The sequence below is a fragment of the Bacillus rossius genome, chromosome 7 (genome assembly GCF_032445375.1).
Source record: "Bacillus rossius redtenbacheri isolate Brsri chromosome 7, Brsri_v3, whole genome shotgun sequence".
In the NCBI taxonomy this organism is placed as follows: domain Eukaryota; kingdom Metazoa; phylum Arthropoda; class Insecta; order Phasmatodea; family Bacillidae; genus Bacillus; species Bacillus rossius.
In genome coordinates this window covers 1-237,408 of record NC_086335.1, presented here as the reverse complement: position 1 = coordinate 237,408, position 237,408 = coordinate 1, and the positions used below count along the sequence as shown (strand labels likewise).

The following is a 237,408-nucleotide window of genomic DNA, read 5'->3' as shown; positions in this document are numbered from 1 at the left end:
TTAACACATATAATTACACAGTCAAATTAATATTATGCCATGAGACATCTGTGGAGCACCAACATGCAAGACGAACTTCCTTTTCCTTGGAGTCTAGCGAAGCCATCCTTCTTTTGCGATCGTTAGTGAGCATCCCGCATCCCGCATAAAAGAACTAAATATTATTTACCTGCAAGCAACATGTGGCGACATCTGTTGTTGAAAAGCAGAACTACATGCATAAAGTACTTTTGCATGAGATATATTAATTCTCGCTGATGAAATATGAAAAAATTTCTATTTAAGTATTGGATCTAATTTAAAACACTCAATTGGTATCTGGCATTAGTCTCAGTAACTAATATGAATTCTGATTTGGGATCTGACGCTGTATCGAAAGAACATAGGTGTAAGTTTTGCAGTAAAGAGTTTATCTTGAGAAAGAATAAAAGACAACACGAGAAGAATGACTGTGTTAAAAATCCACTGCGCAATATGATAAGTTGTGTTCGATGTAGCAAGTCGTTTACGCGGAGAGAGAGCCTAAAAAGACATGGCAGAACTTGTAGCGCCAAGCCTGCGTACAAGCTAGAGGACAACGATGAATCTACTAGCCTAAGGAAGAGTGATCTGCATTACGACAATAATTTTCTTGGCTCTTCCGATCTTGACAAAGAACTTAAATTGAAGGAGGTTGATGATTTACGGAAGAATGAAGACAATGGAAGAATCCTTAACGTGAAAAGTGAGAATATATTCCAGCCGAATTCAAGTAGATCTTTCCTACTTTGTAAAAATGATGGACTCCTAAAAAGGAAGCATGAAGACGATGAAGACACTTCAACATCATCAACATCGAATTATTACGGTAAATTGGGTGAAGACGATTCCTTCTACGGTGATTGTTACAGTGACTCTGAGGCTGTTGACAAAGACATAGACTATGATGAAGCACCTAAAGCTGCCAAGATCGAAGAATGTGGCGGTGTCCTGAGACCGAAACGGTGGAAACGACGTGATATATTAAATAAATCTGATCAAGCTTGTGATGATCACCGTCTCAAACATGAAAGTTACCCTGAGGTTGGTGGTAAAACGGAAGACACCAGAGATCATAATATTTATAAAGGTGCAAGGAAGATGGTGGTAGAAGAGATTGATTACACATCGTGGAAAGATCCAAACATATTGGTTGACCGGCTAAGACTTCTACATGGTTCGCTTTGTGCAGGAAACTATTCGTGCATCAAAGAAATATCCTTCATACTCAAGGAACTGAGGAATGCTGGCTACATACAATAATGGCTTGTTTTACTTGCATTTGTATAATGTAAAGCAATAAAAAAAAAATTAAAATTATACGAATTTAATGTTTTTATTTCTTGTATTCTTATTTCTAACTAAGACTTAGATCTCGTAACTTGTGCTTCCTTTTTGCCTTTTTTTTGTTGATGGAGCTTCCAAATGTGCTGCCTTTTCGATGATGGTGCTTCCAAATGTGCTGCCTTTTCGTTGTCGGTGCTTCCGAATGTGCTGCCTTTTCGTAGTCGGTGCTTCCAAATGTGCTGCCTTTTCGTTGTCGGTGCTTCCAAATGTGCTGCCTTTTCGTTGTCGGTGCTGCCAAATGTGCTGCCTTTTCGTTGTCGGTGCTGCCAAATGTGCTGCCTTTTCGTAGTCGGTGCTTCCAAATGTGCTGTCTTTTCGTTGTCGGTGCTTCCAAATGTGCTGCCTTTTCGTAGTCGGTGCTTCCAAATGTGCTGCCTTTTCGTTGTCGGTGCTGCCAAATGTGCTGCCTTTTCGTTGTCGGTGCTGCCAAATGTGCTGCCTTTTCGTTGTCGGTGCTTCCAAATGTGCTGCCTTTTCGTAGTCGGTGCTTCCAAATGTGCTGCCTTTTCGTTGTCGGTGCTGCCAAATGTGCTGCCTTTTCGTTGTCGGTGCTGCCAAATGTGCTGCCTTTTCGTTGTCGGTGCTTCCAAATGTGCTGCCTTTTCGTAGTCGGTGCTTCCAAATGTGCTGCCTTTTCGTTGTCGGTGCTGCCAAATGTGCTGCCTTTTCGTAGTCGGTGCTTCCAAATGTGCTGCCTTTTCGTTATCGGTGCTTCCAAATGTGCTGCCTTTTCGTTGTCGGTGCTTCCAAATGTGCTGCCTTTTCGTAGTCGGTGCTTCCTATTGTTTTTCCTTTTTTGAAGGTGCTTCCAAATGTGCTTCCTTTTTTTTTTGATGGTGCTTCTATTTTTTCAATGTTGTTTTGACTCTAGTATTTTAGTAAATTGTTCTTGATTTGACTAGCGTATTATTCAAACCGGTTAATGTATATAAACGAGTCCTAGACAGCAGGACGCTCAGTTTGTTACTGCCGTCGACGGTGTACGGATCACCTAGTTTGTTTCTTCTGGTGCATAAGTCGCGTAATTGCCTGTTCTTGAGACTTCGATGGCATCTTTACCGACTTTAACGTCGTACTCGATGGAGGATGTACCATCGACTACGGGAATCATGACCTCGGCGCCGACGATGTTGGAGCAGATCCCGTTGGCAACGCCTCTGACAACACTGGAGGAGACTTCGATATGTGCTGTTCCACCATCAGCTGAAGTTTCATCAGCATTGAATACTTCAATTAATGAAGAGCGTACTTCGCATCAGTGCAAATACTGTGGTGCATCATTTACTATCACCTCAAATGCTCGCAGACATGAAAGAAGCGGTTGTTCTAATAATGTTCAAAGAATACAATTACAGTGCAATAAGTGCAATGAACTAATTTCGCGTCTCGATAGTTTACATCGTCATTATAAAAAATGCTCCGAGACGTATAATGAACATGGTTATTGATTTGACTCATGTGTTGTACCGGCTAATAAGACTATATATAAGTGCTATGAACTTCAGTCCGTCTCTGACTGTGGTGATGAACGGATCGGATAGACATTTAAAGTCATGTAAAATGCTTAGTCCGTACAATAAGAAGACTGTTTGAATCGAGGAATCCAAAAGGCTTTGGTAATTTGTCTGTGTATTTTTTTGTACTTGTAGTAGTGTATTGAATTTATGTAATAAAATTTTTTTAAAAGAACTTGTGGTGTTTTTAATTTCTCAAACCTAACACTTTTTTAGTATTTTTTTAAAATTAAAGTTGTTTTGTATCGGCCAGGGATCGAACCAAGGACCTTAGTCGATCCAATCAATCATTATATGGATTACTACAGGGTGGCCAGCAAGTCAGTATAAAAAAATTCCCTGACTTTTCCAGGTCTTAAAGAAAATTCCCTGACCACTATAAAATACAAACAATTTACACGATATAGTGTAGGCCTATCAATGCAGCTACTTAAAATGCATTAATTTCTCAGCAAAGATACAAAAATAACAATGTGGCAACTATGCTAACACAGAATTACTGAAAATTTTAAATTATATGTGAATAATAAGCAACATGTAATAAATTTATCCAATGGAAAAATTGACAAAAATATGATTATTCACCCTAACGGCTTCAAACTCTTCACAGCAGTTCACATAAAATAAATTGCACTTTAATAGTGTGTTTATTAAGTAGTTTAAACATTTGATCACACATTTGAAGATAGCATGCCTGTTGATGTGATGTTCAACAAAATGACAAGCACAATGTTCTAAATCTGAATAAAGTTGGTATTGTTAATAAATAAATAAAAATGCTGAAGACACAGGTATAATTACTGAAAACTATCCAAGATCTCACTTCTCAAGTTTGTTAGCCAAAAGTTTCCCACACAGCCATCCTAAATTGTAAAGAAATTACTATATGAAAAAACTTGAAACATAGATGTATACACACTTGTTTTCTTTTGTAGCTGCGAACAACAACATATCACTAATTCAAAGACAAAATTTCTTTCTCAATTAATTCAACTTCCCTCTGTGCATTTAACATAAGTGCAGCTTTTTTTTGCCTCGAGCTCCTTTACCAGAGCGGCAGCTTTCCTCTTCTTCAACATTTCCTTTGATAACGCATATTCTGCTTCATGTTTCTTTTCATTCGCTTCTTTGTACCGAGCATGGGCATTTTTTACAGAATGAATCAGAGGACTGGTGATAGTTAACTTGTTCAAACCTCCAACGTTGGTGACAGCATCATACACGACTCTCCTTGCAATCAATTACCACGTTTCTATGTCGGGTTCAAAACGTTTTAAGAACACTTACCGATTCGAAAACGTCCATGGAAACGGGTTCCAAAACGTTATGAGTTTCAAGGTCGATACACCAAAATTGTAGGATGGAATGGGATTGAGCAGAGGGAAAAATGGCATGGAAACGGTTAACGTATTGGAAACGGATAGAAAGCAAATACGCACAGCATTTATTACCAATGGCAGTTGTTTATAACACTTTAAAGTGTGTTGTTGTTTAAAAATGACGAGTGTTAGTAGGAATGTGTGGACAACAGAAGTGTTAGTTTTGCTTATCCATTCTATTTTCGTACGGAAAGTATTTCGGACGTAGTAGAATGACAAATCACCTGTTTGTGTTTATTTACTTACGTCTTTATTTATTTCATGTGAGCCAACATAAATTTCAATGTCGCCACCCTTATAACAAGCAAATATATCAAGCGAATCGAAGTCGTTTTTAACTGGATCTAATTATTGCATGGAAACGGGTATCGTACACAAACTAAATTGGATACCCGAAACGTTTTAAACCCGACATGGAAACGTGGTAAATGATTCTTCTCTCATATTCACTATCAAACTTTCAGCATTTACCGAAAAACCTTACTGAGTTAGACAGCAGTTAACATGAAGTGTCAGAGAAATGATAATACCAAGCGCCTAGTGTTTGATTTAAAAATACCGAACACAAAAACGAAACTAGCAAACCGCCATTTTGGGGTACAGCCTAACCACAAAATCTGTGTATAAACACATTCAAATGTGGAGAATACTTACGTGATAAAAAAACACTGCGGCGACTTTCCACTTCAATCGGCATTCGCAATTTCGCATATCAATCACATTAACAACGTATTACATAACCAAGAAGTCAATAACGAATAAGTACATAGCGACGGTCACGTTTCTCGCAGTTGCGCATTTTCCATTTGATTACGATATTTTCGACTGCATTGGGTACCAATCTCAATATGTATCTCGCAGTCACGCATTACAATCGATTACGAAAAGTTCGATTGCTCTCAAAGACATAGTCTGACGTGTTACTAGTTGAACATCACGATACATTTAATAAATACACACGTGCTTTTCAAATCTGGAATGAAGATTTATGTTTAGAAAAGATTTTGAATCGCTAAACACATGACATTTTTCATAAAAGTACATAAACACAGACTGAATCACCTACAAAAATTTTCCCTGGCAGCTAAAAAAATTCCCTGACTTTTCCATTACTTTTCCAGGTTTCCTGGAATTCCCTGACTTTTCCCGGTTTTCCCGGTCGCTGGCCACCCTGTACTAATTTATTTAATGAATTTTGGATTTTTTCCCGCTTTTCTAGCTACATTATTACATGATTTCAAGATGGCGTCCGAATTTCAAGATGGCGGGGGGCACCTCCATAATAAATGATTACTGCACTGTAGCGGGTTAGAATAAAATCATCCAGATGGAAATGTACTCTATAATACAAGTACACACACAAGATGGCATACTCCAGCAGGTGGTAGCTCCTGGTAGCATGTACTGAACATAAAATGTCGGATCCATGATGGTCGACAAGGACAAAGTCAAATTTCAAGGTCAAGGTAAAATTTCAAGGTCAAGGTCAAATTTCAAGGTCAAATTTCAAGGTCAAGGTCAAATTTCAAGGTCAGGGTCAAATTTCAAGGTCAAGGTCAAATTTCAAGGTCAAGGTCAAAGTTCAAGGTCAAGGTCAACAGTTGAGGACAAAAGTATGGTGACCAGATAATTATACTACATGGTATCGGCACACTCTAGCAGACGAATACACGATGGTGGTCTCCAGCAGATGAAGACAAGATGTCGGACATGATGTCATACCAGTTGACGATATATACCTTGGTATTGTTGGTGGTAGATCAGTCTAGGTAGCTTTCATGGAGGAAGGATCGATCGTTTACTCTCGCCGGGAATCGAACCAAGGACGTACATCGATATAATAAAACAGAATTCAAATAAGTTAATTTTTTGATGAATTTTGGAATTTTTTTCATTAAAATCGAATAATAAATAAAGATTTTCAAGATGGTGTCCAAAATTTCAAGATGGCGGACATGACGTCATACTAGGTGACGATATATATGCATTGGTACCAGTGGTGGGGGTCAGTCTGCCTGCGTCCATCGCGGGGGAAGGATCGGTCGCCATTTTTAATTTTTTTTGCACTAGTCGGGTTCGAACCGAGGACTCCGAACTCCGTGTCGTAGAAGTACAATTTTTTTAAATATTTTTTATTAAAATTTTATTATTTGAATTTTTTTATAATTTTCAAAAAAAATTCATTAAAATCGGATAGTAAATAAAAAAGTTAAAGATGGCGGCCGTAACGGAAATTGCAACGGTGACGTCATCATCCAATATGGCGGAAAACACATCACCGGAATTTTCGAGAACACAATGACGTCATCCAAAATGGCGGATCCAAGATGGCGGATCCAAAATGGCCGCCGAGGTCAAGGTCAAACTTGTCCCGTTACGCTATGTCCCGTTACACTCATCCAAGATGGCCGCCGTGACGACACAATCCAATATGGCGGTCGGCACCTCGGCACCTCAGCCTGAAGCCTGTGCCAGTATGCCCATTCCTATACTACTTGCATTAATTTCCAAGAGTATGTGGATTTTTATTAAAAAGATTAAAGTGGTGTTTTTGAGTATCGTGATTTCTCGAATAATCGTCGCACATTTTATTCTAAAATCAAGTTTGAAAAGTAGGTGTACGATGAATATGCGGGAAAAAATTTTTTGTTAGATAAAGTTATTCATAAAAACAAATCTCATTCATGGAAAGTACATTTATTTAAAAAGGGAAGTATAAAAGAGCACGCCAAACAATTTAAATTAATAAGTCATACAACAAAAACCTTTCTTCAACCTTGAATATAAAAACTTCTGTGATCCAAATGCAAGCGAAACGAACGCGTAACTACCGTTGTACACAACACGAAATAATGCGGGCTATCAAATGTAGTTAACTCAGCACCTGATACAGAGCGCGGGTTGTATGCAATCGGCGAGATATCAGTATTCGACTATGTGCGTGTGCTCTATACGGGAAGCAACATAACCAAACATTAATGATTGCAACGAGCGCTGGCTAGAGTTTTGTACGCGATACACCGCGGCGACGCTGACGAACAGATGAAGGTTATAACGTTTAAAAAGTCTTTAAAAGATAATTTACACGTCAGACAACTTCGTATTTCCATTAATTAAATAAGTAAGTGGTAATGTCCAAATAAATATTGGATTTCTATTTTAAAAAACATTATTTTATACAGAAAAAATACCCACACAAAGCGCTCGGAATCTAATAGCGGGACCAAAAACATTATGCGACATTTACGCGAGAGGTTTTTTTTATCCAAATTTTGACGCCCTAAAATATGGATGCGATTATTGCGCGAGTGCGACCATTATGCGATAAAAGAGGGTACCTACTTATTGCCTTGAATACATAAACAGAAAAGTTTTTGAAACCTACAGTTCAAATGGTCAATGACCAGTAATCTGCTTGAAATAATATCACAATGACATTTGATACTATCATCATTGAAAACAATCTAAATAATGCAATTTTCATTTGTTTATTTAAAATGTGTTTGGTGGCACGCAGCTTGACTTGACTGTAACAGATAAATGTGATTTGGATGAAAGTTTTTTCGAACCAGATGAGTCGGAAGCAGAATCTGAGAGTGAGAACGGTGACACAGACGAAGGGGAAATGTACAAGCCATTCTGTTTTCGAGCAGAAAAAAAGCCACAAAAATATTACATTGTTGCGTGGACGTGTTTACTGGTATTTTTTAAAATGTTTAGTGACTGTAGGAATGAAATACGAAACATATCTTATTACTGCAAGGGCGCTATGGTTTGTATAAAAACTGTGTGTGCTTGTGGAAAGATATTTTCATGGCATTCTCAACCTTGTAAAAGACCAGAGGAGAATGTGGAAATTGCTTCATCACTTTATTTGTCAGGAATTTTATTCAGATCTTTTAAATATTTTTGTAGTTTTATGGGTATTGCCATGTTTTCAAGAACAACATATGATAATAATATCAACGAAATAATTAATCCGATTTTAAACTCCGTGTGGAAAAACGAGAGAGACACAAACATCCAAGAACTAAAAAAAAATATGATAATGTTTGGCTAGCAGGCGACAAACAGTATGACTCTCCAGTGTTTTGCGCAAAATATGTAGTATACTCTCTAATGAATTTGCATAAAGGGGTTATCGTAGATTTTCAGCTTTTGAAAAAAGTTATGATGAAGGGGGATCGAGAAAAAAATGCTTGTGAAAAATTAATGTCAAAAATAAATAATAGTTTAAAAAATTAAAAAAAACACACTTTATATAGAAAACCAAACTAAAAAATAGAAAATAAATTTTAATAAATTTGAATTAGGAATAGTGTACAATTTTTTAATAAATGTAAATTAATAATAGTTTATATAAGAAAAAATTTATTTTATTTTAAAAAAAGTGTGGGGTGCTTTTTAAGATATTATCGAAATGATAATCCTTCTACACATATATGTCAAAAAAATATTTATAACTATTGGCACCATGTACACCACGCTTTTTTTTTTTAAATAAAATACATTTTTTTCTTATGTACAGTATTATTAATATGTATTTATTAAAAAAATTTACACTATTCTTAATTAAAATTAATTTTCTATTTTTTAGTTTGGTTTTTTATATAAAACTTATTTTTTTTTTAAATTTTTTAAACTATTATTTATTTTCTACTTTTTAGTTTGGTTTATTTATAATTTAAAGTGATACTTCTTTATCGATTTATGAAAGAAATTTTATAATAATGTAAAAAAACTTGATAGTTATTACATCAATTTACTATTAAAGTATATTTTGAATAGCTAATTGGCTGCAGTTAAAATAAAATCGATTAATATTGTTTTATCTCAGAAGTGTCTCTAGATCTGGCTCAATTTTTTACTTATTTCATGACTTTACTATTAAAGTGAATTTGAGTAGATATTGGCTGCTTCTAAAATATATATCCAATATAGCGTGTTGAAGAACTACAGTTCTCAATAATTTCATTATCCTGCTATGAAAATCAATATATTCGGGATTGATGTTTATTCTAAGTCAGCATATCTGATGGGTGACCATCCTTTGTTTGCAAATGTCTCACAAGCATTTTCTCCCATTTGTTCCAGTCCGATTTCACTGTAAGTTTCTAAGAAATGTTTTAAAATTTCTATTTTCTTTTTGTGTTCTTTTATTAGGAAACGTTCACATTCTTTGTTGAAAACTTTAATCCACGGGTAAGCTTTTGAGTTTCTGCCCGTGAATTTCTCAATCATGAAATCTTTTGCAATTTCCCTAAATTTTGAGTTTCAGATATAGCTTTTTTTTCCTTTAATAAATTTTTCCAACAGTTTTTCCAAATTTTTATTTTATCCACTAGGTATGGATTCATCACTTTTTGTTTTTTCCTCAACTTCAACTGTAAGTTTTGCTATCAATCCAAATATGTTTTTGATATATCATCTGTCAAACTTATCCATATTTTCTGTGTTTGATGTCTTTTATTTAATTATTTACTGACCTTGGCATAGTTTGGAGTATTTGTAACTGCTTTGTGTAGATTTGCAGATTGGTGTTCGAGTGGAATTTCAAAAATCTGCCCATCAGGTGTAGCTATTGAGGTTATGCATATGGTGTTTGATTTCCCATCTACTGTTGGTTTCACAGCAAAATCAAACCTCAATTTTTCCATGTTTCGTGAAATATTTGCAGAAAATGTTTTATAATGAGGGCGTACCGGTGTTGCGTTTTGGACTAGTTACGTTAATAGTGGGCGCCACCACGTGAGTGGGCACGTGGACCCAGCTAGAGGCTCTTATTCAGGGCGTTACGTGGCCCGTGAGAGGCGAGATATTAGCCCTCCTGATATCAAATTCAGCACCTGTCCCTAACCGAGCCCGCTCTCAGCGTCGGGCACGCTTCTACCTAACCGCAGTGGGCTCTTAGGGCGTTCCACACGCCACTGACTGGGTTAAGGACCCACGTGGCCCCCCGAACACAAAGACACGTGACTTAATTAAGCTGTATTTTTATTGATACGTTACACGTCCTCATACAATCCCTCCTTTACACTGTTAAAAACGCCCGGGGCACGAATCGGTTAAAGGTGAGGAGGCTGACCACACACGTGGCCGCCTCAAACTTTTACGTAAAGCGCAGGTGGCGAAAAACTCCTGAGTATAAAAATTAATAATTACACAGCCCCGAGAGAGGCCCCGAGGATAGAAAAGAAAACGATTTGAATTATTTATATTAACAGAACTACTTATCGATGAGACAACGGTGATGTCCTCGGGGTGTCTGCAGAGACGTCCGCTCTCGGCCGGCTGTAGAAGGAGACTGGGGGGAGACGAGGCTTGCAGCAGGAATAATGGTGCCCTTCGCAGGGGTGCTGTCATAACTTAGAAACACACAACTTAGAAACACACAACTTAGAAACACATAACTTAGAATTTTCTAAGTTATGACGGTTCTAAGTTATGACTTTCTACGTTATGACGTTTCTAAGTTGTGTGGTTCTGCGTTGCGTGTTTCTAAGTTATGTGTTTCTAAGTTATGACCGTTCTAAGTTGTGTTTTTCTAACTTGTGATAGTTCTAAGTTGTGACTTTCTACGTTACGACGTTTGTAAGTTGTGTGGTTCTGCGTTGCGTGTTTCTAAGTTACGTGTTTCTAAGTTATGACAGTTCTAAGTTGTGTGTTTCTAAGTTGTGATAGTTCTAAGTTGTGACTTTCTACGTTATGACGTTTCTAAGTTGTGTGGATCTTGAATTGTTAACTTTCGGTTGCTAGTTTGTGGCGAAGGTTTTCATACGGTCTTTCATGCAGTCCCTACATAGTTCTCTCTTTGCCCGCTAGATGGAGATGAATACCTAACCATCTTTACCAGGAGTGCTTTCTATTGGTTACTTTAAATACTACATTTTTATGAACTTTTTTTATTAACTATGGCAATTTCACACAGTACGTACATTTAACAAAGAACATCTGTGAGAAATAAATTTTATGTATTATTAATTGTAGAATAGTAAAAAATTGAGCTATCTCCAATTGAAACACAAAGTTGAATTATGGTATAAAAAATAACCTAAATTATTTGAAGCGCAATCTAACAAAAAATTACTTCAACTGAATTAAAAAATAAAGTTAACATATAATTACCAATATGATGGAAATAACGGCCATTTAAATTAGCTAGCAATGCCTAAAACTTGATGCGTAGTTTTGATTGCATGGTTTTAAAACTGGGAACAGTAAGATTGGTTTATTCTTTGTAATAGTGAACACCAAATAACTCTTCGTGTTTTTAAACTGCGTAAATAAAACAAATATTTAAAATTTATATGTTATTTCGTTTTATTGATAAAGCTCCGCTTTATTGGTCATTTGTGAAACGGAAAAATTAATTCACATTCCAATGTTCAATAATAATGTTTGATCGCTAAATTATTACGTGTAATAAAATGCATTAATGATTACGGCTAGTCGACGTCTTATAGAAAATGCATAATAAAATGTATAATCATCCCATACAACACAGAAAGTTAGCCAATAAATTTACAGTGAAACATTTTTATATATTTTGACAAAAGTTTGAAATCAACATATTTCATATGCTATTTTTGTATATGTAAATTTTATTATTTACTGCAGGGCTTTATAATCATGCAAATTTACTTGATAGTTCAATGGTTTCATTACACGTTACAAGATATTACTTCAACCATTTGTTATTTGTAAGTAAATCATCAAGAGTTTGTGTTGTAGGCCAATGGAAATGAGAAAAAAATCTTAGCACTTGAAACGGATTGCCGAATAGAGTTTGATCGTGTATTGGATTATCAAGAAAACAATGCCAAATCACGTACAAAGTTTATGAGTTGTGTTTCGAAATTATATTTGATACTGCTGTAGCGACCAGCCATCCTATCTTATTTTAACTCAATAACGTTAATTGTTTAAGAGAGTATTTTAAGAACTAATGTTATAACCTTACATTAATTCCTACTGTTCCTGAGCTTACTTTTACTATACATAATTTATTTGTGTTAACGCTATAGGCCCCTACTTCAGAATTCTATTTTAAAACGATTTCTCTAGACTCATTAAAAATTAAAAACTTTGTTTAAAATTTTATATAAAAAATTAGCCTGAAAACAAATTTAAGTATTTATTTTTTCGTAACCATACAAAATATTGCCTGAAGATGTTTCCCAGTGGACTGATTCATACTGCTGTATTTATTAATTGTACTTGGATTTGGTTGCCAAAATAATTAGAGTAACTTCTGCAGTCACAAAAATTTTGTCGTAATTTTTACCAGTTACAAAATTCATTTAAATGAAATAAATAGGGAAAGTAGCATTTAAACAGATATTTTCATGTTGGTTAACTTGAATATTTTAACATTAAAAGAGAATAAAATTACATAACATTATAATGGACTAACAAATTTCTGAATTCTTGCTAGTAGTAAGGTCTGGCGAGTCGAAAACATAATTTAGAGTTGTTATTGTTGTTAAAGTTGGGTTCTACCCGACTTTGACGTATTACTTTGACAGAAAAATAACAGATATAATAAAGGTAGAATTTGATACTTCGAGTGAAATTTGAATCCGAGATTCCAATTTTACCTAGAAACTGAAAGATTCAAATAAAATTTATTTTAATAAATTACAAAAATTATGAATTCTTTTTTCATTCTCTTTTCTTCAGACAACTATTTATAAATATAACTTAAATTAAGACGTATTTGAAACCAGTCACATGAAAAAAAAAATATTAGTGTCAATTAATTCAATTACGGTATTTGAACCTCGGGAAGACAACAAAAAATCCACCGGTGTCTTTACACTTCCAAGCCCATTAGGTGACTGATCTCCTCCGCAGTAAGCAGGAAGTCTTTATGTTCAAATACTCTTTCTATTCTTTAACTTTTCAATCCCACTGAACATGTCATAAAAATATAAAGAATGCTGGTAAATTTTCATACAATTAAAAAAATTTAATGACAATTATTCTCATATGATAAAATTCTTTCATAACTTTTAATGCAAATAATTATTTTTAGAAATGTTTGGCAACGTATGGTATATACATAAAGAGTCATTTAAAATATTTTAAGGTAGCAAAAAATTTTTAACGCCATTGTCTTATTGTACTTTATTTAAGTGAATACAGAAATACCCATTTAACAAAAAAAATCAGATTTAAATGTTGCTTAAAGAAGGCAACGCAAGTGTCATGTAATGTAACATTATTAAAAAAAAATTGCAAAAGTTCTAACCAAGAAGACGCATATTTTTGTTTATACAAATCAATAATTTATAAACGCCTTATTTGTACATATAATTGGATTAACTTACAACATACAAAAGTGCATGCATTTTATGGCAAATTTGACTGAATTTTGCGCGATTTGTCAAAAAATTCACGATGTGGATCCACAAGCAGTGCGGGATCCCCCAGGCCGATACCGCGGGATTGCGGGATTCCACTTAGCTGTATTGCAATCCCTAGTCTCAGTGCCTTGCTCCTGTCAAGCTTATACGCCTATAGCGTTACAGTCTTTCATTGACATGCACCTTATTAAGTAATGCGATTGTAGTCTCGTCTTCATTTGCTGTCAGCCACGCACACGGAGCTCAGAAGGGAGACGCTAGCCATCAGTGTGTACCTAACTACGTTTTGCTAACTAATCAAACCATCTTTCTTTACAATAAATATATTTTAAAGTTTCTATACTTTTAAGATCAATGCATATATTTTAAACCCTTTTTTGCTATGCATTTTTATCAATTCTGTCAATTACAATAATAAATTAGTTTTTCTGTCTGTCTTTCGCGTTGCTCGGAGACGTTAATTTGTTACATAGATTCTTCTGGAAGAGAGGAAAGGGAAGGGGGTAATTTAATAAAGTTTCCTTTATTTCATGTTAAACGATCTTTACGCCATTATATACACCTCGGCAACGCGACAAATCCCGTGTTACATAAATTATAAAACTATTATTTTAAACATACTCGCCTCACATGCCTCTTCTGCATATATTAAGTTTACTTTATATTATATTAGTATTTTTTTCTTCATATGAACTTTTTTTTCTATTCGGAAATTCCTCACAAAACACTTAAAAGGTTTTGTTTTTATCAACAGCATACTTATTTTGTAGCATGACTTTTAATTTGACATATTTTTAGTATAGTCTCTATTCCGTGTTATTCCTACTGACCGCAGCAATTGCATTGTCGATGCTTTCTTCACTGCAGTCGTGAAAGGCACTTGGTGTATTACACTAATTTCTCTTTAGAAACAGCCAATAAGTTTTAATTATTCAAATTCCTACTCGGTTCAACCATTGGCGTTTTAATTAAATTGGCTTTACAACAAATATTTAAGTAGATTTACATTTTTAATATGTTTGTTGTTGTAAAATTATGTGTGGTGTTAACATTTCAGTTTCGATTTAAGTTCGGAATAAAATAATTTGTATTTCAATACTTTCTTGGTGATATTTTTGTGTAGAATCAATTATGACTATTTAATGTGTTAAAAAAATAATTCATTGATTCACTTACTATTTTATTACTGCATGGTTGCACCGGAACGTGGCGCACACGTGCTTTTGAAATATGATATATTATAATTCTCACAAGTTAACATCACTTTTGAATGTTAACCCAGTCCATCTGTTATTATTACCACATTTCTACAGCAATAATTAAATAAAGTTGAATTTAAAAGCTAAATATAATAAATTGTTCGATGTTTACATTCATTTTGATATCAGTTATTTGTACTGCTTCTTTAAAGAAAACATGCTAAATCTGATCAACTATACAACTTACTCAGTCTCACACCTTTATCATTAGAAAAATCTGGTCTAAAAATTAAAAAAATAAAGAATTATACAACTAATTTATTAAATAAATGTTTTACAAGTATGTTTATAATTCACTTAAGATAAAGTAAATTTCTTAGTTACTCGTGTCAAAAGTAATATATATTCAGTGTAAGTTTTAGCCGCAGTGTCAGAAAAGCATAGTGTAATATTAGCCTAACAACTGCAAGCGTGCAAGGAAATTATATATATGTATATATATATATGCATACATACATATACACACACCTAATATGTGTGAGTGTTTGTGTTTGTATGTACATGTGTGTATATATAAAACATTTTCAGCAGTTAGTAGAACAAGAAATGAATAACTGATACATAATACATTCATTTCCTTAAATATAATAAAAATAATATCCATCACATTTACTACTTCCTAGCTTTATCCCACGGTTAGCTCGCGTTTAAGTAGATTCAGGTTGTCGGTCGACACAGGAAGCAAAACTATTAAATTCAATTAATTAATAATATAATTAACTCATTTAATTCAGGTTGTTGTTCAATACGGGTAGAGGTTAAATATTTACAAAAGAAAAATAACTACACAATATAAATCAGGGTTAAGTGTTGGAGAAGAAAAGAAATAGCGGAGTTTGTGTTAGTAGAGTAATAGGTTCTGCCTTGTCGCGAATTTAAGATTTCACTCCATATTAAATTTTACCTAACTCTGCTTGTAATATAATCTTACATAGTATAAAACAAAGTCGCTTCCCGCTGTCTGACTATCATTATGAATGCTTAGATCTTTAAAACTACGCAACGGATTTTGATGCGATTTTTTTTAATAGAGAGATTGATTCAAGAATAAGGTTTAAATGTATAAAACATGCATAATATAGTAGAGAAGCACTGATAATTTTAGAGGTTTAGAGGTGTATGTTGTGATGAATTGGTAGAAAATCACCATGGCAACGACTATGTCATTGTTAGTGCAGTCCTCATCACCGTTGATATTTTGCGGGGAATTTAAATATAAAAAATTGTTCTTTTTTTTCCAAGTATATAGGAATCCTACAGACTTGAAACTTGACAGTAATGTTCCTTATGTTACTCAGGATGACGTTTTCCGAAAATCAGCTCCCAAGGGTGGTTAAGCCCGTGCAATAGTGGTTACTTCGTCTCCATGGCAACGGGCATCGCTTTGTTTTCTTTTTCCATTCGAGGCGCTGCAGTGGCGTACCCACAAGGAGGGGCATGTAAAATGAGCGGCGTAAGAGTGTTCTGCCTGCAGACTGCCGAAGCGAAGTACGAGTACACCAGTGTTAAGTTGCGTGCTTGAGAGTCGGGAAACCATCGGTGCTATTCGTTTTCTCTCCGATACATTAAAAAACACTGTAATAAATTAATTGCCATGGTATTTCATTTATTATTACTGTAAATGGGAGATTTGGTCTTCTTTTCCCTGTAGTATAGCCGTGCTAAGCCGGGTCGGGCAGCTAGTATATATATATAAATGATGAAATTTCTTCTGCTTTGAGGTGCAATCACGTAAACACGACTAAACGTACCGGTATGGGACCGCATCACCATTCGAAGCGGGATCGCATGTTTGTGGTTCTAGGTTATTCATGTTTTGAATTCCGTAGACCCTTTCACCAATTTTTGTTAGATTTTTAAATTTGATAAGATTTTTCGCCAGTAAAAAAATATACATATAATTTATGTTATGGAAACTTTTCTCCGTGCTAACGGATTGCTCATAGCAACGAAAAATAACTACACCCAGCGATATATTAGTTAGATTTGCTGTTAAAGTTTTATTTTAGTTTATTAAACTATAATTTATTCTTTGATGAAATATATCCTATGTCCTTTTCTGTACCCCTGACAATGTGTATCCAAAATTTAATGATGGTCGGTTGAGTAGTTAAGGCGTGAAAGCGTAACAAACAAACAATCAAAATCAAATTTTCATTTATAATATTAGTAGGATGAATGAATAAAACTGCTAATTGAACGGAACAGGCCTGTGTTTATTTTTCATAGTCGTTTACCTATATTTGTTTAAGTCATTGACATTTCTTTCAATGAAATTAGATATGTGCCTCCCGAAATCAGATACTAAAATAAAAAAAGTTAATTTAGTTTTGTTTATGAATAGGTTGAACGAATATTTATGCTTGTGTATACGAGCACAGCTACTGCTTGTTGTCGACGGAAATGTTTGCAGGTTGTACTGTATGGCTAGTCATTGTGATGCCTCAGCGGGGCGCCTGAGATCCCGGACTCAAGGTCGTAGGGTCTTGGAGAAGAATACCTGAAATGTGCTGGGATGGGGTGTGGCAGGAAACCCGTGCGTCACTGGGGAAGGGGAGAGAAGTTGCCAAGTGGTGGGGGAACAATTTACGGGCAAACAGATTCTCAAGACAAAGGACAAAATGAAACTTACGCAGATTTTCGTGCTGGTTTGTATGAAATATAATTCGAGTATTCACAAACACAACATATTTAAAAAAACGCAATACAGTCTCCTTGAGTTCTATGGGGAAATTAATTTTTGTTTAGTTTAAGTGTTCCAAGTTACTTACAAAATTAAACCTCCACATTAAATAATGTTATAAAAAAATCTGAATTTTTTCACTTTTTACAATCGTATTCTAACACAAAAATTTATCACCCTTTCAGATAATACAGCGAGCTTTGAGAGATGCACGTGTACACTTACAAGGGGCCATCCATAAATTATGTCACACGAATCATGATTTTTTGCCCCCCACCCCCACCCGGGACTTGTCACAGATGGTGTGACGTCACAAATTTTCCAACTTTATATATTGAACTAATTTAATTAAAACAGCAGTTTTAAAATTATTTTTACTTTCATTAAAACTGTGTTTTAAACAAAATAACATTAAATCAAACATTTCTTAAAATTGACAAAACAAGAAACTACTTAAAGAATGATAAACTAATAATTGTATCAATGAATGCAATTCTGTCCTCCATATTTAATGTAACGTGTTCCGAAAACACTGAAGTTATATGTATGGAAGCTAACGACTTTATTTTTATTACACGTTTCACGTTTTCACTTATGAAACTATCAAACAGTGAAAGCACATGCAATTTTTTAATGAAATTATAAAGAATTGCTTACTTTGACATAAAAATTAACATTAGGTACTTATAGAAATAAGCCAAATCTAAATTGTTTCGACATTTGTATTGTTTCAAGTTGCAGGGTCGGCGATGTCTAGCGTCTGGCGTATTTTACCTATAAATTGCCGCAGTTTTATTGCACTTTTGCATGTAGCGTCCTGTGCGTTTGCTTTTCTTGCGAAGTTTATAACATTCCAACTAGTGAACACCTTAAGGTGTAGCCAAATTATACTTGTTGATTTTATTTAATTTCAGGCGCCCGTGGTCACTTCTTAAACATAATTCACTACAGTTACATCCAATTGTTAAATTGTCATGAATTTCACACTTCTTCCACGTGAAAAGTGCCACGTATCTACCGCTCAAGCCCGCTCCACAATGTGTAAATGGGACTTCAAGAAATTTAGGTTTCAATATGCGTTCGCTGCTTCCACAGTGTGTGAAAACTTAACAAATGGTAATGAAGTGATTGAATTTTTCCGGTTACGAAAAAAATTAATTAATTAAAAATTTGTTGAGTTACGATAAAATAACCACGGTCATGATTTACACACATACACATGTATATAAACATAATTATATAATTAAATATAATTAAAAAAACAAAGTAATGATTCTGGAGGCAAATTGAAAATAATGTCTTATAATAGCGAACTACATATTAAAAGTTCTCAAATAAACTCGTTGAAAACAACCGCATACTCTGTTTATTAATTACTGAAATCCAGCGCTATTGGACGTCTACACTTTCAACTACCATGATTCACAACTGCGTTTGCTTTACGAGAACTTGCAAAAAAAATCAGTGTAAAAACAACAACCCACAGGTTACATACAGGATTAGCATATATGAATGACCGGATGTAAAAAAAAAATCATATTTTCAAAGATATTATTCTATCAGTGATACTGAAAATAAAAGAAAGAATTTCCAATTTCTTATAAAAAATCGTTCACTTCATGGCAGCTTTACCTTAGAACTCGATGATAATAGGAAAAAATGATAAGTGTTTATAAACCAAGTATACATGAATAATTAATAATCAGGCCAGGCATTGATATATTTACATATCATGACCTAACTTCGTATTACGCTTCATATTCTAGTAATTTCTCACTGTAGATCCACAAAATGTACTAGTACTAGGCTCCAATTTATATATAGGTCAACCGAGCATTCGCCCAGATTTCCAGTTTTTGAGCTGCGAAAGAATACGTGGTACGAAAAAAATTGTACAAAAAGGTTTTAGGGACGAGAAATAATGCCTAAAAATATAAATTACTAAATAAAATAATTTAGAAAAAGATTTAAAATTCGTTTAATAGTATACTGTAACTCCTATTTTATTACGGTACCTATAACAGCCGTATAAAAATACTACAAGCATTTATTAAATAAAAAAAATACCCACAGCCTTTGTCTTTCAAAAACCTTAGTATTTAGTTGCATAATATGCTGTTTTAAAGCTTGACTTTGAAAAGTTTTATTATTTTTGCGGTGAACTGGAAAGAAAGGGGGGCGGCTAAAAAATTTTTCCCAGAGCGCTGGCTCCTGAAATCAGGGCCTAGCTAGTACATAATACAAGAGCAACCAAATTACTAAAATAGTTTAAGATGAAATGTACTTATTTTCCACTTTCCCTACAACCAATTCTATAGATTTTTGTGGAAAGTCAAAGTCATCCTCACAACGAATCAAGTGAAAGTGAAAATATCTTAAAAGAAATGTTTTGTACAAATAAAACAGAGAGGCTGTTTGAAAAACAATCTGTTATTCACAAAAGCAAGGCTACGCACAGTTAAAACATACTTGTTTTTCCAACACTCAACCCACTTAGTATTAAAGAACATATACTGAGAACTAAAATTAACCTAGCCAAACTCAAGAACTAATTATTCTTAGATGACGCTGTGGGCACTATTCATTTGGTTATAATTCGTATATAAGGAGTATAAAATCTATATTGTGAAACAAAAAATTATGATAGGTTCCTATTATGGTAATTTTATAAAATAGCAGCATCTTGTAAATAAGGCTAATACAAAACCGTCAAGTGGAAGATTCGTTGCGTAAATTCAGAAGTAGTAATATTTATTTGGTACGTAAGTAAAACTTTAAACGTAATTAATAAAGGCAACCTAACTAACCTTTAACTTTAGTTACTATTCAAATTGTTTTCCAGGTACCGCTACTCTGTAATTTTCCCCTAAAACATTCCGATGTGGCATACGAGTAATATATAAATGTATGCCCGGCATCTGGTGCCAGTACATTGTGTGTGGTTGAGGTCCATCATCTTGGATTGTGACTTCACGGCGGCCATCTTGCATGACCTTGACTTTGACCTCGGCCACTTTTTATTCCTGACAACATTTTGTTGGTGTTCTCCCTGTGCTCCTGGTTATTCCTGTCAAAACTTTTTGAATTTCTTAGCGTGCTTCTGGTTGATCATTTAAAAGTAGGTAATAATTTCAAACATTTTTTCGATATGAGACATGCAATCGTATTCAGTTTTACGTTTAGTTAGTGAATTCCTGTTACCAAATTACAACTACAAATTAAATCAGGTGAAACTTACACATAAATTAGATTTATCACTGAGTCGATTTCTATGTATTAAAACAGCTGAGAACCACAGCATGCAAGACTATTCTCCTTCTGCTTGAGGTCTAACAAAGCTCTCCTATTCCGATCGTGAGTAAGCATCCCGCATCTCGCTTAAAACATAACAAATAACGAATGTTTTATACTTGCATTATTATACAAGGTAAATTGTACTAGCTGGATTCAGATATATTGTTTAAATTACGAACAACGTGAGCAATTACATGAGGAGACATCTGTAGGTGAAAAGCAGATCTACTTGGAGATGAATTTTTCAACAAATGTAAATTTAACTCTATCTGATGGTTTAATGAAATTCCTACTTGAATTTCTGTTTTAGTTTGGAAGACTCAGTATGCTTCTGACCACATTCACAGAAGCTAGTATGGATTCCGTAGCGATGTCTGTAGCCGTTATCGAACGGACACAAGTGTAGTTATTGCAGCAAAAAATTTACCTTGCAATAAATGTTAACCGTCATGAGAGAAGCGAGTGTATTTTGGGACATTACAAAAATTATTTAGTTGTACTCAGCATCATTTAGTTGACGAAATATATATATATATATATATATATATATATATATATATATATATATAACTCAAAGGTGACTGACTGACTGACATAGTGATCCATCAACGCACAGCTCAAACCACTGAACGGATCGAGATGAAATTTGGCATGCAGGTAGATGTTATGACGTAGGCATCCGCTAAGAAAGGATTTTGATTAATTCTACCCCCAAGGGGATAAAATACAACTCACTGACTCACTCATCACGAGATCTATAAAACTATACACCCGATTGGCTTTAAATTTAGCATAGTTACTCATTTTGTGATGTAGACGCTCACTAAGAACGGATTCTGCGGAATTCCGATACCAAGGGGAGTTTCGGGGGCGTAATATATCAAAATTTCCCGTTTTTGGTAGGAAATCACCATGGCAACGGCTGTTGCTTTGTTGATGCTTCATTCGTCTCTATGGCAACGACTATTTCATTGTTAGTGCAGTCCTCATCACCGTTGAAATTTTGGCGGGTACTTTAAATATCAAAAATTACCCTTTTTTCAAGTATATATATTTTACAGACTTGAAACTTCACAGTAATGTACCTTATGTTACGCAGGATGACATTTTCCGAAAATTAGATCCCATGGGTGGTTAAAACCAGGCAACAGTGGGTACTTTGTCTGCATGAGAACAGGATTTTGCATTATTCATGCCTTCTGCGTCTCCATGGCAACGGGCATCGCTTGGCAGTGGCGTACCCACAAGGAGGGGCATGTATAATGAGCGGCGCAAGAGTGATCTGCCTGTAGACTGCCGTAGCGAAGTACGGGTACATCAGTTGTACGTTGCGTGCACGAGTCGGGAAACCATCGGTGCTATTAATTTTCTCTCCGGTACATTATACAGCATTGTAATAAATTTTCACTGAATTTTTTTTTATTTGCCATTACTGTAAATGGGAGATGTGGCTTGATTTTTTTTCCATTAGTATAGCCGTGCGAAGCCGGGTCGGGCAGCTAGTCTTGAATAAACATCACAAGATCTGTACAACCAAGCTAACTGATGATAACAAGAACGGTGCTTCATCATCCAGAAAGTGAAATAAAGACAACACTATCCCAGATTTCGTTAATGATTTGAAATTAAATGCTAACGAAGAAAGTAGCATCTTTAATGGAAATGAAAAAAAAAAAATATCAATAGCAAATTTAAGTCATCTTTGCAGAACTGAAAACAATATAAAAGCATCTGAAGCTGACAAGTTCGAATAACGTGATGACGCACTTGAACCTTTCAAGATCAAAGACCAAGCTGAAGCACCTGAATCTTACAAGATTGACAATTGTGATGAAACACTGAGACCTAAACGATGGAAGCGACATGTTAAAATTATCAATTCTGATCATTTCCGTGATGATCAATGGGACTATTATGATTATAATAACTATGAGGCTGGTTTTAAAACAGAAGACTATCGAGTTTCTCAGAAAATTGGCAGTAAAAGCGCAAAGAAGATGGATGCAGCAGCAGAAGAGATTGATTACACAACATGAGAAGATCCTAAAATATTGGTCGATAGGTTAAGACTTCTACTTGCTTCCCAAAATGTTAAAAATAAATCCATCACTAAAGAAAAATGTACTATAATTCATGAACTAAGATGTACGGGATAGTACAATAATCCCTTGTTTTACCTGGAAGTGTGTTTTATTGAGAGAAAAATTATATTTGGTATTTTGAAGAAAAAAAATGTTTTAATTATTGTATTTTAATTTATCGCCTAAGATTGTTTTCTCACACTACAATTTCTAACTAAAATATGCAATAATCGTCACCAAAAAAAATAATAAGTAACAAAAAAGTCTTCTCAGTAATCGAGACACTTTCGGGCTAAATATAATTGAAACCAATTGGAGCCAAATTCAGTTGTAGCTGTTGTAGAGAGTTAGAGCCATTGTAGCCGTTGTAGCCAGTAGGAGCTGCTGTAGCCATTGTAACCGTCGTAGCCAGTTGGAGCTGTGGAAGCCAGAGCAATTTGGAAATGTTGATTTTAATCTTTACTCGGACTGGACAGTAGCAGTCGCAAGAACGGCGAAGACCTTGATGACGTATGTACCATCACCAATTGGAGGTTCTTCAGTTCAGTCTGACCTATCACCTACAACAACAGTAATGCTGACTATCGTCAGTATAGATCATTGTGGAGGTCTACCATCGTTGTTTACATACTAGAGGAGACTTTAACGGGTGCAGTGTCTTTATCAGCAGTAAAACATAACAAGCATCGTAAACGAATACATCGTGGTTCGGATACGCTTGGCCTACAAGGCTGACATTGTAAATGATCTGTTCGAACAGTATGTTGAGAACCGATGAATTAGATCTTTTGGTTCGGGATACTTTGTCTATACCTGAAATGGTACATGAGTAAGCTGAAGGGGTTTCCAAACCTTTTGGTGTGGAGACGCTTGTCATACGGCCTGTCTAGAGAGACGTTTCGTTGTAAGGCTAACTATCCAATTGTCAGAAGGTAAAGAGAGAAATAAAAAATATATTTTTTTAGTCTAAAATCCCTTTTTTTTTTCATCGACCAAGGTTCGAACCTAGGACTGAAATCGATTTATTCAATCGATATATTATTTGGCTAATTTTCTAATATTTTGTCGATTTTTTCTCGATTATTTATTTAATAAGTACAGAATTTCAATATGGCTACCAAACCTACATCTGCGGCTCACTGGAAGCTGACAGATCAGGACAGTAAATATATATTTTTTTGTATTTTTAAATGAATTTTATTAAATTAAACTTTAAACATAAAACTTTATTTTTATTGGTCAAGGATTGAACCAAAGACATCATTACATTAATGGGCGATTTTTTTTATAATTTTTGGAATAATTTCCGAATATATAGGTTAATAATTACATAATTACAATATGACGGCTATGATGTCCGAAAAGATGGCGGAAGTGACAACATTTTTGCTATAAATGGTCCTGCACTCTTGCCAACATAGCGGTAGCGCTCTATAGTAAACGGCTGGACACTAACGTGCCTGGTAGCAAGAACTGAAAACAAAGATGGTGGCAGCGCCCTCTAGCATATGGTTGGTGTACTACGTGACACTCGCGCTCCTATTATTGTGAATTGAAAACATGTATGGCGGCAGTTCCCACTAACAAATTCTGCTATTTTTATTTCATCATATTGAAAAAAATTACAAGTCCGAATATGCGACATTTTTTATATATAAGTACCTTATATAATTCTCAGTCTGTTAAATGTCTCGATGGTCATGTGGTAAAAGGCGTATGTTTCTAATCCAGAGTTCCGAACTGCCATGGTTCGAGTCACCTAACTGCCAATGTATACAGTATAAAAAATTAAATTTAATATGTCGATAAGGGTCATAACCTCATTAGTAGGTAATGGAACATCGAACTTATGTACATGAGACAGAGAGTAGCTGACACACACTAGGAAAAAATAGCAGAAACAAAAATGGTAGACATTACATAATCCAAGATGGCGACCTCCAGTAGAAGAAAGAAAAGAAAGATGACAACTTCCGGCAGATAAAAACAAGATGATGGAAAAACCAGATTGCGGCCGTAACGAATTGGGGCATTCGATTTTAAGATGGTGGAAAGTTTCAGAAACAAAATAGTAGATTCCAATATGGCGGCGAGATCATAGTCAAGGTCATTCAAGATGGCCGCCGTGATGTCACAATCCAAGATGGTGGACTCCAAACACACCACGCACCGACTTCAGTTTCCTGACATACATTTATACATTTCTAATACGGAATGTTATAAAAAAAGTTTATTTTGAATGCATACTGGCGTGAACTTCTTATTCATTATAAATACCTTTTTTTGTTAAGAATTCTTTAAAAATATATCAAAAGGAGTTTTGTGTGTTTCAAGGGAAAGGACCTACTGTTAATTTCAGCTGCAAAAAAAAAAAAGAGTCAAAATATGACAAAACAACGCAAGTGAATAATGTTCAAATTACTAGTTAATGGAGTGTAGCACTATAAGGCAAAAAGCCACAGACTGATATAATGTAGGTCTACACATAACATAACCAACCACAGACATTCAATTAAGTAAATGTGTCACAGCATTTTTCTCAAGAAAACAATTAGTTAACTCATTTGTGAATAATGCCTCTCCACTCACCTACTCGCACTTGGCAATGAATTAGTGAAAGTGTTAATTCAAAGTCGAGTAAATAGTTATCTGGTTGCAAGCAATAGAGCTTAAAATATTCGTCCAAATCACCTTACACAGTTCTTACTTTTTGAGTAAAGTAAATAAGAAAACGGAATTTTTTTTCATAGAACCATTAAAATACATAATATTAAATTTTTACGTTTATTGTGCGAAATATGAAATAAAAAATAATGTAATCATTAATTGATGAAAAACCGTATATTGTTAACTCTTTACTATAAAAGGGGGGGGGGGGACTGCCGTAGTACGTACATTTCAACTTATTTACTAAGACATTGGAAACTTAGAAGTCTGTAGACATAATACGCTGCAATCTTACGTGATGGAAGAGAAAGTCCGCGAGAGATAGTAAAATTTCTGATTTAGACGTAGGGCATAACGCAGGTCACACCAAGCAGATCGACCCGCATTTTCAGCCACATGAGTCACGCTGAAATATGAACTCGATTGAAACTTCTACGAGCCGAAGAAAAGAAACAGCAATTTTTCCTAAACTGTTACTAATTCAAAGTAATGAGTAATATATAAACGGAAAATACCTTTGCAAAATTTTTATAATATTAGTCAAAAATCGTTATAAATAACTACGGGTAACTCATTCAAAGATATGAATAGGTATATTAACCCTTTGTTTTGTAGTGGCATTTCTATGATACCACTTTGAAAAAATATTACTATTCGCAATGTTTCAGTGGTATTGCCGAAATACCTCGCGTGAGTAAGCCTTGTGCTGCTATCTGGCGATCCTAACGAGAACAAGCAACATTGGCTGCTTTAATTTTCCTTCCGCCACGTCTGCTAAAAGTTACATAATAGATTCTAATTTATTTTTAAAGTATATTTTCTGTGTGCCTCAAAGGGTTAAACGAAAATAGTTATCGAATTTAATTTTAAACCTATGAAAATATGTTACGCAAACAATAAATTAATCAAAGTAACAAAGAAAAAATTTGTAATAAAATATATATCTACTTTTAAATTTAAAACCTTTTATTCCCGTAAAAATACATTATCTCACATCAAGTAATGAGAGTTACTCGGAAATGCACTACGTATAATACAACGACGTAGCGCAAACGCGAAAGCTCAGGTTCGAAATCATTTCATGAATCTTGATTTTTTACCACCTCTCCAATAACCTAGCCGTCATGTTGGAACCAGCTGTCTGGCCAAACGTTTTCTGCATCCCCAGTAAACATTGCTTGTGCAGTATTGCCCCGGAAATCAACAGGAAAATAGTACCTTGATATAAATTTTATGAAATGGAAAAATTAAATTTTTATGTTCCTCATATATAAAATTTGCAACGCTTTTTATCTAAAAATGTTTTTAAAATATTTAATAACTAACCTGCGTCTGAACATTAATGTTTCTGCTTTCTCTACATTACGTGATTTCTCACTTATTAAAATTTTAACGATTATTTTACATACATTCTGTATTTATATATTCAACATTATGTTTAACGCTACATTTAAAAAATTTTAAAATTTTATATTAAATAAATGGCACTAATGTAACCTTCGAGAGAAGAATACCTAATGACGCTACAACGAAAGTACATAAGATAATACAAGTTCAATTTATATATATATATATATATATATTTATTTCGTTTTAAATTTCCGTCAACAGTGACGTCATAGAAACCGGGAAAATTAATTCAATTTTTTTTCTTCTTGGTTTTACTTGTAGTTATTTAAACACGTGAATTAAGCCCAACGCTCATTATGTAATCAACTTAATTATTATAGCTATACAAAAAAAATAACTGTTTTACTAACACAAATTAAATCATAATCATTGAAAACAGGAATAAAATAAACGTGTCGTTCAGATGTGGCGAGCAAACCATTAGCTGAAGTCAATTTAGCTCTGTGTGGAACTAACAGCGCCATCTGTACAGAGAGAACCAAACTGAACGCGAAAGTAACTATTTAGCCACAAGAGTGCAGCTTTGAATGCAGGCAGTGCAAACAAAAATATTTCTCACTACAGTCCTTTCAAAATATTTACGCCTTCTCATTCAAATTCTAAGTAACGTGATTCGGCGTTATGTGTTTCTAAGTTACGTGTTTCTAAGTTATGATAGTTCTAAGTTGTGTGTTTCTAACTTGTGATAGTTCTAAGTTATGACTTTCTACGTTACGACGTTTCTAAGTTGTGTGGTTCTGCGTTGCGTGTTTTTAATTTACGTGTTTCTAAGTTATGACAGTTCTAAGTTGTGTGTTTCTAACTTGTGATAGTTCTAAGTTGTGACTTTATACGTTATGACGTTTCTAAGTTGTGTGGTTCTGCGTTGCGTGTTTCTAAGTTACGTGTTTCTAAGTTATGACAGTTCTAAGTTGTGTGTTTCTAAGTTGTGATAGTTCTAAGTTGTGACTTTCTACGTTACGAACGTTTCTAAGTTGTGTGGTTCTGCATTGCGTGTTTCTAAGTTACGTGTTTCTAAGTTATGACAGTTCTAAGTTGAGTGTTTCTAACTTGTTATGGTTCTAAGTTGTGACTTTCTACGTTATGAGGTTTCTAAGTTGTGTGGTTCTGCGTTGCGTGTTTCTAAGTTATGACAGTTCTAAGCTGTGTGTTTCTAACTTGTGATAGTTCTAAGTTGTTACTTTCTACGTTACGACGTTTCTAAGTTGTGTGGTTCTGCGTTGCGTGTTTCTAAGTTACGTGTTTCTAAGTTATGACAGTTCTAAGTTGTGTGTTTCTAAGTTGTGATAGTTCTAAGTTGTGACTTTCTACGTTATGACGTTTCTAAGTTGTGTGGTTCTGCGTTGTGTGTTTCTAAGTTGTGTGTTTCTAAGTTATGATCTTTCTAAGTTGTGTGTTTCTAAGTTACGTGGATTTTTCCAAGTTTTCTAAGTTATGACAGTTCTAAGTTGTGACTTTCTAAGTTATGTGTGGTTCCCCCCTTCGCACCCAACACACAATTGCGTGCCCCGGGTTATTATAGAAAATAACATGAACTCTTTATAAAATTACCAGACACACATCCACGACCAGACCGTTTGTACTAATTACTTATTTGGTAAATTAGTTTGAATAAAGTTTTATGTTAGTTCCTTCGTCGCCAGCTAGGGAGCGTCCTTGGCCGTGCTTGCATGTACTTTATTACAAAAAATTGTATAATAATAAAACAAAAAAACACTCACTTACTGACTCATCGTGACACTATTTTAGGGGCGAAAAGAAAAGGTTACAATATTATTAAATACATACAGGGGTGCGGGGCACTGCACTAAGCGCCCTCATAATGTAGTTCGTGGCGCGCAGTTTGAATCTCACACGGCTACGTACGTCACGACACAAATGCCGGGTAGGAAAGGTGTGGGAAAGGGAACGGAGGATGATCAGGCTCATGGGGCGAAGCCCCGGCTGACGTCAATAATAATGTTTCACTCTTGGTTAATTTGTAAAATGAAACAAAGACGTAATTGTGTTTCTCTATTTAACGAAAGATACAACATTTAAAGATCTTATTTCAGGTTTTTTTCATATTTTTACAAATACAGATAATATTCTCTTCAAGAAAGTATATTGTTCACAATAATCATAACCCACTCTCACTTTTCATTTAATTAAGTGTCACAATATTTAGTAGGCTTTGTTTATATCGCGCCAAAGACAAACTGAAAGAAAAGAGTTTGCACATGAGCGAAATGGTTTTCTTTACAATGTGCGAACTCTTTTCTTTCAGTTTGTTACATTGTAAAGAAAACCATTTCGCTCATGTGCAAACTCTTTTCTTTCAGTTTGTCTTTGGCGGGATATAAACAAAGCCTACTAAATATTGTGAAATTATATAAATTGACAAAAATATTATTTTGCAAATTGAATAATGGAATAATCTTATCAAATTAGTGTATTGTCATCGGTTCTCGATAAATCTACAAAGTTTGAATGAAATCTGGCCGTTTAAAGTGGGTCAAAATCGCACCCAAAGGAGTCGCTTACAAACATACAAACAAACAAACAAACAAACAACATACAGGTGAAGCTAATATAAAGCGTGTAATAATTGAGGAGGAAAAATGCAAAATAAAACTGTTTTTCAGTGACAAGCATGTTGGAGTTCGCCATTACATGAGAACACAACATCCGACCATCGAGCATGAATTTGATGTATGGCACTTGTCAAAAACATTAATGAAAATAATAAAAATAATTGAACAACACAACAGTACCTCGAAATTCATGCTTGGAAAGCAAGTATAAACAATCATCTCTGGTGGGCGGCTCAGTCATGTGGCGGAGACAGCGAACGCTTGATTGAAAAATTTGTCTCTCTTCTATACCACATAAAAAATCAGCATGAATGGTACGAAGGAGGTGTAAAAAAATGTTGTGAACATGAAATTATCAGTGAGAATGGAAACTCAAAGAAACTGTGGCTTAGTGGTTCATCTGAATGTTATTATGCTCTAAAGAAAATTGTATTAGATAAATTATTCTTGAAGGACCTAAAGCATGTAAAACATTATGTACACACTGGTAATTAGGAAAGTTACCATAACGTTCGTTTGAAATATGCATCAAAATGAGTTCACTTCTCTTTCTGCAGTTTATATCGGCGTGCAATTTTAGCTATATTGGACTACAACTGGAACACAAATAAACAGAAAGTGGGATGTAGAAGCCAGTATTCAAAGGCATCTGGTGACTGGGTTCTAAAAAATAAGTGTGCAGTCCACTGACGGGTGGAAAGAAGAAATAATGAAGCAAATATTAGGACGTTTGAGAGATTTCAACTTACCAGATGAGGAGCCTGGAGATGCAGTAGACCTATCGGTGCTGGAAAACATCGCTCCAGTACCTCGTCCTTCTATTGACGCCTTGAAGAATAAACGCTTCTCCCGCTTTCATCATGCTTCTCAGTAAACAGGTACGTTTTATTGGAATTGCTAATATACTAATTTAATTTACCTACACCTTATGTATTTGTATAAAATAATCAAACTATGTAACATTCAACAGAATATAACAGGCCTATTACATAAAATAAATTTTGATTTGCTATATATAAAGAATGGCGAATGCTGAAAAATTATTTTATGGCTGATAAAAGGTAGCCGTAATTAGGCCATCTATCACTGTTATGTTTAAAACCTGTGTATATTCCATTACGTTCAGGAAAAGTTAATCTGATTCTGTTAACAACACACGAAGGAATTACGCAACTATTTGTTTTTATGCTTAAATTATGGCGAGTCATGGTTAACACTTTCCTATCTAGTACTAAATTATTAAATGAAGGGTTTTCTGTTACACAGTGATACACTGTGTTTTTAACATTTCTCACGTTTTCTATTTCACAACACACACTCTCTTCATGTGTGTTCATTACAACACATTTACCACACGAGCACCATGAATGATTGTGTGCCCTGCCCACGGTATTTACTTCATTGGTGTTGCTTTCATCTTGACACTCGAGATCAGGACAGTCTTCTCGCTGCGGCTCAAACTGAAATGGTTCATATTAAGTAAAAACGACACACACTAAAAACTTTACACGAGGTGTAAATGCATACATGTAACACACTAATATAGTTTCGCGTACCGTAACAAAAGAACAGGAAGGTGAACGCGCGCGCGACTGCGAGCCACTGTCCTATAGTCCCCGAGCTCGGGCAGCCGGCTATGAGCGAGATGACGTCACAGGGCGCTTCATATTTATCTTCCTCGCGGCATAGCTCTGGTTTGTCGCAACGTATTCATGCCAGGTTTGTTGCATTCGTTTTGTAACTTTTTCCGCTCTCTTTTACAACAAAAACCTGAAAATGGAGATTTGTGTTGTGTGCCCCTTTAAGTATTTTAATTATTAGTATATAGTATATTGTATATTAATTATTAATTATTAGTATATAGTATTAATGTAAAAAATAAAATGCACTATTTGATACCAGAACACAATTTGCCGTAAATCACATTTTTTTATCACTAGCCAGAGTAAACCACCTTGTGACCACCCAACTTATCAGAACATTTATTATACAAACTCCAATTTAGCTTAAACTACATATTTGAAGAAAATTCAATAATTATAGTTATAATTACTGTCTTCTTTTAAACTTGTCATATGTAAAAGGCCACAATTACATTGTACACATCACATATCAGAATAATGTTACTAAAACATAATAATTTCTTATGTTGTATGATTTATCCCGGTTAAAAAAACATTTGGTATTTCAAGCACATAAACAAAAATAACTCCTAACAGAAAAATAGACTTTAATACTGCCTTTGGTAATTCTGAAGGAATACTTTTTTCTGAAGTAAAGAAAAATGAATTTGTACTGTTGTTGGGTGTTTGTTATCTGCGTTTAAATACAGTGAAAGTATGTTGTAGCGAATACGGTCTATAACGTAAAGTCCGCTATAACGATAATTGCCATCGGCACCGTCAGTTTTGCATATGCTGCGTAGGATAAAAATTTCGGAAATAACGAATGCAGCGTGGGCTCGATTTTCCGGCAAACGAAACAACGCGTATGATGTGGCCGTCTTGGCAACACCGCACAAGGTTGGGCCCCACAGCGAGCATAGCTTGCCTCGCGGCGACGAAAGCAAGACATTACAGCATTACAGGAGCATCCCGTTATAGCGAGCACCAGGGGGGGGGGACACTTCATAGGGCAAGGCAATCGCATTTTTCTAGTTGCTATACTGTTTTATCCAACATCTGATCACGAAAATTATAATCAAAATACCACGTTGATTAAATAAATATTACTTTTGTTTTAACATTTTATCAAATTTATGGCATAAATTGGTATTGTTGAAATGAAAATAATATATTTACTTAAAAGAAAATAAACAAATTTTCGTTGGCATGTTGAACCACTTGTTTATCCAACAACACCATAATTTATTAATGGCGTCGGCGTTGAATTAAGCAATATTAGGTTTAATAAAAAAACTTTCTAAGGAAATTTTGTTTCAATCATGTTGAAATAGTAATCTCGTAAAATAATATCAATGATTTCATGAACTACTTTATAAATCACTGTTGACTGTTATGAAACATGCCTGATTCGGCTACGTGTTGTGTTAACTACTGGTACAAGAGAAGAGATAATAATAATTAACTTTACTTTAAGTTTCCGCTTGACGAAACTAGGTATGTGTAAATTATTAAAACGAAACAAAATAAAAGTTTTGTGTAATTAAAATAGTGATGAGCATTTTGTTTTCATGCCCTACAGAATTTCCTCTTTTTAGGCTGTGTGTAGTCGCACGTTGAGGACAAGCACACAATACATTAATACCTAGGTACTGTTCTAAATGTCAATTAGTCTCAAATTCTGCTCAAACTTGCTACTTATGTACTTTAATTAGTCTAAATGTTTTGTATGAATTTTATTTTTAGGTCGAGAGAGAGGTGTGAGTAAAAATTTTGTATTGTGTAGCCAAGTCTATCCCTTGATTTTTATTTATTTATTTATTACTAATGGCATTATCCTGTGGTACCTAATGATTCTTGCTGTTTTAACATTAATTAAAACAGCAAGCATCATGTGCCACCGGATAAATCATACATGATCATGCCAACAGGATCAAGGGATAAACTTGGATACGTGATACGGAACAATTACCGAGGTGAGGGTTGCGATAAAATGAAGTGTCTTTTAAATTTTTATGTTGAAATTATAGTTTTTTTTCCTTAACAAATTGCTATACACCTGTCTTCAAGAAGTGAAGATACGAGAATTTGTACTTTCACCTAATTCATAAAGAATTGATGCCATTGGTAACAGCTTCATTTCAGTTTTTGTGGGAAAATTGTACAACTTAGGCAGTTAAATTTGCCAGAAATACACATTGCCTGTGTTAATGATTAAATACTTCTGCACTTTTTTTATGCATTAGTTTTGTTTGCGATTTGTAATGCAATTCGGTAGGTACCTACGAAAATCCTAACCTTAACTTCAATCAACGTGATTCTACTAGAACAGAAATTGTTTCTTGGACATAAAAAAATGCAGCAATTTAATATAATCCAAAAATATGTTACATGTTATGCATTTTAACAAATGTTATGATATGTAAACAAAACATTTTTAACCGAAATGAGGTTAAGGCAAACACTGTCCCGAAGGTAAGAAATTTACTTATTGTTTTAAAAATATTGCTCTCCTAAATTATTTTATGTTACGTTTACCGATATTTAGTTAAATGATTTGCTTATAAGGAGAAAAAAATAAAATCAATATTTTTATAAATATTAATGCATGCACGAAAAAAGTCACAAGCTCGCCAACATTCAGTTGAAGCTGCAAATTTCCCTACTATTCAAATTTGTGTTTTAAGCATATTAACTGCAAATTGTACTTTCTACGATCAATTTTGTATTTAAATTAAAATTTACTTATAATTTGAAACGTAAGTCTTACTCCAGAAGGTACTTTATCTCGGTTTTAAGCCATTGCAACTTCGTTTTAATGTTTGTCAAGTTTGCATTTTTGTATAGCAACTAGAGCATTTCTAGAACTGCAATAGCATTGAGTGTCCACTCTGTACTAGTACTTTATTTACTCTATGGCGAGCACGGTAATAGCGAGAACACGGCTATAACGAGGTCTTTTTGAGGAATTTACGGTGTGATCGCGTGAAGCGCGCCTTGGTTATTTGTCTGCTATATCTTCACCCCTCTCGCTCGCCACTAGACATCTTGCCGTTGACACCTGTCACATTCTTCAGCCTTGCAGTCGCCACCTAAGGGTTGGTTGCACCAATAACTGTTCGGATCCGAGATCGTAAGATCTTTGTTTTAGTGTGATCTCAAGTCGAATCTGAGATCCAGTGTTTATGTGTTGCACCAAAGTGAACTTACGAGTTCAGACATTCGATCTCACGATCTAAGTTTAGGTTGGTAAATATTGTTTTATTTCTTGTTCACACCTTTATTCACTATTCCACACGATACATCTCCTCCATCTTTCTCCTTACCTTCTTCCTCCTGCCTCATGGCCTCGGCCATGATGGCCACTACAATATATATTACATCCTTCCACCTTTACAATTACTTATTTAGCTCTACATAACTCAACATTACATGATACATATAACAATACTCCACTGCATTTACCGATGACACACAACCTCTCCTACATAACACACCATTACATGATACATATAACAATACTCCACTGCATTTACCGATGAGACACACCCTCTCTTACTCTTATAGTACATGACATGTTACATCTAACAAACATATAAATACTTTATTAACTGACATGTTACATAACCTCACCATCTCTTACTGCAACATAAGATACTACTAATATTACTCATTACATAACAATACTCCTCTCCTCTCACTCCAGACCTGTGTTTACTCATATTCTGCTAGCCACCTAGGTTTATGTACACATCTCCCCGATCTCGTCCACCTCTCCTTAGGTTGCTCCTTGCTTGGGGTGGTTCCCTGTTCACCCTCTTCAATATTTGGCTCATTTAATTCCCCATTGTTATCCACACCTACACTGGTCTGTTTATCGGACTCATTCATGTCCCCATCGATATCTACATCGACACTGGTCTGTTTCCTTCCCGATTCCTTTAAATCTATCCTATTTCTTCTGAATTCTCGTCCCCACCTATCACTCACAACATAGGACCGCGGATATATACTTTCCTTTACTATTCGACCTGGCTGCCATGTACCTGTCACCTGCTCTCTCATCACGACCTCTTGCTCCGGCTTTAGAACTGGCAACCTTTTACTCCCCTTATCATAATACGTTTTACTACGATCTGATTGCTCCATTTTTTGCTTGATCACCTCTGCTGGTTTGAGTGTGCATGGCTGTACAATCTCTGAGTGGACTGGCATCTTTGTTTTGCAAACTCTTCCCATCAGTAACTGAGCTGGCGAGTGTCCCATATGTTTGAGTGGCGTATTCCTGTGCTCCAATAACATGCTCCAGATATCCCCAGAGTGCAGGCCCAGTTTGCGACACATTTGTTTACAGATTCCCACCCCTTTTTCCGCTAGCCCGTTACTCTGCGGGTAATTTGGACTTCTGAGTTTTACCTCAAACTTCCACTGCTCTGCAAACTGCCTGAATGTGTGACTGCCAAATGGTACATTGTCTGCACTTACCACATCTGGAACACCATGTGTTGCAAATATCGACTTGCACTCCCCTATTACGCTAGATGCTGATTTGTCTCTAATTGCCCGCAACTCCACCCAGTTAGAGTAAGCATCTATAACTACCAAGTATGACTGTGTCCCGTATGTAAAAATGTCAGCTCCTACCCTCTCCCACGGTCGTTCTGCTATTGGCCACGGGTGTAGTGGCTCTTTGCAATTCTGCCTACTGACCCTTTCACATGTTGCACAATTTTTCACCCATGTCTCCACATCTGTACTGATTCCTGGCCAGTAATATAATTGCCGCGCCCTTGATTTAGTCTTTTCAATACCCATGTGACCCTCATGAATTTGCCTTAATACCTCTGCTCTACACTCTTGTGGTACAACTATCTTGTTTCCCAACAACACTATTCCTTCCCACTCAGATAGAGCCTCCCTGTTTTTCCAATATATCTCCACCTTCTGCTCTACCCTTTTTTTTTATTCTGGCCATCCTTCTCTAATGTAATGGAGCACCTTATTTAACTGCTCATCCGCTAGTGTGTTGTGTTGTAATTCTTGTTTTTGACTGTCTGCTACAAGAATGTTGTCTACCACTACTTGTACTGCATGTGTCACCTCCATATCTTGATTCTGCTCCAGTTGTCCCATGCATGCCCTGGATAATGTGTCTGCTATGTATTGCAACTTCCCAGGGAGATAACAAACATTTACATCATATTCGAGAATTTTTAACCTCAGTCGTTGAAGCCTGGCTGACAGTTTGTTCAGATCCTGCTTGCAGATTGATACAAGCGGCTTATGATCTGTGAATACTGTAACCTTGTGATGGCCATATACAAAGTTGTGAAACTTAGACATTGCAAACTGCACAGCCAACAGCTCTTTTTCAACTTGTGCATAGCGCTCTTCGTGTTCATTAAGACTGCGTGAAGAAAAGGCCACAGGGTGATCTTTCTGCATTAGGCAGGCCCCCAGCCCATCTTTGCTAGCATCCGCAAACACCTGTATAGCCTCTTTCGGATCATAAAATGCAAGCACCGGTTTCCTACACAGCAACACTTTTAGTTTCTCAAAGCTCTCCTTGTGCTCCAACTCCCACCTCCACTCTGCCTCTTGCTTCGTTAACATCCTTAAGGGGGCCGACACATGAGACAAGTTGGGGATAAATTTCCCTACATACTTCACCATCCCCAGAAACCTTAATACATCACCCCTACACTGAGGTTCCTTCATCTTCAATACTGCCTGCACATACCCCTCATCTGGTCTAACACCTTCTGCACAAAATGTCTGCCCCATAAACTTTACACTACTACTTTTCATCTGCACTTTCTTTCTGTTAAACTTAACATTGTATCTCCTAGCGCGTTCTAGCACTGTAACCAGTCTGCTGTCATGTTCCTGTTCAGTTTTTCCCGCTACTATGATATCGTCAAAATATATTTGGACCCCCGGTAAGTCACCAAACAATTCTACATTTTTCCTTTGAAATACTTCCGGGGCCGACTTGATTCCAAATGGCATACGCAAAAATTGGTATCTGCCAAATGGTGTCCCAAACACACATAAATCAGCACTACTCGGATCTAGCGGTACCTGATAATAGCCATCCTTCATGTCCAACACTGTAAAGAAACTGTTGCCTGCCATTTGAGCTGCAATGTCATCCCCTGTTGGTATGACAAAATGTTCCCGTTGCATTGCTGCATTGAGGTGCACTGGATCCAAACATAATCGCAATTCTTTATTGGGTTTTTCTACAATTACCAATGCATTAACCCATTCAGTTGGTTTGTCCAATTTTTTAACTACACCTAACACTTCCAATTCCTCTAACTTGCTTTTCAGCCTCTCAACTAGTCCATACGGTACTCTCCTGGTAGCCTCTATGTGTGGACGTGCACCGTCAGCTAGTACAATTTTATATGTGGACGGAAAACATCCTAGACCTGAGAAGACATCTTCATATTCATGAAGTAACTTAGGCATGATTGGCATACTTGTGCTACCATTATTAATTAAATGGACACGTTTAAGTAAATTCAATTTAACACAGTCCCCTAAACCCAGCAATGCTGGCTGACCAGCTACATCTATAACTAGAAACGACACACCTACATTACTCTCCATACCTTTTGATTTACACTGCAAGACCCCAATTCCTAACACATTTGTCTTAAATTCTGGATTTCCATATGACAGAATGACAGTGTTGGTCTGTTTCAAATCATCAACACTGAATCCTAACTGTGTGTACATTTCCAATGGTAATACAGATACATCAGTACCCGAGTCTAACTTTACTAGTACCCTCTGCTTATCATTAACTAAAATGTGTTCATACCACGCCCTTGATGTTGTACTGCCATCAACTGAGCTTATGCACACGCGCTGCCGATCATCATCAGTATCCTGCACCTCACGCACGGAGTTGACTGTCTTACCTTCGTTCGTCCTTAGTCCCTCCTTCACATCACGTTGTCTACATACCTTGGCAAAGTGATTTTTCCTGTGACACTTCGCACAAATTTTATTATATGCCGGACATCTTCCCTTCTGATGATTATACCCACAATTACCGCACCATGATTGCATCATGGGCCGCGGCTGTTGTGGATGAAGTGATCTTGTTGAATTAACAGCTGATGTTATCTCCGTACTCTCCTGCAAGATCCTCGTCTGTTGTTTGCTTGTCTCCGCTGCTTTACACAACGCCACAGCTTTCTTCAAATCCAGTGCCGGTTCCCGTAACAGTCGTTCTTGCACCATTTTGTCTCCAATACCTATTACCACACGATCACGAACCATTGCCTCCCCATCTGTATATTCACATGTCTTGACTGCTGTTTTTAACGCCGTTAAGAAACTGTCAAATGACTGTCCTTCCACTTGTATTATCTTTCTGAACTTGAACCGTTCCACTATCACATTTTTCTGTGGCGCACAATACTCTTCAAAGGCATCTACCACTTGCTTATAACTATTGCCAGATGCCTCATCAATGTTAAAAGTATTAAAAAATTTCCAACCCGTCATCTCCGATGCAGTTCAACAGCAATGCCACTTTCAACCCATCATCTCCTTTGTCCTTGCCAGATGCTCGTAGAAATATTTCAAAACGCTGTCGGAATCTTTTCCAATTATCAGCTACATTTGATGACAAGTCCAGCACCTCCGGTAACCTATAAGACCCGTCCGCACTTTGAGTCGCCATGTCTCTCTGCAAATCTACGTTAGGCACAAGCACAATTCACATCTGACACCATGTTTTATTTCTTGTTCACACCTTTATTCACTATTCCACACGATACATCTCCTCCATCTTTCTCCTTACCTTCTTCCTCCTGCCTCATGGCCTCTGCAACTCCATGTGGCCATGATGGCCACTACAATATATATTACAAATATCGATTGTAAAATGAAAGCACGTTTCTATTGGCTACTGAATTCCGTCTAGTCACATAGCGTCGGTCTAATTAGCAAACCTCATAACTCCACTTTTTGTCAAAAATTGGTTTTTGGTACTACTATATACTCAGTTATGTGTTCTATTACCATTCCAAAAATCATAACAATAAACAATCCCTATGGGCTACAATCCTATTTTCAGAAAACCTCTTATCTCCAGCTGTCGATTTCCTGCATATTAGCATACCTCGTAACTCCATTTTGTTAGTAAAAAAACACAGTGTTATTGTTGCACTGTCTATTAATTGTTTTTAAAATATTATTTTAGTTGTTTCGATATTGTTTGTACATATGGAGCAGGTACATTTTATTATTATCTCACACTTTAACTATTGTCCATCGGTTATTTATGCATACAAAACACTTATTACAATAAATTATACTATTCAAACTTTTGTAATACAGGCCATAATATAAAATGTTTTTGGAGCTAATGTCTAAACTATTTTATACGATTTAGCTATCCATTCTTCATTTCAGAATGTCAAGAGCCAAGAATGATTTCGGCATGGATCTCATGAGTACCCCTTGTAGAACATAATACATTCTTTAAGATATTGGCACTTCCATTGTTTTCTTTTACTGTTTTCAATTTGAAAGCCAAAGATGGCTTCTGTTATCTGTGGAACGAGACTGAGAGGGGCCTTGGTTCAAATGAGTTTGCTACAATAATTTGCAACTTCATCTTGTCGCAACTACATTTGAGGAACGATGCCGACAAATTGATACTGTATAGTGATGGTTGCTGCTATCAGAACAGAAATATGACTCTCGCCAATGCACTCTTACAGATATCGGTGACAAAGTGTGTAACGATAGAGCAAAAGTTTCTGGAGGTCGGACACAAACAAATGGAGGCAGACTCCATGCACTCGAAGATAGAAAATAAGCTGAAAAACAAGAAGATTAATGTTCCAGCTGACTATATCGCAACTTGCAGGGAAGCACACAGAAATCCAAGTCCATATGAAGTTCATTATTTGACTCACAGTTTTTTTTATTAAGATTTGATCATGCTCAAGTGTATAGCTCTATCAGACCAAGCAGAATAGTTGGGGATCCATGTGTTACCGACATCAGAGCCTTGAAGTACACTCCAGATGGGGTTATTTCCTACAAGTTGGGTTTCACAGAAGAGTGGAAGAACTTGCCTATTCGCAAAAAACATTACTGTTAAGCCATTTGATAGTTTGCCAGCACTGTCCACTAAGAGGCTGAAGATAAATAAATCTAAATACGACCATTTGCAGTCCCTGAAAACAACTATGGAATCAGACTATCACTTATTTTATGATAGCCTTCCTTTTCAAAACTGAAGCAGTGATTTTCTGAGGGGTAATTTTTTTTTTCTTTTCCCAATTTGTTGGAGCAATATTTATTGCCTCATTTATCAGTATTTAAAAGCTAGTTTTATCTTGATGTTCTTTCAAACGAATTCATAGTCAATGTTGATTTTATGTACTATACAATATTGCTGTTGTGTATTGTATACTGTCCTTACTGTTCAATATCGGAAATAACCCTTGTATTGTTAGAGATACTTTTTTATAATACACGAATAAATTTGGTGCTATAATTATTCATCTCAAAATTGTTCTAATATCAATATTAAGTTTATGCCAATAAGAAGATTTATATCTTATCAAACCTCGTATCTCCATATTTAGTTTGAATTTATGATTGTAACTCCATTAAAAAAAGGTTTGATAATTAAAAACTGACACAGAGTTTATTGACAAACGTCAGGGGGTGTTTTAACTATTATGTGATGAATTAAACACATATTTAGTACAAACAAAAAAGTTATTCAGTTTTTTGCTTCTCTTGTAAAATTTGTCTTCAGGGAGTTACGAGGTTTTCTAATTAGACCGACGATAGAATATTCTTTAGCATGTTTGAAGTTCTTGCTGTAAATGTTGGTATCGTGATATTTACATACAAGCCTATTTGTTTATTTATTACAAACTTGTGGTCGGTTGTGAGTTGACTGGGGTACACGCGGGTACACATGACGATGGAAAAGAAAATTTCAGTACCTAAAAAAGTTTTTTCTCTGAAAAAGAAAAAAAATCATCCTTGTCGATTTGGTGCAAGAAAGACTGGATATTTTAGAGTGTAAGAGAACTGATGGCATGTTTTGTAAGCAGAAGGAAGAAGCTTGACAAGAATTGGCATCATATATTAAATAACATTATGATGACAATTACCGTACTTCGGGCATACCTAAAAATATATCGGCCTCAATTTCCTGTAAACTATTGTAGCCCATTAAAATATCAATTGTAAACAAACCAGTATCTATGCGAACACGACCACAAAACACAACAAACCAAAGAAAAATACACAAGATCTCGGATCCAACTGCTCTGAACCATCAATTTCGGTGGTTCAAACAGAGGTTCACCTCAATCCTCTGTCAGAAGGTGAACTCGAATGGTGCAATCGGTTTGTGTGACGATCCTGGTTCATTACCTCGTATGATCTCGGATCGACCAGCGATCTTCAATGGTGCAACCGGCCCTAAGTGCGTGGCTTTAAAAATAGAATCCCGTCCTTTTTTTCTTTTAACAAACTTCCGCTTGGCTTCAAGGCCAAGGTATGCTCGACTCGAATAAACCAAGCCTTTGAATAAACATATATTTGTACGCATTTCTTATTATTTAGAAAATAGACAAAATCTATTTTTCCCATCATTAAACATAACAAAGCGCAATTTTTTTAAAAATATAAATGCTCTTAATTAATTTGTTGGGACATTTTCATTAACGAATAATAACATTGTTTATAACTATATTAGGGCAAAAAAGTTAGAGCCGTCTTTATACTTGTTGCTAATTGATCGCGTTAATAATACACAAATATTTATAAACTTGTTTGGAATTATTTGTAGTGACACGTTTACAAACACGTCACGTTATTTATTTTACTATCTGACAAATAGTAGGCACTACCGTATTTATTTCCGAATCGCTAGGACAGTTTTCTTGGTTTGTTTCGGTCAGTTGTTGGGGTATCTGTCCGGGAAGGGGGTGGTGATGGTTTGAGTTTAATCCCAAATTTATTTTCAAAAAAAGTTTACAGATTTCTTTGTTTACAGATTTCTTTAAATGAAAAAAGTATAGTTTTCCAGCGACTATTTCGTTTGAGGCTTACGTGCGTTGCCGCACTCCTGCTTTTTTTGTAAGGAATTTAATCGTCGCGCTACACTAGCGCCACCTGTTAGGAACATCCCGAACCAACATGGCCGCCAGCAGACAGCCCGCGTCGACAATAGATAGCAGGACAATGCTGCGACGGCCGTAGGCCAAGTCGAGTAATCGATTGTGGGATGAGAATCTATACTTACATGGCGTGGTAGGGTATTCTGGTTATTTTGACGCAATCGGTTATCGCATCCGTACTTGTGGGGTATCGTTTTAAAGAGAATTCATATATCTGCTCACAGAAATTAATATTTTGTTATAAAAACCTGTTATTTTCCAATTATACTGGTTCAAACACAATGTTTATGCTATTTTCGGTTAATTTTTTTTTTTGGGGGCCAAAATCTGTCTAATTCGGTTATAGCGAGGACATGGTTATAGCGAGGATCAAACCCGGAACCGTGACACCTCGCTATAACGGGACTCCAGTCCTTGTGTACTTATTTAGAATCATGCCGATTGTAGCCCGTAAATGAGCATAACTCGTCTCACACTTGCATCGTAAGCGTGCGGGGAGTTGACGAACACGGAACTTGTTGAGCTCGTCTCTTCTAACTTTGAATATATATACTGTATAGAAGTCGCCAGCCCAGGTTAAAATTTCTAATACGCCGCAATCGCCACCATCTCTAGGGCATCGACTTGTGGTGGTCCCTAGCGGACAAGTGTCGAACTCTTCAAACACCCCTTCCCCCTCCTGTTGAACAAACTTGAGCTGCAGTGAATGATGGGTGGGGGGTGCGGGTAATGACAGCGGGCGACAGTGCTGCGCTGTAACGTGTAAATAACAACTAAGACGATGCAGGGCGTTACGGCAGCGCACTGCAGCGGTGAAGTTCCCAAGCTGCTCACCATACGCTTCTGAAAAACGTAGAGTAAATCCTATCCACTTGCGACTTCTATACAGTATATATATTCAAAGCTTATAATCAAGCGAAGCGGCATCTGAAGATGATGACAATAATGACGACGAACCAAGTTCCGCCGAAAACGTCAATGATGAAGGAACTTGACACAATCAGTCGTTTTTATCAGCATACAAATGCTTTGACGAAAGATTTGATGAACTTCCAAGAGGTCCAGTCGTTTATTTTGTCCGAAAGTCTAGTGAAATCAAGGCAAACGAAAATTGATTCATTTTTTAAAAAGTTAATTTTTAATTTTGTGTAATTTTCCAAGGGTCTGAACGAGTGATTATTTTTGTGTTACTGACTAATTGTCGGAAAAATTATTTTATATAATTTGTATGGTTGTCCAACATAATTAGAGATTTTTTAAAAAAAAATTTGTATTCAAAACTCCGCAAATATGCACCCGATATCATCAGCTTAGCGCACATGTCTCCAGCAAACCAGCTGCGGTCAAAGCGACAGGAAGCGGCCGGCATGACCTTGCGTGACCCCGCCCGCTCGTCTCCATGTAAACAAACAGCTGTGCGCGTAGCCACGATGTGCGTGACGGCCTTATCACGGCCACGCGGTCTCATATTTCGCAGTCGGCAAGTGCTCATATAGCTTAAAAATGTTATTTTAGTATGTTTTATGTATATTTCCTTTACTTTTGTTGTGAATATCCATAGTAAAAACAAGCGAGATAATAATATATTTTAAAAATGCTACAAAAATAAGATTTTTTTTTTTAAATTTTGCCTATAACGAAAATTCGCTATAAAACATACACTTTTGGCGCCGTTATAAATTTACGTTATAACGGACTTTTACTGTACTTAAAAAATAGGAATTTTGAATGAGTATAATTAGCTAAGTTAAAAATACCATAAAATAATGTGGGTTATCGCTTAGGTTAGGTATGCTATATTAAACAAATGTAAAATCATTTGAATGATTGCATAGAAATTACCAAATTAAAATGTTGCAACCTTAACCTAGCCAACCATCCTTACTACATTATTGTGTTCTTAGTGTAGCTAACCTAACAAAATCAATCATTCACACAGTTACAAAGTATTTTTAATATGCTAATCTAACCTAACCAATAGTTCACACAATATTGTAGCGGGAGGACATACTCGGCGACTCCACTCAATGTGTAACGATATGTCCTACCCGGCAACGCCATCAAATTGTACGTGGGACATACTCAGTGTCTAAACCAAATAATAAGGGGTGGGGGGGGGGTGGGGGTTCTCATAAAATGTGCACTCGCTTAACAGAAGGTACTTTTCAATCAAAACTGTTCACAACCCGGGATCTTAAAATAATAGGTTCCGCCTCCTGTACAGGAGGTCTGGAGAGAGAAGGAATTACTTTAAATGAGTTATAACTTAGTTCTAAAGAAAGTACGTTTATTACACAAGACGCATACAAAATGTTGCTGGTCGATGAGAGACAATCATGAAGTATTAACTTTACATTTAAACTAAATCTAGGGCAATCTGAAAATCAGTCTTATTAGTTGCTTTACAATTAAGTACTTTAACTTGAATGAACTAAAATGGGATCTTTATTTACAAACGCTTTGATCAACAAGAAGCTAGAGGGTATCAAAATCTTCCACGACGTTAAAACTCATTCTAAGTCCTTAAAGTTAACTTAAAAATTATTTTAAATTATCTAAAGTCAAAATGTAAAACTATACGTCCAGCATGAGGTCAGCAATATCCGCTCAGGTCCGGCCTCTTCAAAAATGACTCAAACATTACTTCCGCGACTCCAACTAACTTTACATGAACGTATTGCTTGTTCCGGGGCATAGCCTCCGCCTCAAAGAGCCTAACATCCCTAACCGACTCGTTGCCACAGGAGAGAAGCATAGCCTCCCCCAGAGTGAGCCCCGAGCAACCTCCAGCGGCCGCTTATAAACCCTCTCGGCCCGCCGACCCTTCCAGAGAGCCTCGGCCGCCGCCCCCAAACCTCGCAATCAGGGCCCGATGACCCGCGCGACTCATGAGGAATGTGCAGCGAGAGCACACGACACGCCGCCGCCGGCCGCTGACGGAACCAGGCCGCTTCTCGCACGGGCGCAGCGGCCCGCCCACAGCTCGCGCCGTGAAAGACAGAAATCTGAACCCGGCCACACAGAGAAATTTCCGGAACGCGACATTACCCTCCGCTAACGAAGCTCGAGCCCCATCGAGCTAGCACAAAAACAAAATAAAAGAATCTTACGTATTAATGACTAACGGTGATAAAATTTTAAAATAGAATAAACTCAAAGAAAAATAAAATAAAAAGATTAATAGGAGTATAAACTTGAAGGAAATGCTCTATGGGACTAGAGACATCGAAGCGTCCTACCTTAAAGGTTGTGATACCCTCTGTACAATAATTATTTACATTAAGGATTTAATAACATTACTGTCTTAGACTGTGAATTTTACAAGTTCATTCCGATATTTTGCCACAAATTACAATGAGTGGGTCCTAATAAAACCATTATTCTCTAACTTGGGATCTCTTAGAACAAAATAATCTTTTACATTATTTCTTCCCTGATTCCTATCTTTAATTAAAACCTGCTGTAACAATAATTTATTTTCTGTTTAAAATAACTTAAGCATTATGTCCCTTGTTACAAATACAAAAATTTCTTAGCTGATTTATGTCTGACGCGAGTTCTTGAACAAAGGTTGTCGAGAAGAGAAGGCACAGCCACATCAACACAACAGGAATTCAGGGCAGCCCACTTCTCCGCCAACCTTTGCTTCGAATGTCGCGTCGTCTTCACAACCAATGGAAATGACTTCTGTAACAACATTTACAAGGCATTAACACAGTGACATCACAACAAAGAACACTCCTGAGCCTTTACTTTAGGCTCCTATTCCAATACAAGTACAACAAGGAAAACAATTCTCAAATTTTTCTTTTATTACAAAATAATTAAGAGATTTTATTTACATTTTATTCCAGTTGTTTAAATTTATTTTTAATGCTCTAGCAAAACTTAATTGACAGAGATGAGTACTGGGTGCCAACCAAATAAATAAATAATTGTAATACTCGCACCCTCAAAACAACCTAAACATGGAACACAGTAGGGATGATAGCCACAGGATCGACTTCAAGGAAAGGAAATTGATCTCTAATGGCTGTTCCCTATCTTCAACATCGCTTAAAGTTCTCAGTACCATCTCACAGCAACTGCAGAACGAAGTCACTAGGGTGCAGGTCTCTTCACACGACCTACCCACTCTTCTTATATCAGGTGGCAGTCACACTGCCCACCCAAGACAGTGGTGCCCAACCGGCTACCCCACTAGAGACAAACACCAATAACACATACGTCCAGGAGAAAATCCCTCTTCTGGCTTCTTGATCAGAGCCAACTTTTGCAACATCAGCTCCTGGAATAACAACTGTAGCTCTTCCATACTACATCACAACTATCTTCCTTCAAGAGAAATCTTCAATCACTATAACTGTGCCCTACACTGTCCAACATGGCACACTGTCGCCGGAAAAAAAGTAACGATGGCTGAGTCCAACCCTTGACTGCAACTTTTCTTCTTCTTGAAATGCTTTAATAATTTCGATACCATGGTAGGAAGGATAAGGAAAGACTGGCTAGGTCCCACCCCTATCGCAAACCTATTCCATGCTGACCCCAAAATAAAATAAAATTTGTCACTTGAATACAAAAGAAACTATCTACGTAATTATTGTTTTAAAAACCTTCAAATCAAAACTGTCTACTAAACTTTTTAAAATTAGAAAATAATAAATGAGACAATATTATTAATTGTATTATTAATATGGCTGACAACCTAATCTACCATGTGCATGATTTCAGAGTATTTTTAAATGTACCTAACCTAACCTAACCTAACCACTTTTTAAAATGGTGAACTATTTAAGGTATCACAATGCCCTCTTAGAGAATAATAATTGGAAAGCACATTAGGATGTAAAATTTTTGTATTTTATTCAGAAAAAAAGGCTTCATACTTACTGTGCCATTATGCAGAAAAAATTCACTAGATGTAATTTAAAGAAGTGCAATTTGCATGAGCAAAGTATTAATGGTGAATAGCTACTATCTTTACTGGTGACTTATCAAAACATATACATCTGGAGAAATGCGCTGGTTTTTACAATCACCTATGAAAGGTTTTTACAATCACCAATTAAACAGGTCTTAAGATGTACAGTACTCAATGTGTTTATTCATTTTTTTTACATGGTGATTTTCCCCTGTCATTTTATAACATGTATTAAAGTTTCTCTCTTAATCCTGATATCATAATCCTGTGTAAATTGATCCTATTTCAAAATAAAAGGAAAATTACTGTATATGCATTTCGAAAGCTACATTCCCAGGGAACTTCATATACCAGTTGGTCTAAATGGTAGCGGTTCTGTGTTTTGTCATTGTGCACCTGATTGCCTCCTCCGACTTTATGGGTTCCCTTAGGAGATGTGGTATGCTATCTAGCTTGTGCACTTTTAGGGGCTAATGTCTGCCAATATTCACATGACCTGAGCCCAGTTCTTTCACCATGTCATGCTCTACAAACTATGGCTGTCCAAGTAACGTGTTCCCCTTGAGTTCCTCTACAACCACTATTTAAGTTTGGATAACCAGCTCCCTCACACTTATTTCCATAATGGCATCTTTGAAGATCGTCCCGACTTCGATGCTCATTACCAAATGCAGCACAGTATCTTTGCATGATGTCTGCTGGTGGCACCAAGTTTTGGGTTCCAAACACATGGTGCACCCTAGTGTCTACAAGAACGGCTGTTTGTCTCCCATTCTAGTGAAAGAGTTAGTCAACTTGTTCTATGGGCTTGTAAATTTTTATGTTTAAATACGCAAGTACCGGCCAAAATTTTTCATTAAAAAAGTTTGAAATTCCAAAATAAATTATGTGTTTAAACTTTTTAATCGATTTATCAATTTGGGTCTTGGACAAATACTTCGTTTGAGCAAAAACAAATGTGGTGCTTAAATTTTTTTTAAATTTCTTTATTCAGTTACTATTTGGACAAGCTAAGTGATTAATTATCCTTCAGTGGCAGGCAGCATCAGAATAACTTATTAGGTGTTAGAATTGGTTTGAAACCTTAGCACTCTTAAGCTATTAGTTTCCACCTAGTTTAATGTTCGAAATAAATGTTATACCTTCAAGCTTATTATGAAAATACATTTTACGATACGAGACATGATAAGCATCGAAGGTCGTGGCGATTACCGCCGGAAGATTATGAGCACAACATTCTTCGTTAAACTGTGACTAGTGATGATGATGATGATGTGACGGTATGTACAGTAATCTTTGAGTATGAGTACACATTTTGGGGTAGCCTATGATTTACAAGAGTGGTGGACAATACCCAAACACACCCTAAGAATTCACTTCGGCCAACGTCGGGATTTTGTTTGCGTTTTGTAAATGTTGCGCGGGAATTTGAGTAAGTCTGTAAGCATGGCACAATTAACAGTGATTTAGAAAACTTGTTCGAAAAATGCATTAGGAAAATGGATTAAATCATGGGGTTTGTTGAAACAGAAGATGGATAGATTACCAAAATTATTTCATAACAAGCAATAAAATAAAAACCTGGCCGTATTTTTTCCGAGGATTTGCATTCTTATATTTGCTATTGGTGTCATTCCAACCACCCATAAGGACTCTCTATGATGAACCCATATAATGGGAAAACTCTGATGGTGTCATTAATTAAAATACTTATTTAATATGCACCTAAATGACAATAAAATTTGATGGTGATATTAATGAAACACTAATTTCATATTTTACATTTCACTCAAAATGCTTACCTGTCATCTGTATGGTTTCCTAAAGATAAAAAATGTCAGCAGCTATTAATAGAATGACTTTATAAATTCCGTTCTAAATGTGAAGTATAGAAATATTTTATCATTAGGTATTTTATGTCACTTATCCAAAGCCTTTGATATTAGTAATTAAATTAATACAGAAATATTATTCATAACAGAAATAGTTGCCAAACTGTATTAATGTAAATATTTTGTTACTCCAGAACTAATGATGTTCCATATTAAGTCGAGGAAGTTCATCCAATTACCTGCCTAACATGGAAAAATAATTGAATGTTACATACGGTAGTCATTACTATAACACTCAACAGCTTTTAGAAAACTTTTATATAGTTTTATTGTTGCATGGTTTCTAGACCCAAAAAATAATCCCTTGCTGGGAATCTTTTCAAAAACTATGGTAAATCTTGCAAATGCTTACAGTTGTTAACCCCCTAAGAATAATACAAAAAAACATTGAAATATATATATATATATTTAAGGATTAAGCTAAAAACGTGTTAACATCTGTTCTTGTAAATGGTGTTTGTGTTAATTTAAATGATGGTGACAATACATTATCTTGCTTGTGATGTTTGTAATTATTTGTCTGTATGTGTATAAAAAAACTCATAAAATATTAAATAATATGTTACAATTAATAAAAAACTTATATCTCCACACATATAATCCACAAAATTCCAGTAAATTTATTACTTCATATTATATTACAGGTTAAGCATTTGTCATATTATATGTGTTCAAGGCAAGGGCCTAGAAATATTTTTTTCAACAACTTACAAGAAATTTCATCAATCAAACATAGTGTTAAACACTATAATAATGTAACTTTTTTTTATACCTTAATACATATAACAAGCAAAATTCATTTTAATTTGACACAAGCTTGAATCTATGCTAGAATTGTCTTAAATTTTGATTAAACCTACAGTGAATGAGAATTTTAATGGTGTAAGTTAGGGAAGTCAGTATATCCAGGCTTTCAAGAGCCTCTATTTAGAAGCAGTATAATATATAACACATTTAATACATCACTCTTAAATGATTTTAAAATATTTCTGTAAAATATGTTGTAAGTTACACCAGATGTTCCATTAATGTTCAACATTAAGATTGGTAGTTATTATCACACAGAAAAAAAAAAATTTAAGCTCCTCAAATTCAAAATATTCAATCATGTGGCTTATGAAAATATTGTTTTACATATTTTCATATTTCATTGTATTACATACAAAAAGATAAATTATTTGAAGCCATTTTGAACAAGTTACATGTCAAGGAATTTTTAAATGTTGACATATTGTGTTGCCATTATTATTTTCTCTGAAACAACCATTAAGTTATTTAAACAGTATGTAACAGCCCTTCCCAAAAATATTTTCGAAAGCTATCCATGTTCTTTTTCTAACTGTTTTTCCAGTTTAGATTATCTGTAATAAAGTGGTTGAATGTATCTTAAGGTGGGACATCCGGGCACACGTTAGCAAGCTGTCGCAGGGTCTGAGGACCCTGGTGTGAGGGGAAGTGGAAAACCCGAACTTTTAGCTACCCCCACTACTAGCCGCCGGGGGTGGTGGACGGAGTCGCTGTTTGCCACCCCAAACCGGTTATTCAGTAGGAGTTATGATGGGGGGAAGGGGGGTTGCGAAGGAGGCCGTGTGGTATTTGGCGTGGACTCGCTCTTCCTCTGTCCCTTGAACAGGCGGAGACGCGGAGTCATCCCTTGTTCATAGGCCAGTGACCTTGAAAGCGCTGCTTCAATAATATGACCGTGGAGCGTTTACTTGCAAACTACTGGTAAACTGTCAGTGAGCATTTATCGTACACAAAATGTGTACCAGTTTTGAAATAAATTTTTAATTATCATCGATAAAATTTGTTATTTATTTAATTATCTTGAAAACATGCTTTGCAGCTCATATTCGTGCGGACAAAAGTTATTTGTTTAGGGTGATAAGTAAAGAGTATGATTTTCAATGCAACGCGCAAAATATTAGTTTAGTTAATAACCGAATCTCTGCCTTTATCGACTGTCGAGACCTCACTATTGAGGAGTCGTAAAACTCTCTCATCCTAACCAACTATTTAGTTGCTCCGATATCATCGCTAGGTATTTAATATATATAAAATGAAATTGATAAAATGAAAGTGTAAACTGAAGGTAATTTTTAATTTTTAGGAAATAATCGTGTGAATACCTGGCATTATTGTACCGTATCGTAAGAGTACTTGTCGGCCGCGTCTGTTGTACTATAAGCGGTAGGTTTGAAGGCAGGCTTTGATCTGTACTCGCCCTGAAACTGAATACCGATTTAAAGACGTGATTAACCTAACCATTAGATCCAATTAAATGTAATTAACCAAACTACCTATTTTCATATTTATTTTCCCAATAAACTCACACAGATATCCTATCAATTTGGTTGGAAATGTGTAGGCTATTGTGTATACCTTGACATGAATCTACTTCTCAAAAGTTAGTTAAGTTCTGGTGCGGTAAGAATATTTTGGTGTTCGTCATTGTATTTCATGACAAAACAGATCAAATAAGTCGTTTCAGTAGGTAGCAAAACATTTGACGTAAACATGGAATCTGAAGAATCACGAACTGCAAACCATTCGATAAATAAGTTAGTAATAATGTTCACTCATATTGTAAACATGATTGCAAATGCAGTGTATCTCAAGCATAGGATCGTAGATATGAGGCTTGGCAAGTTCTTCAGAGGTTTAGCAAGCTGTTTGAGCTAGGTAAAATACTGTTTCATTCATAATACGAAACAGTACTTTACATAACAATAACAGTGTAATTTTACACTGTTAATTGTTATGATTAGTGCTCGTTTCAGCTAATTATAATATTTAATCATGGGAATTGTTTGCAGTCTAGCAAAACTTTACAACTCTATAAAACATTTTTCAGACAAACAAATAAAATTAACAAAAAAACTATCTGAATGTAGCAACTAAATATTTTATTTGGTATTGTACATATTAAAACTCACCTGCCTGCAATTTTGTTGACAAAAATTAAATTGTTGTTAACATTAATTCTCACAGCATATCTCAGTTCCTACTATGTATTTTAAGATTCGTTGTTGTCGTGTTAAAACCGAAAATAATTTAACTTATACTTTTAATGACAACGAACCTAAAAAAATTCGACAGAAACGCTTCATTGTATTCAGTTCTCAAAGAAAGTAAAGGTACACTGTAATAAACTCAATACAAATACATTCAAGGCGAAGATATTACGCTTGTAAACTTTAAACTTTAAAACGCAAACAGTAGCCTATATTGTAAATTTCATTTTACTGTGTTCTTTCAAATCGGATTTTCCATAGTAGCAAATTTTTAAATGTCTATAACTGTAACTATGTATGTCAATGTAGGGTTAGGCCTAAATGATATAGGCTAATTTGTAAATTGAAAATTTTGAATTCGGCATACATTTTTCATTCAATAATCAGTTGAAATCACGGTTTAATCTCATGAAAGAATAGGAGAATTTAGTAAAACTAATTGGGAACAACATGACCAACAATAAATTTTCAATACCGTCTGCTATGAAATACCCCCCAAAAAATGTGATATTTGAAGATTATTGCCTTAAAAAAATATTGCAACTCGTAGTTACAAAATTCTGTTATATTAGATAATTAATGATTTTTCGTTTATACTATTATTTTTTCTAAATATTACACGTACTTTCCGAAACATTAGAAAAATAATCTACATAAACCGTAATTGGTTGGATCATAAATTCAATTTGTATATTTAGTCATCGTTTCAATACATATTTACAGCAAATAATACATACACTGGCAAACACTGAAGTACTGTATAAAGTAATTCAGTTTGCACATTGCATTCATTTGAACACACATTTATAACATATAATTCAATTATTACAAACATGATTTAAGTATAACGCACTTCATCATGTGCATTCGATTTCATAATATTCCACAAATATTAAGAACCATATAAATATAATGCGAGTAAGCACTAGAGAAAGTTTATAAAGGGTTTTCATTCGTAAATTTAATTTAATGATTATGAAAAAAGTAACAAAGTAGTTGATTGGTAAGTATGTGTACCTATATTTTATTTATTTTTATTTATAGTTACGTTCCGTCGACCATGAATGAGCAAATGCTCAATGGTGTAGAACATGTCAGTATATACAATACAATACAAAATAAAAAAATAAATCCATAACATAGTAAGATAAAAGTTATAAACAATATCATGATTATATACACATATCACAATTAAAGGGATAGAGCATACATGTATTGTACACATATAATATTAAGGTGTCCGTACACAATGATATTTTATACATAAACACACAAATATACACATAACATAACTATTATATATATATATATATATATATATATATACAATTCAGATGTTAACACACAAGTTATGATTATCAATACAATTTAAAAATTCATCAACAGAATAAAATGTTTTTGAGATAAGATATTCTTTTAATTTATATTTAAAATTTTTACTTTTACTTTTACATAGTTGTTTTAAAGTTAATGGAAGATTATTAAATAACTTCAAAGCTGTATTATATATGCCTTTCTGCTGTAAAGTAGTTCTTGCCCGAGTTATATGCAAGTCATCACATTTTTTAGTTTCGTATGGATGTATTGCTGAATTTGGCTTAAAAATATTCAGATTTTTATTTAAAAACACTAAAACTGAAAAGATATATTGACTTGGCAATGGGAGAATACATAGTTTATTAAAAAGTGGTTTGCATGAATCTCTTTGCTTGCTATTACAAATAATCCTTATGGCTTTTTTTGTATTATAAAAACTTTAATAGCTTCCGAGCTATTTCCCCATGAAATTATACCATATTGCATTAGTGAGTGAAAATACCCGAAGTACATTAATTTCATAACCTCAACATCAACTTTCCCAACCATACAGCGAAGAGCAAAACATGCAGATGTTAGTTTATTACATATAAACATATAACATTAATAAAGTATGCACACCTAAAAATAAAACTTTTAAATTATTACATTTATTTATGAAAATCTGTCACTATGAAATAAATAAATATCTCACCATAATCACAAATATAGTTTTTTTGTTTTGTTTTGTTATACTGAACTCACTGCTGATCCGAAATCCTGCTGAAATTGCTGGGCACCGCTTCCCAGCATTCAGTATGTAATCAGGATTTCTTATTGGCATAGAACGTGTGTATCTAGGGTCAATTATCTCTGGTAATAGACAATCCATGTAAAACTTAACAAGTTTATCCTTCATTTCTTTCTGCCAGTAATTGTCGTCCCTTTTTATCTATTGATAATACATACCCTTCCTAGTCCAGACAATGTATATGCAATAATTTCTTTTTGTAATGTGTATCTGTCCCTGCACTTGAAAGAAATGATGATGGTTTTTGTTGAGTACAATTTTTCCATCTTGGCCCTTAAATGCATCTTCTGGATGTAAGTCTGCTGAATAAAATGGGCATTAACTTCCACTATACCATCATCATCTATGATACCGTCTGGAGTGGCTCCCAAAAATTTCAGTTGCTCGTCCACAAACAGACCACATCGACGAATAGATATTCCTAAAGAATTCTGCAAATCTTCTAGTGCTACTTTCTCGTTTTCTCGACCATGCAAGATTGCTTCATTCCGTAGAGATGTTCCGTACAGAATACTTTTCACAAGCGAGTCACATTTCGTTGTTTTGCGGCGTTTACAAACTGACCCAAAATGTGAAGCAGTGAGTAGTTTTCTTCGTTCTTGCAACCACACTCCACTCCCACTTTGAATTTACTGTATTTTTTTCTAAGTTTTTTCTTTCTTCATCACTTATTCTCAGTGAATCAAGAAATAAAGAGCATTCTTTCTCAAACTCTTGATCATCCATGTATGGTCGTTGTGCATTTGGTCCATAAAAACTATTTTTGTCACAAAAACTTCTTTGAGAATTTCTGGACTGCTTTGGATATTTCTTCTGCACGTTTCTTGAATGTCTCTTCAAATCTGTCCTTCGTTTCCTTTTAAGTTGAACGTTTTTCAGAAAAATCCAGGACTTCTGCCATAAATTTGCTTGCATATCGTGTAGTGAGCTGTTCCTGTGTTATACTGTACTACTGCTCCAGAACATCTTGTTTGGTAACTATTTCCTCTACAAAAGTTGATTCTTTTCCCTCCAGTGTTTTGGAAATGGAATGATTGTATTGTTCAGCAGCATTGTTGTCCATACAGTATAGCAAACTACGAGTATTCCTGGAAAGGTGTTTTGTTGCCAACATAACTTTTTCAAACAGTCCAGTGCTTATCAAATCATTGATAATGGAGCTTTCTTCTGTTTTTGCAGCATCACAGAAATACCCCCGTTCTGCACAGTTACTATGGCTCCCAAATACATGATTTGGCCCATTCAAAATATCCTTTCTTAGCTCGGAAATGCTTAGCTCAATATAATCTGTCATGGTCTTATTCCTGTATTCTGCAGCCTTCTTCACTGCCATTCCAATTCGCAAAATAGAATTTCCAATTTTCTTCCCAAGACAAATAGGATAACGGCCTCCATCACTTGTTGCTGCAATGACTCTCAATTTATTACATAAATTCTTTAAAAGGTGGTTCGAGCACTCAATTTTTTCTACAGTCAATGATTTGTAAGGTCTTGCGTCTAGAATATTTTTATATACACTGCTGTCTCCATCTACAACAATTTTAGCGTATCTCACCAAATACATTTCCTCACTTGCAAGAAAACCTTCAAGAATGATAGCCGATTCCATGTTTGTTGATGTTTGGTGAACACCCCAGTTCTTACTACAAGCATGATCGGCAGCAGTTGCACCTTTATTCTCTGCGCGATCGTAAATCGTGCAGTACTTGTTTTTCACCCCAATGAAGAGCACCTTCTTCGTGTAGTATCCAACAATAGCAGCCTACAAAATAAAGTTATAGTTGTCGATAAATATAACAAGAACAAACGACAAAAAAATATAAAGAAAAAGTTGTACATTGCAAATTATTATTTCAATAATATTTGTACAGAAAACAGTTAAATAAAAAATAAAATAATGGCACGTTGTAAACTTTCAGTTCCTAATTTGAACAATTTGTATACAGTCGGCGATAAAATATTGCAATGCTAATGTCATGTAAATCAACGAGAGGTACACAGGAAGTAATGAAATAGCTGATGTGTAGTAAGATGTTAACTGCACCAAGAGAAACGTATAAGGTCGGGTGTAAAGTATTCTGTACGGAACATCTCTACAGAATGAAGCAATCATGCATGGTCGAGAAAACTATAAGATTTGCATAATTCTTTAGGAATATCTATTCGTCTATGTGGTCTGTTTGTGGACGAGCAACTGGTATTTTTGGGAGCCACTCCAGACAGCTGTAAATTTCGGTCTGCCATGAGCTGTGTTTGTTTCATCTGACAACCTGAAAAATTGGGATAGCCCAGGGACGTAACTAGGAAGGGGGGGGGGGAGGGCAAGCGGGGCATACGCCCCGGGCGCAAAGCTGTGGGGGCGCCGAAATCGCCGGCTTGCATTGTAATTCCTGCTACAACTGGTAGTGGGTTCATGCATGGAAGTTACAGTAGCACAGAAACTATTACATGTAGGTATGGAAAATGCTTAAATAGCACCATTTTTCCGTGGGAGGGCCCCCGGACCCCCCGCTTTTTGGTGTGGTATGTGCAAAAAAAAGGGGGGAGGGGGGGGGGGGCATGAATCCATTCATGCCCCGGGTGCCAGAGATTCTAGTTGCGGCCCTGGGATAGCCGTTACATTTTTGCCGCTTATAAAACTTGATAGCTTGCACGTTTATTTTACGTAACCTTATTATAGCTTACCTTCGTCTCTTGCAATAATCCAGTAAATTCTTATTTGGCCTACGTTTTTTCCATTTTGTCGAAGTTTCAATTGCCGTGTACCTTCAGTCGACCAACGACTATAAACTGTGGTCTTCCGTTTTAGAGATTCAGACATTTAGTTTTCCGTCTATTCTCATTACCCGCACACTCAGTAGTGAAAAAACAAAGCACAGAATAGGATAGCTGACGAAAATTCTGTATGATCAAAATGAAACGGTCGCTTTGTGAATCACGAATCTAGGTAAAGGTGTGACAAGGTGAAGGTATAGTTTCCCTTCGAGCGGTTCCAGGAACGGAAGGAACGCGAACTTAACATACCGGCCAATTTATTACCCCCACAGAGCGCAGGAGAATGAGCTCGCCGGTGGTGGGGGAAGCATCTTTAGAATGCGCTCTCTTCCGATAAAACCTGGAACTAAAAGTTAAATTTTACGTGCCTGTTTGTATCAACACGGTTACTTAAACACATGCAATCACCAATATATTTTAAAACGTTATTTGAATTCCAATGAAGCTAAGGTATCGAAAATCGAATTTTCGCTACTTGAAAATTTAACAAGTTTGATATATTTTTATTAATTCTCTAATTGTGTAACATTAAAAATTCGACAATAGCTTTATTTTCCCCATCGTTGTCTTTGATAGGAAAAAATTCCGTTTTAATAGGATGATCCAGCTTTGAGCTATAAGTCACGAAAGTCGTAAGATTTCTCCATATAAAATCCGCACGGATGTCCCACCTTAAGTGACATTTTTTATTCTACCTTATGCTACATAAGAAACATTCTACATTAAAATATATGTTAATAGTTTATAAAGATATTAAATTACATGATGTGGCATAAAAGAAAATATGTATGGCACACTGAACATATAAATAATAATTTTTCACAGCATCAAGTTGAGGGCGTACCGGCGTTAAGGTTCGAATTACTGGTGGAAATAATGGGTGCCACCACGTGAGTGGGCACGTGGACCCGGCTTGATACTCTAACTCAGGGCGTTACGTGGCCCGTGTGCGGCAAGATATTAGCCCTCCTGATATCAAATTCAGCACCTGTCCCTAACCGAGCCCGCTCTCAGCGTCGGGCACGCTTCTACCTAACCGCAGTGGGCTCTTAGGGCGTTCCACACGCCACTGACTGGGTTAAGGACCCACGTGGCCCCCCGAACACAAAGACACGTGACTCAATTAAATTGGTTTTATTTACTCACGTTACACGCCCTTAAACAATCCTTCCTTGATACTGCTAAAAACGCCCGAGGCACGAATAGATTTAGTTGAGGAGTCGAACCACGCACGTGGTCGCCTTACGTCGTTACTTATAACACGGGTGGTTAAAAACTCCGGAGAGTATTAGAGTTACTAATTAAACAGCCTCACCGACCGAGAGAGGCCCCGAGGATGAAGAGAAAACAGTTTGAATTAATTAACTGAGCAGAACTACTTATCGGTGAGACAACGGTGATGTCCTCCTCGGGGTGTCTGCAGAGATGTCTGCTCTCGGCCGGCTGTAGAAGGAGACTGGGCTGAGACAAGAGCTTGCGGCAGGCAACATGGCGCCCTTCGCGCATAACACAATTACCGTTAACATCTTAGCTATTGCGTGCCCCAGGTTATTATAGACTCTTTACAAAAATATCAGATATACATCCACGACCAGACCGTCTGTAATTATTACTTATGTGGTAAAAAATAGTTTAAATCAAGTTACGCGTTAGTTCCGTCGTCGCCCGCTAGGGAGCGTCCTTGTCCGTGCTTGCACTTATTTTATTACAAAACATAATATATTAATGAAACAAAAGGCACTCACATACAGGATCGTTGTGACACTTTTTTGGGGCGAAAAGAAAAGGTTACAATAATATTAATTCCAATTAGGGGTGCGGCGCACTGCAGCTAAGCGCCCTCTTGCCGGGCTACCAACACATGCACGCACAAGCGGGAGGTTTGAACAGAGATGGTGGTGTTTGAGCGGTGGCATATCGGACTGAAAGGGGGCCGCAGGCTCGGACGACGTTAAAGTCTTACACTTTCGTTTACAGCAAACTCACAATGCATTCAGAAGATACCTATGTTATAAAATTGTAAGATCTCATTGATAACATCAGAGATGATATTGACATTTCATGTTGTTTCTCACACACTCTCTTCCTGCTTTAACATAAATGTCCCCTTAAAAATAAACTTTGGTAGCATGGTGGAATTTTTTAGTTTCAAATACAAAAACAAAATGTGATTTTGTCTATATATCTGTGCCTCTATATTTATTTTACATTAAATTAAGTGAAAATAAACCAAAATATGATCTCAGTAAACATGTTAAAAAGTAACTTAACTTACATATATGTTTTGCCAAATATATTAAAATTATAACATTTGCTATTTGGTTGACAAATATATTAAAACTATAACATTTGATGTATGGGCCGGCACTAACAAGAATATTATTATTAGGTTTCCTTTGGCATAGTTAAACAGTAAGAAACAATAAAAGATCAAAATAAAAATCCCAGAGTTTTAATTCTAAGTGCTTAGAGTTATTAAAGTCCCGTAATTAATAGTTTCTGATGTTCCAGTCTCTTCAAAGTAGTAATCTAATTGTCACACTGTAGACATCACTGAAAATTTGGAGGTATGGAGATTGGAAATGAGCTGGCCGAAGGTGATCTGTTACGGGCTACCGGGGCGCCTCAGCCGTGCTGGGTCCCCGAGGGAAGGAACGAGGATGCCCGCTCCAGGCCCTTGACCCTGTCTGTGAACAAGCCCAAATCCAACATGGTCAGAACTGGTTCACAGACAGTCAGTAAATTGGAATAAATGCCCACCAAAAACGGTGATGGTAGGGGAATAAAAAGGTTGGCAAAAACTCACCAAACAGGGAGTAGCTCGTAGCGCTCAGGAAGGTAGCCCGCCCGGATGCTAGAGGAAGACAAGCGCCGATCACATGCGGTTACCGCATTCATAAATTAGGATAATTAAGAATTTAGCAAAGTATAACAATTTCTACTAGGCACATAGAATGACTTATTACTGGTTAAGATAAAAATTAGGGAAAAACATCCCTTTACTAGCCGATTACATTTTCGCACAATGATTGACATAAGTCTTTCTGTGTGCTGGGCGAGGATCTGAAATGGTCAGTCTGCTAGGGCGGCGCGGAGTCCCTTCGTGGCGAGAGTGACTCTTAATTAAACAGGCGCTTGCATTCGAAAGAAAGGTGGGCACTTCAGCTTCAGGACCGAAAGGTTCCAAATATTTCCGAGTGGGTGGTCGAGAAATACTGGCTTCGATATCTCGAAACATATCTGGAAACATCGTGATAAAATAAATAATTCTGATCAAGCTTATGATGAACTTTGGGAAGTATGTGATCTTTAAAAAAATAAGAACAGACATTCCAAGAAAATGGTAATGGCAGAAGAGATTGATTATATTATATGTCATGTTAAGATCCTAACATATTAGTCGATCGCCTGAGACTGTTGGTGGCATCTGTTCGTAAATTATACTAGTCACATATCGACGAAGTATCGTCCATACTTAAAGAACTGCGGGAAGCTGGCTGCATACAATAATCACTTGCTTAACTGTCATGTGTGAAAATTTGAAAAATAAATCAAAATATTTAGATTTAAAAAAAAAGTTTTATTTCTTGTAAACTGATTTCTAACTAAGACTGAAATCTCGTAATACTGATACCTCTTCGTTTATTGTGCTTCCAATTATGCTTCCTTTTCATTGATTGTGCTTCCGATTGTAATTCCTTTTCGTTGATTGTGCTCCATTTTCGATGATTGTGCTTCCGATTGAGCTTCATTTTTGTTCATTGTGCTTTCGATTGTGCTTCCTTTTCGTTGATTTACAATGGCGTGTATTCAATAGACGCTAGGTAAGCAGTGCTTACCCTGTTATGTTGCTTGGCGTAATGTAATAATTTTTGCTATCTGGTAATTTCATCTCGTGTGCCAATGCGATGCGATCACCGTAGCGAGCGCGTCGGGTAACGTGTCACCCGGTTGTCATGGTGACGTGAAAGCCGGGTGGTTTGTACGGCGCGGGGGGGGGGGGGGGGGGAAGGGTTCGCGTATCTTCGTGAGAATACTTCGGTAATGTTCGCTCAAGGCCCGCTCTACCCAGAGCAGCTGGCCTTTGCTGCGTGTGCGCGCGTCGTGCAACAAACCGGTACAAATTTTATTTTTACAACTTATAAGGCAAGTTTTCATTGTGCAACAGTGTCCGTTTTAAGAACATTTTATTCTGTTTTGGTGTTTACTGTTTTCGTTTTAAGTGCTAGCCAGTGAGAATGTAAACTTCATCTGCGACTGCCGTCCATGTGCCAACAAGGTAAGCTGTGAGTTCCGCAGCGTATGCTGTCCGGGATGGAGCAGGACTCTCAACACGGCCCCAGCCGAGAACACAGCCACTGCGTTGTTTGCAATTTTTTGAGTACTGCTTTTAATTCTTTTTCTTTTGAAGATAAAAAAATGTTTTTTGGCAGTGGGGAGACCGATTCCTGATTTAGACATAAAAACAGGAAAATCTTTTGTTAGACATTTTAATTGTAATTTATATTCGAAAAATGAGTGGTTAACAGGCTGCCCATTACTTGGAAAATGTTTTTGCTGGCCAAGTGCATTTTATATTTCTACCAGGAAAACTGCGAAAATAGCCCCATTTTGCACCTAGAAATCCAAATTTTTCCAGTGGAGTGCCCCCCCAAGGTCGGCGATGGGTGAGACAGCTTACCCACACAATAACTCCACCACACGCCACTGGTTGCTTATGCTTCCTTTTCTTTGAAGGTGCTTCCAAATGTGCTTCCACTTTGTCAAATGTGCTTCCGATTATGCTTCCTTTTCGTTGAATGTGCTTCCGATTGTGCTTCTTTTTTGTTGGTTGTGCTTTCAAATGTGCTTCCTTTTCGTTGCTTGTGCTTCCATTTCGTTGATCTTTCTTCCTTTTCGTTGATTGTGCTTCCATTGTGCATCCTCTTTGTCAAATGTGCTTCCGATTGTGCTTTCTTTTTGTTTATTGGGCTTCCTTTTCGTCGATTTTGCTTACTTTTCGTTGATTGTGCTTCCTTTTAGTTGATTGTGCTTACAAATGTGCTTCCTTTTGTTGAGTGTGCTTTCAAATGTGCTTCCTTTTAGTTGATTGTCGATCGTTAAGTCTGTACTCAGGACATGATTCGTTTCATGGTACGGAAATGTTTGGTGTATAAAACTGACAGTGAAAATGACCTGGTCTCGTGGTCCGAAGACGCTTGGGCTATTCATATAGCATTTTACATGAACTGTTCGGAATGTATTCTAAGTATCGAAAAAAAATTATACCTCCATGTTAGGCATAGCGACAACGTATTTAATCCTTTGGACAGGTATTTTGTCTAGTGATTTTTTTTTTAGAATGAATGATTAATAAACTCCATTAAAGGTAATGGAAAACAGAATATAAAGTTTTTTAAGCTTTAGTTATACTTATCATTGGCCGAGAATCAAACCATGGAAGGAAATCTATCGCGTCGATCATTATTTTAATAATTTAATATTTTGATGATTTTTCGAATTTTTCCCGAATTTCGAATTTCTAGCTACATAATTGCGTATTACCAATATGGCGGACAAAATACTTACTGAAAACCGGTTTATGTGGAATTTATGCTACTTTAAGGATTATGAACATGATTTATTTAATAAGTATTTTTTACATAAAATTAGAATATTTTTATTGGGCAAGGATCGAACCAAGGACAGGAACTAATCTTATCAATCAGTATATTAATTGCAAATTTATTTAATGAATTTTTGAATTTTTCACGTATTTCTAGGTCAATAAGTACAAATTTCCAAGAAGGCACCCAAATGTCAAGATGGCGATGCCACAGCAATAATAAGTGATTTCTACACTATAGTGGACCAAAATTAAACTAATATGATGGCAATGCACTCTAGCAGATAGCATGTGTACTACATGAAACTGGCGCTCTTTGTTTCGACTATATAAAACAATATGGCGATGGCGCAGACCATGTTAACTAGCGCTCCTGGTAGAAAGTACTGAAAACAAATATGGCGGTTTGGTCTTGTACAGACGATGCTACTATTCCTTCAAATTAAATAATTACAAGTCCGAATAAGTGTTATTTTTTAAATACCTTATTTAATTCTTAATCTGGTAAATGTCTCTATGGTCGTGTGGTTAAAGACATGTTTTCCAACCTAGAGGTCAGAGCTGTGATGAATCGAATCACAGTGCTTCCAATGTATTTTGTAAAAAAAATTAATTTAATATGATGATAGCTTTGGTAGGTAATGGAACATCGACCTTATGTTTTGAGACAGAGCAATACTTGCGCTCTCTAGGAGTTAAGAGCAGAAACAATAATTATGTCAGTATCCAAGATGGCGTCCTCCATGGGAACAGAATAAACAAAGATAGTGGATGGGTAGTCATACAAGATGGCGGCCTCCAGCAGATGAAAAGAAAATGGCGGACATGATATCAGAATCAAAAAAAATCAAATCCAAGATGACAAACATGTTATTAGAATTCAAGATGGCAGCTGAACGAAAATTGCAATGTTCTATATTCCAAGATGGTAGCCATAACTAACAGTGCAACGGTGATGTCATACACATCTAAGATGGTGAGCGTAACAAAAAGTGCAGCATTAGTTAGTGGGGTGCTCGATTTCAAGATGGTGGATCCAAATTGCTGCTGTGTCAAAGGTTAAGGTCAAAGGTCAAGTTCACGGTCATCCAAGATGGCCGCCGTGACATCAAAGAGTTCGGTCATTTAACCCATCCCCAATCCACAGCCTATAAACGTGCACCGGACCGGCCAATATATACTACTTTCAATATTTCAGTGAGTGAAATGGCTCCCCAAGGATTCTGGGTGAGCTTGCACTGTGAACACACATAAAAAATATACTGCAACTGCAAATAACACTCTATGAACATACCCTGAAGTGTGATAGTTTTCAGTTTGTGAGAAACAAAATGGCGGGCCAATACATTAAGGTAATTGTGACTGATTAACTTTCTCTTAAAAGGACTTAACCCACATATGAGAATAACACAGAAATGTGGTTAACTATAATGAACAGGGAAAAGATGAAGCAAGACAATTATTACAGTGTTTATATATATTATACTAGCTGCGATCCCCGCCGTCGCCCGGGCTGAACACAGGGTGATATATTGTCCGCGAGTTAAAGCCAAATGGGTAGCGCCATATGACAGTGTGGTGGGCATAGGCAAAATGACACGCAATATACTGTTCGTATGTCTATGACATATGATTTTCTGTTTACCCGTGGCGATCGGTTGAACGGTCCACTTGGTGTATTAACTTGCTTTTTGGTGTTATTTCGGTTGTATCGCAGTTCACCATATAATTTTGTCCCTACCAATGATTCAACACCACAAATTATTCAATCAACCAAATTAAAAACCAAAATTGATCTAAAGCAGGGTTTTACACTCTTAGTCTCCAGCCAATTCCACGACTCCTCTTTGTCCCATATGTATTAGCTTCCTGACCCATTATCATCACTTATCTGGCACACATTACTTATCAAAAAACAAATCAACACCATGTGAACAATTCTGCCTGTCAGAAAATGAAAACTAATAAAATTTATATATATATATATATATATATATATATATCGCAGAGGCTACCACCCCCTCGCCCCTCATGACCGCCCACCACATCATACATGTGCGTGCAATACTTAATACTTATTTGGCTACAACACTAATACTTACATTTTAAATATCGCGATATCTTTTGAATAAAACGTCCGAATTTAATAATTCAAAAAGTTCCAGAAATGTATTGAATTCGTCTTGAATATGCAGTAATTTATTTTGATAAGGATTAATTCCAAAGTACACAATAAAGAGTTTTTGAAGCGGCGGCATTTTAATTATTTAAAAAAATAAAAGAAAACACTTATTGTGAGATAACTACAATAGTTAGAGATATGGTTACGCGATATTTTTGAAGACAATTATATGTTCTGCAAAGTGGTAGTACATTGTTTTGTTCTATAATCAATTGGTTTCGCAGCGCACGACGTGTAAGGATTTTTTCGGGTCTTTTTTTTACACCTTGGGTTACCTTATTGGACTTTTAGTAAGGATCCCTAATGTTATTGATAATATAATATATCCTATAGCCTTCCTCGATAAATGTACTATCCAACACTGAAAGAATTTTTCAAATCGGACCAGTGATTCCTGAGATTAGCGCGTTCAAACAAACAAACAAACAAACAAACTCTTCAGCTTTATAATATTAGTAGGTATAGAATATATATATATATATACACACACACACCTAACTATAACTAAGTGACCTGCTCGGGGTTCACACCGTCTGTATATCGTTAACCCTCGTAAACTGCACGTTATCCACCCCCTGTCTCTAGAGCGTTGGTATTGAGTCGTTACTCGCCTCTTTTGCTAGTCCCGACGTATTGTACGTCCCAGCGGGTGGCCGACGATGAACACCTGGTGGAGTCTCGTCGGCGAACATCCTCACGGTGGTGGAACTCGGGCTGCTCCGGGGTGCCGACCGGGAAATGTCAGTCATGTATTCGCTTCTGGAGTCACGGGTTCGGGACCTGGAGCAACCCGTCCCGTGGCGCCGCTCCAGGGGCTTGATACCTCGCTCGTCGTAACTGGGACTAGCCCCAGGACTAGCTCGCCTGCGTGAAGCCAAGCCCTGGCTCGCTTCGCTCGAGTCGCTGCCTCGCCGTGGTCTGGGTCTCCGATTTGACGTCACACCCTCAGGGCTCGTAATCTCTAACTCTTTTCACTCGGCTCGCCTAGAACAATGGCTGCGCAACCGAGTATGTGCTGCTCCCAACAGAGGCACCAGAGTCCATCCTGGTAGCCCTTCCCTGGGGTTGGCCTGCGGGGTAACGAGGTGTCGAAGTTCTCCGGTACCGACGGCTGGTGTTCACTAAGGTCGGGTTTTATATTCAGCGGGCAGCATGACTCCCCACGTCAGCCAATGGTGTCGGAGCCGGGTATGCACTCTCCTGGTCCCTCCAACGAAGTCCGACATCTGCCTTGGGGGTTCCACACTGCACCTTTATTAATGCGTCTCGGGAGAGTAACTGACTCACGGTCCGTCTGGGCGTTTCCACAACTGGCTGACGAGGAACTGCGCTCGGGTTCATTGAGTCACACTCAGGTTAGCTGTTGGTCTTAAAAAAATAAAAAAATAAAAAAAAACTGAACGAGTGGTGACACCATTAAAAATACAATAATGACTTGTTGTACTTGCATGTGTATAAAATTGACAAATTAATTTTTTTTGGATTTTAAAATTAATTTTTATATTTCACGAAATCAGATTAATAACTAAGACCAAGTTCTCATAATACAACTTCTAAATTAAAAATGTAAAAAAATCGACACCAATGACTAACAAAATAGAGAATAATAATATAGTCATCATCGGGGTAAGATCGTGCAAAATTCACTTGGAGCACTTAGAGCACTTGGGCAGTTGAAGCAAGCACTTTAAATAATTGGAGCACTTGAAACAATTAAAGCGATTGAAGCAGTTGATACATTCGGCTGAAGAACTTAGACTGTTTAAGCACTTGTAGCTTTGGAGCATTTGGAGATTTGGAGCACTTGGAGAACTTGAAGCGGTTGAAGTAATCGGAGGATTGGGGTACTTGGAAGTCTAGGAGATTGATGCACTTCAATCAATTGGAGCATTTTAGCGATTGGTTTGGGAACAATGGTGGATTTTGAGCAGTTGGAGCTTTGGAGCACTTGAAGCTTTGGAGCACTTCGAGCGATTGGAGAATTGGAGCTGTTGGGCTTTGAAGCACCTGAGCATTTGAGAATTGGAGCACTTAGATCAATTGGAGCACATGGAGTGGTTCAAGCACTTGAGCAGTTCGAGCATTGGAGCACATAGAATAATTAGAGTTTTTGAGAATTTGGAGCTTTGGAGCATTTGGAGCACTTAGAGCTGTTGGAGTGATTTGATCATTGGAGCACGTTGAGCACCGGAGCATTGAAACTGTTGGAGCACTTGGTGCATTGAAACTTTTGATCACTTTTAGCTTTTGGAGCTTTGGATCACTTGGAGCACTTGGAGAAATTATAGCTTATTAGCATTTGGAGTAGCATTGGAGCTGTTGGAACTTTGGATGACTTGGAGCTTTTGGATTTTTGAGCTGTTGGAGAATTTGATGCATTTGGAGCATTGGAGATATTGGAGCACTTGGCACATAAGAGCACATGATGCAATTGGAGTATTGGAGCAAGTGAAGCTTTAGAGTGATGGTGTAATTTGACCAGTTAGAGCATTTGAGTACTTGAGTATTGGATCCTTGGGGATTTGGAGCACATGGAAAAATTGTAGCTATGGAGCATTTAGTATTGGAGCATTGGAACTGTTGGAACTTTGGATCACTTGAAGCTTTTCAATCTTTAGAGCTGCTTGAGCTTTGGATCACTTGGAGCTGTTGGAGCAATGGGAGTGACTGGAGCCTGGAGCATTTGGAATATTGGAGCATTTAGAATTTGGATCATTTAGAATTTGGATCATTGTAGCACTTGGAGCCATTGAAGCACTTGGCACAATTTTAGTTATGAAGAATTTGAAGCTTTAGAGCACTTAGAGCTTTGGAGCTTTGGAGCTGTTGGAGATTTGAAGCTTTGGATCACTTAAAGCTTTTGGAGCTTTGGATCACTTGGAGCTGTTGGAGCTTTCAAGCTTTGGATCACTTAAAGCTTTTGGAGCTTTGGATCACTTGGAGCTTTTGGAACTTTGGGTCACTTGTAGCAATTTGAGCTGTAGAACACTTGGAGTAATTGAAGCTATGGAGCACTTAGAGTAATTTGAGTTTTTGGGCATTTTTAGCTTGGAACATTTTGAGCTTTGGAGCACTTGGAACAATTAAAGGTTTGGAGCTTTGGAGCCATTGAGCATTTTGAGCGATGGATGTGTTGGAAATTTGGATCACTTGGATATTTTGGAGCACATTCGTCCTCTTCATTGCATGTACATCGTAATGTCTGTAGTCATTCCATGATTGACCTCATGTTCGGAGATGCTTGTTATATACATTTGATAGTTTACATGACCTATTTAAAATGTTCGCCCATTATCGAGAAATTAGAACTCTTGTATACTGACTGTATGTGCCTGACCGCCAAATGAATGTGACTGGCCACCAACTGGTCGTTTTAGTCTGACTAAGCAGCTGGTCGGGTCTGGTCATCTAACTGAACATGCTGTGTTGCTCACTGGTCGTGTCTAGTTAATCGACTGTCATGTAAAAATTAAACCAATATGATGGCAGCATCTTCTAGCTGATGATGTGTTTACTACATTACACCAGCGATCCTGGTATCGGGTGTTGAAAAAAGATGGTGGCTGCGCTCTCTATCAGGTGATGTATGTTAACATGCGCTCCTGGGAGGAATTGTTAAAATAAAATATGGTGGCAATATACTTTAGCAGTTGATGCTATTATTCATTCAAATTAAATAATTACAAGACCAAATGTATTTTATACGTTAGTTCATTCATGGTCTGGTAAATGTCTCGATGGCCTTGCAGTCAAAGACATATGTTTTTCAATCCAGAGGTCCGAGCTATCGTGTTTATAATCACCGAGGTTCCAGTGTATTTTTTATATAAAAATTAAATTGAATATCGATAAAGACCACAATAAAATTGGCATGTAATGGAACATCAACCTCATGTGCTTGAGACAGAGTGATTCGCTCTCTTTGTAACAAACAGCAGAAACAAAGATTTTGGTATTCAAGTTAGCTGCCCCCAGCAGAACAGTTAAAAATATGGCTGTAGTGACATCGATGATGGTGGGCTACAACAGACGACAACAAGATGGCGGACTTCCTGTCTGAACCGAAAAAATGACTGTGATGACAGATCCAATATGGTGGATGTGACAATTCAAGATGGTGACCATAACAAAAAGTGCAACGATTATGTCATACACATCTAAGATGGTGGCCGTAACTAAAATTGTAAAATTCGTAGTGTGAGACATTTGATATTAATATGGCGAAATTTAAGATGGCGACTATGTTTAAAGGCCAATGTCAAGGTAAAAGTTCAAGGTCATCCAAGATGGCCTTCGTGACATCAGATTTCGGTCGGTCATTGATCCCACCGACTCCACACTCCGACTCCATGTCCCAGTACCGTCGAAGATATACTACTGACACCGCACAAAGGCTAACACTCGCTTAAAAAGGCTCTGCCACACTTCCCAGAAGCTTTCAGCCCCGCCTGACCCAAATTTCGTATCCAGGGTTCAGGGGCTGAGTAGTCCTCGTGGCGAGCGCTACGGCGTGACGGCGCCAGGCGCGTCTGTCCTACCCCCGGAGTTGCGCCAGCTTGAACCTCGCACCCCAAACTACAGGTTGCGCCACTGCCCACCCACATTCCGAACCATGGAACTCCCCAATGTAAATTTAATGTCACTGAAAAATTCTGAAACATAACAATGTCACTATTCTTCTCACAAGTAATTTCTGGAAACGGATGTCGTGGGTGCTGGTCGCTTAAACATATGCGGTGATCAGTTTGATCTTTTTTTTTTTTTTTTTTTGCGACGGTGGACGAGAAACTTAGTTCAGAATGACCCTGAAAAGATTTCTGTGAAATGGAAAAGGGAACATGAGCAAGGATGAGTGTTTGAAAGAATAACCGAACCTCCGTGTGCTATGTACCTTTATGTTACATATCAGTACATGCAGCAAGCCACGTTGCACGACCTTCACATCAAGATATCCCAGAAATTTTTGTTAATGATTTCCCTGTCAATCCTCTTTACGGTAGCAATTGCATTTTTTTTTTTTTTTTTACTTTTCCCGATTTTCTCTTTTTTTATCAACCCTGGTTACACAGGAGTATAAAGCTTTTCCTAAATTTGCACTATATGATGTTTGAGATATTGTAAACTCACCTGAGGTGTAATCTTCGTATACAACATATATTAGAGTTATTTGTAAAGTTATGTTATGTTATTATTTTAGTCAAGTTATGTCACAGTAATCATCACTTCAGAAGAATGAGTGACTAAACAACTGTAACTAAACTATTAAAATCATGAAAACATTGAGTAAAATCTATTTTAGCTGACATTCTGTACGGGGTGTAAATGGTTGTTTCATTTTATCGCATGTTCAAAACTATGTTCATGCTATATTTCAGCTCTGTAACAGTACAGTTTTTTTTTGTGCGAAAGAGTGACAGACACATAGAATACACCCCCCTCCTCCACACGCACACTCACACATGCGCACAGACAAGAACACACACAGACATGCATGCAACATGCATTCACACACGCATTTCAGCATACACACACAAAGGCACCCTCAAACACATGCATGCTAGAAGATATCGCATGCGCGCACATACATATTTATAACTGTATGAATTATAAAGGTCAGTTTAATAAATTCTAGTTCAGGAAGACATGTCACTGCGACTCAGAAGCACCACTAGCCTGGGTGTTCCCCCCCCCCCCTACAGCCCCACCCTTCATTCTAGAATCTCCCACCTTTCAGCCCCTCCCCCTTCCAGGTTCACCCCCTATTACAGCCCCTTCCTTCTCAACATTTGTTTCCATGCCCAATTGGTTAATATTTTTTACTTAATCTAGTAACAGTAAAACCATAAAAAAAGTTTATATATGGTATCCTATATAAGCAAATGAAAATGTCATAAATAGTTTCTACATTGAAAATATATCAGTGTGTATATTTTTCGCAATTTCCGTGCCATACAATATATCAAATTGATAATACACGTGATTTCATTCTGAAGTACTTGGGTTCGAACTTCGATCCAGCTATCATGATTTGTATTCCATGGTTTCTTGCAAGCATTGTAGCCAACCTCCAGGACCTAGGATATGAGGCTGCCCTGAGCTAGTCTTACAATAGCTGGCAATGGGACATTATGCCCTTTTGGCTGTTTGAAATTATTTATATTTTACACAAGTAAACACATATTTAAAAAAAAAAACAGAAATCAAACGTGTTTGTTGATTTCTCTATTGCAAGACGTCAGTTTTGTTGCGCGGTGTGAGTGTGACATGAGCCGCTGATAGCTCATAGGGGCTCCAGCTCATTGATATTACTCATAAATAAGCACTGTAGACGCCCTAGGGTTTGCAACATGGCGGCTGGCTGGCGCACGCAAAGCTTTGATAACACACTTCCCGCGGAGCTATTTCTGTCTGAGTTGAGGCGGGCACTGAGGCGCTTAGAACATTACACTTTATAAATAGAGGAAAACATTCGTCTCTAACTGTCCATCAGCAGTGCGGGAGGAAGAGGAAGCTATGAATAGAAAAGTGAGACAAACAACTCCACCTTGCGCCTCTTCCCCTAATCCCCTTCAACACAACGCCTCGCCACCCCACCCCACCCCACCGCCCGAGACAGCACGAGCGAGGAGTCACCTCAGAGGCGCCACGACAAGTGTACGTGTCTCGAAGCTCTCCCATTGTTGGCACGCGGCCGTCTTTTGTTCGGCGCCAATCGATGTCAGGTAGAAAATAGCCCACCAGCTGGGCAGTCGCGTATCGTGCCGGGACTGGCTAGTGCCCTCGCTAGCCTAGACAACCTCTGTCGGCGCCACCTACCAGGTAACCTCTGCATGCTGTTTGCTAGCCGCCAATACGAGCCGCTACATTGTAGCCTAATACACGTTATCATATTTGTTCGTGTTTACAATTATTTGATCTGCTGCTGGGGCACAACTCTAACTAAGCAGTTTATTATACAAGTGGGTATTATGTTGATTGCATAGATGAAAAAAAGTTTATTAATGTTGTTTATAAATGTTGTGTCAATTACTGCAGAAGATACTAACTTTTTTAGTGTTCGCTGGAAATAGTTTTTTACATTAGTATTTTTTCATAGATTTGAGCTTTTTCTGATCTTGGATCTCTGAATCTCCTTTTTTAATCGTCCTGGCACTAAAAAAAAAAATTTGAATTTTTTGAGGCAAAAATAAAATAATGGTATATTTAATTGCATAATTTGAGAGTGGTTGGGAGGGGATGCGTGCCAGAGGCCGTCTGCAACATGTGGCTATGCGGGGCGCGTCTGTTCAACAATATGGCGCTCTGTAGGCATCCTAACAGCAAGGGAAGTAGCGTTAGCAATGACAAACACTCCGCGGTTAATAAAATTTTCTTATCTGTTGAATGGGGACTAACGTTGGGGTTAAATACAGAAATGGTAACAAACGGGAAAGGTACAATCGATCAGGTTTGATGAGTGGCCGTCGAAACTGTCATGCATCTAAAGTTGGCGGATACATATGTGACTCCTAAAAGTCATCCTGCCTAGCGCCTGTATGTCAGGTACTGTGACAGTCTTCAGCGCGCCGTTAAACAATGTACTCGTGCTTGATCTTCGTGTTTGTCTCCATTCTGTTCCACTGTCAACACGTCCCTCAACCACTTTTCGTTTGTTGAAGATTTATTGAAAGTCCGGTAATAAACTTATGAAGTGAAGACTTTGAAAGAGAATAGTTTTCAATTCCCTTGGGACATAAGTATATATGGAGATAGGTTACAAAAAGCAATTATGCCAAACTGTAAATGCAAATAAAAAGATATGTAAACGGTAAGTACCCGAACAAAGTATAAATACAGTAAACGTAAAAGCGAGCTGTATCGGTGAGTTAAGTTACGGCCATACATGTAAAGGAAATCAACTCATCAGAGATGATTGAGAGAAGAGTTAGAGAGCCAATAGGAAGTTAAGTGTTCAAGTTGTGGACAGAATGAGTGTCGTCACCATGTTATTGCCATTCAGACGGCATTTAATTGCGCGAAACCAGAAACCTAAGTTTCTACATCACAATGCATATACATAATTACAAATGCTCATCGCATTCATGTGAATCACTTGGCCTGGAGGGTGGAGTGCGGGTTCCGGGGGATGAAGAGGGAACACGGGCTATGTGTGTCGTAAGCTGAGCTAATCATGGTTTGGCGTTTGCGGAGAGATGCTCCCCACCAGTTGGATCTGCTGCAACGCACTTCATCCTTATTTTTCAGTGTGCAGTGTATGGACATTCACGCTCTCTTTCTAATAGACGATTGTTTCCACCCGCATTGTCTACTCTGTTACAGATATAGGCCATAGAGTACAAACATTTTAGCCACAACGTTCTAATACTGCAAAAAAAAAGTTTTTGTTAGTTTATTTTTGAAAAAATCTCGGTTGTACGTTGTAAAGGAAATATTTTATTTTGAATTTGGGAAATAATACATCTTTCTTGTTGTATTTCATCATGAGAATAATATTAATTTTCTTTCTAAGGAGACTGACCATCTTGAATTTAAATTACTTTGTCAAGCATTTTTTTCACCATTAAATATTACATTCTGTTTAACAAGTTGGTAGGTACTCTCAGGGCTAGTTGAACAATATGAGCACCGAAAGCGTCACATGTAAATGCCTCAAAGCTGAACCTGTGACTTTTCCCCCTAGAACAGAATTATCATTGCTTGCGTGTTTGAGGTTATACTTCATTTATGCGCGTTGAGGGTGAAATTTTAGTACACACCACAAATGCAATGTAATAAGTGCGCATTACACAAACAAAATTTAACAGGGTGAAAGTCCAATGCGCATGCTGCAGAAACTTCTATAGCCACGAGCCGAAGTCGTCAAGTTGGTGGAGACATTTGTGACTCCTACAAAAAATTTACAACATAAAGTAACAGAAACTACAACAGAATATAACAATATACACCTACAGAAATACAATGGGAAGCAATATGATTTTATGTTGAACTAGCTGCCCGACCCGGCTTCGCACACATATACTAATGGAAAAAAATTAAGCCACATCTCCCATTTACAGTAATGGAAAATAAAAAAAATCAGTGAAAATTTATAACAATGCTGTATAATGTACCGGAGAGAAAATGAATAGCACCGATGGTTTCCACACTCGTGCACGCAACATACAACTGATGTACCCGTACTACGCTACGGCAGTCTACAGGCAGATCACTCTTGCGCCGCTCATTATACGTGCCCCTCCTTGTGGGTACGCCACTGCTGCGCGATGCCCGTTGCCATGGAGACGCAGAAGGCATGAACAATGCAAAATCCTGTTCTCATGCAGACAAAGTACCCACTGTTGCCTGGTTTTAACCACCCATTGGATCTAATTTTCGTAAAATGTCATCCTGCATAACATAAGGAACATTACTGTGAAGTTTCAAGTCTGTAAAATATATATACTTGAAAAAAAAGGGCAATAAAAAACAAATTAAACACGGAGAGAGGAAAAAAACAATATTTTAGGTTTACGATTTAAAGTGCTAAAAAGTATTTAAATACTAATTGAACTCTTATGAGGGTACTGATTGCTTCGTTGTTAAAATCACACGGGTGTTTTTTACTTGTATGGGAAAATTAAGAATGATAGGGCATCTAGTGCGTGGCAACAATGTTAATAGGCAATATGAAATAAACTTCTAGTGCCTGCGGCATTGTAAACACATACTTCGCACGTGTACTGCATGTTGTATTTAACCCCCTCCAACGCATTTGATTCTAAATTGGACTTTCAGTTAGGATCCCTAATGTTATTGATAATATAATATAGCCTATAGCCTTCCTCGATAAATGTACTATCCAACACTGAAAGTATTTTTCAAATCGGACCAGTGGTTCCTGAGATTAGCGCGTTCAAACAAACAAACTCTTCAGCTTTATAATATTAGTATAGATTCAATGCGGGAATTAGAATTTATGTATTTCAGTGAAGTCTTTTGGTTTCTGTTGGAATTTATATTGGTTACTGTTGTTTTTCAGTGGCTTTATTGTTTTCTGTTGGGTTTTGTTGATTTGTGGTGTAAAGCATTATGAAAGTCTCTGTTTTTTCTAGTGTTTTCCATTGTATTCTGTTCGTTAATGTTGATTTCAATTATAAGCATTCTGTTATTTTCTAGTGCGTACAAATGGATCCTGTTTTTTTTTAAAGTGGGTCTTATTGCATTATATTGGATTCTGTTGAATTCTAATGTTTAAAGATTCATATTAATCATAAATAAATTAATATATATTATTAAGATTTCTTTTAAATAATTTTCAGTAAGATATATTTTAATTTCGATATAATTTATAAATGGTTAAGCTCAATTTACTTATAGCTGTAGTTCTAAGTTCTCCGCAACCGGACATATGTGGGTCCGAGTGCCTAGCGGTTCACTCGCTGTAAGCCAAGTGTAAGGGATAGGTTCCCCAAGAAGGAACTTCAGGCATGAGGTGCAGTTGCTTATTTACTACTACCTTCGACTATACATTTGTTCCTCACAAGTACAGCGACAAGCATCTCGACATGTACGAGAGCCTGACCTAGCCCGTCGCTGGCTTGAGTTCCTCGCCAGCGCGCCCTGACAGAGTCCACCTTGTCTCCGTCAATCACGAGGCCCGGCGGGTCACTCATCCTCGGTTTGTGCAGCACACAGAGTAATGTACATGGCCGCTGATGTTAACAGAGTACAAACTGTTTCTACGCATCAGCCGGCTGAATGCGCATGTGCCCTCTCCATTGCATCACAGAAACTACGTCTTACAAGCAACTCATTTAATTATAATTGTCTTAAAAATAAGCTTAAATAAAATAGGTTCAAAAAATAAAATAAGCACGGAAGCATGCTAAAGTGTGTCCTTGCTAGAAATCCCGGAACCAACAATAAGTACACACTTTTTAATATATATTAATGATAATATATTTGAGTATGCAAAAGGTATATAAAAGGTATTTGTTCTGTTTTAACAGCACACTTTAATAAAATAAATAATATGTATTGTTGTTTAGTAAGATTATATTTTATTGCATTCGTAAAAATGCAATCCTTAAATGTAAAATGTATATTCCTTATTAGAGAACACTAGTAGAATAAACACAAACTTCTTGTATACTCTGATTTATGCTGTTGTATTTGTTGTTTGTTGGTGGATTCTAATGGTTTCTGTGGTTTCCTAGTGTTTTCCATTGTATCGAAAGTTTTTTTTTTCAGTTGTATGACATTCTGTTGGTATATGCTGTTTCCTAGTGTTTTTCATTGTTTTCTGTTGGTTTATTAGTGTTTTATTGTATTCTGTTGGTTAATGTTCTAAGCCACTCTCTTAGGGTCTGTTTATCTAATGTTTGCCATTGTATTCGGTTGCCTTTGTTGGTTTCTATTGTAAGGCACTATGTTGGTTTCTGTTGTTCTAGTGTTTTCCATTATTTTCTGTTGGTTTTTGGTGGTTTCTGTTGCAAGGCATTCTGCTATTTTTTGGTTGTATTTCAGGTTTTATATTTTGGGGTCTGTTGTTTTCTAGTTTTTTTTTCATAGTATTCTGTTGTATTAAGTTGGTTCCTGTTGTAAGTCACTCTGTTGGGATAAGCTGTTTTCTATTATTTCCATTATTTTCTGTTGGTTTATGTTAGTTTACATTTTAAGGCATTTTATTGGTTACTATTGTTTCTAAAGTTTTTTATTTTGTTATTTCTATGCAAGGCATTGTTTTATGGTGACTGTTGTAAAGCACTCTGATGTTTTCTAATGTTTACTATTAAATTCTGTAGGTTAATGTTTTTGGTTTTTTTTTAATGTTCTTTATTTGGGTAAGATATTTTATATTGGTTTTTATAGTATTCTGTAGGTTTTAGTGTATTTCAGGGTGTTATTTTTTAATTTTTAATATTAGTTTTGAGTTTTGCTATGTTTTGGTTATTTAACAGGTTTTAAACTAGATTTAGTAAGAAATTTCTTGTTAACAGTTGTTTTACAGAAATATGTTTTAATATTCTTTTAGCTTATTAATAGGCAATGTAGAAATCTTTAATTTAAGACAATATAATCCAATGAAATCCATGAAAATTCAACATAACCCAACAGTAATTCATGCGATAAATATATTAAAAATGTTATAAAAATATGGAAAATTTTCAATGGTGTTTGCAACAGAACGTACAAAATACAACAGTCAAATAAACATGACAAAATAAATACTTCAACATTATCAGAAAACAACAGAATACTAAAATAATATTAAACTCTAGAAAACAACCGACTCCAACCAAGTGCCATACAACAGAAACAAACGGAATACAATAGAAAACACTGGAAACAATACAATACTTTACAATAGAAACAATTAACAACAGAATGAAATTTAAAAAAAACACTAGAAAACATCAGACCTCAACATAGTGCTTTTCAAAATAAACCAACAAAACATAATGGAAGTAAATAAACTACCACTGAAAAGAACAGAATGCTTTACTTAGAAACCAACAAAACACAAGAGAAAACAATGTAAGTCACTTAACTACAACATGAAACAATATAACTCTTTACAACAGAAACCAATAAAATACAAGAGAAAAAATATACCTTCAGAGTGACTTACTACAAAAAACTAACAGAATACAAACAAAAACACTAGAAAAAACAGAATCATAAACCAACAGAATGCAATGAAAAACTGTAGAAAACAACAGACTCAAAAACATTACCTTGTCACAGGAACCAAATATACAAACACTAAAAAACAACAGAATGCTTTACAATATAAACCAACAAAACACAATGAAAGGCACTAATTTACAACTGAAAATAATAGAATACTTTACATGAAACCGAAATATCACAATATAATACGATGTAGGTCACTAAAATAAAACAGGAAACAACATAACTCCTTACAACAGTATCCAATAAAATGCAACAGGATACAATTGTAAACACTAGAAAACAACATGCCCCACCAGAGTGACTTAAACAAAAACCAACAGAATACAAACAAAAACACTAGAAAACAACAGAAACCAATATAATTAATTACAACAGAAAACAACATAAACCAACAGAGTACAATGAAAAACAAAAGAAAACAAAAAACCACAAAATTGCATTGCATTAGAGAAAAAAAATAAAATACAATTGAAAACATTCAAATACAACTTTTAAGTAATAGAATGCCTTACAAACAGAAACCACTAAAAATCAACAGAAAACGACAGATATCAACATACTTTTTTTTACAACGAAACCAACAATATCCAACGAATAAAATGGGAATAATTAAAACCCAATAGAAACTAGAATATCGTATCACAATGGTAAACAACAAAACCTAACATATTCTGTTCAAAATATTTTACAACACAATTAAATGTGCTTTGAAAACATAAGCCAATCGAACACACTGATATTTTTTTTGTTTGTGAGTCAATTTTTCCCTACAGAAACCACTGAAACCAAATAAAGCCATAGTGTTAACAACAGAAACCAACAGACTCCAATAAAATACACTTAAATCATATCTGTCACTCAACAGGAAACACTAAGATTCGTATTGGGTTTTGTTGGTTTCTGTTGTAAATGTTTGGTAGGGACAACATGCACTTGGTCGCGAACATCGGGGATATACTAAGGGTATTTGTGTGTTAAAGTAAACTGAATGGTAATGAAACTGTCCTGGAATATATTGTGTAAACATGAATAGTCATAACAAGTTATAATCGAAACTTTAAAAATACCTGTAATTTATTAGCCTAGAAAATTGTATTGGAATAAACATGGCATCAAATATGTTTAACATGTTGTTATATCTCTAAAGCTTTACGAAAGCGGTGCTATCTTTTTAGTTATTTTAAAACTAAAAGTTGGAGTCCAATATATACATTAAAACTAAATTAACCTGAAACATTTTAAAATTCATATTATGACATTAATTATATGTATGATTTTGCTTAAATGACAGAAATCAGTCTGTAAATACTTCCTAAAAACAAACCTTAACAATATTTAGCTGATTCAACATTTAAGATTTAACAGTAACAATTTAATAAAGAAATTATTTTATTCAACATGGCGTCGAATATATGTAGGCTAACAATTTGTTGTGTGTCTATAGTATGACGAGCGCTGTGCTACCTCTAATCTTCAGTGTTAACTAAGGGTTGTCAAAATTATAATACCAGGATTCAAACACTTTTTTTAGTCATGATTAATTCTTTTTATGACTGTAAATTATAACATAAAGTATTAAGTCCCTGTCTTACAAAAAAGTTACTGCATTTGTTTCATTATGTAATGGATATTATTGTGAATTAAATTTATTTATTAAAAAGAATTAAATTCTAAAAATGCAATACAAGTTAAAAAAATTCTATCCAGCACAGTGATACATTATTTAATTTCAAAATTGAAATTAAAATTGATATGTTTGAGATAGCTCATACAAAAAATAAAATTTGGTAGTATAACATTATATAAAACATATTTGAGGCTATCTATTCAAATATATTTAATGGAGAAAAGTGAAAGCCATTTTACATTCAATACTATCCCTCCTAATCTACTATCAAATATACTGGAGACAAATATTTGACACAGTGACAGAGTCTTAAAGGATAGTTGTACAATTAGAAAGTTTTTTTTTTTTTTTTTCAATAACTACGCGCGGTGCAAAATTTTAGGTTTTCAAGAATGCAATTTATACAGATAAATCACGCGGGTCAGCCATCTTTCCGAGATTTCTCAGACTTTTACAGATGGCACCACTGCGTTTACACATTTCCTTTCCAATCGACATCCGTTCCATTCACGAAATTTCTCTACCAAATTCTGTATATCGAGGGTTAAGATGTTTACGCATCAACATTTTTTATAGTTTACGATGGCATAGAAAATAAAATTGTTATTGTAAATAATCAATACGATTCATTAGTAGACACAACCATCTATTTCGCTGGTTATTATTCTTCTGGAAACAGTGCGCGCCATCTACTCTGTACTGCAAAACTAAGAGCGAAATGCTCTATAATGGCGTGATGTAGTGTCGTGTTGGTGAGTATTAAGGGCTGGTCAGTGTGCTGCAGAACAAGTGGTTTGATAATCACTAGGACATGGCATATAGTGTAAAGCTGTGCGAGCCATTATGGCAGAATTCAGTTGACACATGCCTGAGCTTAACACACACGAAAGTAAGGTTCTTTGAATGATTCTTGCAATGGGGAAGATTGATTTTAAATATCTTGGACGTGCAGCATATCTGGCTTACACACATTGTCAAGAAAACAATTCAGGAATGGACGATAGAGACGAATACATAAACAGACTAAGTACAAGCTAATATCAGCTGGTGACATATTATATGAGGGCTGTTTTTTTAAACCTCTGACAGGCTATAAAAAAATACAAACTTACATAACATAATAATTTTATTACCAATAGTTCAGCAGGATCTTACTTATTTTCCTACGTAATCGCCAAAACGGTTGAGCCATGATCCTCGATGCCTTCTGAGAAGTCAGCCGCCAGTGAGGAGAGACACAGGGCCAGCGCCTGCAGCTCCTCTCCCTCACGACACTGTTGTGAGGCGGGTGGACTAATGCGCGGCACTCCTGCGATACTTGTTAATTAGTCCACCCGCCTCACAACGGCATCGTGAGGGAGAGGGAGATCCAGGCATTGGGCCCTCACTGGCGGCTGTAATTTATTGTTGACTCATATTTCACTAAACCAACCAAAATAAACTCCTTTTCGACTCGAGTACGGAGATTGCTTGAACATTTTCCGGAGAGGTTTACTGAGCATCCGTGCTTAGGCCGCAACATATCTACATCCATTTTCACATAGTCTCCATTCAGTTCCAAGCAGGTGTCGCAATGCTTTACCAGTTTATTTAACTGGGAATCGAACAAACGCTTCGGTTATATGTAGAGGAGTTAAATAAACTGGTAGAGCGTTGCAACACGTGCTGGGAACTGAATGGCGACTATGTGAAAATGAATGCAGATATGTTGTAAATTAAAACTTTCAATAAAACCTTTTTTTTCATGAGTTTATTTTTTTTAATGATCAAATGGTACTTACTTTCCGGACATGCATCGTACTTCGAAGAAGTCATCGAGAAGCTTGTGTTACGATAAGACAAAAGTCTCAACCATTTTGGCGGTAATGTAAAAAAAATAAGTAATACCATTCGGAATGTTTGGTAGTAAAATTATTATAATATATGAATTCGTCATTTTGATAGCCCATCGTAGGTTTAAAAAAAAGAACAGCTCTCGAGCATGCTTGGAAAACACAGAGAATTTCATGGAAGGAATTTAGTCAGAAATTAATGGTAGCACAGACGAACACAAAATGCTAATAAACACTATATAGTTGCAATGATACCAGTAAATACAGAAATACAACTCCGGACAACGCAATGTTGCATAGTCTAACTCAGTGGCGAAACTAAATAAATAATATGGAAAACACAACGCTGGCACCATGGAATAACACAGTAGGCTTACTATGAAGAAATTGCGACATTTCGTGAACTGGCATCAGCTGTGTTGGTCCAGACTTGTTGCTGAATCAGGCAATAACTACAGGGTAAGCTGCAACTGTACTGTCTGCAACAATCACGGACCCCGAGGGCCGTGTGCCAGGCCAGGGATCCACAAGGCTCAGCGGGCGATGGAATGTCGCACACGACTTCCAGTTTTGAATGTTAATAAATTAGGTTTAAAGGATTTTGCTATAAAAGGAAACTGAGAAAGCTTAGAAGCATGTTTTGAAAACATTTTAGGTGTTACATGCGGTGAAAAAAATGCATGGAAAAATTTCAATTATGGTATTTAAAATTAAGATAGAGAATTATTTTGTTATTATCTGCGATTTGGACTGTACCGCGTCAGTGGTGGGAGTGGACTTGACCTATCTGGCAGTGGCGCTGCAGGTCAGGCACCCGGGCCTAAAAACGGGCTGTAAACTGCTCGGCGAGGTTTACCCTTTAGCCCAGTAGTCGGTGAGGAGATTCAGGCAACCCCGAGGTCTCATCTGCCTGCCCTGAGGTTTCCACACACCGATCAGGAAGGTGATTGCTCTTTTGAGGTGTCGGAACTGTTGCCGGTTCTAGTATCCGAGACATGACCCAACAAGTCCGCGGAAAGGGTGTGTGATGCGATTATATAGCCTCTCCACATCAAATGGCAACCCTCTGCCTCCACGTTGGCACCACTGTTGGGGGAGGATCGTGGTGACTAAGTTGGGAGGGTTCCCCAACCTCTGGTCATAGCACCTCTCTAACTAAAGAGGGCACTGCCGGGTCCAACTCTGCCTTAGTGCATCCTCAATTGCATGTATGAGACCGGAAATAGCGGAAGGGCTGAATCTGCGGGCAACAGCAGATGCGATAGAAACCTTTCCGGGGGGTTCGATGGCTGAGCCTCGGTGCATCGGTCCCCAAAGGGCCCCTTAGTGAATGGATCAGGCCCCATGGTAAAGGAAGGACTGGGTATGGTGGTTATGGTGTCGTGCGACCGGGCCTAAAAACGGGCTGTAAACTGCTCAGCGAGATTTCCCCTTTAGCCCAGTAGTCGGTGGAGGTATTGAGGCAACCCCTAGGTGCCTCCTGCCCAGGCACTGTTTTTCCCATTTTCCAGCTGGGGCTGACGGCGGTCGTCGCCCGACGAATGCAGTCACATCCGGGCCTTAACCGGCTGTAAACCCGTCGGGCCGAGGTATGGCGGGTCGGAGGGTTTTCCGAGGCGACAAGGACACCCCGTGGCTGCACTCTGAAGCTTGATGGTCTGGTCAAGCTACCGGCGAACAGTCTGCCGAGTAGACCAAAAGTTGGTCGTAGTACGGGGAGAATCCACCATGTTTGAATGGTGCCCCGCTGAGGTTTCCTCTAAGGCCCAGGATTCTTGTTGGGAAGGACTCGTACTTGGGAGTGGTGCCCCGAGTGCTTTAGGGGTAGGTATCAGGGTTCCCTAGCCCTTTGACGTGCTGACGTTGTGAGCGACGAGGACAGCTCCGGTTACCAGCCTGGACAGATGGAAGAGGTTGGGTAGGCCTCCACCGGACCGTGGGTTTGCTGGGTGATTGAGGAGTCCCAGTGTGAGGCGGGAGACTGGGGTAGGCGCCAGAAGTGATGACAACTCCAGAGGGCTAAGGGAGCATCCAACTTGCTGGTGAGCTGAGTGGAGTAGGGGGCTGGAGGTGGTGCATAAGCTGGGATGGGTAGCCTCAGTCTCTTTGCATAGCCAAAAGCTCTAATGCTCTTCCTGGTTGCGTATGCGGCGTATCCGCATCCATGCCCACGGGGGCCCTAGGGCGGTAGGGCCTAACGGCTAAGAGCGCTGGGTCAACAAAGAAAAAGGGGGGGAAACCACTGTGACTGTCTAATTTGTACTGCATCAGTGTTTGAATTTATTTTTAATGTTCAGTTTATATTTTGGTTATTTGGTTATTACTATGGGTATCAGTAGTATACAAATGTATGTCCGAGACCTGTGTTCTGGATTTGGAGTCTGAGCCGGAGCCGATGTCTGCCATCTTAGTATCTGACATCGAGGTGGCCATCTTGGATGACCTTGACCTTTGATCTTGAACTTCATAATTTGCCAAGAATGATTCAGAATTGGCTCATTTTAACCAAAATTTGCCAAAAATTCCAGTTGTTTAGAAAAATGTCAAATAAAATCTCAAAAAAAAATTCCCTATTTCAAGGGAAAAATTCCCGTTTTGAAGAAAAATTTCCCGATTTCGTCCTAAAAAAATGCCCACGACTTTAAAATCCCCAAAAGTGGCTTATTAGTCCTAAAAGAAAACCGCCATAAGCCGCTGAGGTTTTAACCTTGCCAATTAAGATGCCATGGCCACCATTTTGTAGTGTTGTGTAACTGTTGCAATTTTAGTCATGGCTGCCAACTTGAAAATCTTTATTTGTTATGCTAGAAAATCAGCCGAGCGCAGCACATTCGCGACACCCGCGCGCTCTACCGGATAATGACTGACAGGACTGGCTCTTTTATCCCGTTAACTGTTAATTCTTACTCGGACTTGATAGAGGCAGTAGAATTAACAGTGAAGACCTGTATGACACCAGGACCATAAGCAATGATAGGTTTTCGTCTCAGTCTGACCTATCACCTACAACAGTAACATTAAATATATCATAAACAGAGATACTGGTGTCAGCGATGCTACGAGCATGAATATCTTTCATGTAACATATCCAACATTACCTACCAGCTCAACAGTACTGAAAGTGAAACTGCAGTGAAATAGATAACCAAGGGAGCAACAACTCGCATTTATGTTAAAGCTTTTGCCTCACATATTTTCAAATGCGCAATTTTCTAAACCCTCGCAGACCGGCATGTACACTCCATGACGGGCTAATCCCAGTATCTGCACCACCTGCATCCTAGCCCATTCAGTGATCTGGTGCATTGAAGGGCTACGTCGAGAGGCTGAGGAGCCCATCCCAGCATCAGCACCACCCAGTAACATCGTCAGCAAACCAGTGGCATCCTTACTGACATACCCTCCAGCACGTTACCACCTGGCACCTATCTTTACCTCTCACATTTTGCAAACCCCCACTTATATACCAATCGGTGCTTGCAGATAGCCTGTCATCCAACCGAGGCCTTAGCCAAGCCTCTACTAGCTCTCCAAACTCGTACCAGAGCAGATTAAACCCTGCTCATGCATCCACCTGTTTCAGATTGGGGAATTCTAGGGATTGCTCGTAAATCTACGAGCGACCACTTAACTTTACCAGACTGCCAGCTGGAGCCGACGAACCTGGATCAGAATGCCATCCCCAAACCAAAACCACAAGGCTCGTAACTCCCATAGAACCTGGATGGGGCTTGCCTGTGGAGACCCTGAGCGAATTAGTGGAATTCGTGAAACAGGCCCAGTGGACAGACGACCCCACACAGGCCGAGGTGCGGTCATGTGGGGAGCAGGCTCACCCCTACCAAAGGTGCGTAGATGGGGTGTTGGAGACCCGGGTACCAGGGGACATGGACGCCTGGCGCCTTCATGTGCCGCTCGGTGCCCGTGAGCAGGTCATGGGCTTCCACCACACGCACGAGCTGTCGGGACACCCGGGTGCGCACCAGACACAGTTAGACGTCCGTAAGACCTTCCATTGGCCGGGGGTGACGCGGGACGTACGGGACCTGGTGCGGCGCTGCCAGCAGTGCCAGCAGAGGAAGACGAGGCGGTCTGACGGGGTGGAGCAGCAGCGCCCCCGCCGGCCCCGCGACACGTTTCACACCCTGGCCCTGGACATAATGGGGCCCTACCCACGGACCACCCGGGGAAGGAGGTTCTTGGTCGTCATCACAGACATTTTCACCCGGTGGGTCGAGGCCTTCCCGGTGTCCAACGTGCGCGCCGGAACCATAGCCGCCCTGCTGGACCACGAGATATTCCCGCGGTATGGTTTCGCGCGCGTGCTGTTGACGGACAACGGCTGTCAGTTCAGCGGGAGGCGCTGGAGAGCTGACTGTCGCCGATGGGGTCTCGACCACCACACCACCCCCATTTACCATCCCCAGGCCAACCCCACTGAGAGGAGGAACCAGGAGGTCAAGGCGCAGCTGCGGCTGAGGTTGGGGGACGACCACTCCAAGTGGGACGTCCACCTGCTGAAACTGTTGTACTGTCTCCGGCGCCGCACCAACGCCGTCACCAGTCATTCCCCTGCCTAGCTCCTGTACGGGAAAAACTTGGCGTTGCCCGGGGAAAGCAGGGTGGCCGATGTCGCCATGCGCACGGTGGCGTGCCCAAATCGTGAGGAGGGGAGGGAGCACGCCAGACAACAACAGGCCCAATTCCTGGAGGCCCACACGCCTTTGAGTAGTCAACCTCCACCCCCGATCCAGCCAGGTCAGCTGGTGTATGTCAGGCAGCACCACTTGTCGTCCGGGGCGCGTAACTTTTGTGCGGGGCTAGCGCCCCGATGGTCGGAGCCGCGGGAGGTCCTGTGGAGGACGGGCCCCTCATCCTATGCGGTCCAGACGCCAAGGGGGCGGCCCGCTAAAGTGCACCGGGACGACCTGCGCTTAGTCACGCACGGAGTCAGAGTTGGCCCAAGGACCCCCTCTTCACCATCCCCCACACTCCAGGAAGCCACAGATACGCCGCGGGAAGGAGCAGCACCTGAGCCCACCACCCGGGGGGACATGCACACGGGCGACACAGACGTGGGTAGCCCTGATCAGGCACATGAGTGCAACCAACCCGACCTCCGGGACACCCCGAGCAGGTCCCCGGTGCCGCTGGCCACAGTTCCGCACGTCCCCGCGGAGGTGGGGAGTCCGTTGGTCTGGTTTCCTGACGAGGAGGGGGAAGAGGTCTCTGAGGGGGAGGACGACGAGCCCCTGTGGCCGCTGGACCTCAGCCTGGCGGACGCCACGTTCCGGGTATCCGTGGACGAGCCCGAGGACGGGGAGGAGGCACCGGACAGTAGGCATAGGCGCCCCACGCGCCGACGTCGGGCCCCGGTCAGGACGTGCTGCGCGGACGACGGCGAGCTGGTAGAGTTCGCTCCTGTCCCCGCCCTGGAGGCGAGTTGCCCGACCACCCAACCGGACACGAGGGAACCTACCACACTCTGCCCAGTGGAGACCCCTACCAGCACAGTCCCCACCACACGACCACCGAGGGCCCGTCGACCCTCGGCCTACCTGGCGGAGTACGAGTGGTCCAGGTCCCCGTCGAGCTACTCCACCCGGGCGCAGCCCGTAGGGGGCGTTCCAGTGGTGCCAACACTCGGGGCCCGACCCATATCATCCCCCCCGTCCACGTCATCCATTCCACTACCATGTCACGCCCCGACCACACTGACCCCCCCACCCACTTGTCACCATATTGAGCTAGAAGAGGCGCAAGTCGCTGCCCAGTCCCAGGGGGGTAAAGGACACGGGTCAGGGCGTAACCCCTTGTCATTCATTGAGTGGGAGAGGTATTCAGGGCAGAATCATTACATCACAACACACCACCACTCCACCGCGTAGTGTAGGGCTCGCAGTGCGGCGAACGTCAGTGAAGTGCTCAGCGTGTGAAGCGAGGCGTTGATGCACATAGCGGTCTCAGAGAAGGGGGGGCATTTGACGCCGACCGCCAATGCTCCTCTGTCGCATAGACCGCTATGCCTCATCAACGTCTCGCAAAAGCGTGTGCACCGAACGCGCCCGTGCGCGCAGCAAAGGGTAGTGCGTGCGACGAGGCGAACGCCATGCAACGAGTGCTGTGCCGGCGGAAGGATCCGGCCGGGTGTGGCATATCCTTCCGCCGCACTACAACAAATTATTTTAATTATATTTTTCCACAGGTTTTATTAAACATTATTTTTCATCAATTAGTTCTTGAAAAATCATGTTTCACTGTGCGATTTGTCCCGAACCTGGCCGGTTCAGTTTCCCGCGAAATTCACACGTTTCCGCGGGAGGGCTGGCGGGGGAGGGGGGTCGCGCGCGGCGACACCGGCAGTGTCCTTCGAGAGCTCAACCAGGCCGGCAGCCTGCGCGCAACGCGGAACCATCAACCTTTGCTTTCACCGACATGTATTTTTCAATTGTGTAATATCTTTTCAACCTTTTACGTACAGTTCCGCGGTCGGCCTCAATTTACCATGAGGTATTTAACTTAATTAAATCAGTGCTCCAAGATGAGTGCTCTACGTCATACGTAAGTACTGTGGGGAGTTTACGTGAATTTACGTCGGCGCTTCACGCCCCAACTTAGCCTACAGGCTACCTAGTTTTGGCCCGCACGGGGCAGCCAGCAGGCGATGCGTGCCATCGAACATAATAACGATTCAGTCCCTGGGACATAACTAGGTATCACGTAGAGTCGCCGGAGACTTGGGCCTACGTGCCACTAGCCCAGTTTATTAAGTGTTAGGTAATAGTGAAGTGTATTGTTCGTCAAGATATCGTTCGTCATGTCAGAGTGTATTTTTGTAACTATCGCATCACGTGTACAAGTCCGCCCCTCGCGCGCATTAAAATCGTGAGCCGCCACTGAGGAAGTGAGCTGCGCGTGTGACTAGTCGCGTCGGGCAAACCGTTACGGCCAGAACGGGCAGCACCATGTATTGGGCTGTGCTGTATTAAATTCACCAACTATCTTTCAGAAGCTTTGTGTTATTCTTCAGGCGTCGCGAGTGGCCATAACAGCTCGGGGGGCCCTACTGCGTTGACCCCTACCTCTAGCCACAAGGCCGGACCTTCCCTGAGATCACGAACCCGAGCAAAAATCACGTCTAAATAGTCAGAGGTAGCGGGGACGGCATCAATATAATACCTGTAAACAATATTCAACGAACAGCTAATTAGAATTTTAACATTCACCAATGAATAAAAGTGATGGTTTAGAACTTACATAATAGCTTTTACAGTTAGTAAATATGGTAGCATAATCCCTATACGAAATGGAGCTTTAATAATATAGTCTCAAATTAAGTTTCCAGAATACTGCAATGCTTATTACAACTAATGTCTGAGCAAATCAATAAAATTACAGTCAAACTTGAACAATTTACCCGGCATCTGAGTGTATATTCTCTGAGTGCGTAAAGTAAAGTGTGTTGTGCGCAGGCAGATGGTCATGGGGGTGGAGACTTGCGCGGTGTGTACACAGCCGGCCAATCAGCGCTGCGGAGCCTGCCACGTCACCTACTACTGCTCACGTGACCACCAAAGGACCGACTGGAAAGCACATCGCCAGCAATGCAAACCTCTGTGCTTCAAGGTAATTGCAAGTCGATGTTAGCATCACGAGACTCTGTAGCGACTCAGTTCAGTTTCGCCAAGCAGCTGTTAGATTTGTTTTAAACATAGTTGTTTGTAAATGACTTCACATAACTCACAATATTACCATTTCAAACTTTTGGGAAATAATAATTTTAATCCTTCAATAGGAATCATCACTAGCTTAGACGTTTTCGTTTATGTGACCTGGATTCGATCCGGAATGAAGCCAATGATTTTTTTTTCTGGTTTTGGTATGTAGCAAGGTAAAATTTCTTCATTGCTTGTTATGAAAGATGTTTTCAGCATTACGGTATATATATACCCATACAACACAGAAACGTTGTAAAAACGTTGCCGTAACGTTGCCATTAAAAGTTGCGACGTTGCTGCAACGTTCAGTAACGTTGAGAGAACGTTGTGGCAACGTTGATACAACATTTAAATGTCCCACTTCTGCAACGTTGCAAGAGGTACGTTGCTGCGCTGTTGTGAGCAGGATGTTGCTGCAATGTTGTAAGCAGGATGTTGCTGCAACGTTTGAGGCCTTACTTAAGGCGCTCGAGTTTAAAGTCGGGAGCCGCAGAAGGGTGTACCAACTAAATGCAGTGAGAAGTACGGTCCCTAGGCAAAAAAGAATGACCTGGATAATAATTAAAAACATCACTGCCTGTTTACTATTTAATATTCCTGCTTGGCATCGGCTTGGTACATTAAAATACAGAACCATTAACACAAATCTGCAGAAGATCTAGATCTCGCATTAAAGAAAAGGACATCTAATGTAATCACATATTATAAACACTATATTACGGGTAATTTTACAAACATTTAGAAAGGATAAGTTTTTCCCTAACAGGTCCGTTGATTATACTCCTGGATGACGTAATTGTCTATAAATGTTGTTTAGGCACAATTCCGAATATTCTGGTCTAACCGGACTCTCGTTTCGACGTAATTATGCGAGTCTCACATCCCGCACCACAGCAACGTGATAAGTCTGGCTTGCAGTTTACGTAAATTCTCACGTAGCGTAAAAAGGAGAAGTAGAGTTTATTTCGCCACATTACGATTCAAGAAACTAGCAAGATAATGAATTTGAGTTTATGATCAGTCAAGTCTCTCTGCTCATAGTTTTTCCTTAAAAAACCAACCCGGTGCCCGGTTGTTAATAGCGGTTGCGTCGAGGCTTACTTGTAGTTGCGCAGCATGGTGGACGATAACCCGGGCTGGGCACTGGTCGATGCGTAGGTGAATGGAACAGCCTTTTCCATTTTAGCAGCGGCGCAACACGCCTGCACCCGACGAGCCGTAGTCGACTCCCTCCAGCCGCCAGCACCGTCTCCCCGCTCGCCAGCCGCAGACCGTCGCAGGTTAACGCGTCACCATGACGTCATAAGGCTCAGCGCGCCGCGCGGTGTTGGCTCGCGGAAACACACACAAGCGCAGCGCCGCGAATGTCCGTAATGCTTTTGTTTTAATCAATCTTCAGGACGAAAATGAACCAAGTGCCAAACAATCTATCATAACATATTATATAATTAATTACCAAATTAAAAGGACGTTAAAACAAACAAATAATAAAAGTAAAGTTAATGGAGGCGTGGCAAACGCCTCAATATCCCCCCCTTAAAAAAAAACTAAATTTAACACCCAAAACAAAAAAAATTTAGGTAGCTTCAAGCCACTATAAGGCGAGAAAACGGGGAAGCACTCAAAACACGCCATTCAAGCAACAGACCTCAAAGAAAAGCAAGAAGAAAAAAAGCACACAGTGAGAAAAAACACGCGAAGAAAAACACATGAGAAAGACAAAGTAAAACAATAATTAAGACCAAACAATGCTTTGTGCCACTTTCCCGTTTACTCGTTAACAAACAACAACATACTTCAAAAAAAATCTCTATTCACATGACTAAAAAGGGCAAAAACAATCATTTACTTTGATCGGGTGTGAACCTCTTAAGATGACTAATATGTGCCTTACGTGTCTCAAAACTTTTGTCCACACGCTGCAAAAGAACGGTTACTCCCCCTAAATGCCTTATCACCTTGTAAGGCCCCTGGTAAGAAAACTCTAATTTAGCGGTTTTGTGCAGCGCTTTGTTACTGATGGGAAAACTTTTGCAGAGCACCCAGTCTCCCACCTTAAAAGGATTTTCCAAGCGCCCCTTATTATATTGTTTCGCAACCTTATTCTGAGCGTTCTGGAGATTTTTTATAGCTTCTACCCATTTACCTTCTAATAACCGTGGACTACTGATCGCCCATAATTCCTCTCCTATACCCCAAACATTTAAAAGAGGGTGTGGTATTTTCCGCCCCAGAAATAATTCGGCGGGAGTGAAATGAGTGGCGTCATGTTTAGCCATGTTAAATCCTAAACTCAGCATATCCAAATTTTCATCCCACTGGCGATGGTCTTGATGATGATAAATAGTAAGTGCAATCTTGATATTTTTATTCACTCTTTCTACCAGGTTTGGGCAAGGATAATGCGGGCTGGTGTTAATGTGGCAAATTCCCCAACGAAAACACATGTTCCCAAATATTTGACTATTGAAATAGGCCGCATTGTCAGAAACCACATTCTCAGGTGCTCCAAAAATTTGCCATATTCTTTGCGTAAGAGCCTTGACAATTCTTGCCGCTTTCATGTCAGATAAAGGTAAAAAAAAATTAAATTTAGTGAAACCATCCACAATAATCAAAAGACAATTATTTCCCTCTCGAGATCGAGGCAAAGGACCAAAAATATCTATGAAAACCTTCTCCCAGGGACGCGTGGGCAGAGAAACGGAGTATTTACCCAATTTCGAATTTACGGTTTGTTTACTTAACAGGCAACTTTCACACGTGTTAACATGATTTTGCACATCTCTTTTCATATCCGCCCAATAGACTTCATCTCTCAATTTATGATATGTCTTGTCCACTCCTCCATGACCCCCAAACGCACTATCGTGATAATATTTTAGCACCATAGGCCGTAAGAGCTTAGGAATATAAAGTCTTTTCTCTTTCCCACTTTGTTGATAATATAATCTATGCTTCACTAACACGAAATTCTTATTCTTGCCCTGCAGTAAATCTCGCATTATATTTTGCCCTTCCAAATCTTGTTCTAACACCTCCTCTACTTTGTTGAATAGTTCTGGCTCCACAGTAAAACGCCCACACCTGATTACTTCACTCTCGTCTTCCAAATCCTGTTCACCGCCTTCCTCCTCAAACATCCGCGAAAGGGCATCCGCGACCACATTGTCCTTTCCCTTTACATGAATTATTTTGAACCGAAACCGAGTGAGCCTCATTACCCACCGCCCTATTTTCCCTAGTTGTCTCGGATGCGAAAACAACCAGGTCAAAGCCTGATTGTCCGTGTAAAGGTCAAATTCGTCATGCTCTAGATAAGTGTCAAAACGTTCCAAAGCATACACGCAATCAAGGGCTTCCTTTTCATATGTGCTATAACCTTTTTCATGTCTATTAAGTGTTCTTCCAGCAAACATAATGGGTTGTAGACCCTTGCCAAAATCTTGCAAGAGAACCGCGCCTAACGCGACACTCGAAGCGTCAACCTGCACTACAAATCGCCTCTGGAAATCTGGTAACGCTAACACCGGTGGGTGGGAAATGGCTTTTTTCAAACCGAGAAAAGCGGCCTCCTCTACCTCACCCCAATTAAAAATAACCCCTTTTTTTCTTAAATTATTTAAAGGGTAGCACAAATCCGCATAGTTCTCAATAAAGCGGCTAAAATAGCCCATCATGCCCAAAAATCTCATAATGCCTTTAACATTACGAGGTCTCGCGAAATTTACAATGGCCTCAATTTTGTCAGGGTCCATTACAATTTTTCCTTCCCCAACAATGAAACCCAGGAACCGAATTGTCTTTCTGGCCCAACAAACTTTTTCAGGATTGACTGTTAACCCTGCACCTCGTAATTTTTGCAAAACCCCTTCCACATGTTCCAAGTGTTCCTCGAAAGAATTAGAAAATATACAGATGTCATCCAGAAAACTAATGACATTTTTAAATTGATATTCTTTCAGAATGTAAGATAAGATACGCGATAAGCATTGTGAGCCAAAATTTACCCCGAAAGGCACTCTTTTCCATTGGTACTGTCCCCACGGGGTAACAAAAGCCGTGAACTTCTTGCTACTCTCCTCCAACATGCATTGGTGAAAAGCAGCATTAAGGTCTAACACCGTAAAATATTTCGCTTGCCCCAAATATTGCAGCACAGTTTCCACCTTGGGCAGCGGGAAACCATCTAGTTTTATGCGATCATTCAAGATTCGGTAGTCCAAGACTAAGCGAAACTTCCCCGGTGTTTTTTTTTTTACTAAAAAGGCGGGTGAAGCGTACTCTGAACTCGCTTCTTCTATAACATTTTGCTTAAGTAAATCATCTATGATTTCCCGAAAAACTAGCATTTTGGGAGGTGCACATTGATAGGGCACACACCTCACCGGACGTTGATCAATTAATTCAATCCGGTACGGCATCAATTCACATTTTCCCACCTTTTCCGTAATTACATCGGGATAACGAAAACAAATATCCCTGATTTCGTCCTTTTGTTTTTCTGTTAAGTGTTCCTCCACCCCCTTTAAACCTCCGCAACAAACTTCAAATTTATTCTTGGGTGCCTCAAGACTAATTTTGACTTTTTTATCAAACGCGAAGCATAACCTCCTATTCTTACAATCCACTATAGCTCCCGTGCCCTTTAAGAAATCCCATCCTAAAATCAATTCTTCGAGTAGTCCAGGCATTACCCAAAAATCACGTGTCCAGGCAAAATTTCCTATTTTAAAGTGCAAACGTACTTTCAAGGAGATTTTCCGGCTTTTCCCGTCAGCCAAATGTACCTCAAACCCTGGCTCCGTTTTTAAATTTTTTTTTAGTTCGGGATGTCTCGTTATTAACCTACTCAAAAACGCCTGCTGTACAAATGAATTGCTAGCCCCGGTATCAATTAAACCCGAGACTATCTCCTCATAAAAACTTACCCTGACACACATATTACTTCTAGCTTTCAATACCGCCAGACGATGCTTATTTTCAAAACGAAACCCGCTAACCCTTTTTTTTTGTAAACAATTGCGAGACAAATGCCCCCACTTGCCACAAAACCCACACACTCGTCTAACGTTATTCCCCTGACCTTTACTCTGCTTCTTCTCTGCGCATTTAGCGATGAGATGCCTCTCACTGCCACATGCATAGCACTTCTTTCTAATTTTATATTTATTACTTTGATCATATGCTGAAATTTCGGACTTTACACCCACCTTATCAACTTCACTGCACCTATCCACTCTCGTGACATTCAAGTCCGCTTCCCCATTTATCCCCACGCTACTTTCACCCTCTTTTAAAATGTTTGATTTTTCCTCCTCTTCGCATAAATCGGAAACCCAACACACATTATCCACCTCCACCGCCCAATTACTAATATCGAACAAGCTGGTGGGCCTCTCCACAAAGCTACACTCCCTCCTAATGTGGGGATGCAAGTTTTCTAAGACTAACCGTATCCACTCCATTTCCCTCATTTGGACATTAAGGGCCGAACCATGGTCCAAAATGTCATGTACATAACTCAAAGTTTTTTCCCCTTTTCTTTGAAAACGACGGGTTTTCTCTATTATAAGTTCCTCTCTAACTCTACAAGGACATAAATTTTCCCATAACGCCTCCTTGCAATCAACCCAGGACATATGACTCTTATAACGCGCAATGAGTATATCGTAAGCTAAGCCTGTGCAACGCGAAGCAACAGCTAAAATTAAATCGCTCTCATTGGAAAAATAATTTGCGTTAGCTAGCTTGTCTACGGCCATGCAAAACTCTAATATATCCTCTACATTTGCTGACTGCAGTTTCGGAACATTTTCTAATGATCGCAAAGCAAACTTATTTTTTAGAAAACTTGTACTAAGCGAGCCAGACCCACTCGCTTCTGCCTGTTCCGTTTGCCACGAAACTCTTTCTCCTTTCAAATGCGCCACAAACTTCTGTCTTAAAACATCTATGCTTTCGCCCGCACTGTGCTCGACTGACGCAGCTCTTAAATTAGTCATTATCTCCTCTTTATGTAATTTATATATCCAAGCCAATGCCATACTGGTGATATAAAAAATCAATAAGTATCTTAAACACCGAAAACTACCGCGTCTGCGACTCTGACTAGCAGAGTAGCGCAGTTTTGAGGCCTTACTTAAGGCGCTCGAGTTTAAAGTCGGGAGCCGCAGAAGGGTGTACCAACTAAATGCAGTGAGAAGTACGGTCCCTAGGCAAAAAAGAATGACCTGGATAATAATTAAAAACATCACTGCCTGTTTACGATTTAATATTCCTGCTTGGCATCGGCTTGGTACATTAAAATACAGAACCATTAACACAAATCTGCAGAAGATCTAGATCTCGCATTAAAGAAAAGGACATCTAATGTAATCACATATTATAAACACTATATTACGGGTAATTTTACAAACATTTAGAAAGGATAAGTTTTTCCCTAACAGGTCCGTTGATTATACTCCTGGATGACGTAATTGTCTATAAATGTTGTTTAGGCACAATTCCGAATATTCTGGTCTAACCGGACTCTCGTTTCGACGTAATTATGCGAGTCTCACATCCCGCACCACAGCAACGTGATAAGTCTGGCTTGCAGTTTACGTAAATTCTCACGTAGCGTAAAAAGGAGAAGTAGAGTTTATTTCGCCACATTACGATTCAAGAAACTAGCAAGATAATGAATTTGAGTTTATGATCAGTCAAGTCTCTCTGCTCATAGTTTTTCCTTAAAAAACCAACCCGGTGCCCGGTTGTTAATAGCGGTTGCGTCGAGGCTTACTTGTAGTTGCGCAGCATGGTGGACGATAACCCGGGCTGGGCACTGGTCGATGCGTAGGTGAATGGAACAGCCTTTTCCATTTTAGCAGCGGCGCAACACGCCTGCACCCGACGAGCCGTAGTCGACTCCCTCCAGCCGCCAGCACCGTCTCCCCGCTCGCCAGCCGCAGACCGTCGCAGGTTAACGCGTCACCATGACGTCATAAGGCTCAGCGCGCCGCGCGGTGTTGGCTCGCGGAAACACACACAAGCGCAGCGCCGCGAATGTCCGTAATGCTTTTGTTTTAATCAATCTTCAGGACGAAAATGAACCAAGTGCCAAACAATCTATCATAACATATTATATAATTAATTACCAAATTAAAAGGACGTTAAAACAAACAAATAATAAAAGTAAAGTTAATGGAGGCGTGGCAAACGCCTCACGTTGTTGGAAGGATGTTGCTGCAACGTTGTAAGAAGGATGTTGCTGCAATGTTGTAAGCAGCATGTTGCTGCAACGTTGTAAGCAGCATGTTGCTGCAACGTTGTAAGCAGGATGTTGCTGCAATGTTGTAAGCAGGATGTTGCTGCAACGTTGCAAGTGCGTCGTTGCGGCAACATTGCATGTGTCCCTACTATAACATTGCAAGTGAACCATCACAACGTTGCAAGTAGGACATAGCCACAACTTTGCAGATGTGAGGTTGTCACATAATTCTAAGTGGAATCTTTAGGACATAGAAATTCTAAATTTGATTCAAGGTGCAGTATTTTTAACATTGCAATTATATTGATATTGAAACAACAAATGAAGAAACTGTGTACATTTATTACCAAGAAAAAAAAATTTAAACCAAGCATTATATCAACAAACTATAGAAATCAAACGTATTAATGATTGTTTTGGTTAATTAGTGAAATTTCTGCACAGCTGAAAGTAGCTATATATTGGTAATCGTAACGCACTTGTGCCCCAACACCCTATATGTACTTGCCTGAAGACAACAGGTTACTGTTTCCAATACGTCCCACTGTCGTTTCTGGCAACTTCAGTTTATATATGTTCATTGTCTGCCAGTGACACTTTTTTCTGAGTCACCAAGTTATTTAGCCTGTGTTTTGCAATTCCTGTTTGTAACATTCAATTTTTAACACACTTTACATGTATAACATCGCAAAACATTCCTCGAAATGTAATATTACCACTAATTTACAATCCTTTTCATTTTTATTTTTTCTGCTCTTTTCAGAAATTTTACATCAGGGTTTCACTGGTATTGTACTGCTTACAGCTACAAATTTGGTTTATTAATTGTCAAGGTATATATGGATTGTAAATTTCTTAAAAGTAGGAATGGGTCAAGTTAAAATTTGTTTTTGTTATGGTTTTACAAAAGGGCCCATTCAAATGAGGTACATACATACAAACAAGCACATCATTAATTGAACATTCTATAATTAAGTTGTAAGGTTGCAATTTATTGTTTTTTTATATTGTCACATATTTACATATACATTCATATGCACAATTTTTAACCGTTTTCATATTTACATTTTCAAGTAAGCTTGCTTTCACTTGCTGCAGACGTGTCATCATGTAAACGTGATTTCCTGTAAATTAAAAAAATTAATAAATTAATTTAGTCTAAAATGTGACAAAGTTCCCTATTGACTTAGTGCATTAACAATACATATGGATAGGAATTGTTGGTGGTCGGATTTTTTAAATTTTGGCATCAGAAAATATTGAAACATACGAAATAATATATATTTCCCATAATTGTATTTTTGATAAAATTTTACTAACAAGAGTAATACATATGATTACAATTTACGTGAGTAAACACAAAATGGCATTTCAGCCCTCTCTCTATTCATCTGGTAAGCAAACAAACTAAAAGTATTTAAATGTGTGAATTGACTGAGCACAGAAGTAAAATCTTAAGGATGAAAATGAATAAAGCACGTAGGGTGAATAAGTCCACATGCACCAGGCGTGTTGGCATTGCGGATCACAACATTAACACATGCTACCCTACACCCATTCCAAGCACTGTGAACGTATAATCTGTGCTTAGCTTGCTATGCCTATGCTCCTATCTGCTACTATAGTAGCAGATAGGAGCATAGGCATACCAAGCTAAGCACAGATATTATACATTCACGGTGCTTGGAATGGGTGTAGGGTAGCATAGTAACAGTGATAACCAACAGCAGGTGATGTTTTACAGCCAATGCCTTTCTTCCATTGTGATAACATACAGGGTCAATCAATACACAATAGGACATTTTTAGTCTCACATTTTCTCTGTTCTACACAGATAAAATATAAAACTAAAATTTATTTTTATCTCTCCAGATAGAGACAAAAAGAAATGCAATTATGTTTTCGTAGTGCATGTGCAGTGCTTGCTTCGCATTACTTTTTCGTCGTGTAGTATACAGAGTATAACTGCATAGCAGACAACTGTTACACGCCAAATTTACATTATTTTCTAATAATATTTTACATTCCCACCAAACATGACACTAAAAGTTGAGTGCAGTTTGTAATGACCATATTGTAAACACGGATCTTAAGATCCGTGTTTACAGGAATTTTTCGGTGTTTTTAAGAGGCAAAATGTCGTTTCAAAAAAAAAGTCAGCACTTTTGAGACACAGATTTGTGTCTCAAAAGTGCTGACTTTTTTATTTGAAACAACATTTTGTCTCTTAAAAACACAGAAAAATTCCTATCTCGAAAACGGTAGGTAATTAGTTCTTACATTTTTTAGCCTTAGGCTAGAGCACACTAGTTCTAAAATTTCTTATTAAAAGGACGAGAGGTGAAACATCATAATAAAATCTTAACAATCATGTGAATTCAAGGCCCATTCTCCTCTTCCCACTGACAAAGAATCAACAACTTTGAATTAAGTAACACTTGAGTGCTGGTATTTATTCTCAGAATTAAATCTCATATACATAAGTAAATATAGGTGTCTTTCAAATAAATAGTTAACTTTTTGTTTCACTGAAAATAAAATTTACAACTCACTCATACTGAACACATTCACGCAAGTACAAACTATTCACTACTAGAATTTCAAGGATATCCAGTTAGGTATTTAAAGTACAACCCCCATGTTACATATTGTGCATTTTACACCAACTTCCTCGGGTGGCAAAAAGCAGCTCTGTATTAGGTACATCTTTTTTTACACTTTACACCTTTTTGTCCTTAGAGGAGAGTAGTATATTGATGACTACATAAAAACAATTGTTGCACAAACACTGGAATAGTACATATAATAATCAATATTTCACATACTGAATGCTCCTTGAGAATCTTGTCCTTGCATGCTTTAGCCATGCAGCGACTCTGTCACCTACTGCCTTCTCAGTAGCATCACGATCATGACAACGTACAACACCTAAGAAAAAGTTTACGTCAATAAACATGTGTCACATTAACACAGTAACTTGTTAAGGATTCAGTAAATTATACCAAAATTGTAAGAAACTATGTATGTGGATATCTCAATATGTGGATATCTATTACACAAAACAAGTGAAACAGCAGGTGCTTGGCCTCCCCAGCAAAATATCTGTTGAGGGCTACGTAGTTGGATTACAACATAAAACTTGGCTACCTAACACCACCCACCCACCTTTCTACCTCTATTCCTCTTTCCACTACCCACGCACCTCTATCCCTCTTTCCACTACCCACCCACCTCTATACCTCTTTCCACTACCCACCCAACTTTCCACCTCTTTCCACTACCCACCCACATCTTTCCCCCTTTCCCACTCTAACACCTACATGTGAAGATCTATAATGTTATAAATGTTGCATTTATCTTCTACTTTGAAGTAAGTTTTAGGATCATGACTGACAGTTCTGGTCAGTCGGTCACCAAATATGAAGCATTAAGCATTTAATGTGAAGCCTGATAAAGCTTGTTCATAATTACATAAATATTTAATGACACATTTTAAATACATATTTTGTATTTTTTCAACACGGAACAAAAATTAAACACTACCCTTGGGTTACAGAAAACATTTGTTAAAGTATTAAGTAGTAGAGGTGCGGAACTGAAATTAAAAGTAATAATGAGTTACAATATTATGAAAACTTCTTATAGGCGTATTTTTATAACTTTTTTAACACACAAGTGGTCCCACACGTCTAAGAAACATCATGGCAGATTGCATTATCACATACGCTACGTATCGTAATTTAAAAATTCAATTTCTCAAAAACTATAGGAGGTATATCAACGCTCTTCGCAAGGTAGGTAAAGGGACGTCTGTAAAGTTCAAAAAATGTACAGGCGTATTTTTAAAAAAATTTTTGGGAAAAGCCTCCAAAATCGCATATTTACCATATTGTAATTTTCAATAACCCATATTTAAAAGTTTGAATATATTACATAAACAAATTTTATATAGACTCAAAGAAAAAATAATAATTGTGGAGAATAGTACTCGAAGAGTAAACATAATTAAAACAAAGGTACAATACAAATACAAAGGATAATATCATCATATTTTACTTTTAAAACGAAGTTGTAGCAGTTTTGCTTTCCACACCAACAGCTTGTTTATGATAACCCTGCTATAAATGGTTTGTATTAACGAAACCGTGAATATGTTTCGTATTATTCGTGAAGTAACAAACTCTTTACAGGATAAAATCTTAAGCAATTATTAATCGCATTACAAAACAAACTGCTCCGACAGTACATTTCTAACCTAACAAAAGTAACACAGCGCAATTTACCGAACACACTATATATACTACATAACTTTCGTACTAAAAACACAAGAAGTAGATAGGGAAATGCAAAGTAAAAAGAAAATTCATAAAACATAAATACCTTAGCACAAAAACAAAAGCTAAACTTGTATTATTACAGACAATACACAATTCACACACGAGGAAAAAAGATAAAATTCTTTTTTACATTCCGACGTTGCCAAAATGTTTTCACAACATTTCATACCCACAATTCCCTTTTCGTGTTCCAGCTTTTAATACTGCCAACAACAAAAGTAATATTATATGAAAAATTTACGTTTACTGAAATTATTCAAAGCTATTTTATTGTCATTCTGTGATATTTAAAAAGGTGTATAATACCACAAAAAGTGTTTTCAGTGTGGATTTTTCTAACACTAGATATTAAAGTAACAGCCAAATTGAACGTTATAAAAGGGAAGTTGCTGACACGTTTCCACAACGTTGCTGCTAGGATGAAATATTTGTAACATTTAGAACGTTGCCACAACGTTGCAGAAGTACCTGCAACCAAAATGCAACTATGCGACGTAGCAGCAACGTTTCTGCAACCATGTGTGTTGTATGGGTATATTCGGGTAGGCTGTGTAGGCCATGTATGTGAATGAATTGACAGGGTTATAGATTCCAACATATAAAGAAAATTAAAACTATTTGTTTATATAAATAAGATTTGAGCCTCGGTTTGATACCGCTGCGGGATAAAACAAATTGTTTTATTAAACATATAAAAATATAAAACATTTTTTAAAAATACAAAAAAGGAATATTATAAGGACTGTCATCAACTTTGACTACTATGGTTCAAACCCATCAATAGCAAATTGAATAATTACCACCTTCATTAATGATGCTTTCAAGCTAAACAAAGGTATACCTGACACTGAAACATCATGGCAGCTATATTGGTCGCTATCTTGTATTGTTTTATTTTGCTAGTGTGTGATAGTGACAATTTTCATTATTCTTCACTTCTTGCCCATTATAGGTAAATATTTTGATTGTAAAATACTTACCAACCACCATATTGGATGCCACCTTACATTAAAAATTGTTCAAATATAAAAAATTAATTAAGTTGTTGCGGACAACTATTAATAGTTGGACTATGGGTGAAGAAATTAGAGGCAGGGGTATTCAACAACAGTTTATTAGGGATAAATACAACAAAACAATTGAAGGCTTCCATGAGCTTCATGGGACAGTGTAAACAGGTGAAGTACATTCACGTGAACCTTCAACTGCGTGTAACACTATCCTAAAAATACTGAATAAATTATGCTGAATAAAAGGTTTTCAAAGAGGTAATCTAACAATTATAGCCAAGGATGGATGCAAAGGTTTAAATAGCAAGAATGAATTTACATACATGTCGTTTAATCCTGGGCAAAAGCCTCACGTAAAACATTCTTTCACATACAAGAGTAATACTGGGTTTTTAATAATACTGATAGCAAGAAAAATTAGCGGTACAAATGCCACGGCAAAATACGTGAACACATATCCATGTTTTCTTTAGGATTAAATACTTAATACATAATAGAAACTTGATAAATACTTGATGGATAGAAATATTACAATTAAGTATTAACGCTTACACAATGTCGTGAACACAGACATGCCTCATTAGAGAATACAAAAAACGTCAAATGAACATGCAGGCGACCGCGGCCTGACCTACACTAGGCGGTATAAGCTTACTGTAAAGCATGATAAAGCAAGATATAAAAAGAAAACTCACAAATTAATACATTAAATACATTACGTAAAAACATGTCCTAACGAAGACTGTAGACCAGACGGGGAGAAACGTCAAACAAACTATGCATGGTATTAATACAAAAACGATCAAGGAAAACAATTAATGCCAAATAGAATTTAGACGGTGACGGCCGAAATAAGAATTTATAATACAGCTATTACCAAGTACCGTTTACATTACTGTAAGGGTCACCACCTTACAACACTTACGTGCATTCTCCCCGCTGTCACACACTCTCTCTAAAGCAAGTATCAGACTACATGCTTAATTCACGACCAGCACCGACTGACTGCTAACGAACAAGAAGAGGCTTCATGGCATTACACCTAGTTTTAATTAAGCAAGAGGGCGCCACGCGCATGCGCGGACACCTCACGAGGGGAAGACAAAACACAGCACTGGACGCAGAGAGGGGGGGGAAGGTAGGAAGGGAAGGAGCGCCGAAGTCCGCCGCGCGGCGCGAAGTTCAAGTGACGCGCACCGACCACTTCAACTCCCCCACCCTTGACGAACGCAACCGCGAGCCTCGCCAACCAAGTCACAAGGACACGAGGAACTGCAGGTCCGGTCACAACACTCTTGAAGTAACTCAAATGTCAAGTCAACACAATTCTATGTGTGTACAAACAAACAATGTTTCTAAATAACAATTTCTTGATATCTAACTGATGATTTCTTGAAGTAAGTTCAACACATTTCTCTGTGTATATGAATACAAACAATGTTTCTAACTAGCAATTTCTTGAAGTGAGTTCATGACTGGCATAATTTTCCGTGTAGGACACCTAGCAAGGATTCTCAGTGTATCCACAGAAATAAAGAGTCTTCAGCGTTTCCACTGAAATAAAGACTCTTCAGCGCTGAAGAGAAAGTTTAGAGTACGGGACGTCCCTAATAAATTCAATATCGGACAGCATCTTCTTCATCCCAGAGTAGCAGGAACAGCATGCCTTCACCCAGCGCGACACCAGGGCGAGAACGGCGGGCGTCCCCACCGCCTGCCCACGCTCGGCGCCTGGCAGGCAGGGCCATCTGAAGCGGCCGCTGCAGAAGAGTCAGTCTCCGCACGCGTCACGGCCCCTCACGGGCAGGAGACGGCGGCGACTCCATGCCACCGCTCCTCATCGGTGACGTGACGGCGACCAACGTCCCAGCAAGCAAGTGACCTTGCAGACACGACGAACCCGGCGGGCGGCTGCGGTCACGCTATCTCGGGCAGGGCGAGGAGCGTCGGGTGCGCTGCGGCGCGAAGTCCTCTTCTGGGCGTGGCAGGAGCAACGGTGGGAGGAAAGGAAAAAAAAGAAAGAGAAGGAAACACGAACACCCAAACAACAACAAAAAAAAAACTATGTCCAAATAAAAAAAAAAAAAGGTTATTGATGAAATTTCTTTAATTGACCCACATGGGCCTTTTTATATTTTCTAGAACCAGAAGGGTTACGCAATAGGACCGTGTTGTCTCCCAAAAATCTATCAATCACAAATGGCCCAACAAAAGCAGAAATCAATTTTGAATTAACATTATCAGCCAGTTTTGGCAATTTAAAATTCTTTAAGAGAACCAAGTCATTAACAGCAAAACCATGTGGTCTCCGCGTAGCATTATAAGAGGCGGCTACAGCCTCGCGGGCCCTCTTAAGATTACAACTCACATCGTCAAGCATGGCCTCCAGGGAATCACTGTCAGAGGCGAGTTCCAGAGGCGGCAGTCCCCAGGAGTTAAGCAAGGGATGGGTCAACTCACGGCCCATGAAGGGGATGGAAGGGGGAAACCCTGTCGCCATGTGGACAGCAGAATTAAACGCCACGTTGATGAATTCAAGATCACTGTCCCACAATGACTGGTCATCCCTGTAATAAGCAGTTAGAGTGGCTTTAAGCACCTTGTTTACACGTTCAGACTGATTACCCTGGGGGCAATAGGGACTACTGTAAATGGGTTTAATAGCCCATTCAAAACACATATCCTTAAATAATACAGACCGGAAGTAACGGGCATTATCACAGGTTATCATAGCAGGAGCACCAAAAAATTTCCACACTTGCTCTCTTAAGGCTTTAACAATACTAGTCGCCTTCATATTTTTTAAGGGGAGTAGTAACACAAATTTGGAAAAGATGTCCAGAACCACTAGAATGCAAATATTTCCCTTTTTGGAGCGTGTAAGGGGGCCAAAAATATCCATATGCAGAACGTGCCATGGAGCAACCGGGGGATCCGCACAATACAGGCCAACCTTGGCACATTGCGGGGGTTTAGAAACCTGGCAGTCAACACAGGACCTCACGTGGTGACGCACGTCTGCACGTAGTTCGGGCCATGCCAGATGCGCGCTGATGCGGCGGAACGTTTTTTCGATACCCAAGTGAGCACCCAACAATGAGTCATGAAAGTATTTAAGAACCATCGGACGAAGGGAGGCAGGGACCACTGCCTTCCTCTGCTTGCCTGATTTCCCTGTGTAATAAATTACACCTTGTTCCTCTACGTAGGGCGTAACAGTGCCATGATGCAAATCCCTGCGTATGCGAACGCACAGCGGGTCATCCTTCTGACAATCACGGATACTAAGAAAAGATTCTGGGAAGACCTTGCACACCGCGGCACTAATCGGCTCAGAACAGGATACTGGCAAGGCACTGGTGTCAAACTCCTCAGGGGTAAACATCCGTGACAACGTGTCCGCGACCACATTGTCACTACCCTTAAGATGGTATAGCTTAAAGTTAAAGCGGGACAGCCGTAACACCCAGCGCCCTAATTTTCCTAGCTGGTTAGGGTGGTTAAATAACCAGCTAAGTGCCCGATTGTCAGTGTACAGGTCAAATTCCTGACAGTCCAGGTACGAGGCGAACTTCTCAACGCCGAACAAGCATGCAAGCGCCTCCTTCTCATACACGCCGAGACGCCTTTCTCCGTCTGTCAACGATCGGCTAGCATAAGCTATGGGGCGTAATCTATCATTTTCGAGGTGACCTAAGACGGCTCCTAGAGCAATACTAGACGCATCGACCTGAAGTGCGAACCTACGCTGAAAATCCGGAAGGATCAAAACGGGAGGAGAAGAGACAAGGGCCTTAAGATTATCAAAGGCTTTCTGTTGCGCGTCACCCCATTCAAAGGCTGTGTTTTTCTTGCGCAGCTTATTCAACGGACCACAGACCGCAGCATAGTCCGGTATAAAGCGTGCATAGTAACCTGTCATGCCTAGGAATCTCTGAATTCCCTTGACGTTTTTAGGGGGCGGAAAATTAACTATGGGTAAAACCTTGTCAGGGTCCATAATGAGCTTTCCCTTAGAAATAATGTAACCAAGGAACTTAACATGGTCCTGGGCCAAACGAAGTTTGTCAGGATTAACAGTTAACCCAGCCGCTCGAAGACGGTCAAACACTTGAGTTAGATGTTGTTTGTGCTCTTCTAAGCTAGCGCTATAAACAATAATATCATCAATATAGTTAAAGACAAATTTATACTTCAAATCAGAAAGAATATGGTCCAGCACGCGGCTCATGGCCTGACTACCAAAAGAAACTCCCATGGGCACCCTATTGAACTGAAATTGTCCCCAAGGGGTAGAAAATGCGGTGTATTTACGGCAATCAGGATGCAGGAGGATTTGATGGAAACTGGCGTTCAAATCGATGACGGAAAAAATGGCTGCCTCTCCTAGGTGTTGTAGAGCGCTCTCTACCGTCGGTAATTCGTAAGAGTCCTGAATGACCTTATCATTTAGAGATTTGAAGTTGTGAACCAAGCGAAATTCTCCAGCCTCCTTTTTAGGAACTAGAAAAGTAGGCGAGCTAAAATCAGAAATAGATGGGGCAATGACCCCAGCTTCCATGAGGCGATCGACAATAATCTTCATTTTTTGTAGTTTAGGGGGTGATACTCTGTGGCCTTTGGCCTTAACAGGCGTGCGATCCTTTAAATAAAACTTATAGGGCAATACATCACACCTACCTATACGACTATTTATTACGTCAGGATAACGACTGAAAACGTCCGAAATCAGAGAGTCTCTGAAGGTCACGTCACTCATGTCAGGACAAGACATGACTTCAGGGGCGGCATTCTGCGGAATTAATTTAATTTTTAATGAAGGGTGAAAGCCAAAAACAAGATGCTGATTAGCCACGTCAATCAAACAACGAGTTTTCCCCAGAAAATCCAGACCAAGGATAAGTGAATGACACAAACCAGGAATAATGTAAAAATGCCAGTTCCAGGAAAATCCGGCAATTTTAATGTGAAGCTCAACTGTCCTGTTAGCGCGTACTACTTCTCCGTTAGCTACACAAATAATGACGTCAGGGCACGTAGTCACACGGCTCTGCAATGCAGGTAATTTATTACATAAGGAATCAAAAAAATCAGCACTCAACAAAGAACGAGTGGCTCCGGAATCCACTAAAGCCGGGACAATATCACTAAACAAATTAACATGAACAAAATTGTAAAATTTATGAAAGGCGGCTTTTCTCTGACGACGATCGCGGCGACCGCTCATACGCCCTGATCGGGGCCCGTTTCCCGGACACTGATCCCTATAGTGCCCTGCGCGGTTGCACCTAAAGCATTTGCGTAAATCGCGGCTCACAGCGGGCTGCGTGCACTCAGACACCGCGTGACCGAACTTTCCGCAGTTGGCACACCTAGACCGGCTGGCCTTAAGGTCGGGCGCATTAGTGGGAGGGGGGCGCCTGTCGGTAGCGCGGCCGGAGCCGACAAGGGGCTCGGTTACACTAGCCGTACAATCAACGAGCTGCGGCGCGCGCGTAGCACCAGCAGACTGAGAATAAACATTCACAGCAGGCTGAAATTCTAAGTTTGTAGGCTTATAAAACCGCGATGTAGATGAAATGGGGAATTCCTCCTTATATTTTCTAACAGCGAGCAAGCGATTCTCCACTTCAGAGCTCCACTTGCGTAAAGCATTCAAAGTTGTGGGAGGACTAAGCATGGCGCTATGTTGAAGCACAAGCGGAGAGACATTCCCTAATATAGTTTGTACTAACTCAGTTTCTGTGAGGTTTAAATTAAGAACGGCCGCATAATTGGCCACGGAATTAATGAACTGAAGAGTGGGCTCGTTAGGCAATTGAAACCTAAATACTAAGTCTCGTTTACAGCTCTCAAGCACACGTGGAGGACAGGCAAATTGCAAAACTGAGCTTTTGAACTGAGCAAAAGAAAGATTCTGAGTAATTGCGTCAGTAAGTAATTGCAAAAATGCGGCTCCACAGAGACTCAGCAGGGCCTTTAACAATTCTGCCTCACTAACTAATTTCAGCCCTTCAAGACGTGATGCCGCACTTAAAAAATCCAAAACAGCTCGTGGCTCGCAGCTATCAAGCCGAGGAAGAAGCTTAAGGTTAGAAAAAAATATTTTTGTGTTAAATTTTGAGTTCAAGGCGGGGCCAGAAGGGGGTGGGAACTGCCGAGACGGTACCTCATCAGCTGATTCCCAGGAGTTACGAACATGCTGGACGAGTAGGCTCCTCAAAACAGCAACAGTAGCGCCCTCCTCGAAGGAAACGCCCTCCTCGGAGAGGATTTGAACCAGCTCGTCACGGCGTAGACGATACACCCATCCCGTGACCGGTGACCCCATGGTGCATGCAAGACAAAAGAGAAAAACAAAAACGTTAATAGTCAGCATAACACAGCAGAGTTGCGCAGTTGAAGGCTTCCATGAGCTTCATGGGACAGTGTAAACAGGTGAAGTACATTCACGTGAACCTTCAACTGCGTGTAACACTATCCTAAAAATACTGAATAAATTATGCTGAATAAAAGGTTTTCAAAGAGGTAATCTAACAATTATAGCCAAGGATGGATGCAAAGGTTTAAATAGCAAGAATGAATTTACATACATGTCGTTTAATCCTGGGCAAAAGCCTCACGTAAAACATTCTTTCACATACAAGAGTAATACTGGGTTTTTAATAATACTGATAGCAAGAAAAATTAGCGGTACAAATGCCACGGCAAAATACGTGAACACATATCCATGTTTTCTTTAGGATTAAATACTTAATACATAATAGAAACTTGATAGATACTTGATGGATAGAAATATTACAATTAAGTATTAACGCTTACACAATGTCGTGAACACAGACATGCCTCATTAGAGAATACAAAAAACGTCAAATGAACATGCAGGCGACCGCGGCCTGACCTACACTAGGCGGTATAAGCTTACTGTAAAGCATGATAAAGCAAGATATAAAAAGAAAACTCACAAATTAATACATTAAATACATTACGTAAAAACATGTCCTAACGAAGACTGTAGACCAGACGGGGAGAAACGTCAAACAAACTATGCATGGTATTAATACAAAAACGATCAAGGAAAACAATTAATGCCAAATAGAATTTAGACGGTGACGGCCGAAATAAGAATTTATAATACAGCTATTACCAAGTACCGTTTACATTACTGTAAGGGTCACCACCTTACAACACTTACGTGCATTCTCCCCGCTGTCACACACTCTCTCTAAAGCAAGTATCAGACTACATGCTTAATTCACGACCAGCACCGACTGACTGCTAACGAACAAGAAGAGGCTTCATGGCATTACACCTAGTTTTAATTAAGCAAGAGGGCGCCACGCGCATGCGCGGACACCTCACGAGGGGAAGACAAAACACAGCACTGGACGCAGAGAGGGGGGGGAAGGTAGGAAGGGAAGGAGCGCCGAAGTCCGCCGCGCGGCGCGAAGTTCAAGTGACGCGCACCGACCACTTCACAATAAAACAATCAATGGGTAGTTCTTCGATAGTTCAGTTTCGAAATGGCTCCCCGTGGATTCTGTGTAAGCTTGCACTGTAGACACGCACAACAAACATTACTGCCACTGCAAATAACACTCTATAAAACATACCCTGAAGTGCGATTCGTCCTTTTTGTTATATCAAAAACTATATTTTTCAGTTTGTGAGAAACAAAATGGCGGGCCAAACGATAAGGTAATTGTGACTGATCAACTTTCTCTTAAAAGGACTTAACCCGCATATGAGAATAACACAGAAATATGGTTAACTATAATGAACAGGGAAAAGATGAAAGAAGACAATTACAGTGTTTATATATATTTATACACACACACCTAATTATAACTAAGTGACCTGCTCGGGGTTCACACAGTCTGTATATCGTTAACCCACGCGTACTGCACATTACTTTCCCCCCTGTCTCGAGGGCGTAGGTGTTGAGTCGTTTCTCGCCTCTTTTGCTAGTCTCGACGTCTTGTACGTCCCAGCGGGTGGCCGACGATGAACAGGTGGAGTCTTGTTGGCGAACAGCCTCACCGGGTCCTCAGCCTCACTTGGCAGAACTCTGGCTGCTCCGGGGCGGGAGTGCACCTGACCCTGCGGGGAAGGTGATTGTCCCCTGATGTGTCGGAGCTGTTACTGGCTCTAGTATCCGAGACGTGATCCAACAGGTTCGCGGAATGGGTGCAAGGATGCGAATATATAGCTTATCTGCACCAAGTGGCAATCCTCTGACTCCATGTGGGCACCACTGTTGGGGGCGAATCGTGGTGACCATGTTGGGATGGGTAGCCTCAACCTTTGGTCATAGCATCGCCTTAACTGAAGAGGACAATGCCGGGCGTAACCCTGCTGCAGTGCATCCTCAATTGCATGTATGGGACCATAAATGGTGAATTGGCTGAATCTGCGGGCAACAGCAGATGCGTTTGAAACCTTTCTGGGGGTTAGACTGCCAAGCCTCGGCGTTTCGGCCCCAAAGGGCTCCATAGTGAATGTATCAGGTCTATGGTAATGGAAGGATCGAGAAAGGCACCGCTATGTTTGGGTACATCCGGGCTTAAAAGGAACTGTTAACTGCTCGACTAGGTGCGATATGTTCCCCTAGTCCAGTGGTTGGGGGAGGTACCGAGGTAACCCCGAGGCCCTCCAGCATACGCACAGTTGGTCTGTCATTTCTAGCCAGGGCTTCCTGCAATCGCCGACGGATGAGTTCAGGCACTTCCAGGCCTTAATCGGCTGTAAATCTGCCGGGCCGAGGAACATCAGGTCGGAGGGTAGTCCGAGGAGACGAGGACATCCAGTGGAGTAACTTTGATGAGTGGCAGTCTGCTAGCTGCTGGCGGACGGTCTGCTGAATCGATGCCAAGTTGGTAGTAGTACAGGAAGAATCCATGAAAGATTAATTGGTGTCCCACTGAGGTTTCCTCCAAGGCCCTGGATTCTGATTGGGTAGGACTCTTACTTGGTAGTGGTGCTCCAAACACTTGCAGCAGGCTCCAAGGGTTCCCTAACCCGATGCGGAGTCGACGTGGTGAGCGACGACACAGCTCCGGTGCTAGCCTGGATAGCTAACAGAGGTTGGATAGGCCTCTGCTGGACCACGGGTTCACTGTGTGTTTTGAGGGGTCCCAGCGTGATGTGGGAGATTGGGGAAGGGGCAAGCAGTGCTGATAAAGTCTTAGGGCTCAGCACACAGTCAACTGTCTGGTTGAATGTGGTAAACGGGTTGAGGCGGTGACTGTGCTGGGTTGGTGGCCCCAGCCTCTGGTCATTGCAGAAGCTCTAATACCCTCCCGATCAACAATAGGGAGCGATCCCACACAGTTCTATTATTTAAAAGCTTCGGAATGTTTAGTGAAAGAGAACTGGAATGTTACTCTCACCCTACCCTATTAGGGCGCATATGTGGGAGAGGAACGTGAGAACGCTGGCCGTAAGGTAGGAATAATCTGCTCCGGGGCGCCGACCGGGAAACGTCAGTCATGTATTCGCTGCCCGAGTCACGGGTTCAGGACCTGGAGCAACTCGTCCCGTGGCATCGCTCCAGGGGCTTGATACCTCGCTCGTCGTAACTGGGACTAGCCCCAGGACTAGCTCGCCTGCGTGAAGCCAAGCCCTGGCTCGCTTCGCTCGAGTCGCTGCCTCGCCGTGGTCTGGGTCTCCGATTTGACGTCACACCCTCAGGGCTCGTAATCTCTAACTCTTTTCACTCGGCTCGCCTAGAACAATGGCTGCGCAACCGAGTATGTGCTGCTCCCAACAGAGGCACCAGAGTCCATCCTGGTAGCCCTTCCCTGGGGTTGGCCTGCGGGGTAACGAGGTGTCGAAGTTCTCCGGTACCGACGGCTGGTGTTCACTAAGGTCGGGTTTTATATTCAGCGGGCAGCATGACTCCCCACGTCAGCCAATGGTGTCGGAGCCGGGTATGCACTCTCCTGGTCCCTCCAACGAAGTCCGACATCTGCCTTGGGGGTTCCACACTGCACCTTTATTAATGCGTCTCGGGAGAGTAACTGACTCACGGTCCGTCTGGGCGTTTCCACAACTGGCTGACGAGGAACTGCGCTCGGGTTCATTGAGTCACACTCAGGTTAGCTGTTGGTCTTAAAAAAAAACACTACTGAGTGATGACACAGGTAACAAAATATATTATAAAAATGTTATTAAAATATTCTCTATATACAAAATATAAAAAAATACCCTTAATTTCAAAATCGTATAGGTCTTTTATTTCAGACTCATCCATTGATAAAATACGATGAAAGGACACATTTAATTTTATTTAAAAATTTCGAGGGAAAAATTCTAAAAATTATTAAAATGTGAAGGGTGTTTGGTTTGCAATCCGAGTGATCCAAGCAACATTTAATTCCGGTGCCTTAACCAAATAAAAACTTAATTTTAAGAGGAACGAAACAGGCGCAGTATGCAATGTGTGCCCTATACTTGAATAGGGTAAAAGTTAGTATAGTTGTGACTTGATGTAAGTTTTTGGACATACGCCATTGCTAGTATAGTTGTGTTCAAAAAGAAAATAGGAAACATTCAATTACAGTGAAATGGGTCGTAGCCAATAAGTAGGCACAAGAGTTTCCAAATATACTTAGGTTAGCAAAAAATCTTTTTGTTATTTAGTCTCTTTTTCAAAAAATGTATGATATGAACATATTATATGAAATGTACATATATGTTCACATTGAAGCTTATAATTCAGATTCATCTTTTGAAAAAAAAAACTACTCCGATTATAAACTTAACAACAAATTGTCTCACAATGAGTCAAGACGTTTAAGACACATACATAAATATCTTTACACTTTAGACATTCAAGTATTGACCAGGGCCATAGTATTCATTCATTTGCGGTTACGTGACCTATTCTCGGAACATGCGGAAAATCATTTACAAGCAGACCATGTTACGAAAATCCTTTAATGAGGAGTAAAGCTTATTTATCAAAACTTCATCAAGAATTGAAAACTCACGCACAGTATTACGTGAACGTTCCCAAGATTCTTACAATCATGGGAGTAGCTCCAAATTACCTATGCACTCTTATATGTAAACACTGCTACACATACTCTCTCTTGATGACTTGCGTAACTTAAACATCCTTTTAAAATGACTTTGGTAGACTGGTGAATCTTTTAGTTTCAAAAGGCTGAACAATAAAAAAAACATGATTTCGTCTAAATATAAATGCCACTAAAATTTATTGTACCATTAATTAAGTGAATATAAAACAACAAAACATGAATTCCACAAACACGTTGAAAGGGTAACTTAATTTATGGATACTTATTGACAAATATATAAAAAATTAATTTATATTAAAATATATTAAAATTGCATCATTTAAAGTATGAGTCGGACCTAATTAGACTATTACTCTTAGGTTTCATTTGACATAGATAAACAGAATCAAAAATCAATAAAAAGTTTAAAGACACAATCCCATAGTTCACGCTTAAAGTGATTAAAGTCCTGTTAAGAAAATTTTTGGACATTCCAATTTTTCAACATAGTGATCTAATGGTTACGCTGTAGACATAACAAAAAAATCTGGAGGACTGGAGATTTGACGTTCGCTGGCCGAAGGTGAGATATTACATGGTGTCACGGTGCCTTAGTCGTCCTGTTTGCTGGAGGAAGTAGTCGAGGGTGGAATAGTCATGTCCACTTCCAAGCCTTGAACCCTGTATGCGAAGAAGACCGAATCGAACATGATCAGAACTGGTTCATAGACAGTTAGTAAAATAGGCAGAAAATGCCCACTAAAACGATGAAGGTCAGGGAATAAATATTGACAAAAACTCACCAGACAGGGAGGTGGCTTCTGGCGTCCGCCAAGTAGCCTGCCAGGAGGCGTAGCTCGCGAACCCGTGGCTGTCGAGGACATTTCCATAATTTAAAAAGAACAGTAAAATTTAGCAAAGTATGACTATTTCTACGAGGCACACAGACTGACTAACTACTGATTAAGAAAAGAGTAGTAGGGACAACATCCCTTGCCCAGCTGACTACATATTTGAAACGACGACCGGACTGAAGTCTTGTGCGGCTCGCCGATGATGCGATGTTATCAGTCTGCTCTCGTGGTGCGATGTATTTTTGTGGTGGTAGTGACTTGTAATTAAAAAGGCGAAGTCAATCAAAAGAAAAGGGGAAGATTTCGGCTTCCGGACAGAAAGAATCTGAAGATTTCCGAGGGGGTGGTCGAGAAATACTGATTTCGGTAACTCGAAGTTGGTGGTACTGGCCGATGTCAGCACGACCTACTGAGGGGTGTCCGAAACAAGAAAAGATCGACTCGCACGAGGTGACTACTAAAGCCTGGAGCTTATGGAGGGGAATAGTGCAGCACTCTGGTGGCTTGGAAATGAACTACGGGGCACTGCTTGTTGCGAGAGGCGCCACAGGGCAGGTGTTTAGCGGGCGTTTAAACACCCAGGGGAAATAACTCGTAAATCTGTTATGAGAGGGCAGAGGTGGCTCGAAGACTGATGGGCATCCTTGGATTGAGCCAGGGTTGATGGCCGGCCATTGAACTGGGCATGATTCCCTGGAAATGCAGTAGATGTGCTGGAGGCAGTGGGGAACTCTCTCGGCAGAGGCCGGAGATGTGCCGAGGGCTTGAGCAAAACTACCTGTGCTCGTGTCTGAAATCTCTCGCATAAGTTTGGCTCTCAGAAGAGCTCCGAGAAAACAGTGCCCTGAGAGAACGCCGACATATGCTGTCTTGATCACGACTCGGAGGAGAATTACAGGCGTCGGACGTGCACCAAAGCGGGGATAAAACGAGCGCACAGTCTGACTTGCACTTGGTCGGCAAAAATCAGACCCAGTGCTGATAACAGATTGGGGAGACTGACCTGACAAAGATTAAATGGGAGTGTACAGGAGGTGAAAAAAGTTTAAGTGTTAGCAGTAAAAAGGACTGGCAAAATTATTTTTCAAAATTCAAATTTATAATTGTGCCGAAAAATGCTAAATGAAATGGCGGCACAACACACAAAATTAATACTGAACAGCGGGTAGTATTAAAGAGTAAAACCGTTAGCTACCAGCATACCCGCAAATGCAATCAATGAAGGCGAACATCATTAAACATAGCCAGGTAACAACTAATCCGACCGCTAGGGATCAATAACAAGAGTAGTGTGTAATAGCCGGTCCTGAAACTGGCGTCTGGCAGTGGAGCCGGGAGCCGAACCACCATCTTTGATTGTGACGTCACGGTGGCCATCTTGGATGGGTGTGACCTTGACCTTTGACCTTACCCCGGTGGCCATATTGGATCCACCATCTTGGATGACGTCATTTTGTTTTCTCGAACTTTCAGGCAATTTGCTTTCCGCCATTTTGAATTATGACGTCAATGTTGAAATTTCCGTTACGCCCGCCATCTTTAACTTTTTTATAATCCGATTTGAATGAAAAAAATTTTTAAAGTTATAAAAAAATCAATTAATAAACTTTTAATAAAACAATATTAAAAACATACATTTAAGAGGCCACTCCAGTGTTTCAGGGGCACTACGCAACCCGCGTTAACATCATAAGATTCAATGCTATTTTCATTTTTCTTATAACTTATTAACTAATATAGATTTCGAAATGATGCTTGCTTGATATGTAAGACAACGATGCTGTTATCAAAGCCCCTTTATTCAAAAACGTGCATAAATTATGGTTCAAACCTTGACAATACACTTATGCATATTTGTAAAGATTAGTATAAAAAAAATTGAAAAATCACTCTATAAAAAAATTGTAAAGGTTTAGTGAAAAAAAAAAAACCTTGTAAATGTTTTGTGGGAAAAAATATTGTAAAAGTATTGTGAAAAAATTATTGTAAAATCACTTTGTGAAAAAATTTGGAAAGAAATAATTTACTTAATACTTACATATGTTGAATGTATATGTACAAAATTAAATTTGCAAAATAAAAAAAACTGGAAAAATAACCATTGGTGGTTTATTCTTGACTAGCTGCCCGACCCGGCTTCGCAAGGCTATATTAATGGAAAAAAATCAAGCCACATCTCCCATTTACAGTAGAGGTAAATAAAAAAAAATCAGTGAAAATTTATTACAATGCTGTATAATGTACCGGAGAGAAAATGAATAGCACCGATGGTTACCCGAATCGTGCACGCAACGTACAACTGATGTACCCGTACTTCGCTACGGCAGTCTACAGGCAGATCACTCTTGCGCCGCTCATTATACATGCCCCTCCTTGTGGGTACGCCACTGACGCGCGATGCCCGTTGCCATGGAGACGCAGAAGGCATGAACAATGCAAAATCCTGTTCTCATGCAGACAAAGTACCCACTGTTGCCTGGTTTCAACCACGCATGGGATCTAATTTTCGGAAAATGTCATCCTGCGTAACATGAGGAACATTTCTGTGAAGTTTCAAGTCTGTAAAAATATATACTTGAAAAAAAAGGGCATAAAAAACAAATTAAACACAGAGAGAGGGAAAAAAACAGTAGTTTAGGTTTGCGATTTAAAGTGTTAAAAAGTATTTAAATACTAATTGAACTCTTGTGAGGGTAATGATTGCTTCGTTGTTAAAATCACACGGGTGTTTTTTACTTGTATGGGAAAATTAAGAATGATAAGGTATCTAGTGCGTGGCAACAATGTTAATAGGCATTGTCAACACACACTTCGTACGTGTACTGCATGTTGTATCTTACCCCCTCCAACGCATTTAATTCTAAATTGGACTTTTAGTAAGGATTTTTCAAATCGGACCAGTGGTTCCTGAGATAAGCGCGTTCAAACAAACAAACAAACTCTTCAGCTTTATAATATTAATATATATTATTGAAAAAAATTCCAAGTTATATAAAAACAAGTTCTTGAAAAAATAATGAATATATAAAGATAAGTTAGGTGAGTAAAACTAATTAGAAATTTTAACAATAAATAATTACTATTCAGGGCAATATTTCAGTTTACAAAAAAAAACTTTAATTTTAATAGTAGTCTTTTAAGTTGATAGATTATTCTTGTATTTATAAAAAATATATTTCCAAGTTTGCCAGCACACCCATGAGAGAGCGGAGCATCGAGGGGGGCTTGTGCGCCCGGGGCAGAGAGCAAGTAGCTGCACCTGCACGTGGACCCATGAGAGAGCGGAGCATCGAGGGGGGCTTGTGCGCCCGGGGCAGAGAGCAAGTACCTGCACCTGCACGTGGACCCCTGAGAGAGCGGAGCATCGAGGGGGGCCTGTGCGCCCGGGGCAGAGAGCAAGTAGCTGCACCTGCACGTGGACCCCTGAGAGAGCGGAGCATCGAGGGGGGCTTGTGCGCCCGGGGCAGAGAGCAAGTAGCTGCACCTGCACGTGGACCCCTGAGAGAGCGGAGCATCGAGGGGGGCTTGTGCGCCCGGGGCAGAGAGCAAGTAGCTGCACCTGCACGTGGACCCCTGAGAGAGCGGAGCATCGAGGGGGGCCTGTGCGCCCGGGGCAGAGAGCAAGTAGCTGCACCTGCACGTGGACCCCTGAGAGAGCGGAGCATCGAGGGGGGCTTGTGCGCCCGGGGCAGAGAGCAAGTAGCTGCACCTGCACGTGGACCCCTGAGAGAGCGGAGCATCGAGGGGGGCTTGTGCGCCCGGGGCAGAGAGCAAGTAGCTGCACCTGCACGTGGACCCCTGAGAGAGCGGAGCATCGAGGGGGGCTTGTGCGCCCGGGGCAGAGAGCAAGTAGCTGCACCTGCACGTGGACCCCTGAGAGAGCGGAGCATCGAGGGGGGCTTGTGCGCCCGGGGCAGAGAGCAAGTAGCTGCACCTGCACGTGGACCCCTGAGAGAGCGGAGCATCGAGGGGGGCCTGTGCGCCCGGGGCAGAGAGCAAGTAGCTGCACCTGCACGTGGACCCCTGAGAGAGCGGAGCATCGAGGGGGGCTTGTGCGCCCGGGGCAGAGAGCAAGTAGCTGCACCTGCACGTGGACCCCTGAGAGAGCGGAGCATCGAGGGGGGCTTGTGCGCCCGGGGCAGAGAGCAAGTAGCTGCACCTGCACGTGGACCCCTGAGAGAGCGGAGCATCGAGGGGGGCCTGTGCGCCCGGGGCAGAGAGCAAGTAGCTGCACCTGCACGTGGACCCCTGAGAGAGCGGAGCATCGAGGGGGGCTTGTGCGCCCGGGGCAGAGAGCAAGTAGCTGCACCTGCACGTGGACCCCTGAGAGAGCGGAGCATCGAGGGGGGCTTGTGCGCCCGGGGCAGAGAGCAAGTAGCTGCACCTGCACGTGGACCCCTGAGAGAGCGGAGCATCGAGGGGGGCTTGTGCGCCCGGGGCAGAGAGCAAGTAGCTGCACCTGCACGTGGACCCCTGAGAGAGGGGAGCATCGAGGGGGGCTTGTGCGCCCGGGGCAGAGAGCAAGTAGCTGCACCTGCACGTGGACCCCTGAGAGAGCGGAGCATCGAGGGGGGCTTGTGCGCCCGGGGCAGAGAGCAAGTAGCTGCACCTGCACGTGGACCCCTGAGAGAGCGGAGCATCGAGGGGGGCTTGTGCGCCCGGGGCAGAGAGCAAGTAGCTGCACCTGCACGTGGACCCCTGAGAGAGGGGAGCATCGAGGGGGGCTTGTGCGCCCGGGGCAGAGAGCAAGTAGCTGCACCTGCACGTGGACCCATGAGAGAGCGGAGCATCGAGGGGGGCTTGTGCGCCCGGGGCAGAGAGCAAGTACCTGCACCTGCACGTGGACCCCTGAGAGAGGGGAGCATCGAGGGGGGCTTGTGCGCCCGGGGCAGAGAGCAAGTAGCTGCACCTGCACGTGGACCCATGAGAGAGCGGAGCATCGAGGGGGGCTTGTGCGCCCGGGGCAGAGAGCAAGTAGCTGCACCTGCACGTGGACCCATGAGAGAGCGGAGCATCGAGGGGGGCTTGTGCGCCCGGGGCAGAGAGCAAGTAGCTGCACCTGCACGTGGACCCCTGAGAGAGGGGAGCATCGAGGGGGGCTTGTGCGCCCGGGGCAGAGAGCAAGTAGCTGCACCTGCACGTGGACCCATGAGAGAGCGGAGCATCGAGGGGGGCTTGTGCGCCCGGGGCAGAGAGCAAGTAGCTGCACCTGCACGTGGACCCCTGAGAGAGCGGAGCATCGAGGGGGGCTTGTGCGCCCGGGGCAGAGAGCAAGTAGCTGCACCTGCACGTGGACCCATGAGAGAGCGGAGCATCGAGGGGGGCTTGTGCGCCCGGGGCAGAGAGCAAGTACCTGCACCTGCACGTGGACCCCTGAGAGAGCGGAGCATCGAGGGGGGCTTGTGCGCCCGGGGCAGAGAGCAAGTAGCTGCACCTGCACGTGGACCCATGAGAGAGCGGAGCATCGAGGGGGGCTTGTGCGCCCGGGGCAGAGAGCAAGTAGCTGCACCTGCACGTGGACCCCTGAGAGAGCGGAGCATCGAGGGGGGCTTGTGCGCCCGGGGCAGAGAGCAAGTAGCTGCACCTGCACGTGGACCCCTGAGAGAGCGGAGCATCGAGGGGGGCTTGTGCGCCCGGGGCAGAGAGCAAGTACCTGCACCTGCACGTGGACCCCTGAGAGAGCGGAGCATCGAGGGGGGCTTGTGCGCCCGGGGCAGAGAGCAAGTACCTGCACCTGCACGTGGACCCCTGAGAGAGCGGAGCATCGAGGGGGGCTTGTGCGCCCGGGGCAGAGAGCAAGTAGCTGCACCTGCACGTGGACCCCTGAGAGAGCGGAGCATCGAGGGGGGCTTGTGCGCCCGGGGCAGAGAGCAAGTAGCTGCACCTGCACGTGGACCCCTGAGAGAGCGGAGCATCGAGGGGGGCTTGTGCGCCCGGGGCAGAGAGCAAGTACCTGCACCTGCACGTGGACCCCTGAGAGAGCGGAGCATCGAGGGGGGCTTGTGCGCCCGGGGCAGAGAGCAAGTAGCTGCACCTGCACGTGGACCCATGAGAGAGCGGAGCATCGAGGGGGGCTTGTGCGCCCGGGGCAGAGAGCAAGTAGCTGCACCTGCACGTGGACCCCTGAGAGAGCGGAGCATCGAGGGGGGCTTGTGCGCCCGGGGCAGAGAGCAAGTACCTGCACCTGCACGTGGACCCCTGAGAGAGCGGAGCATCGAGGGGGGCTTGTGCGCCCGGGGCAGAGAGCAAGTAGCTGCACCTGCACGTGGACCCCTGAGAGAGCGGAGCATCGAGGGGGGCTTGTGCGCCCGGGGCAGAGAGCAAGTAGCTGCACCTGCACGTGGACCCCTGAGAGAGTGGAGCATCGAGGGGGGCTTGTGCGCCCGGGGCAGAGAGCAAGTACCTGCACCTGCACGTGGACCCCTGAGAGAGCGGAGCATCGAGGGGGGCTTGTGCGCCCGGGGCAGAGAGCAAGTAGCTGCACCTGCACGTGGACCCCTGAGAGAGCGGAGCATCGAGGGGGGCTTGTGCGCCCGGGGCAGAGAGCAAGTACCTGCATGCGCGATGGGCCAGAGGACAGTCGCCGGTCGACTGGCTCCGTCTCATCTGTGTTCGCGGGGGGGGGGGGGGGGGGGCGAACTGCCGGCACTCCTTCACACCGCTCCAGGCATGCCCACAGTTTACAGAAATAAAAAACCTCAAACTGCATTTACACATAAATTTTTTACACATAAATTTATTTACATACTATTACAAGTACATTTTATTTACAAATAAATTTATTTACATAGCATTAAAATAAAAGTTAGTCATTCAAATTATCTGTTTCATCAATCCGCGAACCGAACTCAGATCCATGGAAGAGCAAGCGAATTAAGTCCTTTCCTTTTTAAATTACAACACTTTTTCGACGAGAAATGTGTCTGGGAACCTAGTTTTTTTTTTTTGTATTTATTCTAGGTAAAACGCGTCTGAAATTTTATTCAGTTTCCCTTATAGGGCCTATACAATATTTCTAAATTTTTTTTATATCCGCACAACATCACCGACATTGGCCTTCTTTTTTCGGGGATCCAATGTCTCTTTACATCAGAGTACGTGGTTCGAATCATATGATTGTCCGTTATGTCCTTTGGCTTCATTTTTGTGGTATAATGCACTGTAGAATTGTACTCGCTTATTATTTTCGGGAATATATTCAACCACTTGTAATTTCCTTTCGCCGTAAAATTGCTATACAGTTTATCCTTGATCTTATGAATGGCGTGTTGTGCCACCAATTATGTTTTTTGGCACCATTTTAACTAAAAAATTTTTAACTAACATCTTAACCGTAATTTTATAGCTTAAATTTAACCTTTTTCCGCTCAATGTACCTACTATTAACCTTTTTTAAGCTATTTCCTCGAGTTGTTCCCAGCGCAGGATCTCATATTTTGCCAACCCTGTGCGAGGCCATCATCCAGCCTCATTTTCTTCCCAACTTGGTGCATGCCTGGCTCCTGAAACTCTCCCTGTCGTTGTGACCACGAGTGCCTTTCTCTGCAGCTTCCCAGGGCAGCTAGTTTCTCAGAGCTCGCCTGTCAGGCTCCCAAGTCAGTTTACCTAATGCCCGGCATGTCTCCAGGCTCAGTAGAGCTCATTTCCCACTGCCCCTGCAAATTTCCACCTCCCCACTTTAGACTTTTCCTCGAAAACATTACAGTGCAATGACCAGACGAAGTATGTTAATTTTACATGATAGTGATTCTCAGGCCTCTTGAGGCATATTATTTGACTGAGTAATGATTTTTTTTTTGTTTGAATTCCACCTGATAAAATTATTGTAAGTGCTGCTTTAGTAACCAAAAATTCACTAATTTATGTAACACTGAATTAAATTGCATGTCTCATTTACTAAACAATTTTTCATTAAGAGATAGATTTCTCAGAAATAACCAGAAGCACTAGGAGAACATCAGCGGAAGTCTCACCAGGAATAACCAGGAAAAACTGTCCGAATTTCTCTTTTAATAATTACTAGAGACCTACAAAATTCGCGGTTTCGATGGCCTTCAGGATAGACTGCACATACCTCTGTACACTCGGGCAAATAACGCAAGTTCATTGGCTGCCGACTTGTAAGTCGTCTCAGCTGGTTTGTCTGTGATTCTATACTTCTTTCGTTGATGGTTTATAACTGGTTGAGATTCGTCCAGATGAACAGTAAGCCAATAGCAAAATTATCTAAGAGGTATATGTGTTTGAATTCTAGCCTATCACCGAATGAATCCGCGAATTTTGTAGGTCTCTAATAATTACATATTTTCAATTTAGTGGTAAAAGTAAAATATCGGATGCTCGACAGCTGATGTTCTGGTGAATGAAAATACTGCACCCAAACGAGTAAATATGGTGTATGATGAAAGCAAACTCCAATAGACGAAAACAAGATGGCGGATTCAATATTGCCATTATGACATCGTACTGGTTGGCATTATTTTATATATTTGTCATTAGTGGTGGTGGGACAGTATGCTAGTAGCCACCATGGAGGAAATTATATTTATTTATACCCACATCGGGTTCAAAACAGGACTTAAAGACCTATGATGTAAGTGCCCTTTTATAAAAATGATACTAAAATTGTGAATTATTAATTTTTAAATAATTTAAAATTATTTTTTGACTTTTTGGTTGATAATTATGTATTTTAAACCTGGCAGATGTGATTTCATCATTAAAATGGACAGATTCCAATATGGTGCAACATTCTCGAAAACCAAATGGCAGATGTATGTCATAATTAAAAATGTTGGAAAGTTCTAGAAAACCAAATGGAGGAATCCAAGATGGTAGGAAGGTTTATAATATTTTTTGGGGTGGAAATTAAGCCACTTTGAGGACTTTTAGTTCATTCAAAGGCAAAAATCATGAAGTAATTTAGATTTACATTTTTTTAATTTTTTATGGGAAATTTCCTCTTTAAATTGAAAATCATTGAAAATTTTCAATTTATAATGATTTTTGAGTGACAATTGTGCCACCAACTAGTATTTTTGGCACAATTCTAAATTTGAATTTTTGAAATTTTATGTCACCAGTCATTCTTTTTCTGGAAGAACTTGAATTTTTTCCGCCTCCTGTACACTCCCGTTTAATCGTTGTCAGACCTGTCTCCCCAATCATTCCCAGCAAATAATTTTGCCTACCATCTAATGACCCAGAAAGTGATATCGCCTTGTCCCCGCCTTTGTGCACGTACGCCACCTGAACTTTGCCTCCGAGCTGTGAAGATAACTGCTATGTCCTGCAAGCTCTCAGGGCAGGCTGTTTCTAAGACCTCGCCTGATGTGAGCACTCCATGGCATGAATTCGAGTCATTTTCACCAACGTCCAGTCACGCCTCCGGACTCAGTAGAGCCCTGTTCCCACTGTCACCACAGTTTTCACCCCCCCCCCCCCCAAGCCCAAGCTTTCCTGGGAACACTGCCCAGATCACTGACCGGCCGCTAACACCGACAAGGGTCGGCCTGTACCGAGGCCACGACTCCAGTCCCAGAAAGTACTGCTTATGCACTCTAGCGACAGAGTTGCGAATTATTTCCCACAATTATATGATGGAGGCAGACGAATTACACGATGACCATGTAGCTCAGCTAACCTGTCTACTCTGAAACGTTTTTCTCTCGATCGATGTTTTTCAACAAGTTCGGTAAGTGTTGTTTTCCGCATTTTATTGTCACATTCTACACCTTTTCTCTGCAACCAAGCTATCATTGCATATTTACTGTCGTACTTGGATGGCGGTTTGTCTTCCTGCTTGCAATGGTATGGAGCATTATCCATAACCAAGACTGAAGCGGGTGGCAAATTTGGAATCACTTTTTCCGTAATCCATTTTTCAAAGTTTCCAGAGTTCATCTGGCCGTGGTAATCTCCTGTTGTGCCTGCTTTATAAACAAGAGAGGATCCGGGAAGGAAGCCTTGCCTAGAACCAGCGCTTACAACTATCAGTCTGTGCGCTGTATTTCCTGTTGCCATTACACCTTCAACGTCACCTTTCTTTTGCCAAAATTTCTGAAAGGTTAAATCAGTGTCAACTCAGGATTAATCCATGTCAAATATCTTCTTCCCAGCCTCCCTGCACTGTATCATCTGAGTCAGGTACCGTGATCGCCAAGCAACAACGTCAGATCTTTCGAGAAGCATTCGCTTATTTTGGCTTCTTCTCCACACAAAACCCATTTCTTTGAGTATTTTACGCAGCGATGTCTTTCCCCAACTCCATCCATTTTTTCTTTCAAAACTGGCAGTAGTTTCTTTGATGTGGGAACCACTTTTTTACTGCATAAAATTCGTTGATAGTGTCTCTGATCACTCTTCTATCAAAGTTATCAACTGACAACAAATGTTTCCCAGTTTTTTTGGCCTGAAATGAATAATTAAACATGAGGGACTGTTTCACGGTCAAATAAATTGTTAATAAATAATATATTAATATAATATACATTAATATATATCATAAAATATATAATGCAATATATAACGTATATCTATGTATAATGTATGTAATGTAATATAATATCATGTAATATATTGCAATATAATGTGTAGCAATATCGGCTACACTTGTAGCTAACAAATATACTAACAAGCGGTGCAGAAAATCTGGAAAATTGCCAAATGCAAAACAAACAAACCGCGGGTGAAATTGCGGGAAATGCGTTGAAAAACTTATGTAAGTATTATTATTTAAAGTTATAATTTTTTTCCCCTGGTGTTGTTTGTTTTTTATTTGGCGTCTCTCTGTTGTGTTTTCGGATGCGCGAAACTGATCTTTGGCTTTTACCTGTGTATCGCGCAGCTCTTTCGGTTGCTTTTGCAAGAGGTACTAGCAGACATTTGTTGGCAGCTTCTTCATCACAACACTGGATTACACTACATATAATTCCCCTCTCCCCACTATGTATTACTTTATTGTATCTTGAATGTCCTTCGTCGGGCTCCATTGTGCATATCAGACTGAGAGTGTGGCGCCTATGTTTTTGCTATGAACCGCATAGCGGCTGATTGCGCGCGCAGCTGCTTCCCCTCTCATTTACTCTTCCCCGCTTCCCCGCAAAACGACACGCCAAGACGTCGCGGCCCTACAGTATCTAGACGAAATCATTATTTTGCCTTCTGAAACTAAAAGATCCACTAGTTACACAATTCATCAAGAAAGAGTGAAGTGTGACAAAATAATAACAGAAATTGGGTTTACTCTGTTATTACAGACAGTGTAACGAATTATATCCTTAAAACTGCAATTTTTAGTAATTGGACGAATTTTAGGCCAATGTTGACTTTTTTTGCCAACTTTTCCGCAAATTGTGTCGGTCAACGTCAAAGGTCAAGATTATCCTAGATGGCGGACACTGACATTAACATCACACACTAGCACCAGGGCTAGGATCATTATTTTTATATTACTAATGATTGACAGCACAGCAAGCACAATATGTGACGTGCTGGTAAACAACAGTTGGAGAGCGGCACCGTGTACTAGGTGCCTGAGGTGGAAACATCAATTTAGCGAACAGTACATTAGCAAGTTTACTGACACATGGAATGGCAGAGACCATGGACCTGCATCGATCAACCTAAAATCAACAAAGATCAGCCAAGATCAGTGTCAAAATCCAATGCTCGCAACAGCCTCAAAAGTGGGCTGCATTTGATGCCAACCCTCGGTGTCTCCTCTGATCCATTAAGAACATTACGATGGACTTCCATCCAAATCAGCATACATTGGTATTGCCGATGGGTTGAAATATCCAGTGCCAGTAGGACATAATGCACGGAAACACAGGTACTATGTGCGTCTCTGCCTGAGGACGGAAGCAGATAGCAGTTCCGGAAACGTCGCTTGTTTCTGTTTTGGTAAAACTATTTTGTTCGTTTCGTCTTTTCGTTTTGTCGTGTTTTTGTCTCGTTTCAACTGTTGTGCTGAATTATTTTGGGTTCAATATTTTTGTGTTGTCATCATTTGTGGGGTTTTTTATCGTTCTATTCTGTTTTGGAAAACTATCGTGTTTGTTTCGTCTTTTCGTTTTGTCGTGTTTTTGTTTCGTTTCAAACGTTGTGCTGAATTTTTTGGGTTCAATATTTCTGTGTCGTCATCATTTGTGGTTGTTTTTTTTCGTTCTCTTAGTACATTTTTCTTTGTTTTTTTACTATATTCCTGTTACGGAATATTTTGTGGTGTTTATATCCTTGTTGACAAAGGCGATTTTTTTGCTTAATTTTGTGTTTTTTGCCCTTTTTTTATTATTTATTTCTTAATTTTTCATTTTTTAGTTTTTTAGTTTTTCTTCAACAGAAAAAGTTCTTAGCAATGGCGTACGTCCAAAAACTTACATCAAGACTACATAAAGATACTCTATGTTGAAATTCGTATCCCTAGCTGGTGCAGAGGGCATAGTACCCATGTACAGAATATTTATTTACACCAACCAACAGAACGATTTGGTTGTAGTAACAGAGGTTACTTATGTAACAAGAATGGCTATTTAATGTATGTATGGGAGTAGAAATCGCAGAAGGTACAGCTCAAACAAAAACATCTACTGTTTGGTTATAATTTAATTCCAAAATTTGCAAAAGTTACTGTACATGTAACAAAAACCATTTCGAGCATTTTCTCTATTTAAATTTTTGTATTAAACACTAAAATTAAAAGTAAATGTAACCTCTTTGTGAGGTGTTGGATTCAATATGTAACAAAACCACTTTTAAAAGTACTGCATAGTTATGAAAAAATTGCTCAGTTACTCCTAGAACCTTGCACATCTCAGTGGCGACCTTGGAGCACGGTGCAGATACTAGAGGTGATGTGTTGGGCAAGTGTGCAAAGATGCCATGTTAAGGCACCACCTAGTGTCGACATAAATCATCATGGGAGAGGTGGTGATGTGAGAGTTGATGTTGTTAGTGGGACTGGGGCAGAACCCAGTGCCTGTCTGTCTTAGCTGGTATTGCATGCTACTGCGGCAGTGGGCATGTTGTTAAGGTATGTGAGGATGATGTGCTGAGGTGCCATGTGGAGAGAACATGTGACATTTTCGTGTAGGATCGGTGAATCATGAGTGGACGATCCTGGGACAGATTATGATGCCTGTCTGTCTCGACAATTGAATGCTGATGGTTGAGGTCGGCATATTGTGCAGGTGTGCGAGGATGCTGTGCTGGGGCGCCACCTAGTGGCGACACGTGACATCTTAATGGGGGAGGTGGTGCTGAAGGAGTCGCCGCTGGTAGCGGGTCCAGCTCAGATCACAGTTCCTGTCTGCCTCGGCTGCTACAGCATACTGACAGCGGAAAGCGCACAGCCTTGTACGGCTTGTGGCTGGCCAATGTGCAGTTCAAACTGCGAGTCGAGCTCCGCGCATGCGCCCGAGTGCTACTTCACCGCGACTCGCCATGGATCTAAGGTGTGTTCTCCTCCACACTGTGTTGGTAAATCTCATAATTTGTGTAGAATGTAAAAAATAAAAATAATTATGAAACATGTAGGGTATAACGAACGCTGGGCTGCAGGTAAACACTGAAAAGTGAATAATTAAATTAAGGCCTTGGAAGCGTGAGCCCAGAAAACAAAACAATGACAACAATAATCACAGAGGTGCCCAGACGTCGTATAAAAGAATTTTATTTATAACCTCCTAGCAACTCTAGTAGGCTATGTGGATCGGGGATGAATACTAATGAAATAACAAGACTGGTGGTTTGATTTATATAAGTGCCCTTTTACTTAACTAATTTACTTTTGATTTTATCTTTTAATTACATTGGTATTAAAACATCTTGATTACAAAATGGAGGGAGCCCCGGGGCAACAAAATACATATATAAGTAACATCATAATACCTCTTGAATTTAATACTGGTTTTAAATTAGCTCGCAGGTTCAAAAAAAATTACATTGAAATTTAATTATGTCCTTTCTCAGCATAAGCCCGATCCATTCCCAGAAAGGCCTAGTTACTATTGTGAATCAAACAATCATATATATAACATTTACTTTGGCCGTACTTTATGCTATTTAACTTCTTCCAATCTGTATTATTCTGTTAAGGATAGGACGATAATAGGAAAAGTAGGAAACGAATGGGAGTGTTTCAAGTTTAATGTGCCTCGAAAAAGTCAAATCGATGGTTGTTCCAATCAAGTGAAATAGAGATAGATGCGGCGCAAGCGTACAATGAGCGTAATTGGACACAGCGTAACGGGACAATGTGCGTAATGGGACACTTTTTCGTGCGTGCAGCCGGCGTTCATCGATTTATTAGACGTTATAACGTCAAAAGAGCATTATTATATGCAGTGAAAATGTCGACTTTACAAAACCAGATGCCATAGGTACGAAGCTGTGATTCCAACCAAGAAACTATTCCATAAAAAATATGATCCAAATAAACTGTACTTTGGGTATTGGAACATACCTCATCGGAAGACCAAACAGCACATTCACAAGATTCTGCTTATGACTACACTGGGTTTTAAAATGGTTGAAATGCCACCAATTATTTTTTTAGTTCCAGTTGTCATGAACAGCGCACACCAATATATCATTGGAATCATTGACCAGTGAGAACAATTGGTCAATTAAAGGAAAGAAGAAACCAATTTACAACTGCATTTTAAATGATGATTATAATACTTATGAATCTCTGAGGTAATCAAAGAAATCACAATGGTGCGCAGAAAACCATATTCCTACCAGAAGCCAGTTTATTAACAACGTATAGAATGTTATTTCTTCTCTGTAGATTACAAATTAGTTTATTAAATATGGAAGACAGTAGCATTAATGTGGGACACCTTGTAATTTTTAATGTCAGTATCCCAAACATATAATTCTGTGAATACCGGCCTTCTTTGCTTGGACTGAAAAATCTACCATCTGAAGTCCGCATCGCTGTTCAACACTAAGAACTATATAATTTGCATTTGCAATCATATTTATGTATGCGAAGTGCACTGACAAGGGCAGACCTTTGCCCACACCTCAATAAGATTCTCTTGTGATGTAATTCTCCACCTAATCGATCGCAAAAATTATTTTCTCAATGGTGTCGAAGTAGACTAAATAAGAAATGTAGGCATACAATTCACGATGATAAACCACCTCTTGATCAAGCCGAATGAGCTGTCTGCTTCGAAGATGGCTGGATATAGACTCAAGGATGAGTAAAATTTACCCATTCATGCTGAAGGAAAGTTAAAGTATGTTTTCTTCTGTCCATGCGGCTCAGATTCGCAGAATATTACTAGCATATTATCATTAATTTGAAATTAGAGGTCATACAGCTGCTAGTCAACAAGCATATGAATGCGATTTTCGCTGTTGCAGAAATTCCACGGGAATTTAGAAATGAACTACAGTCTAGCGAGTGGATAATGCCTCATTTCCAATCAAGTATGGTGGATCATATCAAGATCTTGAAGAATGTAGTAAATAAGGACACTGTGTGACATTATTATCCTGGAACCTGAAAAATATACTGATTTGCCACAAAGCAAAACATTTACTGGTTTGTGAACTACACCTTTGCTACAGAAAAACCAAGATACATAACTATTGGGCTTTAGGTTGCAAGACAGGTAAATGCAAGGGTTAGCTGCCCGCTCTTCGATAATTTATAAACGGTGATAGCTACTCATAAATGTCACAGACTTTAAAAAAAAACGATACTTTTTTCATATGAAAATTATGTTAAATTTCAGCAATTCTATTATGTTCACAATCAATGTGTCCAAACAGTTTCAAGAATAAATGTGTTGGGTGATTCAGTACTTCAAAAACTTGTGGAATAATTGGTAACTGTACCCCAGCTGAAGAAATGGTTGAGTTGTTTATACGATAAGGCCACCAAAATCGTCACCTGCAGTCGACTACGGATCTCCATTCTTATGTAAACTTGTAGCGGTGTATAACGAACAACCTAATATTTGCAATAGGTGCATTACTCAAATTACAGTTATTGTGAAAATGGCTTTCCGAGTTTGAGTAGACTCGTCTAGACCTGCATGTTTTCCTGTATAAATAAATACCAAATCAAGTATGTCATCATTAAACCATGATTGTGATCACCTCAGTCTCCAAATCCTGAAATCTGCACTATAAATGGCATGATGATAAAGAACTCCATAATGACAGCAGATATTTTATTTTTGTATTCTGCACAAATTATTATAGATGCACAGAACTATGGGCCAACCTTTGTCTGCATTATTATGTTGATTGTAAATAACACAATTTGTAAACATAAGTTCCAAATATTTGTAAGACTATGATAGTATATTTTGTGTTAGGCTGAGAAGTACTATGGTTAGTACGTGAGACAGTGGCGTGCGGAGCCAGGAGAATAGCACGACTGACTGCAGGTGAGCGTGAGCAACTTCGGCATGTCGCACCCGCTGTACCAGTGCGTGACGGTGCTGCGGCTTCTGCACCAGCGCTCCCACAAGCCCGCCGCATGGGGCAAGCTCGCCGCTCTCGAATCGCACTGCCAGCAGCGCCGTCGCACGCCGCGCTATGAAGACGACCGTGTCGCCATCGCCCAGTTCGCACGCCGCTTCTTCAAGCTCGACGAGTTCTCCGAGGAGGACATTCTGCGTGCCTGCGGCACCATACAGGCGAGTGCCTCCCCACATCGCCAATCCTCTCCCAGCAGGCAGCAGTTCAGATGCCAGCCGTATTCCCTGTAGAATGTATGCTTCTGCGCATGGCTGTATGTTTAGCTTTCTGCATAAATGAAGTTGAGGTAAAAATCCCAAACTCGATCAATCTATTGGTATAAAATATGGAGTGTTGAAAGACCATTAATATAAATAAAATGACAGCACACTCTAAAAATTAATTTCATATAGGATTATCTGGCACAATTAATGATGAAAACTCTCTCTAAGAAATTATAAAATCTTGACCTGGGGCCTGATTAATAAAACTACAAGTTTACTAGGTATGGGATACAAAGAAATATCTTAAGGGTCTAATTATGCAAAGGTTTCACAAAGAAAATGTTTTGACTTGTGAATCATAATTGGCTTATCGATAGTTTAGGAAGTCAGTTAACAGCTGTATTGTTTTTGTTACCAAATAAAATTTGAGTAGTGGCAGTAAAAATGCTGTAAACAAAATTATGATTCAAAAAAATAAAAATAAACACAAAAGTAGTCTGTCAGAACCTGTTTCAGACACTTTGGCAAAAATGTTCGTGCAAGGAGATTCGTAACATTGCTGCTTAACTAGGAATCATCGAGATGTTGTTTGTAAAATTTTTAAGAAAACTACCATGGGAAGGATATATATCAATCAGTATGTATGTCCGAATGCAGGATTAAGGCTGTGGTGCTGAGGTGCCAACCACAATCTGGAATTATGTCACAGCCATATTGGATAGTCACCTGTGACCTTGACATGGCCACCATCTTGGATAAAAAATAACAATTATTTATAAAAATACTAAATTTATAATTTTAAAAAATAATTTAAAATTTAATTTAAAAATATTACATATGCCATTGAGGTCGGAGTTCTTGGTTACAACCCAGTGAAGGCAAATTATATATTTTTGGTAATCATTCCTCATGAGAACTAGCAGCAGACAGAGACCCACCACTTTGACCGAGGAATAAATAAGGATAATTGCCCCCCTTGTAATTTATTGTTTTTCCTATCCACATTACTTCTGTTTATTACTGGTTAATTTTTTTCTCCAGACTTATTTATATATTTTTTGTATTCATACTTAATTGTTATACATACATAATTATTTCTTGTTCAAAGTTAATTTTCTATCATTTATTCTCTATGAATTTTGGATATTAATTCAACCTATTAGATTAATTTTTTTAGTTTTCAGATGGCTTTTATTACATAACAAGGTATTATTCTTGGAATAAAACTTGCAGTTACATTTAATACCTATTTTCCCCCAAAAATAAATACATTAAAAATATTTTTATTATTTTAATGTTATTATTTAAACACACAAAGGCAGCTGGAACCAGCAGTCTTCTCTCTCAGAATAGCGCGGACCGAGAAAATCGCGGATGATGCGACCGAAATCGTCATTTAGAAAAATAAAAAAAATTATAAAAATTTAACTAAAACATAACTTTTTTCTAATCACTACTTCTGACTGGCTACTGTTCAGCTGGGATCACATCCCCCAAGACAGCTGACTACATCCTCAATATAAGTCGTTTCCGTCGAAGCCGCGACAAGAGACGGCGAGAAGTTCTGCCCGACCTGCAGTGCGATTAGTATCCAATGTCAAAGTCCTTTGACGGAGGACCACGCTCCTAATTAAAACGAGGGCTAAGGCCCATAGGGCCAAGGAGGGGGAAGGTTCGGTTCTAGACCGAACATATCCGGAGGTGCCCGAAGTGGTCGTGACAACAACACGACATGCGCGCTCTCTACCGGCGGTAAAAGGAATCTACAAAGAATCGAATTTAACTGGACGCGACTAGAAAGCATAGGATCATACGGCGCCGCGGAGCGGCTCTCTAGCAGCGTAAAGGTAACTAACGGATGAGGTGAGCTGAACCGCCGCCAGGCGTCACTGGCATTGTCTCTGCTCGCTGGCCACCAGGGCCGAAGTTACTTTTTCTGTCACTAGATGTCGTGGATGTCTCTGTAGGTCAAGCGAGAATGTCCTTGGAGCAGGCCATCGCCTTGGCGGATTTCAAGCCAGGGCAATGTTCTTGGGCCAAATTCTCAGAACCGTGGGTCGGGGGGGGGGGGGGGTGAATAAAAATGCAACGACGCTGGGAATTAGCGTCCACGGGATACTCGTTCGTGCCGAGACTCGCTACTCTCAGTGGGTCTCTGAGAAGTAGCAGCTTGCAGGCCAGAAGCTGATCTATGCGATTTTAGTCATGTAGGGAATTAATATTACAAACCCCGGACGTGACTGCAGGCGAGAGAAATGTCATACGGGCTGCTAACGTCCACATTAGACTAGCAAAATATCAGATTGGCCCCTGAGAAAAGGTGCCTCGGTCCACTGGCACAAAGTTTAACGAAGTAGAGTACACCAGCCTAACAAAGAGTAAATCGGCCTTTTAGTAACCAGATTATAAGAAAAATAAAATATCCAAAAATAATTTAAAATTATAATAACAAATTTAAAAAAAACGTGTCAAAATTCCTTATTTCTGGCACAACATGCCAAACCACAAAATGCAGCGGCACTCATCTTGTCGGCCGTCTTACCACCATCATGGAAATTCATAATCATTAAGCTATAAATTCAAGAAAAATTCTACAAATCCTCAGAAATTTCAGTAATTAATTTACTAATTGATTCGAATGGTTTGTGACCTTGGTTCAATTCTTGCACAATGCAAAAGGGAGGTAAATTTGTTTTTAAAAATATTTTTTTATAATAAAATATGGCAAAAATTTCCTAACAGCAGTTTAGGTTCATAGTCTTCCAGCCTCCAGTAAGCCGATTATGAAATATTAGCCAACATTTTGGAAATACGTAATAATTAATGTTAAAAATCGGAAAAAATTCTAAAACTCATCGAAACATTGCTTATTAAAATAATGATTGATTCGATCACCTTGGTTCGATTCACGACCAGTGATAAGAGTAAGTAAAGCTTAAAATTAAATTAAATTATTTCCTTTCGTGGAGTTTATTAATTAGTCTATCTACGAAAGGCGACTTAATACAAGATACCTGTCCCACGAAATAAATATTTTGTCACTGTGCATATCACGGAAGTCTAAAATATTCTATGAATGGAATACATTCCAACCAGGTTTTGTAAAAGCTAGGCGTATAGGCAAAGCGTCTCCGAACCACGAGGTATTTTTAGACGATTGTTAACGAACATTTTAAAAAGTTCATTTACAAGTCATGCGCATAGGTCAAGTGTCTCCGAACCAAGTTTTTTTGACGATACTCGCGAACATTAAAAATAGTTCGTGTTCATTTTCAGTCATATAGACCAGCGATCTCGGAACCACGAGGCCAATACTGACCTGATGGCAGACTTTAATTTAAAGCTTAATAATTACAAATTTTTAAATTGGCGGGCTAGACGGCCGACAAGATGGCGGATACCGTGACAGTAAACTGTCGGTTATAAATAAAACTGCACAAATATGGTAGCAACAACCTGTTGCAGATGGTATGTGTACATACAATAGGACTCCTGGTACTAATTATTAAACAGTACGGTGGCTGCACTTTCTAGCAGGTGATGTGTGTTAAGTAGTGCTCCTGGTAGCAAGTATTGAAAATAGAGATGACGGCAACATCCTTCAGCGGGATTCACTATTGTTCCCTCAAATTAAAAATTAATATAATTCCGAATGTGTTTTTGAATATACATTAATTAATATTCAGTCTGGTAAATGCCTTGATGACCGTGCGGTAAAAGGTGCATATTTTCCAAACCAGTGGTCAGAGCTGTCATTATTCGAATCACAGCGCTTCCAATATATTTAGAACAAAAAAAAAATGTTTTGTGTCGATACGGACCACAACAATATTAGCAGGTAATGGCCTTTATGTGCATGAGTTAGCGCGAGCTAATGCTCTCTAGAAACCAGCACCATAAAAAAGAGAGAATCCAAGATGGTAGTCTCCAGCATACGATAACAAAATGGCGGCTGTGTCATCAGAATATAAAAAATTGGTAGACATCAGATCCAAGATTGCAGACTTGTTATTAGATAGATGGTGACCATAAAGAAATTCTAAATTTTCGAGGATTGGGGTGCTCGATTCAAGATGGAAGAATCCCAGATGGTGGCTGAGTTCGAAGGTCATGATGAAACATCAAGGTGAAGGGACAAGGTCAATATCAAGGTCCAAGGTCAATGTCAAATTTCAAGGTCAAGTTTAAAGTTAATAGTCAAGGTAAAAATTTAAGTTTAATGTCAAGGTTATACAAAATGGCTGCGGTGACATCAGAGGTTGGTTAGTCTTTGATCCCTTTCATGTCCACATACCAGTGCCAGGAGGAACCATGATAAACTACTTTAATGGTTTTTAATATTTTTTGGGTTAATCTCTAAATTAATATATTTTTAATTTTCTCAACGGTTATGGGATAAGATCTTCATACTGTAAAAATTTCGAGTTCCTAGCTTCTCTCGGAGTGGTTTACAATTTTTATGATGAATGAGTCAGACAGTCAGTGAGTCGCATATAGGGGGATATATATATATATTTTGATTTTTAACATGACACATGAATTGGTTCATTACTGAGGTTAGCTGATAGACATCTTTGGCGAGTACTAAAAGACTCGCTCACATTTTTTATAAACAAACTAGCTGCAGTACCCGGCGTTGTCCGGGCTGAACACAGGGTGAAGGGGACCTTTTATAAATCAGATGTAGACAGTAAGAATTGTCTTCTTAATTTGAATGTCAAGTGTGCAAAATACGTTGTTCTGCCAGTGTATAGTTATTTACCTATATATATCTCAAAAATGGTGGTCTGTATGTAGTCTAGACTTTATAAAGCACTATAGAAAAAAGCTTAAAAATAAGAGATTAATAATATTGAAAAGATTCCATTATCTAGCTAATGCTCGGCATGCATATCAATGCCTCATTCAGTTTTTTTTAATATGTTTGAAGTAGTTCCACATATAAAAATCATCTATCCATCTCTCTAAATATATATGTATCTCTATCTAATCTATATATATATGTATCTCTCTATCTCTATTTATCTCTTTATATCTACATATATACATATATTCTATCTCTTCTATATATAAATCTCTATATAGCTCTATACATATATATCTTTATCAAACCCATTTCATTCTCTATACCTCGCTCTATCTCAACTTATATCTCTGTCTCTATCTATCTCACTATATATATACAATTTATTTAAATATAAAAGAGAGACAGAGATAGAGTGATATATATATCACTCTATCTCTGTCTCTCTTTTATATTTAAATAAATTGTGTCATGCGTGCGCACTTATACATTAAAAGCAGACGACGTGCCGCAATATAATATGAAAAACACACTTTTTGAAAAGATTTGTGCTCCAACTATTGCAAAATAGTTATACCGTCTCAGAAACCTTCACGGGCATGCGCATAACAACTCATCAAAATTTCATCGCAATCGGATGGATGGTATAGGAACGCATACGGCACAAACAAACGAAAATTAAAGACATGACAAACGCATAAAACGATGGTGCGTTTAAAATTCAAGGCAACTAACTCTATCTATTGACGAAGTTAAGAACAAAACTGTTATTAGCGCCTTTATTTTGACAGCCGCTGCGAGCTCCACTAAGCGGGCTGGTGTCACCAAGGAGAAAAAAAATGGGTGCGTGTACTTAGGCATAGGCGTGCGCACGGTAGGTGCCACAGGTGCCTTGGCACCACCATTAGGGTTAACGTTATTTGTTTTTTACAAGCAGAAATAATACATACTTACAAAAAACCGTATTTTTTCCAAAAAAAAAAAAAATATATATATTTTCCAATCGTGTCGAGTTACAGATATGTGCTCATAACACTATCAGTAGGCTATATCAATTATCAATCGAACCAACGATACACACGGAAACAAGCCAGGTGCACTTACTTGTGTTGTACACGCGGGCCGCGGCTACGAAACTTCTCCTAGTTCTCCTCCAATTACATAGAATGCGCGCTCGGTGCCCACTCGGCAGGCGCATGGAATAATAGCCGCCGTCCGCCAGGGTTTATTTAAAAAAAAGAGAGAGCGTTTAGTTAGTTAAAAGGATAGACTTACTCGATGACTTATATGCAGTCGCCGACAAAACATTTTAGTTGTATTCCAAAAGTTAAAACTTTTGCCCACTCTGATTTGTGTATTTTTATTATTTTAATATTTTACATGTTTGAGGCATGTTACAAAAACTCCCTTGTTTTGTTGATTTTAAAACTTAACATTTGAGAATGTTTTTTCTAGCTTTTATTTGGCGTCTTCAGAAAACATGTAAGTACGGTTTTTCAAAGCCACCAGCATGAATTCCGTGCAAACAGTTTGTGCAATTTACTTTATGGCTCAACAAAGCTTAAAACTGTAAATAGTTTAGTAGTTTTCCTGGCGATTATAACGTTCAAAGCCATAACTTGTCATAAAAAATGTTAAAATTTTTACATCTGTGTATTTAATGTTTTTGTTCGGAAACACCTTAAATAGCACCATTTTGCGCTTTCAAATCCAAATTTTTCCGGGGGAGGACCCCCGGACCCCCCCGCTTTAGGCTCGGGGTCCGTGAATGATATGGCTGTTGTATAATCTGGCACCACCACTACTGAAGTCCTGCGCACGCCTATGTACTTAGGTACGCGCGTGAGAAGTTATACTTCTTTGGCATCATTAAAAAATAGTTTTTAATTGCATGCAAAAATTGTGCGTGAAGTCACTCCGCGCGGAAGAAGTGAAACTTCGTAACGTGGAAATGAAAATAGGAAGGGGTAGAAATTGATTTTTTTGTGAAATCATATTGTATCAAATCAAACTAAAATAAATCATGAAATCATTTGACGTCCCTCGGCCTATGGTCCCTAATTTCCTGTGGTGAACTGTCCTGATTTGCCCGCTTAGCTCTCGTCGGTGAGAGAGTGAGTTCAGGCCAACGTGGCCGGGACCGGGAGGGAACTTTGCGTATGTGGAAGGAATGGTAGATGGTAACAAGGATAATACGATGCTGTCCGTTGTGAATAGAAAAGAGACTTAGTAGAGTTGACTTACGAGGTTTTATCAGCATATGCACTATGAAAAAATGAAAAAATACACGAAACACATCCGGAATATAAAACTGGGAAAATCTGACTTACGAGGTTTTAGAAGTAAGCTGACGAAAAGCTGTTTATTTAATTAAGCGAACGGGTTCGCCCCAAGGAGAAAATTGATGCGGCGAGACCTCGTGGACATAGATAAATGACATACATTCACTATTTATGTGTCTATGAAACATGATTTTTTCTGCAATATAAATTGTAATATACAAGAGGGTATTGAATATTGAAACAAATATGGCAATACTACAAACTGTCAGGATCTTTATTTTTTCTTACTCTCTACTTAGTTCGTTGGAATATTGGACGCTACTCGTTGCTAACGCTCGCGCATGCGTTTGAGTGCCACGCATTCGCTCTCGCTCTGTCTCTTTCCCCCTCCCCAGGAGTGTTAAACGTTTAACGCAACCTTATTGGAAGTGGCAATTGAAGTATAACTTCAAAAATATGAATTTGCCAGACCTTGCTATATGTATGATCGTGTGGCAGATATAGAGAAATGCCACTCACTAACTATTTTTATGTCTATGACCTATGAATTTTTCTGTTATAAAATCACTTTTTCACTCCCTTAGGGATGGAATTTCATGTTAATATGTGGTCTATGTGTTAATCCAGGTAATGAGCTCGCTGTAGGCGGGGAAGGTTGATCAAGTGTTAATTGGTCAGCTATCGACCGGGTGTAAAAATATAAAATTTTATTAAAAATTAGGGGTTGGTGATATAAGGGTGAAAATTTAGGGTTGTATGTATTTTTTAATGCCACATTATAAAAAAAAAATAAAAAAATTTTGTCCAAAAAATATAAAAAAATGTTAGGGGTGGACAACCCTTATCACTTAGGGGTATGAAAAATAGATAGTAGCCGATTCTCAGACCTACTGAATATGCATATAAAATTTCATAAAAATCGGTCAAGCCGTTTAGGAGGAGTATCGTAACTAACACTGTGTCCCGAGAATTTTATATATAAGATTAATTCCAAATTCGTTTACTATACACTTGTATCTAGTCGAACAACGTGTAAACATTATTCACTGTTGAGCGATGTTTTGATGTCTGCCAACTGATATGTCCACAGGCATGCCCTCATGTGAATGGCAGGTCTCGTGACACATGACTTAGCATGGTGTGCGACTGGGTGCAGGTGAACGGCCATGAGGTGCCACTGACGGAGCCGGCACACATCGCCGTGTACGACACCGCCTCACTACTCGAGCACAACTGCCGCCCCAATTGCTCCAAGAGCTTCACGGCAACAGGTGGGCTCATCGTGCGTGCGGCTATGCCGATCGAGCGTGGCCAGCACCTCTCCATCTGCTACTCGGATGCACTGTGGGGCACAGCTTCCCGCCGCCACCACCTCGCCGAGACCAAGTTCTTCTGGTGCACCTGCGAGCGCTGTGCTGATCCGACCGAGTGTGGCACCTTCTTCAGCGCCTTGCACTGCACATGCACGTGAGTGTCCACAGCAGTCGTGAAGTCTGGCAACCCTCCTGGCCCGGTGTGTGGGACCTTCTTCAGCACTTTGCACTGCGCACTTCCATGATTGTCCACAGCAGTCGTGAAGTCTGGCAACCCTCCTGCCCCGGTGTGTGGCACCTTCTTCAGCGCCTAGCACAGCCCAAGCACGTGAGTGTCCACAGCAGTCGTGAAGTCTGGCAATCCTGCTTGTCTTGTGTTTCTGTCGCCCGCCATCAAAGACATAAAGTCCTGGTGTGTGTGTATAGCCAGTGACGTACCACATCTGCTAAACCCGAAAAAACAAATTCAATGGAAGCAATCTCTGTATGGTTAAGCTTATCCTTAAGGCCACATAAAGTCTCTGACCATTACACCGTGACATAAAACTTAACATTTGCAATTTTAACCTTTATGGGTTATGCAAGCAGAAGTCCATTTACTTTATGTTAATAATGAAACCTCTAGGGATTTGGTAAGAGAATAATTTATGAGCACTTAAGTGATTTCGGTGCTATAATTCCTTTCAGCAATATTAATAAAAAGAGTTGTCTCTTGGGTTACATATAATGCATAAAACAACACTGAAAGTTGGACCAATAAGGTTGGCAATTGTAATATTTGGTCACACATAAGGGCTAAAATACTGTAAGTGTCGAAATTAGTCGGCTATATTAATTACAATGTACGAGGGGGACCGAAAAACCCGGTCTGAGAGAACATTGCCATTCGTAGACACAGTAGAGAGTTTTCCCACTAAATTTACTAAACAGCTGCCCAGACTTTGTCCATTTGATCGTAGTATTGTTTTTCTCTTACTGTTGTAGTGTTTTGCCTGCGATTTTATGACAACTTAAAAATAACAAAGAGTGTGTTTGAAATATAGTTTCCTGCTTTAAAAATCGTCCACGCAAGCTTACCAAATGCGTCAACAGGCTTTCGAGGATGCTGTGACCTGCACACAAGTTTTCAAGTGGTTTGAGCACTTTAAACATAGTGACATGAGTGTTGAAGACCACGCTCATTCTAGGAGCCCTTCAAGATCTCAAAACGATAACAATGTTGAAAAATTTCGCCAAAAAAATCAACTATGATCGTCGTTTCACGATCGACGAAATTTCAGAAGAGACGGGAATGAGGTAGTGCTCATGCCAGTGAATTTTGACTGAGGATTGCAAATGAGACGTGTTGCCACTACATTTGTTTCTCGCAGTCTCAAACATAATTTAAAAAAAAATTCGATTGAATTTGAGCCAGGACTTGAAAAAAAGAGATTGAAAGTGATACAAACCTTTTGACCAAAGTCGTTACAGGTGAGAGTTGGTGTTACGAGTATGTAATATCCGACATTCCTATTGGTTTCAAAACAATATGTGCCATCGCAGTTTTGAAGTTCTGTCTGTATTCGTCTCAAAAAAACGATTTGGTTATTGGTGAACCAGTCAGTGTTGCCTGATTGATTGGCCTGTACATTCTACATTCTGATGCTACTGGATTATTCTCTCTGGAATGACATAAAAACTCCTGTTCACGAAACTCAGTGGAGTCCCGGGAGGATCTGCTAGCACAGGTTATTATAGGGTGGATGTCCGACTGTCAAGCACTTTCAATGGGAGTGGTCCTGACTCCTGCGGGAGAAGGAGCTCTCTGTATGAGGTGTGGGACTGTTTCCAGCATAGTATCCGAGGTGTAAACCAACAGGACCATGGATTAGGTTCATGAATGCGAATATATAAACTCTCTGTAGCAAAAACAACCTACTAATTTCACATAGTACTAGTGGAAATTACTCTAGGGTAATTAAAAAGTTGAATATGTCAGGAGATCCTCATCCCTCTACATCCTCAGTTGTAGGAAAGAGATTTCTGGTTGGATGGAAAAGTTCTCTCTGTAGGAAATGCTGATGATTCCGAAACCTTACGGGGTCTCAGCACTGCCGGGCCGTAAGGCCATTGGTCCCAAAGGCTGTGGTTTTTGACATACAGCACCACAATGGCCGAATGGTAATGGCTGGTCCTGAGCAGGGCTTCTGACCTAGAAACGACTACGACCAGGCCATAAAATCTGTATTCTATGGGGAGCCAGAGACGGGATAACCGAGGGCTGATCCTGGGGATTATAGTTCCCGAGGTAACCCTTGATACACTCCTTGGGAACATTTTGGGAGACTGTGGATCTTTAAGTTTCAAATGCATAAATAACAAGTGCAGTTTCTTCTATATCTGTGCCTCTATTTATTTTCCTTTTATAGATGATGGAACATGAGTAAACAAAACATTATCTTAACAACAGTACCTGGGTTTGGTAAAGAAGTTGATTACTTCAAATATAAAATGCACTAATATATGCATATAAAAATTTTCTATGTGGGCTGGCCCTAATCAAAAGAATATTAGGATGTTTTCTTCGCCATAGTAAAATATAATAACAAACAATCCCAGAATTTTAGTTATTGGAACATAGCATCATTAAAGTCCTTTAGTTATATAATTTTCGATATCTCAGGATCATTGAAGTAGTAGCCTAACTGGCATGCTGCAGGTATCGCGAAGAATTTGGAGGTATGTTTGAAACTTGCTGGCTGAGGATGATGATCTATACTATAAATCGACTAACAGGGCGCCGTAGCAGTTCTTGGTCACAGAGGACGAGAAAGATCTTGTGGTCACAATGTCGGCTCCAGATTCTTAGACCCTGTCTGTGAACAAGCCAAATCCAAAAGAATTAGACATGGTTCACAGACAGTCATTAAACGGGATAAAATGTTTACAAAAACGGTGATGTTCCATGGGTGTTGCTCCTAGTCCTCAGGAAGTGGGCCTGCCAGGAGGTGAGCGATGACAGTACCGAATAAGCATGGTTGACACGGAAGCACTCATAATTGGGAATTATTAAAATTAAGCCAACTATATAAAAATCTCTACATTGAAAACACAGACTGACTAACTACTTCCTAACTTAGGGAAACATCCGACTACATTCTTGTATGACAACAGAAGTGGAATCTTGCTGAGGACTGGCCGAGAAACAAAGTAGTCAGTGGGATGTCGCACCAAGAAGTCCCCCAGAGGGCTGGTGTGATGCTTGATTTAGAAAAAAGGGACGGAACTTCGGCTTCAGTTCCAAAAGGTTCACAAGACTTCCGAGGGTGTGGTCGAGAAATACTGACTTCGATATCTCGATGTTGGTGTTAGTGGCCGAACTGAGAAGAAGTCGATGCGTACATATTTCACGAGGCTACTTCGAAGGAGCTTATGAAGGAGACTTGCGGGCACTCTGGTGGATTGGGAGAGAAAGACAGGAGAATGTTGGCTGCGTGCATCGCTAGGAGGCAGACTGAGCTTGACAACCGCTCGGAGTAATTGCTAATTTCGCCCCTAGAGGTCAAGGGCGGTCCGTTCGAACACTTGTGTCCAGACGTTGAGATAGGTTGTCCATGCCTGGGGTTAAGGACCAGTCAAAGCTCTGGGCAGTGTTCCCAGGAAAGGCTGGAGAAGAGGAGGAAGTGTAAATATGCAGGTGCATTGGAATCTGTGCTCTACTGAGCCTGGGGACATGCCGGGGCATTGGGGAAACTAAGTTCTGGACATGGCTGAATTTGCTCGCATAAGGGGTGTCTTAGAAACAGGCTCCTCTGATAGCTTGCAGGGCATAGCATTTCTTGTCACAGCTGCAGGGAGAATTACAGGCGACGGGCGTGGGCCAAAGCGAGAATAAGACAAGCCTGCCTGCTGGCTCATTAAATGGTTGGTAAAAATCAGATATGTTGCTGGGAACGAATTGTGGAACCAGCCCGACAAAGATTAAGTGGGAGTGTACAGTTTAAGTTTAAGTTTTAGCTTCAAAATTACTGCTAAAATAATAATTTAAAAATTCAAATTTACAAATGTGCCGAAAAATTATAACTGGCAGCACACCCTACAGCCCAGAATTAGGCTTATGGGCTAACAGACTAGAGAAACCCCTAATACCATGAAAAATCTAGGCAATAGTGTGAGATTGACAACCGCACTGATTGGGAACATTCTCTCTTGAGGTTTGCCTTAAAGATCTCAGGCTGTGTGGTACAGGACTCACAATGGTTTAAGGGTTATTTCTTTAAAAGTGGTTGCTCGAAGCATTATGATCAAGCTCCAGGAATCCCCACACTGAAAATGATGGACGGGTGAGCAGCGTTTTTGCTCCAGTACTAGCCTGGACATCTAGAAGAGGATGTATAGATCTTTGGCTGGATCACGCCTTTACTGCCTGCTAGAGGGGCATAGCCAGAGGGAAAGCGGGGAAGTTGCTGAATGGGTGGTGTCGATGCTGCTCTGCACTGATGCCTCTGGGCGGGCTGCGATGAAATGGCGTATCTGTTTTCCACCATATGAGTATGCAATTTCTAGTCGGATTCTGCCCCTTAAGGTGAGTACATGCAAGCTTGCAAGGGTTAGGGAGTGCTTGTAATAATTTATACAAAACCAACCTCTTTGAATGATTGTCAGGCATTTTATATCAAGTGTAGTGGATCATGGTAGACTAATAAAACGTTTTGTCAAATGTTGCAATGTTGTGGTCACAATGTCTGTCACTTCTTGTAATTTAATACTTGATCTCTGAACAACAATGTGCACACTCCTCTCCACATGTCCACCCTATGTATTTTTCTTGTCTTATCCATAAGTTATAATTAATAAACTGATTCTTTTTTCTCCCTCTACTAACCCTCATAATATGCAGTAGCATTGTATAAAGTTTAGTTAACTTACCTGATATTTCATTGATATGATGAAACAGGAATGGGAGTGCTGGTGATGTGCAGCAGGTCGTGCGAGGGGTTCCTGCTCCCCGAGGAGCCGCTGAAGGAGGGCGCAGCACTGGAGGCAGCCGGCTGGTGGAGCTGCACCTCGTGTGGAGGAAGGTTGTCTCCTAGCGACGTGCAAGTCATTGTGGATGGCGTGGGGCGACGCCTGGTCAACATGCAGAAGGGTGACCCTGCCAGCTGCGAGCGCTTCGTGGCGCAGTGCGAGGGAGAGCTGCATCCGAACCACTACTACCTGACAGATGTGCGCCTCGCTCTGGCGCAGCTGTACGGCCAAGACCACGTGGATGCCCTGCGCGGCACACCCGAGCCGGAGCTGCGAGGCAAGGCGCGCCTGTGCCGCGACGTGCTCTCTCTCGTCGAGCGCCTCGCCCCAGGTGAGTGCTCCCAGCGGTCTGCTGGCGAGCTCGCGTGTGCCATGCTACAGCGTGCTGCACCATCGGTAAAGTAAGCTTTGTTCCATAAATTATTTTGTAAAGTCAAAAAGAGTTAGAAATATATAGAAAAAAAAAAACAAGTAATTAAATCACCAGATATACTAAATAGTAGGTATTTTATTTTACGAAGTTCTCCACTCTATTGATATAGACTATGTCAATAACTTGTCGCATCTTCAGATGTAGAGAATGTTCAGTAATTACAGGGAATGCCAAAACAATCTGTTGTTGTAAAACTGTATATGTCCAGAAACACAACCCTGCACATTTATAGACAGAAACAGTTGTGCGCAAGTTTGGCTTTTCATGCATAAATACAAAGCCTGAGAAGTATTTTCATTTATAAAAGTTTGGCAGCTGCTTTTTGTATACAAAATAAAGCTACAAATGGAGCTTGCAAAGTAATAGTAATGCGATAGTTAGTGCAGTGGTTTATAATAAATGCGCTATTTCAGTACGAGGAAGAAAGCTGTGTCTCATTTAAGAACGAAAAAAGCTCAGGATGTCAATACTCTTTAGTACGCGTTCAACCCTACAGTATTCTTTATAACCATTATACGGGATATAACGTAAAACGTAGAAATCGAGACTTCCAAATACTTTATGCTAGAAGTGCACGAATTAAAAGTCATACATATTTATACAATGACCAACACTTAAGTTGAGCATATCTTAAAAAAATGATAGGAATAATTATATGTGATAAAATCTTGTACATAAAGCTCAAAAGGATTAATGCCAAAATTAGTTTTACATAAACATGTATAAATATCAAGCATCTGAAAGAGCGTTACCAATACGCACACCAATACTCTTATACAATGTTCGTTCTATAGAGAGTGTAAGTAGTGTAGAATAGCCGGTCCAGCGACATGCTACAGGCTGTGGTGATTGGTGCGGGTCAATGACCGATTACTCTAACATCACGGAGGCCATTTTGGACTAAAAATATTCCTCAAAATTCCTCAAAAATAACTCGAAAAGACTCAAAATTCTTAACAATTTCCCCATTTCGTGGGGCAAATTCCCGTTTTGAGGGAAAATTTCCCTTTTTTAGACCTCAAAAATACCAATGGCTACAAAATTCCTAAAAACGGCTTAAATTCCTTAACGACTACCCGCTCTAAGCCGCACCTTCTCAATTAGGATCCCATGAACGCCATAATCTTTTAAGATGCAGCTGTTGCAATTTTCGTTATGGCCGCCATCTTGAAAATTGTTAGTTAATATCCGATTTTAATGGAAAAAATTATAAAATTCATAAAAAAATTATAATACATATTTAAAAACACTGTTGCTCATAACATTACAGTCACTGTCTTCGATTATAGAAACATTGCACAATTCATTATCTTGGATGTGTACGACATAATAGTGGCGAGTTTCATTATGGACACCATCTTGGATTCTAGATTGTTGACATTTCGTTACGGCTGCCGTCATGAAAATCCGTAATTTTTATACTAGAAATAAAAAAAATGAAAATTCATAAAAAAAATTAATACATTAAATATAAATATAATATTATTTAAATACGCACTTACGTTCATAGTTCGAACCCAGTGAGGTCAAAAATTAAAATAGATCCTTCCTCCACGACAGCCACTGAACTACTGACCTGCCACCAGTGTTGCCAGGTTTTCCAATGCAAAAATCCCTCCAGACTACTTAGAAAATCCCTCCAAGCATTAAAAATTCCCTACATTAAAATTGTTTTTTTTTTGTTATACGACAATTAATAATAATACAATATGGTATTAATAAAATGTAAAAATAGTTTTTAATGAAGTAGGCTACACCTAGTCTACACACAACATTTTCTATTCAATTCTACTTTAAATGTTTCACATTTGTTTGTCCTAAACTTTGACATAGGATAACAGTTTCATCTTCTTCGTCTTCAGCAGCCAAGAGTCCAGCAATTTCAGTTTCCTTGTGATCCTTCTTGTACATGTTTTCGTTGAACAACTCCAGCATTTTTTCAGTTAGTGGTTATTCATAGCATGCCTTCTTCATGTTTTCGTTTTGCATGTCTAACTTGACACGAACAAGGGATGCCACTGTGGATGCAAATAATTTATTTCTCTTGTTTGTTTTAATGTCTGAAACCAAAGAGAATATATGTTTAACAGAAGCATTGGAATGTGGTAACGACAAATAAATTCTTGCAAGTTTGCCAATATCTTTAAACTGAGGTTCAGCATTTAAATTTTCACATACTTCAATTTCCCTCCAAAATTCTAGTTTTGGTAAATTCAAGAATGCCGTTTTTCTCACTAGAAAAATAATTAGACATGTTATACCATTCGTCTTCAGTTGCAATAGGATCAATTTTGAATTCAAATTTTTTGATAAGTGGCGATAACTCGATATTCACTCTTTGAATTGACTTATCAACTCCCAAGGCATTTGAGGTGTTGTAGAAAATTCAAAGCACGAATGCAGCCTTGTTGTAATGGCACTCTTTTCTGTGTTTCCTGAAAAGCAACCTGGTGAAATTGCAAGCATCTGAGGCGAAAATATTCTACATCTTTGCTTACATCATGGTCAAATCTTGTTTTCAAATCACTTATGGTTTCTTCTGCTGCTGCCCCTATTTTGATGTAAGTTAAGAGGCCACTCCAGTGTTTCAGGGGCACTACGCAACCCGCGTTAACCTCATAATATTCAATGCTATCTTCATTTTGCTTATAACTAATTAACTAATATAGATTTCGAAATGATGCTTGCTTGATATGTAAGACAACGATGCTCTTATCAAAGCCCCTTTCTTCAAAAACGTGCATAAATTATGGTTTTATTCTAAATTTTTACTAATATGCATAAGTGTATTGTCTAGGTTTGAACCATAATTTATGCACATTTTTGAAGACACGTTATTCACTCCTATATTATTTATCTTTTTAGATAAATCCTATTTCAATATTCTGGACTCCCTAATGGTTCATAATTATCATCCTCTATCCGGGATGCCTGATGCTAAATAGCTAATTTTCAGGATTTAAAATCGCCGACGTCACGAAGTTGCCGCTCATTCAGCTGGCCATTAAGAACTCTCCTTCTTACTAGTTTCTCAAATAAACCAGTAAGACTCAACTTTTAAATGGTGGCCCGTGATTGGCCAAAAGAACCAATTCTGTTACTTAATTTCTTACCGAAAACGTGAACTCCGAACGCAACAATTGCGCGGATAACAAAATTTCACTTACATTTTAAATAAATAAATATTAAAATCATAATTTACATAATAAATAAACGGCGTTAATTTTACCGTTTACAGTTTCCAAGTCCATTAGTCCTTAGAGGGGTATCAACAATACCTAGTTCAAATAGTCCGGTAAAAATCCAAAGAATCACTTTTCCATAGACATACATAACAAAATATTGCCCTTTCTGAAAAGAAATAATATTATACATAGAGCAAACAAAATAAAATAAATCGTAAATAATAATAAATAATTAAACTGTCAAAACAAACATGTTGCAGTACAACATATTATTTAGGTCTGCAAAGATGATGTCGGCCTCTAAATTCTTATCTTCACTTTTTGACTCTGCAAAGAGAGAAAACAACATTGGCCACTGGCTTAAAACTGGTGCGACACAGTTCCCTAGTGCTAACCATTGTTGTAGATGGATTGATCATCCTCACCTGGCAAGCTCTCATAAAGTCTTGAAGTTCTCCAAGAATGCCCTGGCGTTTTGGACTACGTGAAAAATACGAAAAAATTCAAATGTAACAATGATTCAACATTTTTCGATAGACATTCTGATGCAGCACTAGCCACTAAATTTAAAGAATGGCAGATACACCCAAACACAATAATACCGTCATTTTCATTCAGAAGGCGGGTAAAAATGAATTATGATCACCAGCCATGACATTTGCATTGTCACTACAATACCCAACAATGTTTTCAAAGAGCAAACCGTACTTAGACATGCAGTGTTTAAATACCTGAAACAAATTTTCTGCTGATAAATTTTTACATAATCAAGTAGGAACGTATCCATGGTAATTCCATTTGCACCGATGCTCTTTGCGCGAATACACAAATTGTTATTGTTGCCAATGTCAGTGCTTTCATCAATTAGAATAAAAAATAAATTTTCTTTCAATACTTCTGTTTTTTTTTGTTGGACGGCCCTACCAACAACATTATTCACGAGTGATGTTATTTTCGTTCTGTGCAATTTAATACTGCGTGCTATTGTTGAATCTGGCAAAGATACCTGATTCAATTGTACAATGTGTTCCATTGAGTTAAAACTTCTGTCATGCTCAATAACATCAAATACTATTCAGTTCGGCAAATTTTGTTTTAGTTTCTTCTGTGACCGATCTTCTGCGAAACAAATCGCTAGTTTTTGGAACATTTTTTATTTGTAAGGCATTTGTTTTGTGAGTAGGGGTATCGCCGTGTCTTTCCAACTCGCTTTTCCCTGCTACCAATTCTTTTTTGCAACAAAAACATTTTGCTTTGTAATTATCACTGGATTTTGATAACCAACCTTTAAATTGCGGCTCTTCCAACCAGGAATCTACAAATGGTTGCTTTCGCCACGACTTTTTCTCATTTCTCGGTTCTTTTTTGACCCTTTTCGGGGTAGAAGGCCCTGCTTCAGAGTCACAAATTATCACTTAAATATAGGAAACATACATACACTTCGTCTTCAACCTCCAGATGCTGCTATAGAAAGGTAATACTAATTCAGTAATTATGATGAGACAGTAACCAATAAAATTTGAACTAACACGAAATGTGTAAACAAAACATACAAAACATCAAAGACAATAGGTAACAAAACATAAGACACGTCTATTCCTGTTACAAATAGATGCTGTCGATGCACCAACTTCGCCGACAAAAATATCGAAAGACTGAATATTCTCATTAAAAGGTGTCTGCAGCGCAAACAAGAAAAGAAGACGACATTCACCTCTCTGAAAATCCCTACATTTATGACCTGGTCGGCTTAAAATCCCTCCTTCCCTTTTAAAGCAAAAAATCCCTACTCAACCTGGCAACACTGCCTGCCACCGTTAAAACCAAGGTATATATATCGCCAGCTAGTATGATGCCATGTCCACCAAATTCGGAAAAAATTAAAAATTAATAAAATATTCTTAAATAATCAAATTTTAATAACATATTATTTAAAAAACGAACCCCAACAGGAGAAAAATAAAAAAATGACAATAGACCATACCTCCATGGAAGCCACAGGCAGACTGACCTCCCACCGCCGCTTGATCATCACTGGGGCGCAGCCCCTCAGCGCGGGGGAGGTACAAGCCTGTCAGGGCTCTTGTCCTCCCAAGTGGTCGTCATTATCGGATGGGAGGAAAGAGAGGGATAGCCCCTCCCCTCCCCCCTCGTCTTTGGTTATTGAGTGCTGATTCCCAGCTGAATGTGTGGAGAGGAGGACTGAGAGCCACAGTTTCAGCCCCCCTTCCTTTCCCTTTGGTTTCCCCCTCCTGTCCTGCCTACCAGGGAAGGAGGGAGAGGCAGGGTAAAACATCCCCTGCCCCGATGGTGGCTAATTAAAATTTTGAATACTGTAGGTCTGGCCTGTTGGCATGTCTTAATTTTTGCCGAAAGTTTGGTGAGATTCTCGAATTTTCGAATTTACTTCTAATTATATGATGTAGGTGGCGCCAAGGCTGACAGTGAAGCTGCGTTGCGTAATTAAGGTGATTTTAACGGTCGGTAATATTTAATTAATTAATTAATCAATTATAGATTTATAGATTTAATTATATGATCCGCGCTGCAATGTAGGAGGAGCACGGAGTTTTTGTGTCTAATCTATTTAATTAAATTTAATTAGGTGTCATTTTGGGGCGTTTTAAGCGGCGGTTTATATCGGGGTTGTAATCGCCTAGGCGTTTAATTTCTGGGTTAGCATGAAGTGCGAGTTTCTTGAAGAATTTATTATTTCGGAAGAGTAAGTAATCTTTTACAAGAGGAATTTTAAGTCGGCTGTGTAAGTCTATTGTCCGTGTGAGTGGGGGCGCATCGCCGATTATCCTGAGAAATTTATTTTGAATTACCTGCAAAATTTGTTTTTGGTAGTTGGTAACATTGCCCCAGACTTCGTTACCGTACATAAACGCGGAACGGACAATAGACACGTAAAGGAGTAATTTTAAGTGGCGGGGTAGTTTATTACTCTTGAGGAGAGGGTACAGTAGGGATAGTTTGGCCATCGCTGCCCCCCGCACTTTGTGAATGTGTGTGGTCCAACGAAGCTTATTGTCTATAGTTAAACCTAAATACGTGGCAGTTTCAGTATAAGGAATTATTATATTATTTAGAGTTACGTTTTTAGAGGGTTTTAGTCTGCGAGAGGTGAGATTTAGAGCTTGCGACTTGGCTGGGTTAGTTTTAATTTTCCATTTAGTGAACCAGAGTTCTAAATCATTTAATTGTAGTTGAGTGCGGAGAACAGCGTAGGGAAGGTTAGGGTCGTGTGTGAAAATTACTGTGTCATCGGCGTACATTTGAATGGTGGAGTGAGTAACTGGGATGTCTGCAGTATATATATTGTACAGGAATGGCGAAATTGCCGAGCCCTGCGGTACACCTGCGGTGATTGGCCGGATAGTAGACTGACCTTTGTCTATTGATACGTAAAATTTTCTATTTTGAAAGTAGCTGCTTAGTAAATGGATGTAGCAGTCCGGGAAATTAAATGATATTAACTTTTGTAGGAGCCCCGGGATCCAGACCTTGTCAAATGCTTTGGCAACATCTAAAAATACTGCGATGGTGAATTCTTTTTTCTGCATGGCAGCCATGGTTTCTGTAGTAAATTTAGTAAGTGCATGAACTGTGGAGTGAGCTGAGCGGAAACCAAATTGTGTGTCCGGGATAATTTTGTGCACTGCCGCATGAGTTTGGAGCCTGGTTAAAAACAGTTTTTCAAAGATTTTACTAAGAGAGCTGAGCAGTGAAATAGGGCGTCTGTTTTCGGGCATTTTAGGATTTTTACCTGGTTTTGGTATAGTAATAATTTTAGCAGTCTTCCAGGAGCTGGGGAAGTGTTGAAACGTGAGTATGGCATTGAAAAGATCTGTTATGGCGGATAGAGCATTAAATGGCAGATTTTTAAGAAGTTGATAAGTAATTTTATCCTCACCCGGGGCTTTATTTAGTTTTACGTGTTTGATAATGCTGATTACTTCCGGGAGAGTGACTGGATCGGGAATGGAAGTGGGAGGGGAGTGATTGAAATTATTTATATTTTCTAAGAGCTCCTGCGTAAAAATCGGGTCTCCGATGTCGTTATTCGGTGTAAATTGCTGTTCGTAGCAATCGGCAATTGCGTTAGCTTTATCAGATGGTTCGTAGAGAAGTGTACCTGTCGGGGATTGAACCGGGTTAGAGTTTGTATTTTTAGTCGTGTTTCTTAATACTTTAGCTATTTTCCAGAATTTATTCATGCTATCAGAGAGATCAGCTACAAAGTGTTCCAAGTTATGTATTTTTAATTTGAGAAGTTCGTGCCTAAGTTGATTTTTAAGTGCGTAATATTTATTTTTATTTTCAATTGTGCGGAATTTTTGGTATTTATGGCGTGCTTGTCTTTTATTTATTAGGAGGAGGTCGGCATCCGGAAATGCATGTTTTAAAAATTCGCGCCTATTTAAAAACGTGGTGTGCTTTTTAACTATGTTTAAAAATGTATTTTGAATTATTTCGGCCGCGGGGTCTATTTGTTCTTTAGAAGTTATTATTATATTATTATTTTCAAATATTTCCTCTAATTCAATTTTAAATGTCTCCCAGTTGATGACCGGGGTTCGACAAAGTACTGGGTTTGGATGTGTTAGAACATGTGTTTCAATAACACAGTGTACAGGCAAATGGTCAGAATCAAGTTCTGGCAGAACTTTTAGTTGAATATTTATATTAGGAATATTAGTGAGAATTATATCTAAAACGTCTGGCTGATGGCTGATATTAGCATGGTAATGCGTGGGAGTGATCGGCGCATGGATTAAATATTTATTTTGTAGTGAGTGTTCGCTTAACACTGCCCCTTTGCGATTGTTATATCTACTGTTCCACTGTTTATGTTTTGCATTTAGATCACCAGCTATAATGAATGGGTGCGGTTGGTTTATTATTTCGTTGAGGTCTTTATTTAGCAGAGGTTTATTTGGCGAGCAGTAGGCTGCGACTAAAGTTATGTGGCCGGTATTTGTGCGAATATTTATAGACGTATTTTCTATGTGGCTGGTTTCTGAAGGTTTATTTATGTGGTGTTGAAGTCGGTTATGGACTAAAATTAGAGTTCCCCCTCCGGCAGTTACTCTGTCTGTGCGGTAAGTTATGTAATTTTTAATAGTGCAACGTTTTGTAGGCTTTAAAAATGTTTCGTTAATTAAGGCCACTTCCACTCCGTACTCCTCCAGAACTCTCTCAAGTTCGTAGAGTTGTGTGGTTATCCCATTGGCATTCCAGTACAGGATGGAAAGGGTACCTGGGTTCGGGGCAGGAGGATGTGTACCCATTAAACGGCCCCGGAGAAGGTTGTCAGGGCCTGCACCAGCAGGAGGGTCTTCATTGAGGGATCGGTGGCTGTGTTGGCAAGGAGCATGTAGGGCTTCATGTGTGCCATGAATGCGGCGAAGTTGGCATCGCGCAGGAAGTTCATCAGGTCCCGGAGGTCGGACATGGCGGATTGGATGCCAGCACAGTCGCCGAGGGAGCTTGGGAGTGGGGGGGTGGGGGAGGAGGGGGGGTGGGAGCTGGTGTGTGTTGCGGTACGATGATGCGTTGTGCGTTGTTGTTCGCCGCCTGTGCGAACGAGAAAGTTGGCACCACTGGCCTCGTGGGTGCGGGGGGTGGTAGCAGTGGGTAGTGAGCTGGTGTTGGCTGTGTCGCAAGAGGCTGCGCGAGTTCTGCGCGCGAAGACGCCTGATCCTGACGGAATTGCACATACTTCAGGTATTCGGGGCAAAGTTTGGAGTTCCCCTCGTGCACGCCATTTCCCTTGCAGTTCGCACAGTTGGGATTTTTGTTGAGGTTGGGACAGGCGGCGTATGTGTGGGGCCCGGCGCAGTGCTTGCATTTGGTGGCGAGTCGGCAGAAGTTGCGAGTGTGCAAAAACTTCCAACAGTTCTGACACTGCGCAACGTCTCCGACACGTTTGCGGTATTGTGTCACTTCAACACGGGTCATGTTGATAGTTGTGAGTGACGTGAGGCGAGGGAGGGTGTCATTCTTAGCGGCCGTGACGCTAAAGAGCGGTAGTGGCTCCTCCCAGGTGTTGGTGGGATCGGCAGGGTCCGCGCATTTTTTGTGGAATTGGTAGACGTCCAAGATGGTGTACCCACGTGCCTCCAAGTCTTCTCTGATTGATTCCGTTGGCGTGGCGCGCGGCATGCGGACAACAACTTTCTGAGGCAACTCAGAGGCTGTACAGAAAGTGTAGTACGGGACTGGCACTGAATCAAGGTATTTTTTGAGAGATTGGTATGCCTGCAAGTGTTCGCACGCGATCTGCAGGCCCTCGCGCACGAGAGAAATCTGCGCGGCCCCTGGGGCGAGAGATCGCATGCGAGCCACTAGCTGGCTGTAGAGAGACTGGTCTGGAACGACCAGCCTGAGCGCGTGTTTGCGCGGTCCTGAGGCACGCGGGGTGCGGGTGGAGGGGGCGGCTGCGCCCTGATTGGCCGGAGCTGGAGCGGGTGGAGAGGGGGCGCTGGAGGGCCCTGCCGTGGGTCGGGACGCGTCTGCCTCCGCGAGCGTGGCGAAGCGATTTGTAACCGCGATTTCAGGTGGCCTGGCTGCTGGCGCTGTTGTTCGCTGCCGTTTCCGCTGCGTGGTCCATTCAGCTTGTCGCTCCTGTTCCTCCTCTCGCTGCTCTGCTGCATTCTTTTCTTTTTCCTGGAAGTGCAGCCAGGCCCTGAATTTCGCCATGTCGCTCGCGGGGACCATGAGCGGCGCGGAGTCGGTAGGAGGGACAGAGGTGGTCGTGTCCATGTTCGTGGGTTCCTGGGGGGGTGCGGTGTCTGATATGGTGTGGTCAGGTACCTGTACCTGAAAAGTACCTCCCTCGTAGGAGATTAGGGCTGCGCCAGGCGGAAGGTTGTCCGGAATTGACAGGGACGGGATGTCCTGTTCCTGCATGCCACTGGCCCCTTCCCCAGCCGGCCCCAGGGCGCGGGTGTAGGAGGGGGGGGGGGAGGTTGCTGGAATGCCTGTCTGTTGCTTTAAGAGCGTGTGGTCTGTCAAAAACGTATCCCTAATCGCTGTGAGGGGGCTCGCCGCTGACCCGAGCGGGCTAGGCTCGAGATGACCTGTCGAGTTGTTAAAAATTAACTCGCAGGTCGGCTGCCACCCTCGTGTCCACGAGCTATCGAAGCGGTGCGAAGCGAAGAAGGAGGCAGGGCCGCACTCCGACGATCCGAACAGCTCCGAGGTCGCGATGAATCTGACCTCCCACCACTATGCCAGGATATATATATATATATATATATATATATACCATCTGGTTTTCGTCTGCTGTAGTCCACTATCTTGTTTTCGTATAATAGAATGCGCTACCATCATGTTAGTTAAATTTTTTACCTGCTAGAGTGAAGTAATCGTTTATTATTACTGTGGCACCGCCATTTTGTAATTTGGATTACATCTTGGAAATTCGTAATTATTTAGCGATGAATTCTGAAAAACTCCAAAATTCATTAAATAAATTTGCAATTAATATGATGATTGATTAGATCGACTGCTGTCTATGGGTCGATCCTTGACCGATGCAAATATTTTAATTTTATGTAAAACAATACTCTTTTAATAAATCAAATTCTAAATCGTAAATGTAGCCAGTTCTTCATAAATAAATCTTTAGGAAGTCTCTATGTCTGCCATCTTGGATGTATATAATTATTTAGCTAGAAATTTGGGAACACTCTCAAAATTCATCAAAAAAATCACTCATAATTTTACTGATAGAATTCCTTCCCTTGCTTCAATCCTTGACCAATGCAAATATTTTAGTTTTATGTTAAAATATACTTATTTTATAAATCGTGTTCAAAATCCCAAAGGCAGCTTAGGTTCCTAGTCTACCGGCCTTCAGTAAGTCGACATGTAACCATCTTGCAAATTCGTAATTATTGACCTAGAAATACGGGAAAAAATACATCAAAATATTCACCTATTAAAGTAATGATTGGTGCGATAGATTTCCGTCATTGGTGTGATTTTCGGCCAGTGATAAGCATAAATAAAGCTTAAAATAAATTTTATATTCTGTTTTTAATACTTTTCGTTAAGTTTATTAATTATTCACTCTAAGAAAACAACTCTAGACAAAATAACTGTCCAACGAATTAAATATGGTGTCGCTATGCCTAAAATGGAAGTCTAATTTTTCGATACTTATAATACATTCCGACCAGTCCATGTAAAATGCTATACATATAGGCCAAGTATCTTAGGACCACGAGACAAAATCACAATCAATGTCATTTTTATAGACCAACCAAACATTTCCGAACCACGAGACCAATCATGTCCTGAGTACAGACTTAATAAGCAACAATCAAAAAATGAAGCACAATTGGCAGTATAATCAAAGAAAAGGAAGCACAATCGGAAGCACAATCAGTGAAAAGGAAGCACAATCGGAAGCACAAGCACAAGCAGCTCTACATCTCTATCCAATATGATGTGGTACTAAATCCAAGATGGAAGGAGATATAGCTCATTGATTGTGCACTCTGTGCGCGTAAATTGACATGTTTTTAGGTACATCATTCTACACTTCTCCAGCCAAAATGGTGGGGTACTGAATACAATATGGTAGGGAAAAGAACGCATTAAAGACTTGCCTTGGGCACTCTGTGTGTGTAAAGGAACGTAAACTATCAGACGGAAAACCAATTAAAAATGGTGCTTCCTAGCTGTTGACTCTTGTACTAAAGATGGTGGCGCACTCTGGTAAATCATTTTTGAGATTTAAATGTAATACACTCTGGTATATGACACTGACACGAAAGATGGCCAACAGTGTTGCTATCTGGTAACAAACCATGAATTAAATATGGCTGACTTGTGCTATCAGCTAATTTTTGACATTTGAATTTGGCGCCCTCTAGCAGAAGGCACTAACTGTAAAGCTGGCCGACTGTGGTGATATCTGTCAACATGTTTTTTTGTTAAGCTAAAATTTGGCACACTCTGGTAGCCTGTGCTGGAATTAAAGGTGGCACCCTCTTGGAAACTATTTTAAACATAGTACTCCCTGCCATACATCACTATTGCTATTGGCTTAATGACATGCTTTTAAGCATACATATTTAATTATGTTTTCCTACCTCAGCATGCTGTAGCGTCCCTCTATTTGGTGCTCGACCACTTCAAGAGGGTTTTCGTACAAAATAAAATTCATTGGCGACAGTGGCACAACGTCCATTCAAGCTTTGGATTTAAGATTGCCCCAGCAGATGAAAACAAGACGGTGGGCCCCAGCAGACGACAACAAGATAACGGCTTAGGTTGAATTAGAATTTCGAAAAGTCGAATAACAATACAAGATTGTGGCCATAATTAAAACTGTAATGGTGACATAACACACATAAGATGGCGACCGTAATGAAAATTGCAATGGTGATGTCACAAGATGGCGAAAGGTTCTAGAAAAACAAAATGGTGGAATCTAAAATGGCCACTGTGGTCAAAGGTGAGTCTTCCATGCTGTGCGAAGGAGAGTTGTGTGTAGGCGTCGCTCCTGAAAGTGCTCGGTTTAGGAAGGGAAAAAACCATGACTTGAAGACGAAAACTTGTGAAGAAGCTGAGTGAGTGACAGCCGATGTTCATGTAATATTTTTTTTTTTCAAAATTCCCAGAACTTGAGATCTTAATTTGTTTATTTCATAAAAACTTTTTAAATACCTACATAGAAATTTCAAAGTTTCTTTATACAAGAAAATCAGGAAAAAATCTGGTTTCCAGACATGTTTTTAGTTTTTAAAAATATTTATCAATGCTACAGTTGTAAGTGAAAACATTCAAGTGTATCTTTAACATTGTACGAGAGTTATGGTACAAATACCACAGTTTTAGGACAAATCCCCATTCAAATTAATTATAAAACGATATACGATAATATCGTACAGCTAGCAGAAATCATCGCATAAAAAGTTACCAGCGAGAAGCAAAAAAATAAACAACCTCAGTGGCCTTCTTAAGGAACTTTTAATTTCAATTCGTCTACTGTTTTACTGTTTTTTTAACTTCAACTACCAATAACGTTTTTTTTTTTTAAATCCTTCAACTCAGTTAAAATTTCAAAGTAATTACAAAACAAAACATAATAAGTGAAAGTAAATTATTTAAAACATAAAATCAAAAGGGCTTAACTGCAAAGTAACCAAGAGAACAACAAAAATTGGTAGAAACATAGTTAAGACTTTTAGAAACAGTTATGCCGCAATCAAAAATTAAAAATATTAATAAAATAAAAATATATAAGCATAAGAAATTAATAAACCTTCAAAAGTATCTAACTACAAAAAATTTTGATGACACTCTGGAAAGTTTACAACATTTTCTCCTTTTTCCCCGACCCCCTCCCCCAACCACCCAATCATTTTCAATCATTTTCAACCATTTTTTGTTAAATTAAATACTTAAAGCGCTATAGCGAAAACAAAAAGGCATAAGTGCAAAAACTTTGGGAATTAAGTGAAATTTGAAACACACATAAAAACCATATTCTGAACATATTAGCCCCGAAAAAAATTAAGTTAACTCAATATTTCAGGTATTATGCATAAAGACAGATATGACAACATAAATGACAACAACAAAAATACAAGAATGCTCAAGAACAATTCACCCACGACAAAGGAAGAAATAGAAGTGGACAGAATCACCGACATATTAAACAAGAAAAGGACCACATAAGAAGAAGAAAATAATTCCTAACCGAGACCGAGCACGAGTAGGGAGCAGATCTCGCATTTAGTGAATTAGTAGAAGTAGGTGTAGAAGTAGTACGTGTGAGTGCGAGTGAGAAAGGTAGAATATCTGAAACCCCATCCCCCTTTTCAAGGGGATCTAAAATTTTGAGAACACCACCGAAAACCAAATCATCAGATACTTCAGAACCGTCAGGAATCCAAAAAAAATCCAGATACCTGGTACCAACCAACAACACCAGAAAACACCGAAGAAATCAGGAAAAATAGTGAATAAAAAAATGGTGACAAGAGGAATCGAAACGGAAAAGATATCAGGAAGAAGACAGTGAAGAAGAAACCCAAAGAAACCCAAGACAAAAGAGCAAAATCACAACAAGAAAACCTAACTCAAACATCATTTGCAGACTCAATCTCAAGGATAAATACATTTTCAAAACAAATCAAAACCATAGAAAAAACCATCAAAGAATCTAAACTAACCATTTCGACCAAAAACCTTGTTTCCGAAGTCATCGAGGAACTTCAGGAGACAATTTCGGAACAAGAAATAGAAATCACCAAGTTAAAATCAAAATTAGAAGAAAGACAAGACACCGAAAAAAAAAAAACTATGAAACAACTAACACATGCCTAAGTTGCCCCCCTCCCCCCCCCCCCCCCCCGAAAATACAGCAAAAACCAGTAATCATCAAAATTATTATTGAAAATAAGGAAAAACAAGTAAATCGAAGCAGCGAGGTCACAAAAAACAAAGTTATCACTAGCATCAACCCATTAGCAGAGAAATTACAAATAAACAAAATCATAAGACGAACAATCAGGCCATCATTCTAGAATTACCGACGAGATCCAAAAATTAATCCAAGACAAGACACCGCAGATGAATGGCAAGAACATCGAGAAGACAAAACCCAAAGTTATAGTCTACGAAGTCCCAGCACCAATCAACAAAGAAGAGATCAGCTAGAAGATCTACCATCAAAATTTAACCGATTATACAACTTTCGAGAAATACCTCAAATCCTCTAAATTTTGTTTCGAAACAAAACCCAAAGGGGCCACAAAAAATGTTATCCTAGAAATAGACCCAAATTTGCTTAACCACATCATTGGCAAAGGTAGAGTAAATATTGAGTATCGATCTCATAAAGTAAAAGAATTCATCTCAGTAATGCATTGTAACAAGTGCTTACGTTTCGGCCATACAGATAAAAGATGCAGAGAGGAAAAACACTGCTGTTCCAAATGCGCACAACAAGGTCACACGGACTCACAATGTAAGGAAAATGTAACACAATGTATAAACTGTATTAGATCTAATAAAACGGAAAAAGCCTGCAAACACAATGCCAAAGATAAAATATTTTCAATGCTTACCCTGGCGAGAGCAGGGCCGCTGAGAGAATTTGTGGGCCCCTGGGCAGCTGGGGTAGTAGGCCCCCTTCCTATTTTTTTTTGCATACCACTACTACGTAGGCCTATGCCATACAATATATATGGTATCGTAAAATTACATCCTTCATTTGAACATACATAACGATTTCCTAGTTAGGCAAAAAAGAGAGCATTTGCATGTATTATCTCAGTGCACTTTTACATTGTTAATCCATCAAAATACAAATAATAATTAATTTTGATGTATATATTGCTAAAAAAAACAAAAAATCTTAACTAGTAATCAAAATTTGCATTATTATATGAGTGTTTAAAATACATAAGCATAATAATTTATTCTGAATGTAATTATTATTAAAATAATGTAAAGTAATAATCAATTTTATTACTTCGGAAACATCAATCACACTGAACCACGTTTCATTACATTGAAAAATTTGTAATACATATTAATTATTTATAATGTTCCAGGGACGTTGGAACGTTTTCATTAATGGGGGGGGGGGGGGGGGGGGGGGGCGAAAAGATGTATCACACTTACCTCAGTCCTAGAGCGGGGGGTCCGGGGGCCCTCCCCCGGAAAAATTTGGAATTTTAGATGCAAAATTGTGCTATTTAATGAGTTACAGAACCAAAATATTAAATATACCATTCCAAGAATTTGATGACGTAGTATGTATTAAATACTACTCTGACAGTAGGTGTAGTACAATTTAAATAAAATACCATCTAAGAATTTGCAATCATTTTACAGTATATTGACAATCATAAATTTGATTTTCTAATCAATGTGATCACCAATGCAACGTTTGTAACTACTGGTTGAGAAAAATACTACTAGGACCAAACATTTATTCTGGGTAAAGGAGGGGGGGGGGGGCAAAATGCTACTCTCGCCCCCCCCCCCCCATGCATAACAGCAAGGGGGCGACTCGCCCCTGCTGCCCCCCCCCCCCCCTTCCCCTGTTGCGACGTCCCTGTAACGTTCCCATTTCTGCTACTAAGCAAGTATTTTGGTGTGAACTGAATGTTACAAGTACCTTCTGCTCGGTTAGGTTATTGGTTATCGACTGTAGTTTTAGGAACACACAAAACAATTATATATATATATATATATATATATATATATATATATATGTGTGTGTGTGTGTGTGTGTGTGTGTGTGTGTGTGTGTGTGTGTGTTTGTACAAGATGTTTTAATAGCAGGGGGAAAATATTTTTCCAGCCATTTATTTTCCACTTCCCAGCCTGGCACCCGGGCCCCTAAGGCTACCGGGCCCCTGGGCATTTGCCCCTTTTGCCCCCCCTTCTCGGCGGCCCTGGGCGAGAGTAAGAGTGAATAACAATATAAACTATACAAATAAATAAAACCAAAATCTGTAAGCTAGTTCAGGCCAATCTTCAAAACTCCAGAACAATCACACTAGACATTAATTCAAAAATAATAAACGAAAATTATGACAGCATTTTTACAGGAACGTTATTTGTATTATAATAAATTCACTAACCTAAACAAAAACTGGCATGTGTCATACCCTAAATTAGAAGGAAAAACCTGAACAGCAATAAATACACATAAAGAAATCAAAACACTGCGAATGGAACACATTAAATTAGAAGAAATCACAGTTATAATATTAAAACTAAATAATTTTGAATAAATTCTAATACCTCCCTTTCAAGATTTTGAACACATACTAATTGAAATTTAAAAAAATACTCATAAATCATAAAGAAAAACCATGTATCATAGCAATAGCCATGTCAATCAGAAAACAAAAAATTCGATGCCACCACTTGACCGAACGTCTTCCAATGGCATACCGTTCTTTCATTTGATCAAATCGATCAACTCCACCCATGTTAGCATTATACTGCTGTACTACTAATGGGCATGGTATTTCTACTGTCGTGCCATCTTTTTTTTTCCCTTGATACTACTGTCGTATCATTTGGTTTATGAGAAGTTGAAAGCAGAGTGACTGGTTTGTTGTCCATCCATTTTACTGCTGCCACATGACCTCTGGTTTGAAACTGAAATTCGCCTCTTACAAGTTTTGCTTTCTCTTTCATAAATTTTGGCAGCCTTTTTCTATTGCATCTCTTTGTTCCACAAGAATATAGCCCCTTTGAGTAAAGCACTTTCATAAGTTTATATGTGGTAAAAAATTTGTCAAACACTACTAACTTCTTGGAATGTTCTACACTCTTCACCAATGTAGTCACGACTTTTTCACCTAAAGTTTGTCCACATTTATCAGATCCACTTGTTTTTCCAGTATATATGTCAAATTGCATGATGTAACCGGTTTTTGAGTCCGCAAGACACCACACTTTATAACCTCATTTTATAGGTTTTGCAGGCATGTACTGCTTGAAACTGCAGCGTCCTTTGAAAGGAATCATGGATTCATCAACGGACAAGAATCCTAAACTATCGTATGCTTGCATGATCATAAAGAAAAACCATGTATCATTGCAGGAGATTTTAATGCAAAACATTTTGGCTGGTATTCTAAAATAAACGATTAAGAGGCGAGAGAATTTTGACATTTATAGAAATAAAGAAGGTAACATTTATACACATGATAACATACACGGACAGGATAACTTAGATATGACTTTAATATCAAAAACCATAGAAAATAAAATAAATAACTGGAAAGTAACAGAGAGCATAAGCGATCATAATACAATATCCTGGACCATTGATAACAATACACCTAACATAATAAAAGAATTGGTTAACAATTGGGACCAAGTAAAACAACAAATTAATAATAACCTTATAAAAAATAGAAAAAACAGACATATAAGAAAATATAAAACATTTGCAAGATCAGATAATAAACTCATCCACCAAAAAATATAAATATAATGAAATAGAAAATAAAACAAACATTTGGTGGTGGACCAAAAAAGCTAGAAAATTATAAAATAATAGTTCAAATTAAATCAGACAATATAAACGATGTTGTCAATGTGAAGCTAAACAAATATATAAAGAAGAATTTTAAAAAATTAAGAATAAATTTAAAACAAGAAATAATACAATACATACAATAATACTTGGCAAAATGGGAATGTGTCGTTTTGCCTAAAGGCGTTTTGCCTAATTTTAGGCAAAACGCCGTTTGGGCAAAATGCCGTTGGGCAAAATGCAGTTAAACAAAATGCCGTTAGGCAAAACGCCGTTAGGCAAATCGCCGTTAGGCAAATCACCATTAGGCAAATCGCCTTTAGGCGAAATGACTTTAGGCAAATCGCCGTAACGAATTCATGTTTAGGCAAACCGCCGTTAGGCAAATCGCCTGTTACTCGGCAAAATTTTGTAATAAATTAAACAAAAAAAAAATATTTGGAACTTACCAGACAAAATAAGTAGGGGTAAAGTAAGACGAAGTGAACCTATAAACAGCATTTTCATTTACAATAAATATACAGACTCAATAGAATAAATACGAGTATATATAAAGAATTATTAAACCATCTATTACCATTACAATTAGGAAACGAAATAATAAACGTAAATCCCACAGATATAAACATAGATAATAACACACAAGATAATCCAATAACCATACAAGAAAGTACAAGAGCAATAAAATCTTTTAAAAACAATTAAGCCCCAGGAAACGATAAAATAACACTAGAAGTGATCTTAAAAATATGGTCAGAAATTCAATATAATCTACAACAAATTTATAATCCATGCCTAAATGAAGGAATTTTCCCCGCACATTGTAAGATAGCAGAACTGGTACTTATATATAATGTAAATAATAAAAATAAAACTAAACATAACTCATAGAGACCCATTTGCCTATTACCAGTTCTAGGAAAGATTAAAAAAAATTATATATTAAATAATACCAACAATTAACACTTAATTTCACAATAATCAATTTGGCTTCTGAGAACATATCTCCACTGAAAATGCTATCAATAAATTATCAAACAATATTAAAAACATACAAAATATCCACATTATAGTAATATTTATAGATATTAGCAATGCATTATCAACAATAAACTTGATCAAATGAAAAAAATACATTAAATATACTATCATTTAATTTAAAAAAATAAAAATAAAAATATCACAAAATAACTTTTAACCAAAATTCTACAAGTATTAACCGCATAATGAATCGAGGATGCCCACAAAGCTCAATTTTAGGCCCAACATTCTGGAACCTAATAATAAATGATTACCTGAGGATATTTAATGACTAACACAAAACAGAAGTGATCGCTTTTGCAGATGATCTCTCACTTATAATCTCTGGAAACAATAGGAAACAAATAGAACAAAGAGTTTAAAACATTTTACACTTAACAAAAACATGGATGGAAAATCAAGATCTTAAAATTTCAGCCGAAAAACCCATAGCATTACAAGTTAAAGTAGACCTATATAAACGCCCACTCTGTATTAAATACGACAACATAACTGTTAAATGTGTTAAACAACTTACATACCAAGGAATCGTATTAGATATTAAATTAAACTTCTTAACCCACATAAAATATAATACTAACAAAACAAAACTAGTTTTCTCTCGTCTAAGTCAAACAATCTGAAAATATAGAATATAATAAAAGGCACCAAAAAAAAATTTATCAAACACTATTTAAGAATATTATTCAATATGCAGCATCCACCTATGACATTCGACTAAAAAACACATACACATAATCAGAACCCTTCGAGCAGCTTAAAAACATAATTTAATAAATATAACAGGCATCTGTCCAACAACATCATACGTTTCTAACTTTATCATAAATAAAATAATTCCTATAGACTATGAAATAAAAGACCATAATATAATAAACTTAAAACATAAAAAGAACCAATCGAAGACAGAGAAGACACGTACACAATAGTATAAAACAATAATATATATATAAATATATATCTTTGTAAATTATGACCAACCACATACATAGTTTAAAACAATTTAAAAAAATTGGTTGTCTGTAAAGTTGGTTTACGGACGATAGTTTAACGTGACAACGTCATAACAAAACATTGATGAAATGATTGCATACTTTTATGAATAAAATTGAGTCAATTTTTATTGAAATATCACTATTTTGTATGGATACAAAGAAGGAGTGAAATAAAATCTACAATTTAATTGATAAATTTACTTTTATTTGCACTCATTAATTCAAATATGTTTATAACTTTAACGAAGAGATTATTTTAACTATAACTTTTATACGTGTTTGCTATTTAACTTATTCCAATCTGTGTTATTCTGTTAAGGATAGGACGATGACAGCGTAATGGGATAATGTGCGTAAGGGGACACTTTTTCGTGGGTGCAGCCGGCGTTCATCGATTTATTAGACGTTGTCACGCCAAAAATACATTTTTAATAAAAGCACAATAGAATGGAAGACGAAATAAAAATTACAGAGAACAGTTACACCACCAAAAATCACATTAAAAACATACAAAAATGGTATAATAATCCCATACACTTAAATAAACAAATAATACAACTAATAACAGGTCACGGACAATTTAAATACTGTTTAAAAATATACACTCCATAAAATTAATGAAGACTCATTCCAGTGCGAAACAGGACAAGACACGTACCATGTAATATACGACTTAACCCTATTTAATACCCAAAGAAACCAACTAAAAACATAACTGTTAAAACATAATGAAACATGGCCCCTAAATAATCACTAAATTTACGACAATAATATTTTTGTAGAATTAAGAATATTTTTTGGATATTGATATAATACAATAAAATCATTAAATAATGACCTTGAGAATTAATACATCACACTACATTTAGTTTAATAATAACAATTATAAATGACACACATGAAGATTGGACCCTGGACTAAATAAAACATAAAATAAATAATAATACTCATTGTTTAACCACATATATATGTAACTTGTTTTAAGTATATTTATCCGACTTGTAGTCTTGTCTTGTGTTTGTCTTACTGTTATAATCAATGTATTTTTTTTCTTGTTATACAAATTTTTAACCTATAATATTAATTTTCATATATCTTATACTATGTATTTAGATGTCCATTTATAAACATATTCCTCTCTGTGTCTTATTACCTAAATTTTAAAAATTTTGCCACTCAAAAATACTCTACCTCATAAAATTGATTTGTTGTTTTGTCCTGTTTTAAAAAGTAAATTTTATTTGTTATTTTTTCTCTTTTAATATTACAAATACTCAATGTTAATTGTTAAATTTATATTTACCTCCTCTATGTGTCTATATACATATATGTTACTTATTCTAAATTCTAAAAATGTTATAAATGAAGTATAGATTGAAAACATAAGAAAAAAATAAAATTAAAGAAAAGATAAAAAAAATGGAGGGTCCGGGTCGCCGGGCAGCAACCTCCACGTGGTCCCCGCGGGAACCGGACGCCAGTAGAGGTCTCTCTGGCGGAAGGAGTGGAGGGACCGCGGAGGCGAGTGGCTCCGTCGGCGTGCGACTGTGTGGAGGCACGGTTTCCAGCCCAAAAGCACACCTTGCCGCAGACGGGGATCCGACTCGCGACTCCGTGGGACGCCAGAAAGGCTGACTCTGCTCCGACTTTCATGAAGTACCGTAGTTTATAGGATTTCTCCTGGGCTCGAGCCCCTGAGTGCTGGGAGAAATCCCAAATGGTTCGGGGACGAGTTCGGGAGAAGGCATTAATAGTAAATAGCTTTGCATCATCTGCTCGTCTCGAGCAACAAAACAGTAAAAAAAAGGGGCGTCCCGGCTAATTGCTGCCTTCCGACTGGAGAACGGGGGTCCTTCAGGCACCTTCTCCAGCCGGACCTACCGAGATCTCCCTGTCCGGGTCCGAATACAAAACTGAAATAAACGAGAATAACCAAATAAATCACTAATGTATGGCAGATGGCAAAAGTAAATTTAAATAAGTAGTAAATTAATGAACAACTTTTTATTTTTGAAGTGACGTCAAATAAATCGATGAACGCTGGTTGCACCCACGAAAAGTGTCCCCTTACGCACATTGTCCCATTACGCTGTGTCCCGTTACGCTCCTTGTATGCTTGCGCCGCAGCTCTCTTCCACTCGATTGGAACAACCATCGATTTGACTTTTTCGAGGCACATTAAACTTGAAACACTCCCATTCGTTTTCTACTTTTCCTATTATCGTCCTATCCTTGTGGGGTGTAAAAAATTACCCCGTGCGGGGGCAAACAGCCCACGTCCATCTCTACCTGCACCGCCAGTTACAAGCATTATTTTTCAACCCCGCTAACCTTGACTTCGCCAAGGTCACTTGCGTAAACGCAGTAGAGACGCAAAACTAAATTACAAGTTTGATTGGGTGTGCAGTAGGTTAATGCAGCGTTCAAAACAATTACATTATATGCAAACATTTAAATTTATTCCCGATAAATTAGAATACATGAACTACAGACAAGTAAAAAAAAAAATGTGAAAAACGACATAAAATTTACAAATGCTATACGTGACGCCCGGCCGTAGCGATCACGTTAGCCGCGGCACAAAAAACCTTGCCATCGCATGAGTCTAAGTCTGTCCATTGCCGCGCGAGGGAGGGGAGGGAGAGTCCACACGAAATCTTGGCTAGCGTCCCAAAAACAACCTCTTCTTTCACCATTAATAAAATTAAAGTTTTACTTACATTGGTGCTCGCCGTGCAGTAGAAATTTACCAAACTGTACCGCCTCTGGTACCCGGGCTGTAGACTGGGCGTAGATGACCATGTTGCACAGTCAAATGGCGCCGGTCGACGCACTTCGGGGCGTGGTGGATTAACACTCGCGACTTGCGAAAAAGTTTAAAATCGTTGATGCGAAATACGTTCCCGTACATTCCAAATTATCAAAAATATAATGCATCTGATGCTGGCCGCGGCAACGATAACTCCGCGTAGCAGTGTCCATGGTTAACCGTTCATACCAAAGTGTGGGTCGCGTCCCAACTCCCGAGCACGGAGTTACTCTGGGATCTCATATTCACAACTGACCCGCCGTCGGTCAACGCCCGCAAGCTTCTCTCGACTAGACTCGACTCTCCTAAACGTCCGCTCGCCGCATACGTCACACTCCCGTGACGTCATCCACCTCCCTCCGCTAATTTCCCCCTCTCTCATGCGTGGACAAGTCCATTCAGCAGGGGTCAATGGCCGCACGGTAAACCACAGTACTTGATTAAATATTAACTAAAACTAGTAAAGACTTATATAAAAATAAATATAAAACATTACTTAAAAAATTACGTTAAAATTATAATTAAACATAATAAACACTAAACATAATCACATGAGACACGCGAAGTGTCTCATCCTGAACAGAATAACACAGATTGGAAGTAGTTAAATAGCAAACATGTATAAAAGTTATAGTTAAACTTATCTCTTCGTTAAAGTAATAAAAATATTTGAATTAATGAGTGCAAATAAGATTAAATTTATCAATTAAATTGTAGATTTCATTTCACTCCTTCTTTGTATCCATACAAAATAGTGATATTTCAATAAAAATGACTCAATTTTATTCATAAAAGTATGCAATCATTTCATCAATGTTTTATTATGACGTCACATTAAACTATCGTTCTTAAACTGACTTTACAGACAACTAATTTTTTCATTTAATTTTAAATAAATAATTACATCAAAATTATCAGGAATTTTAAAACCCCAGAGGGCTAATGTTATGAGGGGTCCAAGATTATCTTTCTTCTTGTGGTCAAAGATCAAGTCAAATTCAAGATGGAGTATGGATTAATGGATTAATCCAAGATGACAGGCATCATATAAGCAGGCGGGCGGATTAACGGATTAGCGATTACATCGTAATACAAGATCGCTGCTGTATTCACGATCCACCAGTTGTCTTGAAACTCTATATTACTTACTACTCTTAAACGTTCTGAAGTGTATGTTTTAAAATTTCGCCACCAACCAATTTGTTGGTGACATGTAAGTCTCGATCTCAACACCTGAATAAGAAATATCCTAAAGAAACTCCTTAGGTCAATAGTAATCATTTTATTAATTAGTTATATTATATATTTAGTAATACAGTAATATTCAAAATAGTAAATTAATTGAAAAGTATATAAATTCTCATTTAATCATAACTATTAAAATTTCCTTTTTTGTTAAATGTTACATAATTACTAATTTTTTATTTGTTTAAATTACTTTTTAGAACCCAGTCTTTTGAACATGTTGAGTACGTATATTACACTGTAGAATCAGGTCTGATCATACACACATTAGATGGAAAACCACCCATAAGTTTTTATTTGTACTGTCTACTTATTATATAATTATTTTTATATAATATTTATATGTTTTCATATTTACACCAAGATGTATTTTATGGGGTTCATATATAACCAATTAATGGTCAGGAACTGGTAACCATCGCACACGTTGGAAAATAATATATAACCATTTATGATTTTGTTCGTAGATCATGGTGCTTTATTATTTATGGGCTTCTCAAACCATCGTAACGATTCATGTCATTACTATTACACAATGTAGCATAAAATGTTGAGGTGCAAAAATAATCAATGTAATAATAAATTGTGCCACATGTATCAGACAGTATTTAGGTTAATATGTTTGTACCTCCATAAGAACAACACATTTGATAATAATAAATTTAAAACATTACATTACACAGTGTTTAGGACATCTGTGACATAACACTTTTGATGAAGATCAGTACTCAGTGGTGTGCGACAGGCCACACTCCCATTGGCGACGTCTGTATAAAAACACACCGTCCCCTTACACTTTCACCTTTACTAATAGTAGTATGGCTAGCCCTTTATTTTATACCTCGCCTCTTCATTATTGACCTAAATTTTTTAAGTGGAACAGCTGCATAATCAATGTTAAGGTGTATCATTATATATAAATGTTTCGTTCATTTAATTTTTCTCAATTATGTAGTTAAAAAAAACTTTTCTAAGTTACTTATTGGGAGAGATGGTGCGTCTAGGTACATTACCGATACCATGGCATATGTATGAAAATATGGATTCCACATATTAAATCACCCCAAGAAATCTTCGGTTGAAATAGCTTGATGGCAGTCATGTTAACACATGTTTAAATGTAACTTTGTCAAAACATTAAAAACCAAGGCAACTCGGATTAAGTTGTCAGAATAATTATATTTTTTTTTTTTTACATCGCCAGTGGTTTCTCTCTATCGGGGTTCTTCTACGGACCTCCCTAGGCCCTCATTCTTTGCTGTTTTCTTGAGGGTATTCTTTTCAAATTACATTTCCTGACCACGTATGGCTGAATAATTGTTGTTCATTAATTATACCAAATTATGTGTAGTGTATTTCCCCCTGGTTAATATATGTACCTCTCCCACACCACAACCATCCCTATCATTGTCTGGTATAATAGGAATACTTGCGTTTGGAACATTTTTTGATCACATTCTTTAGCTACTTCACTAGGTGGTGGCAATTTCAGTTTTCTGAAACATATTTTTCAAGTTCCAAATGTGATGTCACGTACATTTAAAGAGAAAATGATTTATTGAGCGGTGACAGGCATATATATACACACTGAAAGGTAATGGGGTGATAGGCCCAGACCTCCCCGAGAAAACACAAAAATATTTAAAAGTTATATAATAAAGACAAATTACCACTTAACTTGTTGAATACTTACCGTATTGGTCCGAATATAAGGCGACCATTTTTACATAAACGAGAGATGCAAAAATTGGAAGTCGCCTTATTTTCGCACCCAAGACGTCAGAACCGCAAACATTAGTTCCAAGCTGAAAGCTACAGTAGAAACATTGTTTAACAAAACGTTCACGATTTTTTATATTAACTAAAACTTTGTTACCTCACACGGGGAAAAACGATAAATCCACCTAATATTGCAGTAATTCACAATTGTTTGAAGTTGAAAATTAAAATATTTGTTCTTGAGTAAAAACGTGAATGTTGAAGCATCTCAAAATGGCAACCTTTTATTTCACAATTCATATTTGTACTTTGTGTACAATCGCGTGTTAACATTTACGGTAATTTATCTTCAGATTTTTAATGGAAATATTTGTACTAAAATATCACAGTTATTTTCAGAACGATTGTTTACTTTTTTTTTTTTTTTTTTTTTTTTTTTTATATATTTAAGTGGCCTACAGCTTTCGCCCATAGCCAAAGGGTTATTATATTCAGCGTGAATCTCAATTTCCTATTCGTTATCAAATATTAGAATATATAGTTTACACCCATGCCTTACCCGGGACTCGAACCCAGGACCCCTCGCACCGATGCCGGTGTGCATCCGACTACGCTACGGAGGTCGGCCGATTGTTTACGTTTACAAACATTTCGGATGTAATGTTTGGAAATTCACGGCTGCCAACTGTCTTTCCACAATATTTCTTTGTTGTAAAACGAACATTGCCGAACACGCACGAAGACGCCATATTAACAGGAATTTGGTACGTTGCTTCAAAAGCTATTTTAATAATCCACTCTTTATTTATGTAAAAACCTTTCATAATTATAATAGATTATTCTTTCAAATTCATAGAACAGACTCTCTCTGTCAGAGAGTAATATGGACAAATATACGCGGTCACGTAACCGAAGTTATTCATGGCCGTAAGCTTCATCATGTCAGCTAACCACTTGTTTTGTTCCGGCAAGATGCATTCTTTGTTTGCTTTTTTTACGTTTAACACACTACTAAATAGTAATAAGCCTTGTTCTGTGGTAATACGTAGCTTAAGTCAAACGGATAGTTAAATGCTGTATTTTAAGAGTGATTAATAGCCATTGTAAAAATTTTAAATTCGTAGATACAGTAAACTGTGAAAAATGAACAATCACACATCGGTGGAACGGCGGGGAATGAGCTCTAGACAAATAAACAGCTCTGAAGATGACAATTATGCAGCTTCATTAGAGTAAACATACGAAAAAATTTCTAGTGTAATACTTAAAAATGTAAATATTTTCTAATTGTTTTCTTTTGACTTTTAGGGTAGGCCATTCAAACTTATTTTAAATAAGTAATGTGATAAATATAAATTAATTGTTATACATACATGCAAAAACGATTTATCAACACAAAATGTATGTCTAATGAATTTTCACATTAATTTCTACCAAACATTATTTTTACATTTGTTTGGCCTCCTAAAACTGCAGGTCGCCTTATATTCGGGGTCGCCTTATATTCGGGCCAATACGGTATTTATAATTATGACTGTGAAGAAGTACTATGGTAAAACTTTTATTTACAAAATTCACAATGGAATTTTCCAGTAGGTATCTAAGAATAGAAAAGTTCCCCCCCCCCCCCCCCCCCCCAGAAAATCAATCCTGGTTGCGAAAGTTGACTAGTACATGCAAATAGCAGGTGAGGTAATGAGGTAATGCTAGCGGCACTACGGCTCTGTGTGCAGCCGAGGGGCGGGTGCGAGGCGTGCTGCAGTTCGAGCTGCACGCCACCCTGGCAGAGATGGCGCGCAGGGCAGCTGGCCGAGGAGAGCTGGACCACGTGGAGCTCAGCAACTCTCTGCTGGCAAGTGAACCTTAGATAACCACATCACATGTTCTTATATGTTTAGTTTCGCATTTTATTGCAATGCAATGTCATTTAATGTGTCTCACGGAAGGTTTTCACACGAAAGCCTAAAATGTAATTTTTTTTAAAAAGTAAAAGTGTTTTGCTAATATTAATTGTTAAAAAAATCCAATAGCGAACTCAAACATATTTTTACATGGAAGGGAGTGTTGCAATAATTTAACAAACCACAAACCCTATTACAAACACATTAAGTAAAAGAATTGAAACAACAGAATTCATAGTACGTAACAAAAACAAACCGAAAACTACAAAATCCAAGGGAAAATGTAAGAAAATAAGAAGAACCAACAGAGTAGAATCCAATGGAAAACACTATATAACTGCAAGAACCAACCAGAGATTGATCCAGCTATGATTTAAGAGAGGGGATTCATTATTATTTGAAAGAAAAGCAATACCACAATTTTAACTGTTTGCGTAATCGGAAAAATTATACAAAGTAAGTTTTACCAAGCAATATTCAAAATTTTTTATAAAATTTTTCACATCTTATATGGTTTTATATTTATTTCATTGAAAATATGTATTTGTAAAACAGTATTTTAAACGAAACCCCGAACAAAACAAACAGAATCTAATGTAAAACATTAGAAAAAGTAACAAATCATAACTGACAGAATGCAATATGAAACACTAGAAAACATAAGATAAAAATGGAAAACAGCAAGAATATCAAAGCACAACACAATAACAGAATGTATTTTGATGTTCAACGAAATTTATTTACAAACAGTTCAAACACCAATAGCATAATTCCGACTCATATGATGCTTACTATCTTATCTGCAATTAAAAATTGAATTTTAACACAATTTGATATTAAAGTGAAACAACACTCATAAATCTTAATAGTGGTATTCTTATGTTAGTAAAAATACACTAATCAAAATTTTATTTTAAGCATAATATCAAGTTCTTCTTCATAAATACTTTTAACAGGGTAGGTACAGATATTTTATTTAGCAGATCACAACATTTAATAATATGTACAAATTTACAATACTTTATTGTCAGAAATAAGGTTCATTTGTTAAAACCAACCAAAACAACTAGCTTAAAGATGCCATAATCACCGTTTCTGATACTATAACTCTTGTAAACATTGAAGAGTATACTGGCATTTACAACCTATATTAAATTGCACAGTTTATTTTAAAATTTGAAGCAGAATTTAACTGACCTCTAAAAATCACTTTGAATTAAAAAATATTTTAAATTAAAATCACGAATAAAAATGAAGCCAGCAAATTCTACTTAGTGCAAACCTATCAGTTGCATTGTCAATTTTTATAGGAAAGTCTTGATGATTTGTTTACACTTTCACTCTGTACTCAAGCTAGCCTAAGGGTCATCAAGTTTTGTTGAGATATACATAAAAAATGCCATCCATTGGGGTGCACTCACAAATGGTACTTAGCTACTGAAGAGATACCTTGTTCTACTAAAGAACGTTCTAGCCCACAGAACATATCAGGTCCGGGACATTCTTCAGGCTGAGGATTGTCACCGCCATCTTGGATATCATGGTTACCATCTTGTATGACCTTGACTTACTCTTGACCTTGACCTCGGTGGCCATCTTGGATCTGCCTATTTGGAAGCCACCATTTGGAACTTAACATTCACCATTTTGTTTTCTAAGACTTTCCAACATTTTGAATTATGATGCCACAATTGCAATTTTCGTTAAGGCCGCCATCTTGAAAATCCATTCTAATATCAGATTTTTTTTAAAAAAAAAATTAGAAATTTGTAAAAAATTAATTAAACAGATATAAATAAAATATTATTAAAAACGCACCTACATACTGGAGCTCGGAGTCCTCAGTTCAAACCCAGAGAGGGCAAAAATAGAAATGGCAACTGATCCTTCCCTCATGGTGACTGCTGGCAGAGCGACCCCCACCACTAATACCATAGCATATACAAACTACCCTCTACACCCCCTACTCTACAAACCCTTCAAACCCCTCCCCATCTGCCCCTTTCTCAAAAATTATTTTTTCTTGGAATTTTCCCCTCCACATCTTACCCTTTAACCACAACCAATTTTTTTCTTTTCTCGCAGTGAAACCCCCACCACCTTTTAAACAAAAAATAGTACCCCTCTCCTTTCCGACATTACCACCCAATTTTCTTGCCCACAACCACTTCAACCTCCTTTTAGGCTATAAATACCGACCCGATGACCCAGAAGCCTTCAGTTACCTGCGTTTACCGCATCGAGCGAGATCCTTTCTTATACCTGCATCAGCTTAGTGGGTGCATATAGTCGGACTTTGACTTTATGCGTACAGCTGGACTTAGCTCAATTTACTCATCTGACAGCCGGACTTAGCCCGATTCTCACAAATCAAACAGTTTTGACTTCCTGTATTCAGTCAGATTTGTTCGAATCTCACATTTCATCCGGTCAAGATACCAAAGAAGACTTGGCTCTTACGTCTCATAATACTAGGCATTACTGGTAGCAGGTTTAGTTCAGCATCAATGCTGGCCTCCAACCAGGTGCCCAGTCCATTTCTTTATTCCTGGAGCAAAATTCCCGTTTTTAGGGAAAATTTTCCGTTTTATTTATAAAAATTAAAAAAAATTAAAATTCGGAATGTCTCCAAAGACTTTTGCCTTTGAAAAAAAACCAACTTCCCCAGTGAGGCTTAAATTCCTCATGACAAGCCTCCAATAAGCCTATGGTGGGTAGATTTGACCTTGACCTTAAACATTAAATCATTCATTTTCGACCAAAAAGATCTGAAAAAATTTAAAACTATATAATAAAATAGCTTAATTCAAATTTTTTTGTAATTTAATCGATTTCGATTCTCGGTTTGATTTCCGGCGAAAGTAAACACATTATTAATTAATGAAAAATAAAAAAATTATAATTCTAGGCTCCAACTGCACCATTTGCTCCAAAAGCTACAATACAATACTGCAATTGCTCCAAAACTGCAATTGCTCCAAATGCTCCAAAGATCCAAATGCTCAAATTGATGCAAGTGCTCGAATGTTCCAATTGCTCCAAAGTTCGATCAGCTGAAATTGCTCCAACTGCTCTAATGGGCTCCACGTGCTCCAAATGCTTAATTCTCTAATATAAATGTTGTTAGCCTATTTTTCATTGTGATCAAATCTTTCCTACTAGAGTTTCGCGATATTTTTTCCCAGCGCCACAACTGATAGCCTGCTGTGTTCCGCCAGGCTAGTATTAGTCATCATTTTTCTTCTTGCCTCGGCCACGAACGCGACAAGTAACAGTGTCCGGCTTCGTGACCAAAAGCACTTTACTGATCATACTCCCAGGGCAGCCCACTTCCCAGAGCTCAGCTTAGGTTAGCAGCACCAGTCATACCCCATTCTAATGTTCCAGGGTTGTCGGGCACGTATCAGCGCCCGGCCTGACATTCCTCACGAGCCAGCAGATCCCCTCCTCCATATTTTCCAGGAACTACATCCAGAACAATGACCGGGGCCATTAACCTCCCTAGCCTTCGAGGACATCTCGCTGGCCGGCGAAAGGGCAGCTTTCGCCATCTCGTGGCGAAGATACAAACTTCATTACTCTAGTTCGTCGCTTGAACCAGACTTCTAGTTGCTGTCACCACACCTCTCCCTAGTTCCTCTTTTCCCAAAAGAGTGCGCTTCACTTGGTCCCATAAGGGCAAAGCTTACACTAGTCCACCTTGCGATACTTTTGCCAACTAACCCAGAGTGTGTTTTCCCTGCACACCGATTGAGTACGCTGCCTTTCAGCGCGTGTGACCTCCGATGCCCCTTAAGTTAGGCTACCTGTCACCTTCATTGTTGTTTTCTTTTGGTGGGCAGGACAAGCTCTCGGCCACCATCATCCAGCTAATCAGAGGCCAGTTCCCCGCTCCCTAGGCCTCCGGGCCCCTAACGCAAGTTCTTAACTACATTGATGGATTCATCCTTATGTCGTCACCGTGGTCATATCTCTCCGTTGCTTATCGCTCGCGACTTTATTTGGAAGCATTCTGGGCGTGACTAACTTAAGGGATGTGATCCATAGAGTCAGGGAGTGATCCCTAGTTTTTTTTTTAATTTTCTAGATTGCTAGTCGTTTTTAGTTCGGATTACCTTGTAATCCCGTAGCATGCATCGCGCGTGGCTACTGCGAGCATGAGTGTAGCTCCAGAGGGAGTGATTTTCTTCATTCCACCCCCTAACTTCTCGATTCTTGTTGCTTCGCACTTTAACTTCTACTCTTGACCACTGGAAGCCCATCCCCGAATTCAACCAAATATTAAAATTATTTATATATTTTGAAGTACTCTAAATAATATATTAAATAAAAAACTATTTCTTTTAAATATTTTAGTACGTGTAAGATATTTGTTTTTTTTTCTTAGTAGATAAAATTTTTATGTAAAAAATGAAAATGAATTTGGTAAAAGAAAAGTCTTTAAAAAACATGTCATATATACAAAAAGTTGTATTATAAGCCAATAAAAAACAACCGATAAAACCCAGCGAAGCGGGTACTTGCAGCTAGTATTCTTATAAAACACATCACATCTACTTCAAGAAATACAATAGTTTTTTTAAAGCAGTTTTTGGAACGTAGTAACACCCTAAACATGAGCAGACACTGTTTCAGGAATCCAAGCACTTACTCACCGAAGCCGTGTTCCTTCTGGAGTACGAGCCAGACTCTCTACCGGAGGGCCAGGTCGTCATTCAAGCCAAGAGGAACCTTCAAGAAATAGACAACCTTCTCCAGAGCATTCACGACACCATTGGCGACAGTCCTATGTGAATCTGAGATTTTAGATTCCTGTGTTCATGCCTTGCACTGGCACACATTTCTGTATTCATTTAACTGTGTTTCAAACTGTGTTCGTACATTTATACGTGTTAGCAAGTATTAACTATGACCGAAACTAAAGAACTTTATTTATCAATGACTATGAAAAACATGTCATTTGAAAGAAAACAAAAGATTCCCGTAAACTGCATTTTCATGCAGATACAAAATTAAATACCTGTTTGTAACAAACTACAGTTTTGATGCATAAATAAACAGCCAGAAATTAACATAAATAATATAATTTGTGATAATAGCCAGCCATTTGGTTCACATTATAGCTGAACCCTCTTTAATGATTTCAGAAACAGTGAGGCCATTCCCCCACTCCGCCAATCTAGTCACCCATGCCGACAACCCTTTAGAGAAGACTAATATATACCTTATAAAGGGGCAAAATTTGTTATTTTTAATATTATCAGAAACATTTATTACAACAAAATAATAAAATCAACAATTTAATTTTTAAAATTATTTTATTTCTACAAACTTCATTCTTTTTATAATTTACATTGTACCAATAAATAACAAGACAATGCTTTACAACATTAGATTAGTGAATTTGCATAGATAAATCTGCTTCAAAGCAAATTTAAAATTTTATTATTTTGACATAATTACTGTGAATTAAACTTCACCTACTCCATGGACATAGTATATTCGGTTCTAAAACTTGTAAACATCTCTCTTTCCCTTTTCCATCTCAAGCAACTAGTAAACATACACATCATGCTCCTTTCCCCCTTCCTTTTATAACTAAACTTAACCGGTTCATGAATTATTCTAGAGGGTTCAGTTATGATGAATACAAAACAGATTGATTTTTATTTCATTAGCTTAAACATCACTCTATTCAATTCTTTGATAGTTAGTTCGTTTACCAACTGCATTACAGAGTATATCATTTTAACATAATTTTGGTTCAAATATTGTTTCATGTCTACTCCAAAATTTAATTGGAACCTCCTTTCTTCATTACTTACTAAAAGCTGTGGCAACCTTTCCTACCAAATGTAACATGATAACAATATATTACATAATGTATAGAACTTTGAGTTTTTCTATATGAAGAATGAATTGAAGAATAAATTATAATTAAACTTTATAAAATAAAAGTATACAATATTATTGGCGTATTTTTTATAACACAAATAAATGTATTTCAGGCTATTTACTGATTAATTATAATATAGTTTAATAAATTATATTAAAATTTTATTAAAAATAATCAACAGTGTAGCAATCTCAGCTTAAATTCTGAACTTCTGCATCACAGAAAGGAGACCAATATTATAAGGTACAGCAAAGACCCAGTAACATGACAAAAATGCAGTAAATTGCATACTACATCCTTCATATATAGTAAAATCAGAAATAAAATTCTCTTGAATCATTTGTTTAACAAATTAAGTATGATTGTCCACCACATAAAAAAAAGTAGTGTTGTTCATTATTTATATAAACATTATGGTTCTCTAGTAAAAATAAATAAGAGTTTTAAAAAACTAAAAAACACGCTTTTATATAAAATCCAACTAAAAATTAGAAAATAAATTTTAATAAATTTAATTTGAAAATAATGTATTTTATTTAAAAAAAACCGTGGGGTGCATGGTGTCAATAGTTAAAATTATTTTACTGACAGATATGAGTAGAAGGATTATCATTTTGATAATATATTAAAAAGCACCCCACGCTTTTTTTAAATGAAATACATTTTTTTTATTTTACACTATTTTCAAATTAAATTTATTAAAATTTATTTTCTAATTTTTATTTGGATTTTTTTATAAAAGCGTGTTTTTTAGTTTTTTTAAAACACTTATTTATTTTTTACTTTTTGGTTTTGTTTATTTATAAAAGCGTGTTTTTTTTAATTTTTTTAGTTCTAATCTACTATTAATTCCGTGATAACTATGAGTAAATGTAATTATTTTACAAATTATTAATGTGTACATCTGTATTGATAGTCAAATCTCGATTTTAGAAGCCATTTAAAATTTTTAACGTTATCAATATATACAGTGAGACTTAATGGTATAAGGTTATTGACGAACAAGTGATATCGACCAGTCTTAAATACTGTACGAAATTAATGCTGTGAAGCAGGAAAGGATGGGAGTTACGGATTAATTATTACGTGAAGCGTTACACATTTACGTAACAGGAATTTTGGGAAGGATAAGGATTGAGAAAGGATGAGGAAAGGACCTGCTCAATGAGAGTGTATACAATATGTGAGAAAAATTCGGATAGACCGGACTGGGATTCGAACCCAGAGCCTTCCGATGACATGTCGGCTGCTCTACCATCGGGTGCTCGATGTACGATAAATATGATACAAAGTCCCCCACGCCTTTTTTTTTTACAATAATATGTACTAGTATTTTTAATTCATTATTGTTTTAAGCTTATTTTAAAAATTATTTCCTCAATTTCTTCCAGGTAAAAATCCTTAAACTGTATGTTTTGCTCTCTATCCAAATATGTTTTTGATATATCATCTGTCAAACTTATCCATATTTTCCGTGTTTGATGTATTTTATTTAATGAGTTACTGACCTTGGCATAGTTTGGAGTCTTTTTAACTGCTTGGTGTAGATTTGCAGGTTGGTGTTCGAGTGGAATTTCAAAAATCTGCCCATCAGGTGTGGCCTTTGAGGTTATGCATATGGTGTTTGATTTCCCATCTGCTGATAGTTTCAGAGCAAAATCAAACCTCAATTTTTCCATGTTTTGTGAAATATTTGCATAAAATGTTGTTTTATAATAATGTTTCACTCTTGGTTAATTGGTAAAATTAAACAAAGACGTAATTGTGTTTCTCTATTTAACGAAAGAAACAACATTTAAAGCCCTTATTTCAGGTTTTTTTCTTCATATTTTTACAAATATAGATAATATTCTCTTCAAGAAAGTACAGGAAAGCTTCACTATAAAGAACATGAAGGGACCAAAAAATAGTTGAGTTTGTTATACTGAAGTTCTTTATACTGAAACATAAGCATTGTTATAAATATGTATACCGATAAACACATGAAACACCTTAAGTGTACTAAGGTTCAGTATCACAGTCATTAGTCTATGGCCGCTTGAAGAACCTGTTCACATACTCTCTGCTGATGCTTTGTCTATGGTCAGGAGACACATTGTAGGCAGAGCTGCCAACCTCAAATCACACCCATCATTAATGACAATTATATGGAAAAAGTACATGTAAATCATGCACGATAAATTTTTCCTGAGGAATTATAACACACACAAGATAAAATAAGGACAATAATATGCAAAAAAAAAAAAAATGAAAAATGTAGGCCTATGCATATGAATACAATGAAAATTAATGAATCAAAGAAAAAAAAAAAAACTATTTGAACAATACAATCATCTGAATATGTAAGAAATGTCAATAATTTTACAGGAAATTTTCAACCTTCAATTCAAAGTATGCAAAGTTATACTTTTGAACAATTGTCTTTTTATTTGCTTCTTTTATCCTGGTTGGATAAGAACTGTCTTATAAACAAACAACAGAACTTGTAAACAATAACTCTGCGTTAGTTACTTTCGTTTCTTCAGATGTAGCGAAAAAACTACAATATGGATTTATTGCTCGTCATGACTATAAAATATTCCGCATGTTTCTTTAATTCAATGTGCCCTCTACAGTCATCCCTTCCAACGTGTGCAATCGAAAAGTCACACGTGCATACATTACAAAACGCATGGTGTTCCAAAACATTTGAAGACGACAAGCATCGTCATTCTTTTGAATAGTTAGGTCTTAGGTCGAAAGTTTTGATGAATTGCGTTATTTTTTTTTCTCCCCCATATACACTTTTGTTCTGTCACACGCTTCATTTCTACAACCGGCACTGAAGAACACAACGCTATTGAAAAACGTAAAAAATTTCACGCCTGTAGACACGACAAAAACACTATGGACTGTGATGAAAAAAATGACTTTCAAAAAATAAATTAAAACACAGGTTAGCCAAAGTACCGTACAAAAATTATCATAATGTAAGTAGCCAAAAAACGAAAAATCCGAGAATATGTACTAGTTGTATCGTACAACGGACGTAATACCATTCCAATATTATTTCAAAACACGAGAATTAATCTACTAATTTCGATAGTACGTGCGCACACATACTAGTTCCGTTATTGTTTTTGTTTACGTACACGCTGTTACGTTTGAATAAAAAAATTAAAAATAAAGAACAAGTTTTTGCAGTGTTGCCAATCTGCGGGTAATTACCCGAATTTCGGGTATTTTCAACTAGTGCGGGGAAAATTGCGAGTATTCTCTGGTTTCGGGTAAAATGAGGGTATTTTTGTACAATGAGAAATAACACTTTTGATGAAGGGTAAAGTTTTTGCTGTAACCATTGGAAATATGTGTTCCAGATAATATTGTTCAACATTATATAACCTAGAATATTTATCAGTATATTTTAGCCCAGGAGGAAATCATTTATGTAATTATATCTATGATTGAACTTTTAACCTAAAATTATGCCTCAGTAAATTATCCTGATATCTGTGACTATTATTTAGACATTGTTGTGGTGGTGTATGGCTATTGTTTTGCTGTGCGGGAATTTGTTATGAACTGTTAGGTTGCATTCTAAACATCAATATGCATATTGTCTGAACTATAAAGTTTGATTATAAATAACAATATGGAAAAGTGGCTAGGGCTACGTCAAAATAGCGACCAAGAACCAAGTTGCAGGTGAGAAATATCTTGTTGCTGTTGTGCATGAAAAACTGAAGTGTAATGTGTAGTAATGAATGATAAAGTAGAGTAAATATCAATAAGGACAGTGAATATTTAATAAATTTTCATTTTGAACGTATATTAGCCTGCAGTTATAAGAACATGTTTCACTCAATAAATTTTTACTTTAAATCACATCCAATTTTTATTAAGTTAATTCTCTTTAATATCACGATGTCATCAAGTGATTGGAATTGTGTCTCAACTCACTATAGCAAACGAAATGGGACAACCACTCTCAGCTATTCACTCGGCATAACTCTTTCTGCTTTTAATAATAATCTTTGTTTTCATTTAATATCATTTTTAAAGAGCTTTAGCATGTAGTATGTACCAATAGATCGAATTCAATGAAAATTTGTCACATGATTATTACCTTAATGTTTTTTTGTTGAATTATTTTGTTAAAAATCGTGTTACTTTGAGTTTATTTTTTGCAGCTCTCAGTCGGCAGAAATAAGACTCCATGAATGCAATCCAGACGCAAGTTTAGATATTATAGCAGAATCTGAAGAAAAACAAAGTCATTGTGTTCTTAAAAACCCGAGAAAAAAGTTAAAAATAAGTGGGAAAATAAAAAGGACTAATAAGTTTTGTGATTCCTGGTTGCAAATACCAGAACTCAAGTCCTGGTTACAAAAATCCAACAAAACTAGCTTAGGCAATGAGTTAGCGTACTGTACAGTATGTAGAGTTGACATAACTGCACACAAGAATGATATCACTCGTCACAGTAATTCGTCAAAACACCAGTTAAACTGGCAACAAGTAAGCACTTCACACAAACTGACGAGTTTAAAATTTATAACTTCAGACGAAGTTAAAAGAGCCGAAATTAAATTAGCTGGTTTGATAGCTTCTAACAACCTACCATTCTCATTGGTTGATACATTAGTACCATTATGTGCAGATATTTTCCCTGACTCAAAGATTGCAAAAAATGTTACTTTGGGACGAACCAAAGCCACAGCAGTTGTGAAAGACGTTCTAGGTCCAGCTTTCCAATCAAAATTGCATAAGCATTTAGCTGAAGCTGGGACATTTTTGTCAATAATTATGGACGAAACCACTGACATGAGTTCTGTGAAACAGTGCGCATTTGCTGTAGTGTACTATAATAATGAAACTCACAGTGTTGTAACAAGTTTCCTGGACATGGTGAGTGTGACTTCTAGTGCAGCAACTGATTTGTTTGAGTGCCTAAAAAATTGCTTACATCTGAAAAACATTCCACTGTCAAATATTGTCGGCTTTTCTGCTGATACAACAAATGTGATGGTTGGTGAACATCATTCTGTATTTTCTTTGCTGAAAGAAAATGTGCCAGGCATTGTTTGCATAAAATGTTCATGCCACATGATTCATCTGGCTGCTTCAAAAGCTTGCTTAGTACTTCCTCGTTCAGTTGAAGATTTGCTGAGAAATCTTGGTGCTCATTTTAGTAGGAGTTACATAAGAAGAGAAAAACTGAGAGAATTTCAAATTTTTTTCCAAACAGAAATTCATAACATTCTTTCTCCAGCTGTCACACGTTGGTTGTCACTGAAGGCTTGCATTGACAGGGTTTTAGAGCAGTACTTAGCACTTGAATCATATCTTAGAGAGTCTGTCTTTGAAGATCCTTCAAGAACAACAGAAGATATGCTGAAGACCATGGAAAACAAGTATACTAAAATGTATATGGAGTTTATGTAATATGTTCTTGGTCTTTTGACAAATTTCAACACGCTCTTTCAAGGTGAAATGCCATTGCTCCATCGACTCAAACCAGAAGTTGAAAGACTTCTGAAGACCCTATGCTGTAATTTTATGAGTCCATCATATGTTAAAGGCATGGATGTATTGACAATTGAACATAAAAATCCATCAAACTATGTTGCTTTAAATAAAGTATATCTTGGAATCCTTGCACAAAGTAGTTTGGACAAACTTACAGAAGATAAGAATGTTCGTGAAAATGATTTACAGTTTTTTCTAAAATCATGCCTCCAGTTTTATGTCGAGCTTGTATCACAGATCAAAAGTAGGTTTGATTTTAGTGACAAAGTGTTTGATGTTGTCAACATAGTTGAGCCTTGTGTTGCCCAGTCTTTAGAGATTCCATCAATTATGCCAGTTCTGAAGCGTTTTCCTATATTAAATGACCATGTAAGTGCTCAAGCTGTAGACCATGAATGGCGGCAACATGCGATGTTAGACCATGCAAAACTTGGTCTTGATAGTTCAAAACCAGCAGAGGAGTATTGGAAGGATGTTTTCAATCTCAAGAATGCAGCTGGAGCGAAACTCTTCGAAAATCTGGAAAAGGTATTGGGACTTCTCTTGGTTCTTCCATTCTCCAATGCATGCGTGGAAAGACTTTTCAGCACACTTAGAAACATCAAGACATATCACAGAAACAAACTATCAAATGATACTTTGGTAGCTTTGATTAGTTCAAAGGAAGGTATTGAAGCCGAGGGAGGCTGTGTTTCATTCAATCCCAGCAAGACAATGGTGAACACAAAACTGTGGAACTGAAACTACAGAACATATGGTGTTTTTATAGTAAATTTATACGATTTAAATTACAGTGTAATTTTATAAGGCAATTGGCCATAATAGAAGTTGTTTTATGTAGTGCTTATTATGTTCCAATTATATTTGTATTTATTTAATAATTTAAATGTGTACATACCTACATAAAAAAATATTTTTAATGCTTTGTAGACAGCCATTTATTATACGATAAATACCTACTTTCAAAATGGTTAAAAAGCTCACAGCATGAAATTCTTGTTTTGATAAAACTGTATAAACGATAAGTTTTACGTTCCAGCTAGATGTTAAACAGGTATTGATGTTCTCGTTCAAGCTCTTGTGGGTGTCCGCCCTTAGTTACAATTTTTTTTAGGAGTGCGGGTAAAAGCGGGTATTTTTGCTTTCACATGAGGGTAAAAATGAACACCTGCATTGGCAACACTGAGTTTTTGGATGGTAATTTTTTTCATAATGTGCCTCAAGGTTGTTCGTTCAAGTGAATATTTTTGTTTCACGAAGAAACGGACCGTCGTAAAATTCGTTAAGATGAAATAAAATTCAAGGTTATTATATACGTTTTTGGCGGGACCAAACAATGAGTTCGGTTAAGTGAAGTGTTCGTTTAACTGAAGTTCATTGTACTGGTGCTTTCCTGTATATATTGTTCACAACCCACTCTCACTTTTTATTTAATTAAATGTCACAATATTAGGTAGGCTTTGTTCTTTGTTTATATCGCGCCAAAGACAAACTCAAAGAAAAGAGTTCGCACATGAGCGAAATTGTTTTCTTTACAAATACGTCTTTGCTTCATTTTACCAATTATATAAATTGACAAAAATCTTATTTTGCAAATTGATTAATGGGATAATCTTATCAAATTAGTGTATTGTCATCGGTCCTCGATAAATCTACAAAGTTTTAATGAAACCTGGCCGTTTAAAGTGGGTAAAATCGCACCCAAAGGAATCGGTTACAAACATACAAACAAACATACAAACAAACATACAGGTGAAGCTAATATAAAGCGTGTAAAAATAGACATGTTCATGTTCTGCCCTATCCACCTCAGTCGGTTAGGTTAACCTTGTGGGGGGACACAACAGGGAAGCTCCAGGACCTTAGGCTCAACGGCACTGCTTTGTATGTGTAGAGGTATACAAGTAGAGAAAATATGCCGACTGTCTCATTACGTGGGCTCTTACAACCAACAGAACACCACAAAAATGTATTAAATTAACTCACGAAAGGAACTGATTTTACATGAAATAATAACTTTTTATTTCGGTTCAGGCCATTTATTATTATTTAAATAATTTAAATATCATCATGCACATACTTAACCTACAAAGATATGAGAATTCAGTATCACAAAACATTAAATTATTAAAACAGCAAGCTTGGGGCCCCATACTAGTATAAAAAAACATTAAAAGACAATAAGCACATGGCTGGTTACACCAGTGGTATTTACAATAGCAGAAAATATTTTTGAGGTTATTAACTAAAAATTACTTTACTATAGAGGGTATTAGTAAATTGTGAATGAGCTACTTGGTAAAAGAAACAGACCTGCCAACAGTGGTTGAACAATTATCACATGACATTTTAATGTTGGAATCATGAGTTGAAATTCAAGGCACAAAGAGTTTCATTCACAATTACGACATATCGCGAGGATCTGCTGCAAACGTTTTAGAAGAGGGCCAGAATAGTTCCATTCCTATCTGGTAGAATTGGCCAAGTCAGCATAATTTCATTCTGTCAAGTGGTGACTTCTAAACTGGAGCAAGTTTCAAGCCCATTATTGAATCACTGATGGATGTGAGATGTTACCTGTTCTGTTTGCCTGACCACACAGTGCTCCGGTTTCCCAGCACTGGCGAGTACTTAAATGCATTTAAATAAGTAATATGAAGTAATAAAAGGTCAAAAAGCATCATAAGAAACTATTTATAACAAAATAAGAGAACTTGAATAGCAACAAACTCCAATGAATTAATGCATTAACAAAAAATAAAAAAATTCATGGAAAGGACTGAAATGTGAGTAATGTTATATACTTGAAGATTTCAATGTGAATTAAATGAAATTTTCTTATACGATACAAATAGAACTGAAATAAATTTAGATATAACGAAATGATTCAGAAAATTAAAACTACTCGAAATTGAATTAATTTGAATTAATTGTTTTTTACTTCAATACATTTTAATACGTAAAATGGAAGTAGAAAAAGTTCAAAAAGCCTCAAAAGAACTTATTTATAAAGAAATAAGTTTACTTGAATAGAAACAAACGCCAATGCATTAATGCATTAAGATGCCGTCGTCCGGGGTCTCGGGCTCGAGTCCCGGTGCAGTTCCTAGCGGGAGTGGCTGTTGTGAATGTAATGTGTCCGGGTGGGCGCCAGACTAGCTCTGATTCTAGTCGATAGGTGGGTCGTGGGGTCGATTGCCCTGCGTGGCCCACTAGGACAGTCGGCGATGTTGCGTGGGTCTGAGGAATTCCCTACTTGGCGGTGGTTGGGAGTCGTAGGGTTAAGTAAACATACGCTGAAGTGATGTAACAAATGACGTGCGTCATTTATTCATGCGACTGTGGTTTAGGTGTAACGCCGTTGGTTACACGCCACGTCGTACAACAGGTGACGTCACACAATACAGAAATTACACAATTACACAAGGATAGTTTGAAAGTTACTTAATAAGACGTGGCACAAGTTCATAAAAAATGTTACGCGGAGACGCGTCGCACAAGTTCACAAAAGAAAACGTTTTAGATTCAAGGCGTCGCACAAAGTTACTAATTATTACGTATTAGCGTGGCACTAGGCGTTTCTGAGCCTGGTTGCTCAAAAGAGGGGTGAGGGCGATTGGAGGCGGCCAATCCCGTATAACAACGTCTCGAGGCGGTGTTCGCGTCCACTGTAGTGGAGCGTGGACCGCAGCTAAATTCGCTCAAAGTTCTCTTACGGGTTGGGGTCAGCACCGGAGCGGCTGGTTTTAATTAAAGTTCTGTTCTTCGGGAGGCGGCCCGTGCCGTATGCTGAAACTACCTCGCAGACCAAGTGTGGTGCAGGGGGTTTTAAAAGTTATGCGTCCGGATTAAGTCCTGGACCAAAAATTGGACCGGGTACGCACGGAGAGATAATTAAAAAGGGGTTTCGAAGAAGTGACTATAATTACCAGAAGTGAGTTCTTTGCAGACAATGGATGATGTCTCTCCGTGGGACGTGCGTCCGCCCCGGTCCACGAGTCACGCTGTACTGGCGTCATGTGTTGGCGGCCGGCCGAGGCTCGGTGTCCCTCGCGCCAGGTTTGACCTCATTACGTTAGTTTCTAATGTGACATGTTAATAAGAGAATTTAAGGGCGTTAAATTCTTACATTAATTATTAAGGCTGGATTAAGGTCACTCGTCCCTTCTACAAATTGAAGTTAGTATGTTTAAGAATTATTTCATTTAAATTTTACGTCACACCAGCGACTGTTCGTCTCTTGCCGGACTGCTCTGGTGGGGGTAATAACGCAACACGAGAGTTTAATAATTATGTCACATGGGTTAATTGACTAATTCAGGCAGAAGGCCGCCAGGGGGACACACACACGTATCGACGTATTTACACACGTGAGTGCCCGGGCACTCCTACGTCGCACTTTCGTTAATCAACTTTGAATGTATGCATAATATTGTTTCATATTCTGTGTTTGTTTTTACACCGTGGTCGGCTGTAATGTCGGTCTGTTTTTTAGGGGGGCCGGGTTCTACCTTGGTTTCTGGTGGCTCGCCTGACTCGGGTGGGCCATGGCTAGGGGCGCGTTCCGTTAGCGGGGTTGAATACTGGCGGTTGCAGGTCGGGCTTTAGGGTGGCCTTCGTTCGGACGACGTCAAAGAGACTAAAAAAATTATTGAAAAGGACTGGAATGTTGGGAAATGTTATCTACTTAAACCTTTTAATGTGAATTAACCGAAATAAACTTAAATGATATTTATAACGAAAGAAGTTTACTTGAATAAAATCAAATTCCAAAGATTAAATGCATGAACTGAAACGAAATAAATTATTGGAAATGTTATCTACTTGAACCTTTCAATAATGAATTAACCGAAATAATCTTAAATGATACCAATGGAAATGAATAATTCCAATTATAACGAATTGATTCGGAAAATTATTATATCAAACCAAATTACTCGAAACAATATAAAAAAGTTGATTTCTACCCAAATGTACTTATTTAAGTAAAATGACGTAGAAAGATATCGAAAAGCATCAAAAGTACCCATTTATAACAATATAAGTTTACTTGAATAGAAATAAATACTATGATTTAATAAATGATTAAATCAAAATAAATAATTGGAAAGGACTCAAATGTTTGGAAATGATATCTACATAACAATTTTAAGTGTATTTTCTAAATTAATAATAAACGATATCAATGAAAACGAAATATTTCCAATTATTATGAAATTAGTCGAAAAAGCTAATACATCAAACAAAATCACTGGATACAATATTAATATAATGATTTTTTTCTTAAATGAACTGAAATAAGTAAAATAAAGTAGAAAAAGTTCAATAACATCAAAAGTACCTATTTATAACGAAATAAGTTAACTTAAATAGAAACAAACTCCAATGAATTAATGCATTGATAAAAAATGAAAATATCATTGCAAAGGACTGAAATGAGGGTAAATATCATCTACTTTAACATTTCAATGTGAATTAACCGAAATTATCTTATATGATACCAATGGAACTGAAATAAATCCAAATATAACGAATTGATTCCGAAATTTAATACTTCAAACTAAATCACTCGAAACAATATAAATATAATGATTCTTTTCTTAAATGAACTTAAATAAGTAAAACAAAGTATAAAAAGTTCAAAAAGACTCAAAAGAAATTATTTATAAAGAAATAAGTTTACTTGAATAGAAACAAACTCCAATGAATTAATGCATTAACAGAAACTAAAAAAATCATTGGAAAGGACTGATATGTCTGGAAATAATATCTACTTGAACCTTTCAATGAAGATTAACCGTAATAATCTTAAATGATACCAATGGACATGAAAAAAACCCAATTATAACGAATTTATTTGGAAATTTATTATGTCAAACCAAATCACTCGAAAGAATATAAATAAATTGATTTCTACCCAAATGTATTTATTTAAGTAAAATGTAGTAGAAAAATATCAAAAAGCATCAAAAGAAGCCCATTTATAACGAAATAAGTTTACTTGAATGGAAACAAATCCAATGATTAAATTAATAATTTAAACAAAATAAATCATTGGAAAGGAATCAAATATGTGGAAATACAATTTTAAGTGTAATACTAAAATAATCATAAACGAAACCAATGAAAATGAAATAAATCAAATTATTATGAAATGAGTCGGAAAAACTAATACATCAAACAAAAAAATTCACTCGATACTATATGAAAGAAATGAATTTTTTTTAAATAAGTAAAATAAAGGGGAAAAAGTACCTATTTATAACGAAATAAGTTTACTTGAAAAGAAACTATTTCCAATTATTAAATGCAGGATTTAATCGAAATAAACCATTGGAAAGGACTCTAATGTTTGGAAATGATATCTACTTGACAATTTTGAGTGTATTTTCTAAAATAATCATAAACAATATCAATGAAAACGAAATATTTCCAATTATAATGAAATTAGACGGTAAAGCTAAAACATCAAACAAAATCACTGGGTACAATGTGAATATAATGAATTTTTTCTTAAATAACTTAAATAAGTAAAAATAAGTAGAAAAAGTTCAAATAGCCTCAAAAGAAATTAGAGAAATAAGTTTACTTGAATAGAAACAAACTCCAATGAATTAATGCATTAACAGAACCTAAAAAAATCATTGGAAAGGACTGAAATGTGTGGAAATATTATCTACTTGAATCTTTCAATGAAGATTAACCGAAATTATCTTATATGATACCAATGGAACTGAAATAAATCCAAATATAACGAAATAATTCCGAAAATTAATACTTCAAACTAGATCACTCGAAACAATTTGAATGAATTGATTTGTACTTTAATGCACTTAAATAAGTGAAATGGAAGTAGAAAATGTTCAAAAAGCCTCAAAAGAACTTATTTATAACGAAATAAGTTTACTTGAATAGAAACAAACTCCTATGATTAATGCATTAACAGAAACTAAAAAAAAATCATTGGAAAATACTGAAATGTTGGGAAAAGTTATCTTATTAAACCTTTCAATGTAAACTAAACGAAATAAACTAAAATGATATTGATAACGAAATAAGTTTACTTAAATTGAATCAATATCCAAAGAATAAATGCATGAATTTAAACGAAATAAATCATTGGCAAGGACACAAATGTGTGGAAATGTTATATACTTAAACTATTAAATGTACTTTAACTGAAATAATGTTAAATCATAACAATGGAAATGAAGTAACTCCAATTATAACAAATTTATTGGGAAAATTACTACAACAAACCAAATCACTCGAAACAATTTACATAAATTGATTTCGACCCAATGTCCTGATTTAAGTAAAATGTAGTAGAAAAAGATCAAAAGGCATTGAAAGAATCCAATTATAACGAAATAAGTTTACTTGAATAGAAACAAATCCAATGATTAAATTAATGATTTAAACAAAATTAAATCATTGGAAAGGAATCAAATGTGTGGAAATATCTACTTGACAATTTTAAGTGTATTACTAAAATTATCATAAACAATACCAATGAAATCGAAATAATTCCAATTATAATGAAATAAATCGGAAAAGCTAATACATCAAACAAGATCACTCGATACTATATGAATAAAATGATTTTTTTAAATGAACTAAAATAAGTAAAATAAAGCGGAAAAAGTTCAAAAAGTACATATTTATAACGAAATAAGTTTACTTGAATAGAAACAAATCCAATGATTAAATTATTGATTTAATCAAAATAAACCATTGGAAAGGACTCAAATGTGTGAAAAAGGTTATCTACTTGAACAATTTTAAGTGTCTTAGTAAAATAATCATAAAAGATTCCAATGAAAACGAAATAATTCCAAATATAATGAAATAAGTCGGAAAAGCTGATACATCAAACAAAATCACTCGATACAATATGAATATAATGATTATTTTCTTAAATGAACCTAAATAAGTAAAATAAAGTAGAAAAGTTCAATAAGCATCAAAAGTACCTATTTATAATGAAATAAGTTAACTTGAATAGAAACAAACTCCAATAAATTAATGCATTGACAGATACTGAAAATATCATTCCAAAGGACTAAAATGTGGGCAAATGTTATCTACTTAAACCTTTCAAAGTGAATTAACCGGAATAAACTTAAATGATACCAATGGAAATGAAATAAATCAAATTATAATGAAATGAGTCGGAAAAGCTAATACATCAAACAAAATCATTCGATACTACATGAATGAAATAATTATTTTCTTAAATGCACTTAAATAAGTATAATGAAGTGGGAAAAGTTCAAAAACCATCAAATGTACCTATGTATTAAAATAAGTTTACTTGAATAGAAACAATTTCCAATTATTAAATGCATGATTTAATCGAAATAAACCATTGGAAAGGACTCAAATGTGTGGAAATAATATCTGCTTGAACAATTTTAAGTGTTTTCAAAAATAATCATAAAAGAGTCCAATGAATATGAAATAAATCCAATTATAACGAAATTAGTCGGAAAAACTAATATATCAAACAAAATCACTCGATACTATATGAATGAAATGATTTTTTTAATGCACTAAAATAGGTAAAATAAAGCGGAAAAAGTTCAAATCACCTCAGAAGAAATTATTTATAAAGAAATAAGTTTACTTGAATAGAAACTAACTCCAATGAATTAAAGCATAGAATCATTGGAAAGGACTCAAATGTGTGGAAATAATATCTACTTTAACCCTAATTATCTTATATGATACCAATGGATTTCGTGTTTCTATTCATGTATACTTATTTCGTTATAAATAGGTTCTTACGATACTTTTTGACCTTTTTCTACTTCGTATTACTTATTTAAATGCATTGAAGTAAAAATCATTTTATTCATTTTATACCGAGTGATTTTGTTTGATGTATTATTTTAACTGACTAATATTGTTATAATTGGATTTAATGCGTATTCATTAAAATCGTTTATTATTATTTTGGTTAATTTAAATTAAATTGTTCAAGTAGATAACATTTCCTCACATTTGAGACCTTTCCAATTAATTATTCAGATTAAATCATGCATTTAATAATTGGAAATTTTTTCTATTCAAGTAAACTTATTTCGTTATAAATAGGTTCTTACGATACTTTTTGACCTTTTTCTAATTCATATTACCTATTTAAGTGCATTTAAGTAAAAATCATTTCATTCATATTGTACCGAGTGATTTGGTTGATGTATTAGTTTAACCGACTAATATCGTTATTATTTGATTTAATTTGTATTTAATGTAATCAAGTATGATTATTTTGGTTAATTCACATTAAATTGTACAAGTAGTAATCATTTCCACACATTTGAGTCCTTTCCAATGATTTATTTAGATTAAATCATGCATTAAATAATTGGAAATTGTTTCAATTCAAGAAAACTTATTTCGTTATAAATGGGTTCTATTGGTGCTTTTTGATGTTTTTCTACTTAGTTTTAATTAAATAAGTACAATTGGGTATGAATCAATTTATTTTTATTGTTTCAAATGATTTGGTTTGATGTAATATTTTTCCGAATTAATTTGTTATAATTGGTTTTATTTCATTTACATTGGTATCATTTAAGATAATTTCTGTTAATTCACATTCAAAGGTTGAAGTAGATAACATTTCCACACATTTGAGACCTTTACAATAATTTATTTATATATAATCATGCTTTTAATAATTGAAAATTGTTTTTATTTACGTAAACTTCTTTCGTTATAAATAGGTTCTTACGATACGTTTTGACCTTTTTCTTTTCCGACTCATTTTAATATAATTGGATTTTTTTTTTTCATTGGTATCGTTTATGATTATTTAAGTAAATACACTTAAAAATGTTCAAGTAGATATCATTTGCACACATTTTAGTCCTTTTCAATGATTTATTTTGTTTAAATCATTAATTAATCATTGGATTTGTTTCTATTTAAGTAAACCTATTTCGTTATAATTGGGTTCTTTTGATGCTTTTTGATCTTTTTCTACCTTGTTTTACTTAAATAAGTACATTAGGGTAGTAATCAATCTATTTATATTGTTTCGAGTGATTTCATTTGATGTAATAATTTTCAGAATCAATTCGTTATAATTGGATTTATTTCATATTCAATTGAATCGTTTATGATTATTTTGGTTAATTCACATTAAATTGTACAAGAAAATAACATTCCCACACATTTGAGACCTTTACAATGATTTATTTATATATAATCATGCATTTAATAATTGGAAATTGTTTCTATTCAAGTAAACTTATTTCGTTATAAATAGGTTCATACGATACTTTTTGACCTTTTTCTACTTCATATTACTTATTTCAGTGCATTTAAGTAAAAATAATTTCATTCATATTGTACCGAGTGATTTGGTTTGATGTATTAGTTTAACTGACTAATATCGATATAATTGGATTTAATTCGTATTCATTGTAATCCTTTATGAAAATTTTGGTTAATTCACATTAAATTGTACAAGTAGATAACATTTCCACACATTTGTGTCCTTTCCAATCATTTATTTCGATTAAATCATGCATTTAATAATTGGAAATTGTTTCTATTCAAGTAAACTTATTTCGTATAAATAGGTTATTACGATACTTTTTGACCTTTTTCTACTTCATATGACTTAATTAAGTGCATTGAAGTAAAAATCATGCATTCATTTTGTACCTTGTGATTTTGTTTTATGTATTAATTTAACCGAATAATATTGTTATAATTTGATTTAATTTGTATTCATAGGTATCGTTTATGATTATTTTAGTTAATACACTTAAAATTGTTCAAGAAGATATCATTTCCACACATTTGAGTCCTATCCAATGATTTATTTAGTTTAAATCATTAATTTAATCATTAGATTTGTTTCTATTCAAGTAAACTTATTTCGTTATAATTGGGTTCTATTGATGCTTTTTGATCTTTTTCTACTTTGTTTTACTTAAATAAGTACATTTGGGTTGAAATCAATTTATTTATATTGTTTCAAATGATTGGGTTTGATGTAATATTTTTCCGAAATAATTCGTTATAATTGGTTTTATTTCATTTACATTGGTATCATTTAAGATAATTTCTGTTAATTCACATTCAAAGGTTGAAGTAGATAACATTTCCACACATTTGAGACCTTTACAATGATTTATTTATATATAATCATGCTTTTAATAATTGAAAATTGTTTTTATTTACGTAAACTTCTTTCGTTATAAATAGGTTCTTACGATACGTTTTGACCTTTTTCTACTTCATAATACTTATTTAAGTGCATTTAAGTAAAAATATTTCATTCATATTTTACTGAGAGATTTTGTTTGATGTATTAGCTAAACCGACTACTATCGTTATAATGGGTTTAAATTCGTAATCATTGTAATCATTTATGATTATTTGTTTAATTTACATTAAATTGTACAAGTAGATAACATTCCCACACATTGAATATAGAGTGTGCCCGCTTTGTTCTGTCTCATTACGTAAGGTTGATGTTCCATTACCTAACATAGCTTTTATGGTCCTTATGGACATATTAAATTAATTTTTTTATACAAACTTTATTGGAAGCGCTGTGATTCGAACCCTCGTAGCTCTGATCTCTAGGTTGGAAAACATACACCTTTAACGGCACGGCCATGGATACATTTACCAGACTGATAATTAAATAAGGTCTATATAAAAATTATATGCATATTCGGACTTGTAATTTTTTTTAATTTTAAGTAATAATGAGCAACACCTGTTTGAGACAGAACCACCATCTTGTATTAAGACGTAACTGTTGCAATGATCGTTACGGTCGTAATCTTGAAAATCTGTAATTTTTTTGCTGGAAATTCCGAAAAAAATTCCAAAAAATAATTTAAAAATTTCCTACTTCAAATGTTTAGTTATTTAAACGATTTCGGTACTCGGTTTGATTTCCGGCGAGAGTAAACCAGTAATTTATTATGATATGTAAAGAATTCTCAATTAAAAGTAATAAAAATGACTTACACCACTCTCGTCGTTTTGTTGTCACCACTTGTTTCAATTATCGTGAAATGCACCATCTTGAAAATCTTTATTTATTATACGATTTTAATGAAAAAAATTTCAAAATTCATTAAATAAATTTGTAATCTATATAATGATTGATTAGATTGATACCCCTCTATGGTTCGAAACCGGTAAGAGCAAAAAAAAAAACAGATCCTTCCTCCACAGAAACCACATACAGACTCACCTCACACCACCAATACCAAGGTGTGTGTGTGTGTGTGTGTGTATATGTATATATATATATATATATATATATATATATATATATATATATATATATCGTCAACCTATATGACACCATGTCCGCCACATTGTCTTCGACCGCTGGAGGCCACCTTCCTGTTTTCGTCTGCTGGAGGACACCATCTTGTGTGTGTACTCGTCTTACTATCATTACTATCAGACTAGTTTTATTCTAACCCGCTAGAGAGCAGTAATCATTTATTACTACTGAGGTGCCCACCATATTGAAATTTGGTCACCATCTTGGATTCGTGTAATTATTTAGCTAGAAATTCGGAAAAATATCCAAAATTCATTAAATTAATCACTCATTAATTTACATATTGAATCGACGGATTCCTATCCTCGGTTAGATTCTTGACCAGTGACAGGTGTAACTAAATATTTAATATATGTATTTATATATTTTTTCCATTACCTTTCGTTGAATTTATTAATCATTCACTCTACGAAAAACAACTCAAGACAATATACCTGACCAACGAATTAAATACAGTACCGCTATGTCTTACATGAAAGTCGAATTTTTCGATAATCTGAATAACCTATAAATCGTTTATGTACAAAGTCACACATACAGGCCCAAGTGGCTCCGGACCATGAGACCGAGTCATGACAATATCAGACGTATAGGCTAGTCATTTCAGTCACCGCATGACCTTCTTCGTCTTTAGCTAATTACAGTCAATTAGACCATCGGGAAATTTTTATACATACTAAAGTACCAAGTGACCTTGAAAAATATTTTAGTAACACCAAGAGGTTTTGAACTAGTAAATATTCAGTCACTAGAGATTTTACTACGTGCAATCAACAAAAAGATACCACATTTGAAAGAACCATTAAAAAGGCAGCACATTTGGAAGCACAATTTACGAGAACTAAGTCTTAGTAAGAAATCAGAATACAAGAAATATAAACATTAAATTTTTACTTTCAATATTTAATTTATTTCTTAACATTATACAAATGCAAGTAAAACAAGCCATTAATGTATGTAGCCAGCTTTCCGAAGTTCTTTGAGTATGAAGGATATTTCATTGATGCACAAATAGTTTCCTGCACAAAGCGAACCATGTAGACGTCTTAGCCGGTCAACCAATATGTTTGGATCTTTCCATGAGGTGTAATCAATCTCTTCTACCACCATCTTACTTGCTTGTTTATTATAAATACTTTTAATATCACAATCGTCCAGTGATAAGAATAAGCTTTATCTGATTTATTTATTATAACAAGTCGTTTCCATCGTTTCGGTCTCGGGACACCACCACATTCTTCGATCTTGTCAGCGTTAGGTGCTTCATCACAGTCTATGCCTTTGTCATCAGCCTCAGAGTCACTGTAGCAATCACCGTAGAAGGCATCGTCTTCACCCAGATTACCGTAAGAATTTGATATCGATGATGTTGAAGTGTCTTCATCGTCTTCTTTAGGAGTCCATCATTTTTACAAAGTAGGAAAGATCTACTTGAATTCGGCTGGAATGTATTCTCACTTTTCACGTTAAGGATTCTTCCATTGTCTTCATTCTTCCAAAAATCATCAACCTCCTTCAATTTAAGTTCTTTGTCGAGATCGGAAGAGCCACGAACATAATCTCTCCCAAGACAAGGAAAATTATTGTCGTAATGCAGATAACGCTTCCTTAGTCTAGTAGATCCATCGTTGTCCTCTAGCTTGTATGCAGGCTTTACGTTACAAGTTCTGTTATGCCTTTTTAAGCTACCTTTCCGCGTAAACGACTTGCTACATCAAATACAACTTATCTTATTGCGTAGTGGATTTTTAACACAGTCATTCTTCTCGTGTTGTCTTCCATTCTTTCTCAAGATAAATTCTTTGCTGCAAAACTTACACCTGTGCCCTCTCGATACAACGTCAGACACCGAATAAAGATTCATTTTAGTTACTGAGACCAATGCCAGATGCAAAACTGAGTGTTTTAAATTCGATCCATTACTTAAATAGAATTTTTTCATATTTCATTAGCGAGAATTAAGTTACCTCATACAAAAGAAATTACGTGTCCGTTCCGCCGAATACTTTCTGTTGCTTTGCGACGCACGGAGATGGTGTCTGACGATCACACGCAGCAAGTAACTGCTCTAGCCGAGAGGTGGCAGCACCTATCGGGCTGGATATCTCAGTGTCTCTTTTTAGCCGCCTATCTCTTATTTGGGTACTTCCCCTTATAATTGATTGTAATTATTTTTTATTTCCCCATGAATATTCTACTTTCTTGAACAAAATATCTCAAAAAATTCCAGCACATTCAACAATAAGACAGAAAAGGTGTAAAACAATTCACAAAATCTTAGCACTCCTTCACAACACAGTATAAGTGTGTAAAAAAATAGAGTTGTTTTGAATAATATAAATTCATTTCAACAGTTAGCATTAAATAATACAGTTATCTTCACATTATGTGTCGTAAATTTCTATTTAATTTATATGTGAATGTAGGATGTCTTCTCACAGCCACAAGAGAAGGAAGGCTTCGCTCAACCTCAAGCAGTGAAGGAAAAAAAGTTTAGCATTATTATCATTTTACCGTTTCACTGCAGACTCAGAGAAAATATATGATTTTATACGAATCTTCAGCTCGAATACTCCCTCTGTGGGGAGCGGTATTAATTAACTAGAATCTCGTGGGTATACAATGGTTATATGTGTGCGTTATGATCTGCAAGTCAACTTGTGTGCTCTGAAAGCTCAGCCCCCCAGATTTATACTCCACCATAATGTAAACATGATTGAACATATTGATGCATACCATCAGATGTAATACGTGGTGCATAGCTGCATGCTTTTCATAATGTCTGGAGGTCTCCCGGCTGTTGTATGAAAACCATTAACATAAATTTAAAAAAAGCTACAAGAAAATCCATCTTTACAGACTACTAATTAAAAAAATATAAGGAAACAGTTATATGAGTCAAACGACGGCAGTATATAAACCATATGTCCCTATAAATGCTTGCTAATAAACAGTTTTTTTAGGTTTTATAAATATCGATAAAAGGCTTAGATAAAAAAAGCCAACAATTCCACAATGTCAAAATATACACTAACGCCCATGCATACTTTAGAAAAAATTCTGTTGCAACATACCCCGAACATTCTGAAAATGATTTCTGCTGACACATCCGAGCATCAGACATAACCAAATCTAGATAACGAGTCCTCTCATACATACTAGAAATGTGGGCTTCTTATGACATGCCCTTCTTGGGGTCATATCGCTCAGTGTGTAATTGGGCCCTCAAGTTGCCTTGCGTCCTCAGACTCCAGTATTGTTGCCTGAACATGTCAATGAATTGCTGGTATGACGTGGTAGTTGTCTGTAACATTTCATACCAGTAGAACGCATTTCCTCTGAGCGCAGAGCCCAAACATTTAAGTTTTTCGGTGTCGTTAAGACCGAATGTGCGGGCATATTCCTCAAATTTATTTAGGAATCGTATGGGGTTTTCTGTTGCCTTGCCCGTAAATGTTGGCATAGATTCACTCCACTGCCTAGCTGGGTGGTGTAGTAGTGCAGCCTGATCGATGGTAAGACCGCCCACGGTAGCATTCAGCACGGATCGCTCAGATGTTTGTGTAACTAGTGACTCTGCTGGTCCGTTAGCGCCCCTGTTGCTGTGTACTGGATTGTCACTCGGTTGTGTGGGTAATCTAGGGACCTGGTCTGTGTCTAATCCCTGAAACCGCCGCTCCAGCTCCTTCACTTGACTTTCCAGGTGTTGCTGAACACTGAACTGGTTATTCAATCGACTTTCGACGCGCTGGCACAGCTGTACCGTGTGACAGTCAGCCGCCTTCTCTGCTAACTGCGTACACTCGTTACTCAGTGTATCGATCCGACTAGATAAAGTTACGGTAGCCTCTTCTACTTGTTCGAGACGCAACTGTAACTGTTCAGTCTGTCCGTGCATTTCTTCCCTAAGTACAGTATGATTGCGAACACACTGATCCTGGATTCGTTGACGTTCTTCCCTGGCCGTAACTAGTAAAGCTGTTGTACTAGACTCCAGATCATTTATTCTAGAATGACCTTGTGCTACCTGTTCAGTTAACCGCTCTAGTGCTTCTTTCTGCTCTGACAAACGCATTTCAATACATTCCTGTACGTTATTTACGTTACCCTGCATTTGGTTTATCCTAGCTGAAAGCTCAGCCTGTCCCTGATCTATCTTAGCTGAAAGATCAACCTGTCCCTGATCTATCTTAGCTGAAAGATTATTCAGCACTTGTAGTAATACTTCCATGTCAATGATGGTAGGTGTGGGTACAGATGCTGCACTAAAATTAGTGACAGTAGCAGGCTGAAAAGTAGCTACACTAGCTGCTACATTATCTGATGGCACTAGACTATGCAAGCCGCCGGTTGTGATATCCATGTCATAAGTGGGTAACTCAACATTAGGTGGTGGTGTAGATGGAGGTAGAGCCGGTTGTGTATCTGTTATGGGCCGCTTCTCGCTCTCACTCTCTCCTGCGTGTGTGTCTAACAATTGGGCATGATTTTCAAGTGATCCTGACATACTCAATTCTTTCGAATTTGCGGTCAATGTATCGCTGTTTGATAACTGTGTTACTATTTCTAAATTCTCGTCCACATCAGTCGATCCTTCGGTTCGATTCCTTAAGCTATAAACAATGGGATTAAGACGTGGCATAGCTCAATAGTGTATGAAACAAACTAGGTAATCATAAAGACAAAATATATACAACACAAAATAAACAATAATTATAATTATTGTGTCGTCTCACTACTCGTGCCCCACTGATGGGTTCCACTTCTTCTGTGACACCTTATTTAATTAAATATTACCATTTATTATAATTAACAACCATATCAAAGGTAAGTTTAATAATAAGCCAGACGGTACAACCTTTGACTTGTTAATCTCCTGGATTTACGTTGGACATGGCTTAATCAAGAGTCCTTAGTTTGTGATATGGTATGTCAGAATAATAGTAATAAATAATATTTCCATTTTACAATGTCCAGCCTTTTTCTAGCTCAGGGAAAAAATGTTTGAAACTCTTCAATCTAACCGCTGGGTATGAGACGATTTACGTTATGATTACTATTGATAAAAAAAATTTATAACTTCAATTCCTTTTGCGTCAAGAATGTGTATGCCATTAATGTACGAACTGACATAATATATAATTTTAACTCTCACTCTAATTAAAACCAAATAATATCTGTACACTTACTTAAATATCCATCAAATCGTCCTATATTGATCAAACATTATTCACAAAAACAACTTAAATCAACATGGCCTTCCAAAAAACTTTCCTTCTTTTTGAAGCCATTCTAGTATTCCCTTTTCCATAGAGGTACTTTCGCTTATAAGCTTATAACACAGCAACAACGATCAAAAAAAAAATTAAATGCTGAGAGAAATACGACAAAGATAAAATAAATAAATGAAGTAATCACAAACTGCACAGATATGCAGTAACGACTGTGATGGTGACGTCACACAACAAACGAACAGACACAATTCTTGAACAATTTTTTTTTGTTTTTAAATAATTTTAGTAGCCAATTACAGTATATTTTTTAAATTTTATTCAATGTACAGACTTTATTACCTTGTACATGTTTACTATTGATATAGATTTTTTTTTTTACTTTCGAAACCAAATTAAAAAATCGTGATTTGATAAAAAAATTATCTCTGTTCTTCTATCTGTAGTTTGGATTAGTTAACACTGCGAGATCTCAAACTACCTTAGATTTTTTAGTGGTGTCGTGATAATTCAAACAAAAAAAATTATACATGACACTGTTTTTTATTTATACTGCTTATTTTTTGAATAGGGAGCTTTTAAAAGGCAATTAATTAGGTCTTACAATAAAATTACCACCGGTTTAAATACACAGAAATGCAGATTGCGCGCCATTTTTAACGCTTTGCACTTAGAATCTAATATATGCACCTGAAGCACCTGCTAGTCACCCTTAGTGACCTTTGTGCTCTCGGACTTATGAATCACAAAAGAACATTCTTGTGCAAAAACACACTTAACCAAACATTTTGATACGGAACTTTGCAGGCGACATACTTAGGCATTAAATTTTAACTGTAGTTTATTACGGGTGATTTTATTATCTTTGAAAGATTTGTGCAATGGGAGTGCATGACTTGATGTAAGCTTTTGGACATACGCCATTCCTAAGCACATGTATGTCTGTAGAAGAAAACTACAAAAAACACAAAAGACAAAAACTTCCAAAAACAGAAGAGAACGAAATACACATGATGTCAGCACATAAATATTGAACCCAAAAAAAACACAACAGTTGAAACGAGACAAAGACACGACATTGCTTCGATCAAGTATTGAACCAAGGACAGGAACTGATCGGATCAATCAGTTATTGGTTTCAAATTTTCGTAATGAATTTTGGAATTTTTCCCAAATTTCCAGCTAAATAATTACGAATTTCGATGATGGCATCAACATTTCAAGATAGTAGGCGCCTCTAGCTGCACTCTAGCGGATAAAACTTTAACTAATATGACAGTTGTGCATTCTAGCAGATGAAAACAAGATGGTGGTCTCCAGCAGACGAAAACAAGGTATTTGGCCTAAAACTGTTTTTTAGAATAATTAACTCTTATCTTTTAACAGTTACTTCTATCAAATAGTAGAATGTTTTAGTTACTTCCAGCTATGCTATTATGTTGAGCTGTAGGGTTTATAGAGCAATAATTTACAACCCTTTATTTAGACATACAAAAATTTCTAAAATGCACACAGAATTGCAGTTTACAAGATTATTATAGCTGTAAATTGCAAATTTTCTCACTAATATAAAACTTGTTTTGCGTTTGTAAAAAAAACAATCTAAGTGATAGCATAGGTATTGGTAGAGATGATGGAAAATAACATTTATAAATCAGACTCATGTTTTGAATTAAAGAATATATGTAAACTACTGTAATTTATTATACTAAACAATAAATTAAACAAAAAGCAATTTATTTAACAAACAGTTGAGTCAGCTTTGAAAGGCCTTTTTTTTTTCTGCACAAATTCTTTGTTATTTTTAAGTACTATCCTACACTGTGTTTACATAGATTATTATTGTTTTGGTTACAAGTAAACACAAATTAATGTGAAATAACTAGTGCGTGAATAAAATACATTTCCAATAAATCTAAAGGAAATTATTTTCGAGATGCTTTGGGTTAAATTATAGCTGGTAATGTTTGCAGTTAATTATTGTACTGTCATTTAGACGAGACTTTTATTACACTTATCTGTTGTCTTTTATTCTTCCAATTATCGCTGTTACAGTGTGTGCACAACAGAACATTTGGATTACCGACATAAAGTAACAAGATATATTTTCTGTGCCCTACAGTTGATAATAGCAACATGCATTTTAACAACCGCTACTGATGAAACCTATGTGTCGCTTAGAAAGTAGCGTCAGTTTGTTCTCCATGTCACAACTGGTTCCCATTTACGTGTTAAATAATTTGTCGAGTTAAGCAAATAGTGCATGCACTCAATAAGAAAAAAAAAATTGAAATACCCAAAAAAATACTGTATGAGTGAAAGTTTTTTTTTGCAAGTTGGTGAATCTCACTTGGAAAAAAGTTGGCTACAATTATACTGACTTTGTATTGGAAAATGTTTTTGATATCTACAAAAAATTTTTGCAGCAAGTCATTTTTGTGTGGCAATCAAATTTTTCTGCTTTAAAACCTGATTGGAGCATTTTATAGCTAATTAGCAGAACCCGGTAGATATGTTTCTGCCAGTGTAAGATAGAAGTTGATGCGCTGCAGCGCCATCTAGTTGATACGCTACTAAACTTGACAGGATCACCCGCTGGACTGAACCTGAGATCGCCAGATGGTAGACCAAAGATAGTTTCCGTGTTGTTTATTGATGTTATGTTTACAGTTGGTTTTATGTATTTAGTTAGGTACTGGATACTGATACTGTTAGTTCTTTATTGGGAATATTTACCTATCACCTAAGTAAAATATAGTTAAACAAGTCTTACTCATGTTATTTATTAATTTATTCTGGTTCACTCAACTCGAACCACACAATTGTGATAAGGACAGTATGACAAGACACTCACATAGAACATGTGGTGCACATTATTGTACTTTTCCAGGGATGGGGTATTTATTAAACAAATTAACCAGAAAATAAAATAATCATTCACTTATTTCGCTTATTAAAATAACCGCCAGAGAAGCAATATGTAAATAACAAGCAAACAAAAAACTTGCGAACAGAAAAGTTCATCACTAAACTTATTTTAAGTTTTCTAGCCATGTTGAATGTTCGAAGAGTGTGGTAGATAGATAGAGAGAGAGAGAGCTAAATGTGCAAGCACTTCCTTTTGCCAGAAATAAAGTTACTTTCTACCAAATGACCAAAAATTGTTTGACCTAAAATTATTTGACATAAAATAATTTTCGGAAACTTATTTGACCTAAAATTATTTGGCCTAAAGACGTTTGGCCTAAACATATTTGGCCTAAAGCTATTTGACATAAATTTGTTTGGCCTAAAGTCATTTGACCTAAAATTATTTTGCCTAAAGTCGTTTGGCATAAAGATATTTGACCTAAAGTCATTTGACCTAATATTGTTTGGCATAAAGTCACATGGCCTAAAAATATTTAGCCTAATTTTAGGCCAAATTATTTTAGGCCTACTGGCGGGTACCCGAGAAAGGATCTGTCACAATTTTTTTTTTTGTCCTCACCGGGTTCGAACCAAGAACTTCATGACATGTGTTTTTTTCTACAAAAAATATTAAAATTTGATTAATTTTTTTATAAATTTAAAATTTTTTCCTGATTTTCATGCATAAAAATTATGGATTTTCAAGATGACGGCTGTAACGAAAGATGCAAAGATCTAGAATCCAATATGGCTCTAGATGCCAAGGTCAAAGCTTCCCACCAGCGGCTTATCGGAGGCTGTAGACATGGATGCTTAAGCCGCTATGGGGACATTTCAAGCTGCTGGTATTTTTGAGGACTAAGGCTGGGTTCACAATTAAAAAAATTAAGCGAGTGCATAGCAAGCCATGCACACGACTTGTGCACACGACCTGTGCGAACTGTGAAATCGGTTCACAATTGAATTCTTACTGTTAATTTCAGGCAATGAAATTTCACGAACTATGCGACATCTGTTAGCAGTGTTAGTAAATAAACATATTAACTTTCAAAATAACGATAATACTATTATTGTCTCGGGTGGTGGACGGGCTACTCCAGGCACGACCGAAGGGGACAGACGACCCATGGCGGACATTCGCACCGTCAACTACGAGGCGGGAGGTTTTAGACATGTTCCACGTGAACCGACTAGCAGGACATCCCGGCGCAGACCAGACGCGTCACGACGTACGGGGGCGATTCTACTGGCCAGGGGTGAACCAGTTTGTACGAGATTGTGTACGGAAGTGCCGGCACTGTCAGCGGCACAAGGCACACCGTACAGACGGGACAGCTCAGCAGATACCTAGGCGACCCACGGAGCCCTTTCACACGGTCGCCCTTGACCTCATGGGGCCGTATCCACGATCGCAGCGAGGGAAACGATTTTTGCTAGTCGTGACGGATTGTTATACGCGCTGGGTGGAGGCGTACCCCCTCACGAACGCCCGGGCCAGCACCATTGCGCGCAGTCTAGAGACAGAGTTTTTCCCTAGGTGGGGCTACCCACGTGTCCTGCTGACAGACAACGCCACTCAGTTTGCCAGGCGCCGGTGGGCGCAGCTGGGGAGGAAGTGGCGGGTCATCCTGCACACCACACCCATATATCACCCACGCGCAAACCCCACGGAGCGACGGAATCAGGAGGTAAAAGTGCAGCTGCGGTTGAGACTCTCGGACGACCACGCCCAGTGGGATGCCCACATCCCCGACATACTGTACTGCATCCGATGACGGGTGAATGCTGCAACCGGCGAGACACCGGCCACAATGGTCCAGGGGCGGAACCTCACTCTCCCCGGGGAATACCACGTGCGCCAACAACAACAGATCGAGGCGGATGTAGAGAGCCCCGAGATGCGCTTGAGGCGGTTGGCCGAGACGCATGACGCCGCGCGACGCAACCAGGAGGCGTACCAGGCACTGCGAACACCCGGGACAACTCACCCACCACCTGACTTGAGCCCCGGCCAGCTGGTATACGCCCGACTTCACCCACTCTCTTCCGGCCGTCGCAACTTCTGCGCCGGATTAGCGCCGAAGTGGCTCGGCCCGGTGACGGTAATTAAAGCGGGACCTACGGCGGTGGTGATAAAACTACCCTCCGGCCGGGCCGCAAAATACCACCGGGACGACGTCAGGGTAGCGGGGCGAGAAGACGGAGAGGCGGAGAACGTGACGGACGACGGGGAGACGGAGAACGTGGCGGACGACGGAGCGGCGGGAAGAGGTGGAGAACGTGACGGACGACGGGGAGACGGAGAACGCGACGGACGACGGAGCGGCGGGAGGAGACGGAGAACGTGGCGGGCGGCGGAGAGGCAGCACAACCGGCCACGTCCACACCAACGGACGCGGATGGGGACGGGTTCAGGGGCTTCCCGGAGGTAGAGGCGGGACAGGGGACACCCGCGGCAACGACGACTACCCGACCAAGGCGACTGTTTGAGTATTCGGGAGACGGGGCCTCACCCTTCAGGGGATTCCTCAGTGACACGGCCGGAACATCAGACCAACCAGAGCCCCAACCACTCGTATGGGAGCCAGAGGGAGAGGAGGTTAGACCGGCATCACCAGACGAGCCGCTGTGGCCGCTACACTTCTCTCTGGCGGACGCTACGTTTAGTGTGACAGTGGAGGAGCCGCCGGAGGATGAGACGGCGCAGGAGGCGGCGGTAGATCCCGCGTCGGAGACACCGATCCCGGCGCCACGATACCAGCTGCATGCCCGCGCGAGAACCCAGATGCTGTGCGATAGGGACGTTGGAAGACAGCGCGCACACCAGGAGCGGACACGCCCACCGGGCACGAAAGGAAACGTCGGCATGACAGGCTATTCGAGAGGGGGGCAATTGACGTCAGCCGGGGCTTCGCCCCATGAGCCTGATCATCCTCCGTTCCCTTTACCAACACCTTCCCTACCCGGCATTTGTGTCGTAACGTACGTAGCCGTGTGCGATTCAAACTGCGCGCCACGAACTACAGCAAGAGGGCGCTTAGATGCAGTGCGCCGCACCCCTAAATATATTAATTCACATTGTAACCCTTTTTCTTGTATTCTTTTGCCCCAGTGTTTTGTTACAGTTTAATCAGGTGTTTCTTTAATTTAAATATTATGTTAAATATAAAACTATAGACGTTGCCCGGGCGGACCCGAATAGGCACGGACTTGGCCGAGGGTAGAAATGTTTATAATAATTCTCAATAACTACGTAAGCATTAACGTATATTAAATTGCCAGTAATTTTTATATAATTATTAATGTAATCTATTATTTACTTAACTTTCGCCGGGGCACGGAATCGCAGAGTGTTGTAACGGTAATTGTGTTCGGCGCGAAGGGCGCCATGTTGCCACCTGCAAACCATGATCTCACCCCAGTCTCCTTCTACAGCCGGCCGAGAGCGGACGTCTCTGTCGACACCCCGAGGACATCACCGTTGAGTCACTGAGTAATAATTCCATAGTTTAATTTATTCGAATCTCTTTCTTCATCCTCGGGGCCTCTCTCGGTCGGAGAGACTGTTTAAATAATTAATATTAACTTATCGGAGTTTTTAATATCACCATCGTAATACGTAACGACTTGGGGCGGCCACGTGCGTGGTCCGCCTCTTCATCTAAGCCGATTCGTGCCCCGGGCATTTTATCAGTTGTACCAGTGAAAGAACGTGTACGGAAATAAATCGTGAGTACAATAAACTAATTAACTGTGTTACGTGTCTTTGTGTTCGGGGGACCACGTGGGACCCCAACCTGGTCAGCGGCGTGTGGGACGCCCTGAGAACCCACTGCGTGTTAGAAGCGTGCCCGACGCTGAGAGCGGGCTTAGGTAGGGTCGAGAGCGGCGTGTGCAATATCCAGAGGGCCAAATATCTCGCCGCACACGGGCCACGTAACGCCCTGGGTTAGAGTCTCTCGCCGGGTCCACGTGCCCACTCACGTGGTGGCGCCCACTAATTCGCTCCGATATTTCCTCCATAACACCGTATGCCCTCAAGGATCACAAGTTAACTTGGATACGCAATATGGAACTTTTACACATTTCCCCCCGCACCATGAGATAATTGCCAGATGATGTTCATAAAATTCTATAATTTTGTATTGACTTGCAGTTATAAAAATCTTAATGTGCACATTCACAATTGTTTGCTGAATCAAGAAACACCACATAAAATTTATTTTCACCTCAAATTTTACACTAACATAAAAAGTTGCGGCAAAGTAAGCAGAAACAAACTAAGAAACGATTACTTTTAAGTGATAATAATTTTAAATTCTATCAAGTAAGCAGAAACAATAAACTAAAAAAATGAGTACTTTTAAGGTATAAGAATTGTAAATTTTAATAAAAAAAAACACATGAATTTGTAAATAATTTCGCAAATATTTGTATGTTTGTAGTACTTTTTCTAACATAAAATAAAGTTGTTCATTTCATAACCTCCACGTCCATCAACTAGAGAAAAGATATGAGTATATGAAAACATTTAACTTTTAATAATAAATGGTTCTTCCCTCGTTGTGATTGGCCTTCTACCAGTGACGTCAACACAATATTGAACGTTGCCACACTTCCATAAAGACATTTCTTAAACCCGACAATGTTGATTCCGGTAGCAGCAAAAGCAGTTTCAAGAATAGACATTTAGCTGTCTAGCGGGTTGAAACTTGCGGATCATTCCGGCAGCGTCAAGAATAGGGCCCCTGGAGGGGAAGGTTCTCTTGTTGTGTGTCGGCTGGAGTCCAGTTACTGCTCGTACCCGCGTTATCTGTGAACAAGGCAGGTTACTCTGCTTATCGCTGCATGCACCAACAGGATCAAATTCTCGTTTTTCCTTGCTCATTTCTCGACCTTGTTAGTTAACTTGAAAAATGAACTGAATTCTGCGCTCCAGAATATATCCCTTAGTTGAATTGCAAACAACTTTAATTCTGTTTTAACGTTTTTTTAATTCATATACTACATAACTAAGATATTTAAATTCATTTCAAATATTTATGTCACCATAAATTGACGAGGTGGATCGGGTTTCAAATCACAAATCACAAAAATATCTCCAACATTTTTATTTTCGAAATAACATTTAGGCGATGAAAGGTATTCCACGTACAGTCACGTTTACATTTACAAAAATCTTCCGTACCGCAATGAAAATCACTTCTTACTAATATATTGTATTGTAAAACTAGATATTAAAACATTGCAAATTAAGCATTAATACTCGTACACATATAAATATATATTTAAAATGCAAAATATCTATAGAATTTGCAATAACTAAACTACAAACCAATTTTTAATCTACTTCCTAAAAAAAAAATGTGCAAATCAAACTCACTTCCCAATTCTGTAAAGAACAATTTAACTTCGTTAAGAAAATGGTGTTTGCATTATATATTCTCCTGACATTCTCAACGTTCCATCACTGCCATATGGAAGAAAGTACGAGTCAACAGCTATTCAGCAGCTAGAAAAAGAAGAAAACATTTCTGTTCAGCCTTGTTGTCTTTTTATAGATAAAGTTGCAAAATAAGATTTTTGTCAATTTATATAATTTCACAATATTTAGTATGCTTTGTTTATATTGCGCCAAAGACAAACTGAAAGAAAAGAGTTCGCACATTGTAAAAAAAACCATTTCGCTATGTGTGAACTCTTTTCTTTCAATTTGTCTTTGGCGCGATATAAACAAAACCTACTATATATTGTGACATTTAATTAAATGAAAAGTGAGAGTGGGTTATGATTATTGTGAACAATATACTTTCTTGAAGAGAATATGATCTATATTTGGCTTTAAATGTTATTTCATTTTACCAATTAAACAAGAGTGAAACATATTTATAAAACAACATTTTCTGCAAATATTTCACGAAACATGGAAAAATTGAGGTTTGATTTTGCTGTGAAACCAACAGCAGATGGGAAATCAAACACCATATGCATAACCTCAATAGTTCCACCTGATGGGCAGATTTTTGAAATTCCACTCGAACACCAACCTGCAAATCTACACCAAGCAGTTACAAATACTCCAAACTATGCCAAGGTCAGTAAATCATTAGATAAAAGACATCAAACACGAAAAATATGGATAAGTTTGACAGATGATATATCAAAAACATATTTGGATAGAGAGCAAAACTTACAGGATTTTTAACTGAAAGAAATTGAGGAAAAAACAAAAAGTGCTGAATCTTTACCTACCTAGTGGATCAAATAAAAAATTAGAAAAACTGTTAGAAAAATTTCTTGAAGAAAAAAAAACTTTATCTGAAACTCATAATTTAGTGAAAATTGCAGAAGATTTCATGATTGAGAAATTCACGGGCAGAAACCCCTGAAAAACAATGTTCCCAGTGTATGTCTGTGTCATCTGAACATCTGTGCGTGTGAGATTCAACGATGGCAGAGGAAGAAGTTACTGTCGCTGCAGATGTAGGACTCAGTAGCCACAGTGATACACCTTTCGGAAGCAACGAGGTGATGTATCCTGAGTCGACGTCATCATCATCTGCACATGTGCCATTAGAGGATAACGATGCGGTATTCGACATCCGTGAGGAAATCGATACCTTACCTACCAATGTAACTGTGAGTGACCCTTTTTTATGGCCTAAACAATTAAGTGTCTTACAAATAACTAGTATGGTTCAAAACGGCCCTGTGAGGATATACAATAAATATTACCCCAAAAATTAAAGTGGTCGACATTTTAGACACATTATATAAAAACACTTATAAATGGTGAAGAGCAAGATAGGCGATGGTTAGTTTATTCCAAGTCAAAAGATGCTGTTTACTGTTTTGCATGTCGTTTATTCTCTCTAAGACCTAATCCCAACAGTGCCCTTGGATATAATGAAGGTATGAGTGACTGGAAGCATCTATCCGAGGTGCTCAAGTCTCACGAAAAGAGCAAGTGTCACAAAGAATGCATGGTAAAATGGCTTAGTTTAAAAAACGGCCTTTCTTGTGATAAAAAACTATTGATTCACAAACCCAGGCCCAGATTCGAGCTGAACAACAACGCCGGAGAGACATTTTAGAAAGGCTATTAGCCATCGTACAGTTTTTGGCTAATCATAAGTTGGCTTTCAGAGGGCATGAAGAGAGGTTGTCCAATTCGAATAACAGTGGAAATTTTTTGGATTTGGTTAATTTGATTGCACGATTTGACCCAACATTGCGAGAGTACTTGCACCAAACTATAAACAAGAAACCACTACCTGAATGAATTTATCGACATAATGGCCAATCATGTTAGAGCTAAAATAATAGATTAAGTATTAAAGAATAAGTACTTTGCAATCATTTTGGACTGCACTCGAGATATAGCTCGGATTGAATACTTGTCAAAAATTCTAAGAATAACAAACCAAGACACTGCAGAAATTGAGGAAAATTTAGTAGAATTTGTAGCTGTAGAAAAACTACAGGTGAAAAGCTGGCCGATTACATAATAAACAAATTGGAGGAGTTAGGCTTGTCCATTGTCAACTGTAGGGGTCAAGGCTATGACAATGGTGCTTACATGCGTGGGGAAAAGAGCGGTGTACAAAGAAGGCTACTCAACATTAATTCTCTTGCATTCTTTGTACCGTGTAGAAGCCACAGATGGAACTTAGTATTGGGAGACGCTGCTTCATCTTGTGCTCATGCGCAGACATTTTTTGGTCTTTTGCAAAGAATGTACACAGTTTTCTCTTGCTCAAGTGAACGATGGGGTATTCTGAAGTCGTATGTCAACATTTCTCTCAAACCTCTTTCCGAAACCAGATGGGAGTCCAGAATTGAATCTGTAAAAGCTGTGAGGTATCAGCTAAGCAATGTTTGTGATGCTTTGTCAAGTCTTCGTAAGAGTAACACAGACTGTGGTTTAATAAGTGAGTGTCAATCATTAGAAAACAAAATTACTACATAAGAGTTTGTTGCATCTCTTGTGGTGTGGTACAATATTCTTGTCAAAATAAACACCATCAGTAAGTTATGGCAAAACGTAAATGTGCATTTAGGTATGGCAGTTAAGCACTTAGAAACATTTTTTCAAGTGGTTAGATAAATATCGTCTGAGTGGCTTCAATGCGGCATTGGTAACAGCAAGAGAAGTAGCAAAAGAAGTTGGCATCAATAGCGTGTTTAAGAACAGCAGAAGACGGCGTAAAAGAAAATGTTCTTCTATGAAAGAGAAGATGAAGCTCCCGAGCTTCCACCTGAAGATAATTTCAAAATAAACTATTTTCTGGTGGTAGTAGATTCAATACGAATGAGCTGTCAGCCAAGATTTGCAGCTTTGAAGACCTATAAAGGCAAGTTTGGCTTTATGTATCAAATCAAGGGCCTACAGAACATGAGTGATGAAGATCTGATGAATAATTGTCAAGAGCTACAAATTTCATTGAGCGCCAGAGATAAAGTGATATTGACGCTGTGGAACTCTATGAGGAATTAAAAATGTTGGCCCTTGTCTACGATGGAGAACAAGACGATGTATTTTCAGTTATACCTACCCAAACATTTTTGTAGCATTGAGAATAATAGGTACAATTCCTGTGACAGTAGTTTAGCTCGTCCAACTTGTAAAACTGTAATACATGTTTCCAAGATGCTTTGCGGGCATTTGATTTCCATATAAATTTAACATATTTGGACAAAAGATTATTTTGAATCCCTTTGAGTAGGTGTGGTGGATCAAATATGTGTACAACTTCCTTATTGTCCACTTTGTCGGTATAGCGAAAGAGCTAGAACTTTGTCATTTAACGTAAACCTTCTGCCACGGGGTTTTAGTTTCTGGGTTCGGACCTGTGACATTATGAAATTGTAAGTAACCTAATCCACATGGTCAGCCAAATCTTGGAGACACAGCCGGGCACTAACATCTTCTGCCATTCGTAGAAGTTTACGAAATGAACACGTTTTCTTGGACAACAAACTTGCCTGACGTTTCAGTTTTGCTGCTACCTTGTACAAGTATGTAGCCTTTGGGGTCAAGTCATCTTGCCGCGTGACATTAACAGCTCTCAGCAAACTGCTCCGACCAGCTGTTCTGGAACCTATAGAAACAAAACATGACATAACACACATGTAACATAGGTACAAAAAAAATTACATCAATATTGATACTCATAACAACACACATCCAGCAAGTACTCATCAGGCCTACTTGTAGGGTTGTGCGAAAGTGATATTTTCCCCACAAAATAATGTTCTTACATGAATTCAGCCTCTAATAAAGTAAAGATTTTTTTGTTAAATAATTACAGCGAAATCTCATTAATACAAACCAGAAGGGGGTGAAAATTTGGTACGCTACTTTGTAATATAGTTTTTATAGGAAACCATCTCAGACTAAAAATCACATGAAATTCATTACTGTACAACATTTTTTGTTAAAAATTATGATAAAACATATGCACGTAGTAGTATGTACTCAAAACAATAATAATTATTCAATGTTTGATTTCTAATGGTATGCTCAATGGACAAAAAAATCAGTTTGTAATATTTAGTACTCTGTATTAATGATGTTTGTATGAACAAAGTTATGTGTTATAACATAATACATCAAATGTAATATATATTCAATTTATTGCTAATTTAAATAGGGAAATAAATCTCTTTTGTATAATTGAAATTTGAATAATGACTAATTTTTCCCCCATAAACGTAATTGGTTGTACTATAACCCACACAGCACACTTATGTTGCAGAAACGTAACAGTTAAATAACTTTGTAACATTCGTAATGTTTCAGAAATGTTACGATACATAATTGTTCGGTTTCAGTTACATTACATTTACGTAGATATGTCCTCTTTCATAACTTAATGTTGCAATGTCTCTGAAACATTACAGTGATACCTCTCAGAAATGTAACATTGTTACCTAAAATATATGCTACATTGTTACATAACAAATATGTGACATTGTTACATGTTTCATACCATATATGTAACATTGTTACATAACATATATGTAATGTATATGATATAAAATTGTCATATTCATACCATATTAATAGAGGGATATGCTTGCAAACTGCAATATACAGGCAAAACAACTGGCATACTCTTGTCTCTTGTAATAAGCTGAGTTATAGGCATTCCTCATTGGTAAAATAATTATGTGCAAATAATAAGGGAATTAACCCTATTTTGTAGTATAACAAGTGCATTAAAGGAAGACCAGCTTTGTCTACATTTTTGGAAAAATTTCACAATACTGTTATAAATCTGCAGTCCTTTTTCTTTATTTTGACCACATTATGTACAGATATTATTTATAATATTGTGCTACAGAATATCACATTTATGAAGGAAACAACCTGGACATGTTGTCCACACTTCTTTATGAAAGTTTCATACAAATTTTCGATTGTTGAAAGTTATTTCAGCCCACGATGTTGAAAAACTGAATATTAAATAAATGTTGTTAAATTTTCTGTTTGCATTTAGCATTCATTTTTATGCGTCATTTTAAAAACTTTCTCCCATCATCCATAACCATACAATTTAGAAACTTGGAAAAGAAAAAAAAATCATATGGTTCTGCCTTTAAAAATATATTGCAACAAGAATGTGTACAACAGAATTAATTAACATTCTCATACACCTCACTTCTCTGTTCTTCTCTCTTCTTCTTTTTTCTGGAACAAAAATAAAACCTATTAAGGCTAAGTTCCTGAGTTTCTTGTGAGCGGGCAAAGACACGCGTAGTTATCTTTGTCCTCAACAGAGCGCACTAGCAGTATGGCTGAACGATATAGCGACGCGCGGAAAAAAGTAGGGGGGTGGGAAAGAGGACGCTGTTCTCAGAATTCTTGTCGCCCAGCGGGGTGTCATGTTTACGACCGGTTCGAGGAGAAGGGGAAGGGTGTACTCTTCCTCGGCGAGCATTAGATTTCCAATACCTTTGCCTCTCTGTCCCTTTGCCACACCCACCCAAGACTACTCGATCCTCAACAAATCACAAGAGAATAAATATTACTATTTTTGGTACATTTCAGTTAGAAACCCGTACGTAACCGAGTGCAACCCAAGGTAATTATAATAAATATTAATTTGGTGCACTACACATATACGATATACAAATTGTATGTTTTACTGCGGTGATTATGTGGCCAAAACTATCAGATTTGGTCTCCTTTGCAAGAACGCTCGTTCACAGCTAACCACTACATTCAAATAAGTAGGCCAGTAATGTAGTTTTCCTGCCCCCGTAAAAAAAATAATAATTTTTAACTGTGTACTACAAAGGTTTTGCGCTCCTACAAATTTTATTTCTTTACACATTTAGTCACAGGTGTGTGCGTATGTGTATTACACAAACAGTTGAACGTTGACCATCTAACAGCATGACGTTATGTTGCAAAGCGGTATTATTTGCTATATTTGATATCTCATTAGGACTGTATTTTTCTGTGCAACTATATATACAGGCGAACTTTTTATACTATCGGAGAATTTTTTGTAGCTGAATATCTGTCTTCAAAATATTGCAGGTTATTGCATTAATTTTAGTGTTTTAAATGTATTATGTTTTTAAGTATGTATACATGAGGCTAGAGATAGAAAAATGTTTGGTTTGCGTTTTTAGCTGACCTGCAGCTTGTAGCTTTTGATTACACTTCCTTTTTTTATATGTGATGTTTAAAAACAATGTTATAAGTAAATGTCCTGGCATTCGTACTTCTTGTAAAAACATAATCATATTTGCGAAAAATAAGCTATCATTTAGTAATTTATTATTGCAATATAAATACATGTGTATGCCAGTCGCGTCTGGCGAAATGCTATCCCTATCCCTATCCCTATCCCTATCATGCTATCCCTACTGGTGACGTCAAGCATCACTGGTAGTTCGTCTTTTATGTATGAACTGGAAGTCAAAGAGGCTCGAAATAAACATCAGTTGTAACTAATAATAATAATTTAATTCTGAAAGGGCCACATACTCGAAGAATCGCCTTCTCTACGCAATCCAACGTGTTGGAAGTAAAATATCTAAGGAGTAGACTACACGTCATAGGTTGTAAAAGAATATTTCGGAGGGAGCTAACCAAAGGATATTTTTTCAAGCATACAGATAAAGTGATATTTTAAGAGTATTAGTCCCCCCCCCCCAACACCGCCCACAAACTGACGGATTTTCTGACACATCTGTTAATAAAAAAACACTGCTCCAGAATCTGCACCTGAATCGTCTTATTGGGGAAAAGGTGTACATAAATTACGATCACTGACTGAGGTTATACAGAAGGTAATTGACCAGAGTAAGTGATTAGGAGCAAGGAATACTAATGCAATAAATATGCCATTGATATAATTTAATGATAATTTTTACTCACGTTTTAGAAGTTGATATTGCTGGCATAGCAAATTTAAATTTTAAAATATTGTAACAATAAAAAATTGCAAAACAATAAATATTTTTTGCTGAGTGTATAATTTGATTATGTCTTAAGACAAATGGAAACTAGATATTATGAGTACAAAATATTTGTAAGTAATAAAAATTTACATAATAAAATACTTACATTCATACAAAATACAAATATTTTTCTTAGATATACAAGTATAACTACTATTCATTTTCGGCCAACGAACATAAAGTTATGCTTTGGGCCCTGATAATAAATAATACCTACATAATTACATTTTCACTTTTCACCAAAAGTACATGAGGTACAAAAGTCAACAAATCTTAAAACACAATAAAAATATACCCGGTATACATTATATTTTAATACAAACACCAATAAAATACTAATTTTAACTGAACGTTTTTTGGAGGTATGCATAATTTTATTAAAATTAATCAGAAAGTAATGCAGTTACATGTTTACCACCTTGCGTACTTCACTTGCCATTGACGAATCCGGATATGTTCAATGTTTAGCCAGCCGAAAAGGATGTTTAGATTTTATTTTTAAACGCATGTGAAATTAGTCCATCGCTTTCACGTGAATTTACGGCATCTTACATTATTATTGTACTTTTGTTTTGTAGTAACGATCGGTAGGCTAAATATGTACATGTGTTTGTTGAAACTTCGTTTTAAACATCCATAAATTAATTTTGTCAATTTATTTATTGAGATACCAGTAAAATACAAAATAAATGATATTTATTTTACGACCTCTTAAATTATTTAAATGATATATAAAATATGACCAAAAATTTTTCAAATGAATACGTATTTTCAACTGGAAGTACGCGAGAATTACAGATTCATTTACTTGCGTATTGCATAGCATACTTCACGTCCATTTCTGACAGCCTTGCGAAGTCACTTCCAAAGTATCTACAAGTATATTCTTCAGGCGAATTCGGACACGGCAGTATAATCTTCCATTATATCTAGAAGATGTGTTCTTACATTTGCTTGGAGTTTTAAATTATTTTTTTTGAAATAATAAAGGCAATTTTAAAGTTTAACTCCATTGCAGAAACACTTACGCAATATATTTGGTGGTTCTCTGCAAGTGTATTTTGTGTTTTATTCTATTTCGATAATGAAGTCAATCTGAATTTATTGCCCTTTTTTCAGATTTGTTTATACATTAGATGTATATAAATATAAAAATTTATGTAATAGGATGAATCTTAAATGGTTTGAACAGTTATCTATAATGACTTAGTTGGTTTGTTCATTAAAAGCCTTTCTTTTTTACTGTTCAAGTTGGATTCCTTTATAACTCAAAAAAAATTATCACGTAACTAAAAAAAATGAATAAAAGAGCAAACTTCTGTTCGTAAAATTTTATGAAAATAATGTAATACAATTTGTTCTCTAGATAAGTAGATTTAGAAGTAAGACTTCATATTTCAGTCGTTACCATGGTACGACTTCCGGAAAAGTTTTAAATATATATATATATATATATATATATATATATATTTTTTTTTTTACAGAAGGTACCGGAGCTTGCAGGTTGCGCAGAAAGGAATGGTATTGTTTGTGAGAGTTCTCTGTTGGCAGTAACACCTATGATATATGTTTGATGTTCTGTTTCCAACTCATCGTTAAAACTAAATTTTACAGACTGATTATTATCCTTTGATTTCAAATCTAAGTTATTTACAGTGTTTAAAATATGCTTTCTTGCGTTTAAGAATATTTCGTTTTGTTTGTATGATATTTGAGTCACCCGCAAAGATAATGAGATAGTTATTTTATACTGCTTCTTTCGCGGTTTTTTTAATTTTAGTCTTGACAATAGGGAATGAATTATTCAGGCTGTGCTAAATAGATAGATTATGCTTTATGTCGTTAAGATCAAACTCTTCTATTTTTGTGCTTTTTATAGTATTCCTAGTTTAGTTAATTTATTCAACAATATATTTATACAGTCAAGGGCTTAGATGCTTTATAAAAAAAACCAAGTGATTCATAATCAGTTGCAGTGTATAGATATATTTAGTATAAAATAAGCAGTATATGTTTTACTGCTTAGAGTTGATATAAAACCATGTATAAAATTTGAAACTATTTTGTACTTTTCATACTTAAAATTATTATACAATGTTCAAATATTTTTCGATATAAGTAAGGACACATGTATTTAGCGAATACATCTCGTGTCAGGCTATTTCACACATAACTGTGCTTTTTTCTTAGAGGTTTGGCGAATTGCGGGCGAGCAGCAGTACAGTAACTACGTCCTCATTGGCCCCGTCAAGTGCGGGAAAACAGCCTTCACCGACCACAGCCAATAATTACAAGAAAAATCTACAGTGTTTTGTAAAATACCTTGACACGAAATGTATTCGCGAAATACAGGTGTCCCTAGATATAAGACGTAATTGCTCTCTGACGATAATTTTCTTTACTGGTATTATCACCTTTCTTATGCAGGAGAATAGTTTTTGTAGTCTTGTGATACCCATTCTGAAAGAATTCCAATAATGGAATATGTGTTTATTATAATTAATGGAGAAGTGTATATACTATTAGCAAATGGATCATTAAAAATGTGAAAAGAAATTATAAAAAATTACAAATTAGTCTACTGCACATAAATCACAGATTTTAAAAAGCCAAAATTACTATAACATTCAAAATATTACAGCGCGTGCCATGTAGAAAACACAGACGCATGTTGTTGTCTAAATGAAATAAATAAAATACAAGTCTGCGGCTTTAAATACTAAAGAAATAAAATGTTTCATAAATATTCAACGCTCGTAAGGGTACAACCATTCATTACACTGATAGGACATATTTTTTCTAGTACATCATACTGATTCCTAACCAGACACACATATATAAATAAACTGTGTTACACTTCAATTAATTTGGCCATGAATTAAACCTGATAAATAAACAATGCAAACAAGCGAAACTCTACAGAGTATCGTCAAATAAAACCTGGGCCAAAAGTAAATCAATATTTTAGTGCTCAATACAATTCGAAAGAAATGGAAGATTTTTTGTAGTATTATAAATGATCATACAAGGTTTGCTGATTTGGTTTTGTATTAATTTTGAGCGTAAAACTATCCTGAAAATATTGAATAAATTTTTCAGTTAAGCTGCATATAAACTGAACTGGTTTGCTAGCTGTCTTGCCATCGTAAACATGACTATGAGTCTGATTGGCCATGTTGGTGATAGGCACGATTTTCAAGGCTGTCTCCCGATATTATATATGTGTTTTATTTTTATACAAAATGAAGCACGAATATGTTTTATATTTCTTGTGTGAGATACCAGTTGCAAAGACTTTGCAGTTTGATTTTATGGGTAGTGAATCAGTGGTATAAAATAACTTCATTTATTTTTTCCCGATAACATCTTTTTGATATTAGTATAATTTAATCACTCGCCAAGCAGAGAACCTTGTTTTTGTAGTCACGAAAAAAATTGTTTGTATTCAATATCAGCTAATAACTTACTATTGCTTATGTCATCAAATACATTTACAGTACTGTTCAATTTGTACAAGCATGAGAAGTAAACAACAATTTCTTCAAAAACGTTCTTCCGAAAGAAGGTATACACCGATTTTAAAGGTGTGTGCCTATTTCTTAATTTTATTTTTTTAGTAATTAGAAAATAAAAATCGGTACTTTTCCGAATTTCCTCATTGAGGCTGCGACCCAAATTTTCAGTTTCCAGCCCTTTTGGTAGTGGGTTGGAATTTGTATAGGCCACTGTGTGAGCGAGTGAATTACTTTTTGCATATTCGAGCAATTCAAAATTTAGGCAATAAAGTTTAATTATAACAATTTCACGTAAGCTAGAAAGCTCAAAGGCTGGTAAAACAATAGAATTTTATTTCATATAATTCTAGATCAATTTCATCTAAGTATAACACACCCATTTAAACACATTTTATATACATAATAATTTTACTTCAGCAAGGTCTTTGGTTTTTTGTAACACAAATAAAATTACCTAAAAAAAATTACTGGACATACTTAAAAATGTTTTTAGATTGTAATATTTGCCAAATAATTTAAATAAATCTAACTGCAAATGTAAGAACACAATATTTAAAATTGTATTTTGGAAAATTATCTAAATTTTTATTTGGCCATTATTGTTCAAAAGTATTTACATGTATACATATGCGTGCGTGTGTGCGCGCACTCGGAACTTATGTTTCTTTGATCATTTATAGTTGCAAATAATGTAGCGGAAGTTAAATTGAAAAATATATAATTATTTCTGGCCAATATTTGTTTACAAACATAATTTTACATGACCCCAGAAGAAAAAAAAAAAGATCGCCACTGCCTTGTAATTGTGTTTCTAACGAACTTGTGTAACTAACGAAAATGTTTAACTGCTCAAGGTTAGTGATACAATAAATGCTTGGGTAGTGAAAAATATATTGTTAAAACCCAAAGGTAATTTTAAACGACTTTCAGCTAACCATTGTTCAACGACAGCATTGAGAGAATGGCCCTTATTTTTGTATTGTTACATACATAACTAAATCATTACGGGAGGAAGTTGCCATAGGCGGCTGGTCCTTCAGTTACTATTTTTTTTTAAACATCTCTATAAAGTTGCAATACTAACTATAAATATTTTGATCATATCTCATTTATGTAACATTACACCCAGAGGTATAGCCCATTCTACCAGAGATAAGTCGAGGAACAAATATAATTAAAGAAACATAATAAAATAAATATAACTGAAGAAATATAATTAAATAAATTGATAGAAAATCATTGTCATTTTGCAAATAATTTTTTTTTTTTACAATAATTGAAATATTCTAATAAAATCTTAAACATTATTTATTTGTCTTGAATGTACGATTCTTGAATATAAGTATAAATAATAATTTAATAATTTAAATTGATTTTGGAAGTTATATTATAATACGAAACCATTTTGCTATTATTGTAATACACCGTGATTGCAGGATTCATTCATGTGTTAAGGTAAAGAGTCATATCAAAATACATAATGAAGTCACTAAGATAATATGTGAAATAATGTTGTAATAAAATGTAATGTGCGACGTTCACGTAGATGCCAGTAAACGAAACAGGTTAGATATTATAATCATATTTAGCACTTTAGTATTTCCAAAATAAGTTTTTTTTAAGACGCCTAACTATTATAATAAATCTCTATCTACTAAAACAATTCAGTAATTGTAGTTAAATGATTTTAAATAAAAAATATTCTATGAATAAATTTGTCAAAAGTGAAGCATATTAATAATTTACATCACTGCAAAGCTGACAAATATATCTATAGAAATTGTCGACAACATGATACGGTTTTCAATTCATTGATTACTATTGCTGATACTAGTGTTGTGTTTTGACCGTTTCGAAGCGATAATATTCCCACATAAACTCCTGTGATATTAGAGCCATCTAGTGAGTAAACTCAGAACTAATCGGAGCTCTAGCGGCAAACTGTTGAAGTCGTTCCTTTCATCAGCGGCAAGTGACAGTTAAAACACAGTATTTAATACTCAGATTATTTAAATTCTGTAGGTTGTATTAAAAAAATTAATATACAGGATTGTTCATTGTACCTCCTTTAAGTTGTGTGCAAAGTAACAGCCGTGTACCGTTTAAATATATAACTAATATTTAGTTTTGAAAATTTCAAAATTAAAATTAAATAAGAAAGCATTTTTGAAAAAAATTTTATCGTCATATTTACAAAATTCAAAGTTTTATTTACAATTCTGCCAAGTATGTATATTTTATCTACTACGATATTCATGTGAGAAATAATTTTCTTGGAGGCTGCAAAACTAAGGATCTTAGCCTTAATTTCCTGGTAGTCCAAGTTTGGATAAAGCATGACCTAGGAAACTGAGGTTTCAGAGTTTCGCAATCTTTAGACAACGCAAGTGAAAACATATTACATGAATATTAATACAAAAACTGCAAAAATTATGACATCATATGAACTTAATTGCTCTGGATCACATGGAAGTATTATTTCACAATCTTTTGAAAAATTATAGTAATAACTTTTTTTTTAATAATTGAAATTAAAATAAATCAGTTGAATATTGACGCACAAAATGTAATTCTTAACTGATACACAGTAATACCTGAAACCTCAATTTTGCCGCTTTACCACATACAAAACTATACTCTCAACACATGACTTTAATTACAAACATAAGTTTTCAGACTGTCTCGCATCACTTTTCGAAAACTAGGCTTATTTAAACTGATTTTGGGGCTGGTCAATCATATATATACTAAAAATATATTAGCAGTCAAACTGCAAAGGAATGTGAATTGCAGACTCAGATGAAACAGCTAACATTTTCATTGCAAATTTCAATGATATTTCGCTAACATATTTTGATTTTGTCAGTAAGGATACGGCATCTCATCATATGCCTTTCATGAAGTATTTTTTACCCAATCAGCAAGAAAATAAAAAAATAAAAATTGAAATGTACCAAGTTTGTCTATACAATGTTTTCTATAATAAATATTGCAAAGAAAATTGTAAAATGTTTGGCTGAATGTTTGTTTACAATTTTTTTAAAACATTACAAACTATTACAATTATACATGTTTCATAATAAATTAATTTTTAAAAATTGCAAGTGAAACATTCCTGCAAATATGTACAGTATATTTCAAAATATTACAAATATTCTAAACAAAATATTATTTTGAAACTATTTCAGATATATAAGTTATAATAATTTAACACAATATTTTTAATTATAATAAGCAGCAACAGATATAAATTTTTAAAAAAGATAAGTGAAACTATAGCATTTTAAAAGCTACAAAACATTTTAAGTTTATTATTATATAAAATGTCATATTAGCAAGTAGACATGTTCTGATAGTACGTGTTAAGGTAACTGGTTGAGAAAGCAAGGCTCAAAGGATCCCAACTGCATCCAGTTTTCTACTGGTTGGGTTGCACACTGTCAACATCATCAGTTTCCAGAATAAGACATTAAGATGTGGAAAGGAAATTAAACATAATGTAACTGCTGAGATTAACAGTAATGTTTCGGAGTTTTCATTAAAAATATTCTAGGAACTACATAAATTGCTGCACTCTGATAATACACATTACATAGAAATTTGCTGAAGTAATAAGTTCTATTTATTATGCAGTAGTGCAAGACGGGAGACTATACACGTGTATCAGGAACAACGGAAATAAATTGACAGGAAATGAGTAAAGAAAAGGCCAGTAAGATTACATTTCTGTGAAACATAGCAGGCATGAAAAAACTACAGCTATTACTTACAATTTCTCTCTGTCAGCCCTCAATTTGGCTTGGATAAGCCATTTTCCAGTTATATACGACACTTCTTTTTCTGTCGCACCTCTAAAAGATTCCCGTACAGATCCTGCAACATACGTTAATGGATTACTTCTGCAGACTACTTTACAAGCAAAATTTATTTGTTAATTTATTTATTAAAGAAAGACCAATAGGTACATACTTTCTTCAGTATTCATGAATAAAAACATGTCTGGTACTGGATGTTGACCATTAAGACATCATTTAAGGGGCCTCCACACTCAAATTTTCATGACTTTTTGTTTTCGTTTTATTTGTACAAGCTAGTGTTTTTGTTTTGTAGACATAAAATGTGACTGAAATTTGATCTTACTAAAATTCTTTATCACTCATAGTGTTTACACATTGACATGATTAGGCAAAAAAAAAATTGTTTTATACCATCTTATAAATTTGAAAACTTTAAAATTTGACCCATGTTCTGTCTTCATACCAAATTTGATTTCAAAATTCTGAGCATAGAAAAAAAAGTAATATTTAACAACTCACTTCATTAAACATCCACACAACATGGACACCATCTTTGAACATAGTAGAGGAAATTAATGATTGGCTACTTAAAGCCAACAAGAAATTTTTTAAGAATTTAACAGTGGGTCCCATTAAATGCTTGTTCATGGTAACAATAAAAAATTTGAATTCAAAGCAAATACGCCTTTTAGTAGTACAGTAGAGCATCCTGTATCCGTAATTCTACTTACCGGAATTTCTACTATCCGGATGTTTTCCGAGAGTTAAAAAAAATTTACAAAATTTAAAAAAATGTATATATTTTTAAATGAATTATAATATATATTATTCCCGCGGAAGTAAATACCGATTGTTTGCGCAGTTCACGCCCCGTCTAGTCAGTCAGGGTGCACTTGATTTTATAAACACTCAGCGAGTTATGATGGAAGCCAAGGCTTCCGGTCTCGCGACTGCAGTGCACGGGCGTCGAGCGCATATCAGGAATTGGCGGCAGCGGCCCCGCCTACACGTGAGCGCGCCGTGATAACGCGTTGTAGGGGAGGGGGAGTGGTGTATTGTGTGCGTTCAATGTCAGTCTTGCTTGTGGTGCGCGATCGCTAGTATGTACGTTCCTGCAGACACGTGATGTTTTCAAAACATAAACTTCCTGGTGATGAGGAAAAGAGTAGTAAACGAAGGAAAAAAGTTCTTACCATTAAAGAAAAGGTTGAGATTCTCAAGAAACTAGATGCTGGGACTTCTGTTAAAAATCTCAGCCAATCGTATGATGTCGGCATTTCGACGATTTACGACATAAAGAAACAAAAGAATGAACTGTGTAAATTTTATTCGGACAGTGATACGAAGAGAGGAATTGAAAACAGAAAAACAATGCAGGGTAGTAAATGTAGCGACCTTGATAATGCTCTTTATCAATGGTTTCGTTTGCGGCGAAGTGAAGGTGTTAGCATTTCTGGACAGATGCTGATAGAACAGGCAAAAATGTTTCATGCCGAACTGAATCTAACATACGATTGTGACTATTCGTTAGGGTGGCTTCATAAATTCAAAAAACGCCATGGAATTTCTTTTTTCAAAGTTAGCGGTGAAAAGCTTTCTGCAGATACAGCGGCGGCGGAAAAGTTTGTTGTTGAGTTCGCAGAATATGTGTTGGACAACAACTTAACAGCAGACCAAGTTTACAATGCGGACGAGACTGCTTTGTACTGGCGTTGTATGCCTCGAAGCACGCTGTGCACTGCAGATAATCCTCACAGCGGGATGAAAGATTCTAAAGACAGATTGACCGTGCTTGGTTGTTCAAATGCTGCCGGTACCCACAAGCTGAAGCTACTCGTAATTGGCAAAAGCTTGCGCCCAAGGGCGCTAAAAGGTGTTAAAGTGTTACCCGTTGAATACCGAGCTACAAAAACCGCGTGGATAACATCTGCAATAACCACAGAATGGTTTGACAGTTTTGTGCGCCAGAGCCGGCAACACTGTAACAAGATAGGCTTAGACCCGCACTGCAAGATTGTCCTTGTGCTAGACAACTGCTCCGCGCATCCTGCAGCTGAAACACTAGACAGGGATAATGTTTCTGTCATGTATCTGCCCCCTAACTGCACTGCACTAATCTAACCGCAAGATCAGGGAATATTACGCTCCCTAAAATGTCGTTATCGCACGGAGTTCATGAAGCACTTTTTATCTTATCTGAATGGCGGCAAAACTATCTCAGAAATTAAAAAGGAATACACCATAAAGGATGTCATATGGTCACTAGCTCGTGCATGGGAAGGTATGCCTGTGTCAACATTTCACAAGGCATGGTTTAAATTGTGGCCGACTTTGGTTTATCGTGACGAGGTTCATGACAAGGGAAATGAAGCCGACTTCAAAGGTTTTGAACAAAAAAACGTGAACGAACTGCTGGAGTATGCCAAGAACATAACAAATCCAGAACTAGAAGACTTACAATTGCAAGAACAAAACATTGTGGAATGGTTTTGTGTTGATGATAATGTTCCCGTTGTGCATCACTTTTCGGATAAGGAGATATTAGACTCTGTTAAGTGTAACAAAGACGACGGAAACAATGAAAGCAGTAGCGATGAAGATGAACCACAGGAGAAAATCTCGCAAGATGAGTGCCTTCACCACATTGAACGATTAATAGCTGGCCTAGAGCAACGAAGTTATATCAACGACCAGCAAATTATGCATTTGTATATGCTTCAAAAACAGCTGACTGAAGAGAAGCACAAACGTGTGCGGCAACAACGCATTAGTGACATGTTCAAAAAAGCTCCTGTTTCCACACCTGCTTCAACTACGAGTGAGAACATTGACGATCCAACACCTGGCACCAGTGGCACAAACGTAAACAGTTACGTTCAGAGTGACAGTGATAGTGATTAACTTTAACTTCTCCTGTCTTTCACAATGTGTGACGATTTAGGTAATTTGTTGTTTAGCTTTTTAAATTTAAATTAATGTGACTGTTAAACAATGTTTCTTACACACAGACAAGTGGGGCCGTATACAGTGATTATTTCAATGCAGTTTATCTAAGTTCTAGGACATTATTTTTTATTCGCGGGACATGTGTAGCCTACAGTGAGTCATGGTAAGTGTTTTTTTATTTGTAATGTACCGTACCTAACTGTACCATGTGTTATTATTTTATATTTTATTTATGCAACATGTGGATACACCAAATCACTGTACAAACTATGTAAATTACGTAATTGTAACACAATTCATTGAATGTCAAACGTCTCGCCTACGTCTGCTTTCTTCGCGCGGACATCATGGTACAGTCACGTAGCTGTAGCGTGCTTCTAGGCAAGGTCTGATAAGCGTGCCCGTGGCAAGGTCACACCACCGGATGTAGCTGTCATCACCCTACCCCCACCCCCCTTGCCGTCCTCATCTACAGCTACAGTATGTTCACAAACTTCGGGAGCAATTTTTTTTTTTTTCAATTAGGGGGCCTTATAGTCAATTTCTACTTTCCGGAATTTTCTACTATCCGGAATAGTCTAAGTCCCGACCATTCCGGATACAGGGTGCTCTACTGTATCAGCACACAGTATAATGATGTGCTACTCAGAAGGCAGTTTTTATGTTAGTAGGTGTAAGATCATGTGTGTAATTGTGAGAAAAGTTAACTTTTTCAACACTGAGAAGTGTTTCTTCTTGTATTAATCTACGCTTATGTCTATCACTACAACCTGCTACAGTTCACAGTTTTCGTTTCTTGTCCATTGCAATATAAACATCCGTATCCAACTTGGAATGTACACGAGTATATCCTGATTGGGTGCTCCAAGCCTAAATTCGCAAGCACATTCCTAACCCCACCACATTTTGAGTAAGGATAGGAATATGGAAATATACGAACATCGAGAAATCGGGAACCAATTTTCGTTCAAAGAAAAAACACAGTGAATATTCCTATTAACTACCGAACAAAAATTTTCCTCTAACCTAAAATTTGTCATAAGCATGCTACGGAACGATCTATGAAATAATTATTCAATGTAAACAAAAATAGTACAATATTAATAATTGTTGCTTACCGTGTCAGCTATAACTATTAATGAAATACAATGATTTCAAACTAAAGTTAACAAACTTCACCTACTTCACATTACCTAACCAAAACAAAAACTTATTTGACGCGAATATCATGAATATCATGAACATACATATTACAAAAGATACGACACATTTATATCTCAGAAACATCGCACATGTTATGTAACAAATTACATAATTCAGTTATTTTTCAGAAATATTAATAATGTTAGTTACAAAAAAGGTATTTGATTATATTTCAGAAATATTTACCGTGCTAAGTATAATTTGTATATCTCAGTTATATTTCTTAAATATTAGCAATGTTATCTATGAAAAATTATATTTCATTAATATTTCCGAAATATGTAAAATATTATGTAACAAGTTGTATGATTCAGTAACATTTCAGAAATATTAACATTTTATGTAACAAATTGAATGTATTAGATATATTTCAGAAACATGCATATTGTTACATAACAAAAGAGGATATTACATCTACATTTCAGAAACGAAATACTGTTACATAACAAAATGTACATTTCATATATATTTCAGACACATTAATGGTGTTATGAAATGAAAATGTCATTTAGTAATATTTCAGAAACATAAATGTTACATAGTGTGCTGTGTGGGAAATAAGGGTGGTTATTTTCTTTACATTAGTCTGAATGAAAGTTAAGAAATGAAATTGGAAAAATATTTACCAACTTACTTATTAGTACATATATGCACTGCCAAATGAATAAAAAATTAGAAGAAGAAAAAAAACACATTATACATCTAAATTGTTTACAGCTAAGATACTTATTAGGTTAAAAGTTTTAATGTTTTACAGAAAGATTTCATATAAATTAATTTTGGTAATACATATCTGCATATTAAACAAGTGTCATGTAAAAATTATGCAATAAATTCTATGCGAAACAAAACCCTTAAGGTAGGCTATGAGTATTTTCTACCAGAGTTATTTCTTTTGTGAAAAATAATTTTGTCAGGTTCTTTGTCTTTCATAATAATGACATTTTATATGCAGAACAAAAATTACCTTTTTAAGACAAATAAATGAACACCCATCAAAAAAATTAATATTCATGGAATGCAAGAATTTTCATTAGGCCTATATAAAGACTTGCAGTAATTAAACAACTTCAATAAAAAAAATTGTTATTTCTTGCATTCATTTTGGTCTACCAACCATTTCAACCAAACAAATTGACAGACAAAACAAGTTTGAGATGAAAATTGTCAAATATTTGCTACTATTGAAGGATTAAGTTACGTATGGACACTTTTGAAAACCACCTCGGAGAGATTAATAGTCAAAAAATGTATTTCTTTGTGGTCTTACATCTAAACTTTTCAGTACAGTAGAATATACAAAATGTGTGTATTACTTATGGTGATATATTTACATGAAAAAGTTGCAGAAAGATTTAAAAAGGCTGAATGAAAAAAAGGGAGAAAAAAAAGTTTCAAAAATGTTCGCTTTATCGTGAATAGGCTACACTAAAAATAATATCATACCCAGTTTCAACGAACAATCCCCTACATCTTTCTGTGCAGCATGTAATTCTGTACGGCTTTGTGAATCTGTGGCCACCTGTTCTGTACATGATGATACATGTGAGCCGTTTTGCGAAAATGATGCTCTGAAAATAAAACAGAAGACATATTAAGCTGATGGCAATTCAAGTAATTCTAGTATAATCTTTATAGTCAATACGCCATTAACCAGCAATCCCAGAAAATATTAAGGAATTGATGTACATTAATTTTTACGAATCTAATTTGCACTCATATACAGGAATGTAATTTTTTTTTCCATAAGCTTCCATTGAAGCTTTCAGCTAAAATTAATGCAATACCTACATCAAACATCATTAAAAACATTTATGAGGCCCATACATACTGTGAAGATGGTTTTAGAGAAAATTATATTAAAACTGTTAGACATCTTTTCCTGTCTATGCTATAATAAAATTGTAGAACTGTCACATGTGTATATCGAAAACATTTGCCATAAACTGCTAGCAGTTATTTAGGGAGTGTAACAGAATACAATAAGATTTATAAAAAACGTTGTCTGCCTGTGTATGTTTGAAACATGCTTATCTCCAAAACTGGAAAATTTTCATGGTGTTTCCACAGGTAAATGAGTGTATTTTGGGGCAACTTATAGACTTAATTTCATCAAAATCAGCTGGCGAAAGAAAAATATATCTTAATTTAAAGTTTCACAAGTCTACTCAGCTTAAGTGCCCACATATACACACACACTTAGATTCATCAAAGTACAGTACAAACTTGCAGAAATAAAATTTTCAGGGAGTATTCACGTCAGGGTGTAGGCACCCATTAAGATGGGATTTTTCAAATTTGAAAAATGATGGTATTAAACAGGGGTGAAAAAGAGTTTCAAATGTTTTCACAGTTTCCTTAATATTTTCCTTACCTGAACAGATATCTTTATAGTTTTGGCTTAAAAATTGTAGAACTTAAATAACTATATATATAAAAAAAAAAAAAAAAAAATACTGAAAGATTTCCAAAATTCGAAATTGAAGGTAGGTAAAAAGGAAATAAATATATTTTCGCAATAAACTGACCATAACCTATATCATTATTTTCTTTGCTATATAATGAAACTGATAAAATAATTCTAATGCGGGCAAAGCCCCAACAGAACGGCTTATTTCATTTCTTTTAAGAACTACGGAAAGGACTCCATTTTAGTGACTATAAAATCTTAATGGTACATACCCATGCTTAATTCAAGATATATATACACACACACACACACACATACGGTATATGAAAAAATATGCAGGCAAAGCAAAGCCAGGACAGCTAGTCATAAATAATTATCATACATACCTAAAATCATAAAGCAATTCCCAGCATCTTTCTGTGGAGTACTGAATACTGCATGGCTTTGTGAGTCTGTGATGAGCTGTTGCGTAGATGATGATCCATCTGAACCAATTTTGGAGACTGAATAATCTGAAAACAAAAAATAAGGCAGATTAAGCATGTGGCAATTCAAATTCATTATGTAAACTGTATCTAATAAGTACTAACAGTGTAAAGAACTTAAAATGCATACCTATCAATGACTGTACATTGCCATTCATTCTCATGTGTAATTGCAAAGCAATAATTGCTTTTGACTTGCTGTCATGACAACACAGCACAGAGGGTGTACTTCAAAATGAACTTATAAACAACTATAATTCATTTGATAATTGTTCACAAATGGAAAATATAATTTTTTTTTTTGCAACTCAGTATACAAATATACAAATACATTACAAGGAAAGGTGGTAAGGTTAAAATTAAAAAGTGTGTGCTCTCTGGGGCTCCTGCCTCAGGAGCTGGGCAGGAAATATACATTTGTGATGCACTGTGGCCAGATTGAAAGAAATGGGGAAACAATAACAAATGCACACTTTATTAGTCATAAATACCCTTCATAAGACATTAACCACAAATTTTGCTTGTCATATTTTAAGGCAGTTCAGTGGATGATTCTGTTCAAACTCCAGTGGGAGATTTCACAAGTTCTAGTAGACCAGCATACAGGGATTTAAGCAGTTTGAGATTAATAACCTCTCACATGGCAAAGTGACATCTTGTCTGCGATGAACTTGTTTAAGACATGAAGCCAGCTAAGGGACCGTAGATGGCAAAGTATATCACAGCCTCTGTTATAACTGTGGGATAGTTACGAATTTCATGACATAGATAGCTTAGAACCCTGGCTGGTAAAGCAACTTGGGTAAATTACTGAGAATTATAATACCTAGCTGAAATTAACTTACCTTCTTGAACTTTTCGCATAGGAAACAAAAAAGAATTCTCTTGACTTGCCTCATCACAGAAGCCTGTAACAACGGATTACAAAAACATTATTTATGAGGTATCTATAGAAATAAACAGAAATTTATAATGAGATGCATTACAGATTTATAACTCAATGATAAATAAATTAACCTTGTTACATGGACTAGCCAAATTTTTCATTTCTTCAACCTTAACGTATGACTGCGTGTATGAAAAGCTACATCGATAAATAATCACAAACTAATAATAAGTGCACTAATTTGCAAGAGCTGCTTCCATTACTGATGAAATTGAAAATTTTTTGCATATCCAGATTAACTCCAAATAGCCAATAACATTACAGTACAAATCATTTCTACTCTCAATGAATGAACTGGTAAGTTACAGTAACAAACTAAAATGATAAATCGTATACCAGCCGTACTCCTCAGGGACCTAATAGAGGCAAGGTTTATTAATGAAAAATGCTTTTATTGTTACGAATGAGTCTCCTGTAAAACATGCATGTGGTACGCATGTTAATTTGTTTTTCAAGACCCAACAAGGTTAACAAGATAGTTATTCATCGTATACCGGCTAAGTTAATAAATTATTGATAACCGACGTCAGGTTTATTAATTAAAAATGCTTATTTTGTTACGAAAGGTGGTCGACTATAAGAAAAAGTGCATGTTATGGATGTTTATTTTTCAGATTTTCGTTGAGTGCTTCAGTTTCTTGGAATTAGGCACTTTACACATTTCCAAAAAATTCTGACCACACACGTAATAAGTTTTGTACACGTCCAATGGATGTTTCCCTTTGATTTTCTCGTTACCGATTCTAGAAATCCAGGTATTAAAATCCATGTTCCTCATAGACGGGGAAACGGTGTCACGTCGACGTTTCATCACTGCAGTTTGGAACACAACACTTTAATATACGTTCCATTGCAAAATGCAAATAAATAAACTCATACACTTGAATCGCAATTTGAACTAACAATAATATTTTCCTGCTTTTTCAAAAAAGTAAAGATAAATATTTTATCACGTGACACACACGAGGCGTCACTAGCGCCAATACGGTTGCCGACAGAACTACGGTTTCAGCCAAATTGTATAGTGTCAGAGTGGCCACCCCGTGAGCAGTGTTGCCAGACGTACGAGAATTCTCGTATTTGTACGAGAATTTAGAACCTGTGTACGTTGTACGAGGTAAAGTTGGATCTCGTACGCTTTTGTACGAGAATTTTGAAGATCACATTTATTGTTGGTTCTAGCATTGAATATATATAATGTATAGAAGTCGCGAGCCCAGGTTAAATTTTCTGTCCGGTTTCTCAGAAGAATTGTTGTAGTTCCAAGCTCCGCCGCTGCGATCGCTTTCATCGCTGTGTATCGGCCGTATACGCCCCTGGCGGTATTTGGCAGAACTAGGTTAACCAGCCCAGTCGCGACATCCTTCACCACCCCCCCCCCCCCCCTCTTCGAAAATACCAGACCAACGATTCAAATTACCCGGCAGGTCTTATCAGCTCGTTAGGCGACCTTGAAGAGGAGCTTCCCTTACCGTCGTTTGAGAATAATGAAATCCCAAAAGAAGCTAGCCACGGAAATCACTGAATGATGGGATTCTGTACCCGAGTGAAGAGAAAATTAGCTATTAAAACTTTGTATTGAGCCAATAGTCAGTGTTCCGTTCAAAATATGGTTTAATTTTAAAAGTAAATTCTTATTTAAACTATATTTCGCGTTTGTAAAAATTTACTTTTAGATATTGGCAAGGAAAATCTACATACCTTAAACAACCTTCTCTTATTTAATGTTATCTATTAAGTAGTAAAAGGGGTAGATATTATTTTTAAAAATAAATAAAAAGGAACCCACTAAATCAGTATTGGCAATATATATATATATATATATATATATATATATTAAAATACGCATATTAAAATTTTTTGTATTTAACTTTTTTCGGTAATAAAAATTCAGGATGATTTTGGTTTAATTGGTTTATGTATATTGCTATATTTTCTAAATCACATAGAAAAGTGAAAAGAGTACATCAGTGAAAATTCAAAAATTTAGTTTAAGTAATACTAGCCATACCGAAAAATCAATATGCGAGATAAGAAATTTGGTAACTGCTCTACATTTAAAATAAAAATGCATTGGTTTCATGAATATTGAAATGTATGCGTAATAAGGCATATTATGTTATTATCCTAAGCATGACTATAACGAAAAAATTACAGTATTTTAAAACGATGGCAGTTTTAACATACAATAAGTGCGCGAGTCTTAGTTTATTTTTTAATTGGCTTCTTCGTCAGATGGAAAAGAGTTAAGATTTCATCAAGGAAAAATATATTCTCAAAGTCACTAAACCGGGAGATAGAAAATAAGGTAGGTTCTTAATTTTAAATAAAAGTTAAAATAGGCTTACGCTAAACCAATTAAAAATAAGCCGTAAAAATATTTTTATTTATTAAATATGTTCTATACTTGACAGTTCTTTGTGTATAATTCTTCAATAATCTTTGGAATTTAATACATACTTTTCTTAAAATGGTAGAATATCAGCAATACCCGTAAATTACGTGAGCAAAGCCACGGGTTATTAGATACACTTTTACTATAAAATAAAAACAACTATACATTTGTAGTTCACGAATGTGATATTTTGTTTATTGCTTCACAACATTAATTTGTCAGTCTCAAATTTCATCGTACCACTTGTCAGAAATGTCACCAAAAATGAGAGATAGATTTTTTTTGACGAATTTCAATTACGAGGAAACCTTTCGCAAGACTTTTTTCTTCGCAGTAGTCACTGGGACACCATTAATTTAAATCCACTAAGATAATAAAATTGTATGTATAATGATTTGTTTTTGTATGTTTATATAACTTCCCAACCAATTTTTAATGATTTTCATGTGAATAAAAACTTGTAAAGCAATTTAATTAACTGTGTCATAATACTTCTGATTAGATGGAAATACAAACTTTTCATCCGTAATATACGATGATAAAATATATTTATATTGCAAAATAATATTCACTGTTCAAATGAAAATTAAATAGATTATTCATACATGTTTCCTGCTAATTAATGGTTTAACATAATAATTTTTAGTATAAAATCCTTTTTCTCTTGTGTTAAAATGGGTTGCTAAAATGAGGAATTATAAATATATCACTTACAAAGTCCGTGCACAGATTTACACAAAACAGCAACGTAGATAATATTTTTTTGGTAGTTTCTAATTTTCTGCCCTGAATAACATGAATTTGGTTGAATTCATACCAAAGTGAATTTTTTGAACAACTTAAATTGATGTCATAAATAAATATTTATTTTATATTAAAAATCCACAAACTGTTTTTAAAATATAATATTTATCACGCCAGATGGAATAATAAACAAAAAATAGCTCTTATATGTTGTCTGTGTTTAAAGTATTGTATTATATTTCATGGAAATAATATTTACCTTTCGGTTATTAAAAGAAAATATATTTGTATTCAAAATACTTGCGCATCGTTTTTACGAGCATAACTTGTGTATCTAACCTCAAAGCAAGGAATATAAAGAGTGGCAACTCAATGCTCTAACACAAACTCTTATTTTCTTTGGAGATCCGGGAAATGTGCGTTATTTATAAGCAACTTAACATAGTAAATCGTTAACTTTTTAGATCTATGTTGGCAAAATTGATTTTTTTTTGTGGTCATTCGTTACTGGGAATATTCACCATATAACGTTTAAGATTATTTATTTTGAATTACGAAACAACCAAAACATTATGTAAAAAAGCTTCATCTTATGTTAAAAAAATTATAAACTGCATAGCCACAAAGTATGACATCATACCATTAGTTTCAGTTACTAATAACAACACGTGCACGCGTTTGAACAGTCATCGCAGCCATAGTTGTTTCATAGCTACCAAAATCATTCAACGTTGTCAAGAATTATTCCAAATTATGTTTTGCCATTTTACTCAATGCGCCACTCCGTTAACACATTTTATAAATTCTGAACTACGAATGTCAGTATTTTTTTTTTTACGTTATTACGTTTAAGAAATTTCTGTAGTTTTCTTATAATTAAAACTTAATTTTTGATGTTGGCATCTTTTAACCGCACTTTTTTTTCGGTGGCCGTACTCCTCCAATTCAGTTGCGCCCGCCCGTATCTAAGCGCTCGGATTTCAACAAAAGGCACCGCCTCTCGATAGAGTGAGACAGAGAATTACGCGCACGACCTTGAAAAAAACGACGCTACAGCGCTCTGGCGTGGAAGCTGGTAACTACGAGTACCCTCTTGTGGAAAGAAGAGCTGTCTAGCGGCGGAGCTAACAACTACCACAGTTTTGGATCCGAAAATTGGAATAATAAATCCTATCCCCTCGCGACTTCTATAAGTTATATATATTCAATGGTTCTAGTAAGCTATATTAGTTTTATTGTATCGTTTTGTCAAAACAAGTGTACAACATTTCTTTTGTAACTTAATACCATTAAGTTAAGTTCCTGCCCGACAGCGTTGACTTGTGCCAACCTCTATTTGTCTAGCACAGGAAATGATGACCCAGTCAGAATAATGTTAAATGCACAACCCCTAACTCACAATTTAGAGAATTTTTGTATGTTAAATTAACGTAAATTTAAAAAAAAACTGGATTTTTTTTACGAAAAAAATAATGCAAAAAGAGTGAATGGCAGGAATAATTGTATTGTTGTGAAAATTGTTGTTAATAATGTTTTACTTATGTAATCATAGGATTGTGAAAATTGTTTAGTTTAGATTTGTTAGGCTTGTAACTCAAATATAAAAATATTGTAGAAACACATTTAAACTTTTGCATTTACAATACCATTGTGTACGAGATTTTTTGTGTGTCGTACGAGAATGTTTGCTCCTTGGTACGAGACATTGACATTAACAATCTGGCAACACTGCCCATGAGTCACAATCCAGCTCCTGGCGTGTTCACACCGCGCGGAGTCTACAGTTTACAGTTAAAATTTACACTGCCTATCATAGGCGTGCCCAGACATTTCCATTAGGGGGGGCCCTGCTAAATTTTTAAATCAGAAGCTGAATTTAGAATGTTAAATAGCCTAAATACATTCACTCATTGCGTGTTTATATTTTTGTGCAGTATCGACGAGATATGAATGTTTACTAGATAATATTTATATCCGTATAATTTTAGCAATCTTGAAAATATGTTTTTTTTCCATAGACAATGTTTAAAGGGTACTTACACATTTTTCCCTCTCGAATTTTCCAATAGCTTGGTCCAGATCTACCTTGAAATTAACTTCTTTTTAGTGAATGCAAACACAGCAATTCAGACAACAGAACTTTAACAAACCTCTTAATTTTTTTTTTTTGCTTGGCCATTTTAAGGGACCTCGTGTTTTAAATAAACTAAGGCGGCTGTATTTCCAGAACGATAAAATGTTTAGAAATATCGATAATTACCACACTGCAACACTGAAAAACAGTTTGAGTGTCACAGTGCCAGGAATATACGAATATTAACGAACGCATTAGAGAAAATGCCGATCTGAGTGATTACATTAGGGGGGGGCCATGGCCCACCTGGCCAGAGCCTCCTAGATGGGAAGCCAGACCACAGATTTGTGACGTCAGCGCTCGACGTCCGACAGCAGGTAGAAACTCGGGGCGGCTAGGCGGGCGGCCAGGACTGTTTACTACCCGCCGCTACTGCAGCTCTGTGACACTGCCGTTCAAATGTTCACTACCTTGTTCGAGGAAGTGAAAAGGTGGAAATTCACAACAATATTTTTAAGGGATACTTAAAAACAGTATCCAAAAAATTACATTTATTTTTAATCTCTGCATATTTTATGTCTTGAAATTTCGAACATTTAAATAATTGAGTTTTTAAAAGGGTGCCAGGAAAGTGTACAGCTAAAAACGTAAAAAATTATTTTTTAGACACTCAACACATTAGTCACATTGCAATATATTTTACACGTGGGTGGCAGAATATTAAAACTGTAAGGGCTTCAGCAAAGTTTGAAGATCTGTGAATAAAGTATGAAAGATATAAACTATACAGAAATACGCTAGTACAAATTATACTCTATGAATAATGTACCTTAGTCACAAAACCTAGTAAAACATTTGTTAAAG

The 237,408-nt window shown here is 37.7% G+C and overlaps 3 protein-coding genes and 1 long non-coding RNA gene across 10 annotated transcripts; 2 read left to right on the top strand and 2 right to left on the bottom strand.

Annotated features, from left to right (window-relative positions):
- The first annotated feature begins 71,511 nt into the window (after positions 1-71,511).
- On the top strand, positions 71,512-178,189 carry LOC134533628 (SET domain-containing protein SmydA-8-like). 6 transcript variants are annotated; one of them, XM_063371120.1, is made up of 8 exons: positions 71,512-71,704; positions 88,496-88,645; positions 126,402-126,665; positions 129,621-129,872; positions 138,160-138,470; positions 143,281-143,654; positions 171,515-171,633; positions 176,318-178,189. In XM_063371120.1, exons 2-8 carry the CDS (start codon positions 88,496-88,498, stop codon positions 176,474-176,476), a joined length of 1,629 nt encoding a protein of 542 aa, XP_063227190.1. In that variant the 5' UTR covers positions 71,512-71,704; the 3' UTR covers positions 176,477-178,189. The 6 variants fall into 6 exon arrangements, with proteins under 6 accessions (XP_063227190.1, XP_063227189.1, XP_063227188.1 ...); XM_063371119.1 differs by having other exon boundaries at positions 88,492-88,645; XM_063371118.1 differs by having other exon boundaries at positions 71,522-71,704; positions 88,492-88,645; positions 143,278-143,654.
- LOC134533629 (uncharacterized) lies at positions 96,961-100,441 on the bottom strand. The gene is made up of 3 exons (XR_010075351.1): positions 100,370-100,441; positions 98,815-98,917; positions 96,961-97,113 (listed from the first exon to the last, which is right to left on the bottom strand). It is a non-coding gene; the product is annotated as an uncharacterized LOC134533629 (long non-coding RNA).
- Positions 178,190-178,449: 260 nt separating the features above from the next.
- LOC134533626 (uncharacterized) lies at positions 178,450-189,079 on the top strand. The gene is made up of 2 exons (XM_063371117.1): positions 178,450-181,262; positions 181,748-189,079. The coding sequence occupies exons 1-2, from the start codon at positions 181,210-181,212 to the stop codon at positions 183,000-183,002; spliced, it is 1,308 nt and encodes a 435-aa protein (XP_063227187.1). The 5' UTR covers positions 178,450-181,209; the 3' UTR covers positions 183,003-189,079.
- A 3,996-nt stretch (positions 189,080-193,075) lies between these two features.
- LOC134533625 (uncharacterized) lies at positions 193,076-232,330 on the bottom strand. Of its 2 annotated transcripts, none has more exons than XM_063371116.1 (7): positions 231,403-232,330; positions 231,231-231,293; positions 230,287-230,412; positions 228,937-229,061; positions 223,315-223,417; positions 208,936-212,653; positions 193,076-208,365 (listed from the first exon to the last, which is right to left on the bottom strand). In XM_063371116.1, exon 7 carries the CDS (start codon positions 200,051-200,053, stop codon positions 198,587-198,589), a length of 1,467 nt encoding a protein of 488 aa, XP_063227186.1. In that variant the 5' UTR covers positions 200,054-208,365; positions 208,936-212,653; positions 223,315-223,417; positions 228,937-229,061; positions 230,287-230,412; positions 231,231-231,293; positions 231,403-232,330; the 3' UTR covers positions 193,076-198,586. The 2 variants fall into 2 exon arrangements, with proteins under 2 accessions (XP_063227186.1, XP_063227185.1); XM_063371115.1 differs by having other exon boundaries at positions 232,070-232,330.
- Positions 232,331-237,408: the final 5,078 nt, after the last annotated feature.

Excerpts from the sequence above, each read along its gene's own strand:
- LOC134533626 (XM_063371117.1), top strand. The coding sequence starts at position 181,210 with ATGGAAAAGTGGCTAGGGCTACGTCAAAATAGCGACCAAGAACCAAGT. Across the intron at positions 181,263-181,747 it reads GACCAAGAACCAAGTTGCAG|CTCTCAGTCGGCAGAAATAA; the intron begins GTGAGAAATATC and ends TATTTTTTGCAG.
- LOC134533628 (XM_063371118.1), top strand. The coding sequence starts at position 88,496 with ATGGTCATGGGGGTGGAGACTTGCGCGGTGTGTACACAGCCGGCCAAT. Across the intron at positions 88,646-126,401 it reads GCAAACCTCTGTGCTTCAAG|GTGTGCGAGGATGCTGTGCT; the intron begins GTAATTGCAAGT and ends CATATTGTGCAG. Across the intron at positions 129,873-138,159 it reads GTGCCTGCGGCACCATACAG|GTGAACGGCCATGAGGTGCC; the intron begins GCGAGTGCCTCC and ends GACTGGGTGCAG.
- LOC134533625 (XM_063371116.1), bottom strand. The coding sequence starts at position 200,053 with ATGCCACGTCTTAATCCCATTGTTTATAGCTTAAGGAATCGAACCGAA.